This window comes from Ovis canadensis, chromosome 6 (genome assembly GCF_042477335.2).
Source record: "Ovis canadensis isolate MfBH-ARS-UI-01 breed Bighorn chromosome 6, ARS-UI_OviCan_v2, whole genome shotgun sequence".
NCBI classification, from domain to species: domain Eukaryota; kingdom Metazoa; phylum Chordata; class Mammalia; order Artiodactyla; family Bovidae; genus Ovis; species Ovis canadensis.
Window position 1 is genome coordinate 122,091,241 of NC_091250.1, and position 288,358 is coordinate 122,379,598.

At 43.1% G+C, this 288,358-nt stretch overlaps 1 protein-coding gene, 1 non-coding gene and 1 pseudogene across 8 annotated transcripts; 1 reads left to right on the forward strand and 2 right to left on the reverse strand.

Moving 5' to 3' along the window:
- Window positions 1-11,814: 11,814 nt before the first annotated feature.
- On the reverse strand, window positions 11,815-235,460 carry CLNK (cytokine dependent hematopoietic cell linker). Of its 7 annotated transcripts, none has more exons than XM_069593260.1 (19): window positions 235,188-235,460; window positions 219,433-219,485; window positions 138,896-138,967; window positions 124,357-124,385; window positions 112,642-112,679; window positions 107,437-107,578; window positions 105,130-105,227; window positions 96,140-96,185; window positions 78,622-78,647; window positions 78,390-78,409; window positions 76,479-76,589; window positions 69,094-69,121; window positions 60,987-61,005; window positions 58,724-58,805; window positions 54,597-54,637; window positions 47,261-47,394; window positions 41,854-41,931; window positions 37,204-37,359; window positions 11,815-11,981 (listed from the first exon to the last, which is right to left on the reverse strand). In XM_069593260.1, exons 1-19 carry the CDS (start codon window positions 235,236-235,238, stop codon window positions 11,934-11,936), a joined length of 1,272 nt encoding a protein of 423 aa, XP_069449361.1. In that variant the 5' UTR covers window positions 235,239-235,460; the 3' UTR covers window positions 11,815-11,933. The 7 variants fall into 7 exon arrangements, with proteins under 7 accessions (XP_069449361.1, XP_069449365.1, XP_069449363.1 ...); XM_069593258.1 differs by lacking the exon at window positions 11,815-11,981 and adding an exon at window positions 23,084-26,191; XM_069593264.1 differs by lacking the exon at window positions 76,479-76,589.
- TRNAS-GGA (transfer RNA serine (anticodon GGA)) lies at window positions 12,414-12,485 on the reverse strand. The gene has a single exon. It is a non-coding gene; the product is annotated as a tRNA-Ser (tRNA).
- Window positions 79,885-79,962, forward strand: LOC138443038 (U2 spliceosomal RNA; annotated as a pseudogene).
- Window positions 235,461-288,358: the final 52,898 nt, after the last annotated feature.

Here is a 288,358-nt window from a genome sequence, read left to right on the forward strand (position 1 = left end):
GTGGGGGGCCGAGTCTCTCCTATAGATTTCAGAGGGACCGAGGCTCTGCTGACTGCTCACTTCCAGAACCCTGACAGGATAAATTTCTATTTGTTACAGTTAATACAAGCTCCCATATATGGTTGCCTAAACAAGATAAGACATTGAGTGCAAGGGCTGGGAGCTTATATATCTATTCAACAAGCATTCCTTGAGTGCCTGTTTAGTGCAGGTGCAGGCTAGGTCTGAGGTCAGAGGTACAAGATAAGGCTCTACTTTCAGGGAGCATTCAGTTAATGGAATATATGATTAATATTAGGCAATGCTAGAAGTGGGGTGGGGGGGGCATCCCAGGTGGCACTAGTGGTAAAAAACACGCCTGCCAGTGCAGGAGACAGAAGAGACTTGGGTTCAATCCCAGGGTGGGGAAGATCCCTTGGAGGAGGGCATGGCAACCCACTCCAGTATTCTTTCCTGGAGAATTCCATGGACAGAGGAGCCTGACGGGATGCAGTCCATAAGGTCGCAAAGAGTCAGACAGGACTGAAGAGCCTGAGCACCCACGCAGAAGCTGGGGGAAGATAAAACTGGGTAATGTGGAAGGGAGTGCACAGCGAGCGAAAGGACGATCTGGAAGGCTCTGGGACGGGACTCCGAAGCTGAGCTCTAAGTCGTGAGTAGGATCTAGCACAGGAAGGGGAAAGGGAGCTTGCTTTATTCATAGAGAAAAGCGTGGGTAGAGATCCTGAGATGGGCACAGACGTTTAGAGGAAGAACGAAGCGCAGTGTAAACGTAGGTCATCCTAGGCGCTTACAAACCGTGTTCTCTTAGGGAGCCATTGACGGAAATTCTGCCAGTGAGGATCCTAGGTCTCAAAGGAAAGTACTGACACTGCTGTGCCTTGGAAAAGGGCCAGGTCTCTAACAGCCAGGTCAGGAACTTCCTGCGAGTGTTTGGGGAGGAGGGGTGAGGACAGAGACTCGTAAATCCCAGGCACTTAAAGGCCCGTGCATAAACGGGAGAACCCCCCGCGAAGCTACTTGTTTTTGAATATTTGGAAATATTTCAAAAATGTCTAGTAAGTTGGAGCCATACGTAGTTTGGGTTTGCTCCTCTGTGAAGTGGGACAAAGGCCTCCTCGCCCAAGGTGCCCAAGCGTGCGTGCGCAGTCACTAAGTCGTATCTGAATCTTTGCGACACCACGGCACTCACATGGAAATCCAGTTTATCCTCCCAGTCCCGGGGCACAGGGAGTGGAGGCTGCAGAGTGGAATCCGGGACCCCATTACTCGTTTGTGCCTCGGCTGTGTGGCCTTGGGCAAGTTACTGCTGATCTCTCAGGCTTTTCTCAACAAGGCAGAACTTGGGCAACCTTCGGTGGAGGTTGCGGGACGGAGGTGGGCACCAGGGGTCACGCTCCGGTTCCAGCCATCAGATGCGCCTCACAGGGACGGTGCCTCCCCCGCTCGGCTATGCGGCCCGCGGGAGCCGCGGGACGGCGCGGTAGGTCCTTGCCGGGAGCCGGGAACAGCGCACGGGGCATGCGCGGCCTGTAGAGCCACAGGAGGCCGCCCGACGTCGCCCAGCCCCGCCCCGCCCCGCCCGCGAGCGCCGAGCGCTGCAGTACCCCCCGCGGCCTGTGGCGTCGCTGCGCGGCAATCCGGGCGGCTCGGCGCGTGTAGAGCTCTACCCCGCGCCCGTGCACCCACGGACCCGCGCTCTCCCGGCCGTCGGGGCTGCAAGCCCGCGGTAGCCCCCAGCCCGCGCCCGGACCCTCCTTCTGACGCGCTCCTGAGAGAAATCTTTCTGTGCTGCTTTGCTTTCGTTTCTCTCGTATGGCGGCAACAGGAGGGTCGGGGGCTGGTGGACTCGCTGCGCTGGCCAGATCACCGAGGACGCGGAGTAACGCTAGGCGCCGCTGGGCCTTACCGAGGCCTTCGTTGCGGTCCTATGTTGGCCACATTTGCAACTTTTGCATTTGAACAAATGCAGATGTTGCCCTGCAAGATCCAGAAGGCGTGAGGTTAAAGGGATTCCGGATGAGCCCTCCACTCCCCCAATACCCCCCCCCCCCTCCCCGCATTTTGTGAGACTCACAAGTGTGCGTGGCGGCTTCTGGGCTGTAAGTTCCACCAGGACACCAGTCCCTGGTGTTTTGCTGGTCTTTGGCATAAAGCACAAAACAGACCCGGCTTCCAAGACCGAGCTGGGCAGAGTCACCAGCGTCCTCGGCCTAGATCAGCCTTAGGCAAAGCAAGGCGCAGAGGCGGGCGGGTCCCCAAAAAGGGAGGGGATGGGTACCGAAAGCGAGAGGAGCGTTTGAAACTTTTAGAGCCCTCAGGCAGGGCTGCAGCTCCCGAGTGCGTGATCCGCAGAACGGGATAAACGAGTTTTAGTGTGCTCTGCTCAGACGCGGCGGATGGTCGCTCGTGGCTCGGGCTGCGTTCTAGCCACGCGCGGTAGACACTTGGAGTTTCAAAATGGATAATAGCATGACGGTGAAGGATGAGCCGGTCCTTCCCCGCGACCGCCCTAGTCGTCTGCGGGCGCCTCTTGTCTCCCCTACAGCTTTCACTCTCCATCTACAGTGTCAAAGAGTGCTGCTGGAACAAAGCAGATGAAGCTGAGTCACTCCCCAGCTGCAGAGTCCTGAAGGAGCCTCCAAGTTCTATACAGGCTCCAACAGCATCTCTCAGCAGGTTTCCTCCCTCTGCATTGCCTATGCGTCAGCTTCTTTCACAAGACCCTTGCCTTGTTCGCTCTGTCCAGGACATCTCTCATCTCTCTAATTTGGACTCAAAAACTACCTGTTTCTTACCATTTCGTCTCACAAGACTGTCACCTTCCCTCTATCGTTTCTGTGTTTAACGGTCTTCCTAGATGAACTGAATTAGTTTTTTATTCTTTTACTTAAGTCCTTTCATTCTACTACACTACCAAATAAGTTGTTTCATTCACCCTTGTATTCCCAGTGCCCAAGGCAGAGTCTGGCACTTAACAGGCACCCGTAATAGTTGGGTTGTTATTTATTAATTCAACAGAAAAAAGCTGTGGTCCGGGTGACCAGAGCAGAGCAGAGGTGGAATTCCCAAATCCGAGTATTGACGTTTACCTACTGTTCCAGCCTTTCATCTCTGAATTCTCTCATCTGGGAAAATTACAGGATTAATAATAGTATCCGCTTCATATGAGAATGAGATCAGTTAGTTAACTTTTTTAAAAGACTTAAAGTGATGCTCATATTGAGAAGCATAGATGATTTGACAATTGCATCAATTAGAACAAGCTAGTTTACAATCTGGTAATAACTCCCAAATCTCAATGGCTTAAAAAGACGGAGGTTTACTTTTCACTTACATGTTGTTCTGTCTCTCAGTTGTGTCTCTTTGTGACCCCACGGACTGTAGCCTGCCAGGCTCATCTGTCTATAGGATGCTGGAGTGGGTTGCTATTTCCTTCTTCAGGGGATCTTCCTAGGTCAGGAATGGAACCCATGTCTCCTGCATTGGCAGGCGGATTCTTTACCACTGAGCCAGCAGACTTCAATTAGCCGAGGACTGGGCTCTTGGATGTTTTTAGTCTGGAAACCAAGATGACTGACAAAGCAGCTGCCAGTTGATGTGTTATCAGTTGTCAAGGCAGGAGAGAGAACAAGCATCATTTTTATTCTGCTCACTTTTGTGTACTGAGAATACAAGTATGGGGATTATAGCCCCCCGATTTTATTTTTCTACTTTGTTCAGAAACCTCATAGCGAAAAATTTGGACCATTTATCTATTTAGCAAATAAGTTAAAGCTGGAAACATTCCTGCAATGACTGGGACTAGAAATCCTCTTGGGGAAAAGCTGTCTTTGTTAGGGAAAATAAAATTCCCAACTTTGACTTTGGGACCTCACTTTCCTTACATAAAGCGGATAGTTGATTTCTTCTGCACAATGATGTTCCTCCTAGGAATTCAAGGCTCTGGAGACTTGAGAGAAAAGATCAGAGAAGTGAGAAAGGCTGAAGGCTGGAGAATTCACCCTAAGGTGCACTGTGCCCTGTAATCAATTGCTAGGAGTTGGATGGTCACAGGCTTAAAGACTGACTCTAGAAAAGCTTGAGGAAAAACATCTGCTTCATTGACTACACTAAAGCCTTTGACTGTGTGGATCACAACAAATTGTGGAAAATTCTTCAACAGATGGGAATATCATAACACCTTACCTGCCTCTTGAGGAACCTGTATGCAGGTCAAGAAGCAACTGTCAGAACTGGACTTTAAACAACAGAACTAAAATTGTGAAAGGAGTACATCAAAGCTGTATATTGTCACCCTACTTAATTAACTTCTATGAAGAGTACATCATGCAAAATGCCAGGCTGGGTAAAGCACAGTATGGAATCAAGATTGCCAGGAGAAATATCGATAACCTCAGATATGTAGATGACACCACCCTTATGGCAGAAAGTGAAGAGGAACTAAAGAACCTCTTGATGGAAGGGAAAGAGGAGAGTGAAAAAAATTGGCTTAAAGCTCAACATTCAAAAAACAAAGATTATGGCATCTGATTGCATTGCTTCCTGGCAAATAGATGGGGGGGAAATGGAAACAGTGGCAGATTTTATTTTCTTGGGTTCCAGAATCACTGCAGATGGTGACTGCAGCCATGAAATTAAAAGATGCTTACTCCTTGGGAAGCAAGTTATGACCCACCTAGATAGCATGTTAAAAAAGCAGAGACATCACTTTACTGACAAAGGTCCCTATAGACAAACCTATGGTCTTTCCGGTAATCATGTATGGGTGTGACAGTTGAATCATAAAGAAAGCTGAGTGCCAAAGAATTGATGCTTTTGAACTGTGGTGTTGGAGAAGACTCTTGAGAGTCCCTTGGACTGCAAGGAGATCCAACTAGTCAGTCTAAAGGAAATCAGTCCTGAACATTCGTTGGAAGGACTGATCCTGAAGCTTCATGAAGCTCCAATACTTTGGGCCACACGATGTGAAGAACTGACTCATTTGGAAAGACCCTGATGCTGGGAAAGATTGAAAGCAGGAGGAGAAGGCGACGACAGAGGATGAGATGGTTAGATGGCATCACTGTCTTGATGGACATGAGTTTGAGCAAGCTCTGGGAGTTGGTGATGGACAGGGAAGCCTGGTGTGCTGCAGTCCATGGGGTTGCAAAGAGTTGGACACGACCGAGTGACTGAACTGGAGGGCATGGTTCTGTCCATCTCTACTTGCTGCCATCTTTGGTGTGGCAGTGTTATCCTCAGGCTACCGGAAGAGGTCTAAGCACCTATTCCAGGCAGCACAGAGATGGCAGGATAGAGAGCAGGACTCTGCCCTCGTGTATAGCTCTTCAGAGTGAGAAAAAGCTTCCACGAAGACATCTCTTCATGTCTTGGAATTGAATGGCATCTCTGGTTGTAGTTTGCTCAGGACCAGAGGTTCCTTCAGATGCCAGTGACCTGTTCAGTCGCACAGGAGCCTGTGTTCACAAGGGTGTCACACTTGGTTCAATGCTGTGCTGTCACCATTTTGAAATCTTTCTTAACTTTTGAATAATGATATCCTATTTTTATTTTGTGTTGGACTCTAGGCTGGTCCTGGCCAAGACCTGCCGTTTGAACATGAGGAGGGAATCACCCCTTGAAAGATATGACTGTAATTGAAATCCAGCCTCTGTACCCTGGTACTGAATTGAATCCTGGAGACAGAGTTTTGGGTGACGTAGAAAAGAATAGCTTTATTACTTTGCCAGGAGCCACAGGGCTTAGTGCACTCAAAACCATATGTCCCGACATGGAGGGGTTAGTGAGCAGATTTATAGTAATGGTTCAAAGAGGAGGATGGGATCAGCTCATAGATGTTCTTCTGATTGGTTGGTGGTGAGGTAATTGGGAGTCAGCATCATCAACCTTCTGATTCTTACCAGCCTGGGGTCTTTGTGCTCGTGGGCAACATTCAGTGAATTTCTCCCACCTGGTGGAGGTTTCAGTATCTGTAAAACGGCTCAGAGATATTATTGTGTGATCGCTTGAGGGGGACCAGGACCTTGCCCCAGTTCAGTCGCTCAGTCATGTCCAACTCTTTGCAACCCCGTGGAGCGCAGCACGCCAGGCTTCCTTGTCAATCACCAACTCCTGGAGTTGCTCAAGCTCATGTCCATCAAGATGGTGATGCCATCCAACCATCTCATCCTCTGTTGTGCCCTTCTCCTCCTGCCTTCAATCTTCCCCAGCATCAGGGTCTTTTCCAAGGAGTCAGTTCTTTGCATCAGGTGGCCAAAGTATTGGAGCTTCAGCTTCAGCATCAGTCCTTCCAATGAATATTCAGGATTGATTTCCTTTAGGATGGACTGGTTGGATCTTCTTGCTGTCCAAGGGACTCTCAAGAGCCTTCTCCAACACCACAGTTCAAAAGCATCAATTCTTCGGCGCTCAGCTTTCTTTATAGTCCAACTCTCACATCCATACATGGCTATTTCCTGCTAACAGGAAAACTAGGGACACAGAAAGTCTTTTGTGTCCAGGAGTCCCAAAGGGTCCTGCTCGGTTTCATGACCACAAGTAAAAGGGTGAATTCCTAATGAGTATGACAACCATTTTTCAATAAGTGTGAGAACGGAACATGGTTGGTTTCCACACATGTGAGTTGGCTGAAAACTGAGTTTTCAGTGTGAGTCACGGCTGCACAGTGTTGGATAATGAAAGGGCTCACGAGGCCCCACAGGGTGTACTCACGTAGAGCTTTAATAAAGGTTCAGAATGTGGTGGGACAGAGAAGGCAAATGCAGAGAGGCTAGGGTCTTCCAGAAGCAGCTGCAAGCACTCTTCTGTCACATAGGAAGGGCTTCATCTTCAGATTGTGAACCACCAGATATATGCGATATACTCTGGTCTCAGGGTATTTTCATCAAACATTTTTCCCATGAGTCTAGTTGGGCTTTCCTGATAGCTCAGTTGGTAAAGAATCCACCTGCAATGCAGTAGACCCTGGTTTGATTCCTGGGTCAGGAAGATTTGCTGGAGAAGGGATAGGCTACCTACTCCAGTATTCTTGGGCTTCCCTTGTGGCTCAGCTGGTAAAGAATCTGCCTGCAGTACGAGGGACCTGGGTTCAATCCTGGGTTGGGAAGATTCCTTGGAGAAGGGAAAGGCTACCCACTCCAGTATTCTGGCCTGGAGAATTCTATGGACTGTATAGTCCATGGGGTCGCAAAGAGTCGGACACGACTGAGCAACTTTCAATACAGGGGGTCTTCCTAGAGGATGTGACTGTTTCTAAAGACAGAGTCTTGCTAGTAGTTCACACTTGGCCATAATCATGAAGGAGCTGAAATCACAAGCTCTGAGTCAGGAATAATAATATCTACCTCACAGGTAACATTATAGGTATCTGTGGAAAGTTAATAAAATGACATCATGTTTTATTTACTGATTAAAAAGATGATAAAACCACTGGTACATAAAAGATGCTCACTGTGTTATTTTAGTTTATTGTTAAAGAAGAATGCTATTTATTTTTCTACATACAAACTTCAATTTTGGCTATTGTTTTAAATGTGATTGTTATAAGGAATATGGGTAATGTATATTTTAACTTCAGTTTCAAAATGAAGTTGAGTTTCTCCAAATTCATAATAACAACTCTGTAAAAATGCTAAGTGTGTTTGGCAGAAGAGACTGGATGGTAGGGTGGGGAGGGAGAGCAAGCATTTTAGGTTTTAGAGGGGTTTTGTTTTGTTTTTTAAGAGACAATAGGGGATTTACATCATGTGCAGATTTGAAAAGAGATTCAGAAAGTGAAAAATGGTGATTACTTGCAAATATCATGAGACATTGCAGACAGGTGTTGCTGACAGTAAATTGAGGAAATAGATAACACCATATTTTTTGTTTTTTGACCACACCGCATGGCATGTAGGATCTTAGTTCCCCAACCAGGTATTGAACCCAGGTCCCCTACAGTGGAAGAGCAGAATCTTAACCACTAGACTACAAGGGAAGTCCTTTTTTCCCTTTTTGTTATCAATCAAGATAGTGTTCCCATTTTTCCTGGTTACCTTCTAGCCTTGTCCACGTACATATTTAGTTTTACACATTTGCTGTTATAGAATTTTCTAGTTTACTCTTTGTCTTGCACAATACCAGAGTTTTGCTTTGTTTTGTTTTTTGATGCCAGAGAATTTCTTATGTTATAGTCTCTTTCTTCGTCATCTGTCTCAAAACCATCTCTCCTTTCTTAAACATTTTCTTATCTCACCTCTAACAGATCTTAATAACTTCTAGTGCATTCTTATATAACCATACTATGAAAAGATAGTCAGATACATGCTGTGGGATGCTAGTTGTTTTATAGACATTAGAATAATTCTATTCATTTCTCTATAAGAGTTTTGGTCATTTACAATCTATAATAAATATCCTAGTAGAAAAATTGATGCAGTGCTAAAGCAATCTTTTAAATAGTTGCATAATACTCCACAGCCTAGATACACTTCAGTTAATCTACCATTCTTTGATTAATGAATTTTATTTTATTTTTGTTTTGTTACTTGGCAGCAGTGTTTCAATAAATACCTTTTATACTTTCTACTTGGGTAAATACACTTTTCATTCTATAAAATCTAATTGTATAGGATAAATTACCAGAACTTGAATTGGTGAATAAAAGGATACATATATTTTTAATTTAACAGTTTACCAAATTAATTTTCAAAAATATTGGCAGTAATTCCAGTGGCTATTGTTATTAACAATTTATAGAATCTCCAGCTTGTCCCATTCACCCCCAGCTCATCCCTCCAACTAGCACTGTAACATTATTCTGCAGTTTTTGCCACCTGTTGGCAAAATGTTAGGTCACTGTTAGCTCTAATTAGAATGTCCCTGCTAACTGCGAAGTTGAACTTCTTTTTAATGTATCTATGTGCATCAGAATTTCTCCTTTTATAAAATGACTATTTTAAATCCCTTGAATATTTTTAGGTGGGCTATTTGTCCTTGTATTGTTAATTTATGGGAACTATAATATTAACATATTTACATAGAATATATACACAGGAATTATTTATCTGACTGATGTGCTTCAAAAATTTTATTTTTTGCAGTCTATTCTTTGTTGTCTGACTTTACTTATTGTCTTTTTGTTGTAATTAAAATATTTCCATAGTGAAATGTTTCTTAATTTCCTTTTTTTTTTTTTTGAGTTTTACACAGAGGCTCCCCCCTCCACAACCCTGCCATAAATGCCAAGGATGTGCAAATATTTTCATAGGTTTTCTTCTAAATAGTTATTGTTATATATTTTTATATTTAAGTATTTTAATCCTCATGAAAATTCTTTATTTTTTATGTAGGTAAAAGGAAGGATCTGCCTTTCCTCCCTGTTTGACTGGCGTTGTTCTAGCAATCTTTGTTTAAACAAACCACCCTTTTCCCACCGACTTGTAATACCATCCTTATCACATCTCAATTTTCCTATGTGTGAGCTTCTAACTTGTTTTAGTTACAGTGGCTTTATGTTTTTAGAAAACCTGGTAAAGCAAGATTGCCTCCTCACTCCCTCCCTACTACTTTTTTTTTTTTTCCTTCTAGAGTTTTCTTGGATATTCTTTGAGATTTATCATCTATATGAAATGTATCCTCCCTCCTCCCGCCCTTTTCTTTTTTTTGCTGGTCCTAAGTGATATAGAATTGGACTGATTTGATCAATCATCCTCTTTTTGTTTATTTTTAATTGAAGGATAATTACAATATTGTGTTGGTTTCTCCATACATCAGCATGAGTCAGCCATAGGTATAAATGTGTCCCCTACCGCTTGAGCCTCCCTCCCACTTCTTCTCACCCCTCTAGGTCAGCATCCTCTTTAAGGACTGGTGCCTCAGCATCCTGATGGCTTGCTCTTCCCAGCACTGCCAGGAAGTAACCATCAGGACATGCTTGATGCAGGGCTGAGACAAAGGAACTGCTGGGGCAGCAGGGAGGGCATGGTGTGAAATTAGCTGTCTTCTGACATCCGTTGGATCATCAAAACGCAAGAGAGTTCCAGAAAAGCATCTGTTGCTGCTGCTAAGTCGATTCAATAGTGTCCGACTCTGTGCGACTCCATAGACGGCAGCCCACCAGGCTCCCCGGCCCCTGGGATTCTCCAGGCGAGGACACTGGAGTGGGTTGCCATTTCCTTCTCCAACAACAAACTCTGGAAAATTCTTAAGGAGAAGGGAATACCACCTGACCTGCCTCTTGAGAAACATATGCAGGTCAGGAAGCAACAGTTAGAACTGGACATGGAACAACAGACTGGTTCCAAATAGGGAAAGGAGTATGTCAAGGCTGTATATTGTCACCCTGCTTATTTAACTTCTATGCAGAGTACATCATGAGAAACACTGGGCTGGAAGAAGCACAAGCTGGAATCAAGATTGCCGGGAGAAATATCAGTAACCTCAGAAATGCAGATGACACCACATTTATGGCAGAAAGTGAAGAAGAACTAAAGAGCCTCTTGATGAAAGTGAAAGTGGAGAGTGAAAAAGTTGGCTTAAAACTCAGTATTCAGAAAATTAAGATCATGGCATCCAGTCCCATCACTTCATGGCAAATAGATGGGGAAACAGTGGAAACAGTGACAGTCTTTATTTTGGGGGGCTCCAAAATCACTGCAGATGGTGACTGCAGCCATGAATTAAAAGACGCTTGCTCCTTGGAAGAAAAGTTATGACCAACCTAGACAGCATATTAAAAAGCAGAGACATTACTTTGCCAACAGAAGTCCGTCTAGTCAAAGCTATGGTTTTTCACTTTCATCCAGAGGCTCTTTAGTAAGTTTCTTAAAATGTAGGTTATTATTGTTTGCTTTTCCATGTCATATATTTAACATGTACATGCAATATCCTTGATTCATACTTTTATTTTTTGTATGTGCCCATGAACAATATATGGCATTATTTTATGAACTTTCAAAACTTACTGAAATATTATATGGTTGTCTTTGAGACCCATTGACATCGAAAGATAACACATAGCTCTTTCCTCTTCAGAGCTGAATAGTGTTCTGCTAAGGGGACATAATACTTTGCTAATATAGATAATACTAAAGAGAACATCTTCTTGCATATCTTTTTGTGTACATCTCATCCCAAGTGTGCAAGCATTTTGCAAGGAGGTGCCTGAGATGTGGAGCTGCTGGTTTGCTGGTTGTCCTCTCACCCAGCCTCCCTCCTTGTATGGCCGCTCGGTCCTGAGATGCTGATCCCCGTGGACTGTGCTGCCTAGTGCCTTCTCACTGGGTATGGCCAACGGGGGTGCTGGCAGGAGGCTAGAGGGCGGCACAGAGGGGTCTGGATAGTTTCCCTCTTGCTTCAGCGTTGCATGTCCTGGCAGTTGCCCCACTTTTCAATTATTTTAGTTTTTAGTGGATATATACTGTATATTTTTATTTAACTTTATTGTTAAATATATTAATACTATTCAAAATGGAATTAAAATTTGTTTTCCAACCAATAGTTTCTATGATATAGAAGTACAATTACTTTTTGTAGAGACCTTCTATCCTTTGGTATTGCTAAAGTTGTTATTCTAGTAGTTTGTTTTATAGATCTTAGGGTTTTTTGAAATAAAGGAACATGTTATCTTTGAATAAAGACAATTTTACTGTCTCCTTTCTTATCTTTATGTCTTGTATTTTTTTTTTCTTGTCTTATTACACATTTAGGTTCTAGCTAGAACCTCTAGTACAATGATGAAAAGAAGTTGTGAAAGTACATATCTTTACCTATTTCTGGTTTTAGTGTGAACATATTTGAGATAACACACAGATCAGGTTATCAAAGCAGACATACCAAATCAGAAATGTTAAAAAGTATTAAGCTTTATTAATAAATTAAAGGCTGTGCAAAGTCACTTCAGTCATGTCCACCTCTTTGCAATTCCATAGACTGTCGTCTGCCAGACTCCTCTATCCATGGGATTTCCCAGGCAAGAATACTGGAGTGGGTTGCCATTTCTAGAAGTAGTCAATTACAAGAATGAAGCAAGAACAGATTCAGAAACATTGACAGAATTCTCTAGGTCTTTTCTTGCCATACCAGATTTTCTCCTATGTTTTTTAAAGTAATAAGTGCCCTTCACATTACTTACACGTAAGTGAGCCATTTAAGTTGCAAAATATTTGCAAATACTTTTTCCCATTCTGTGGATTATCTTTTTATTTTGTTTATGGTTTCTTTTGCTGTGCAAATTGTTTTTTGCCCCCTTTGTTTCTTCTTCTTTTGTTTTTTTGGCCTTATAGTTTATGGGATCCTAATTAAGTAAAATCGCTCAGTAGTGTCCGACTCTTTGTGACTCCATGGACTGTAGCCTACCAGGCTCTTCCCTCCATGGGACTCTCCAGGCAAGAGTACTGGAGTGGGTTGCCATTTACCTTCTCCAGGGGAACTTCCCAACCCAGGGATTGAACCTGGGTCTCCCGCATTCCAGGCAGACGCTTTAACCTCTGAGCCACCAGGGAAGCCCTATGGGATCCTAGTTCCCTGATAAAGGGATTAAACCTGGGCCCTTGACAATGAAAGCATGGAGTCCTAACCACTGGACCACCAGGACATTCTCTGCTGTGCAAAAGCTTTTAAATTTGATTGTGGGAGACTCAGATTCAATTATGGAGTTGCAAAGAGTCAGGCATGACTGAGTGACTAATACTCTTCTTTAACTGAAGGATTTTGGCTCAAGTGGTAAAGAACCTGCCTACAGATGCAGGAGATGCAGGTTCAATCCCTGGGTCAGGAAGATCCCCTGGAGGAGGTAATGGCAATGACTCCAGTATTCTTGTCTGGAAAATTCCATGGACAGAGGAGCCTGGTGGTTGTGGTCCATTGGGTCACAAAAGAGTTGGACATGACTGAGCATGCATGCACACAGTAGTTTTATTATGAATTGTGGTGAATTGTTTCCAAATACTTTTTGTGCAGTTGTTGATATGATCAAGTAATTTTCTCACTTAATTTGTTAATGTGGCAAATTATATTGGTTTTCAAATATTGCATCAGCATTGCATCCCTAGGGTAAATCCTACTGAGTCATGAGATACTTACCATTATATCTATTTATCTAGCTATATGTCAATTTTGTCAATTGTTTTTTTGTCACACATTTTGTCAATTGTTTTTTCATTTATTTAAAATTATGATAAATGCACATAACATAAAATTCACTATCATAACTACTTTTAAATATACAGTACAGTGATGTAACTATTAACACATTTTTGTGCAACAGATATCTAGAACTTTTTCATCTTGCAAAACTGAAAGTCTGTACTCATTAAAAATCAGCTCCCCATTTCCTTCTTCCTCTCAGCTCCTGGTAACCGCATTCTACTTTTTGTTTCTATGTATTTGACTACTTTAGATATATTTCTTACCAGTGGGATCATGAATTATTTTATTTGTATTTTTTTGACTGGCTTATTTCACTTAGCGTTAAGTTCTCCAGATTCATCCATGTCATACAGTGTGACAGAATTTCATGACTTTAATAAAGCTGAATAATATTCCATTGTATGGATATACCACATTTTCTTTATCTCTTCATTTACTGATGGGCATTTAGATTACTTCCACCTCTTGACTATTGTAAACAGTGCTGCAATGAATATGGATGTGCAAATATCTCTTCAAGGTCCTGTTTTCAATTATTTTGTGTCTATACCAAGAAATGAGTTTGCCGGATCATATGTGTGCTCAGTTGCTCAGTTTGCAACGCTATCGATTGTCACCCTCCAAACCCCTCTGTCCATGGAATTTTTCAGGCAAGAATACTGGAATGGGTTGCCATTTCCTTCTCCAGGGGATGTTCCCAACCCAGGGATTGAACTTGTGTCTCCAAGGTCTCATGTATTGGCAGGCAGATTCTTTACCACTGAGCCACCTGGGAAGCTCTGGATCATATGGTAACTCTACTTTTAATTATTGGAGCAAACCCCATACTGTTTACTATACCAGCCAAACTTTTTTTCAGTTCAGTTCAGCCGCTCAGTTGTGTCTGACTCTTTGTGACCTCATGGACTACAGCACTCCAGGCTTCCCTATCAATCACTAACTCCCAGAGCTTGTTCAAACTGATGTCCATTGAGTCGGTGATGCCATGCAACCATCTCATCCCCTGTTGTCCCCTTCTCCTCCTGCCTTCACTCTTTGCCAGCATTAGAGTCTTTTCCAATGAGTCAGTTTTTCACATCATGTGGCCAAAGTATTGGAGCTTCAGTTTCAGCATCAGTCCTTCCAATGAATATTCAGGACTGATTTCCTTGAGGATTGACTGGTTGGATCTCCTTGCAGTCCAAGGGACTTTCAAGAGTCTTTTCCAACACCACAATTCAAGAGCGTCAATATTTCAGTGCTCAGCTTTCTTTATGGTCCAAACCTTTTTACATTCCCACAAACAGTGCACAGTGTTCCAGTTCCTTTACATTCTCACCAGCATTTGCTATTTCTATGTTTTAGATAGTGAGTGTAGTAATGGGTGTGAGATTTTGACTGGGATCTCCATGATGATTAGTGATATTGATGATTAGTGATGTTCCCATATGCTTGTTGACCTTTTATATATATTCTTTGTAGAAATGTCTATTCAAGTCCCATGCCCATTTTAAAATCAGGTTATTTGCTGTTGTTATTATTGTTGCATTGTAGGAGTTTTATGTATAATCTGGATGTTTGCTTCTGACCAGGTACACATGGTTTGCAAATATTTTCTCCCATTCTGTAGGTTTCCCTTTCACTCTGTTATTCCTTCCTTTGTTGCATAGGACTTTTTAGGTTTGATGTAGTCACATTTGTTTTTACTTTTGTTACTGTTTATGGTGTCATATCCAAGAAACCATTGTCAAATCCAATGTCATGAAGCTTTTCTATTATGTTTTCTTCCAGGAATTTTATAGTTTTAGATCTTATGTTTAGTTCTATAATCTGTTTTGAGTTAATTTTTTTATTTGGTCTAAGATGAGGGTCCAACTTCATTCTTTTCTGTCTGAATACCCAGTTTTCCAAACACCAGTTGTGTTTCTATACAGTAACAATGAAAAATTGAGAAGGAAACTAGGAAAGCAATCTCATTTATAATAGTACCAAAAAGAGTAAAATAATTAAGATAAATCTTAGCCAAAGATGTAAAAGACCTGTACAATGAAAATGACAAAATATTGCTAACAAAAATCAAAGAAGATACAAATAAATAGAAAGACATCTTGTATCTTATGAATTGGATGACACAATACTGTTAAAATGTCCATACTACTCATAATGATCTACAGGTTCAATAAATACAATCTCTGTCAAAATCCCAATGGCATTTTTTGCAGAAGTAGGAGAAAAAAGCTAAAATTCATAAGAAATCTCAAGGGATCCCAAATAGTTGAAAGAATCTTGAAAAAGAAGAAAAGTTGGAGGCCCTACTCTTCCTGATTTCAAAACATACTACAAAGTAACAGTAATTAAAACAGTGTGGTACTGGCATAAAGATGGATATACAGACCAGTGTAGCAGAATTGAGAGCCCACCAATAAAGCTTTGCAGAGATAATCAAATGACCTTCAAAAAGAAAACCAAGACTATACACTGGAGAAGGGACATTTACATGAAAGGTCATTTTCATGAAATATCTTTTTCTAATATTTCACTTTTAGCTGGTGTGTTTACTTGGATCTAAAATAAGTCTGTTATAGAAAGTGTAGAAATAGATCTTGTTTTTTTTTAATCCATTCAGCCAATCTATATATTAATTGCCTTTTTAAAATTAATTCTTTTTGCTTTAAAATAGTTTCTGGCTTATAGAAAATACGCAAAGATAGTAAAGAGAATTCTCCTATATTCCACTCTCAGTTACTTCTGTTGCTAAGAACTTACATTAATACAATTTATATATTTCAAATATATTTGTACAAAGAATGAACCAATATTAGTATACATTATTAGTAAATAATGTTCATATCCATTTAAATTTCTTCAGGCTTTACCTTTTGTAAGTTTTCAGTCCCAGGATCCCATCCAGGATTCCTAATCCCTCATGTGTGCTTAAACTCTTATAAGCTGTGGCAGTTTCTCAGACTTCCTTGTTGTTGTTGTTTTGTTTTTAAAATTTTTATTGGAGTATAGTTGCTTTACAATGTTGTATTCGTTTTTACTGTATAGTTTTGTGTACTGGTCAGGTATTTTTCAGAATGTTACTTTGACTTTGTCTGATATTTTTCTCCTGATTAGACTGTGGTTGCTGGCTTTTGGAAAGAATACCATAAAGTGCCACTCTTAGTACATGATATCAAGGGTGAGTGCTATCAATCAATAGGACTTGTCATGGATGATGATAAACTTGATCACCTGGCTAAGGTAGTATTTATCAGATTTCTCCACTGTAAATTACTCATTCCGCCACCCACACTTTCCATAAAGTACTCTTAGAATGGAAGTTAACCATGTACAGTCCAAGCTTAAGTAATGATGAGTTGTGATGAACCTTTTTTGAGGGTGGAGTATCTATATAAATTATTGGGAATTCTTCTGTATGTGAAATTTATTCTCTATTATATATTTATATCAATGTGTACTTGTGAATATTTATCTTATACTTTTGATTGTATTTTCTTGTTAAAATTGTTATATTCAGTTGGCTTTTATGTCCCTTTAACATACCTCCACTGTTGTTGTTGTTCAGTTGCTAAGTTGTATCTCACTCTTTGCGACCCCATGGACTGCAGAACGCCAGGCTTACCTGTCAATCACCAACTCCCAGAGCTTACTCAAACTCATGTCCATCAAGTTGGTGATGCCACTCAACCATCTCATCCTCTGTCACCCCCCTCTCCTCTTGCCTTCAATCTTTCCCAGCATCAGGGTCTTTTCCAGTGAATCAGTTCTTCACATCAGGTGGCCAAAGTATTAGAGCTTTAGCTTCAGCATCAGTCCTTCCAATGAATATTCAGGACTGATTTCCTTTAGGGTTGACTGGTTTGATCTCCTTGCAGCCTAAGGGACTCTCAAGAGTCTTCTCTAATACCACAATTCAAAAGCATCAATTTTCAAGTGCTCAGCTTTCTTTATGGTCCAGCTCTCACATCCATACATGACTACTGGAAAAACCCCATAGCTTTGACTAGACGGACCTTTGTCAGCAAAGTGATGTCTCTGCCTTTTAATATGCTGTCTAGGTTGGTCATAGCTTTTCTTCCAAGGAGCAAGCATCTTTTAATTTCATGGCTGCTGTCACCATATGCAGTGATTCTGAAGCCCAAGAAGATAAAGTCTGTCATTGTTTCCATTGTTTCCCCATCTATTTGCTGTGAAGTGATGGGACTGGATGCCATGATCTTAGTTTTCTGAGTGTTGAGTTTTAAGCCAACTTTTTCACTCTCCTCTTTCACTTTCATCAAGAGGCTTTTTAGTTTCTCTTCACTTTCTGCTATAAGGGTGGTGTCATCTGCATATCTGAGGTTATTGATATTTCTCCTGGCAATCTTGATTCCAGCTTGTGCTTCATCCAGCCTGGCATTTTGCATGATGTACTCTGCATATAAGTTAAATAAGCAAGGTGACAGTATACAGCCTTGATGTATTCCTTTCCCAATTTGGAATCAGTTTGTTGTTCTATGTCGGGTTCTAACTCTTGCTTCTTGACCTGCATACAGATTTCTCAAGAGGCAGGTAAGTGGTTTTGGTATTCCCATCTCTTTCAGAATTTTCCACAGTTTGTTGTGATCCACACAGTCAAAGGCTTTGGCATAGTGAATAAAGCAGAAGGAGAGGTTTTACTGGAACTGTCTTGCTTTTTCGATGCAGATGTTGGCAATTTGATCTCTGGTTCCTCTGCCTTTTCTATAACCAGCTTGAATATCTGGAAGTTCACAGTTCACAAACTGTTGAAGCCTGGCTTGGAGAATTTTGAGCATAACTTTGCTAGCAAGTGAGATGAGTGCAATTGTGCGGTAGTTTGAGCATTCTTTAGCATTACTTTTCTTTGGGATTGGAATGAAAACTGACCTTTTCCAGTCCTGTGGCCACTGCCGAATTTTACAAATTTGCTGGCATATTGAGTGCAGCACTTTCATAGCATCACCTCTTAGGACTTGAAATAGCTCAGCTGGAATTCCATCACTTCTACTAGCTTTGTTCGTAGTCATGCTTCCTAAGGCCCACTTGACTTCAGACTCCAGGATGTCTTAACTTTTAGGTTGTGCATTTTTTTCACTTGACAGAAACAAGCTTGTTTGTTGTTGAATTTCCTCCTAGCATGCTTACATTTCCGTTTGCTGTTGTTATTGTTAACTCAGTTACTATTTGTCCATTTAATTTCTCTCATCTGAAATTTTGTTGGCATCCTCTTCGCTCATATTTTTTTCTGTTCTTTTTATCCTATGTTTTTGTCTTTTCAATTCCCTCATTGTTATTATAGTGGAGTTTCCAGAGGAATCAAATATAAGTTCCTGTTTAGCCATGTTTTAATTGGAAGTCTTATTTCAGTGGTACATATGTTTTATATTTTTACTAAGTATTGTGAAATTGCTTTACAAAATGCTGCACTGATGTTCCTGTTGGGTTGATCTCAGCCTATCCATAGTGATGATACTTTCTAGAAATGGCAGAGGGCACTCCTCTGGGCTACTTGTGGTAAGCCTCACAGACATTTCCCCAACTAAAGCCAATGCTGAGACTGTACCAGGGCTTGTGATTCTTATGATTGCAAGACATACCTTAGCAACCACTGTAAGAGAACTTTGAAAAAGCAAGGTTTATTACTCATATGTCCTGGAGGTACAAGCCATATCCTGGACCAGTTAGCAAGGTCCTGGGGGTAGGGAGAGAGAGGATGAATGTGTCGGTCTGGGACTCTTTCTGCTTTTATTGGGATTGATGAGGTGGTGCATGGGGCTTTGAAGGTTCACTCCTTATTGGTGAAATTAAAACAGAAGAACAGGAATTAAAGCACAGGAAGGGAAAAGCAAGCAGTGGGTCAAAGAGTCAGTTATCCAGGCCCACCAGAACTTTCCAGAAAGGGGTACATGTTGGTGGGGCAGCCTGGCTCTTTATCTAGTGGTGTAGATGGCAATGTGCTTTTTTCTGACATGGATGTCTTTGAAATGGGTGCCTCAGCAATCAAAAACTTAATGTTAGACATTAACATTACAGTAAAAAAGCTAACTGTCGGGTACCTGTACTACAGGGTTCCAACTAATAGCTGAAACTTCCCCAAACCCACTTAATAAGTCATCTGTCCTTTCCCAGGGAAACTGCCTCTATTTCTACTGTGTTCACTTACCCATTCAACAGTTTAGTTACTGTTTCACTACTACACGAATAACCTAGAATAGCATCCTAAAGAAAAGAGTCTCCTGAGACACCTGTATGTGGGTTAAGAAGCAACAGTCAGATCCAAACACAGAACAACAGACTGGTTCAGAATTGGGAGAGGAGTATGTGAAGGCTATACACTGTCACCCTGCTTATTTAATTATATGCAGAGTGCATCATGTGAAATGCCATGCAGGATGAATCACAAGCTAGAATCAAGATTGCTGGGAGAATTAACAACCTCGGATATGCAGATGATACCACCCTAATGGCAGAAAGCAAAGAGGAACTAAAGAGCCTCTTGATGAGAGTGAAGGAGGAGAGTGAAGAAGTCAACTGGGAACTCAGCATTCAAAAAACTCAGATCATGGCATCTGGTCCCATCACTTCATGGCAAATAGAATGGGAAAAAGTGTAAACATTGGCAGATTTTCTTTTCTTGGACTCAAAAATCACTGTGGACAAGGATTGCAGCCATGAAATTAAGGAACGCTTGATCCTTGAAAGGAAAGCTATGATGAAACTAGACAGCATATTAAAAAGCAGAGACATCAGTTTGCCAACAGAAGTCCATATAGTCAAAGCTGTGGTTTTTCCAGTAGTCACATACTGATGGGAGAGTTGGACCATAAATAAGGCTGAGTGCCAAAGAATGGATGCTTTTGAATTGTGGTGTTGGACTCTTGAGAGTCCCTTTGCAAGGAAATCAAACCAGTCAATCCTAAAGGAAGTTGACCCTGAATAGTCATTGGAAAGACTGATGCTGAAGCTGAACCTGCAATACTTTGGCCACCTGATGAGAAGAGCTGACTCATTGGAAAAGACCCTGATGCTAGGAAAGATTGAAGACAGGAGGAAAAGTGGGTGGTGGAGGATGAGATAGTTGGATGGTATCATTGACTTGATGGGCATGAATTTGAGCAAACTCCTGGAAATAGTGAAGGACAAGGAAGCTTTGCATGCTACAGTCTGTGTGGTCTCAAAGAGTCCAACATGACTGAGTGACTGAACAACAACAAAGATAAGAATACTCAAAAATCAACTGATGAGGTTTTTGTAATTCTAAAACTTGCAGTTTAGGCCATCATTTTTTAACTGTCTGCTTGGACATCTCTCCTGGGCAGTTTTCCTTGATTACACCCAGGCCTACCAGTGCAGTGGTTCAAGGAAGACAATGACCAAATCTACTCTGCACTGCGTGATTCTAACTACGCTGTGTATCTTGCCTGCCAGGCTTTTAACCCTCCAGCACAGAGATTAGGTCTTTTTGGCGTTTATCTCTCAAATCTAACATGTCAAAAATTGTTCTAGAAAATTTCTCATAAATTAACTCTAACTATGATTTCAAAAAGGCTTTGAGAGATAATAGAGCATGAATCAAACAAAATTAAACTATATTTTGAGCTTAATACCCAATTACAGATATGACATTTAATTACATATTTGCTTTCATTTACATTAGGAGGCCTTACAAATAGCTGTGAAAAGAAGAGAAGTGAAAAGTGAAGGAGGAAAGGAAAGATATAAGCATCTGAATGCGGAGTTCCAAAGAACAGCAAGAAGAGATAAGAAAGCCTTCCTCAGCGATCAGTGCAAAGAAATAGAGGAAAGCAACAGAATGGGAAAGACTAGCGATCTCTTCACGAAAATTAAAGACACCAAGGGAAAATTTCATGCAATGATGGGCTCGATAAAGGACAGAAATGGTATGGACCTAACAGAAGCAGAAGATATTAAGAAGAGGTGGCAAGAATACACAGAAGAACGATACAAAAAAGATCTTCAAGACCAAGATAATCACGATGGTGTGATCACTCACCTAGAGCCAGACATCCTGGAATGTGAAGTCAAGTGGGCCTTAGAAAGCATCACTACAAACAAAGCTAGTAGAGGTGATGGAATTCCAGTGGAGCTATTTCAAATCCTGAAAGATGATGCTGTGAAATTGCTGCATTCAATATGCCAGCAAATTTGGAAAACTTAGCAGTGGCCACAGGACTGGAAAAGGTCAGTTTTCATTTCAATCTCAAAGAAAGGCAATGCCAAAGAATGCTGAAACTACCGCACAATTGCACTCATCTCACACGCTAGCAAAGTAATGCTCAAAATTCTCCAAGCCAGGCTTCAGCAATATGTGAACCGTGAACTCCCAGATGTTCAAGCTGGTTTTAGTAAAGGCAGAGGAACCAGAGATCAATTTGCCAACATCTGATGAATCATGGAAAAAGCAAGAGAGTTCCAGAAAAACCTCTCCTTCTGCTTTATTGACTATGCCAAAGCCTTTGACTGTGTGGATCACAATAAACTGTGGAAAATTCTGAAAGAGATGGGAATACCAGACCACCTGACCTGCCTCTTGAGAAATCTATATGCAGGTCAGGAAGCAACAGTTAGAACCAGACATGGAACAACAGACTGGTTCCAAATAGGAAAAGGAGTACATCAAGGCTATATATTGTCACTCTGCTTATTTAGCTTCTTTGCAGAGTACATCATGAGAAACGCTGGGCTGGAAGAAGCACAAGCTGGAATCAAGATGCCGGGAGAAATATCAATAACCTCAGATATGCAGATGACCACCCTTATGGCAGAAAGTGAAGAGGAACTAAAAAGCCTCTTGATGCAAGTGAAAGTGAAGAATGAAAAAGTTGGCTTAAAGCTCAACATTCAGAAAACTAGGATCATGGCATCTGGTCCTATCACTTCATGGGAAATAGGTGAGGAAACAGTGGAGAAACAGTGTGAGACTTTCTTTTTTGGGGGCTCCAGAATCACTGCATATGGTGACTGCAGCCATGGAATTAAAAAATGCTTACTCCTTGGAAGAAAAGTTATGACCAACCTAGATAGCATATTGAAAAGCAGAGACATTACTTTGCCAACAAAGGTCCGTCTAGTCAAGGCTATGGTTTTTCCTGTGGTCATGTATGGATGTGAGAGTTGGACTGTGAAGAAGGCTGAGTGCTGAAGAATTGATGCTTTTGAACTGTGGTGTTGGAGAAGACTCTTGAGAGTCCCTTGGACTGCAAGGAGATCCAACCAGTCCATTCTGAAGGAGATCAGCCCTGGGATTTCTTTGGAAGGAATGATGCTAAAGCTGAAACTCCAGTACTTTGGCTGCCTCATACGAAGAGTTGACTCATTGGAAAAGACTCTGATGCTGGGAGGGATTGGGGGCAGGAGGAGAAGGGGTTGACAGAGGATGAGATGGCTGGATGGCATCACTGACTCGATGGACGTGAGTCTGAGTGAACTCTGGGAGTTGGTGATGGACAGGGAGGCCTGGGGTGCTGCGATTCATGGGGTCGCAAATAGTCGGACACGACTGAACGACTGAACTGAATGTTAGTACTGTTGTAATGTGAAAAAAAAACCACCAAAAATATGCTTAGCTAGAACAAATATTACTCAAGATAGAAAAGTCTATGCAGAAATACTGTGCCCATCATTTATTTTATAGACTATCTTATAAAAAAATGTATGTACACACACACACACACACCCAGCAATGAACTAAATTTGACAGTAGGTTAAAATTTCATTCCTCTATAGTAATTTGAGCAGAAGAGTTAATATATAACATGGTTACAAGGTTATACACACATATCAAGAGGGGCAGTTTTTTTTTGGAAATGTTAAGAATTTCTGGTTCAATACTTTTTAAATCTAATTCAATGAGTTTCATCAAAATATCTAATATTGGCCTCACTCACAAGCACTTAGTGAAAAGTGTCAAGAAAACACATCAAAGAAATGGGAAACTAACTTAAGGTTGTCTTATTCATCGTATACTTATTTATTGTCTGTTTCTCCCACTTAATTCACTACTACTATTCCAACATCTGCAAGAATGCCTAGTAACAAATATACATGCAATACACAACAGGTGCTTTTAACAAGATATTATTAAATATGAGAAAGATACAAATTGATCCAGAGTAGAAATTATTTAGTCAAAAAGAAATATCTTGAATGAATAGTTGCTATGATCAGATAAAGCTAAAATTCCACTACTGTGTTGAAGCTAGGTTTCAAATGATACTTGACAACTGAAAAAATGGTTGAAAAGGGATTAAAACTCTGAAATTTGGGCATGCCAAGCCCAAATCATTGAACTTTCAATTACAGATCCAACAAATATCTAGACACTGAATAGGAAAATTGTGTATGAAGACTTTGGTTCTAGCCACAAGTAGGTCATTCTAAGATTTTGGCCAAGGAGACATAGTTTCCTTAATTATAAAATGGATAAGAATACCTGCCCTTGCCTTCTTTACAAACTGTTGTAAAAATAAAGTACCTTTGACATTTGTATATTCTTATTCTTTAGTCATCTACCACAAGCAAAATGTCCTTATTACAATCAACACTGAAAATCAGAATGTCACTGTGGCAGGCATGGAGGCGAGCCCCTTGAATTGCTCTTGAAAGAAGTTGCTGAGTAAAAAGTTATTTGTTGGCCTCTCGTGATATCACCTTCTGGGTCTCCCAGAGCATGTGAAGATCGTGTTTTCCTGGGTAGCCTCCGGCCATGACTTCGCATGGTGTTTACTGAGACATGGCCATTTCTGCACAACACAAGCTCTGTCCTCTGTGGGCAGTCTTTGCTCTGATCTTGCCAACAGGCTGACCAAGCACCTCCCAGAGCTGCATTTCAATCTGATGCCTTTTCTGCCCCCTCCTCTCTTCTTCCCTCATCCTCTCACAGGTGTCTAGCCTGAAGTCTTTCCCACCTACTCCTGTCCCTCCTCCTTTCAATCTCTCTTAGTCATTATTTCCAATGAATGTTTGCACATCTAACTCCTCTCTTGGCATCTGAGTTCTGGAAGACTCAACTAGCATGGTCCCCTAATCCCACTCCTTTGAAGCAACCTCTGTCACTACTAAGAAAGTTATTTCTTTCCAGAAAATTTTCATAGGTATGAGCATTGTGAGCATTTTAAGATGGTTCTTTTTTAATTTAGCTTCATCACATACATTTATGAATAAGAAAAAATAAAGGATTTTTAAAAACATAAGCCTATACAATAGCAACCACCACCTGATGTTCTTGGACTTTAACAACAATGCTTGAGGAGACTCTGAAACATTTTTTGAGAACACAGCATGGAATGGCATGGCCCCAGTAAGAAGTGAATCACTTATCTGGAATCTTTCAATAGCTTTTCAAGGTGAGGGTAAGATTCTTTCTGCCCCCAAGCCCGTGTCCTCTCTGCAGAGTCTGTTTCCATGCTGCCCAGGAAATGTCACTTGTATTGTTTCCTTTGATATCTCTTCCCTTCTCATTCTTTCTGGCTTTACTTCTGCCTTAAAACTAAACTACAGTTACATAAATATTCCATGCATTTCACATGTAGGTTTTGAAAACTTTTGAAGTTCATGGTGTTCTATTAATTTTAATCAGCACTTTCTTTTTTTTTAATAAACTTTACACTGCTACAAGAGTTTATTTATATATTTTAACATGAGTAAATCTGCATTTTCAAATTGTTCCTGTCTCTCTTAAAATTTTCAACCTGATTATAAAATTGCCTAGGGCAGAGAATGTACCTGGGAGATATGCTTGGATGAAACTAGGCACAATGATAATAAAAATCTGGGATCTATTATATGGAGTAACATCAATGACGTCTTTGAGCCTATTTCTTCATCTGTGTTATGAAACAGGAATAAAATGTAATCCTTTTAGTATTGAGAGGGGAACTATATCATGATATGTACAAAGTTCCTGTAAGACACTGGCACTAATTTGAAAACAGTTCTTTCCCTTTGAATGGAAGTCCACAATCCGAATTATAAAAATTCTACTTTGCCTCAGCCTTTCCCTTACTCCCTTACTATGAATTTGTTAATTCCATTGGGCTTAAAGCTACTCTAAACAGAGTAGGCTGGTAATGGTACTGTGGTCATTTCATACCTGTATGCGCCAGTCACTCAGCTGTGTCCGACTCTTTGCGACCCCACAGACTATAGCCTGCTCTGTTCATGGAATTCTCCAGGTGAGAATACTGGAGTGGGTTGCCAATTTCCTCCTCCAGGGGATCTTCCTGACCCAGGGATCGAACCTATGTTTCCTGTGTCTCCTGCACTGCAGGAGGATTCTTTACCTGTTGAGCTATGCTGAAAGCCATTTCACACCATATTAATAACATTTCTGATTTCTGTCCTTCAAGTGGTATTCACAAGTGATCTCTTTTTCCATACCACATCCTGACCTATAATTAAATTTCTAGAATTACAAATAAAGGAGAGCTAACATTCACCTACATCTTTAACATAAGGAGTCATAAAGACATTCTGAATTCACAAGTCCAAACAGTTTTGAAATCAAGAGGACAGCACCAGGTACTAGAAGGATCATGGATTTCGGGACTCTCACCCAGACTTGTCAAGTGCCAGCCAGTTGCAAACCCTGAAGCGACAGCTTCTTCTAGCCTTGGCTGGTCATCTGTAACATGAGCATAATGACCATGCTTGTAGTTCTTTTCTTTGGAAGATATTTTTTAAAAACCAGTTTTTTATTTTTACATCCATCTTATACATGTTTCTTCCGTGATGTGAGCTTTCAAAACCATGATGATTTTCCAGTTTCCATGATAGAATGCTTTTTTTTTTCTTCTACAAAATCAAAGAAGTAATCCCTTGAAGCCACAGAAAATAATCTTTTTTGAAACAAAGGAAAAAATGATAGAAGCACTGGATCCACTGATCTGAAGATGAAACAATGACCAGGCTACCTAGGTGAGAAGTGTCTGTTGACAGGGAGGGCCTGAGTTAGGTAACATTGCTCTCTGTGGGTCCCAGTTTTATCTTTCCCGTCAATAAGTATAATAGGAAAATACTTGTAGTGTTCAATGATGGCTTCCACAGAGTCAAACTTCTGAAACACAGAAGAGAAAGTTAATGAAAATTTAGGACCTTTGTGTGTGTAGCCTAAGATGCTTCATTTTACTTAGGAAAGAGGGTAACTCATTTGACTTTTTTTTTTTTTAAGATTGTAAAGGTATATCAGGAAGCAATTTTAAAAAAATTATTGGAGTATAGTTGATTTAGAATATAGTTGATTGGGGTATAGGAGATAAAGATCTTAATGCTGGGAAAGATTGAAAGCAAAAGCAGATTGGGGCAACAGAGGATAAAATGGTTAGATAGCATCTCTGACTCAATGGACATGAATCTGAGCAAACTCCAGGAGATAGAGGAGGACAGTGAAGACTGGCGTGCTATAGTCCATGGGGTTGCAGAGTCGGACACGACTGAGCGACTGAATAATAACAATGATAGCAACAAATAGTTGATTTGCAATGCTGTGTAAGCCTCAGGTATATACCAAAGTGAATCGGTTATACATATACGTATAGCCATTCTTCTAGATTCTTTTCCCATATAGGTCATTACAGAGGACTGAGTAGAGTTCCCTGTGCTCTACAGTGCATCCTTATTAGTTATATATTTCATATATAGTAGTAAGGTCCATCTTTTCAAGGCTATGGTTTTTCCTGTGGTCATGTATGGATGTGAAAGTTGGACTGTGAAGAAGGCTGAGCACCGAAGAATTGATGCTATTGAACTGTGGTGTTGGAGAAGACTCTTGAGAGTCCCTTGGACTGCAAGGAGATCCAACCAGTCCATTCTGAAGGAGATCAACCATGGGTGTTCACTGGAAGGACTGATGCTAAAGCTGAAACTCCAGTACTTTGGCCACCTCATGTGAAGAGTTGACTCATTGGAAAAGACTCTGATTCTGGGAGGGGTTGGGGGCAGGAGGAGAAGGGGACGACCAAGGATGAGATGGCTGGATGGCATCACGGACTCGATGGACATGAGTCTGAGTGAACTCCGGGAGTTGGTGATGGACAGGGAGGCCTGGCGTGCTGCGATTCATGGGGTCGCAGAGTCGGACACGATTGAGCGACTGAACTGAACGGAACTGAAGTGTGTACGTGTCACCTCCAGTCTTCCAGTTTTTCCCTCCTCTCTCACATTTTCCCCCTGGAGAAAGCTGATCTTTTTTTTTTTTTTTTAAAGGATGTAGCAAAGAAGCTCTTGAATGATAAATGGTAGGATTAAGACAAGGCGGGTGACCAGAAGAGAGCCCTCCACAGTTCTCAAAGCTTCCCACCCACGAACTGTTCACCAGAATCAGGTCACACTGGTCAGTTTCCACTCTGTGGTCATGTGTTCCTACGATAAGCAGTGCAAATGGGTTAATTACACTGCAGTCAGCCATGGAGACTCCCTGGTGCCTCCCTTACCTGTCCCCCAACTGTGACAAATTAAAGTGTGGACAATCACGTCTTGACTTCACTTTGTAAATTGATGGGAACATCTGCGGTAAAGCCTCTCTCCTGTACACCCCTCTTGTTCTGACACATTCTAGACTAATCAGGAAGAATACTGATGACCACAGGGCTTGGCCTGGTAGTTCTTGGCCAATTTATTGTTCTTACCTGGATTTCTTATGCAATAAACAGGTAATAGCAGAATGTTACACTTTTATGTTTCCAGAGATGTACAGATAAAGTGATGGGGTGACTTAATGGAAGGGAAGGTGGTTTCAAATATAGAGGAATCAGGAAGTGCTTTGTGGAAGATACAGACTTGAGATGGGCTATTTAGTGTGGGTGAGTTAAGTGGACAAGGTGGATTTAAAGATACTAAGAGCAGAGGAAGATGCGTGTGCAAAGACAGGTGTTGAGCACGTGTGAACACAGACAGGAAGTCCTGCTTTTTGTAACTTTTTGTGAAGTGAGCAGGGCAGGAATGGACCTTCCCTGAAGAGCTAAGGAAACTAGCTCAGAGTGGGGAGTGACTTCCTCAGAGGTCACAAAGTGGGGGCAGGACCAGGAATGCAAACTGGTTTTTCTGGATGTGTATCAGTTTCTTCCCTGATGCAACTTTACCTATGGCCTATGAACCCAGTGTTCCAACAGAGCTGGGTCCAGATGGTGCTGAGTGAAGGAGGGACCTGTGTTGGGGACAACTTTGATTCTCTTGGGCTTCCCTGGTGGCTCAGACGGTAAAGGATCTGCCTGCAATGTGGGAGACCCAGTTTCGATCCCTGTGGTGGGAAGATCCTCCAAAAAAAGGAATGGCGAAGTGACTAACACTTTTGATTCTCTGTAGTTTTGTACATCCTTCCTCTGCCCCGCACAGGAATGTTTGCAGGCCTGAGGGACATTCAAGAGGGAATGAGATTGTCAAGGTCTCTGTCCTCATGGAGACTCATGCATTGCATTCAGGTTGGGGCAGATGGAAAAGAATTCCCTCTCCAAATAGATCTTTTCATGTAGGGATAAAGTGCTATGGAAATAATCTCCAGACGTGAATTTTTGTCAACGTTACAAAGCCATTACTTACATTCAAATTCTGTTGGGGATTGGTATAGACATCCAGTATTTTGGTTCCATATTATAAGAATATCTTGGCGTGAATACATTCTTATATGTATTCACAGAGATAATCTATTCCCCTATTTTGGCTCTTTTTTTCTCTGGAATTAATCTTTAGAGGGAAAAATGCCTGCTTTGTAATCTCACTCCTATTTTCTCTAGGATAGTCCCCAAATAATGAATTCAGTACTAATTATTTATAATCTACTCCATGGATAATATTTGATATGAAATTGTAGTTTAGTAGGAAGCAAGCTGGGCATAGTAAGTTATTCTGTCATCTCATTACTGACTTCCAGAGATAAGCCAACAACTGACATATTACTCTAAAGATAATTTTTAGAAAGATTATAATTAAGCTCTTAAAACTTTTATATTAAATTCCCTTTTTCAGGAGGACAGTAAATACCATCCTAATATTAGATATTAAAATTTGTTTAAACCTTTTGCAATTGCCCTAAATACCAACCATAGGCAATGTTTCTCTTCCAGAAAGGTTAACCATTCTGTTTGGATCCACACATGGGCATAATAGAAGAAAAGAGAAAAAGAGGAAGAGAGAGAGAGGTGCAGAGAGAGAATGAAGAGAAACAGACCTGAGAAGTGAAAAATCAACTCATTGATTAATTATCTCTGTTTCTTAGTCTTTAAACTTTATCAAGTAAACGTCTATCATAATTTTCAGCAATTTAGCACAAGTGTTTGCAGATCACTTCTTTTTACTAGACTCCACAGCAATGTTGACAGATGTGAGTTCTAAACCTTGGCAGCAAGTAGAGCTCTGCAGGTTATTAACAAGTAGGCATCTCACTGGTGGGTCCAGGGCCAGTGTTCTATCAGGTGCTAAATATTTCAAATCATAGCCCTGCTTAGGTGCAGGCATTGATGGGCACAGATTAACAGAGTTTTCCCCTGGATGGCAGAGACCTGTCTTCCTTTGCTTTCTGTCCCCGGAATGAAGCATCAGATCTAGCATAACGTAGACATAAAATGAAGGCGTGGCCTAATACTGAACAAATGAGAGATGTGGGCTGAAAAGTGGCCTCCATGAGATATCCTGTGTCCTAGTTCCTGAAATCTGTGAATATTTCTAAGCAAAAGAGTATTACTTTGCATGACAAAAGTTGGGACTATGTTAAGGATCTTGAGAGGAAGGTCTTTTAAAAAATAATTATTTTTGGCTTTCCTAGGTCTGCATTTCTGCACACAGCCTTTCTTGAGTTGTGGTGAGTGGGGCTGCTCTCTAGTTGCCGTGTCCTGGCTTCTCTTTGCAGTGGCTTCTTTTGTTGTGAAGCATGAGATCTGGGATGTGGGCTTTAATAGTTGCAACTTTTGCGCTTAGTTTCCGCTCTGCATGTAGAATCTTCCTGGACCAGGGATTGAACCCATGTCCCCTGCATGGGCAGGAGGATGTTTAACCACTGGACCACCAGGGAAGTCCTGAGAGGAAGACCTCGAGAGAGGAGTTCAACCTGGCTCTCCCTAAAGGCGATCACATGTATTCCCATGAGATAGAAACAGAGGAAGAGTCACTTGGAGAAGACAAGGAGGCAGCGTGACGTCAGAGGCAGTGATCAGAATGATGTGGCCACCATCCAAGGAAGCCAAGGTTTGCTGACAACCGCCAAAAGCTGGAACAGGCAGAAAGGATCTTCTCCCAGAGCCTCCGGAAGAAGCATAACCTGCCAATACCTTGGTTGCAAAATTCTAGACTTCGGAGCTTCAAAAGAATACATATTTGTTGTTTTATGCTACCAATTTTGTGGTCTTTTGTTACAGCAGCCACAGGAAGCTCTAGGTGCTCCTTAAATCTAAATTCAGACATGAATTGCTAGTCACATGGCTAACAGAATGACCCAACTTTATAATATGCTGCAACTTGGACCCTCCTAGGCTCATTCTTTGCAGGCCTATGTGGATTTGCTTACCTCTGTGCTTGTGACAGGTGTCGACAAGCCGTGCCTTCCCGGGGGACCAGACCAGGCTGCTGCAATTGTTATGGCCCTTTGTGAGCTTTTCATTCAAACTCAGGGCGCCCAGATCCAGTGAAAGGACTTTAGGGAATCATTGAAGGCAGAAGTAGTACTTACTAACCACCTGCCTCCCTCTATGTGTCTAGAACCCTGTTTACATCATCTCATCTTACTCTCAAAATAGCTCCCGTGTTAGAGGTGACCCTGCACTGTATGCAGAGTTAAAGTCTACAGTTTGCAAAACAGCCGACAAGCCACAGGAAATCAAAACGATCCTTGAAAACCCTGTGCCTCATTATGGTTCTCCTGCAGAGTCAGCTAAGATGCTACTTTATTCAAGCACCGGATAAAACAGCTAGTAGCTGATTTCATTGAGCAAAGCCTTGCTGCAGGAAATTCTTTCATCTTTTCTTAGCAATGGGAGATTCTTCCTCCTAAAGGCAAATGGCTCAATAGGACGATGATAAATGTGGTGGAACTGAGAGCAATCTAGGTTATCCCCCTCTACACCAGGGCATAGCTCCTTCAGAAGAGAGGCAGGAGGAAGAACCGCCTGTAAATTGTGATTCTTCACCCAGCGTCTGGCTCACACTAAGCTCCAGGTAGGTGTTAACTGATTTTCAGCTGAATTTCTAGGTCTTTTTCAAACGGGTTGGGGATCGTTTACATTTGTTATGATGCTGCCTGAGGCTATGTGAGACAGGCAATATTTTTGCAGACTATTTTGAACCCCAGCTGTGTCTGTGGGCCCTGGTTCCCAGGTGGTTCAGTGGTAAAGAATCTGCCTGCCAAATGCAGGAGATGTGGATTTGATCCCTGGGTGGGGAAGATCCCCTGGGGAAGGAAATGGCAAAACACTCCAATATTCTTGCCTAGAAAATCCCATGGACAGAGGAGCCTGAAAGGCTACAGTCCATGGGGTTGAAAATAGTGGGACAATGACTGTGCGATTTAGCATGGATGCACGCACACGTCTGTGGGCCAGTGACTTCATGCTTCTGCGCCTCAGTTTCCCTGTCGGTTACCTGGTGCTATTGATAGCACCTCCCTTAAGGGTTGCTATGAGGATCCAATTGATCAAGTTAATTAATAATTGCTAACTGCACAGTATAGTGTCTGTACATAATAAATTATGTAAGTGTGAAATGAACATGAAAAGGAGATTTGCATGGGAGATGCACAAGAGGAGAAAATTCCATTAAAACGCAAAAAGAGTCCTCTTAAGCATTTGCATTTTTTAGGTTCTACAAACGAAAATTTTCATGAATTGAGAAAAAAGTTTCAAAATATTAAAAGATTTTAGGCCTAAAAGTACTATAAATATTGTAAAAATCTAGGAAAATGATATATTATTCTGATTTTATAGTATAGTTGATTTACAGTGTTTCAGGTGTAAGAAAAGTGAGTCAGTTATACTGGCTTGGCCAAAAATTTCGTTTGGGTTTTTCCATAGATGGGAATGGAAAACCCTGAACAAACTTTTTGGCCAACCCAAAGCATTTGAATTCTTAAGGGGTCCTTGGTAGCGATAATTAGAGCCGGTCATCTGGAAGCTGATGGTCTAATCCAAGGGTGGTCAGGATGACAACTGTTGACCTGCTGAGGCCGGCAGTGAACTGGCTGGCAACCTGATTCAACACTATTAGGAAGTTATCATAGGGTCATTGTTTCCTCTTTCACAGGCAGACCAAAGTTAGCTTGGAAAAAGCTGTAACCTCTTTAGAGTGTGGTTTCCTCACAGGTAAAAGGGGTTCAATAACACATCCTTTCCAGAGTGTTTCCAAAGGTGAGAGCAAATGAAAACAGCAGCTCAGAGAGAGCCCAGCACATTTTAGGGAACGTGGTTTCCATTTCTTTTATTCTCTAAGGAAAAGGAATCCCAAGCACTTAAAGTCAGAGTCAGATAAGTCTTTTTTTTTTCGTAAATGAGAAATTCTATGAGCTGGCAGAAGACACAGAAGAATAAAGGGAAATTGAGCTGGGAAATTCCATTAACCATAGGTATCTGGACCCAGGGCCTTCCCAGGTGGTGCAGTGGTATAGAATCTTGTGTCTGCCTGCCAGTACAGGAGATGCAAGAGACGTGGATTCAATCCCTGGCTCAAGAAGATCCTCTGGAGTAGGAAATGAAAACTCACCCAGTATTCCTGCCTGGAAAATTCCATGGACAGAGGAGCCTAGTGGGCTATACAGTCCATAAGGTCACAAAGAGTCAGACATGGCTGAGCAGGCACACACTCTCTGGACCTAAGGGGAACTATGTCCTAGTTATCACCATGACCCAGTCAGAATAATAAAAAAATAATAATGACTAACATTTATTGTTATGTCCCAGGTAGTGTTCTTAGTGTTCGACATTCATTTACTCACTAATCCTCATCACAAAAGGAAATAGCTGCAACTCCTCTCTTTAGTTTTGCTGAAACCCTTTGTTTTTGTTGTTGTTCAGTCTCTAAGGGTGGCTTCCAAGTCATGTCCAACCCTGTGACCCCATGGCCTGCAGCATGCCAGTTTCCTCTGTCTTCCACTATCTCCAGGAGTTTGCTCAAATTCAAGTTCATTGAGTCAATGATGCTATCTAACCATCTCATCCTCTACCACCCCCTTCTCCTTTAGCCTTCAGTCTTTCCCAGCATCAGGGTTTTTTTTTTTTTTTTTTTTTTTTTTACAGTGAATCAGCTAGTCAAAGTATTGGAGCTTTAGTCTCAGTCCTTCCAATGAATATTCAGGGTTGATTTCCTTTAGGATTGACTGGTTTGATCTCCTTGTAGTCTGAGAAACTCTCAAGAGTCTTCTCCAGCAGCACAGTTTAAAAGCATCAATTCTCCAGCACTCAGCCTTCTTTATGATCCAGCTCTCACATCTGTACATGACTACTGGAAAAACCATAGCTTTGAGTGTACAGACTTTTGTCAGCAAAGTGATGTCCCTCTATTTATTATGCTGTCTAGATTTGTCATAACTTTCCTTCCAAGGAACAAGCATCTTTTAATGTCATGGCTGCAGTGATTTTGGAGCCTGAGAAAATAAAATCCGTTACCGTGCCACTTTTCCCCCTTCTATTTGCCATGAAGTGATGGAGCCAAATACCATGATCTTAGTCTTTTCAATGTTGAGTTTCAAGCCAGCTTTTTCACTCTCCTCTTTTACCCTCATCAAGAGGCTCTTTAGTTCCTCTTCACTTTCTGCCATTAAAGTAGTTTCATCTGCATATCTGAAGTTGTTGATATTTCTCCTGGCAATCTTGATTCCAGCTTGTGATTCATTCAGCCTGGCATTTCACATGATGTACTTGCAGTGTGACAATATAAAGCCTTGTCATACTCCTTTCCCAACTTTGAACCAGTCAGTTGTTTCATATCTGCTTCTAAGTGTTGCTTCTTGACCTTCATACAGATTTCTCAGGAGAGAGGTAAGGTGGTCTGGTATGCCCATGAATTTTCCTCAGTTCATTGTGATCCACACAGTCAAAACATTTCACGTAGTCAATGAAGCAGAAGTAGATGTTTTTCTGGAACTCCTTTGCTTTCTCCATGATCTATTGAATGTTGGCAATTTAACCTTTTGATCCCTTTCTTACTTGGCAATATTTGGAAGATTTATTTATGTATTAATTTATTTATTCACTCATGTTCTCCTTTATGCCGAAACTTTACCAGGCTGGAGCAGTCTGGTGAACTGACCCCATGGTGGCCTGGCCAGTGCTGACCACCCTCTCCAGCCACTTGTGATTCTTAGAAAAGGACTCTGGGTCAGGCCCTGGGTTTAAGCTGGGATGTCCACACTTGTGCCTTCCTGAAGCATTTTGGCAGCCGTGGCGACAGTCGTTCTGATACCTATTGGAGAACAATAGGTGTCTGTGTGACAGTTCTGGTTTCCTACTGTGGCAGTTTTCTTGGGCTTCCACGACAAAGTACCACCCACTAGGGTGGGAGGGAACTTAAATGATGGAAATTAATTTCCTCATAGACCTGGAGGTCAGAATTCCAAGATCAAGATGTTGGCAGGGCTGGTTCCTTCTAAGGCCTCTCTCCTTGGCTTGAAAGTGTCTCTTCTCTCTGTGACTGCATATCTGTGTGTGTCTATGTCCTAATCTCCTCTTCTCATAAGGACACCAGGCCTATGGGGTCAGAGGCCACTCTAGTGACCTCGCTTTATCTTAGTCACCTCTTTAAAGACCTCATCTCTAGGGGACTGCCTTGGTGGACCAGTGGTTAAGAAACCTTCTTGCAATGCAGGGGACATGGGTTTGATCCCTGGTCAGGATACTATGAAGTGACTTAGCACGCATGCATACAGGCTACTAAGATCCTACATGCCATGGGGCAACTAAGCCCGATGACCACAGCTACTGAGTCTGCATGCGCTGGAGCTCATGTGCCCCAGCTAGAGAGTCCATGAGCCACAACAAAAGATCCCACAGGCCTCAACTAAGACCTGATGCAGCCAAAATAAATAAAGAAAGCAAAAACAAACAAAAAGACCCTGTCTGCAAATTTGGTCACATTCTGAGGTGCTGGGGGCTAGAATTTTCACATAGGAATTTGGGAGGGGGCCACAATGTAGCCTATACCATACACTGACAGATAAACAGAGGGGGTACATGAGAATCACTGAATTACAGAAGTCCAGACTTGCAAAGAACATTTACATTTGAAGAACCTAAAGCCCAGAGGAACAGTGGAAACAGTGGCTGACTATTTTTGGGGGGCTCCAAAATCACTGCAGATGATGATTGCAGCCATTAAATTAAAAGATGCTTACTCCTTGGAAGGAAAGTTATGACCAACCTAGACAGCATTGGAGAAGGAAATGGCAACCCACTCCAGTGTTCTTGCCTGGAGAATCCCAGGAACAGGGGAGCCTTTTGGGCTGCTGACTATGGGGTTGCACAGAGTTGGACACAATTGAAGTTACTTAGCAGCAGCAGACAGCATATTAAAAAGCAGAGACATTACTTTGTCAACAAAGGTCTATCTAGTCAAAGCTATGGTTTTTCCAGTAGTCATGTATGGATGTAAGAGTTGGACTATAAAGAAAGCTGAGCACAGAAGAATTGATGCTTTTGAACTGTGATGTTGGAGAAGAGTCTCAAGAGTCCCTTGGACTGCAAGGAGATCCAACCAGTCCATCCTAAAGGAGATCAGTTCTGAGTGTTCATTGCAAGGACTAATGTTGAAGTTGAATTGAAGCTGATATTGAAGCTGGCCAATACTTTGGCCACCTTGATGCTAAGAGCTTACTCATTTGAAAAGACCCTGATGCTGGGAAAGATTGAGGGCAGGAGGAGAAGGGGATGCCAGAGGATGAGATGGTTGGATGGCATCACCGACTCGATGGACATGAGTGTGAGTGGACTCCAGGAGTTGGTGATGGGCAGAGAGGCCTGGTGTGCTGTGGTTCATGGGGTCACAAAGAGTCAGACACGACTGAGCAACTGAACTGAACTGAAAGCCTAGAGAAGTGAAGTGACTGGCCTGAGTTCACACACTTAGTAAATGGGGATAGAACTTGAACCCTATCTTGCCTTCTCTTTCCTCCCTCCCTCCTTCCTACCTTCCTTCTAGAAGAATTGAAAGAACAGCCTCTCTCTGCCCTCTCACCACCTGTGCGTCTCTAGCCCTCGACTTAATTTTCTAAGCTTCAGTTTCCCTACATCTAAGATAGGAACCACTGTTCTATCAAAGAGCTGCTGAGGGTTAAAATAAGATAATGCAGACAGACCAGGCCTAGCATAAACATAGCAGAAATCAATCTCCTCTCCCTTTTCTCTCTGCTCTATTTATTCAGTCATTAATGAATGCTTTAATTGAGTCATTCTTGCACCTTGCTGCCTCTCAGCAGATGGGCACCGAGGTTGGTCACACTCAGCGTAGCACTGGATACAGTGACTGAACCCACGGTCAATGTGGGGACACACACCTACTGATTCCTAATGCCAGTACTGCTGATGTCGCCAGAGATGGCTGCAGTGTGAGTTCAGCGCTGGGTGGGGAAGGAGTGTGGCATTAACATGGGTCTCAGGCAAGGCTTCCTGGCAGGCAGGATGGAGATGTGTGTTACAGAATGGGTTTTCTTTAATGGGCCAAGCAGGAGAGAGGGTGTATGGAAAGGTCAGGATTGGCTGTGGGTCCTGTGAGCTAAGACATGGGCGAGGATGGTTGTGGAAGGGGTTGGAAGGATTAGATTACATTCTGTACCTCCAGGGCGGCTCTTCTCTGATCTGCAGTCATGGGGATTTGGGAGTGACTCAGCCAGCATCTCCCAAAGTGAAGTTGCTCAGTTGTTTCCAAATCTTTGCGACCCTGTGGACTGCAGCTCACCAGGCTCCTCCATCCATGGGATTTTCCAGGCAAGAATACTGGAGGGGGTTGCCATTTCCTTCTCCAGGGATTGAACCTGGGTCTCCCACATTGCAGGCAGACTCTTTGTAGTCTGAGCCACTAGAGAATCCCTATGAACGCCTTCAAAGCTCCCCTTATTGCTGTCCTTTGCTTGCAAAAGGGAAGCCATTGGGTTATACTCACCTCATCTCCTCTGAGTCCTGTCCCCAGGGCAAACTGCTGATTCCTCTCCAAGAAGCGGATTTTCACATTGTAGACCTTGTTCCCATAAAACACTGCCAACACATAGGGCTCCGCCCTGGATTTTGCAGAGCAATCTCGGACCAAGAAGGTACCATTCTGAAGCAAAAGGAAGAACAATGATCCTTCCAGCCCCTTTCACAATGATCTTCATAACCAGAATCCACCCTCCCAACAGGCACAGCAGTGAAGCCTGTGTGCCTGAGATCCCCAAGAAGCCTTAGTTTCTGGCAACCCAGTTCTTTATTCAATTTAATTCAGTAGGTGTTTACTGAGGGATACAATCCTAAAGGAAATCAACCCTGGATATTCATTGGAAGGACTGATGCTGAAGCTGAAGCTGCAATATTTTGGCCACCTGGTGCAAACAGCTAACTCATTGGAAAAGACCCTGATGCTGGTAAAGATTGAGGGCAGGAGGAGAAGGGCACAACAGAGGATGAGAGGGTTGGATGGCATCATTGACTTGATGGACATGAGTCTGAGCAAACTCCAGGAAATAGTGAAGGACAGGAAAGCCTGGAGTGCTGCAGTCCGTGGTGTTGCAAAGAGACACGACTAAGTGACTGAACAACAACGTGTCTAGGGGTTGTTGTCATTTTGTGAGAAATGGACCATTCAGATCACAACACCCTCCTCTTCCAAATCTTCCAGTATCTCCCACTGTCCTCAGTGCCATGGCTACAACTATAACATGATCTTCATGGACCAAGGTACCAGACTCTCCTGCAGTTTTATCTCAGTCACTCCTGTAGCCTCCAGCCCTGGGATGATGGTGCTGGTCAAGCTACCATTTCCCAGGGGCACCATCTTGCTTTCAGGTTCTTAGCATTTGCACAAGCCACCCCCTCTGACTTCCCTTTCCTCCCCTCTCTAGGGGTGCTTTCCTCCATCTGCCAGGGTTCACGCATTTCCTGTTTTGTTAATGTTCCGGGTATTATTCTAGAGACAGTAGGAACCACCTCAGGCTTTGAGTAGGAGAGGATTTGAGCATTGACGCTGATCCTCTGCATGGGGAGATGGCTTCAGTCACTGATGTCAAAGTAAGTGGAAAGACTTTATGAAGGAGAAATAGAAAATAGAGCATGGGATGAGGTGACAGGAAGTGCAGGGCAAAGCAGAGGAGACAAAAAACGTTCCAAGTTGATGTCTCAGAGATGGACTGAAACTCAGAAGCTTCAGTGTCACAGAAGCCAAGGGGGGACAGCGGAGGTTTCCAAAAGAAAGCCCACAGAGTGAAATGGTCTGAAGGCTGTAACTAGACAAGCTATACATATAATATCAAATAATCAGGCACACCCTGGGGAGTAGCTCAGGATGAAGATCTGGTCATAAAAGGCTAAGAAATGGAGCAATCTTCCTGAACAGGTACACATAGAAGGCTTAGTTCTGTGGCTACATCATGTCAGTTATATGAGGAAAAATACTGAAAAATCTTTAACTGTAATTGCATTGATTGTTGGATATGTAGTTATAAATATATAGAGTAGATCTAGTTAATATGTACAGTACAATGTATTCTTTATGTGATAGGTGTTATATATGTAATTTATATTTGTAATTATCTCCTCTGTTGACTATATTTCATTTCTATATGTTTATAGATATTATATACATGCATATATAATAATGATTATAATACTCTATAATAGCACTATAAGTATATTAAATTTATAAATAATACTATAAAACTATAGTGATGTCATGATGATGCTGGCAGCTAAGGTTTACTGAAAACTGCTGTCAAGATGCCAAGCACTTTATACAGATTTTATTTGATCCTTATATAAGGTTTGAGGAGGTATTTTATCCCCATTCTACAGGTAAGGGAATTAGGTTCTAGTTGTCTAAGTGGATCCCCTGACACATTACAGCTAGTCAACGGAATACCAAAAAGCCAAGGCCATATTCTTGCTATAAATACACCAATCTCCAAGTGCATAATGTGAGTTTAAGGAATTTTCTGGAACCTGTTCTGCCAAAAACATTCAGCCATAATTAAAGCCTTAAGACTCAAGCATAGAACATTGCCAAAGATTAGAAAGTGAGAGGAGGCCAAGACATGTGGCTGGTTTAGGGGTTTATCATTTAACACTCTGCAATGAGTTTGTCACAGTGAATTTGGGCAACCCTGCAATTTGAATTAAATTATCTTACATAAATGGGAAACATGTTTTGACAAAACTGAGACAAACCAAATAGGAAAATATGAAGTCATTCAACTGAGATTCTGTTTTCTCAAAGCTTTTTGGGAAACAGGCACACAGAAGGGGAGGAAAGGGAGCCTTGAAAATGCCCAAATGTAGTGGGAAGGACATTATATGGCATGTACATTGCCTTTCTAGCACCATCCACACAAGGGGCTCCTAGAAGTAGGTCTTCTAAGAGCTATTTTTCCCTTGGGAAAGAGACTCAGGGAGTGTCATGGTTGATTAGCCAAGAAGAGACAGGGTTGGAGCGGGCACGACCACGCCACCATTAGATGCAGCAGAGGTCAGCCGTGTGTGGGATTCCTCGGGGAGAGGGAAGGAGAGTCCTCGAGGCAAGCGCCACCCAGCCACCTATGAGTCCTTTGTAGACCCTTCTAGAAAATAAAGAACTACTGTGGCTCCTAGAGGCTGCTGTGATCTTTTGAAAACAGCACTGATTTTTAGTATAGGTTCTGGCACTTTCTCCACCTTGTAATTGAAACCTTAGCCTTGGTTGCCTTATCTAGAGAATGAGATAGTTTTGCTAATTCCTAATACGTTCAAGAAACTTTGTTATCAGATGTATTAATTTCCTACTATTACTATAACAAATTTGAATGAGCTCAATGGACTAACACACACATATGTTCTCTTACAGTTCTGGGGATTGAAGTCTGGTATGGTACTCACTGGATTTAAATCAAGGTGCCAGCAGGGCTGTGTTCCTTCTAGAGATTCTAGGGGAGAATGTATTTTCTTGCCTTTGCCAGCTTCTAGAAGCTGCCACCAGTGCTTGCCTTATGGCTCTGTAAGGCTGACTCTGAGCCTCCTGTCTCCCTCTTATGAGGACCCTTGTGACTATAGTCAACCTTCCCTGATAATCCAGAATAATTTCCCTATCTCAAGATTCCAAACTTAATCCCATCTGCAATTTTTTTTCCACATAAAGTGACAGAGACACAGATATTGGGGATTAGAAAGTGGCTATATTGCGGTGGAAGGAGCATTATTCTGTTTACCCTAGCAACTTACATATAATTAACTTAGTAATTTGATAGCAACATATTATAATATATATAATGTGTATTAATAATTTAATGATATCAATTTTGAGAGCTAAGTTTTATTAAAATTTATTGGGGACCTGTCATTTATTCACCCATCCCCTAATTAAATAACTCATCCATTTTTGTATTTCCTCACTCAACAATGATTAGCTGAGGATAAGTTTTGATATTCCATTGGTCCTGAGAGCCTTCCTGTCACTTCTAAACAATCTATTCTAGTTCTTGGCACATAGTAGAGTTAGTTGCTTAACAACTATTTTCTATTTGTGATGATTGTTATAGTAGTGATTTGATCTGATCACAGTTATCCCAGGTCCTCTCTTGTTTTGATCCCATGTAGCTTTGGAACTTTTTTTTTTTCACACATTTCCACTTCTTTTGAAGTTGAGTCTGGTCATGTGGTTCAGTCTGGCCAATGAAATGTGAGCAGAGATGCAGCATACTATATTTGAGAGAATGTGTTGAAAGCCAGTGTGTGATTGGTGTGAGCATACACTCAGATGGAGCCTCTAGCAGTCTGGGTCTACCCACCCAAACCTGTCTTGAACATGAAGCTCAAGAAACAGATACAGTTCTGTTATGCTAAGCAACTGAAATCTTGGGGCTGTTTGTTACTACAGCATGATCTATCACATCCTGACTATTTCAGCATTTATCATCCCTGTTATTTCTTAAAGCAGTGAGATGTAAAAAGCCAACCATACCTTGGGCAGACCTATAGAAAGGACGTGAATCTTGAACAAAGCAGAAGGAAAGCACCTTCCATTGCAGCCTCCGTTCCTACCCTAGCCTCCACATTTGGTCTCCAAAATAGATCCTTAGGGTTGATTTTACTGTTTTCATTTAACAAATAAAGAAACCTGCATTTACAGATGTTAAGGCAATGGCAACCCACTCCAGTACTCTTGCCTGGAAAATCCCATGGACAGAGGAGCCTGGTAGGCTGCAGTCCATGGGGTTGCTAGGAGTCGGACACGACTGAGCGACTTCACTTTCACTTTTCACTTTCATGCACTGGAGAAGGAAATGGCAACCCACTCCAGTGTTCTTGCCTGGAGAATCCCAGGGACAGCGGAGCCTGTTGGGCTGCCGTCTATGGGGTCGCACAGAGTCGGACACGACTGAAGCGACTCAGCAGCAGCAGAGCAGCAGCAGGAACTTGAGAAAGTCACACGGCTGATAAGTGGCACAACCAAGTCTCAAATCTAAAACTATTTGAAAACCCGTTTTCAGTGACAACCTCCCCAGCAGCGAGAAATTACAGCCTGTGACCTATGGGCAGAAAACTCTAAGATGACTACAGAAACAATGCCAACATGCCCTGGAGAAGCCATTACCTTGTGCTCCTTCAGTAACGCCTCTTCCACTGCCTGGCGACTGTATTCTCCGATGTACCATTCATTGTGCTGGACATCCTGCAGTACACGTGAAATGGTGAGTGTTTTAGGGTCAAAGGGAAGGATTGTTAATTAAAGCTTGCTTTTGTTCCACTAGTGCCAAATCATGGGGCTTCCCAGGTGGCACAGTGGTAAAGAACCTGCCTGCCAATGCAGGAGATGTAAGCGATGTGGTTTCTATCCCTGGGTTGGGAAGAGCCCCTAGAGTAGGAAATGGTAACCCACTTCAGTTTTGTCTGGAAAATCCCACGGACAGAGGAGCTTGGTGAGTTACAGTCTACACAGCTGCAAAGAGTCGGATATGACTGAGTGACTGAACACACACTCAGTGACTGATCACAGTTGAATTTATAGCAAATATGCAGTAAAAACTGCCTATCCTTGATCTTGAGATGGACACAGACAAAGTAACAGCAGTTTAGGAATTGTAAAATTGACATGACAGATCTTTCATTGAAAGTAACCAGAAACGTTACTCCATCTACTGAGAAAGGTGTTTTGGCACCAAATTCAAAATGGATAACGAACCCGTTATCATCAATGCTTTCTGAACCTGTACTTGAGGTGGGATGTATGTTATTTTTGATGCCTACGAGGCCCTAGTCACCATAAAAACAGGAGGGGAGTGAAAGATAATTAAATAAAAGGGAAAGGGAAAGATAATTAACAATTTTTAAAAAATTAATTTAAAAATTTTTATTTAAAATTGTTTATTCATTTATTTATTTATTTTTGGCTGCACTGGGTCTTTGTTGCTGCGTGGACTTCCTCTAGTTACAGCGTGCAGAGGCTACTCTCTAGTTGCAGTTTGAAAGCTTCTCATTGCAGTGGCTTCTCTTGTTGCAGAGCGTAGGCTCCAGGGCATGCTGGCTTCCGTAGCTGTGGCACATGGACTTACTGCCCTGTGGCATGTGGAATCCTCCCGGACCAGGGATCAAACCCACGTCTCCTGCGTCGGCAGGTGGACTCTCAACCCCTCGACTTCCAGGGACGTCCTGAGAACATCTTTATGTCAGTTGCCTAAACTCACCTGTGGTAGGACTGGGATTTGAACCCTAAGTCTGTCTGGCTTTCTCTCTGTGCCATGGTATCATATTTATACACATTTATTTCTTTTGATTATAAAATCCACCACATCAGAGAGGAGGTAGGGCAGTCAGGGAGATGCGCCATGGATCTGTAATTCCTTTACTGAGTTCCAAGGATAATACTACTAAATAACTCTTCCCATGAGTCCAGCATCTCCAAGGCCCTCCCTCGTTCTTATCCCAGTCCATGGCCACAAGAATCCTGCAGGGCAGATGCTGTTAGGACAGTGGAGGCTCAGGAAGTCAACTTCTGTTCCATGTGGCAAGAACTAGGGATGTGCCATCAAATCTTTGGTCTTCAAAATCCCTGGTCCTCCCAGCACAAGCCTGATCTTGCAAGGATGGGTTCACCAAGCACATGTGAGCACCACTGGGAAAGGCATGGGCCAGCTTCCCCTCAACTCTCCCCCCTCACTTCTTGCCCCCAACAGATCTGAGGACGAGGGCCTGGCCAGCCAGCTGTGCTTGCTCTTGTCTGGACACACATGGTTTCAGAGCTTGACATGAGTAGCCCCGCTGCCTGGAATCTGTTTAGGCTCCTCACTCCCCCTCCTCTCTGGGTCTGCCATTGTCTTCCATCAAGCTTGGGGGCAGAGTCACCTCTTACTTGAGGCATCTGTTGGAATGAATCCCTTTACCTAGTCCCTACTGCCAGGGGCAGGTGTGTGCTGGAAGGTCCAGAGGTAGGACCTGCTCCCCTCCAGCAAAGTCAGGTACCAGGTTCCAGAACAAAGGGCAGCCCAGAACCCCACTTCCCTGTGGAAGAGGGAGCTCTCTGTGCTGAGACATGTCTGTTGCTTCTGGGGAGCTTCTCTGCCAGTCTGGGAGCCTGGCAAGGCTCAGTCATGCTGTGCTGCTTCTACTCTGATTTTATTTGTTAGTTGAGGCTGGAGCTACTTCTTCCCTGGTGGCTCAGTTGGTAAAGAGTCTACCTGCAATGCAGGAAAGCCCAGTTCAGTCCCTGGGTTGGGAAGATCCCCAGAGAAGGATAGGCTAACCCACTCCAGTGTTCTTGGGGTTCCCTGGTGGCCCAGTTGGTAAAGAATCCTCCTGCAATGTGGGAGACCTGGGTTTGAGGAGACTCCTGGGTTGGGAAGATCCCCTGGAGAAAGGAATGGCTATTAGAGATTTCATAACTCTGTAGTTCTCCAGGTGTGATCATGAGTGTGAGCTGGTGTGTTTAGGTGCTGTTCGAACAGTGTGAGGCAATTCTGAATGACCTGGAGGGAGAGATGGGCCCCTTTCACTTTTCTTTTCAGCCCTCTGAATAATTCAACAGGGATGCTTCATTTTGGTGCTTAATATCACTATGACATTTCTTTTATTTTTTTTTAAATATCTAGACTTTTTAAATGGATGGATTGTATTTATTTATTTTTCATGTATCTATTTATTTATTTTTTGGCCATGCTGCACAGCATGTGGGACCCTAGTTCACTGACCAGAGATCAAACCTGTGCCCTAGTTCACCGACCAGAGATCAAACTGGAAGTGCAGTCTTAAACCCTGGACCACCAGGGAAGTCTCTTGTTTTGGCATCCCTAATCTCTCCTTATGCTGAGGTCCATTAGTGAGTGTTGGCATCCGACTACAATGTAATAGCCTTGTTTTGTTTGAGCTAAAATGAATTTTTTTAAAGGATGTGATAAAATATACACACCATATGTATGTGCTCAGTTGTTTCTGACTCTTTGTGACCCCATGGACAGAGGAGCCTGGTGGGCTACAGTCCGTGGGATCTCATGGGCAAGAATACTGGAGTGAGTTGTCGCTTCCTACTTCAGGGGATCTTCCCGATGCAGGGATGGAATCCAAGTCTCCTGCATCTCCTGAACTGGGAGGTAGATTCTTTACCACTGTGCCACCTGGAAAGCCCCTATACACAACATATGATTTGCTGTGTAGCCACTTTCAAGTGTACAATGCAATAACATTGGGCACATTCACATGGCTTGGCAGCCATCACACTATCCCGCTCCAAAACGTTTCCATCATACAGAACTGAAGCACTCCACACATTCAACAATAACTCCGCTGGCAACCACCATGCTGCTTTCTGGCTCTATGAACTTACTTATTCTATAAGTAGACTCTATACTGGTCTTTTTGTGTCTGGCTTATTTCACTTAGTGTTATGTTTTTAAGGTTCATCTATTTTGTAACGCGTCAGGATTTCATTCTGTTTTACAACTGAATAATGTTACTTTATTTCATTTATCCATGTATTTGTTAGTAAATATTTGGGCTGTTTATGCTTCACAGCTATTGTAAATAATGCTGCTGTCAACATGAGTGTACAAAAATTTGTTCGAGTCCCTGCTTTCATTTCTTTGGGTGTATACCTAGAAGTAGAAAGCCATGGTTAGTTTTACGATTACTTTCTGTGTATGTATGTAATACTGGTTTAATAGAGCAATGATGTAAAATGAAAAGAAAAGTTAAAAGATATTACTAAGTATAACATTATTATAGATAATATACGGATAGGCCACAGATCATAAACATGCATTCAAATAGTTGAAATCAGGGAAATCCTGGTTTAGTGCAAACCTCTCCCATGCCTGAAGAATCCAGGTTCTGGGGGGGTGTAGTTTTTGGATGGATACCTAGGTAGGACTCTGGGATTCCAGTGCTTATGAAGGAGATGATGAAAAGGAAGCCAGGTATGTAAGATGGGGCAATAGAAGAGCCATGCGCAAACATTTCTATGTGCATACCACGTGCAAACTATGTGCAAAGTCAAACTTAAGAATATGAGACTTCTTTTAGAATTAAGGTCAAAATTAACACTAAGTATAAGGACAACCAATGGCACTTGGAACATTGCAGGAATATGAGCAATTGTTCCAGTAGTCATGTGTGGATGTGAGAGTTGGACTGTGAAGAAGGCTGAGCACCGAAGAACTGATGTTTTTCAACTGTGGTGTTGGAGAAGACTCTTGAGAGTCCCTTGGACAGCAAGCAGATCAAACCAGTCCATCCGAAAGGAAATCAGTCCTGAATATTCATTGGAAGGACAGATGTGGAAGCTGAAACTCCAATACTTTGGCCATCTGATGCAAAGAACTGACTCTTTAGAAAAGACTCTGATGCTGGGAAAGATCTTCAATCTTCCTCAGGAAGATTGGTCCCCAGGAGAAGAGAATGACAGGAGATGAGATGAGTGGATGGCATCACCAATTCAATGGACATGAGTCTGAGGGATCTCCAAGAGCTGGTGATGGACAGGGAAGCCTGCTGCAGTCCATGAGGTCACAAAGAGTAGGACATGACTGAGCGACTGAACTGAAGTGAACTGACTAGAGATATTCTATTTGCTCTGCTCCTGTTTAAAATCTTTTGCAAGCTCTGTAGCAGAACTCTTAGCCTATGAAGCTCTGGAATGGAGACCCAGAAGGAACATGTCCTTCTGTGCCTTATCATGAAAGAAACTTTAATTTAATGTTGCAACGTGATGGAGGGAAGAGGGTAGAAACTAAAAGAAAGTTTTATCCCCCCATATAGGTGAGTATAAGTGTAGCATGGCTTGAGAAGAACTGGTTGTGGGAATGGAGAATATTTTAGAAATAAAGCAGGAAAGAGATGAAGGACAAGCAAGAATCCATCTACTATTAACATCTGTTTGCATCTCTGCCCCTTTTTACATCTCTCCTGGGGCAGAGACCATAACTTCTAGCACGTTGTCTGGTATAGAATAAGTGTTCAGTAAATGCTTGCTGAACTGTTCAAGTGAAATGAGCATACAACTTGTGAATCTTTTGTTGAAAAAACAGTTGCAATATGTAAATCTTCATCAATTGTAAAACACTACTGAACAACCGATACACATACAACACAGTTCTAAATATCTCTCCTTTTTGGATTAAATTTTTAAAAAGCACTTTTAGAATATGGAAATAGGCAAGTTGAAAATTTTAGTGAAATGGCAAGATGCAGTGTTATACAGCAAAATATTTTTTAAAATATTAACCCCCAATAATATATAGCCAGAAGAGGGAAATCTCAGAGTCAATCGTAATGATCTCCTTTTTAGGCATTGTTCAAGAAAGCTCTCTTTAGGTGCTGTGTGCATGCTCAGTTAGTTCAGTCATGTCCAACTCTTTGTGATCCCATGGACTGTAGCCCACCAGGCTCCTCTGTCCTTGGGATTCTCCAGACAAGAGTACTGGAGAGGGTTGCCATTCCATTCTCCAGGGGATCTTCCCCTCTTTAGGTGCTAAGGTCATCTAGAAAAGTGCCATAGGAAGTGTCTGTTTTACCTTGCCATCAGACCTTGCAGGGAAAGGTTTCTTCCTGCTCGTGATTTTATGAAGTAGTGGATTTTCCTGAGGGCCAGAGCCGGCTGGAGACTGACATCTCTGAGGAGCATAGGATGGCATGCTTTCTTTATGATCTGGGAAAAGCAAATTCACATTTAAATATGACTATGCTGGAACCCATCACTCCCTCCGGTGTCTATGGCAACTTAGCCTCTACCACCATCATCTCACTCTTGAGAGCAATCTCCTCTGGACTGTTCTCTTGCTTCAGATTTTGTCCCTGTTTCCCTAGGGCATCTGGAGTCACCTTCAAAAAATGTAATTCTGACTTTACTACACCCGTGGTACACATCCTTCCATGATGACCTGGAAGAAAACCCAAATATTTAAACTTCTGTCAATAAGATCCTATATAATCTTCCTCTTCTTATTTCTTCATCCAGCCTCTACTGTCCATGCTGTCCTGGGTGTAATGAACTTTGCTTAGTTTCTTAAACAAGCCAAGCTTGTTTCCAACTCAGAAAACACCATTTGTTTTAAAATGCAAAAGAATAACTTTTTGTTTTAATGGATCATCTTTTATAACCTGAAAGAATGACTAATAGACAAATTACAGTTATTCAGATTGAGCACTTGGCAGATGCTTTACTAAAAATGAACAAAGTGAGCCTGTCACTTCATGGAAAACAACTGGCAGTATTTGTGGCCAAGTTTAAAATTAGACTTTTCAAGCGCAAACTGGAGTTTGGAAAAACTTGTATCTGCCACAGTGACTTAATAGCATAGCCACAGTTGGACTTTTCTCATGAGATTGGAGGTATTACTTACAAATGTGATTTTAAAAAATATTATGTAATAAAATATGTTAATGTGGGAAAGATCTGCTCAGGTCTGTGAATCACTGTTTTCCAAGTGACTAATATATGATGCTACAAAATCATGTCTGGGTAAGAGTTTTTAAAAGGGAAGATAGACCAATGGATTTCATAGTAACAGAATACAAAAGATTCACGGAAAGGGCTTTGATTTCACATGGCACCTAAGCTTTAAGATATTACCACTTTGTCAAGTGTTGATGTGGTGCATTCTCTACTGCAATAAAAATAACATATTTTCACTGTGTCATTCCAGTAAACCTAATAGAAACGAATTTCAAGAAATTAAGGTCACAAGGCAATATCAATAACCTCAGATATGCAGATGACACCACACTTAAAGCAGAAAGCGAAGAAGAACTAAAGAGCCTCTTGATGAAAGTGAAAGAGGAAGTGAAAAAGTTGGCTTAAAACTCAGCATTCAGAAAACGAAGATCATGGCATCTGGTTCCATCACTTCATGGAATATAGATGGGGAAACAGTGGAAACAGTGACAGACTTTATTTTGGGAGGCTCCAAAATCATTGCAAATTGTGACTGCAGCCATGAAATTAAAAGATGCTTGCTCCTTGGAAGAAAAGTTATGACCAACCTAGACTGCATATTAAAAAGCAGAGACATTACTTTGCCAACAAAGGACCGTCTAGTCAAAGCTATGGATTTTCCAGTAGTCATGTATGGATGTGAGAGTTGGACTATAAAGAAAGCTGAGCGCAGAAGAATTGATGCTTTTGAAGTGTGGTGTCGGAGAAGAGTCTTGAGAGTCCCTTGGACTGCAAGGAGATCCAACCAGTCCATCCTAAAGGAGATCAGTCCTGAGCGTTCATTGGAAGGACTGGTGTTGAAGCAGAAACTTCAGTACTTTGGCCAGTTGATGCAAAGAGCTGATTCACTGGAAAAGACCCTGATGCTGGGAAAGATTGAAGGCAGGAGTGGGGGATGACAGAGGATGAGATGGTTGGATGGCATCACTGACTCAATGGACATGAGTTTGAGTAAGCCCCAGGAGTTGGTGATGGACAGGGAGGCCTGGCGTGCTGCAGTCCATATGGTCGTAAAGAGTCAGACATGACTGAGTGACTGAACTGAATTGGCTGAAGGTCACAAGGAAGAAGTCAGTTGTTAGAAAGAATGCTTAACAAAGATATTTATAAATATGTTAGTAATTTTAAGCAAGAATTAACTGTATAAAAATGACAAATCATTGAGAGCATGAAAACAGCCTCATAATAAAATAAAATTCTGGACAATGATAACATATAAAATGGAAACGGAGTTATTAATGTGAAGGCAGAATTATAAGTTATTGAGTCTTAATTCAGTCTAGAGAACAAAGAAGTTATAATTCTGGTCAGTAGCTTAATAAGAACTTTGAAAGAATGGAATACTTTTCACACTATGTTTTTTAAGGCAAGGTGCTAAATAAAACATTAGCAAACATTTATATGCCAGTTACCATAACATTTAAGTTATATGTGTATTTATTCTGTTTCTTTTTTGTCATCAAAATGCCGGATTTCTCTGTAAGTTTACTAAGAAGAGCAGAGTACTCCTGAAACATTGAAAGTTCTATTTTGAGGATTCCAAGGATTGTGACTTTTAATGTGGAGTCTGAGAATACAGGGAATGCATGTGTCAAATGTTTGTTGTGGAAAAGTGTTTGGTCACTTAAATTTTAATGAAGCAGTACAAGAAGACTTATTATTTAAATAGCCATAACTATCTTTTCAACATTGATCGAAACAGTGAGAACATTCTTAAGAGAAGAAAATAACTGTTATCAGCATTTCCTATCAGTTTGCGTAGCATACATGTGTTCAGTGATTATGAATTTTTCATGATATTGTGGCAACTGATTTATTGTATTTCAACTCTGAGTGCCTTGCTTGAATGTTTAAGAATCCTACTTGAAAAAGAGCGTTTGGAAACAGCTCTGTGCACCTGTCGTCTATTCAGAGAATGAGTTAAACAAAACAAACAAAAAAACAACTTTGCCATGTAATTTCACCAGAAGTCCTGGATGGATCTTTGCTTAATAAACGAGTGAAATTCCCAGTATGTAGTTCCGCTACAAGAATTTAGCCGACTTTGTTCTAAAGTAATGGTGGTAATCTTTGGAAAATTTTACATAAAGCACTGCATTTGAGTTTTATAATCCCAGGAAATAGGACTCTCCTACCTGGAGAATGGAGAGTCGCATTAATAAAGAGATTGAGGACTTCTCTGATGGTCCAATGGCTAAGAGTCTGCTCCCAATACACGAGACCAGGGTTTGATCCCTGGTCAGGAAACTATGTGCTGCAACTAAGAGTTCAGTGTGTGTGTGCGTGTGCGTGTGCGCGTGCGTGCTCAGTCATGTCCAACTCTCCTCTCTACAACCCATGGACTGTAGCCTGCCAGGCTCCTCTGTTTACGAGATTTCCCAGGCAAGAATACTGGAGTGGGTTGCCATTCCCTTCTCTAGGGGATCTTCCTGACCCAGGGATCAAACCCAAGTCCCCTGTGTCCCCTGCAAGAGTTGACATGCCCCTACTAAAGATCCTGCCTGCCACAAGAAGACTGAAGATTCTGTGTGCCACAGCTAAGACCGCAACAATTTGTGCAACCAAATAAATAAGTAAATATATATATATATTTAATAAATAGGTTGACACCGAGTAAATGGAAGAACTTTGGGGATAATATGTATAAGTGGTCAAGAAAATTAGGATAGTCTAATGAAAATAGTATGGATAAAACATACTGTTATCATACTGATATCAATAATTACTAATATTTAAAAGCTGATATCAATAGAACCATACTGATATCAACACTTACTGATGGAACCATATTGATATGAATAATTACTAATATTTAAAAATGCTTATGTATGTAAATCTCTTATATAGCACAGAGCCTGACCCATCCTAGTCACTCAATGAATGCTACTACTAATGTTACAGTGTTAATAAAGAAACAGCTCTAAAGCTTTTCTTGAAACTTAAAACCATTTTATTTTAAGCAGCTCTTCACACCTGTTTATTAGCAAATTTTAACTTTCAGTTCAGTTCAGTCACTCAGTCCTATCAGACTCTTTGCAACGCCATGAACTGCAGCACGCCAGGCCTCCCTGTCCATAACCAACTCGTGGAGATCACCCAAACTCATGTCCATCGAGTCAGTGATGCCATCCACCATCTCATCCTCTGTCGTCCCCTTCTCCTGCCTTCAATCTTTCCCAACATCAGGGTCTTTTCAAATGAGTCAGCTCTTTGCATCAGGTGGCCAAAGTATTGGAATTTCAGCTTCAACATCAGTCCTTCCAATGAACACCCAGGACTGATCTCCTTCAGAATGGACTGGTTGGATGTCCTTGCAGTCCAAGGGACTCTCAAGAGTCTACTCCAACACCACAGTTCAAAAGCATCAATTCTTCTGCACTCAGCTTTTTTTTATATTCCAACACTCACATCCATACATGACTACTGGAAAAACCATAGTCTTGACTAGACAGACCTTTGTTGACAAAGTAATATCTCTATTTTAACTTTACCCCATATAAAATTCAACAAATTTTCTAAGAAAAGAGTCATGTATGACAAAAAATTTATAAAATGCAAACAGCAAAAGAAAACTTTAGTGGACAAAAACTGAAATAAAGAAAAGAAATCATCCAACATCTCAAAAGTTAATATTTTTAATTATAACCCAAACTTTCTGGTTTTTCTTCCAATATATCAAGATAATTTTCTTTTTTGTCCAGAGATCCATCTACTTAGGCTCCCAGTAGTTTAGCTTGAATTTATTTATCAGAAAATTGAGAAAAACCTATTTATTAACTAGTTAACTGAACAGTCAAGAATAACTGTAATTGGGCATATGGTAGAATTGATATATATACGCTACCATGGATAAAATAGACAGCTAATGGGAAGCTGCTGTATAGCACAGGGAGCTCAGCTCAGTGCTCTGTGGTGGTATAGAGGAGTGGGACAGGGGGGTGGAGGGAAGCCCAGGAGGGAGGGGATGTATGTATACATATAGCTGATCCACATTGTTGTATAGCAGAAAGTAACACAATGTTGTAAAGCAATTATGCTCCTTAAAAATAAATAAATAAAGTACCATCCTTAAAAAAATGTATAACTGTATATTTTCAAAGTCTTTTCTCATTTGTTAAATTGAGATGATGATACCTACATTGATGGAGAAGTAACTTTCTCTCTTCTACCTGTGGAACACTGTCCCCCTCACATGAGACATCCAACTTAAAACTAGCAAACTTTAGAGAGCCCGCTAGACTCAGAGCTCTACACATGCCTGGATTGTGTCCTGTTTTCTGTGCACCTAATTTCTGCCAGGCACTGGTGACCCAAGGGTGTATTTTTACCCAGGAGAATGAAGCTCTGAATAAATTGATGGAAAAGTTCAAGCACTGGTCAGTTAAAGGATGAGGCTGTTTCTATTCTGTATTCTTAAGGCCCAGCCCAATTTGGGGCATAAACCACATGCGTGGTGGATATTTGTTGCCCCAAAGAGGAATTAATGGTGTTTGAAGGCACTGGAGATAAAAACATTTTCCCTGTCCATCCCAGGATGTTTCTTTATGCAAACCTGTTTCTTTGATGAGTAGAGAACAGTCTACATGACCCCAGTGTGAATGATACACTCCCAGTCAGAGGATGCTTGACTGGACTCATGTCTTTGAAGGCTTTCCACTTCACTAACACCACTGTTTCATTCTTCAACTGCTCTTTATTTCTTTATGTGTTCAAGATTTTGTTTTTTAAGTCAAGACTCTGGATTCTTCTTTAATCTGTGATTCTGCTTCTCCATCTCTGCAATAATTCCAGTTTCAAAACCCCCATCAGAAAAGCCTTTCCTGGCCCATTCAGCTCCTGGACCTTCCACCTGGATCTTCCAGGTCTTTTTCTTTTCATACACCAAGATCTGGCCTCCAAGACTGCTGTTTCTGTCATTCAATTTCTAGGAATTGAGCCATGTGGCCACCCTCCTTTAGAAAAGGAGTCCTCTCTTGGGAAACTCTTATTAGGGATGCATACATCTGGGGATATGAGTTTTCTATATTGGTTTCCCCATGTAAGGTCCAGATGGTGCAGGGCAAAGAGAAATAAGGACATGATGGAGGTGACGGAGGAATCTCTTGGTCTCACTGGATCAGTTAGGGAGAGAATCACTGGAGAAGGAAAGGAAATGCACAAAAAGAAGGAAGGATATTAAAATGTGTCAGTTGCCTACAATGTGCTAAGCAGAGGGCTGTGTGTGTGTGTGTGTGTGTGTGTGTGTGTGTATTAACCTTGTTAGTTAATAGTATTTGAATTTTCAAAGAGACAGAAGTGGGACCCTGTGAGTTAATATCATTATTTTAATTTTATGGATGGAGGATTGTGAAGCTCAAAGAGGCAGAAGTGGGATCAAGGTCAGCAGAGCCCTCAGTCTTTCCACTCTATCCCATGGAGTCCAGCCACCATTCTGTGGCTCAGCAGGGAAAGATTGAAAGATTAGGCCTGAACACAGAATCTCTATGGCATAGGGAATGAAGAAAGAAAGACAAAAGAACATGGTATATCTAGTTTGGGCCAAATAATACTAACAATATGAAAACCCATCACCAAGAGTGATATAACACTATATTTATAGGCTACTTTTGACATCTTCATAGACATGGTATCCTTCTGATTTTTATCTTTTCAATGAATTAGTAAGAGGTTGGTTTTTATTTTCTCTATTTCACAGACTCTTTTTATGATAAATATATTTTACAACCAGTGGAATGGCAAAAACTAAAAGTTTGCCAGGAAACAACTGTTGGAGAGGTTAGGAAACAATGGGCTCTCATAAGCTGTTGGTCAAAGTGATATGTCTAATTTGGAAACTACATCTAGGGTTGGGCTTCCCTGATTGTTCAGTGGTAAAGAAACCTCCTTCAATGCAGGAGATATCGTTTGATCCCTGGATCAGGAAGATCCCCTGGAGAAGAAAGTGGAAAGCCACTCCAGTGTTCTTACTTGAGAAATTCCTTGTGGGCTATAGCCCATAGGATTGCAAGAGTTGGAGATGACTTAGCAACTAAGCTACCAGAATCTAGTGTCATTGAAGAGAGGAATATTCTGAGACGTGGCCATTTCCCTCTTAAAAAGAGAACTTATCCTATTATGTACTTGGAAAAATATGTACATATTATGTACAAGGGGAGACGTCTACTATATTTCTCACAACTAATGTCCATAAGAGGAAAAAACTGTAATCACCTAAGTGATAATATTTAATTGTGGATAAAATTTATGTGATATTAACACAATACAATGGCACTTATCAATGAAAACCAGAGAATTAACATCTACATGCATCAGATGAGGGACTCTTAGTTTCACAAAGGCTAATTCATGGTGCAGGAACATCAATAGTGTCATGACTTACCCGCTTATTTTCTAATTCTCAGGTAAAGTGTTCTTACCTCGGTTTTGCACAGTCGGGTTGCGTGTCATGAATGAAGAGCTAAAGGAAATATTACAATTGAAAGAATGTTAGTATTTTCTACTTTAGCTGGGTCAGTACTCATGGTCTAAGTCATATGTACAGAGCACTTTATAGTTTACTGGATGAGTTAGAAGAATCATCTGTTTTGTAAGGTGTAGGAGGCTGGTTCCTTCCTTTCTCAAGACTGACTGACATTAGATGTGAAACAAATTGACTGACTCATATATGTTCTTTCCATGTCCCTTTGGTGAGCATGCATCATAATCCTTCACTTTTGGAAGCCATGACTTCAGACTTGCCTTCTAGATATGGTCACTGCAGAAAACACTACAGCTCCTACTCTGTAGTGTTAATAACTGCTTACCAATTGAGGGTGCGTCATGCATAGCAAGGAAGAAGGGCAAAGAAATTCTTTCATTTCCTCTTAAAATGTGAGCTAGGTAAGAAAACTGTGTGTAAAGGAAGGAACTCCATAAAGAAAAAAAGGATTATAAAAATATAATAAAGACAATAAAATAATATGCATTTCTAAATACAGTAACAACGTTACCAAGACTGTTTATCAACAGCTTTAGTTTAGCACTTAATGTTTAGCTTTGGGTAACAGCACTAATTTTCTGGTTCATTTTGTATTGTGGTCAGCACCATCATTATAAACTCTAGGTGTTGCTGAAGTTAAATCTAATTACGTGGAGCATGCTCTATGCCATGATTGTGCAATTGAACTAAACCTCTGGGTTAATTTAGCGAAATTCATCCCTTTACCAGCAGCAATGAAATCAACTGAATACATATCTGGTTTTCGTCATTTCCATGGAAGCCTGGTGTCCTACGACTTGCTTCGCAAACAGCAATGCCGTTGGATCATTGAACCGCCGCATTGTGCAGTCATCACTGGTCAGGCTTCTTTTGCTATCTAAGCCTTCAATTCACGGTCCCTTTACTATGAGTCAGTGTAAAATTTTGTTAAATGTCTAGGGAAAAAAATCATAGAGGGCTTCCCCGATTCTTATCCAGGCAGTGGATAAGAATCTGCCTGTCAGTGCTGGGGACACAGATTCCATCTTTGGTCCAAGAAGATTCTCTTTGCCTCCCAGGGCAGCTAAGGCCCTTGTACTGCAACTATTGAGCCTGTGCTCTGGAGCCTGGGAGTCGGAACTACTGAAGCCTAGAGCCCACGCCCCACAACAGGAGAAGCGCTGTTATGCGAAGCCCACGAGCACAACGGAGAATAGCCTCCGCTCCTGGCAACTAGAGAAAGCCCGCACACAGCAACAGAGACCCAGTGCGGTCAGAAATATACAGAGCTATCAGCTTCCTTGGTGGCTCAGAGGTAAAGAATCTTCCTGCCAATGCAGGAGACACAGGTTTGATCCCTGGGTCGGCAAGATCCTCTGAAGAAGGAAATGGCAACCTACTCCAGTATTCTTGCCTGGGAAATCTGAGAAATAGAAGAGCCTGGTGGGCTACAGTCCATGGGGTTGCAAAAATGCTGGGCTGGACTCCGCAACTATATATACTATATTAATTTAAAAATCTTGGATAGCAAAATTTCACTGCCCTAATTTTTCAAGATTTTTAGAAAATATTGAGAGAAGAGTAATATCCTCTGAAGATATTCTAGGTTTCAAGTACAAAGTTTATAAAAATAGAAGAAAAAGCACCTAAACTAAAACAGAAATGATAATTCTTTCATTTTAGAAACACTGATTGAGTGTTTACTAAGTACATTGTATGTTTTGGGAGATAGCGAATGAAAAAGACATGACTTCTGGCCTGAAGCAGCTTAGTTTTTGAAGGGAAGACATAATTATACCACAATCACAATATGGGGTAAACACCACCATAGAGGTGAGCACAGAAAAAGAATGTCACTTAATCTAGACAAAATTGATTTGGTTCTCAAGTTTTCCTGGGAGCTAGGGAAATGGACAGATTCAAGACCTGTTATGAGTTGAGATCTGAGAATTTAGGGGGCTGTTAATAAATAGGATGGGAAGAGTGAAGATGGGAAAGAGAGTGTACCATTTATTGAGGTGAGAAAGTTTGTAAGAGGGTAGTGTGGGTCTGGAAATGAAAGTATAAATCAGGAGTTCAGTTTCCAACATTGAGTTTGAGATGCCTGTTACTGATTCAAGGAAAACTGCTCACTGGTTAGCTGGACATGGGTCTGGCAGAAGACAGAGATTTAGTAATGATCAATATAGAGCTGACATTTGACACCATGAGGATGGATAAACTGCTTACACTCTTACCAAGAGAAAAAAGGTCCTCAGAAAGATCTGAGGAATACCAATATTTAGAGGTCAGTTTGGGAAAAAGGAGCCTTAGAAGATGCAGTCATTTAAGAGAGAAAGAAAAATCAGGAATGAGTAAGTGAGTGAAAGTCACTCAGTCATGTCCGACTCTTGCAACCCCATGGACTGTAGCCTGCCAGACTCCTCTGTCCATGGGATTCAAAGAATACTGGACTGGGTTGCCATTTCCATCTCCAGGGGATCTTCCCTACCCAGGAATTGAACCCAAGTCTCCTGCATTGCAGGCAGATTCTTTACCGAGCTATGAGGGAAGCCCCCCAAATCAGGAGATGTTGTTCAGTTAATTAAACAAACACACAAAAGCATCCAAACTGCATTAAACAACAACTACTGCAGATGTGGGTCCAACTGAAATCTCATGATCTTTTCTCTATAATGTGATGATTTTTTGTTTCCTTTTAGACAAGTACATTAGAAAGGGTATCTATGTGTTGTATGGGCAAGGGTATTGTGTCAGATTGGGCCTTAAACAGAAAACAGTCTAATAAGAGAATGAAGCTGTAGAACTAATGTCCACACACCAAAGAGTGAGAACAAAGTCACCAAAGGTGTGAAATAGCACAAGTAAGTGATGGCGGGGAAGGGAACGGAGGGTGGAGACAATGCCCCTGATATACAGGGCCTGGCAATGGCATTGAGAGCTGGTGGTTAGTGGGCGCGTGGGCATGTTGAATAGGTCTGCCCCTGCTCTCAACTTCACATGGAAGATGAGAGATGATGCCCAAGGCCACATGGTTTGTTAGTTCTTCCCCATTCCCCAGAGGGAATACATGAGGCCCAGGGAGGCCAAGTCCCTTACTACTGAAATCAAGTCCAGCTCCACTCTTCAGTAACCCATCGCATGTACATGCAGAAGCGAAGTGGATTGAAGTTGAATTTTACAAATCAGTGTAGATGCAATGGGTTACTGGAGAGTGGAGCTGGACTTGATTTCAGCAGTAATGGACCCAGCCTCCCTGGGCCTCATGTATTCCCTCTGGGGAATGGGGAAGAACTACTTCCTGGATTCAGGGTGGCTTTGAGCTGGGGTCTACTGAACAAAGAGAAATTTCCCAAATAGGGAGATGGCAGAGAGAGGGAAATGTGAGGGGTGGTAGGGAAGTGTTGTAGGAAGAGGAATAGCCCTTGCAAATGTCCTTTGTTAGCAGTCGTGGAGAGTGGCCTGGACGGAGCTGGAGCCACTGGCCAGACTGCGGACAGGAGGGCCTGGGAGGACTAATTTTAGAGACTCGGGATGTTAAGGAAGCTACTACTAATGTGACCTCAGCCAATGAATCACCAGCCTTATTAGCCTCCTCGACTTTTCTGTTGGGATGACAGTTGTCACCATAACCTAATCAGGCAAGTATTTACTCAGATAATGGCATTTTCAACCCCTGCTCATTTATAAAGTGCTGTTCCAAAGTGACTGTCAGCTTCTGTGCAGTCATCCACTGAGACTGGTTAGAAATGTCAACTTTTCTTCCCAGGTTGATTAGCTGCCATTCCAGTTAATCCTACCTAGTGAATACCTGTGTCTTCAAATATTGTCTCTAATGCACAGTCAGTCACTTATAAAGTCAAGAACAATGCCTGTAGCTGAAAAAAGACTTCTACCCCATGGTCAATTTAAACCCTATTAACTTCAACAACAACTGTGATTCACTGGTTTCCTTAGGACCTTGTCACTGGGCTTCATTATCGAAGGCCAGAGAGTCTTTTTCAGGAGACCCCGTGAGTCATTATCCCAGGCAACACAGGGCTGATCCCCAAGCTGGGACCCAGCCAGGAACTCCTGGCTCCTTACCTGGCAACGGCAAGAGGAATCTCTTGAGGACTTTGGTTTTGTGCCAGATGAGGTGCTTCAGGCTTCATCTGGTGATAAGGAACTGTGTAACGGCATCACAGAATTTGGTCAGGTTATAAAAGGAAAATGATTGGGGGCCATTAGAGATCTTTTGAAATGGCTGTAATTTCATCCAAGTAATCTCTGTTGTTAAGAGTGAGCAGTTGGTGGTTAGTGGAAAATGTAACCCATATATTCTGAAAAACCCTGAGTCCTGGGAGTACCTTGTCCTTGAGGCTATACAAATTGCTTTAATGTTGAATAATCAATATTTTCAAAAATATTAAATCTAGAACTAATTCTTAAACTTCCACCAAATATATAATATTGCATTAGAAGGCATTTGGTATTGGACAGGCTTGAAGTGGAAGTGGGTTGAAGTTGAATTCTGCATTCAGATGAAATTTTACATAGAAACATAAGCAAACATGTTGAACTTAAGAACCATTTAGAGAAATGTAGGTTATGGGGATGCTGGATTCTTGCCCATGCACACCTGAATTCTCCTGTCTCCTGTGATAAGGCAGGAGAGCTCCCAGGATTCTGGTGTAGACCAGTGGTTCCTGCCTGGTTCCCACCAGATATGCATTTTCTCAGTTATTCATCTTTGATCTTCAAGTTTTGAAAAGTTGTGCCAACCATAGGAACTGGACTTATTTAGTAATTATGTATGTCATTTGTATTACTGGGCTTCCCTGATAGCTCAGTTGATAAAGAATCTGCCTGCAATGCAGGAGACCCCAGTTTGATTCTTTGGTTAGGAAGATCCACTGGAGAAGGGATGGGTTACCCACTCCAGTATTCTTGGGCTTTCCTTGTGGCTCAGCTAGCAAATAATCCACCTGAAATGTGGGAGACCTGGATTTGAACCCTGGGTTGGGAAGATCCCCTGGAGGAGGGAAAGGCTACCCACTCCAGTATTCTGGCCTGGAGAATTCTGTGGACTGTATAGTTCATGAGGTCACAAAGAGTCAGACATGACTGAGCGACTTTTACTTCATTGGTATTATCACTTTTTATTTCCTTTTAATCCTGGATAGATTTTAACCAGCCATCCAGAATTACCAAGGTCACATAATAAAACGATGATAGGAAAGCCCATAAAACACTCTTCTAGTTGCAGTTGTAAGTAATAAAGTTAAGGAAGCATAAACACTGACATGTCTTAATTTTGGTTGTTCCTCTGTGCTGTGTCCAAGGTTGATTACAAGCTGGACACCTTTGATTGAAGGACCGTGATTACTTAAAATGTGATTGGAGTCAGTGACTGGTCCACTGGTCACACATCCCATAAAATCATTTCAGGTCATCAACAGCTACCCCTGTGAGTTGGCCAATGTCACATTGCTGCATTGATAATCACTGAAGTCTGAGGCAACAACTCCTGAATGTTTCAATTAGAATGCTGAGATTTATTGAGGAAATAGGCACAGTTTCCTTTAGGTTTTAAAATTATTTAGTATTCCCAACAGACCCCTACTCCTCCATCAGAAACTCTTCATTAGGACCCACTCAAGTGTAACTTCCTCAGTGTAAAATGAGAAGACTTGGGACTCACAGAAGCAATGCAACTTGTCCAAAACAAAACAGCTGGTGCTGAGTCTCTGAAATCTTAACCCAGTGTTGGTTTGTCAAACTAGGCTGGCTGTGTTAACTCTGGGCCACAGTTCAGGCCCTTTGGCTCTGGACATAACTCATCATTCTAAGTGAATGGTGAACAGTATCTCAAAGGTGGGTGTGAAGGTATCACCAGATTAGCATCCTCCCAGCTAGCAAGTGAGGACTGAATTCCATGCTTCCACAATAGTGACACCAGCAGTGTGTATAAATGTGTACATGTGCACGCATGAGGGCTGGCGTGTGTGTGAGTGACTGACATCACAGATGGAGAGACCCAGAGCTTCTGTGGAGCAGCAGGCTAGCAATATCCTTCCAAAATGTTAGGGAGTGACAGCGTGCCTCCTTGTCACTGGCCTGTAGCTGAAGAAAGAACTCTGCCCCATCCCCAATTTTAACCATGCCGTTTAGATCACAGGACTCTTGAATAGACTCTGAGTTCCTGAATCCATCTGGATCATGTCATCATGTACACACACACGTGCCCATATATCCTAAGGCCTGAAACAAGCAATCCTTTTTTTAAAAAAAAGACTAATGCTATTAACCTGGAAATAGGACTTAGCCTAATGGTGTTAGAATAAGAAAACAAATATAAACAGTTCACCTTTCTCTGTTCCAAGGACCTGTATTGAATTAAAAAGAGAATATTATTGAGTGACTCTTAGTGATCTAGAATTTTATATTATACTCTGTGCGTATTGGTTAGTAGAATTTGGGCAACATTTCTGTTAGTATAGACTTTTAAAAATCTGTGAATATGCCTCCAAAAGACTAGGCAAAAATAAAAATTTTATACTGTGTTTTATACTCCGAAGTAACAGGCAAATATACAGTCTGCTAATGGGACTATAAATTGCTTTGACTATTTTTGAAACCAATTTAACCATAGCTATTAGGAGCCTTAGAAATGCTCTCATTTTTATCCCAATAATTCCATTGATAAGTTTCTTTTTCTAAGACAACAACCAGAAATCTGGATCAAGTTCCATGTATAAAGATGTCCAGTACATAATTACTTATAAAAACAGTGGAAACAGTCTATATGACCCTCTAAGTGGGACATATTAAGTAAATTTTGGTGCTATATTCACTATTGCAAAATTAGAAGTTCATTGCAATTATTTATATACAGTATGGCATAAAATTATATTTTATCAATGTCTCAAAGTTACATAAAAACTTCAGGATAAAAATGGGGCTTATGATATATTTAAAAGCAGTGTGTATGTGTGTGAGTGTGTGGTTGTATTATAGAAAACAGGATTTTAAGAGAGATGATACCATTTTAATAGAGTTTGTGTTAAGTGATGAAGTAGAGTTGCTCAGTTGTGTCCGACTCTTTGCAACCCCATGGACTGTAGCCTACAATGCTCCTCCGGCCATGGGATTTTCCAGGCAAGAGTATTGGAGTGGGTTGCCATTCGGTTATTTTTTTTTATACCTGCTTTGGAATTTTTAAAGATGAGCATGAAAATATTCACAATATTCTTTTTAATGCAACAATTTTCTTTCCAAACATTTTCTTTCTCTTTCTTTCCTTAATAGTGAATTCCTGATCATTCTTCATTATGAAAGTCTATGTGCTTATTTGGATTTCATCCTGGAGTCCTATTATAGTCTTGAAGAATTAAAATGCCTTGCAAGAAGTACAGTATTTGCTGAAGTATTTACTTAACTGCAAATAATTCTCTAAAGTCCATTTCATGCATTACAGCAGTTGAGGAGGTCTACAAATATCATTTGGACAAGAGCTTCTTAACCTGGGGGATGGAAGAGGTTCTTGAATGGCCTAGTGGGGGTTATGAACCTTCTGAAATTAAAACTCAATTTTTTTTTCTTCTGTAAATACATGCATTTTCCTCTGGGGTTGGAAAGGTTTATCATACTTTACATCAAATTTTCAAAGTGGTCTGAGGTCTGTGGAAAGTTAAAGCCGGTAGATTGCAGATGAGGTCCAAGGAGGTGGTGCCATTTGCCCAGAGTCCCAGAATTATCTTGTCACTGAGCAGGCTCTGGAGCCCAGGTCTTCTGACTCACACTGGCTTCATAGACAAGAAACCTGTATCAACAAATATCTCAGAGAGGCATTGTATGTCTTGCCTAAGGCTGGCCAACAGACAAGCCCTTTTACCTTAAGGAACTTGGCATCCCCTAGGATTCTGAAAAGAGGACATACATTTCCTCATGGCCAGCAAATCAAGGCAAAACTGTAGACTGAAGGCAGGAGGAGAAGCGGACAACAGAGAAGAAGGGGATGACAGAGGATGAGATGGTTGGATGACATCACCGGCTCAATGGACATGAGTTTGAGCAAGCTCCGGGTGATGGTGAAGGACAGGGAAGCCTGGTGTGCTGCCGTCCATGAGGCCACAAAGAGCTGGACGACTGAGCGACTGAGCAGCAACAACAATAGGCTACATAAATAGGGTAATGAATGAACCGATTCTCACGAGTGGTCTCGAAGTCTCCACACCGAGTCCTCTCCAGGACTTTGAACCAGGCAGTTCAAAGTGCACAGTCTTCTGTGCTGTGGTTCTCAGGCTTGTCAAAGTAGAGGGAAAGCCTTGCTGTAAACACAGCTGAGAAGCCATCTGTCTGAGAGAACCCTTGTTTTATTTAATTGAGACCCAGCCAACTTTTTGCTTGAGGGCTCTGAATTTAAAATCAAATGCAATTAGAAAAGTAGAGAGATATTTTCTTTACTCTGACTTCACTTAATATAATAATCTCTGGGTCTAAACATAATATATTAATAATATCACTTATATGTGGAATATAAAAAAAAAAGATACAAATGAGCTTATGTACAAAACAGAAACACACTCACAGACATAGAAAACAAAATTATGGTGACCAAAGGGCAAAGTGGTGGTGGGGAAGTACTAGACTATATAAGACAGATAATCACTAAGGACCTATTGTATAGCACAGTGAACTCTACTCAATATTCTGTAATAACCTATATGGGAAAAGGATCTGAAAAAGAACAGATGTGTGTGTATGGATAACTGAGTCACTTTGCTGTACACCTGAAACTAACCCAATATTGTAAGTCAGCTATGAAGTGAAAGTTGCTCAGTCATGGCTGACTCCTTGCCACCCCATGGACTATACAGTCCATGGAATTCTCCAGGCCAGAATACTGGAGTGGGTAGCCTTTCCCTTCTCCAGGGGATCTTCCCAACCCAGGGTTCGAACTCAGATCTCCCACATTGCAGGTGTATTCTTTACCAGCTGAGCCACAAGGGAAGCCCTATAGTCAACTATACTCCAATATTAAATGAAGTTAAGGAAAAAAAAAAGAATCCAGCTGTCTCTGTTCAGCCAGACATTAAAGAGGATTGCAAAAGGTAAAAAAAAAAAAATAATAATAATAAAATAAATAGAAAAAGGTAGAGTGAAATCTAGATTTTTTTGTTAGAAAATTAACATATTCAAGTTAAATAGTAATGCCTTCTTTTTCATTTCTCGCCTTCTTCTCATCCCATCCTTTTAGCTGTTTCTTTCTTCTTTTTTTTCACTCTTTCATTTCAGGCTAGTCGCATATTTCCTAGGGCAGAACTATTGACATGGAGAGTAGATTGAGACTTCAGGCTTCAGCACTGGCTCCATCTTTCTGCCAGCTGGCAATTCTTGCCACTTTTCTGAGGCTCCTTTTGCTCTTACGTGTATGTGTTAGTCATTCAGTCGCGTCTGACTCTTTGCAACCCCACAGATTCCTCTGTCCATTGCAACCTTTGCAACAGCTGGGCTCCTCTGTCCGTGGAATCCTCCAGGCAAGAATCCTCCAGGAGTGGGTTTCCATTTCCTTCTCCAGGGGATCTTCCTGGCTCAGGGATCAAACACTGGTCTCCTGCACTGCAGCCAGATTCTTTACTGCCTGAGCCATCAGGGAAGCCCTCTTTTTTTTTTTCTCTTAGTTGTTTTTTTTGTGGGGTGGGGGGCAGTGGCAGGTGGCACATCACTTCTGCTGGAATAAATTCTGGTCCTCAAGATGTAATTTAAGCAAGAATTTAACACACAAGCATGGCATGTGTTCTGTGAGATGGGTTTTTGGAATAGAGAAATGACCTTGACTCTCAAACAATGAGGAAGTATTTTGGCAAGAGCAATGAGGAAGTGTCTTGGCAAGAGATAAAGAAGAAAAATGTGTTCTTCCACTAGGTCTTGTTGTTCTTTAGATGTTATCAATTTCCAGCAGAATGCCAATGAAAGTTGCGAGAAAAACAAACTGTCCTGCAGGATCCCTGCTGTCCAAGGCAGACATTTCCATTTCCTTCTTGTTCATGATTGGTGGGCCTACTGTCCTTTCATACTGAGCAGTGAATAATAGTCATCTTGAGTGACAGCCTACTTGGGACACATTAGCTGATCTGCAGGAAGAAAAGGGTGGAGTCCCTTTAGATGTGTGAGTTCCTTCAGCTGCAGAGGACCACCCCTACTTTCTCCCTCCTGGTGGCACTTGGAAAGTCCAACAACTTGCAAAAGAGGGTAAGCAAGGAGTGGAGTCTTGAATATAACCTCTCATGCAGCAGTCATGTGTTATCCTCCTTGACATTCTTGTCTTATGGATTGGAGGTCATAACTATCTTGCTTGAGGGGCAAGCTAGAAATGTGACTCAATTCTAACATTCTCATAATACTAGAAATAAAGGAAGGAAGGAAGGAAAGAAGAAAGAAAGGAGAAAGAAATAGAGAGAGAGAAAATGAACCTGAGCAGGACCTGTAGGGCTCCTAGGGACAGAAGCCTTTCTGTGACCCCTGTTCCTCGTTTTTATAGGGGACAGACTCCGGACTCCATGACCTTCCCTGAGTCCTAAATGGCAGACTCAAATAGGTGCTAATCAGGGAAGGGAGGGGATGCAGAGACAAAGGAGGAGCAGCCAAGAAACAATAGTGCAGTCTTGGGGCAGAGTCCTGATTCTGCCTCAAGAGATAAACATAACAATATCTTTGAGCTCTTCTATATCAATATCAGTTCAGTTGCTCAGTCCTGTCCCTCAGACTCTTTGCAACCCCATGGACTGCAGCACGCCAGGATTCCCTGTCCATCACCAACTCCCAGAGTTTACCCAAACTCATGTCCGTTGAGTCAGTGATGCCATCCCACCATCTCATCCTCTGTCGTCCCCTTCTCCTCCCATCTTCAATCTTTCTCAGCATCTGGGTCTTTTCAAATGAGTCAGTTCTTCGCATCAGGTGGCCAAAGTATTGGAGTTTCAGCGTCAGCATCAGTCCTTCCAATGAATATTCAGTCCTTTCATAGTAAAGAAATGATTTCCTTTACGATGGACTGGTTGGATCTCCTTACAGTCCAAGTGACTCTCAAGAGTCGTCTCCAACACCACAGTTTGAAAGCATCAGTTCTTTGGCACTCAGCTTTCTTTATAGTCCAACTCTCACATCCATACATGGCTACTAGAAAAACCATAGCTTTGACTAGACAGACCTTTGTAGGCAATGTCTCTGCTTTTGAATATGCTGTCTAGGTTGGTCATAAATTTTCTTCCAAGAAGCAAGCGTCTTTTCATTTCATGGCTGCAGCCACCATCTGCAGTGATTTTGGCCTCCCCCCCCCAAAATAAAGTCTGACACTGTTTCCACTGTTTCACCATCTATTTCCCATGAAGTGATGGGACCAGATGCCATGATCTTTGTTTTCTGATGAGTTTTAAGCCAACTTTTTCACTCTCCTCTTTCACTTTCATCAAGAGGCTATTTAGTTCTTCTTTGCTTTCTCCTGTAAGTGTGGTGTCATCTGCATATCTGAGATTATTGATATTTCTCCCGATAATCTTGATTCCAGCTTGTGCTTCCAGCTCAGCGTTTCTGCATGTAAGTTAAATAAGCAGGGTGACAATATACAGCCTTGACATATTCCTTTCCCAATTTGGAACCAGTCTGTTGTTCCAAGTCCGATTCTAACTGTTGCTTCCTAACCTGCATACAGATTTCTCAGAAGGCAGGTCAGGTGGTCTGGTATTCCCTTCTCTTTAAGAATTTTCCACAGTTTGTTGTGATCCACTGTGAAGAAGGCTGAGCACCGAAGAACTGATGCTTTTGAACTGTGGTGTTGGAGAAGACTCTTGAGAGTCCCTTGGACTGCAAGGAGATCCAACCAGTCCATTCTGAAGGAGATCAACGCTGGGATTTCTTTGGAAGGAATGATGCTGAAGCTGAAATTCCAGTACTTTGGCCACCTCATGCGAAGAGTTGACTCATTGGAAAAGACTCTGATGCTGGGAGGGATTGGGGGCAGGAGGAGAAGGGGACGACCCAGGATGAGATGGCTGGATGGCATCACTGACTCAATGGACGTGGGTCTGAGTGAACTCTGGGAGATGGTGATGAACAGGGAGGCCTGGCATGCTGCGATTCATGGGGTCACAAAGAGTCGGACACGACTGAGCGACTGAACTGAACTGAACAGTCAAAGGCTTTGGCATAGTCTGTAAAGCAGAAGTAGATGTTTTTTCTGGAACTCTCTTGCTTTTTCCATGATCCAGAGGATGTTGGCAATTTGATCTCTTGTCCTCTGCCTTTTCTAAAGCCAGCTTGAACATCTGAAAGTTCACGGTTCACATACTGTTGAAGCCTGGCTTGGAGAATTTTGAGCATTACTTTGCTAGTGTGTGAGATGAGTGCAATTGTGTGGTAGTTTGAGCATTCTTTGGCATTGCCTTTCTTTGGGATTGGGATGAAAACTGACCTTTTCCAGTCCTGTGGCCACTGCTGAGTTTTCCAAATTTGCTGGCATATTGAGTGCAGCACTTTCACAGCATCATCTTTCAGGATTTGAAATAGCTCCACTGGAATTCCATCATCTCCACTAGCTTTGTTTGTAGTAATGCTTCCTAAGGCCCACTTGACTTTGCATTCCAGGATGTCTGGTTCTAGGTGAGTGATCACACCATCGTGATTATCTGGGTCATGAAGATCTTTTTTGTATAGTTCTGTGTACTTGCTACCTCTTCTTAATATCTTCTGCTTCTGTTAGGTCCATTTCTGTCCTTTATTGAGCCTATCTTTGCATGAAATGTTCTCTTGGTGTCTCTAATTTTCTTGAAGAGATCTCTAGTCTTTCCCATTCTATTATTTTCCTCTATTTCTTTGCAATGATCACTGAGGAAGGCTTTCTTATCTCTCCTTGTTATTCTCTGGAACTCTGCATTCACATGGGTATATCTTTCCTTTTCTCCTTTGCTTTTCACTGCTCTTCTTTTCATGGCTGCTTGTAAGGCCTCCTCAGACAACCATTTTGCCTTTTTGCAGTTCTTTTTCTTGCGGATGGTCTTCTGAAGTACTACTAAAACCCCCAATAAGTGAAAATGTTAACTACCTGATACAGTTCTTCATTCCAGAGAGAGGTCACAGTTTGATGACCTCAGGAACCGTAGAAACTCATCAGGGGACCACTTGGAGCCAGATTAGACGATCGTAGGCCCTGCACACACGCTAATCTTATCAGCAACCTCACCCTTGAACTATCGCTATAAAAAACTCCTCATCATATCCTCTAGTGGTGACACACAGCTTTGAGGGGCAGGAACCCATTGTGACAGCCTTTGCCTGGCAAAGCAATAAAGCTATTCCTTTCTGCTTCACCCAAAACTCTGTCTCTGAGATTCCATTCAGCTTCAGTGCATGGAGGCCAAGTTTTTGACATCAAAAGAATGAAAGAAGGGGATCAACCTCCAAGTTCTATATGTAAAGGCATAGGTTAAAAATTAAGATAAGAACCAAATCCCTTAGGAGGCCAGTGGGGAGTGAAATGAGGGCCTACCACTGGCTTAAATATCTTTTTCTTTGGGGCTTAAAGAAGTCAATATCTAAGGGACACTAAGATAGCTCCCTCTGACCTGACCTTCATGCCACTTAGGGAGCCTCTACTGCTCACCTGGACATTTATGCGCTAACTTTGACTGACTTTGACTTTGCCAAGTTGAGGCTACCTGACTCTATTTTTTGGTTGGGAAAACAGAACAGAACAGGAGTGGGGTGAGGGCAGGAGAGTTGGCTCAAGTTCACAAAGTCGTTGGTGGCAGAGTGGGATTCTAAATCAGGTCTGTGCAACTCTGTATCTCCTATATACTCCTCTTTGCACTCCTGTCTTTCTTGTGAGCAACTAATAATCAGGAAAGTATATCAAAATTTCCAACATATACTTCTGAAATGCTGAAAAATGGAAGTCATTGGTGGAGACCTCATGTCTTCCAATAAACACTGAATGTGGTGGCAAATAAGAATTTCATTTTAAAATCTCAGGCTTACCTTGTTTTGCTTTAGTTTTATCACCTTTAAAATAGGGTACGTTATAATTGTATAAAACAGACAGCTAGTGGGAAGTTGTTATATAGCTCAGGAAGCTCCCCTGGTGCTCTGTGACCACCTAGAGGGTGGGATTGGATCTGGGAAGGGAGGAAAGCTCAAGAGGGAGGGGATATATGTATATTCACTGCTAGTTTACATTGTTTACATTGCAAAAACCAATACAACATTGTAAAGCAATTCAGTTCAGTTCAGTCACTCAGTCGTGTCTGATTCTTAGTGACCCCATGGACTGCAGCCTCCAATTAAAAGTAATTAAAAAGAATAGGCTATTAATACATATTGAGCATAGCTGTTATGATAATTAAGCATCTTGCCCATCACACACAGTTAATGCAAAAAAAATTCCCTTTTTTGTTTCCTAGGACAGAATTGCTACTTACCTCACTTAAATTCTTTAAGCTTATCTGTCTGTAAGGGAAAGAAATATGATGTTACATAAAATACAGTTCATAATGATCAAGATAAAATCATTCTGAGCCTTTAAAGCTCTTTGATTACATTTTCATTGCCAAATTAATAGCCCATAGTCCACTGTGATATTTATCACTGTTCTATAAAATTAAAGCCAGGTTATTTTTCTCATAATTTTCTAAGCAGAAGAAGTTACGAGCCAATATAAAAGGTGGTGACAGAAAGGACATGAGTAAACTTGCCTCTCACTTTAGAAGAATTTAAATAACATCATCATTCCTAGTGACATTTGGTTTTCCATGTCAAATTTCATTAGCACAGAAGGACCTGCTATTATTACCTTGATTTTAAAACTGCCCCCCCCCTTTTTTTTTAACTTTGAGGCTGTATAAAGAATTTTAGGTGTGAAGCTGTGGTCCAGGAAGGCCTGTGTGAGAGAAAGGATGCTGATAATGAGAGGAGATCTGAGACAAGAAAGAACATGAAACTGAATGGTGGGAGAAGAATTTGAGAGGGACTTTGATAAAATGGACTTTGGACCATTGGATGGTCTCAGAAGAAACTCAAAGCCGTCCATTTATATTGACAGTTGAGTTCATTAGCTTCTCTAAACCTCATCATTTCTCATCTGAAAGTGGCCACAAGAATATTTATCCTAGAGGCTTATTGTGAAAATTGTTGTTATTGTTTAGTCGCTCAGCTGTGTCCAACTCTTTGCCACCCGATAGAGTGTAGCCTACCAGGCTCCTCTGTCTGTGGGATTTCCCAGGGAAGAGTACTGGAGTGGGTAGCCACTTCCTTCTCCAGGGGATCTTCCCGACCCCAGGGTGGAACCCCAGGTCACCTGCATCTGCGGGCAGATTCTTTACCAAGGAGCCACCAGGGAAGCCTCATTGTGAGCATTGCTGGAAATAAAAAGGAAAATGTTGGGCATCCAGTGGGCACTCTTGTGAGAATGTGGGCAAAGCCAGAAGATGCGGCTATGAAGGGAGTTGGGTGATGTGTACCTCTGTCCACCTCCGTCTGTGAGAAGACTGGGACAGAAGAGGCATTGAGAGATTAAGGCGGCGACACCAATCCCAGTTTAAGGCTGTGGAGCTGGGGTGATAAAGGTCTGTGTGTGTCAGGTACGAGACTGTGCAGCACACAGTGCTCAGAAGCTATACCCTGGTCTTAGATCGCCAAGCAAGAGGTGAGTATGCCGAGGTCCCATGCTTTTTCAACCTGTTTCATCAGCCCGTCTCAGATGATGCATCTGTACCCTGCCTCTTCCTCTTAACAGGGCAAGTGGAAGATAAAGAGGTGTGAATAGAATAAAGTAGAACAGACACCCAAAGTATTAATATGTTTGGGGTTAAAATGAGGCCAATCTCAGTGTTTTTAATGTTTGAGAAACTCTGGCATCTTAGAAATACTGACAGATCGGCCATGTGGCTTCAATTTAAAATGGGTAATTGCTTTTAGACTTGTGATTTTAAGTTAATAAGAGTCAAGCTATGTTCAACTTCATTTCTAAACCATTCCAACTTTTTAAGACGACTCGAATTTTTCTATAATTATACATTCACTTTATTAGATTTATAAAAATGAAATGTTAAAGTTTGGCTTGTTCGGGTTTAAACCTGCTCTGTCAGCATGTGAAGTACTTAAAAAATCAATTACATGAAGCGAATAAAAGCGTTTCAAAAATTTAAGGATATTTAACTGTGTTCCTCAAGGTCTTACGTTTTAAACTAAGTAATGTGACAGGCAGAGGGATTGTCTTTCTGTTTAGATAAAAGCACTCCATTTGTAAATGGAGCAATGTATTTTTAGATGGAGAAGGAAATAGCAACCCACTCCAGTATTCTTGCCTGGAAAATCCCATGGACAGAGGAGGCTGGTGGGCTCCAGTCCATGGGGTCGCAAAAAGTTGGATACGACTGAAGCAACTTAGCACAGCACATATTTATAGATGGAAATTTAAGACTTTGGGAAAATTGGCCGTTGAAATTGGTAACTTTCAAAACCTGGATTTTTAAGTGAGAATCCACTTAGGAAGTAAGATGTCCTCTCTCGGAGCAACAAACGTCCTTGGGCATTGAAATGCCTGTGGTGACAAGACCCCCAAGAGTTGGTTGACCCCCTCACATGTGAAATGAAGGCAGTGGGCTTTCTGGGGGTCCTTTCAATGAGATTTATGAAGACAGAGAGACCCACACAAAGTGACAGAATGGAGGAGCAGGGAAGGCGGGGGGTACTCTGGCCTCCCCCACTAGTCCCAACATGCCTGTCTGAGAGCACCTTTCCACTCACAAATTGTCCCATGGTTGGCTGCTGGAGATGGTCAATAAATAAAATGTGGTCCTTGACTACACGATATAAGTTTTGCACACTCTTTCCTGTGCATAACTGGTGCTCATTGTGTATTTGAGGATAACACTATTTTTAATGTAAAAATAGTCCTTCTTGAACCTCTCTTCGTTTCTGGCTTAGTTTCAAATGAATTGTGTTTGAGTCCTTGCTCTTTTATCTCTGAGCTCCATCACACTCAATACGTAAAGTTTCCTCTCTGAAGCTTCATTTTCCCACCTGTGAAATGGGTAAATAGAGACAGAAATGAAAAGGGTTGGTTAAGGTTCTCATGAGATAAAACATGTGAAAGGTATTTGGAGAAGAAGAACACCTTACTTCTGCAAGAAACTTTTAACAGTCACACCCTCCTAACTTAAACTTTTAATTCTGATGTAATTGTAGTTCTCACACAGTGGTAGGGAATCATACAGAAATATCCCATGTGACCTTAACCCAGTTTTCCTCAAAGGCAATATCCATAATGATAGATTACATCATTATAGGCAATACCTATCATTATATATCTATATTGTAAAACTATAACAATAATTAAAGTTCACACTTTAAAATACATAGTTTCCGTTCATGAATGTGAATTCACGTATCTTCTTTATAATCCATACTTTCTCTCTCTTTACGGTTTCTCAATATGTATAGGGATTTTTTTTTCCATCTCCCAAATCATCGGAACATACGTATTAAGATTGCCTGAGCTGATGTGGTGTCAGCAAGGTTGAAGAGAGAGAACCATAGTTAGGCAAATGAGTGCTTTGTTGATAAAAATATCACACACTTCCATTGTATATAGGTACTACAACTTCTTTATCCATTCATCTGTCATTATATAGAGTGAAGAAAGTCAGAAGAGAAAAACAAATATCGCATATTAAAGCATATATATGGAATCTAGAAAAACGGTACTGATGAACCTATTTGCAGGGCAGGAATAGAGACACAGACAGAGATCAAACTTGCGGATACAGCGATGGAAGGAGAGGGTGGGACGAGGGTAGCATTGAAACATAAACATTGCCACGTGTAAAATAGATAGCTCATGGGAAGTTGCTGTGTTCAACACACGGAGCTCAACCCAGGGCTCTGTGGCAGACCTAGAGGGGTGAGATGGAATAGAGGGTGGGAGGGAGGTTTAAGAAGGAAGGGACATATATTCACGTTGTCCCTGGTGGCTCAGACAGTAAAGAATCTGCCTGCAATGTGGGAGGCCCGGGTTTGATTCCTAGCTGGGAAGATCCTCTGGAGGAAGAAATGGCAACTGAGTCTAGTATTCTTGCCTGAAGAATCTCATGGACAGAGGAGCCTGGTGGGCTACAGTCCATGGGGTTGCAAAGAGTTGGACACGACTGAGTGACAAACACACTCACACTCACATGGCAGAAACCAACACAACATTGCAAAGCAATTATCTTCCAATTAAAAGTAAATTTTTGAAAAGTAGCACACACATTATTTAAATTATATTTTGGCTGAACCCTGCACCTTGGGCCACTGAGTTGGCTGAAGCTTAAAGGAAATTTCAGAGCTCAATGACCAGTCTGCAGTTCTGTGTCCTTATCAGAAAACTGCGGACTGAAGCATTGCTTTTTGCAGAATGGTGAGGACTCCAAAGTGGCCCATGTGCAGCTAGAGCTGCAGCAAGCAATGATTATGCTCCTGACTTCTCACGCTGATTTTTATTTGGTGCAGGTATCATGGCTTTCAAATTACAATGGATACAGAGTGGGAAAGTTTTCTTCTTTTCCTCTTTCTAATTATATCAAGGAGAGAGTTTCCACTCAGCGGTTAGTATATCTTAAAAGTGTTTGTTGCTCAGTCATGTCCAACTGTTTGCAACCCCATGGACTGTAGCCTGCCAGGCTCCTGTGTACATGGGATGCTCCAGGCAAGAATACTGGAGTGGGTTGCCATGCCCTCCTCCAGGGGATCTTACCGACCCAGGGATCGAACCCAGGTCTTCTGTGTTGCAGGCAGATTCTTTACCATCTGAGCCACCAGGAAAGCCCATATATCTTGAACATCACTCTAACATTATTTTTCTTCCCTTTTAACAGAAAAAAACCTCCTCCAGACTGAAAGTTTTGCTCAGAAACTGTGTTGTGGTTACTTACGGTAGAGCTATGTTTCCCTTTTAAATACATCTATTTAAATTAAAAAAAAGAGAGAGAGCTGAGCAAAAGCTATGAAGCACATGGGTATTGCAAAAATCATAATGATGACCCACAAGTGGTTGAGAATGTCTAACCAGCATTCTCCAAACTTCAGCGTTCCCGCCTGGCTTCGGGCTGTCAATGACTGATCTAAATGGCATTTTCCTGAACTGAAGGGCTCTAGTTCAGCAATCGTTTTGTGAAGCCAAGTTTGTTGTTGTTGTTGTTCAGTGTCCAACTCTTTGTGACTCCATGGACTACAGTGCGCCTGGCAGAGAAGGGCAGAGCAAGCAGAGACCAAGGGGGGCTTGAAACACAGACTTAGGACCGCCCCACCACCTGGGGTGAGCAAGGCCAGCTGGAAGGGCTGCAGCTGTTGGCTGCCTTCACTGGGCAGTTGATCCCCAGATGTAAACACAGTCGCTCCAGAGGGTGATTCAGCCCACGCGACCCAGGGAGCAGCTGTCAGGAAGGCAGAGAGCCTGCGCTGGCCAAAGACACTCAGATCTGCAGCCTTCCTTCTGTTTTCAGATAAAGTGAACCTCACATCAGCCTCACGTGGTCTTTCCCATGTGGTCAATGGCCGTCTGATGACATAGCTGGGCACAGCTATAAATAAATCCAAAGCTCTCTTCCTAAAGCAAGGCTCTCAGTCATTTCTTTTGCAAATATTTTCTCTCGTTCTGTGGGTTGTCTTTTCATTTTGCTTATGGTTTCCTTTGCTGTGCAAAAGCTTTTAAGTTTAATTAGGTCCGATTTGTTTATTTTTGTTTTTATTTTCATTACTTTAGGAGCTGGATTAATCTCCAAAACATACGAACAACTCATGCAGCTCAATAACAACAACAACAACAACAACAACAACAAAAATCCAAAGAGTGGGCAGAAGAGCTAAAGAGACATCTCTCCAAAGAGGACATATGGATGGCCAAAAAGCATGTGAAACGATACTCAATGTCACTAATTATTAGAGAAATGCAACTTAAAAGTACAGGGTGTCACCCCACACCAGTCAGAATGGCCGTAATCAAAAAATCTACAAACGATAAATGCTGAAGTGGGTGTGGAGAAAAGGGAACCCTTCTACATTGTTGGTGGGAATGTAAATTGGTACAACCACTATGGAGAACAGCGTGGAGGTGCCTTAAAAATCTAAAAATAGATCCAGCAATCCAACTCCTGGACATAAATGCAGAGAAAATCATAATTGAAAAAGATACAAGTACCCTGATATTTATTGTAGCACTACTTACAATAGCCAAGCAACCTAAATGTCCATCAACAGCAGAATGTATAAAGATGTACATATACACAGTGGGATATTACTCAGCCACAAAAAGGAATGAAGTCATGCCATTTGCAGCAACGTGGATGGACCTAGAGACTGTCATTCTGAGTGAAGTAAGTCATTCAGAGAAGGACAAATAGCCTATGATACCATTTCTATGTGGAATCTAAAAAGATGGTACAAATGAACTTATTTACAAAACAGAAATAGAGCCACAGATGTAGAAAACAATTTTATGATTAGCAGAGAGAAAAGAGGAGAAAGAATACACTGGGAGACTGGGGTTGACATATACACACTGCTATATAGAAAACAGTTTACTGAAGAGGCTCTACTGTATAGTACAGGGACCTCTACTCAGGACTCTGTAATGATCTACATGGGAAAATAATCCAAAAAAAGAGTGCATATATGTATATGAATAACTGATTCACTTTGCTGTACACCTGAAAACAACACATTGTAAATCAACTATACTTCAGTTAAAAAAAAAGAAAAAAAGTAAGACAAAGCTCTCAGTTCTGGTGGCATTCCCAACGTCCTGCAATGGACTTTGCATATTTTGGAAATGGCAACCCACTCCAGTACTCTTGCCTGGAGAATCCCATGGAGGGAGGAGCCTGGTAGGCTACAGTCCATGGGGTCGCAAAGAGTCGGACACGACTGAGCGACTTCACTTTCACTTTCACTTTCACTAACAGTCATTTACCAACCCTATAACTTTGGCAAGTCACCTAACTTCTCTGAATCTTAGTCACTTGTTGTGCCCTGTGGGTAGGGAGCCCTTTTACCAGGCATCTATTATATGCGTCTACTGAGGTGAGTTCTTTGGCCTTTTCAAGCCTTAGAAAATCAAACTTTACTGGGCTGCAGGCGTGTATGCTCAGTTGCTTCAGCCATGTCTGACTCTCTGCGACCCCATGGACTGTAGCCCACCAGGCTCCTCTGTCTACAGGATTCTCCAGGCAAGAATACTGGAGTGGGTTGCCATGCCCTCCTCCAGGGGATCTTCCCGACCCAGGGATTGAACCTGAGTCTCTTGCATCTCCTGCATTGGCAGGCAGGTTCTTTACCACCAGTGCCACTTGGGAAGCCCCCAGATAGGGTTATGGCTGTCTAATTCTGTTAGGTACAGATAGGAGATGCTGTTTAAGTGATTGTTCTTTCTTCTTTCCTATGCTGTGACAGATGTTACCCTAGAACGTGACAAAACTTAGCTCCTCACCGCAATTCTACCTCTTGAGGATGGTTATTTTCTCCTTATAAATATGCAGGATTCAGAGAGATTTAAGATATCCTGAAATTTTGCAGCCAGAAGTGGCTCAACTGGGATCCAAACCCCATCCTGCTGGGTCCCCACAACCTGTTCTTTGCAATGCAAGGAAGAAGGACATAAAAAGTAAGTGTATTTTCCATGAAGGAGTCAAACTACAGGCTTTTGAGATGCTTTCCCTCAAGGTGGGGGTGGCTCTCCCTACCAGGCTGGGGAGTCTACTTCAAGAGGTGGCCGTCCCCCCCTCCCCCCATCCCTTGGTCACTTCATCATCAGCAACAGCAAGCCTCTCACCTGGCCCCTTTCTGCGATTCGGGGAAGGTGTGCCTCTGGGGGAATGGTGGCCTGCTGCTCGGCGGCTCCGGGGGGAGGGGCTGGTACTTCTTTGGAAGCTTGATGGGTGGCCTGTGTGAAGAGTCAGAGTAACATGGAAGCAACCTAGATGTCCATCGGCAGACGAATGGATAAGAAAGCTGTGGTATGTGTATACAATGAAATATTACTCAGTCATTAAAAAGAATGCATTTGAATCAGTTCTAATGAGGTGGATGAAACTGGAGCTTATTGTACAGAGTGAAGTAACTCAGAAAGAAAAAACACTGATTCAGTATAGTAATGCGTATATATGGAATTCAGAAAGATGGTAACAATGACCCTATATGTGAGACAGCAAAAGAGACACAGATGTGAAGAACAGACTTTTGGACTCCATGGGAGAAGGCGAGGGTGGGATGATTTGAGAGAATAGCATTGAAACATGTATATTACCATATGTGAAATAGATCGCCAGTCCAGGTTCAGTGCATGAGACAGGGTGCTCAGGGCTGGTGCACTGGGATGACCCTGAGGGATGGGATGGGGAGGGAGGTGGGAGGGGATTCAGGATGGGGAACACATGTACACCCATGGCTGATTCATGTGAATGTATGGCAAAAACCACTACAATATTGTAAAGTAAATAGCCTTCAATTAAAATAAATAAATAAATTTTTTTAAAAAAGAAGAGTCAGAGTGAGGAGCTGAAAAGGTCTGACATACAGATGGCTCCTCAGACCCAGAATTCAGACAGCTCTGCCTTCTGTGTCCCCCGATTTGTTTGGAAACGGCAGTTTGGGGGATGGCTCACTACTTTACAGGGAGCTTTGAAAGTCAGAATACTCATTCTTCTAACGGAGTCTCAGTCTCTCTCCCTGCAGCTTGCCCTCCGGTCTGGTTCTGTTTTTTTTCCAGAGTGTGATGTAATTTGCTACAGGGTGTCACAGGTCTATGCCAGCTTTTGACATTTTAGGTGGCCTGGGGGTGAAACTACGATTGTAGCCTTTCATTTGCCCCAGATTGAAAGACCTGAGCTTTTTAATTGCTCCAGTGAAATGGGACAATGTTCCACAGCCAATCACACACCAGTTTATTCCCCTAGGCCCTCACTCGTTCACAGAGTGGGTCAGGCCCTGTTGGTGATGCTGGGGACACAGAGGGAGAAAAAGACACAGACCTTGGCTCAAAAAGCCGCCCTCTGGGAGTGCAAAGAGAGGAGCAGTGAGAAGGTGGCCCACCACGGTAGGAAGTGCTGTAATGGAGGACCTCATGGGCCCACGTAGGGTAACACAGTGGCCAACTCAGGGCCTGAGAAATCAGATCAGTTGGTTTCACCCCCCCCACCCCCCATATATATATATATATGTAGGTATGTATGTGTGTGCGTACTTAGTCACTCAGTTATGTCTGAATCTTTGTGACTCCATGGACTGAAGTTCACCAGGCTCCTCTGTCCAAGGGATTCTCCAGGAAAGAATACTGGAGTGGGTTGCCATGCCCTTCTCCAGGGGATCTTCCCAACCCAAGTACTATAAAGACATAAGTACTGATATAAATATATGCTTATATATTGTTGGTCCCTTGAAGGCATTTCCCAATGCCAGGACTCTGGTAGACTTCTGTACTTAGAGTAGGGAGGGACTTCTATACTAAGTGAAGGGAAAGAAACAGGAAGCAGGGAAGCAAGGCATTCATTAAAGGTGGATGCGTGAAGGGATAATATGACTGTGAATGAACGAATGATTAAATGGATGAATGAGGCTTGTTTACTCTTGTTCATTGACCAACTCATTAGTTTTTCATGTCAGATGTCTGTGTATCTCTTTTCAAATTCTGGAACTGATCATGTAAGTATATTGTGAAACAAAATTCTCTTTTTCAGTGTCTTACCGAGGAGGAGGTAAAGGTGTCTGCAAAAGGAAAGAGAACCAGAAGTTACAGTTATTCTTCGAGCAGAGCTAATGGTTAACAATTTTTTTTTGTTGTTGTTTACAAACAACAAAGCCCAACCAAACTTTTAGGGTATATTTTTCAAGTGCCATCTAAGCCTTCGCATTGTCCATATTCCTATGCTTCTAAAATAAAGAGTGGGTAACAAATGCATTTTAATGCCTTTTCTTACCTTGTTTCCCTTAGTGGGTTTGTCTCCTAAAACATAACAAGAAAAAGTGGTGAGTTTATGGCAAATGTCATCAAGGTGTCTTTCAGTCAGTCAGTCAGTTCAGTCGATCAGTCGTGTCCGACTCTTTGCGACCCCATGAAGCGCAGCACGCCAGCCTCCCTGTCCATCACCAACTCCTGGAGTTTACTCAAACTCATGTCCATTGAATCAGTGATGCCATCCAGCCATCTCATTCTCTGTGGTCCCCTTCTCCTCCTGCCCCTATCCCTCCCAGCATCAGGGTCTTTTTCAATGAGTCAACTGTTCACATCAGGTGGCCAAAGTATTGGAGTTTCAGCTTTAGCATCAGTCCTTCCAATGAACACTCAGGATTGATCTTCTTTAGGATGGACTGGTTGGATCTCCTTGCAGTCCAAGGGACTCTCAAGAGTCTTCTCCAACACCACAGTTCAAAAGCATCAATTCTTCAGTGCTCAGCTTTCTTCACAGTCCAACTCTCACATCCGTACATGACCACTGGAAAAACCATAGCCTTGACTAAACGGACCTTTGTTGGCAAAGTAATGTTTCTGCTTTTGAATATGCTATCTAGGTTGGTCATAACTTTCCTTCCAAGGAGTAAGCATCTTTTAATTTCATGGCTGCAATCACCATCTGCAGTGATTTTGGAGCCCCCCAAAATAAAATCTCACACTGTTTCCACTGTTTCCCCATCTATTTGCCATGAAGTGATGGGACCAGATGCCATGATCTTCGTTTTCTGAATGTCGAGCTTTAAGCCAACTTTTTCACTCTCCTCTTTCACGTTCATCAAGAGGCTCTTTAGTTCCTCTTCACTTTCTGCTAAGGGTGGTGTCATCTGCATATCTGAGATTTTTGATATTTCTCCTGGCAATCTTGATTCCAGCTTGTGCTTCCTCCAACCCAGCATTTCTCATGATGTACTCTGCATATAAGTTATCTTTACGTATGTTTAAACGGAAATCATTCCCATTTGAATAATTCTGGTGCAATACCAATGAACATTTGTTGCCGTCTTATGAATATCCAACACCATGCTAAATACTTTCGTTATGTGATCTCATTTAATCCTCGCCTTTGCTCTGGATGAAGAAACTGGAGCATGGGGAAGTTAAGCACCTCACCTCCAATCCCCCGGTCAGTAAACAGTAGAATGAAGATCTCATCGTATGTGGTGTGACCCCTGAGGTCCTCTCTTAACCATTAGCTGTTGATTGATATCCTTTTATATATGTTCATCTCATCGCTTCTCGGCCTTTTGGCTAAGATCAAGTGTAGTATATATGTTCATCTTATTGAAGTTCTTGCCTCCCACTTTCATCAGGCATATCTAAGAAGAGAAAAACTGCATCACAGAACATTTCAGATGAAAGGGTTTTCTAAGACCCCAGAATCCAATTACTTTATTTGATGAAAGACAAAGCTAGGGAGGACAATTACCCAAGACCACCTGACCCTAGAAAAAGCCTGAATGGGGCCTGGAAAGGATTCTCCTGACTTCGGTGTAGTTTTATGGGCTCCTCCAATGGCTCAGCGGTAAAGAATACACCTGCCATACAGGAAACCCAGATTCCATCCTTGGATTGGGAAGATCCCCTGGAGGAAGAAGTGGCAATGTCCTGGAGGATCCTATGGACAGAGGAGCCTGACTAGCTACAGTCCATGCGGTCTCAAAGAGTCAAATGACTGAACTCTCATTCTTAAGTATTCTTTATTTCCACAGTGCAATTTAACTCAATTATTGAGCTGCTACTCTGAGCTAAGCCCAGGGCCAAGCTCTGGAGTTAAAGACAAATGCAACACAATCCTTCCCCTCAAGGTGTTTCCAGTTATTGTATTTACAGGCCAAGTTCTAGCTTCTGGGGACATAAGGGGGAAGATGAGAGACACTGTCCCTGCCGCCACAGCGCTTATACCTAAAGGGTAGTCGTGCACTACCTTTCCTGTAGAAAACACTTCAGGAAGAGAAGGCTGTGGCATTGAAGGGACACATGGGAGATAAGTTGGTCTGGGGTGTCAGAGAGAGCTCTGAGTAAGCAGTGTTCACTAATCTGTAAAAATGGATGTGACCTGATAAATGCTGTTTTATAGGGGGTAAGAGGAGTCAGTGAGATGACTGCATCTCATCATGGCTGTTGTTCAGTAGCTCAGTCGTGTCTGACTCTTTGTGACCCATGGACTGCAGCGGGCCAGGCTTCCCTGTCCTTCATCATCCCCCGGAGCTTGCTCAAACTCAAGTCCACTGAGTCAGTGACGCTATCCTACCACTTTGCCCTCTGTCGTCCCCTTCTCCTCTTGCTTTCAATCCTTCCCAGCATCAGGGTCTTTTCCAATGACTTGGCTCTTCGCATCAGTTGGCCGAAGTATCGGAGCTTCAGCATCAGTCCTTTCAAAAATGAATATTCAGTGTTCCTTTAGGATTGACTGGTTGAATCTCCTTGCAGTCCAAGGGACTCTCAAGAGTCTTCTCCAACACCACAGTTCAAAACCATCAATTCTTTGGCGTTCAGCCTTCTTTATGGTCCAACTCTTACATCCATACATGACTACTGGAAAAACCATAGCTTTGAGTATATTGATCTTTGTTGGCAAAGTAATGTCTCTGCTTTTTAATATGCTGTCTATGTTGGTCATAGCTTTTCTTTCAAGGAGCAAGCATCTTTTAATTTCATGGTTGCAGTCACCATCTTCAGTGATTTTGGAGCCCAAGAAAATAAAGTCTGTCAGTGTTTCCATTGATTCCCCATCTACTTGCCTTGAATCAAGTATCTTATCATAGGAGACTTAAAACTCAAGTGAGCACTGCCTGAGTCTCCTTTCCTTATTTGTGAGATGACACAATTGGAATGAAAGCGAAGTCGCTCAGTCGTGTCTGACTCTTTGTGACCCCGCGGACTGTAGCCCACCAGGCTTCTCTGTCCATGGAATTCTCCAGGCAAGAATACTGGAGTGGATTGCCATTCCCTTCTCCAGAGGAACTTCCCAACCCAGGAATCGAACCCTGGTCTCCTGAATGGCCGGCAGATTCTTTACCCTTTTAGCTACAGGAAAATCACAATTGGAATAAATCATTGTTTTAAAACTTTGCTGTGAAGAGTCCCCTGGGGTTCCCCTGGGGACACCTAAGGAAACTGTAAGGCTGAGAAGCTCGGTTTCTAGCTCATCATCCCTTGTCATTGTGGAGGCTCCATCTCTGACTACTTCCCATTGTATCTCCTTTAAGATTTCTTTTGGGAAAATGTCTAGCTGGTCAAAAAGAACACAGCAGAACACGCACTAGTCTGGATGATTTTAAAGGCTCTTCTAGGCCTAACTAACCGAGGGAAGGAGGAGTAGAGTGAGATAAGTGCCTTCTTCTTCAGTTCAGCTCTTCTGAGAGGGCTCCGTACCTCTCCAGAGAAGCCAGATAATGGATTTTATTTCACAGGCACAAGATCTATCGGTCTGACCTCCGACATTACAATGGATTCCCCTTCCCAATAAAACTCAAAGACACCAAAATAAAATAAAATAAACAAAAACCCAAATAACAGAAAAACTACCTCATTGGACAAAATTACCATTCTCCTTATTTTGTTTTTTGAAAATGCATTTTAGATAATATAGACTTCTCTGCATGAATTCAAACACTAATGGGAGACAAAATTTGCAGATGTTCCGAAACTGTAAAAATACAAAAATATGACCCAGGTTATATTTCAACAACAGCAACAATCTAGTTAATGGTAAGTCGTTGACTATCTTGATGTGATTACTAAAAAGTTTAGGCCACAGGGTGCTTCCTTAAGGCACTAAATCAGAAAGCAGGAAACTGATTTGCCCTCATTTTATTGTGTATTGGCTTCAGCAGCAGAGCTCCCTGAGAAACTATCTTATATCAGCTTATGCTGATGACTTTCCCTGTGAAGCTAGATGTTGGGTGTCCAAGACACCTTTTTTCATACCTACTACTGTATCTATTGGGGATCAATTCAATTCACTGAAAACAAACTTCAATAAAAAGACCGAGTATCTGGAATTCAGTAGGAACATTCCATTTATTGCTTCAGAGATATGCATCTCATTTGATTCAGTGATTGTGAGTTTAGAAAAGGACATCTATCTTGCTTTTATTCATTTGCTTGTTCTTGAGCCCATAGTGTATGTCAGGCATGGATTCATTTTTAATAGATTTACTGATATAGGTATTGGGGAATATAATACCAGAAAAAAAAGTTTCTATTGTCATGTAAACTCACATTCCAGTAGCAGGAGATAGAAAACAAACAAAGGTATATGATAGCAGGTGGTGATAAACGCTACAAAGAAAAGTGAAGGTCTGGTGTGTGAGAGACAGGTGACGGGGCTACTGTTTTTCATGCAGATGCCAGAAGACCTCTGTGGAGCAGGGATGACAACAGAAGCTTGAAGAGAGTGAAGGCACACACCATGCGCACACCTGGGCAAGCATCCCTGACAGAGGGAGCAGCAAGTACTAAGGCCCGGGGGTGGGATGAGAACCAAGGAGTTTACTCTCTGGGCTTCCCTGGGGGTGCAGACGGTAAGGAATCTGCCTGCAGCACGGGAGACCTGGGTTCAGTCCCTGGGTCAGGAAGATCCCCTGGAGGAGGGCATGGCAACCCACTCCAGTATTCTTGCCTGGTGAATCCCCATGGACAGAGGAGCCTGGCAGGCTATAAGTACATGGGGTCTCAAAGAGTTGGGCATGACTTAGTGACTAAGCACAACCGACAACACTCTGCAGGCAGCGGTGGTGGAGGTGAGAATGTGCACGGTGTCACATGGGGTCATTCAGGCTGTGATAACTCTGCCTTAACCACGGTGCCTCTTTTCTGTATGGGCTTCCCCTGGTGGCTCAATGGTAAAGAATCCGCCTGCAGTGCAGGAGATGCAGGAGACTCGAGTTCGGTTCCTGGGTCAGGAAGGTCCCCTGGAGTAGGAAATGGCAACCCACTCCAGTATTCTTGTCTGGAAAATTCCATGGACAGAGGAGCCTGGTGGGCTATAGTTCATAGGGTTCCAAAGAGTCGGACACAACTGAGCGCACATGCTGCCTCCAGGCATCTTTTCTGTACACTGTCTGTAAGTTGTGTACCCCCATTATAATGGAAGTTTTCCCGGGCATCAGTTAGTATCCTCCTCGTTTAAAATACGTGTGTGTGCAGAGCTACTGCATGGTATAGTAATTCCTCTCCTGGGTGTATATTCTGGGCTTCCCGGGTGGCACTGATGGCCAAGAGCCCGCCTGCCAATGCAGGAGACGTAAGAGACCTGAGGCCGATCCCTGGGTTGGGAAGATCCCCAGAGAAGGAAATGGCAACCCACTCCAGTATTCTTGCCTGGAGAATCCCAGGGACGGGGGAGACTGGTGGGCTGCCGTCTATGGGGTCGCATAGAGTCGGACACGACTGAAGCGATTTAGCAGCAGCAGCAGCAGGGCTTGTTTACAAAGTAATAACAACTTAGGTATACACTGGGAGAGGATGAGATTTGGAGCTGGACTTCTTGAGTTTGCATTTTGATTGTGCTGCTTACTATTGGTAGGGTCATAGCAGGTGCTCAAAAAATACTTATGACATAAACAAATGGATTGAGAAACAGTTGAAATTTTTATTCTGGAAAAGTGAGACTTGGTTACTCATACTTCATGGGAACTCATGTGTGGAATAAATGAGTTAATGCATTTCAAGTAATGACTGTTATTGCATACCCACTGTTAGGAAATTATTGCATAATGGAAAATTACTGAGAAAACGGCAATCTACCTTCCTGATGAGGTACACAAATAACTCAAATGCTACAAAAAGTTCCCTGTCGCATCAGAAGACCCAAACAGGTGTTCTTTGGGGTCTTTTCCCATCTTGAAATTTAATCAGGCAGTTTTCTCTAGGAGGAGGCTGGCGTGCTCGCCATCTGGTGGCTACATGTGTAATTAGCAACATCTGCTCGACTGTCATTTTGCTCCTGAGTTTGCGACAAGATATAACTCACTTCCGCTGCAAAACGTGTTGCTTCTTGGGAGACCATGTGGTGAGTTGAACATAGCATGGAGGTAGAATCTATTGGACCTGGTTTGATTATCTCCATAATTTATTAGAGTGGAGTCATGAAGTTGTCAACCTCACAGGGGTCTGTGAAGTTAAAGCAAAGCCTCTGGGAGAAGGTCCATATGGTCAAAGCTATGGTTTTTCCAGTAGTTATGTATGGATGTGAGAGCTGGACAATAATGGATGAGTGCTGAAGAACTGATGGCTTCAAACTTGGTGCTGGAGAAGACTCTTGAGAGTCCCTTGAACTGAAAGGAGATCAAACCAATATATTCACTGGAAGGACTGATGCTGAAACTGAAGCTCCAATACTTTGGCCACCTGATGTGAAGAGCCAACTCATTGGAAAAGACCCTGATGCTGGGAAAGATTGAAGGCAGGAGAAGGGAACAACAGAGGATGAGATAGATGGTTGAATGGTATCACTGACTCGATAGATGTGAGTTTGAGCAAGCTCTGGGGGATGGTGAAGGACAGGGAAGCCTGGTGTGCAGCAGTCCACGGGGTTGCAAAGAGTCAGACCTGACTGAGCGACTGAACAACAACCGGGAGAAGGAGAAAGTATTGTGAGACTTGTTTGTCCATTTTGGGGCAGGGGTGGTGTGCCTGGTGCCTGTTTATAAGAGCTGGTTGCTAAATTTTCAGGATTCTGCAATGCAGGTGTTAAGCACAGCCATTATGAAAAAAATTATGTAAATGTACACTGAAGTTATGAAAAAGGTAGCATTTGCTCGAAACTCATGACTTCCTGATTATTCTACCCCGTCTGTCTATGCTGTTGATGTTCTTCACCTCTATCGTGTCTATGGTGGAAATCACTAAAATATGGCATGTCTTCCCATCTTCCTGTTCAGTGGTCCTGAAATCTGCCATAGCGGAAGTATTTGCACCGTAGAAACTGACGGAAGCTACAAATCAGGGTTTGCTCTATTGTTTGGTATTTTCATCTGTGATTTAAATGGTTGGACAAGAAGATAGACATTCAAGAATTTGTTTCTTGATGGAAGGGATGATGACGCAGATAAGATTTTTGAAATCATACAAGTTAGGCTCTAGTCTCACTCCTCCCCGCCATCACTGACTGAGTAATCTTGGGCAAATTATTTAAACATTCCGGGCTTGTTTTCGTGTCTATAAAGCACAGATCATGAAGTGTAGTTCCTTGGATGGTTAGGAGTAAATAAAATACACTTGTTTTCAATTAGCTCCTAGTCAGTTTGTGTTAAATATATGCAATACTCTTTGTTTATGAAATATGGTCATGACAATCAACACTTTTGGAAACAAAGCATCAGTGTAATATTATGTAATTAAAACATAGACTCTGGAAAAAACTGGATAAAACCTGGCCTCTTTGCAGTATTTATGATGTCTAAGAGTTTTATAATATTAATACATGAAAGTGAACCACTGGAATTTCATGCCCTCATGATTAATTATAGAAGCATCCAAAGAAGAAAAGATCCAAGTGGCTAGGGTATATTTCATAAGGCCTATTCTGAGAAACCTTTTTGAGTTTCTTGAGAAAGTCTATGGACACTTTCAGAAATTAGTTTCAGCAGTAAATTGCTGACACCACTCTTGGGGTTGAGTGGGGAGGGATTAAGTTAGGCAAAGCCTGGGATGTGGGAGGGACCTGCTGACTTTAACAGCTCCTCAAGTAATGTTCGAAAGTGCAATTTCTTAGGAACTTCTATGTCAACAGCTGCACCTTGGGGCTTAGTAATGGGTGTTGGATAGAAGCCTCTTTCTAAACAAGCCTGGGAGACATCTCTTTGGCTGACCTCAGTGTCTCAGGGAGTGGAAGCAAGGTGGGTAGGCAGGGTGAAGGGAAGGACCAAGGCTTCAGAGGCGATGGGGTGGGTGAGCAGTGGAGTGGGTGGGTTTGTATGTATGAACCATATCCATGGATTCACAAAATGCTAGAGGCCATTGTGTTCTACCGTATTTCTACAGATGGGATATTAAGGATGCATGCGTGTGTGTGCGCACGTGTGTGTGTGTGCGCGCGCGCGTGCTCAATCACCTGATCGTGTCCTACTCTTCACGACCCCATGGAGCCTGCCAGGCTCCTCTGTCCTTGGAATTTTCTAGGCAAGAATACTGGAGTGGGTTGCCATTTCCTACTCCAGGGGATCTTCCTAACCCAGGGATCAAACCTGCATCTCTTGCGTCTCCTGCATTGGCAGGTGGATTCTTTACCACTGTGCCACCTGGGAAGCCCCAGGAAAATCATTTGCCTAGATTGATAACTGAGCAGGACCTTATGGGACCTTCCATCATATCCTCTGCTTTAGCTCCTCTCTGAAGGCCCTGGATAGCAGTATCTGATGCATGTCTCCTGAGTTGTTTTATCGGTGCTAAAACCCCCACCAAAGAGAAGATGTTAACTACTTGATGACCATGAGCACAGCCTCAGGCTTCATCAGGACTGATAATGTGAACCCTTGCGACACCACCCTGTTTCCTCAGGTACCCTGTCGCCCACCTCCCTCACCTGGCTTTTGAAAATGCTTTGCCAAAACCCTTCGGGGAGCTCAGGCTTTTTTAGATCGTGAGCCACCCAGCTCCTTTCATGGCCCTGCAATAACCTTTCTCTGCTCCAAACACCACCATTTTGGTTTGTGTGGCCTCACTGTGCATTGGGCACATGAACTTTCACTAACAAGTTCACATTGCAAACAGAGATGGCTCCAGAAGCAGGTGGGTTTCTTGGCTTGCCCCTTGCAGGCCCCCACATAATGGGAACTCATGGCTAAGCATCACAGGCTGATCTCTCGGTGGTCCTGTGACCCCCGACCATGCTTATACACTTTTATTAACATGGGTTAATTTTTACAGTTACTGTAGGGTTTACTATGCATCCACTATGTGCTCCGCACGGCGCTATGTGTTAGCTGCGGGGAAAACAACGTTCAGTCAAGTTTGATCTTTAAGGTTAAGGAATTTATTTTTATATTCATCAGTAACAGATTTACTGTGTTTGCTCAGCAAGGGGCAAACTAGATCAAGCAAGGTTTCAGCCTACACAGAGAGGCAGGGAGATATTCCAGGGCGGGGAGAAGGGCAAGAATAAGTGAGGGAGGAAGGAGTTGTGGAAGTCATTAGTTCGGTACAGTATCCCTTGGTCGAGGGTCCATCATGTGTCAACAACTGTGCTATAGAATTTGCTTCAGTTAGTACCTTAGGAGAGACAGGTATCTGATAATGTAGGAGCATTTCCTCCCTTTCAGAGGTATGGGAGCTTCGAGAGGTTAAGTTCTTTGTAAAAGAAAAGTCGTAAAACTGGGATTTGAACCCAGGGATCCTTGTCCCCAGATCCAGCCTTCATGCAACCACATTTTGGCTGCTGCTGCCTTTCAGACATAATATTTAACCTTCCCTGAAGCCCCTGTCTCCTGCCTCAGCTCTATGTGCCCTGCTATGTGAATCAGTCCTAGGACTCACAGTTCTCCTGTTGGGGCACAATTACGGATTGCAGAGGCCTGACCAGACTGTGGGCTTCTCATGGTCTAAGGTCTTCTGTGCCCCGGCGCAAAGTGATTTTGAATAAAGTGCACGTCTACCCTGGCAGTTATCACATGGCGTTGTAACTGCCTTGTGGCTTCCCTATTGCTCTCTGTTGAAATGTGTGTTTGTTACATGAGCGGTTATCTAACACTTTTCTTTTTCTCTGTGTGACAGTGAGACAAAATATTGTCCTGTAGTTCAATGTCTATAACATTACAACATGTATAACATTAGCTTTGAACTGATCTTGTATCAATGTGTCTATCACCTTTTTTTTTTTTGCGCCTGAACAGGAACATGACTTTTGAGCCACTGTTTGTGTCTGAAATAAACTTAAATCGAAAATGGTGGTAGGAGGATAATCTTACATTTATTTCTGACTGTTTCTAGGTCTGTGACCTAAAGCTTGTGATTTTTGTTAAGGATATAATCTGCTGCTGCTTGCTGCTAAGTCGCTTCAGTCGTGTCTGACTTTGTGTGACCCCAGAGATGGCAGCTTACCAGGCTCTTCTGTCCCTGGGATTCTCCAGGCAAGAATCCTGGAGTGGGTTGCCATTTCCTTCTCCAACGCATGAGAGTGAAAAGTTAAAGTGAAGTTGCTAAATTGTATAATCTATAGGAAGGCAAATTCCGTCCTTTTTTGTGATGTTTTGTGTCGCCGTGTTCTGCCACTAGAGGGCAGTATCATCCACCAATTCCTGTCTTTTGCGCTAAAACCTTGCATGCTGCTGCTACTGCCAAGTGGTTTCAGTCGTGTCCGACTCTGTGCGACCCCACAGACGGCAGCCCACCACGCTCCTCCGTCCCTGGGATTCTCCAGGCAAGGATACTGGAGTGGGTTGCCATTTCCTTCTCCAATGCATGCATGCAGGCTAAGTTGCTTCAGTCGTGTCCGACTCTGTGCGACTCTATGGACAGCAGCCCACCAGGCTCGTCCGTCTACAGGATTCTACAGGCAAGAATACTGGAGTGGGCTTCCATTTCCTTCTCCGAAAACCTTGCATAGATTGTCCTAAGTGCTGTGCTGAGTTACTTCAGCTGTGTCCAACCCTGCGCATCCCTGTGGACTGTAGCCTTTCAGGCTCCTCTCTCCATGGGATTCTCCAGGCAAGGATACTGGAGTTCAGTGAGTGATAAATCATTTAGGGAGTTTGCAGAAAAAAATTTTAGATACTAGCAAATATAGTTCAGTTCAGTTCAGTCTCTCAGTCGTGTCCGACTCTTTGCGAGCCCGTGAATCGCAGCACGCCAGGCCTCCTTGTCCATCACCAACTCCCGGAGTTCACTCAGACTCACGTCCATCGAGTCAGTGATGCCATCCAGCCATCCCATCCTTGGTCGTCCCCCTCTCCTCCTGCCCCATATCCCTTCCAGCATCAGAGTCTTTTCCAATGAGTCAACTCTTCTCATGAGGGGGCCAAAGTACTGGAGCTTCAGCTTTAGCATCATTCTTTCCAAAGAAATCCCAGGGCTGATCTCCCTGGAAACACTACCATATTGACAAAAATCTGGGCTCTGGTCTAGGCTTGGACTGCTTGCTCTGTGACCTATGTGAGCCCCTTCTCTTGCGAAGCCTCTTGGCATAAGATGAGGGGGTTGATTCAGATTAACTCAAAACTCTTTGGCATCTAAATTTGATAAAAAGCAAACTGGTAGAGAGGTCTTATGATGGCATTATATGGAATTCTATTGTACTTTTTTTTAACCAAGCTCATGTTTCTAAGGGACTGTACTGAGAAAGAAGCTGGAAGGGAGAAAAGTAATATGAATATCCTCATTTTTTTGGATCAGGCATCTTTCTGGAAAATGCTTGAATGATTTATGTGTTTATTACAAAATTCTGTATGTTTGATGCAAACACATTCTCAGATAATTTATTCATTCTCACGAAATGTCATCGAGAAAAACATATTGGGTGGTTCAGCCATGGCAGAGTTTTATGGTAATATTTTTCATCAAGTTGAGCAGTTATAGATTTATGTTAATGTACATTTCATATTATTTTTCTTGAAATCATATTCTGACATTATCTGGAAACTGTCAGATTTCAAGAACTTATCTTCCCTGAAGCTTGGCTTCTTTTATTCACTCCTAAAAATGGATAAAAGTTTATTTGGAGGCAAAGTATTCATACAGTGTAAGTTGGTTCAGCCACCAACCATATACAGGTTCAGCCACCTGTATGTAATCCCCTCTTTCTTTTCATGGATAGTTTATCGTATTTTGTTATAAATTCATTCTTATATATGAGGTGCTTTTCCCCTTTAAGGAAGTTGGTTTAGAGTTTGTGCTTGGTTCATATGGAAGGCAAAGAGAAACTCATTTGAGCCTCCTCTCTGCTCAGCGTTAAGAAGCTCAGCCACTTAGAGCTGATTCATGTTGCTGTGCAGCAGAAACCAACACAACATTGTAAAGCAATTATCCTCCAATTCAAAAAAAGAAAAAAAGAGAGAGACGCTAAGCCACACCACTTTTGAATGTTACAGCTATCCTCATCTAAAAAAGAGAGAGTTTCTTCTGCACTGATGGTTAATGCTAATTAATGGTTCATCACAACCCCCTGAGAAGGGAATGGTTACCCACTCCAGTATTTGTGCCTGGAGAAGTCCAGGGGCAGAGCAGCTTGGTGGGGTTCAGTCCATGGGGTCACAAAGGGTCAAACACAACTAAGCGACTAACACTTTCACAACCAACTTACACTGTATGAATACTTTGCCTCCAAATAAACTTTTATCCATTTTTAGGAGTGAATAAAAGAAGCCAAGCTTCAGGGAAGATAAGTTCTTGAAATCTGACAGTTTCCAGATAATGTCAGAATATGATTTCAAGAAAAATAATATGAAATGTACATTAACATAAATCTATAACTGCTCAACTTGATGAAAAATATTACCATAAAACTCTGCCATGGCTGAACCACCCAATATGTTTTTCTCGATGACATTTCGTGAGAATGAATAAATTATCTGAGAATGTGTTTGCATCAAACATACAGAATTTTGTAATAAACACATAAATCATTCAAGCATTTTCCAGAAAGATGCCTGATCCAAAAAAATGAGGATATTCATATTACTTTTCTCCCTTCCAGCTTCTTTCTCAGTACAGTCCCTTAGAGCTCTGGAGAGTAATACAAAACCATCAATTATGGAAGCGTAGGAAGAGAAGACACAAAGAAAATTACTCTCACTGAAGAAGTTTTCCATGCAACTTACAAGCTGAACTTCTGTGAGCTTTGTTTTCACTGAGGTCCCCTCTGCAGTTTACACTGGGGTCTACTTTTAAAAGGGGCTTCCCAGGTGGTGCTAGTGGTAAAGAGCTCACCTGCCAATGCAGGAGATGTTAAGAGGCATGGATTCGATCCCCGGGTTGGGAAGATCCCCTGGAGGAGGGCATGGCAACCCACTCCAGTATTCTTGCCTGGAGAATCCCATGGACAGAGGAGCCTGGCGGGCTACAGCCCATGGGGTCATAAAGAGTTAGATATGACTGAAGTGACTTAACATGCATGTACTAGATTTACAAAAACAGCTATATTTTTCAGCCATGGTACCTGGATGCCAGCCATCATCCCCTATAAAACTGGCAGGACTAATTTAACTCTGAAAGATGTGTTCTTCTTGTACTCCTTGAGGAATTGCTTTACTCTTTTCTCACTTGGGGCAATTAATGCTTTTTCACATGAAAAAGCAGGCTCTCCCTTTTTGCATAGACTACTGGGAAGATTGAGGCAAACTAGTAGTTTCATTTTAATAGAATGCAATGATTTGTGCCTTACGATCCCGAATTTCATATTTACCTTTGTCTGTCTCTATATTTCCTATGATTTAAAACTTTTTCTGCTATACCACGCAAGCTTTTGTTAACTACTCCAACAGTTGAGAGCTAAGGTGAAGTATAAATAAATACATGAATGAGTTGTGATTTGTGATTTATAATGAGAAATGTATATTTAGTCTTCATCTCTGTGTCTGGCACAGAACTCCTAAATCCGTTGGAATTTCCTAAGTGATGAGAGGTATCTAAGCGTCTTTTGTTATGTTAAGGAGATGACTTTTAGATCCTGCCTAAGGATGGGGGCCGGTGGCCAGTGGAGCTGACCATGTGATTGGAGGGTTGAAACTTACAGTCCCCCAAATCTAAACCTACCCCTACTTCTAGGAAGGGGGAGTGGCTTGAGATTGAGTTCAGTCGCCAACGGCCAATGATGTAATCAGCCGTGCCTACATAATGAAGCCTCCACAAACTCCCAAGAGTTTGGAGCTTCCAGGTCGGTGAACACACAGAGATTCAAGAACCATGGAAGCTCCTCGCCTTTTCCCAATACCTCCCTTCTGTGTCTCTTCCATCTGACTGTTCCTGGGTTACATCCTTTTAATGATACATTGGCGATTTAGTAAGTAAGATGTTTCTTTGAGTTATGTGAGCCACTCTAACAAAGTAATTGAACCCAGGGAAGGGGAGGATGGAGCCTTCAATCTATAGAGGCACAGGTGACAACCGGTTCATGACAGCATCTGCAGTGGTGGCGAGGTGCAGTCTGGTAGGACCGAATGCTTAACTTGTTCATCTGATGCTGCCTCTGGGTAGACAGTGCCAGAACTTGATGGAGTTGTAGGACACCCAGCTGGTGTCCAGAGAATTGCTTGATGACGTGTGGGTGGGAGAACTGCCCCCTATGCATGTTGGAATTGGTATTAGAACCATCTGGATTGTCACACAGACGTATTAATATATGTAGAATGGTGGTCAAAGAAGATTCTGCCATCAAAGAAATGAAGCTTCATGTCTACAGTGAACTATTAAGAAAAGGAGAAGAATTGTGAAACCCATTTCTTACCTTTCTTCCCAGGACTCAGGGCTTCCCTTGTGGCTCAGCTGGTAAAGAGTCTGCCTGTGATACGGGAGACCTGGGTTCGATCCCTGGGTTGGGAAGATCCCCTGAAGAAGGAAAAGGCTACCCACTCCAGTATTCTGGCCTGGAGAATTCCATGGACTGCATAGTCCATGGGATCGCAAAGAGTCGGACACGACTGAACGACTTTCACTTTCCAGGACTCATTTCTCCATAAATGGCTCTGAAGGTTCTATTATGACTTAGGACCTCTGTATATATCAAATGATTATGGTCTGCTTTGGGGTCCCTCTGTGCTCTGGGCCCTTTCTCTGTCAGGCAGGAAAAAACTGCTATACAATTCATGTGGTCTTCTAAGGGCTAGTGATACTAGTACATCAGTTACTGAAGGAAAGCTCTAAATCAAGGGCTGTGTACATCAAAGGCATTTCCATGTTCTTGGACTCAACAGGAATAGGAAAGCTTCCCTATTTGGGACTGTTTAAAGGGGTCAGTCATGGCAACCCACTCCAGTATTCTTGCCTGGTGAATTCCATGGACTGTAGCTTATCAGGCTGCAGGCTACAGTCCATGGGATCTCAGAGTCAGACACGACTGAGCGACTTCACTTCACTTCACTTCACTTCAGAGGGCAGATAGACAGGGATCAGTCAGGCTATGGAAGATGGAGAGGAGAGATGGGGCAGGGAACAGCCCTTGTCCCCTGTTTCTGCTTTTGCAGTTCAACTGAAGCGTCATAAAAGCCCTGGCGACTTCACATTTCAAGAGGAGGAAAGTAAAGGCTCAGAAAGGTTAGGTGCCTCACTTAAGGTCACACAGCGAGGGCGTGGCAGAGCCAGGGTGTCAGCCGCTCTCCTTGCTCCCTCCGCCTCGCTTCCCTTTGTGGGCATCTTTTCTTGTGCCTCCAGGTCCACTGTTTGTCTGGTCCACTCTGCTCCACCTACTCTCAGTCCTCGGGGACCAGCCAGCACAGGCAAACTGGCCCTGGGGTTTCTGTTTGGGTTTGGCCACTGGAAAGTCCCAGCAGGAGACAAGAGGGAGTTTGAAGAGGGAGGCTGGGGTGTGTATTCCATTCATTCCCACCCTGGGAGGAAAGTAAGGAAAGTGAAGCCGCTCAGTTGTGTCTGACTCTTTGAGACCCCATGGACTGTAGCTTCCCAGGCTCCTCTGTCCATGGGATTTTCCAGGCAAGAGTACTGGAGTGGGGTGCCATTGCCTTCTCCAGGGGATCTTCTGACCCAGGGATCGAACCTGGATCTCCCTGCGCTTTACTGTCTGAGCCACCAGGGAAGTCCATGTGGGCTGGCGATGTCCCTCCTCTCAAGGTGCTGAGTGCCTTCTTGTTTTCTGCAGCCATCCCCTCATCTCTGGGTTTAGGAGTGGTAATGATGCCACTGCTATAGGCCCTAGGGTCCGCATCATCCCACATTCTTCCCCAACACCTCACGTACCTTAGTAAACAGTTCCTTTATAAATAAACCTCTTTAAATGATCCTAAGGCTGTATAGTGTCACCCTACTTATTTAACTTCTATGCAGAGTACATCATGAGAAATGCTGGACTGGAAGAAACACAAGCTGGAATCAAGATTGCCGGGAGAAATATCAATAACCTCAGATATGCAGATGACACCACCCTTATGGCAGAAAGTGAAGAGGAGCTAAAAAGCCTCTTGATGAAAGTGAAAGAGGAGAGTGAAAAAGTTGGCTTAAAGCTCAACATTCAGAAAACGAAGATCATGGCATCCAGTCCCATCACTTCATGGGAAATAGATGGGGAAACTGTGGAAACAGTGTCAGACTTTATTTTTTGGGCTCCAAAATCACTGCAGATGGTGATTGCAGCCATGAAATTAAAAGATGCTTACTCCTTGGAAGAAAAGTTATGACTAACCTAGATAGTATATTCAAAAGCAGAGACATTACTTTGCCGACTAATGTCTGTCTAGTCAAGGCTATGGTTTTTCCTGTGGTCATGTATGGATGTGAGAGTTGGACTGTGAAGAAGGCTGAGCACCGAAGAATTGATGGTTTTGAACCGTGGTGTTGGAGAAGACTCTTGAGAGTCACTTGGACTGCAAGGAGATCCATCCAGTCCATTCTAAAGGAGATCAGCCCTGAGATTTCTTTGGAAGGAATGATGCTAAAGCTGAAACTCCAGTACTTCGGCCACCTCATGCGAAGAGTTGACTCATTGGAAAAGACTCTGATGCTGGGAAGGATTGGGGGCAGGAGGAGAAGGGGACGACCAAGGATGAGATGGCTGGATGGCATCACGGACTCAATGGACGTGAGTCTGAGTGAACTCCGGGAGATGGTGATGGACAGGAAGCCTGGCCTGCTGCGATTCATGGGGTCGCAAACAGTCGGACGTGACTGAGCGACTGAACTGAACTGAATTTGGGTGTGCCATCTCCTCCCTCTTAGGACTCTTAACAAACACACTTTCCCATTAAAATTTGATGTTAGTAATGTGTTATAGAATATAGCATAAGACACATAAAAGATGAATTTGATATGTTTCAGTTACTAGTAAACGTAAATCATGGGGCTGTCATCTTTTCCAAGTGGACATTGTAGAAAGAAGAAGGGGACACTGGGGAAAGTGATGACAGAAGCTATAATGTATAGGATTCAATTAAATTACTGTGGCTACCTCCACCTGTGCTTCCAGCACTACTGAAATTGATTGTTTCCTTTCAGTTTCTTACCTGTATCTTCATCTCCAAATTGAGTTGCTTTGCCTAAAGCTTTAAAATCTGTTTTCATATTAATTAATCAACATTTTAAAATTAGATGTCTATCTTTCAATTTTACAAGGGTATGCTTAGAGAAATAACTTAGCTATGTATTTGAGGCAAGAAATATATGTTTCAAAACAATTTCTTTCCAGATTGTACAACATGGAATATGACTTTTCACAGTCAACTTCCTCATTAATACGGTAAGGTGGTAAAAAGGCATAAAATGTGAGTCTTTCCAAAATTAGAAAACCTTATTAGATGAAGGTTAATTTAATAGATAACCTCGTTGAGAAAAATCTAAAAATATACAGATATATTTCAAACTTCGTGATTTGACTTTACCTTTAACATGTTGTTTTCTGATATCCTTGGAAATGGGTTTTTCCACCTGTAGAAGACAATGAATTACAATTATCTCTTAAACTGTGACTATTCCTTTTCATGACCTGCCACTCAGTATGGACTCATAACTTAGGTTATGAGTCCAGGACTCATCATTCTTACAGATCACCCTGTGTGTATGGTTGGCAACTATTCAACGTGTGTAAACACCACCATGCCAGTGATGAGTGTAGGGGCCTCAGGTGGTAATTTGGCATAAAAAATATTTGGTCTGAGAATCAATCCTGCCTCTTATTGCTGTGAAACTTTGGAAAGGCATTTACCATATTAGGAGCCTTCAATTTTTTTTTCATCTTTTTTAACAGGGAAAATTTTGTTCATGTCAATTCATGTCATTGAGTTATTGTGAAGATCAATATACATGATCAAGTCCATGACAGGGATTGAGCAGGCAGATCAAAGTGTAGTCTCGTGTAAATGCCCTTGTTGGGATTTCACCTTCATCATGTGCTGGCTATGAGAAGGTGGCCAGTCATTTAACTTTCTAGACTTCAGTTTCCTCAGCTGTGAAATGGGGGTAATAGAACTGATACTTCACAAGGCTGGCAGAACTACCTGAGATAGGCTGTGTGCCTAGAACAGGAAATAACACCAATCAAGCTGAAGAATTGTGAGCTGTCTTTGTTGATTGTATTAAAGGCACTGATAGGACTTCCCTGGTGGTCCAGTGGTCAAGACTCTGTCTTCCAGTGCAGGGGGTGTGGGTTTGATCCCTGGTAGAGGATCAGATCTCACATGCCTCATGGCCATAACACAGAAGCAATACCGTAACAAACTCAATAAAGACTCAAAAAAGAGGCCCACATAATAAAAAGAGAAATCACCACTTAAAAAAGCAAAAGGCAGAGTTGAACTCTTAAGGGCTTGCTGAATAATCTTTAGATATGAGGGTGAAGGAGGTGATGTGTGTTAGTAGCTCAATCTTGTCTGACTCTTTGTGACCCCATGGACTGTAGCCTGCTAGGCTCCTCTGTCCATGGGATTCTCCAGGCAAGAATACTGGAGTGGATTGCCGTTCTCTTCTCTAGAGGATCTTCCCGAACAAGGGATTGAGCCTAGGTCTCCTGTACTGCAGGCACATTCTTTACCATTTGAGCTACAGGGAATCCTGAAGAAGGTGATGGAGACATGCTAATGGTGCCCAATGCCTTGGAAAGCCTTTAAGCCTAGGTGAGTATTGGGGTCTATGATGTTTATTTTTATGTGTCAAATTCACAGGGTCACAGGGTATCCAGATATTTGGTGAAACCTTATTTCTGGGTGTGTCTGTGAAAGTGATTCTGGATAAGATTATAATTTGGATCAGCGGACTGAGTAAGGCTGATTGCCTTCTGCAAAGCCAGTGGGCATCTTTCAGTCCATGGAGGGCCTGAACAAAATAAAAAGGGAGGGGAAAGGTGAATTTGCTCTCTCTGCCTGACTGTTGACTTGGGTCGTTGCTCTTCTCCTGCCCTTGATGACTGAGATTTACATCACTGGTTCTCTTGGTGTTCATGCCTTTGGACTTGAGCTGGAAGTTAGAGGCCACCAGCATTCCTGGTTTTCAGAATTCAGGTGGCAGATTGTGGAACTTGAGCCTCCATAATCACTAATTTATTTATATGTATACGTCTATATGCCTATATGTCTCAGGCTTTCTATCCTATCTATCTATCCATCTGTGTATCTATTTTATCAATCTATTGGGGGCTTTCCAGGTGTCTCAGCAGTAAAGAACCCACCCGCAATGCAGGAGACAGGAGATGGGGGCTCGCTCCCTGGGTGGGAAGATACCCTGGGGAAGGAAATAGCAACCCGTTCTAGCATTCTTGCCTGGGAAATCCCATGGACAGAGAATCTTTGTGGGATACAGTCCAGAAAGTCACAAAGAGTCAGACATGATTGAGTATACACACATCTATCTATTAATAGCTATTATCTATTTACCTATTGCTTATGCTTCTAGAGAACCCTACTAATACAGAGTTTTTGCAGGATACTTTATTGGTGCCAAGTTGAGGTGGTCAAGGTGAAGGGGAGGGAGGGTCATTGAACCCCCTGTTACCTGTTAGGTCTTGATGTTCAAAGTCCACCTGTTTTCCTCTGTGGAACACTGGACCACATAATTCTGCCTACACATGATGTGGCTCTTCTGCTGGTCAGTATAGTCAAGCATCAAGTATGGTTTCGGTTTTCTTATTGCTGTGGCTTCCTTCATCACACCCTCAGCTTCCAGTTCCTCCAGAGACCCCAGGGAGGCTGGTGTGCTGAAGGGCTTCTGTTAAGTTCTTGTTGCATCCTCAGCTTTCAATCTTCCCTGTGCACCTGCCCAGGAGAGAGGGTCTCTCCCAATGCTCTGCCTACCTCCCACTGCTAGCCTGGAGCAGGGGAGAGTCTCCATGGTCTTGGTCTTGCTGGGCCAAGACCATGATTAGGGGGTTAGGGATCAGGCTTCCTTAGTGCCTGCTCTTCTCCTCTTTGCTGGCCAAATTCTATTTTTAAAAATTAATTAATTTTTAAGTGAAGTATCAATCTTAAAGGATATCAACCCTGAATACTCATTGGAAGGACTGATGTTGAAGCTGAAGCTCCAATACTTTGGCCGCCTGATGCGAAATGCCGACTCACAGGAAAAAACCCTGATGCTGGGAAAGATTGAGGGTAGGAGGAGAAGGGGATGACAGAGGATGAGATGGTTGGATGGCATCACCAATTCAATGGACATGAATTGGGCAAACTCTGGGAGATGGTGAAGGACAGGGAAACCTGGCGTGCTGTAGTCCATGGGGTCGCAAAGAGTTGGACACGACTGAGCGACTGAACAACAACAGCAATAGGAAATTTACAATGCTGTGCCAATCTCTGCTGTATGGCAAAGACTCAGTCACACACCTATATGCATTCTGTTTTAATATTCTTTTCCATTATGGTTCATAACAGGAAAGAAAGTGAAGTCGCTCAGTCGTGTCTGACTCTTTGCGACCCCATGGACTGTAGCCTACCAGGCTCCTCCGTGCATGGGATTTTCCAGGCACGAATACTGGAGTGGGTTGCCATTTCCTTCCCCAGGAGATCTTCCTGACCCAGGGATTGAACCCGGGTCTCCCACATTGTAGGCACACGCTTTACCATCTGAACCACTAGTCCTTATAACAAGATGTTGACTTATTTCCCTGTGCTATACATTAGGACCTTGTTGCTGATACATTCTAAATATAATAGCTTGCATCTACCAACCCCAAACTCCCAGTCCATCCCTCTCTCTCCCCCCACCCCCCTTGGCAACCACAAGCCTGATCTCTATGTCTGTGAGTCTATTTCTGTTTTGTAGATAGGTTCATTGTATCCTATTTTAGATTCCACATACAAGTGATATCATATGGTATTTTTCTTTCTCTTTCTGACTTACTTCACTTAGGATGATAACCCCTAGTTGTAGCTGGCCATATTCCATTTTGCGTCTTTGGACATTTGGATACATTTGGCTCTTTGGCACAAGAGAGATTTTTGGCTGCATCTTCTCCAGAGGGACCTACACTTTGATGGTATTGGCATAGGATCCCAGGCCTAGAAGTATTTTATGCCCCTCCCCAGGGCTATTCTCATTTTCTATCAAATACAGATTTTCTAATGTCTACTATATACCTGTAACAATGCTAGATTATGAGGGAACGAAGAAGAATAATAGGTTAGATGCAAAAGGTGGAATCATATGGATGCAGTTCTGAGTTTACAGCATATTATAACACAGGTTTCATTATAACAGAAGTTTTTCAACCTCAGCGCCATTGAGAGTTGGGGCCGGGCAATTTGCTGTGGGAGGCTGCCCTGTGCATTTACAGTGTGCTTAGTGGCATTCCTGCCCTCTGCCCACTAGATGTCAGCAGCGTTCCCCAAGTCTTAACAACCAAAAAAGTCGCCAGTCATTGCAAATATCCACTAGGGGGCAAAATGTTCCCAGGAGAGAGCCACTGATAATGCATTGTGTTACTGGTGTAGAAAACTGCTTTGCATTGCTTCCTGCAGAAGGCGTCTCAGAAGCCTCTGGTTGGCCTAAGTGATGCAGCTCTCTGCTCTTTGTATCTTGTGTCACCTCAGTCTTAAAACCTTGTACTATTATTTCAAAACTGCCTCCTCCATTAGACTGTGGACACTGGCTCCTTTTTTTTTTTCTTTAATCCCCATTGTTGAGCATAGTGCTTTGTACACGGCAAGTGCTCAATAAATGAAACGATGGACAATGGTTTAGTGCTTTAAGATCGTTGTAACCAGTCAAACGGGGCTTCCCAGATGGTGTTAGTGGCAAAGAATCCGTGTGCCAGTGCCTGAGACATAATTATAGACCTGGGTCTGATCCCTGAGTCAGGAAGAACCCCTGGAGAAGGGCATGGCAACCCACTCCAGTATTCTTGCCTGGAGAATTCCATGGACAGAGGAGCCGGATGGGCTACAGTCCACACGGTTGCAAAGAATTAGACACAACTGAAGCGATGTAGCATGCACGCATGCAATCAGTCTAAGGAATCAACATAAGAACTGGTTCCTGTAAGGACTGTTGAAGATCCAGTTCACAGATAGTTTAATCACCATGTAAATGTGCAAAACTAATTGGAATTAACTCCTGAGAACAAGGTTATAATAATAAAAAAAAGTCTGCTTACCATAAAAACTGGATTATTCAAACATTGGTTATAAAAGCAAAACTCCCTTTTTTATTTGAATTGAGGCCAAGTCCTTATCGAATTAATTTATAAGACAACTTGCCTCCTGGCCAAAACTGTACTCATCTCCCACCTCCTATTTCTCACAAGATTTCACTTGATTTAATATGTTTAAATTTTAGTTCCACTTGTAAAGTGACCTAGCTGAAAGAAGAAATTTGTAACAAAAAACTACAAAGACAGTATGAAAGGATATAAAGTATTAGCAATGGGGACTTAAATTCTGGCATAGTCGTTTAAGAAAAATCAAATGAGAATTATCATCTTTTAAGAAAGCATTCTTCTCATGAAAGTTTACTTCCATGCAAAGAGGAATTATCAGTGGTTTTTCGGGAAAGAAAAGCTTAACTTTTTAGGTCAGAATTTTCTACTTTTTATTATCATACAAGAACTTGTGACTTTAGCCTCTGGCCCAGTGACTCTGAAATTCCTATTGTTGCCTCACTATGTTTCGTGCTTTAGAGATGAGGTTCCTGAAATGCCCTCTTCCCTGTCTAACAGCGCTGTGTTGGGGCCTGCCCCAGTTGTACATCTTGGAGATAATTGCAAGTATCCACATGTATGGATGTGAGCGTTAGACTATAAAGAAAGCTGAGTGCTGAAGAATTGATGCTTTTGAACTGTGGTGTTGGAGAAGACTCTTGAGAGTCCCTTGGACTGCAAGGAGATCCCACCAGTCCATCCTAAAGGAGATCAGTCCTGAATATTCATTGGAAGGACTGATGCTAAAGCTGAAGCTCCAGTACTTTGGCCACCTCATGCAAAGAGTTGACTCATTGGAAAAGACCCTGATGCTGGGAGGGATTGGGGGCAGGAAGAGAAGGGGACCACAGAGGATGAGATGGCTGGATGGTATCACCGACTCGATGGATGTGAGTTTGGGTAAACTCCGGGAGTTGGTGATGGACAGGAAGGCCTGGTGGGCTGCAGTCATGGGGTCGCAGAGTCGGACACGACTGAGCAGCTGAACTGGCTGAATATGACAGCTCTCCAGGACAGACTAGAGAAAGTGTCCATGTGGACAGAGATCAAGCTGGGTCTTTTTGAATTAGGTTTTTTTCCCAGGATACGACATCACTGACTCAGTGGACCTGAGTTTGAGCAAGCTCCAGGAGGTGGTGAAGGACAGGGGGAGCGTGCTGCCGTCCAAGGGGTCATAAAGAGTCAGACAGGACTGAGCAACTGAACAGCTACAACACGATATAAGCCTGGTAGTGGAATTTCCGGGTCATACGGTAGGTAGTTCCATTTTAAGTTTTTCAAGGAAAATCCTCACTGTTCTGCATAGTGGCTGTATCGATTTACATTCCCGCCAACAGTGCAAGAGGGTCCCAGCTTGGTGCCCTGTGGTAACATTTAGATTGGTGGGATTGGGGTGGGGAGGGGGAGAGGTCTATGTGTACACGGAGCTGATTCACTTAGTCGTACGGCAGAAACTAACACAATGCTGTAAAACAACTATACCCAGTTAAAAAAACAAAGAAATCAAACAGGGGAAAGGAGACTGGGTTTCTTTTCCTGTTAATATTTCAAGCTGTGGAGGTGATTTAGTTGCTAAGTTGTGTCTGACTCCTTGCGACCCCATGGACTAGAGCCGGCCAGGCTCTTCTGTCCATGGGACTTCCCAGGCAAGAATATTGGAGTGGGTAACCATTTCCTTCTCTGGGGATCTTCCCGACCCAGGAATCGAATCTGGGTCTCCTCCATTGCAGGTGGATTCTTTTTACCAGCTGGGCCACCAGGTAAGCCCTCATATTTCAAGCTAGTCATATATCCAATTTCAGTTCAAATAACTGAGTTTGTTTGTCCATTTCCATTCATGTGTTGTGTGCTGTGCTGAGTCATTTCAGCCATGTCCGACTCTGTGTGACCCCGTGGACTGAAGCCCATCAAGCTCCTCTGTCCATGGGATTCTCCAGGCAAGGCGACTGGAGTGGGTTGCCATGCCCTCCTCCAGGGGATTTTCCAGACCAAGGGATTGAAGCTGAGTCTCCTGTGTCTCCTCACTGATAGGCAGGTTCTTTACCACTAGCACTACCTAGAAGCTCTTCCATCCATGTGACCAGTATCTACTGAGAACCTTTGACATAAAGCCACTGGGCTCGATGCTGGGGCTAAAACAGTCCCTGTGCTCAGGGAGGTGTCATCTGGTGGCTGACTGCTCTGTGCCAGGCACTGTACTCTGTACGGATTATCATGAAAGCTATGAGATTGTATAGCTTAGACTGTAAAGGCTCAGAGAAGGCAAGTAACTGGCCCAAAGAGGCAGAGCTCAAAAGTTGGAGCCATTAAAATGAGAATTATAACATTCATCTTGCAAGGTTTTCAAGGATTAAATCTCATTCATTCATTCATTCCCATCTTTCCTGACAGCCTTGCTTTCATTCTATTTTCAAAGCTCATCACTTGATACATCATCTTTGTATCTATTCTTTATCCATTCACATATCATAGGTCTCCACCCACTAGATGTAAGTTTCATGAGAGCAGGGCCTTGGTGGTTTACTGCTGCATACCAGAGTGGATAATTGTGTCTGGTCCATGGCAGGCACCCAACATATGTTTCGTAAATGAATTTGTTGAGTGAATGATTAAAATGTGTAGCTTAGTATCTGTGTAAAGAGGAAGTATTCAATATTTCATCCCTTATCTTGCTCTCCCAACCTCTATTGGCTGTGTTCTGTGTGAACGACTTGGTAAAAATTGTAGTTTCCTTTTCTTGTCAATATTTAAAAGAAACCCTCTAGTTAAATGAGTAAACCATTTACATAGATAATGCACAAGGATGAATGTGTTATAAATATTTAAGTGTGTTCACAGTCACTAATAAATGTGAAACAAATTTTAAAGAAAGAACAGCAAAATCTCTTTCTCTCTTTTAAAAATTATAATTAAAAAGTAATGCACAGTTTTGGAGAGAATTCTATGAGGTGGAAATTCTAATACAGGGTTTCTGGCGGGGGTGGTAAATTGAAATGATTTTTCAGGGAGAAATTTCACAATATGTACCGAAAGCCTTTAAAATGTTTTCACTCAATGGTTAAATAAAATAATTAAAAACCTTATATGAGGAGTGAAGTATCTGTAAAGATTATGCTTATTGATGCTTGTTTTATGACATGGGAGATAGTTGCATGACTGAAACAAATGTGCAAAGGAGGGAAAACCAGTATATACCATACAACAAAGACTTCCTTGCATGAAATACATTAGCATAGAAAATATTGACATGAAATTTACCCAAATGCTATGACTGATAGCCTTGCAACCTCAGGGATGACTAATTTGTATTTTGTGCAATGTTATTAAAAACAAAATATTATATGTGTTTAGAGCACTTACATTTACAAGATATATTCAACAGCTTTTTGAAGTAAGCGTGGCAGAGATTGTTACTCCTGTTTGGCCAATGGGTTTTTAAAGAAAGAGGTTCGGAGAGGTTGACCTACAGTTGTCCCTTCATATCTGCCGGGGATTACTTTCAGCACGCTCCTTGAATATCCAAATCTGTGGATGCTCAAGTCTTTCATATGAAATTGCAGAATATTTGTAAATAACCTATGCATATCCTTCTGTAGACAGTGAAACCCTCAATGGCATGGGTTTGAACTGTGTGGGTCCGCTTACGCTCAGATTTTTTCATCAAGTACATATTAAGGAACCACAAAATCCTCGGCTGGTTGAATTATCTCTAGATTACTTGCAACACCTAATACAATGTCAATGCTATGTAAATAGTTGCTGGCATGTGGTAAATTCAAGTTTTGCCTCTTGAAATTTAATGAAAAAAATTTTTTTAATCCTCGATTGAATCTACAGATGGGGAACTGACAGATACGGAGGGCTGACTGTACTTATTACCACACCATTAGCAGTTGGAATCACTGGGCCTAAATTTGGACAAAATGATATGTTATTATCAAAGAGATTTGAGTTTAAATTCTGCTCCTAGAGAACAGGATAAGTATTAAGTGAGATGCAGGTGAAAGTCCTTAGCCTGATGTCTGGCTCATAGAAAATCTCTCACAAATGTGAGTTCTCTTCCCTTCTAGTTACCTATTCAAAGGACCACGATCCTTCCCGCTGAATCATTCTGCACCTCACTGAGCTTGACCTGCTCATCACCAAGGCATTCCAACAAGATGCCTTGGAAATGAGAGATGGTAAAGCTCTTGGTCGCTAGGCAGTGCCCTCCATATGTTTGGTTCATGCAGTCAAGCTTTTACTTACTTCTTCCAGCTTCATCCAGGTTTGCTTGTCTGTGGGGAGAGAGGTCTTGGAATCTAAAGACAGTGGTGTGTCCATCATACCCTTGAAATAGCGTGTATCTGTGAAAAAAGAGAAAAATTTTAAAGTCATACTTTACATGACTCTGCACACTGTAATGGACAAAATATTTGCACGTCTACAAACTTAATGAACCATCACAGTATAGGCTGCTGCTGCTGCTAAGTCGCTTCAGTCGTGTCCGACTCTGTGTGACCCCATAGACGGCAGCCCACGAGGCTCCCATCCCTGGGATTCTCCAGGCAAGAATACTGGATTGGGTTGCCATTTCCTTCTCCAGTGCATAAAAGTGAAAAGTGAAAGTGAAGTCGCTCAGTCGTGTCCGGCTCTTTTCAACCCCATGGACTGTAGCCCACCAGCCTCCTCCATCCATGGGATTTCCCAGGCAAGAGTACTGGAGTGGGTTGCCATTGCCTTCTCCACAATATAGGCATGAGCATGTAATTCTACTTCCACTTAACAGACAAAGAGACTGAGGCTCAAAGAGGAGAAATCACTTCTCTTGGTCCATATACATAAATGCCAAAGTCTGGACCCGAACCTTCTTCATTCTCTTAACCACCTGGGAAATTCTACTCATCCTTCAAGTCTTGGACAGTGTCATGCCCTTCAAAAATCTTCCTAGACCCCACCCACCTGCACACCACCCTGGATCTCTTTTCTATGTTACATACTGGTCTATGCTTAGTCACTCAGTCATGTCTGACTCTTTGCGACCCCATGAACTATAGGACTGCACCGGGCTCCTCTGTCCATTGGGGTTCTCCAGGCAAGAATAGTGAAGTGGGTTGCTATGCCCTCCTCCAGGGAATCTTCCCAACCCAGGGATTGAACCCAGGTCTCTCACATTGCAGGCAGATTCTTTACCATCTGAGCCACCAGGGAAGCCCATGAATACTGTATTGAGTAGCTTGTCCCTTCACCAGGGGATCTTCCCAACCCAGGAATAGTACCAGGGTCTCCTGCTTTGCAGGTGGATTCTTTACCAGCTTACAGGGAAGCCCACATTACATACTTAACATACATATTTTATACTTAACATATATTTCTATATACTTGTGCTTCCTTGGTGGATTTGTGGTAAAGAATCCACCTGCCAATGCAGGAGACATGGGTTAGATCCCTGGTCCAGGAAGATCCCCTGGAGAGGGAAATGGCAACCCACTCCAGTATTCTTGCCTGGAGAATCCCATGGACAGAGGAGCCTGGCAGGCTATAGTGCACGGGATTGCAAAGAGTGAGACATGACTGAATGACTGAATAACAACAACCGCTATATAATTAACATAGTTATATACATTATATGCCAAACTTATTCTATCATACTTACCTTTATATCTCTTGATCAATGCTAACATGATCACTGGCATACAATAGATATTAATTAATGCATATTGAGTGGATGAACAAAGGGATATCATTATTATTTACAAGGTGATTGTCCTCAAAGGGACTTCTGTAGATTCATTTCAGTAGGTCAGGCTCTCAAATCACAAATGCTTCCTCTTTTCCCTCACAACACTTTGCTTTATTTAAGGTTCAGAGACCTTGCTGAAGCTGTGTAAGGTGCCCCAGTTACAAACAAGAAAAGATGGTGTATAATAAGCTTTTCTTTCTCTTCAAAGCCTGGCTTTGCTGCCATGCTCTTGTGCTACTTAGATGCTGGCTATGAGCAAGACAGACCAGTCCTATTAAAAGCCTTCCCTTTTGTTCTGCTCTCTTCTCTGCAATGCTGTCTTAACAGGGATGTTGCCCACATCTCTGCTTGTCCATCTTCTGCCATGTTCATCCGTTGTTTCTTAGACTCAAGGTATCATCATGGGGATTCTCTAGGCAAGAATAGCAGAGTGGGTTGCCATGCCCTCCTCCAGGGGACCTTCCCAACCCAGGGATCGAACCCAGGTCTCCCACATTGCAGGTGGATTCTTTATCATCTGAGCTACTAGGGAAGCCATCATGATAATAATAAATAGCCACAGAGCTCTGACTCTGCACCAAGTCCTCCTCTGAGAACTCAACACGCATCTTCCATGTAACTATCTGGGTTACGTGGGGTAAGCTCTATGTTCAGATATCTTGAACCCTGTCTTAGAAAATGGTTTTCAGGTGCTTGCTCCAGGTCTCACAGGTAATAAGCTGTGGAAGCAGGATTTTAACCTAGAGTTGCTAATTCAGAACCTGCACCTTTAGTCACTCTACAGTATTGCAGCACGGGCATGTGATTTTCAGATTTCAGGCCCCAAACATTACCTGCATATTCAGATTCCTTAATAGGCCTGGCTGGTAAGATTTTCACTGATTGCCAGTCTTCTCCCGTGTGAAGCTCAGGGTCTTCATAGTCACCATCTGTGTGGCCTTTTGCTCCAGCCAGGACTGCTATGGAATTCCTTTCCTAAGGAAGGGACATTTCAGTAAGTCAATGGAAGGCACAACAAAGACAAAGATTATAGGCTACAGTGCTGGCCAGGGGAGTAATAGAGATTCCCTTGGCTGTGAGTTAAAGACTTAAGAGTCTGGCGTCTAGGGGAGTTAACCTCTCATGGCGGCAGAATTGTAACGATATCCTTAGAAAGCATCATGGTGGTGTGAGACACTCCCTTTGTCTCTCCCCTTCAATCTACAACAATTAAGACATCCATAACTCAACAAAGAATTGATGCTTTTGAACTGTGGAGTTGGGAGAAGACTCTTGAGAGTCCCCTGGACTGCAAGGAGATCAAACCAGTCAATCCTAAAGGAAATCAATACTGAATATTCACTGAAGGACTGATGCTGAAGCTGAAACTCCAATACTTTGGCCACCTGATGCAAAACACTGACTCCTTCAAGATTCTGATGCTGGGAAAGACTGATGGCAGGAGGAGCAGGGGATGACAGAGGATGAGATGGTTGGAAGGCATCACCAACTCTATTCCTATGAGTTTGAGCAAGCTCCAGGAGTTAGTGATGGACAGGGAAGCCTGGTGTGCTGCAGTCCATGGGGTCTCAAAGAGTCGGACATGACTGAGTGACTGAACTGAACTCAACAAAGTTTCCTCTGCCCAAGACACTGGGACTCCAGAGAGCCCCACGTGTCTGTTCATCTGAAGAAGGCTAGATTGGATATAGAATGGGCAGAACTGGGGCAAGAGTAGCAGTAGTGCCCCTAACCCTGAGCCCCAGAAAGCCTGGCGGCAGCAGCAGGGGTGGCGCCATGACTCTAGGTCATGGCTACAGTGGTGCCCATGAGCACAGGGCACTGGGCAGCAACCCCCAGGCGCACCTGTGACTCTGTCACCTCCTGCCCATGGCAGTCTCACCTGGCTCCCCATCCCTTGCTATGGGGGCAGTTCCAATGTGCCAAGCAACACTGGACACAAAGATGTCAATGGCAGGGGTGACATTGGCATTAGAAAGGCACCTGCAGTGACCCTAGAGACATACGCAGAAATGACAAGGGCACCAGAGGCCACTCTGGTAGAAGCAGTGGAGGGTGGAAAGTGCCAATTCTCAAATGGAGCTGAGGTAAGAAAAAAAAAACAAAAAACAAAAACTTGTGCTTTAGCAGTGTGTACTGAAAATCAGAAGAAAGGTCTCTAATTAACAAAGTGTGGATCTTTCAGGGTCAAAGTAAACAAAGCTTTACGTAAACAAGAGGGGTGTTTACTACTTCAAATGCATTAGCAGAGGAACTGCTCATCAAGCACCACTGAAACCATGGTAACAGAGTCTCACATCCTGGACATAACAATTACCCAGGAACCAAACTTAAAGTCACGGCAGACGATGATCTAATTGATGGAGAAGTCAAAAGAGCTGTCCTGAGGAAACTCAGAGTTACAAGAAAACTCAGAGAGCAATTCAGTGAGCTCAGGAGTAGATCCAGTGAACAGAAGCAATACTTACCAAAGAGACTAAAACTCTAAAATAAAAGAACCAAACAGAGATTCTGGAGCTTGAGAACTCAATACATGAGATGATTAGAAAGCATTGGAAACAGGGCAGACCATATGGAAGAGAAAATCAGTGAGCTCAAAGAAAGAAATCTAAGAACGAGTCTCAGGTAGAAGAGGAGAAGAAACTGAGATTTTAAAGCAATGGAAAAATTCTATGAGAACTATCTGATTCCATTAGAAAGAAGCAACATGAGAAGAGTGGATATGCCAGAAAGGGAAGAGAGAGAGAAGGGATTGTTTGTTTAAAAACGTAATAGCTGAGAACTTTCCAAACCTGAGGAAGGAACTGGATATAAAGTTCATGAAACTCACAGAACACCTAATTATCATAATGCAAAAAGATCTTCTGCAAGATACATTACATCAAAACTGTCAAAGGTCAGTGATGAAGCATTCAGGGAAAAAAGATAGTCACCTACACATGTACTCCCATTAGGCCATCAGCAGATATCTAAGAGAACCTCTACAGGCCAGGGGAGAGAGGAATGATATATTCAAAATTTGCTGTTTCATCACTAAGTCATGTCTGACTCCATGAGACCGCATGGACTGTAGCCCACCCGGCTCCTCTGTCCATGGAATTCTCCAGGCAAGAACACTGGAGTGGGTGTGTAGCCATTCCCTTTGCCAGGGGATGTTCCCAACCCGGGGATCGAATCCTCATCTCTTGCATTACAAGATTCTTTATCACTGAGCTACCATGGAAGAGTCAAAAATGCTGAAAGATAAAAGATGCCAGTCAAGAATCCTCTACCCAGCAAAGTTACCTTTCAGATATAAAGGAGAAATAAAGGCTCTCCCAGACAAACACACCTGAGGGAGTTCATTACCATTAGAGCAGCCTTACAAGAAATGTTGAAAAGAGCTCTTCTGCCTGAAATAAAAATGGTCAAAGTACACTATACTTTGAGTAAGTGATAAACAGACTACCAGAAGTGTCTTAATGAGACAATGTATGTAAAATGTTGAGAATATTGCCTGATGGTCAGCACTCAATAAATACTAGCTGTAAATATTATTATGACTGCTACTGTGATAACAGCTACTATGAAAGAAAGTCTGAGATAAAGGAAGCTGACCCATCATGCTTTGTTCACCTCTCTTGAAAGACTCTCTAATACTTGTTAAGAAGTCCATATGTCCTAGGTGCTTTCTGTAGTTTATTTCATTGTATAAGTAGAAAAATCTCTGAGGTGATTTTACCATAGTGTAGGAAACTAGAATTATATAGGTTTAAATTTAAATTCTAAGTCTGCGTTATTCTCATTCTTTAATATGTATATTCTCTCTATATATGTATATTCTCTAATATATATAATATATATTATCCTTGTTATTATATATAATACCATTATATATTATTATATAATATGTATTAATAATTTAATATGTATTATTCTGATTATTATATATATTAATAATATATATTCTATATATATTAGAGAACAAGAATAATGTAGACCATATATTATAAATATATATTTATATAGGGCTTACTAGTCCTAAGCCTCCAAGTGCATGCCTTTTTCTATCATCACTCTATCAAAGCAATTTGGTAAAGGTAAAGGCTGGTTATAGGATGAGTCTGGTTTCCAGGTAAGCAATAGCACAGCAGGGACTCACCAGGCCCCTATTTGGAAAACTTTTGGGGCTTCATTTTGGCTCATAGCAACTCTGATCATTCAACACAAAAGGTGGAATGCAATTTAGTAAGTCTGTGTTCTCCACGAGACAGCATAAACCTTTTTAGGACCTGTCTACTGTTAATATTGGGGTTCTTACTAAAAGCTCAGTATGTATAAGCCTTCCACTTTATAAAATATTTTGGGATTGATTGATTGTTTGTGCATGCATGCGTGTGTGTGTGTGTCCTAGGGTGAGAATTCATAGCTTTAATTCTTAAAGAAGTCTTGCAAAAAGTAAAGAACCAAAGATTTTATAGGTAAATTCTATCTCATATATCTATCATCTATCTCTATCATTTCTATCTATTCCATTTATCATCTATAGATATGTTAAAGCTATTTAAATTATGTACACATAATTGTTAATAATTAAATTATTTGTAATATTAGCTAGCTGATTTCACATTATAAATTTAAATTTTTCTTTTAGTCATTAAGATTCTTTGTAAATATTATTAATAGAAGATGGCTAAAACTCAACATCCGAAAAACAAAGATCATGGCATCCAGTCCCTTCACTTCATGGCAAATAGATGGGAAAAAAATGGAAAGTGTCAGATTTCGTATTGTTGGGCTCCAAAATCAATGTGGATGGTGACTGCTGCCAAGAAATTAAAAGATGCTTGCTCCTTGGAAGAAAAGCTATGATAAACCTAGACAGCATATTAAAAAGCAGAGACATCACTTTGCTGACAAAGGTCTGTCTAGTCAAAGCTATGGTTTTTCCAGCAGCATGTGTGGACTTGACAGATGGACCATGAAGAAGACTGAGCGCTGAAGAATGATGCTTTTGGACTGTGGTGCTGGAGAAGACTCCTGAGAGTCCCTGGGACTGCATGGAGATCCAACCAGTCCATCCTAAATGAGATCAGTCGGGAATACTCATGGGAAGGACTGATGCTGAAGCTGAAGCTCCAATACTTTGGCCACCTGATGTGAAGATCCAACTCATTGGAAAAGACTCTGATGCTGGAAAAGGTTGAAGGCAGGAGGAGAAGGGGACAACAGAGGATGAGATAGCTGGATGGCATCACCGACTCAATGGACATGGGTCTGAGCAAGCTCCAGGAGGTGGTGAAGGACAGGGAGGCCTGGTGTGCTGCAGCCCACGGGGTCGCAAAGAGTCGGACACGACTGAGTGGCTGAACCAAAGAACAATATGAATATATCATAATATATTCAATAATTTTTCTATTATTGAATATATAACATGATTCCCTTGTGTTACCATTTAAAATATATTATAAAACATAAATGAGTGTTTAATTATTCATCCAAATTTTAGGTTAATTCTTTAATTTGCCCATAGAATTATGGGATTGAAGAAAATAAATGTTTTTATATTTGTTAATCTTATAAAATTGCTTTCCAAAGAATTTCTTGTTATTTAAAATTTCACCGTGAGTGTTGGGAAGTGCTTTTCTCACTACACACTTGCCAGCATCATGTGTTGGTATTTTCACTTTAATTAGTCATCACAATGACCATTATGAGTTTATTTTTATCTCCACTTTATAGCTGAGGAATTGAAATATGTTTTTTCTTTGTCTTTTTCTGTATGAATGCCTCAATATATTTATTTATCCAGCTTTACCAAGAAATAATTGACATACATCACTGTGTAGGTTTCAGGCATACAGCACAATTATTTGACTTACATGCATTGTAGGAATACCGTGTTCTACCCAAGACTTGAAATGCACTTTTCTCTGCCAGGAAATCATGCCATTTGGAAAAGTTTAATGTTTTACAATTCACCAAGTACATAGAAAAAAGCCACTTACTTTGTAAATATCAAAGACTGACAAAATAGGTAAAGAAAGCAGCTGACTTACACTATCAAGAAGAGGCTCGTTAATAGTCTGGTACTGTCCTGCCAACAGAAACAGCAAAATGTTATTGCAAAACATTGGAAAGACTGGGCCCTTGTTTTTCTCCAGAAATCTTGTGCTCATTTCACTTAATTGTTCTTGACTGTAATTGCTCAAAATGAAGCGCACATTTTCATGCTTCTCGCTCTATCAGCTGCTCTTGCCTAACAGGGGCAATTGGAAAAGGAGGAAAGAAAATCAAATCCCAACTCAGAAGGCTGGCTTTTTCTACAGCAGGTCAGCGTTCCCACTGAAAGAGAAGCAAAGTTAGAAGGAACTCCGCCCCAAAATTAGTTGCACCCAAGTGATAACTCAGCAGCATCTCAGCCAAGGACCTGGGGTGCTGTCCCCTCCCCCTCTGACACACATGTTGCATTTGCTTAATCTATCCACACACTGTTATCTATCCAGACATTGCTTTCTTGAACAGACTACATGATTTGAGCTTCAGTTCAGTTCAGTCACTCAGTTGCGTCTGACTCTTTGTGACCCCATCAACTGCAGCATGCCAGGCCTCCCTGTCCATCACCAACTCCTGGAGTTGACCCAAACTGATGTCCATTGAGTCGGTGATACCATCCAACAATCTCATCCTCTGTCGTCCCCTTCTAGTTTGAGCTTAGGGACCGTATCTACTTATTCATCTCTCCCTGGCTTCAGGTGCAGGGCCCAAATGGACCACATGAGTTCTTGATAGGCATTTGCTGAATAAATATTGCTCAGCCGGGGGTGCTTCAACGCTCAACTGCTTCCTTTGAACTTGATCAATGAAAGATTGCCCAAAGGTTATCTAGTGCAGTCAGGGTAAATGTTTCACATTTCATCCTCAGATTATGCAAAGCCACCAAAGAATTGCTCACATAGCCTACAGGTCTTTTTGCTTCCTCATAGACTTAATTTTCCTAAATTACAGTATGGGTTCATGCTGTTCGTCTGAATTTAGGAACACCGTAGGCAGAAAATGTTCTTATCATGTTCTGTTTATTAGCACATTTGTGAGAAGCTTCTAGCAGGTCTCAGGATTGGAAGCTGCACACAGCTTAGCTTTTTGTTTGCTTTGAGTGAAGGAAAAGCATCAGTCCTAGAAAAGAGCGTATTTCCCTTCCTTCTTTGGCTGATGAGACTCAGGACAAATTTCTGGCCTGTGTCCAAATAGTGTAGAGGACTATGGTACGATATGTATTGCTACCTTTTGGTCCGGTTTCATCATGTTCCATAACTTTTGTCCATCCACCCTAAATTCTCTTCCCACGTGTGTGTGCTAACTTGCTTCAGTTGTGTACGGCTGTTTGCGATGCTGTGGACTCTAGCCCGCCAGGCTCCTCCATCCATGGGATTCCCCAGATGAGAATATTGGAGTGGGTTGCCATGCCCTCCTCCAGGGGATCTTCCTGACCCAGAGATCAAACTGGCGGCCCTTATGTTTCCTGCATTGGCAGGCGGGTTCTTTACCACTAGTGCCACCTGGGAAGCCCCTCTTCCCATACTGAAATTCAAAATTAATAGTTGTGAATTTGTGTCAGTATGCCCAAGTCTTTGGTAAGGTATAATGTGTAAATTCATGGAACTTTGGCTCAGTGGAAATGCAGGTCTCTGGAATTTGCCTAGGACTCAAGCATGGGGCCAGTGTCAAGTAGTCAAAGCGAATCTCCTTGAGACAGTGAGCCAGGAGGAGCAGAATCCTGTCTGCACTGTCCACTGTCCATCCTGGTGGTAGGACCAGCAGTGACCACCCCCCTGGGGCACTAATACCATCTTCCTGTCCCAGTACAGTTATGCCCTCTACCGAGATCCCTGGCAGAGAAACCCACAGGTTTTTCAGCCCTTCCGCAATTTGTACTCTCTCATGAGGAGAGGGAAATGGCAACCCACTCCAGTATTCTTGCCTGGAGAATCCCATGGACAGAGGAGCCTGGAGGGCTGCAGTCAGTGGGGTCAGAGAGTTGGACACGACTGAGTGAGTAACACACACACACACACACACACACACACACACACACTCTCATGAATTAAGTGAATAAAGTCACCTGTTACACCAGCCAGTCTGGCAGGAGCAAAGGAGCATAGAATTATTGGGGAATTTCTCCGATGTTCATGATCCAGGACAGCAATGCCACTAAGTCCAGGTTCAGTATCATTTCATTTTAGGGGACTGGCCTCCTTGAGCGTAGTCATTGTAACCACGTCTTCATGGAGAACGGAGAAGTTTCTTCTTTCAGCAGCCTGGCAGTCTGAGCCCCTCCTGGATTCCCCACGTACGGTACACTCCCCTTCTGAGTCCTTGCTTGTGTTGATTCCACATGGAGTCCCTGCCTTCTCCGTTTTGTTTTCCAATATGCTCAGTGTCCTTTGAGATTCTCCTGGGGCTTCCCTTTCTGACCCCTCCAGGTTACTTTAATCTCGCTAAATCGTTAGAGCTGTTGTTTTCTGTCTCACTCACCACGACACTTAAATAAAGAGGCAGCATCTGATTGCTTCTTTGTTGTATACACACGCCGTCCTCCTGTAGGGAAGGGAGTGGATTGTCTTTTATCTCTGTGACCCTCAGCACCTCTCTGTGTTATGAACAAAGCAGAGTTTTGGAAATATAGTTTTAAAAGCACAGTTTTGAAGCTGTAAATCAGCTCCCTTCACTCATGGCCCATGAAACAGAGTCTGATTTCCTGCCGTGGCTCCCGGAGGCCAGCACAGCCCAGCACAACCCAGCTCCTGCCCTGTCTCTGGTCTCATCTCTTTCCAGTTTCTTCCTCCTCTGAACTCCAGGCACATCAGCCTCTTCTCAAGTCCATGCTGTATGCTAAGCTCCTCTGCCTCTGAGATATTGCATGCGCTGTCCGCCAGTCCAGAATGTTCTCGTCTCAGCGCTGCCCAGGCCTGGATCCTTCTCATCCATCACTGTTGTTTTGTTATTGCTGTTTAGTTGTGCCCAACTCTTTTCGAGCCTGTGGACCAGGGGGACCAGCACACCAGGCTTCCCTATCATTCACCGTCTCCTGAAATTTGCTCAAATTCATGTCCATTGAGTCAGTGATGCCATCTAATCATCTCATCCTCTTTCACCCGCTTTTCCTCCTGCCCTCAGTCTTTCCAAGCATCAGGGTCTTTTCTGATGTGTCAGCTCTTCACACCAGGTGGCCATAGTATTGGAGCTTCAACTTCAGTATCAGTCCTTCCAGTGAATATTCAAGGTTGAGTTCCTTTAGGATTGATGGGTTTGATCTCCTTGCATTCCAAGGGACACTCAAGAGTCTTCTCCAGCACCACAGTTTGAAAGCATCATCCATCATACTATATTTTAAATGTCATCTGCCCTGGGGGACCATCCCTGACTATCAACATCAGGTGAAAATTAGGAGCATCCTCCAGCTGTGGTCCTCACTACCTTAGCAGCCGGCATGGCGGTGAGAGTGCTGTATGCTCATCAAACCCCATTTGCTCGGGCACACAGTTCCTGGTGTTTCTTCCACTGGTGGCCTTGGCTTGGTGCTATGGCCGCTGGGACACAGCAGGTGTGGGAGATTCCACCCCAGGCCATCCCACTTGACCTTCCATCTCTCACTCTTGCCCCAGTGGCTGACCAGTGAAGGAGGACCCCAAGGTCCTCGGGGATAATGCAAGCCACTGGGAAAAAGCAGAGTGGATCCTGAATGAGTGTTTGGAAGAAGTATGAGTGTTACTCAGTCATGTCTGACTCTTTGTGACCCCATGGACTGTAGCCCACCAGGCCTCTCAGTCCATGGGACTTTCTAGGCAAGAATACTGATGTGGGTTGCCATTCCCTTCAATTTCCATTGGATTGTGATGTGAGCAAGAAATAAACCTTTATTTCATTAAACTATTAAGTGAAAGTGAAGTCACTCAGTTGTTTCTGACTCTTTGCAACCCCATGGACTGTAGCCTACCAGGCTCCTCCATCCATGGGATTTTCTAGACAAGAATACTGGAGTGGGTTGCCATTTCCTTCTCCAGGAGATCTTCCCAACCCAGGGATTGAACCCGGGTCTCCTGCATTGTAGGCAGGCGCTTTACTGTCTGAGCCACCAGGGAAACAGAACTACTAAGCTCTGAAGTTTATGCATTATAGACGTTAGTCCTCTCTGATTGATATACCCTGCTCAACTTCTCCATAGCATGTAGGAACAAAGCAAGCCAACGAATATATTACACAGTTGCAGACAATGGTGCTTGCCTGCCCTGGGACAGTGGTGAGACCCCAGGCTCTGATTGCTCCTTAACTCTGTGTATGGTAAATGACAATAAATGACCAGTCTGCTGCAGAAACACCCAGGACATGGAACCAGTGATGGAGCTTCAAGATGAACTTGATCCTCTCCCTTGCTGAGCGAACTTGACTTTGGCACTCTCTCTTGCTGGACCCAGATCCTCACCCTAGTGACTTCCTCCCAATTCTTCCAGGTCTTTGAGTCTCCCTGGGACTGACAGGTAGGTTGGCTTCTCAGAGAGAGAGAGAGGTTTTCTAGAAAGATGAGGAAGCTGCTCAGTAGCTTTCCACATCATCATCCTGAAAGAGTGATGGTGATGCCGTGTCAGTGGAGGGTCCCCCATCACCCACTGGCACCCCACAGCCACAGAGAACTGACTGACTTCTGTGTGCCCCTCAAGGAGACATCTTTTTTTTTTTTTTTTTTTTTACAAAAGACAACATTTCCCTAAAAGTTATTTTTAAGAGGGAAGTGAAGATGAGTATGTGCCATGTAAACTCAGGGGGATTTCCTCACTGGCAGGGGCAATTGCCCCAGACTTTGGTCTTGAACGTGGACATCTCATGACTACAGAAGTGTGGCAAGAGTATCCAATATACCCACCAAGTTTTGGCCCCCTGACCAGTCACATCTTGGTTGCTTTATAAAACAGAATAAAGCAAACTTGAGTCCATGAGCAGACCAACTGCTTTTTACACAAGCTCCCACGGTGGTATTTACTCTGGCCTCAGAAATCTGGGAATTACTGACATAGATACTCCAACTCTCCATGCCGTGGAAGGCGGGCCATCCCAGGTGGCTCAGAGGTAAAGAACCCGCCTGCCAATGCAGGAGATGCGGGTTTGATCCCTGGGTTGGGAAATCCCCTGGAGAAGGGAATGGCAACCCACTCTAGAGTATTCTTGCCTGGAGAATTCTATTCACAGAGAAGTCTGGCAGGCTACACAGTATACAGGGTTGCAAAGAGTCAGACACGACTTAGCGACTAACACTTCAGAGAGACTCAGACTATTTTCACTAATAAACAGGTCCATGAACTTAAGCCCCTGGAGGTGCAAGCTTGCTGCCTGGTCTATGACCCCTTTCCAGGGACAGGGTGGCTGTCCGAGCATCTCAGTGCTGCTACCGAGAGGTGATCACAGGAGAAGGAAATCCTGGGCTGGTCCTGGGAAGAGAGTATGCTTCTCTGGTGTGAGAAGAGAAGCCGAAGTAGGTAAACGCAGAGTCCTCAAACTTTCTGTTTCTCTACAAAGTGAAGTCAGTTCACAGGTCCTTCAGATGACTGTATTCCCAAAGCAGATGTGTTCCCCAAGCAAAATGAGCTTCTGCTTTCATTTCAGTCACAAGGTTTCAGAGAGAGAGACACAGGGGAGAGAGGTATGGTGAGGGCGAGGGCTGTTGTCCAGCCACCCAGTCATGTCCGACCCTTGGCCACGCCATGGACTGCAGCCAGCCAGGCTTCCCAGTCCCTCAGCATCTCCCGAAGTTTGCCCAAGATCATGTCCGTTAAGTCAATGATGCCATCCAGCCATCTCATCCTCTGGCGCCCTCTTCCCCTCTGCCCTCAATCTTTCCCAGCATCAGGGACTTTTCCAGTGAGTCAGCTGTTCGCATCGGATGGCCCAAGTACTGGAACTCACTCATAAATACTGGTAAAAGCAAGAGGCTGGTGAATCCCAACTTCCCGTCACTAAGTGCCCAGAGCCAAGACTGTGTCCCCCACATATTTCCCCTTGCTTCTCTGCATTAGCACCCCTCATGGGTAGCAGGGTCTGTGGCCACCTAGAGCAAGTCCTTATTACATGTCCTTATCATCACTTGGCCATGGGTCCAAGTCTTGGTTGATAGAAGAGATGGAAAATCAACTCACAGTCTCCAGGAGACTTTCTTGAGGAAAATTTTTGTGTGCTGTTCATCCCGTCTTTTCCTTCCCTTCCTCGCTCCTGCAGACATCACTATTTTAGATGATGAGAGTGAGCAAGGCAGGAGGGGCAGGGTTTCTGAGAACTTCAAGGAACAGAGCTGCCAAACAGCCTTGAACTGTGTACCTCTGGACTTGACTTACGTAGAAAATAAACATTTGTCATGTCTAAGCTCCACGATTTCACTTTAAAAGTGTCTTGCTGCCTTAAATTTTGTTCTCAGCTGTGGCATTCTCCATTAACAAACACAGTAGAGCCTCTGATCAAAGGCACGGGCCCATGTTTCCCAGAAGTGTAATGAGGAGGTTCGAATCTTGGCCATGAGACCTCAGGCAAGCCTGGTAGGAATAAGAGCGTGTGCCTACATGCTTAGCCGCTCAGGCGTGTTGGACTCATTGTGACCCTATGGACCGTAGCCCGCCAGGCTCCTCTGTCCATAGCAAGAACACTGGAGTGGGTTGCCATGCCCTCCTCCAGGGGATCTCCTGACCCAGAAGTCGAACCCGACTCTCTTACATCTCTTGCATTGGTAGGAGGGTTCTTTGTCACTAGCTCCACCTGGGAAGCCCAGGAATAAGAGTATCTACCCCAAATAACTGTTGAGAAGCTTAAATAAATAACTCTCCAGCTCAGTGCCCCCCTAAGGAATTGCTGTGTTCTGCATTTCATGTCTTTTCAAGGTCAACTTCAAGACCAAATCTTTTTTCACTCAGTCCAGATCTTTAGATCTTCAGATCTATATTAGGAATTTGTTCATTAGTTAGTGCCCATTTTCAGACAAAATATGTGCCTTTCCAGCATTCAATTGTTTACAAGCACCTGTCAGTTATTCAAAAGGATTCTTCCAGCAGAGCTCCCTTCTGGCCAAGAGGCTCTGAGGGTCAATGACTGAGAAACCGAGGCTGACACTGTTTGGGGCCCAACTTAACACGTGTGCTGTTATGAAGCTGAGTTCTATGCTATTGGCGTCTATGTCTATTGGCGTCTCCACAAGTTCCCTAGTTTCGCTTGGGCCCTGTTTGGCTAATCATGCATCGAAGAGAATAAACTGTGTACCCTACAGCTAAATTAGACAAGTTTATAAAAGCTCTGGCACATACTAGGCACCCCACCTGATAGGTTAATTTCTTTCCATTTTCTCTCATTCTCAGAACTCACTGATATTGGAATTCCATACTCACATCCCAGGTTCTTTCTCCCACATGAGAGTGCCTTTCTCTATTTTTATCTTTTAAAAACTTGAAGGTATTTGGGGATGGAAGGCATCAGCCTGCTCTTCTTCTCGGTCTGTGAAGATGGGGGTCGTTTCCACTCTGCACCCTGGCTGGTCCCAAACTGTAGAACCTCTTCTGTTTGGCATCCATCCATGGCTATGGGGAAAGGCAGGAAGGGACTTCCTAGAGTTGCTTTCAGTCTCTGAGTCAAGGTTTACGATGTTGAATAAATCTTGACTATATGACTTAGATAGTCAAGAGGAGAAGGAAGAAGGAAGAAAGGAGGGAAGCAGGCAGGGAAAGAAAGAATATAAATAGAATATATAGACGTAGGTAATCTATGTACTAGGATGAGATGGATAGATAACACCTCTGACTCAACGGAAATGAACTTGAGCAAACTTTGGGAGATAGTGAAGGACAGGGAAGACTGGTGTGCTGCCTTCCATGGGGCCTCAAAGAGCTGGACACATCTTAGCAACTGAACAGCAATTTTATGTATGTTATATATCTAATACATATTAAATCTCTGTCTATCTATCCATTTATTAATTATCTATCTATCTATCTATCTACCTGCTCAGTCATCTAGCTCTTTTGGCTAGATTTCAGTTTTCAGGGAATGAATTTCAGTTTTATTCACTGAATCATAGTCTCCTGATCTGAAGATTATGATCTGTGAATTTCAAGTCACAAATAGTCTAAACTTGCAGACATAGCTATATGGGAAATGTTACTGGGAGTTGGGAGAACAGGCTCAAGGGTCTCACCAGATAGCTCTGGGAAATTCACTTTTCTAGCTCTTAGTTTCCTCATCTGTAAAGTGTGGTATGAGAATCTCAGACAAGCCAAGACCTGGGAAACTTTCACTTTTATTTCCCTTTTCAAAAACTTGTGGTCAAGATATCTCATTGAATTGTGATGGCATTTTGTATTTTTAAGCGTATTTTAGTGTTCTGATGTTACGTGTGCTTTGATAAGCGCGTTAAGTAGAATTATTATCAATTACAACAAACAGACAAAAACTCGTGGTCAAAGCTGGTTAGAGTATCTGACATATTAAGAAACTGCCTCAGTTGGTTGAATGAATGGATAAATGGATGGATGAATGGTGACAGTTAAACAGGCAGCTGCCTCTTGGTGGAGGCAGACTTGGTAAGTTTCCATCCACCTGTCTATATTTTTTTCTTCAGCCAGTGATTCTCAAAAGACTATCCTAGCACTACCTGAATTAGAATTATCCTTCTCGCCTCACTATAGCTCTGCCAAAGAACAAACCCTGGCATGGGCTTGTGATAAGCATTTTTCGCTGCTGAGATTCTGATACACACTGGATTTTAAAGGCAATTGTAAATCCGTGGGCTTATCAGCCTTGGATGATTGGAATCCTGGCTTGTGTTTATGAAAACTGGGTGGAGAGCTTTTTCCTGCAATTTGATTGTTAACGTTTCAATTTGTTTCTGTTCACCAGCTTCCCCAGCATTATAGGGGAGAAGGAGCCTCTGCTATATTAATACAGATATTGCACTACCTAGAAATGGCCAGCAGGCGGCAGTGGATGCTCACATATTCCTTACCTACCATTTTCTCCCCCTGCCAAGTCTTAAAATTTGTATGAGGGTAAAAAAAAAAAAAAAAAAAAACCACACACACACACAACCTTTAAGATTGATTTTCCTTAGGAAAAACAAAACAAAACAAGTATTCCTGTAAAAATGAAATTTGTTGTCTGTTTAATTGAGTCAACCAACAAACATCTTTATCAGAGTTTTTATTGTATATGGTGACTTAAGGTGGAAGGACGCACTTTCTAAACGGGCTGTCCTCTCCAATATCGATCTTTATTCAGTGAAAGGAGATAATCTCCTGAGTTTATTTTGTGGAAAAACTTGACACTGTTTTCTATGTATCACAAAAGATGTTGGTATTGACAGGTTTTCCAAGTTTGGATATGTGTCTGTCTTCTCCCAGGCCTAGAGAATTTTTTTGTTTTTGATAGATTGTTTTGAGCATAAAAAATATGCTGCTGTAGGAAAATCATAAGATACAGATGAGCAAAAAAGAGAAGTAAAGTCACAATAATATTCCCATACCAAGATATAGTGGTTTAGTCGCTAAGTTGTGTGACCCCATTGTGACCCCATGGACTGTAGCCTGCCAGGCTCCTCTGTTCATGAGATTTTCCAGGCAAGAACACTGGAGTGGGTTGCAGTTTCCTTCTCCAGGGGATCTTCCTGACCCAGGGATAGAACCTGGGTCTCCTGCATGGCAGGCAGTTTCTTTCCCAACTGAGAGATAGCCACTATAAATGTTTAAGTAGAGCAAAATCACTGACACACATACAAGCACACATATACAGACATGATATAAATTATGTGTATATGATCACAATGTGTGTGTGTGTTTTCTTGCCTGCCCTTTCATATAATATCTTGCTATAATATACCCTTCAGTGACTATGCTTCAAGATCATCATTTTTAATGTCTATATAGTATTCTTTCATATAGATGTTCTTTTAATTTCAACTGTATTTTTACCATATTTTCAATAGCTCGCATGATTCAAAATTGCAAGCACCTTTAAACTACCCGGGAATGTTATAAATATCACGGTGATAAACTGTCTTTTATATAAATCTTCACATGCGTCTTTAATTATATCAGCTTTATTCTAGTTCAGTAGACAGGCCATAGTGTGTAAGCTTGCAGAAGCTGGGGTGGTCTGGTTCACTAAGTATTTTTGTTAGGGTGTAGATTCAAGTGCTCTGGGCAAGTCTGGGCAGCTTCATCTCTATCAGCTTTGGAGGCGGGGTTGATTTGTTTCCGTTTCCTTGCTTGTGTCTCTAGAATGCTGTTATTGAAACGGAATCTGTTTGTCAGTTTTCCTCTCCCTTAAGGCAGGTGGAGAACAAGTCCCAAGGGAGAGAATACAGGTCACACTTAACATTCACCGGCCGCCGAATCAGATTAGCAACCTCATTTGAGGCACCATCCCCTTTAGAATTTTCTACAGCCCCTCCGCCGCTGCTCCCCAAACTCTAAGTGGATGGTAGAAGGTGTTGAGAGGTGGCAAGCATGTGGAGAGAATATGCTGGACAACAGAGACTTAGTATGATTTAGGAACAACAGCCTTGAGAGAACGGGAGAAGGAAATGGACACCCGCCCCAGCGTTCTTGCCTGCAGAATCCCACGGGCAGAGGAGCCTGGCGGCCTACAGCCCATGGGGTGGCAAAGAGTTGGACACGACTGAGCGGCTGAGTCAGGGCAACCTCTCTTAGGACCTGACTGAGAAGCTTTTGTAAGAAGGATTAGACCTGGGTGTTCTTTTGTTTCCTATTTATATTCATACTTGCAAAGTTGATTTTGCTTTTTCCTCCTTCTCGCTGCTGTGCGGGGCACATCGGGTGCTGGTTATACTCTCCAACGTATGTTATATGAATATAACACATTATAAGTAGTATATAGAATAATTCATTATATATAATATAATACAATGAATCCTGTGAATTCATTTGTGATGACATCACTCCCAAAGCCTCTATTGCTTCTTTGCACACTCCCTCTGGTCAATTTCTCATTTCCTTTGTTTTTTTTTTTGGCCATGCCTTGTGGCATCTTCGTTCCCTGACTAGAAATGAAACCCAGGCCCTTGGCAGTGGAGGCTTGCAGTCCTAACCACTGGAAAGCCAGGGAATTCCCGATTTCTCTCTTTTTTTTTAAAGTCTCGTTTCAGTCATCATTTCTAGCCACCAGTGTTCTAGGAAATTTTATGGGATTTTCCTTGATATAACAATACTCTAAGATGAATAACTATATATAATACTTTATTCAAACTTTAACAGGGTCTTAACTAAGCGTCTACTAATAGGAACCAGGCCCTTTTAAAAGAGATCTAGGAGAAGCACAAAAAGTGGTTTCTGACTCATTCATTCACCCAACACGTGTTTTAGAAGGAGCCCATTATGTACCGTCTAGCTGAACAAACAATAACGACCGGCCACAAATACTGGCACTCTGGCAGAGTTCTACCCATTTTGCAGATGAGGAAACTGGGGCCAACAGGGATCTGTGCTATATCCAAGGCTACACAGCTAGTAAATGGAGAGCCAGGATCTCCACCTAGCTGGCAGCCTCCAAAGCTGTGGACGTCATAGACTTCCAGCCTGGGAGCAACCAGAGGTTGCTTGAACAGGCCACTAAAGTCGCCTTGAACAGGCCGATAGCTTTATCCAAGGAAAAATGGAGAAGGGTGGAAGGAGGAATAACAGACTCCTGCTGACATTCCCACTGCTTCGGTGCCTGGGGGGGCCCTGACTTACCTGTGGCACTGTCGATTCTGGGCCATGACCTAGGACAGAAAAGAGAACCAAGGTAAGCGTCTGCTGCTTTCAGTTCATTGTCCTCCCCAGAGGAGCAGGTAGTCACCGAAGGCAGGTCGCAAATCAAGTTATAGAGCACTTCCTTTGTGCTTGTGCTGTTCTAGACCCAAAGGAACAGCTCATTACAGAGAATTTAGAAAAATAGAGACGTGCATCTAGGAAAAAAATGGTCAACACCACAGGTAATATTTCAGCGAGGCTCAGGCATATGTGCGCATGTGCGTATGAGGATGCCTGCGTGCATTGTGATATATAGATGCCTAAAAATGATATGAAAGAATATGTAGGCTCCTGCAGATATAGACAACAGACGTGTGAACCCATACTGGAGGGAGGGGAGGGAGGGATGAATTGGGAGATTGGGACTGACATGTATACACTACCATGGGTAAAGTATACTGACCCTGCTATAAAGCACAGGAAGCTCAAACTCAGGGCTTCTTGATGACCTGGAGGAGACGGATGGGGAAGGTGGGAAGGGGGGACCAAGAGGGAGGGGATATATGTATACATACAGCTGATTCCCTTCACTGTACAGAAGAAGCTAACATGACATTGTAAAGCAATTGTACCCCGATAAAAACTGCGTTGTAGATCTTTAACTGTTACTAAAAAACATGCTGTTTATCTCGTGTGTGATTTCTGGAGGAGGAAATTAGGTTCTTGCTCCCTTTTGCAACTGTACATCACGTTACATTGTGGACCCCTGATTGCATTTTGAATCCGATCGCTGAGTATGTCCTTGGAGAGACTCCATCAAGTGCAGTGGAAGTGTCTGACAATGATAATGTGAGCCTTCTTAGCTCCTTGTTTCATATCAGTCACATGCCTTCCGGACGGTTTGCATCAATCTTTCAATCTATATTCTTGTTTAGAGTGAGGGGTGATCATCTCATCACATCTTACCACTGTTAAATCCACGACCATTTAAAACCATTTAAAACAACTTTTCCTTCTTGCTACTTGATTCTTTTTATCTGTTTCACTTCCTTGATGACTAGTGAGGATGAATTGTTATTTATTTTTTCCAAATAGTTTCAGGCCTTTGCATGTCTTCAGTGGTGAAGTTATCTGGGAAGACCAACGAGGTCTTCTTCTGGTCGCCACATTCTCCCTTGGGCAGTGTGCTTTTGGAAGCTCCTCTTCCCTAGATTTCGGGCAATGATCTGAAAGGCCCTGGGGTAATGAAAGCTCTGAAGGATGAGCCTGCTGTGAGCTTAGTTGTTTGTGCCTTTAATAACCCTTGGTCTTTGCAGGGTACCTATCCTCCGAGGCTCTCGAAGTGCGTCACAGGAGCAATTAATTGAGCATCACAACACATGCCGGGTGTAAATATTTATGAGGTCTCGTTGGTGGTGGCTGGGATACCGGGCACAGAAGAGTTAAGCTGGGAGATCATAGTCACCAGGAGATCACAGCCCACGAGTCCCACTTCCAGCTCAGCCTATTGCCCTCTTCTCATAAGGTTCATGCCCCAAAAGATTCTGTGAGGTCGCTACCACTGTTCCAAGTTCATGGAGGAAATGTGGGGTTCACAGGGCTCCATGGCTCATCCCATCCTGCCAAGATTGAAGGAATTGCCACCTGCCTGTGGGACAATGCCCCTCCCCTCCCCGCCCCGATATCCTTGCCACCTACCCTGGCCCTTGCCTGCAGGCGCTGGCCAGTAATGCTTTGGAAGGACTGTGCGCTGCCCTGAGGTACCCTGTGGTTCGCTCTTGGCTCTCTTTCAAGTTGCTCAAGATCCTGCAGAAATTAACAGTAAATCAGCCAGGAAGAAGCAGATCATTTATCTGGGGCCTGAGAGCTCTCTCTTGACACTTTCCACACATGGCCTCTTCCCTGACATCTTGGTCTTTGATTAATGCCACGAAAGGCTCCCCAGAGTCGCAACTCCTGACGTGTGACATGGAGATGATATATTCCTGCGACGGTACAGGCAGCTTGATGCAGGCGTGGCGGGCTGTGGACAGAAGGCAGCGTGTGAGCACAGGCAGGATGTGGTCCTGACCCTGGGACATTGAGAATGAGGCACCCTCTTCCTGGGACTGGAGGAGGAGCTTCAGGTTTTAAATTAAGATTTCTTTCTCTGTCTAATCTTGGCCTCACCCCCATTTTTACTTTATTTTTAAAAATTTATTTATTTACTTATTTCATTTTTGGCTGAGTTGGATCTTTGTCGCTAAGCGAGCGTTTCTGTAGTTGTAGCGAGCGGGGCTTTCACTGTAGTTGCCGTGCCCAGCCTTTTCATTGCGGTAGCTTCTCTTGGTGCACAGCACTGGCTCTAGGCATGTGGACTTCAGTAGCGGCGGCTCCCGGCTCCAGAGCGCAGTCACAGCAGTTGTGGTGTACGGGCTTGGCTGCTCCGTGGCAGGTGGGATCTTCTCAGATTAGGGATCGAACCCGTGTCTCCCACATTGGCCGGTGGATTCTCTCCCACTGAGCCACCAGGGAAGCCCTCGCCCACCCAGTTTTTAGACTCAAAGACCATCAACGTCTGAAAGCACGTTGGAAATAATGTCCAATTTGTGGTTGCAGGTTTCAGATTCTTGGAGGCTGGACAGGTCTTGGGATGCTAAAAAGAGCATATCTGGAGGGAAAAACACCTGTTCAGGCATTGAGCAGGGCTCAGCTCTGGCCTGTGGGCTTTCCCTGCTTTGCAGATGCAACTAAAACTTAGAAGTCACGTGTCTAAAGCGACATGGAAATCCACAGGAATGGCCTTATTATTCACCAGCCGAGGCAACAACTTAGCCCGCCAGGCTCCCTGCCTCTGGAAGCTTCCTCCCAATTGTAAAACCATCTGCAAGTGGTTTATCTGCTGACTCCTCTTGGTGGGGCCCCAAAGCCACGGTGCTCATTCATATGTCATATCCTCCGGGACTGTGCACCCCAGGGTCCTCTGTGCGTCAATGCAAGCCAGATGAATTAGCAGAGGAAGCAGCCAGGCAGGAATGATGTTGTTATTCCAGCTGAGCCCAAAAGCCCAGGGTGGGGGCGGGGTGGGGAGGGGGAGGGAGGCTGCAAGAAGGAGTCTGGGGAGGCATCCTGGACTCCAGGGGTATGTCTGGCTGGAGTGCAGACCACGTCTCAACACCGGGAGCTGACAAGCACTCTGAAAAGGCTCCAGTGTTAACACTCTTCACAGCCTGACAGCCCAGGGTGATTAATGAAGGATGCCGCTCGCAGACTTCCTGGAGATTTGATGCATTCTCTCTGTGCTCAAGCAAGGCCCATGGTTAGCAAGCTGCCTCTTGCCAGGGAGTGACAAGGATACTCCCTGGCTTGCTGTCGTCAACAGCATCCATCACGTGGCCACGTGTGAACAGGCTGCAGCTGAATGGTGTGTCGCTTGGCAGCCGCCCCTCTGCCCTCCCGACCCTTCTGCTCCTTTCGGTATCTGGGCCCCGAGGAAAGCAGCTGTCCCTCTCTATTTCTGCTTGGACAGGCAGGTGTCCACATGGTGGGCAGGGCAGTTCACGGGGTATGGAGTGAACAAAGCTGGCCTCCAGAGGTTGGTGGTTTTCAATATTTAAGGCTCATTACAAATGAAGATGTTTAATTTCTGAGTTAGTTTGAATTTTTAATACTTCTTAATAATTTAAAAGGTTTAATCATTTTTAACTTTTCGAGGGTCCTAGATTAAACTCCCCTGCCTTGCTGCCTGGGAGAGCTGGGTCTGATGGAGTGGGCAGGGTACACGCATGTTGTCTTATCCATGGGAACAAAGTTTGGATGGTGTGTTTTTCCGGTCCCATAGAGACGGGACTTAATCCTGTCTCCAGGGTCAGGCTCCTGGCTTGGAGATTAATTCCTCGTCACCCTCTCGAGTCTGGTGGGCCCCGCTGGGTCTCCCCAGGCACCTGCTGCTGGTCCAGAATGCGGCAGCAAAACCCCTGGGAAGTGGTTGGGGTGATTTCATCCCCTCTCCCAAACCTCCAGGATTAACTGGCTCAGCTCCATACCTCATTGAAAGCTCTGCTTCTGAAATAGAAGGATTACTTTAGAATAAAGTTCTCTGATTTTGGGGAAAATGACTGATCTTTTTAATAGTCACTACCTCTAGTAGCTCTGCTGGTAAAGAATCACCTGCAATGCAAGAGGTCCTGGTTCAATTCCTGGGTCAAGAAGATCTGCTAGAGAAGGGTTAGGCTACCCACTCCAGTATTCTTGGGATTCCCTGGTGGTTTAGCTGGTAAAGACTCCACCTCCAATGTGGGTAGACCTGGATTTGATCCCTGGGTTGGGAAGATCCCCTCTAGTATTCTGGCCTGGAGAATTTCATGGACTGTATAGTCCATGGGGTTGCAAACAGTCAGACATGCCTGAGCAACTTTCACTTTTTAAACTCATTTTAGGAGCTTCCTGGTAGCTCAGTGGTAAAGAAAAAAAATCCTTTAGCCAATGCAGGAGATGCAGGTTTGATCACTGGGTCGGGAAGATCCTCTGGAGAAGAAAATGGCAACCTCCTCCAGTATTCTTGCTTGGAGAATCCCATGGACAGAGGAGCCTTGTGGGCTACAGTCCGTGGGGTCACAAAAGAACTGGACACAATTTAATGAGTAAAAACAACAGCAAAACTCATTTTAAATATAAAACAAAAAGGAGTGAAGGCGGAGGTCAAGTTTCTGAATTCATTCCCTTCTTCCTGCTCTATCTGCAGCATGTCGGGAGCTCATTTCACTCACACTTATTGCAATTCTTGTTGGACAGTATCTTGGTATCAGCATCAGGGCTACGATGGGATATTAGTGCCGCATTTCCCACCTGATGGGCCCAGCCTCTTCTCTCCACCTCCCTGAGGGATGGGCAGGGTTTGCATCAGGGAGACACGCGGGCAGAGGTGTGGAAACGCACAGGGAGCTTGGAGGCAGGGAACCTGAGGGATAAGCTGGAAGGACTGTGTTGACCTCTAGGTGGTGTGTTGCGTCTCAGTGCAGAGGATAAAGGATGCTCAGAGCCGCATCTCAGGAAAGTGACACCAGAGCACACATGTCCGAGTGGAGAGGGAAGGACAGGGGTGTAACAGTTTCAGGAAGAGGTGTGACAGCCTCAGCAGGGTGGGTTTTTATTTTTCTCCAACATGGGCACCCAAACCCTGCTCTGATCAGCTGGCACCTGGAACCCACACTCATATGACCAGAGTGGAGCCCAGCTCCCCTTCTCAAACTTCCTACCCCAGGCCCTTAGCTCCTAAAGGGGAGACCAGGTACCTAACACAGTGCCTGGAATGCGGCTTATGCACACAAGCATGTTGTTGAATGAGCACAGAGGAGGGAAGGGGCGAGTGGATGATGGCGAGGCAGGCGGCAGGGAAACACAGGTGAGAGAACAACCCCGGAGTGAGACAGCCTCGAGCCCCACCACAGCCCATGTCTGGGTTCACACCCACACTCGGCCTCCCTCAGAGAGGTCTGCAGGGTGTCTACCACGTAGGAACCTGGTCCATGGGTGGGCATGCAAGTCCCCCCTGGGGACTGGTTCCAGTTTTCATTACAAATTTGACTTTGGAGAATAAGGAATGACTCCTTATTCCTTTGAAACAGATGAAATTCACACCAAGGTGGAATCAGATCAAGTCTCGTATTTAATAAGTGAATAATGGTTCCTTCCTTTTTGGGGGAAGGTGATGGAAATGTTCTTTTAAAAATGGAAGTATAATTGATTTACAATGATCCAGGTGTACAGCAAGAGGCTTCATTTATATATATATATATATATATATATATATATATATATATATATATATATTCTTTTCCAGACTCTTTTCCACTATAGGTTATTATAAGATATTGAGTATAGTTCCCAGTGCTATATAGTAGGTCGTATTGTTAATCTACATATATCTGCTAATACCCATTTCCCAATTCATCCCCCCTCCCTTTCTTCTTAGTGGGGCTTCCCCGGTGCCTCAGATGGTAAAGAATCCACCTACAATGCTTGAGACCCATGTTTGACCCCTGAGTCAGGAAGATCCCTTGGAGAAGGGAATGACTACCCACTCCTGTATTCTTGCCTGGAAAATTCCATGGACAGAGGAGCCTGGCGGGCTATAGTCCATGGTGTCTCAAAAGAGTCAGACATGACGGAGCAACTAACACTACCCCCTTGGTAAACATAAGTTTGTTTTGCACATCTGTGAGTCTATTTCTGTTTCATAAATAAGTTCACTGTATCATTTTTTTCAGATCCCACATATTAGTCAATATCATATAATATTTGTCCTTCTCCATCTGACTTAGTTCACTTAATACAATAATCTCCAGCTTCATCCATGTTGCTGCGAATGCATTGCTTCATTCTTTTTTATGACTAAGTGATATTCCATTCTGGGTATATATCACATCTTCTTTATCCATTCATCTGTGGATGGACACGTAGGTCGCTTCCAAGTCTTGGCTGTTGTGAATAGTAAGTAGTGCTGCAGTGAACTTTGCGGTGGATGTATCTTTTTGAAATAGAGTTTTTGTCTTTTCTGGTTGTATGCCCAGGAGTAGGATTTCTGGATCATATGGTAGCTCTATTTTAAGTTTTTAAGGAACCTCCACACTGTTCTCCATAGTGGCTGCACCAATTTACATTCCCACCAACAGCATAGGAGGATTATGGATTCATATTTTTGTGAAAGATATCCTTGACTAGGCCTAAGAATCTTCTCTTTTCTATTTTGTTTTTACGGAGAAATATTTGGGAGGATGCAACTCCCTGAAGTGATCCTGAGAAAGACACCACCAGGGTTTGATCTCATTCTGAACCATGAAACGCTCATACCCCCCACCACGCTCTTGGCTGGGGCCAGCCTAGTCTGACTCTCACCTCCTCGGCCTCCTACCCTACCAGGGTCCCAGAGCCTTCCCTCCCCTGAGCTTCTATGTCAGCCCTTCCAGCTCTAATTGTACACTTCGTGTAGCTCAAAGCAGTGTATACTTATTAACTTCTTACATAAATCTCATATTAAATTACACTTTTCCTTCTTTCCTCAACTAGACTGTAAGTTTTTGGGGACAGAAAGCATGTCCTGTGAGCTACAATCTCTTCCATATATGTTATCTAAGCTCCTGACAAATATTGAAAGAGGAAAACAAATTCATTTGGCAGTTTGATGGTCATACAGCAGACGAGTGAGCGGTGCAGAGCAAGGTGCTTTGCCAGGACGACTTTAGCTCCTGTGGGCAGAGCAACACCCAGATCTACTGTCCCCTCCACCCTCCACATGCTCTCTGTCCCTCTCCTGTTTGTTCTGCCATCTCTCCCTGTTTCTCTCTCTCTTTTTCGGCTGTGCAGCCTCGCTTGTGGGATCTCAGTTCCTCGACCAGGGATAGAACCTAGGCCCTCGGCAGCAAAAGTGCCAAGTCCTAACCACTGAACTGCCAGGCAGTTCCCTTCTCTTTCTTTTCGTTTTTTCATCCTTCTTGCTCTGTGAAAAGTTTCTTTTATCACCTATTTCAGGATCCAGTCTCTGCCAGGTGCTGGGAGGAGTACAAGCTCATAGCATCCTGGGGTATCCTGACTTTATCTACTTCCTTCTCACTCTTCTTATTCCCTTCAGCCGTGTGTATTGAGCATCTTCCACATAGGAGCTTACGCAGGAGCTCCTTGCAGAACACCACAGAGAGCTGGCGGGACAGCACGCTCTCCCGTGCATCCTCTGAAAGCACCTGGCACCCTCCGTAAAGCTCTCAGCTTGGGGGAATCTTTAGGAAGGACACTTTCTGCACAGTGAGGGGACCAGAGGGAACAGAAGTGATTCTTAACATCTCTCTCAGCGCCGCAGATCCTCAGAGCGGCTGAAGAACAGGAAGGGCAAAACCAGGGAAGCCAAGTGCAGACCTACTGCAGTGGCCGCCCACCCCGAGCTGAGCTGTGATCTCAGGGGTGCCTGGCAAGGACCGGCAGGGGGCCTCCCAGTGCACTGAATAGAACAGGGAAGCCGTCTCCCTGAGGACCGGAGGACCGGCCTCCTGGGACCTGAGAATTGACAGCCAGCTCCACCTGGTCCCCTGGAGTGAGCTATTGCTGCAGGTATTAATTGGAGAAGGCAATGGCAACCCACTCCAGTACTCTTGCCTGGAAAATCCCATGGATGGAGGAGCCTGGTAGGTTGTAGTCCATGAGGTCGCTGAGGGTTGGACACGACTGAGCGACTTCACTTTCACTTTTCACTTTCATGCACTGGAGAAGACAATGCCAACCCACTCCAGTGTTCTTGCCTGGAGAATCCCAGGGACGGGGGAGCCTGGTGGGCTGCCGTCTATGGGGTGGCACAGAGTCGGACACGACTGAAGCGACTTAGCAGCAGCAGCAGGTATTAATGGCAGGAGAGAAAAATCTCTAGACAATGAAGTGATGCGTTGGGCAGAGTATGAATGTGGGAAACGTGAGCGATGCTGTTAGGAATGGCCTCGTCAGGAATGGGGACGGAAACAGAGCCCTGCACTTGGAGTGTGAACCTTGGCTTCGCTTCTCCCTAGAAAGTGGGCTTGAGAAAGCCCTCTGGCTCCCGAGCCTGACCACCTCCCGAGCTCACGGGGCCCGAGTCTGCTTCAGTCCCCGCATGCGGCACAGTGGCCCGTGTTCTGTTACAAGTGATCTCTCACAGGTGAGGACAGCATTCTCTCCCATTTCCCCCCCACCCTCCTGCACCCGTCTTATATCTTCTTCTTTCCATCTCATTTACCTAGTTGAGAGGGCTGAGCCCAGAGGCCTCTTACTCCAGCTCCAAAGCTTGCACTCTTGGTAACAATGTTTGATGCTGAGGTTCTCAAACGTGCCCAGCAATCATCATCACTGGGAGGCCTTGTTTAATCCAGGTGCTCAGACTCTAAAACCCAAGTGTCTGATTCAGCGGTGGGGCTGAGGGCCTACACTTCCAAGCAGTTCCCAGATATGCTGATACTGCTGGTCCAGGGACCAGCTCTAAGAATCGCCGCTAGGAATCTTCGTGATTGGGGATGTCCTTCTCAGGACATGTCCGCTCGAAGAATCGCTGCTGGAGTCTTCGTGATGTGGGTGTGGATGCCCTTTCTCAGGACATGTGCTCCTTCTTCATAGTGGAGTCTTGACAGGGGTAGGTTTGAGACTCATAGGAACAGAAAACTTAGAACCCAGAACAGGCCCTGGATTTGAAGTCAGACTCTGAATCCAGATCCAGCTCTTACTAGTCACCGGCTCTGTGGCTGTGACCGAGACGCGGTGCCTCTCTCGGGCTTTCTTTCCTCATCTGTTAAATGGGAATGATCACAGTGGGTTGGCAAAAAGTTCATTGGGGTTTTTCTGTGACATCTTCCCAAGCTTTCTGGCCAACTCGATACCTGTTTCAGAGGATTAAATGCTGAGGTTTCTTTTATGGAGAGTCTGGCACTTGTTAGGCATTCAGCTATTGATTCAAGTTTGGACTCCATTGGAGAACATTAGTGACGCTGCTTCTGTTTCTGCCCACATGGGGGAGTGGTGGGTGTTGAGGACTCCACCAGGTAGATTCCATGGGCTGTTCTAAAAAACATTTGTCTCAGTCTTGTGGACGGGTCATGGGTAATGGACAGGTATGTGATCTGGTGTTTTTCTTGGATAGTCTCCTGGGCGGTATCACCTTTGTGAAACCCCAGCACCGAGCTTTGCATTTTACCTTGCATGTTACCAGGAGGTCCGTGCATGTTTGAGTTTGGGGCGGGTGGGGGAGGACAGCCCTTCTGTACCTGTCGCTGGAGTTGACCCCTACACCTAACTGAGGGATGGCAGTCATGAGGTCAGTGACGCAGAGCCAGGGTTGCTTCAGAGATTGATAATATTTATCCTCCTCAGGCCTATTGTTTGCTATACACCTCAGCCTCAGGGAAGTTATTCGCTATCTCCAGCCTGTGTTCTTCTCTTAGTGAGAATGTGACTGCTAGGCTGCAGTGAGACACTACCTATTGAGATTTTTTATTCTCATTTTTTAAAACTGGAGTATAATTGATTTACAGTTACTGGCAAGGACTCATTGCTTAGTCAGTGAAGAGTCTCCCTGCATTGCAGGAGACCTGGGTTTGATCCCTGGGCCTGGAAGATCCTCTGGAGAAGGAAATGGCAACCCACTCCAGTATTCTTGCCTGGAGAACCCCATGGACAGAGGGGCCTGGCAGGCTATAGTCTATGGGGTTGCAGAGTTGGACACGACTTAGCGACTAAAGCACCAACCACCACCACTGAGTCAGTTATACACATATATACATCCAATCTCTTTTTAAGATTCTGCTCCTGTATAGGCCATTACAGAGTACTGAGTAGAGTTCCCTGTGCTAAACAGTAGGTCCTTATTAGCTATCTCTGGTCCCTCTGCCTTTTCTAAAACCAGCTTGAACATCAGAAAGTTCACGGTTCACGTATTGCTGAAGCCTGGCTTGGGGAATTTTGAGCATTACTTTACTAGCACGTGAGATGAGTGCAATTGTGCAGTAGTTTGAGCATTCTTTGGCATTGCCTTCCTGATTTGCCTCTTGAGAAATCTGTATGCAGGTCAGGAAGCAACAGTTAGAACTGAACATGGAACAACAGACTGGTTCCAAATAGGAAAAGGAATACGTCAAGGCTGTATATTGTCACCCTGCTTATTTAATTTCTATGCAGAGTACATCATGTGAAACGCTGGACTGGAAGAAACACAAGCTGGAATCAAGATTGCCGGGAGAAATATCAATAACCTCAGATATGCAGATGACACCACCCTTATAGCAGAAAGTGAAAAGGAACTAAAAAGCCTCTTGATGAAAGTGAAAGTGGAGAGTGAAAAAGTTGGCTTAAAGCTCAACATTCAGAAAATGAAGATCATGGCATCTGGTCCCATCACTTCATGGGAAATAGATGGGGAAACAGTGGAAACAGTGTCAGACTTTATTTTTTTGGACTCCAAAATCACTGCAGATGGTGACTGCAGCCATGAAATTAAAAGATGCTTACTCCTTGGAAGAAAAGTTATGACCAACCTAGACAGCATATTCAAAAGCAGAGACATTACTTTGCCAACAAAGGTCTGTCTAGTCAAGGCTATGGTTTTTCTTGTGGTCATGTATGGATGTGAGAGTTGGACTGTGAAGAAAGCTGAGCACCGAAGAACTGATGCTTTTGAAGTGTGGTGTTGGAGAAGACTCTTGAGAGTCCTTTGGACTGCAAGGAGATCCAACCAGTCCATTCTGAAGGAGATCAGCCCTGGGATTTCTTTGGAAGGAATGATGCAAAAGCTGAAGCTCCAGTACTTTGGCTGCCTCATGGGAAGAGTTGACTCATTGGAAAAGACCCTGATGCTGGGAGGGATTGGGGGCAGGAGGAGAAGGGGACAACAGAGGATGAGATGGCTGGATGGCATCACTGACTCGATGGACGTGAATCTGAGTAAACTCCAGGAGTTGGTGATGGACAGGGAGGCCTGGCGTGCTGCGATTCATGGGGTTGCAAAGAGTCGGACATGACTGAGTGACTGAGCTGAACTGAACTATCAGCTATCTGTTTATATATGTGCCGTGAGTGCCATGCTAAGTTGTTTCAGTCGTGTATGACTCTTTGAGACGCTATGGACTGTAGCCCGCCAGGCTCCTCTGTCCATGGGATTCTCCAGGCAAGAATCCTGGAGTGGGTTGCCATGCCCTCCTTCAGGGGCTCTTCCCAATCCAGGGATCAAACCCAGGTCTCTTAGGTCTCCTGCACTGGCAGGCAGGTTCTTTACCACTAGCACCGCCTAGAAAGCCCCTATTTATGTATAGTAGTGTGTATATGTCAATCCCAATCTCCCAGTTTATCTCCCCTCTTTTCCCCTTGGTAACCACTAGCGTGTTTTCTACATCTGTGGCTCGATTTCTGTTTTACAAATAGGTTCATTTGTGCCAGTTTTTTAGATTCCACTTACAAGCGATTTCATATGATATTTACCTTTCTCGGCATATAAGCTCTTAAAATAGCACCTAGCCCGTGGCAAGCACTCAGCACCTGTTGGCCTTTGTTATTTATTGAGAACCTACTGTGTTCCAGGCGTGCTGCAGAGGTCAGGCATTTATTCCCCAAACACAAGCACTTCCTTATATCCGGGGGATTGATGGTGGGTAAGACGGTGTGCTCTTGCTTTTCTTTTCTTTTTTTTCATGTTGCTTGTGGGATCTTATTTCCCCAGCCATGGACTGAACTGGGCCCTCAGCAGTGAAAGTGTGGGAGTTCTAAGCACCTGACTGCCAGTTAATTCAGTCTGCTCTTGTTTCCAAGTACCATTTCTAAAAGAAGCAAGGCATTGGAATGGGGCTTGTCCGAGTGAGGCCACTCAGCTGGGGAGCAGAGCCTATTCTGTCTTTTGGTCCTGCCCATGTGGGGTGCTGCCCTTACTGCTTCATCACCAGACGCTGATAATTATCACTTGAGAGGAGAATGAAAGCATCCATTTACTAGTTCTGAAAGTATGGTGGTAGATCCAAATCTGTAGTTTTTAGACATTTTGATTTGATTTGTAGATCTCAGATACTAATTTATATTCATATAATACTTTCATTATAAAATATGTAGTGGTGCAAAGATTTGTATGTATATAGGAGTTTTTTTTTTTTTAAATTTGGGTTTATAAATGGTTTGGAACAGGTTGCAGAAACATCGTCTGTTGCTCTTTTTAATATATCTCGAGCATGCTATGACACATCCTGAAATAATTTGCTTCGGAAAAAAGCACTGCTCTCTCTCTTTTGCAGATGTAACTGTAAATATTACTTTGAGGTATGTAATTGCTGCAACCGTCTCCATTTGAAGGAAGACTTCTAACCTGTCCATCTCCCATCTCTTGCTATTATCAAGAAATCAGAAATATTGACTTAAAAGGCATTATTCAAATGTGTTGAATGTAAACACTGAAGAAGTCTGAGAACAGCCACAAATTTTCCTTTGCTTAATGCAGCCTTGAAAATATTTCAAGTATTCTGTTTTACAGGCATGCATTCACTCTGCTTAGGGAAAATATTACTTCAAGCACATCTTAACATGCCAAGAACGCTTCTGGTGCCTGGCACTTAGTAGGAACTGAACGGATGGTTGAAGGTTGACTTGAGTTGAAGTTTGCTAGGATGCAAGTCTTGCTATGCCACCTGGAAACTCTTGGGTTCCTTTAGGCATACAGACAGCTCTGGCAGGATTTGGTGAGGGACTCTGGCTAGGGGCAGGCAGGCCTACAACCCTTCTGGGCAGCGGGGCATTGCTCAGAATCAGACCTGGCTCAACGCAGAGCTAGAGCTGGCTTCACAATTGGTCCCTTGTCACTCATTTCATCGAGTGGCCCTCCTTCTGAGCTCTCAGACTTGGCTGCGAGCCCCTTGGAGACAGGACTCTGCCTCTCATTTCAGCATTTTCAAGAGCCTGTCCTAATGCCATAATTGCTCATAAATGTTTCGCTCAACTGAAAGAAAAAGGAAAGAAACTAAGTGGGCACATGGCTCCCTCTAGTCTCCTCACTTCTGAGACCTGGCTGTGAACTCATGGCCGGATCCTCCCATGATTCATCACTTAAATCATTCAGCAGCTGAAGGATGCAAGCTTTCCCCTCAAAGGCTGTCTCCTGGGCTGTTTAGAGACCAGGGTGGGTGGTGGAAATAGCCCTGGTCTGAAATGCTATGGATGACTGGGCGGTGCTTTTTAAAAATTTTTAATTTTTTTATTGGCTGTTTTACCTTACACATAATCTTTGAATTTTTTTTAATGGAAGTATAGTTGAATTACAATGTTTGTAAATTACTGCTGTACAACAAAGTGAGTCAGTTATATATGTGTGTGTGTGTGTGTGTGTGTGTGTATGTGTGTGTGTGTGTGTGTGTGTGTGTAGGGGGGTTCCCACGTAGCTCTAGTGGTAAAGAACTCGCCTGCCAATGAAGATGTAAGACATGTGGTTTCGACCCCTGGGTTGGGAAGATCCCCTGGAGTAGGAAATGGCAACCCACTCCAGTATTCTTGCCAGGAGAATCCATATGGACAGAGAAGTCTGGTGGGCTACAGTCTATGGGGCCACAAAGAGTCAGACATGACTGAAGTGACTTATCACATACTCATGCATATATATATATATATATATATACATATATATATAAAATATATATATATATAATTCTTTTTTATATTCCTTTCCATTATGGCTTATCACAGGATAGTGACTCTACTTCCTTGTGCTGTACAGTGGGACCTTGTCTATCCATCCTATATATAATAGCTTACCTCTGCTAACCCCAGCTCCCACTGCATCCCTCTCCCATAACCAACACTTGCATCACGCACGTACTGGCAGCCTGGAAGTTCAACCTACGTCAAGTCCCTTCTTGTTCTAGATCTCGGTCTCCCTGTGACGTCTAAGATCACTGAGAGCAATATGTGTCTATCCCATTAACGATATGTGTGTGTGTGTGTGTGTGTGTGCGCGCTGGTCAGCTCACTTGCCACAGCATCAAAAGTTTCACTCCTTTATTCATGAACAAAGAAATAGTCTGACCTATTTTTCGGCAGAGCGAAGTTCTGGAATTTCAAATCACTGGATCCTTCTTTGGCTATTTTTCTATTGCCCCTGTGATGAAAGAAAATAGATTATCGTCAGGAAATAGCAAGAAGTGAGGGGAAAAATTAATTAAGTGCATTCATTCATAGAAATAACCATTCAGTGAGATGTAAGTAATTAACGTCTCACACGTAATTTCAAATCTCTCTTTGCATTTTCAGTGGAGTTAACAAAATCTGGACTTAAGATAATCCAATTACTTGAAAATATACCTTTTTTTTTTTTTTAATGTAAGAGCTTTATTTTACAAGGAGCAATAGCCTGGGGTAGAATAAGTGCCCCTAACTGGTTGAAGACATGGGCTTTCTCACATCAGCGTGGTCAAGTGGTGTCCTCCCTAAGGTCCCTGAATTTCCATGACATTGCTCTGTACAGCAAAAAGAATCACACACGTGCTACCTGGTTAAGGGGAGGCTGTCAAACAAGGACAGTGCCTGCAGGCCAGGAAATGTCCTACATGCTTTCCTATGTTGGCTGAATCCAGCCAAAACTAGCAAACATCATCCGGGGTAGGGAGGAAGATGACTTAGGAATAGCAACTCAGATCCAAATAATATGTATTGAACTCCTGTATAATTTAGGGACTTTGCGATGCTATTTTCTATGAAGAGATTAACTAATTTTAAATTGAGTTAATTTGTTCAAATTCAGAAATGCATTCTCTATCATAAAGAATCTCTAGTTCATTTCATTAGCCAAGTTTAATATACTTTCATTTTTCTTGCAGGCATTTTGTGAGCTCTATTAGACGTTAACGGATGATCCCTTCCTCCACGAATGCTCCTTGGCAGCTACCAGGGTAGCTCCTCTGACCTGCTTGCCCTCCTGGTTCTCTCTACTTGGGCCATACCTGCTTCTTCTAGGACCTTAGATTTTCCTCTCCTCCCTCCCCCAAGGCTCCTCCAGGGACTGGTCCCTCTTTCTCAAACGCTTGTTTGTCTTTCTTCTTCCCTTGCATCAAACTCAAGCTTCTGAGTTCAGTTCACCTGTCATTTCATCAGAGAAACCTCCTTTCTCCTCTGAGACAGACCCCTTCTAGCACTCATCTGAGTTTTAGTTGTCCTTCGACTTAACGTGTAGGTTGTATTCATGACTGCGATGCTGAGGAACTGCCATCTCCATGAGGGCAGAGACTGCAGGAGACTGCATGTCCAGGACTTGGGACGGTGCCTGATGGTGCAGGACATGCTGAAAGATGACCTGAAGCTCTCTCTCCAGCCAGGATTTTTTAAAACTTTTTTTCTATATTGGAGTATGGTCGATTAACAGTGTTGTAATAATTTTAGGCGCACAGCAGAGTGACTCAGCCGTACATGTGTATGTATCCATTCTCCCCAAGACTCCCCCTCCCATCCAGGCTGTCACATAACATTAAGCAGAGTTCCCTGTACTATGGATGGAACTAGAGACTGTTATACTGAGTAAAGTCAGACAGAGAGAAATATCCATCTAGGATTTTTTGTATAGCCTATTAACTGCAACACAATAAATTAAAAATGTAGTGAGTTGTTTGGATATATTTTGTCACCGTGTAAATTGATCATCTAGAAAGATGATGCATGATTCCATTATTTTTCAGTTTTTGTTATTCCACAATTACACAGTTGTTTCATTACTGTATTATTTTATATTCAATACATTTTATTATTTCATTATTTTTTATTTATCTAGGTGAAAGCTTGATTCATAAATCTTTATCTGCATTCTGACTTCATTTCTAACCTCTGGACATAAACATCTACCTTCTGGAATTTTTTAACTGGTCACCCCCAGCTGACTCAGGCCCTTTCCTAGTGAAAGGCCCCATTGTTCACACAACTTCCAAACAATTATTTGTGCACTCACCTTGAGTCTTCCCTCCCTTGTCCTCTCCATCCTCACCATCTCCACAATTTGTTACTAGATCCTAGAAACTGAGTCCCAAATATCTCTCTTCAATCCTTTAAATGATACCTAGTCTTAGCTCTGCCTTCATTCTCTCCAGCCTGGACTCCGGTGTCAGCCCCCTAGCTTCCTGGGCTCCAATCCACCCACCAAACTGCAATGAGAACAACCATCTTTTTAGCTGGCAGAATATAACCAAGTCACCTCTACTTGAAATCCCCACCCCTCCTCCATTTCCACAGGACAGAGTCCACAGTCTTTACCAGGATCCCTGCTCCAGGGGCCTTGGATACAATTTGTATTATTTATACTCTTATTTCCTGCTAGCCCTGCTCTCTGACCAGGCCCTTCACATTGTCCCTGCTTGCCACATGACAGGCCAGTGGATCAGAGACAAGGTGTCGAGGCAAGGAATACTTCATCTGGAGAGCTACTGCCAAGAAGATGGCAGACTAGTGTCTCAAAATAACCATCTTATTGCAGTCTGGATGCCAGTTTCTTTTATAGAGCAGAGATGGGGGGCAGTGAGGAAACGAAGTTAAAAGGCCATTAATCTTGCAAATATATCTTAGAAAGGCAACCCTAGGACAGGGGTGTGTGATAATTCTTCCTTCCTGACATCCACAGGTGGACAGGGTCCTGAACAAAGACACTTTAGTTAACAATCAGGCGGAGGGGCAGGATTTTCTGAGGCAGGATACCATGGATGATGACAATAACCAAAGCAATGAAAAGCAAGTCGAACAGTTCCAACAGCAAGAAACAGTTCCCGTATGGAGTCAGAACTGGCTCTTTCCTGCAATAATAGTTTCCATTCTTCAAGGCTTAGTTCAAACATTAGTTCCTTGTGAGGTCTTCTGTGCTGCTTCCTCTTAGTTTTAGTATTTTTGGTATGTCTCTGTTCTCCCATTCATTCATTTGTTCATGAATCCATTTATTCATTAACTCAACACAATCTTAAGAGATATTATAGATATCAGATCTATTTTGTGCCCGACAATGAGATGGAGTTGTAAAGAAGACACATGAAGCCTCCCTGGTGAATCTTTTATGGTTGTCAGGAGACAGGCCATGGACAAGCAGATAAACAATCATATTTTTATCATATTGCTGTGTATGGGTGCCTGTTCAGGTGTTCATGTTCCCCTAGAGTAGAGGATTTTTGTGAGAAGACGCATATCCTGGGAATATTTTCTCTCTCAGCACAAGGACTAGGTGACCTTAGGTGTGATCTCAGGAATATTTTTAAGGTATGAAATGATGCATTAATAATAAATAGATAAATGAATGCCCTGCCCACCTGGGCTCTTACACAGTAGTGAACCACTCACTCTATTGCGTAGGGTCCTTTAGGTCTCTCTGATACCAGGCAACTTCTGATGTGTCCCTGCACTGAGAAGGAGACCCTTGGTTTCATTACATCTCTAAGGTATGGCAACATTTCTGTGCTCTGACAGCCAGGGTGACATTTGCTGAAAAGGCTTTAACCAGTTCAATTTTAGGAGAATATGGGGGGTTCTGGGAATTTTCTCAACTTCTTCCTGGGATCCCCAAGAACCCAACAGCCTGGGAGCTTCCTCTGACCTTTCCAGAGAATCGACTTTTGCTTTTTATCTTTAGGAAGAGAGTTTAACTCAAGCTCTTTTTCTATTTCATCTTTACAGTAACCCTCAGCAGGGTAGTTAACTTAACTAACCTAAATTGGGCGGGCATCCTTCTCAGCTTTTTGCTACAGATGAGGGAACAGGGACCTTGAGAGTGGAGGGGATCTGATTCAAGGTCACCAAGCTGGTTGATGGCCCAGCCAGTGCTCCACACCAGGTCTCTAATCTGCCAGGTATGTGCTACATGCACGCTCCCCCTGGGGGAGCCAGGGTGTGAGGCTGGCTGATACTCGGGGTCAGGCCCCTCTGAGACCCGCTAAGGAACAGGAGCGAGAATGAGTGGGCGTGCTACTGCTGCTAAGTCGCTTCAGTCATGTCCGACTCTGTGCGACCCCATAGACAGCAACCCACCAGGCTCCCCTGCCCGTCCCTGGGATTCTCCAGGCAAGAACTCTGAAGTGGGTTGCCATTTCCTTCTCCAATACATGCAAGTGAAAAGTGAAAGTGAAGTTGCTCAGTCATGTCTGACTCTTAGCGACCCCATGGACTGCAGCCTGACAGGCTCCTCTGTCCATAGGATTTTCCAGGCAAGAGTACCGGAGTGGGGTGCCATTGCCTTCTCCAGTGGGCGTGGCGGGGTACAAAGAATGAGGAGGTGGTGCTGTTCTTCCCACAAAAGATTATTTAACAGATGAACAAAGCTGGCCAGTTAACAGCCATCAAAGGTCCATCTAGTCAAGGCTATGATATTTCCAGTAGTCATATATGGATGTGAGAGTTGGACTATAAAGGAAGCTGAGCGCTGAAGTTTTGATGCTTTTGAACCGTAGTGTTGGAGAAGACTCTCGAGAGTACTTTGGATTGCAAGGAGATCCAACCAATCCATCCGAAAGGAAATTAGTCCTAAATATTCATCAGAAGCACTGATGTTGAAGCTGAAACTCCAGTACTTTGGCCACTTGATGCAAAGAACTGACTCATTTGAAAAGACCCTGATGCTGGGGAAGATTGAAGGTGGAAGGAGAAGGGGATGACAGAGGATGAGGTGGTTTGATAGCATTACCGACTCAATGGACATGAGTTTGAGTGAACTCTGGGAGTTGGTGAAGGACAGGGAGGCCTGGTGTCCCGCAGTTCATGGGGACGCAAAGACTTGGACACGACTGAGCGACTGAACTGAGCTGAACTGAACCTGAACAGTGAGCAGTTAAGTTTATTTGTTTTTAAAACACATGAAAAGAACAGAGAACAGTAGAAGGTTTAACATTAGAAGAGGTTCTCTCCCTTTCTCCCCCTCCCTTTCCAGTTATTTGGAATGGAGTTTTGCTTGCTAATCATAAGGAACATCACAGTCTGCCCACCCCACAGTCTTCCTCTCCACCAGCTTGTTCTGGCTCAAATCATTCCTTAGGGTTCCAGGTTTTAGCAACACATTGAAAAAAATGTACCATATTGAAAGAGTTATAAAGTCTCAGTATATCACAGAAAATATTATTAAAGAATGTTTATCATACCAGGTCAAAACTGTTTGCTTTGCATTAAACTGGTAACTGACCTTGGAAGGAGATGGTCAACGTTTCCACAAACTGGTCTTGGCATTTGTGAGCCTGCGTTGATGATTCTGTATATGGCAGTAGTATAGGTAGTTATGCACCATTTTCAAGACCTCAAACATCTAAGACCAGCTGTCCTTCCTGTGGGCCGTTCAGCCTGCCTCATCCACATAGTAAAAGAAATCCAATGAGCAAGTTTAAATGGCTGCTCTATTGCTTATCTCTGATCCTCATCAAGTGCCCCCAGGGAAGCAACACAGGTAGTTTACTTAACAGCGAACTCAGCACATCTCAAAAAAAGGGGAAGTGCCATAGGCTGGTGGGGAAACTGAGGCACAGAGTGCCAGTGGGTGAGCAAATTAATTGTTCTTGTAATCACCTTGTCCTCTGCTGAGAAAGAGCATATCACCTCGCAGGAGCCAGGTTCTCTACTTAACTATCCACTTATCACTTCTGGTTTTATAATTTTTGGCTATTTTTGCTTTCCTTTTCCTCCTTGGCACCTCCCTCCTGAGTGGTCAGTTGACAAAACTCGTCCAGTCCTCCTTCACATGTCTTCTTGTTCCATCCCTTTCTCACACTCTCTCTTCTCAGGACCAAGGAGTTTTCAGGTAGCTCTAACAGAAGTCAGTTCTGCATAGCTGAATCAGTATATACTGGCTGTAGTATATTGAAGGGTGTCTACAGAAAGATGCATCTATCAAAACTGAATTATTTGAGAAGAGGGTCTTTGACAATGTAATTAAGATGAGATCTTGAGATGAAATTGTTCTGGATTAGGGTGGCCTTGTATTCAAAGTTGGGCTTCCCAGCTGGCTCAGTGGGTAAAGAATCTGCCTGCAATGTGGGAGCTGAAGGAGACTTTGGTTTGATCCCTGGGTCATTAGGATCCCCTGGAGGAGTGCATGGCAGCCCACTCCAGTATTCTTGCCTAGAGAATCCCATGGACAGAGGAGCCTGGCGGGCTACAGTGCATGGGGTCACAAAGAGCTGGACACGAGTAAAGCTACTGAGCATGCACACACATACCATATCTAAGAACAGGTTTTCTAAGAAAAGAAGACCATAGGAGAAGACACACAAGAGAAGGGCATGTGCCATCCCACGGGAAGATGGAGACAGAGATTGGGGTGATGGTGCCACAAGCCAAGGAGCTTCTGGAGCACCCGAAGCTGGAGGAAGACAGGAAGGATCCTACGCTAGAGGCTTCAGAGGAGACACAGCCCTCGGGATTGATTTCAGTCTTCTGGGCTCCAGAACAGTGAGAGAATACCTTTCTGTTGTTTTAAACCCCATGGTTGATTTAAGCCACTATAGCCCTGCTGCTGTTGCTGCTAAGTCGCTTCAGTCATGTCCGACTCTGTGCGACCACATAGATGGCAGCCCACCAGGCTCTGCCTTCCCTGGGATTCTCCAGGCAAGAACACTGGAGTGGGTTGCCATTTCCTTCTCCAATGCATGAAAGTGAAAAGTGAAAGTGAAGTCGCTCAGTTGTGTCCGACTCTTCACAACTCCATGGACTGCAGCCTATCAGGCTCCTCCATCCATGGGATTTTCCAGGTAAGAGTACTGGAGTGGGGTGCCATTACCTTCTCCCACTATAGCCCTGCTACTGCTACTGCTAAGTCACTTCAGTCATGTCCAACTCTGTGTGACCCCATAGACGGCAGCTCACCAGGCTCCCCCGTCCCTGGGATTCTCCAGGCAAGAGCACTGGAGTGGGTTGCCATTTCCTTCTCCAATGCATGAAAGTGAAAAGTGAAAGTGAAGTCACTCAGTCATGTCCGACTCTTAGCGACCCCATGGACTGCAGCCTACCAGGCTCCTCCATCCATGGGATTTCCCAGGCAAGAGTACTGGAGTGGGGTGCCATTGCCTTTTAGAGGACCCAATACACAGAACATCTAACCCAACCCATCCTAAAGTACAGAAAATAAATAAGACCCAAATCTCCAGCAGGACAAAACCAGAAGTATAATGACAACAATGCATATAGTCTAGAAGGAAAAATAAATAAATGGGAACATCTTTAAGTGAGGGGGTAGTCAAGGAAGGCTTCCACAGACTGATGGATGAGGTGCATGCAAAGTCGCTTCAGTTGTGTCCACCTCCTTGTGACCCCGTAAACTGTAGCCTGCCAGGCTCCTCTGTCCATGGGATTATCCAGGCGAGAATACTGGAGTGGGTTGCCATTTCCATTTCCAGGGGATCTTCCTGATCTACAGATAGAACCCGAATCTCTTACATCTCCTGCATTGGTAGGCAGGTTCTTTACCACTAGTACCAGCTGGTAAGCCCAATGAATGAGGATGTGCAGCATTTTCCAGACTGATGACGAGGTGAGCTGGAAGGTGGACAGTGAGGCGGGGCAACCTATTTGGGGGCAGATGCCTGCCCCAAGCTTTCCTGGCCATTTCCCTCTAATTTTTCACCTTTCCCAGTATTCCCAGGTACACCCAAGATGTCAGGGACAGTCTGACCAGCACAGATGAAAAGCTACCATTTCTTCTGCTGTGAAATGACACTTCTCTTAATAAGCACTGAGAACAAGTTCAGCTTTTTCCAGAAGCTTCTCATTACACTCCCAATGAGCATGCAGATCCCTGAGAAATCACACAAATTTTCCCTATGCCTTAATTCTCTTTCAAGGGCAATGCAGCTGGATTGCTGACTCTAAGATCATGAATAATAATAATGTATAATGCTATAATTATATCTTACTGGTCATTGTTTGCCAGTTCATACAAATTAGTCCAGCAAATGCTCACCACAACCCTAAGAGTCCAGTCCAAGCCTGTCCCCGACTCTGTGAAATTTCTTCATCTTGTGTTCAGCTCATGTTCCTTCTCCTCAGGAATTGCCACATATTAGGCTTCTGAGGGGGCTTCCCAAGTGGTCAGTTCAGTCAGTTCAGTCACTCCATTGTGTCTGACCCTTTGCGACCCCATGAATCACAGCACGCCAGGCCTCCTTGTCCATCACCAACTCCCAGAGTTCACTCAGACTCATGTCCATCAAATCTGTGATGCCATCCAGCCATCTCATCCCCTGTCGTCCCCTTCTCCTCCTGCCCCCAATCCCTCCCAGCATCAGAGTCTTTTCCAATGAGTCAACTCCTCTTATGAGGTGGCCAAAGTATTGGAATTTCAGCTTTAGCATCACTCCTTCCAATGAACACCCAGGACTGATCTTCTTTAGGATGGACTGGTTGGATCTCCTTGCAGTCCAAGGGACACTCAAGAGTCTTCTCCAACACCACAGTTCAAAAGCATCAATTCTTTGGTGCTCATCTTTCTTCACAGTCCAACTCTCACATCCATACATGACCACTGGAAAAACCATAGCCTTGACTAGATGGGCCTTTGTTGGCAAAATAATGTCTCTGCTTTTGAATATGCTATCTAGGTTGGTCATAACTTTTCTTCCAAGGAGTAAGCGTCTTTTAATTTCATGGCTGCAGTCACCATCTGCAGTGATTTTGGAGCCCCCCAAAATAAAGTCTGACACTGTTTCCACTGTTTCCCCATCTATTTGCCATGAAGTGATGGGACCAGATACCATGATTTTATTTTTCTGAATGTTGAGCTTTAAGCCAACTTTTTCACTTTCCTCTTTCACTTTCATCAAGAGGCTTTTTAGTTCCTCTTCACTTTCTGCCATAAGGGTGGTGTCATCTGCATATCTGAGGTGATTGATATTTCTCCCGGCAATCTTGATTCCAGCTTGTGCTTCTTCCAGTCCAGTGTTTCTCATGATGTACTCTGAATAGAAGTTAAATAAGCAGGGTGACAATATATAGCCTTGACCTACTCCTTTTCTTATTTGGAGCCAGTCTCTTGTTCCATGTCCAGTTCTAATTGTTGCTTCCTGACCTGCATATAGGTTTCTCAAGAGGCAGGTCAGGTGGTCTGGTATCCCCATCTCTTTCAGAATTTTCCACAGTTTATTGTGATCCACACAGTCAAAGGCTTTGGCATAGTCAATGAAGCAGAAATAGATGTCTTTCTGGAACTCTCTTGCTTTTTCGATGATCCAGTGGATGTTGAGAACGTGATCTCTGGTTCCTCTGCCTTTTATAAAACCAGCTTGAGCATCTGGAAGTTCATGGTTCACATATTGCTGAAGCCTGGCTTGGAGAATACTAGTGGTAAATAACCTACCTGCCAATGCAGGAGAAACAAGAGATGCAGGTTCGATCCTGAGGTCGGGAAGATTCCCTGGAGGAGGGCATGGCAACCCACTCCAGTATTCTAGCCTGGAGAATCCCATGGACAGAAGAGCCTGGTGGCTATAATCCATGGGGTTGCACAGAGTCAGACACGACTGAAGTGACTTAGCACGCATACATGCATGCACAGGCTCCTGAGGAAACACTGAGATGGAGAGGATGATGCAGGAAGTCCATTAGGGTGAGATCTTGGCATCAGTCACTGTGGAGGGCAGGGAAGGAAGCAGAATTTGGAAGGGGGAAGAGTTGGGCTGTGCTCTGAGATTGGCACCAGTGTCCTTCAGAACTACTCTGAGTTGCGGCGGCAGGGCCATGCCTTTGTGCTCCTGGATGAACCAGATAGTGGATGCAGGCTGCCCCAGGTGAGGCAACTCTATTCAACTGAGACAATTCCCAAAGGAAGTTGAGCGGGAGAGACTCCAAAAGGCTAGTACAGTGTCACATTGGATTCAGACTCTAGAGAGTGTGAGATCTCAAGCTCAACAAAGGTCTTACTGTAGCTTTCATTAGAATGAGAGAATGGAAGGAGAGGGAAGGAAGGATGGGGCCCAGGGCAGGATGATCCTGAGGGTAGGGCATCCCCTAGGAAGGAGTGGGGCAGCGAGTCAGAGAGATACTGGTCTCCACAGGATGTGGTGTGGTGTGGACACAGAAGTTAAGAGCACTCATTTGTACTCCATCAGAATTTGAATCTGGTTCTGCCAACAGAATAGGTCACCAGTTTATCTCATCATGCCCATTTTACACTCAAGGAAGGGGGAGTTATAATAACTCCCTCACATTGATTGCATGTTGGTGATCACTTCATTATTTAGGGTTCAATTCTTACTCCAATAAGCAAGGAATAGCAGAGGTGGACAACCAGGAGGCCCCAGAAGGGCAGTTGATAATGAACATTTTCATCCAGGCCCAAATGCTATTATCTCAGAACTTCTGTGGGTCAGGAATCCAGGCGTGACTTTGTTGGGTCCTCTGTTTCATGCTCTCTGCTGAGGCTGCAGTCAAAGTATCAGCCAGAAATGGGGTCTCCTCTGAAAGCTCAACTGGGAAAGGCTCTACATGGTACTAAGCACACGGGATTGTTGGCAGGTTCAACAGTTTCTTAATGGCCTGTTGGACTGAGAGCTCTGCTTCTTTGGTGTATGTGGGTAAGAAGATGCCTCCAGTTCTTGCCACCTGGGCCTCCCTCATATAGCCACGTGCTTTATCAAAATGTGTAAATCAAGCAGACATGAGGGAAGTTGCGATCACACGTAATGTCATCACAGAAATGACATCTTGTCAATTTTGCCATCTCCTTTTGTTTACAGGCAATCACAGGCCTTGCTCACAATTAAGAGGGAGTGGATTACACAGGGAGGGATGCAAGTACCAGGTGAAGAGGTAACTGGGGGCCACTTTAGTGTCTGTCTGCCCCATATACTAGTTGACTCATTGGAAAAGACTCTGATGCTCGGAGGGGTTGGGGGCAGGAGGAGAAGGGGACGACAGAGGATGAGATGGCTGGATGGCATCACCGACTCGATGGACATGAGTCTGGGTGAACTCCGGGAGTTGGTGTTGGACAGGGAGGCCTGGCGTGCTGCGATTCATGGGGTCACAAAGAGTCGGACACGACTGAGCGACTGAACTGAACTGAACTGAGTGTGCAAGTGTGAGTAGACGGGACACTAGTTACTAGCATCCAGAAGGTATTTGACAAACCTACAAGCCAAGTCAGCTAGACTCTTTCTGCTGCCTGTTTTATAACCTTCTGTGACTCCTGAAAATGTCAGGCCAGTTCTCAAAAGTTCTTCAGCTAATTCCAGAAGACGCCAGCAAGTCAGAACAGACTGGTTCTCTGAATCTTTGCTCTTGCATGTGAGGGGCCATTGTAATTATTTTTTGCAGCAGAATGCTATACTTCTAATTTTCTTAAAATAGTCACTGCATGAGTCGTCACAAACAACTTTTCTGAACTAGAGTTTCCTATTTTGTTCATTCGATTTGGTCTTCAGGCCGCATGGGTGATATGCACAAACTTCCGTTGAGTTGTATATTCCTGTGCATAGCTTCTTCTAAACCTAGGAAATGTTCAACACTGCCTTGCCCCACCCCCCACCAGTCCCAAGCATCTGAGCAAAGCCCAGGCTCTCACAAATGTGATATGCCATAGCTGGGATGATGGATACCTTTTATGCACTTGCACTGCTGAACCCAGAAAAGCTGAAGGACATACAGACTTTTTTCTATTATTTATTCATTTTTTAAAATTGTAAATTTATTTATTTTAATTGGAGGTTAATTACTTTACAATATTGTATTGGTTGTGCCATACATTGACATGAATCTGCCACAGGTATACACGTGTTCCCCATCCTGAACCCCACTCCCACCTCCCTCCTCATCCCATCCCTCTGGGTTATCCCAGTGCACCAGTCCCAAGCATCCAGTATCATGCATCAAACCTGGACTGGCGATTTGTTTCATATATGATATTATACATGTTTCAATGCCATTCTCCCAAGTCATCCCACCTTCTCTCTCTCCCACAGAGTCCAAAAGACTGTTCTATATATACATCTGTGACTCTTTTGCTGTCTCGCATACAGGGTTATTGTTACCATTCTTCTAAATTCCGTATATATGTGTTAGTATACTGTATTGGTGTTTTTCTTTCTGGCTGACTTCACTCTATATAATAGGCTTCAGTTTCATCCACCTCATTAGAACTGATTCAAATGTATTCTTTTTAATGGCTGAGTAATATTCCATTGTATATATGTACCACAGCTTTCTTATCCATTCATCTGCTGATGGACATCTAGGTTGCTTCCATGTTCTGGCTATTATAAACAGGGCTGTGATGAGCACTGGGGTACACGTGTCTCTTTCAATTCTGGTTTCCTCGGTGTGTATGCCCAGCAGTGGGATTGATGGGTCATAAGGCAGTTCTATTTCCAGTTTTTTAAGGAATCTCCACACTGTTCTCCATTAAAGTTTGAATTTGAATCTATTTACCTAGGGCCGATTTTCTCAAGCTCACGCAGCCTCCCCATTCAAAACTGGCAAAGGATCTTGGAGAAGAAGATCACACACAGACACTAGCTTCTCGCAGGAGGCTACAGTTGCTGGGAAGCAGGTACTGATGATAAGGCACTGTTTCAAACACTACTCAGAGACAGGGATGCGGTAAGGTCCCGTATCTCCTTCTGTCTGTGCACACCAGGAGATCACAGTACACAATTTGGAGGTATCTCTGCCCTGCCTGACAGTACGTGTGTAGCAGAAAGTGAGGGAAGAGGCCAGATACAAGACAGACTTATATTTCAAAGCAGCTTCAGCACTGAGGGCATTGCCTTCTGTCTGTCCTGTCTAGTATCTTCCATTTATGAAGTTTTAGCTGCAACTCTGGATGATAATTCTGGGGACAGACAGCTGGAGTGGAAAGAGAGTTTGGTCCTGTGACTTTAGGGTTAGGGTTCAGGCCCTATTTTACTGCTTCAACCATGTTACTTAACTATAGCCCGGTTATGGTTGTACCATGTGCACCATCAGAGTAGGATGGGTTGGTATGTTTCCTGAAGCATCATTACTGGATATATTCTGCACACTTTGCTGTTCCTACATTAAACCAAAGGGGATAAGAGTCTTGCTTCATAAGCAGCTGAAAGTCTATGGCAAAGTCCTAAAAACCATGAGCATGCCTAACAGAACTTGACAACTTGGTGGCAGAGTGAGTTAACTTGAGTCCTGTGCTCATGGAATCTCCCTTCATCTTTCATCTGGACCCGAGAGCCTCTTAACTGTTCTCCTGGATATCTGTCCATTTCTACTCAAAGATCCTCTGCCAATTTTGTCTCAGCTATCATTTCAACTCTCTGTTTTGTTTTACAAACCAACATTCCAGGCAAACCAAATCTCTGGCTAGGCTGAAAGACAGCACATTGAAATTTCCTCCATTCATGTGGTCTCCCCTGCCTGTGATTCATTTCTCCCTCTTTCTCTTCTCTTTCTAACATCTCCACAACCTCAAATTCTTGATCTGCTGGGCCCAGCACAGATGCCATCTTTTCTGCTCATCTTTCCCCAAAGGATCTGGACAGATGTGCTATGTCCTTCATGAGCTAGAATGGAGCTCGCTTTCCATCTTGGCTGATGGCAGCCATGTTCCCTAAGCCCTCACTCTATCCTGAACCTGGTCCCTCTCCTCCTGTATCCTCTTTGATAGTTCACGGTCTTGGAAACTAAATCCTCTCAGACTCAAGTCCTTTATTGAAACTGAATTGAAATTGAGCAGTGGACCCTGGTACCATCCTCCAGTCATATATTTATTAAGTAGCTACTATGTGCTGGTTATTGTCTTATGCCTGGGAATACAGACAAGACACAAAAGGTCCTAACCTCATGAAGCTGGCAGCCCATGAATGGGAACCAAGCTAGTGAACAAGAAGCTTACCTCCTCCATTTTTCTTTCCCCCCATGGCTTCCTGTTTCATTTACTCCTGATTTGAATGGCTACCTGGTTTCAGGACAGTCCACCTGGCTCTGACCGGAGTTTCCCTTGGTACGCAGCTCTGACAGCTGCCTGTGGATTCACACCTGGCCAGGAGGTAGCCTTGGTCCTCCTTTAGGCCGCGTGGGCTGCCCTTCCTCCTCTCGATTCTCCAGACTCAGGGAGAGGCTTTGGATTCTCTGATGAAATGGATCAGACCTCAGGTTTCAGAGGTGGCCACCCATGTGGTCATGATTGGTGTGTGCACCTCTCAGCAAAGCTCTGAACCCCTGTCGCTCCGTCTTGCAGACCAGCAGCAGAAGAAGCGTTCGCTCTTGAGAAGATCCATAGAATCTCTGGAAGGAATTACTAATTTTTGTTCATTAAGGCAGGACAAGTCTTCCCTGTAGCTCAAATGGTAAAGAATCTGCCTGCAGCGTAGGAGACATGGGTTCAGTCCCTGAGTTGGGATGATCCTCTGGAGAAAGGAATGGCAATCTACTCTAGTATTCTTGCCTGGCGAATCCCAAGGACAGAGGAGCCTGGCGGGCTATAGTCCATGGGGTCGCAAAGAGCTGGACATGACTGAGTGACTCACACTACTACTACTAAGGGAAGAAATGGAGTTGGAATATTCTAGAACAGACCAGCTCTGCCTGTGGGTGGCAGGTGCAGAGTAGAGGGTGGTGTCTGAATGCTGCTGTTTGCTTTCCCCGAGTTACAGCTTCAGAGGGTCCCAGAGTGTGGGTCTCCATGGAAAGATATATGCGTATCATCTTGAAGCTGCTTGAACCTGTTAATTTTTAATTAAAACACCTTGATTTTGTATTGGGGTATAGCCAACTAGGGCCTCCCAGGTGGCACCAGTGGTAAAGAAACCACCTGCCAAATTCAGGAGAAATAAGAGATGCAACTTTGATCCTTGGGTTGGGAAGGTCCCCTGGCAAATAAAACGTCAATCCACTCCAGTATTCTTGCCTGGAGAATCCCATGGAGAGAGGAGCCTGCGGGCTCCATAGGGTCATGAAGAGTCAGACACGACTGAAGTGACTTAGCGGGCACACATAGCCGATTAACAGTGCTGTGATAGTTTCAGGTGGACAGCAAAGGGACTAAGCCATGCACACACATATATCCACTCTCCCCCAGGCTCGCCTCCCATTTAGGCTGCCACATAACATTGAGCAGAGTTCCATGTGCCATGCGGTGGGTTGGTTATCCATGTTAAATATAGCAGTGTGTACAAGTCTACTCCAAACTCCCTAACTGCCCCTCCCCGCCCAGCAACCATATGTTGAACCTGTTAATTGTACAGATGAGACAACTTGGGTCCAGACAAGTGGAATGACTTGCCCACACTAACCAGATGCTGATACAGAAAGTTCTGGATCAGCTCCTGGCTCCCGTGTGGTGCCTGAGGTCCCTTTCATTTCCCCAGTGCTTGTCTTCCAATTAAGCCTCTTTGCATGCCTTCTATATAAATTCCCTTTTTTCTTTTTAATCTCCTTGAGGACGGAAAGACAAAAGAAAGATAACCTAATTTAGAAAACAAGAAAGTAATTCTGAATCCTTTTATGTCCAGGTTTCAAGAAATCCTATAAAACCTTTTCTCCTGCTTTTTTTTTTAGTTGTTTAAATTTTGATTTAGGGAGAGGAAACAAATGAGCTAAAGAATAGAAGTCTTACATATTTTCAAATGCTTTCTCCAACAACCCTCCCCCCCACCCCCCCGCAACCCCCATCTCATCTTGATTGTCAGGGATGTAACTTCTAATAGGCCATCAATGTATGTAATGAGCAAATACAAAAACAACACTGAATTACCCTTTTTATAGGTCCATAGATGTATTCAGAGTGGAATTTAATTTATAGATGGTCATGCCTGAAAGATTCTGGATGCATGATAGAAAACAACAAGAGAAAAGAAATAGGCTTATCTTTTAAAAACCCTCAAAACAAAAACTTGATTTGTGCCTGGTTATACACAATCCATTAAAGCCCAAGAGTAAAGGGTCATAAGGGACCTTCTTTGGTGGTCTGCAGGAGTGCCAGGAGGGACCTCATGCTTAGAATGTAGAGAATGAAGCTCCCCAAGACAATATCCTTCCCTCCATCTTCTGGGCCAACACTTCCTGACTCCAGAAGGCCCAAAAGAAAGGAAGGGGAGGGGCTTCCTTGGTGGTGCAGTGGATAGGATCTGCCTGCCAATGCAGGGGACACAAGTTTGATCCCTGGTCCCGAAAGATTCAGCAGGCTATGGAGCAACTAAGCCTGCAAGCCACATGCAGTTATTGAGCCACGTGCCTAGAGCCTGTGCTTCACAACAAGAGGAGCCACCTCCACGAGAAGCTCAAGCATCACAACTAGAGAAAGGCTGTGTACAACAGGGAAGACCCAGTGCAACCAAAAATAAAACAAACAAAAAAATAATAAAGTATAAGAAAAAGAAAGGAAGAGAAATCCAGGTGGGCAAGGGAGAATGGGGTGAGAAAGGAGAAATTTCTATATCATGCCAGCTCCTGGGCTTGGTGCCCCCTCTCTGCCTTGGAATCTGCAGCCCTTCTCAGTAATCCCTCCACTTAACATCTCATTTTCTTCAATCCATCTGCCATGTTGCAGCCGGGGTCTTCATTCTAAAATCTGTCATTTCCACTGCCTGTAGTGATGGTCCATGTTCTGTTAAGGTCCATGTTCTGAGCATGACACACAGCCGCCCCGTCTGGTCCCTGACATCTCCCCATAGTTCTTTCTCTACAGCACCCACTTGACCCTAAGGCAGCCATCATGAGCCACTGGCCTGTCCCTGAATGGGCCCGACCCCTGAAATCTCTGTCAGTACGTAGAGAAACAGCATAAATAACACGCCCAACTTCCTACAAGAGGTCCACAGATAAACAATTAAGGCAAGTTCTCTTGTTTCAGACACATCTTGTCTTATCCTCTCAGCAACTGATTCTTGACACAACTCAAGGAGCATGCCCGCATCCCTCAGAGAAGAGACGGCATTCCTGTCTTTTTAGCTCTTAGTACAGAGCCCCACCCAGAGGAAGGGTTCAGCACAGCTTGGGGGGACGTGACGAAACTGAGCTTTAATGCCAGATCAGTCCGATACGGTCCCAGTGAAGAAGCATGAGCTTGAAGTCAGGGATAATGGATAAACTGACCCAAAATACTACTTAAAGTGTCAACCACTCTTCTCAATTATTTCTGTTGCCTTATTATACTGTGAAGTGTGAAAATTGCTCAGTCGTGTCTGATTCCTTGTGACTCCATGGACTGTAGCCCACCAGGCTCCTCTGTTCATGGAGTTCTCCAGGCAAGAATACTAGAGTGGGTGGCCATTTCCTTCTCCATTATTATACTTTACAAATGGGACAAAAGAAGCCCAGAGAGGCCAAACACATTGCTCATGGCCACACAGCGCCAAGTATCCAGGCTGGGCTTGTCCTTGGGGTTGGGAGATATCAGTGAACAGAGTAAAGATAACTCACTCCCATGGAGCAACACAGAAAAGGAGCTCTGCCCTTAGGGAGAGAAGGCCGACAATCACCACACACAGAATGATGCGCAGAAAGGTACAACTTCCCATGAGGTGGTCAAGGTGGGCTTCCTTGAGGAGGACTGAGCACAGACAAGAAGCTGCAGGTGTCAGTTGTGGGGAGTCTGCAGGAAGAGCATCCAGCCCCAGGGATGGCTGGGGGGAGAGCCTGAAGGCAGAATCCTGGCTGGGCGGTGGGGTCAAGGTGAGGGGGTCAGCATGGTTGAATTGGACTGAGTGTGGGGATGGGTTGGGAAGACCATCCAAGTGCTTTTGGGGGCATGACAGCATACGGGGTGAGACATGATGGAATTGAGAGGGTGAGACCGAGGCTTTGAGTAAACACGAAGCCACGGTAGGGTCTCTGACAGAGAACACAGTGATATCAGTCATGTTCCTGTAGGATCTCCCTGACTGCTGTGTGGAGTTATCCTTATCCTTGGTGAATAAGGTAGAAACTGGGAGAACTTTGGGGAAGTTACTATGGTAACATGGGCAGAAATTGATGCCCCAGGGTCCCAGGAATAGTGGGAGTCAGGGATCAAGGGAGTGTTATTACTTGAATAACAAAGCTTAAAACTCCGTAACATTCTGCATCACCTCTCCCAACTCTGCCCATAGGATTAATCTTTCTTCAATGATGGTTCCTCCAAAAACCATTTAAAAAAGCAAGTTTTCATGCATTTCATAATTTCCTGTGGAGAAGGCAATGGCACGCCACTCCAGTACTCCTGCCTTGAAAATCCCATGGATGGAGGAGCCTGGTGGGCTGCAGTCCATGGGGTCGCAAAGAGTCGGACACGACTGAGCGACTTCACTTTTCACTTTCATGCACTGGAGGAGGAAATGGCAACCCACTCCAGTGTTCTTGCCTGGAGAATCCCAGGGATGGGGGAGCCTGGTGGGCTGCCGTCTATGGGGTCGCACAGCGTCGGACACGACTGAAGCGGCTTAGCAGCAGCAGGAGCAGCATAATTTCCTCTGTTCTGTCTCATATTGTTCATCTATTTGACGTTGTCTATGACAGCCTCCTGGAGATATTCTGTTCCACCTGGAGCACAGACCAAGCTGCATGTAGGACTCCAGAGGAAGCAGAGACCAGGGGGCTGACCACGTGCCCTGAACGCCCAGGCCACCCTCCCTAGCTAGAGACTGCCACTCTGGCTGGAGAGTGATGGGGTGAGACTAGGGTGATCACCTAGCCTCTACCTCATGGAGTGTTTGCCATTTCTGGACCTTAATTTCTCCAGCTATAGAGTAAGAACTCAGATTTTTTGAGCAGTGAGGTTCTTTCGGCTCAAACGTCAATGGATTCAGTGATTAAATTTTCTCTGCAATACATGTCTCAGTGAGATGTTGGCAGGGGCTTAGTGGTAGGGAATTTTTTAGGGAATTTTTGTGGGGCATTAGTAGAACTGATCTGTGAGAGTTGGACTGTGAAGAAAGCTGAGCTCCAAAGAATTGATGCTTTTGAACTCTGGTATTGGAGAAGACTCTCGAGAGTCCCTTGGACTGCATGGAGATCCAACCAGCCCATCCTAAAGGAGATCAGTCCTGGGTGTTCATTGGAAGGACTGATGCTGAAGCTGAAACTCCAGTACTTTGGCCACCTCATGCAAAGAGTTGACTCACTGGAAAAGACCCTGATGCTGGGAGGGATTGGGGGCAGGAGGAGAAAGGAATGACAGAGGATGAGATGGCTGGATGGCATCACTGACTCAATGGACATGAGTCTGAGTGAACTCCGGGAGTTGGTGATGGACAGGGAGGCCGGGTGTGCTGCGATACATGGGATCACAAAGAGTCGGACACGACTGAGTGACTGAACTGAACTGAGTAGAATTGACTCATTTGGAAAGACCCTGATGTTGGGAAAGACTGAAGGCATGAGGAGAAGGGGACAACAGAAGATGAGATGGTTGGATGGCATCACCAACTCAATGGACATGGGTTTGAGTAAACTCCGGGAGTTGGTGATGGACAGGGAGGCCGCTGCTGTCCCTGGGGTCCCTAAGAGTCGGACACGACTGAGTGAGTGAACTGAACTGAGTCATCCTGGGTGTATGGTGTGTAGCACGTTGGTGAGTGACTTGAATAATGGTAAACACGATCCTTATAGAGAAGCCAGGCTCCCTGGATATGTGAAGCTTATTCACATAGGGTCCTGGATCTGTGTTGTCTTTCTTGTTCTGCAGACATTTCTGATTCTGTGGTGTCTCCAGGTGTCCCCATCAGAAGACTCCTGCTTGGTACAGAGTTCTTACTTCCCAGAAGAGAACATGAACTTTGGAATCAGCTAAGGGGCATTGTCTGGGGCTCCCCTGGTGACTCAGTGGTAAAGAATCTGCCTGCCAAAGCAGGAGATGCAAGAGACTCAGGTTCAGTCCCTCAGTAAGGAAGATCCCCTGGAGTAGGAAATGGCGACTCACTCGAGTATTCTTGCCTGGACAATTTCATAGGCAGAGAAGCCTGGCAGGCTACAGTCCATGGAGCTGCAAAGAGTTGGACAGCCCTGAGTGACTGAGCATGCATGCACACAGGAGGCGTGGTCTGCTCTTTAGCCTGCCAATCCAGTTCTTCCCCAGTCAGAGAGTGGTTCCTGGACCAGCAACTACTCCCAAGAGCTGGCCAGAAATGCAGAATCCCACGTACCACACCGGCCCTACAGAACCGGAATCTGCCTTGTAACTAGAGGCCATGCGATCAAGTAGGAAAGGTGTAATGTGACTTTGGGTAAGTGACCTGTTCCCTCTGGACTTCATCTTCCCCATCTGCAAAACAGAGCGAAGAAAAACACATCCTTCATAGAACTGTCAGGAGAATCAATTGAGTTAACACATGAAAAGCCTTGTTACTTCTGCTTTTTATGTGTATGCATTCTCCTGGTCAGAGAGGTCATGTGGTCAGTTATCTCTGGGCACAGAAATTGGAAACGATAATGACAGAGACGAGAAGAGTGAATGGGGGTCAGTGTAGCTCTCTGTGCACCTACTCAGGTGTGGAGCCCCAGGACATAGGGAGGGGCAGACTGGGGTGCAAACTCCTAGTTACTGAGCAGGTGTGCGGTCTTGTCTCTGTGCTGGTTGCTTTATCAGTCCTCACAGTGATACCGTGATGAAAGTATGAACTTCCCCACTTTACAATGAAAGGAATGAGTCTCAAGGTCAAACAACTTTCCCAGGGTCAACTAATAACTGTCAGTGTTCAGAGAAAGCCCTGAGTCTTTAAACAAAAGATCAGTAATGACTGAGGACTGCAACACTGGACTTGCATGGGAGCGGGGGGTGGGGGGGCGTCTTCCCTGGGTACATACTGGAGTGGGTTGCCATGCTCTCTTCCAGGGGATCTTCCTGACCCAGGGATAAAACCTGCATGTCCTGCACTGGCAGGCAGGTTCTTTACCACTCTGCCATGCATTACTTCCTACTTATTTTACCATAGTTTACTGTTACCTGTGGTCTTGGTGCTATTTCTGTCTGTCATACCTGTATGATGTATGAGTGTACATATGCTGATGTATGATGGAAATGTACCGCAGTGCATTTCATGACTTCACATTGGCACTGACTTTTTCCACACTAGGAGCACTTACCCGCAGGCATCAGCACATGCTACAGATCAGAGTTTGATTTAATGATGGAAGAAATGTTAGTAAAGCAGGTTTAATTTAAACGTGAGTCATGTCTCGAGTTAAGCCACTGTGAATAGCACAAAAACCGAGAAGGTATTTTCCAGAAGGTATTTTCGGATTCAGCAAAGAGGTTGTTCACGTTGCTGACAAACCAGTGAAGTTCTGGCATTCTTCTCTGTGGTTTCATTTCTGTTTTACTCATTCGTGTAAAGGAAAATATTAATCAAAATTGATGTCAGAACTGTCATCCCTTGTCAATTGCAACCAGAGGTTGGCTAAGGCTATGGGTTTAGCAAAAACCAATAAAATAATTCTGTGAGAATCAACTGGCTATATGGGATGGATGATAAAGAACACTGTATATTTCATTATTCTTTGTAAATGGTATGTGATAGATGATCATATCACTAAAATTTGTATCAAACTTGTGTACTTATATAAGCTTACATTTCCCCCTACCCAAGGAGTTGTTTGACAAACATTTATTAAAATTTACTGGAACACCACTGGCTAACCCACCCTGAACATTTACAGTTTCCTAAAGGCAGAATGAGTTCTGTTTAGGTGCCAGAAATAGCTGGCACGTTTACGTCTGTGATTAGACCCTGGGTTTCAGCCTGAGGCATTGATTTTACTGTTCTGAGTCACACGCTTCTCACGTCGACATGGGAACAATAAGAATGCCTTGGCAGATGGGATGTGAAGCTGGGTGCCCAGTAAAAGTTAATTCTATTCTCCTTTCAAGTGTAGGAACACAAAGGGAACAGAATCCCATAGAATCATGCTGCCTTCCTCGCCTCTGCTCTTCCAGGGTGAATGTAAATCAGTGGGTTTTTGTATCCCCTTCCTAACACACTGATGACTTTAATACTCGTCTTGCTGTGCTTCTGGATCAGTCCCCCAGCATCTATCATTTCATAGCTGGAGGAGCTATAAACTCAGGGTAGATCTAAGTTCAAATACCTTTTTCTTTTTTTCACCTAAATTTTTTTTTGTCAGCTGACTTGGGAGCAAAACAGGAGAAAAGATTCAAAATTCCCTTGTGATCTGCAACCTGATTACAAAGAAATTACAAGGCATGGGCTTTAGTGGGATCACAACCTATTGAATTGGGGAGGCTGCTCATTGGAAATGAGAGAAGTAATTTCTATGCTAGGTACTTGGTAGGTACATACAGCTCTCCAGTAAATTAAATTCTAATTAGGTAACAGTTAATGTGTGCTCAGAGCATTACAAATAAAGACTCTAGCTAGTGATTCAGGAACCGCACCAACCTTTTGAAGTGGAAGGTTTGATTTCCCAGTACCTTCTAATGTGTTTTCAGTTTTTCCCTGCACCATGTAGGCAGAAAAAAAGAGAGAGAAAAAGTAGATTTCATACTTCTCTGGCAGGCTCATGTTGTGGTTCAAACCCTTCACCTCTCTTCCACTAAGTGTCTAACCAAGAGATAAAGAATGGCTTTTGTTTTTGTTTTTTAATCCTAGGCTGTAAGGAGTGGTGTGAGCAGAGAGGGAGAATGAACTGGGTGTGTTCCTCAGGGTGGAATCACTAGCTTTTTAGTTGTGAAGGGAAGAATAAACGGTTTATTGAAAAGAATCAAGATTCTCAAGATAGTTTCTAAAACATTTAAACCAAATTTATAATATGTCTCAGCAATTCCATGCTTAAATATCTATACAAGGTTTGCGCAAAAATGTTCTCAGCAGTATTTTTCATAAGAGCCAAATATGGAAAAAAATAAGACCAACCTAAAAGCTCATGTATGAATATGAAAGTTGAACTATAAAGAAAGATGAGCGCCAAAGAATTGAAGCTTTTGAACTGTGGTGTTGGAGAACAGTCTTGAGAGTCCCTTGGACAGCAAGGAGATCCAATCAGTCCATCCTAAAGGAAATCAAACGACCCAATCTAAAAGTGGGCCAAAGAACTAAACAGACATTTCTCCAAAGATGACATACAGATGGCTAACAAACATACGAAAAGATGCTCAACATCACTCATTATCAGAGAAATGCAAATAAAAACCACAATGAAATACCATTTCATGCCAGCCAGAATGGCTGCTCTCCAAAAGTCTACAAACAATAAATGCTGGAGAGGGTATGGAGAAAAGGGAACCCTCTTACACTGTTGTGGGGAATGTAAACTAGTACAGCCACTATGGAGAACAGTGTGGAGATTCCTTAAAAAACTGAAAATAGAACTGCCATACAACCCAGCAATCCCACTGCTGGGCATACGCACTGAGGAAACCAGAATTGAAAGAGACACATGTACCCCAATGTTCATTGCAGCACTGTTTATAATAGTCAGGACATGGAAGCAACCTAGATGCCCATCAGCAGACAAATGGATAAGAAAGCTGTGGTACATATACACAATGGAATATTACTCGGTCATTAAAAAGAATACATTTGAATCAGTTCTAATGAGGTGGATGAAACTGGAGCCTATTATACAGAGTAAAGTAAGCCAGGAAGAAAAACACCAATACAGTATACTAACACATATATATGGAATTTAGAAGGATGGTAATGATAACCCTGTATGCGAGACAGCAAAAGAGACACAAATGTATAGAACAGTCTTTTGGTCTCTGTGGGAGAGGGCGAGGGTGGGGTGATATGGGAGAATGGCACTGAAACATGTAAATTATCATATGTGAAACGGATCACCAGTCCAGGTTTGATGCAGGATACAGGGTGCTCAGGGCTGGTGCACTGGGATGACCCAGAGGGATGGGATGGGGAGGGAGGTGGAATGGGGGTTCAGGATGGAGAACACATGTACACCCATGGCAGATTCATGTCAATGTATGGCAAAACCAATACAATATTGCAAAGTAAAAAAATAAATAAACTGAAAAAAATAAAAAAGGAAATCAGCCCTGAATATTCTTTGGAAGGACTGATGTTGAAGCTGAAACTCCAATACTTTACCACTAGATGTGAAGAACTGACTCATTTGAAAAGACCTTGATAATGGGAAAGATTGAAGGTGGGAAGAGAAGAGGATGAGATGGTTGGATGGCATCACTGACTCAGTGGGCATGAGTTTAAGTAAATTCTGGGAGTGGGTGATGGACAGGGAAACCTGGCATGCTGCAGTCCACGGGGTCGCAAAGAGTTGGACACGGCTGAACGACTGAACTGGACTGAACTGAACAAGCTCACAAGTTCAGGGAATGGATAGACAAAATGGGGTATATTCATGCAATGGAATATTAATAAGCAACAGAAAGGAATGAACTATTTTACATGCTGCCGCTTGGGCGAACTTCAAACACATGTCAAGTGAAAGAGGCCAGAAACAAGAGACTGCATATTGTACGATTCCATTTACATGAAATGTCCAGAAAAGATAAATCTGCAGAGTCAGGAGGTAGATGAGAAGTTGCCTGGGGCAGAGGGTGGGGGTTGGGAGACAGGGATTAATAGTAAATGGGGATGATGGAAATGTGAAAGTGTTTTATGGTGATGGCCATACAGCTCGATAATTCTGCTAAACAGCTGAAACTCCCTAAAGGCTTAGCCTCTGTGGCTGTACTGGCGAGTACCCAGGGACCAAGTGCTGTAATTCACTCTAATGACACCCAGCTATCTCTGAAAGCAATTGCCCAGCCTTTCATGTTAAATTAGAGTTAAGCATAGTAATCACCTGTTAGGAAAATGAATTCCCTCTGTTTTTAGAAGCTTTGTGTTTTCTAAACAGTCAGAGTCCTGAGGCTGCCGCCAGTAAGCCAGGGGTAGGTATCAAGTCTAGACAGACGGCCTCTTTAGGACCATGTCTAGGTAATAATGATGTGGGCAACACCTTGTCGGAATAAAATTCAATGTTATGGGTTGCTGTCCTTCTCAGAGCACCTTGGCTGGTCTCTGTGTGACCGTGACCTCACTAGTTATTAAAATTGGGTTCATTTCTGCCGGAAACACAGACATGTGTGTGTGAGAGAGAGAGAAAGAGAGAGAGATGTGAGGGTAGGGAGTATAATGGGAAAAGAAAAGAAATAAAAATGCAAGGAAATAGGACAGTCAGCATTATACATGGGTTTGAATAGATTTCCACAATATTAAAAAGGACTCTACAAAAAGTCAAAGCACAAAAAAATAAAAAGAGCCCTGAATATTCCCTGGAAGGACTGATGCTAAAGCTGAAGCTTCAATACGTTTTTCACCTGAATCAAAGGGACAACTCATGAGAAAAGACCCTGATACTGCGAAAGATTGAAAGCAGGAGGAGAAGGGGGTGGTGGAGGATGAGATGGCTAGCATCACTGACGCGATGGACATGAACGTGAGCCACCTCCAGGAGACAGTGAAGCACAGGGGAGCCTGACATGCTGCAGTCAGTGGTATCAGAAAGAGTCGGATACAACTTAGTGACTGGAAAACAGCAGCTCAGGGAGTACTTTGAGATGACTCTATGGATATGAGATGCAATATTCCATGGGTGAGGAATATGGTACCTTTACGGGAAAAAGAAGGGAGACAGACACGGAGGTGCTCTCCTTCTAAGAGGACTGGTGTTCTTGTCCCCATTTTGCAGATGCAGAAACTGAGGCCAAGAGGCATGTAACACCCTGTCCCCTAGCGATGAGTGGCAGGGCCATCTAAACTGATTCCTCTTAGACACAAAGCCCAAGATTCTTTCCACAGTGCTCTGACTTAGTATTCACTGAGAGGTTCTAAGATGGCTAGCATCACTGACTCGATGGACATGAACGTGAGCCACCTCCAGGAGATAGTGAAGCACAGGGGCACTTAGATAACAAGCCCCGATTTTCTTTGCACAAAAGAATGTGGGCAATCTGTAGCCTGGACACTCCTTCTTGGATACCCCTTGGGCATCCAAGCTATGAGGGAAATTCTATATATCAAGATAAAGGGAGGCATGCATCCATCTCCTTGAATCTACGCCCCATCCCTTGGAGCTCACAGCTCCTCACTGTAAAAATGAGAGACTTAAAGCTCAGAAGTGGAAATGGTACATTCAACCCACACAAGCCAGAGCAACCTCCATTCCCGACGGCACCATTTTACTGGGCATCTGAGCTTTTTTGGGGAGGAGGGACCAGTGATTTTATCCTTTTCAGTGGGGTTTTGTACCCAGAATATCCATGTTAACATTGATGCCAGAAACCCAGGTATTACACAATCACCTCACTTAGACGCTAACTTAACTGTTTCAGGATCCTTGCTGATTACATCTGGAGCTGCTCAGTGGGGTTCTCTCTAGCCTCAGGGTCTGCCTCCCTTCATTTTCCCTTAAAGGCACCATGCTCACACCCATGGAATATTGCATCTCATACCCATAGAGTTTCTTCTGCCCAGATTGTAAGGCAGCTGGCTGATTCTTACTTTCAAATCTTTCAGAGCCGAGATCCAGTCTAGCTTGCCGGCCTGCCCTGTTCAGCGGTCTCTCTCCTGGATCTCATGGTCTGTGTTTGTCTCCTCATCATGTTTTGCATATCAGATTATAAGCACTAACTTCCTTGTCTGTCTGTCCTTTGAGAGAGAGTATAAACGTCTTTCTGGAAAGGGCAGAAGAGTAGCAGTGTGTCTGAGTTAGGGAGATTCTTCAGGGCAGGGACTGGATCTCATTTGGTTTCTAATTCCTATCTGGTTACTGGTAGATAACTGATATTCATTAAACATTTGTGAAATAAGAAATGGATGGATAATATAAACACTACCATATACAAAATAGATAACCAACAAGGACCTACAGTATGGCATAGGCAGCTATGTAAGGGAAAAGAGGGCTTTCCTGGCAGCTCAGTGGTAAAGAATCCACCTGCCAATGCAAGAGACGTGAGTTCAGTCCCTGGGTTGGGAAGATCCCCTGGAGAAGGAAATGGTAACCCACTTCAATATTCTTGCCTGAGAAATTCTATGGACAGAGGAGCCTGGCAGGCTGCAGTCCATGGGGCCTCAAAAGAGTTGGACATGACTTAGCAACTAAACAACAATAATAGGAGGGAAATGAATCTGAAAAAGAATATGTATACATATTCACACACACACACACACACACACACACATATGTATAACTGAATTACTTTGCTGTACACCTGAAACTAACACAGCGTTGTAAATCAACTATTCTTCAATAAAACACACTAAATTTAAATAGGGAAATGGGTGAATAAATCTCTAACTCAGTATAAAGTTAAGTGTCATTGGGGCCTTTCCACATAGGGGTCCTTGGAGTCAGGGGCATAAAGCTTTGCTAGATAGACTTGCTTCTAGAAATATGGCTCGTGTCTGAAACAGACTACATCCACTGAAGACCCACAAATGGTAGCCCTTGGAACGTCTACTCCTTGAGTTCTTTCCATCCTGAAATTCCCTATAGTGACATCAGATTCACTGTTATTCTGTCCTCTCAGGAAGATGTTAGGAACAAAATGCCAAGAGAAGGATGATGCAGGTTTGAAAATGGACAACTTGTTTTGCACTGGGGAGGCCTGGAGCCCATGACTTCTCACTGAACTGCCTTTGTGTGCAGCAAACAACTTCCCAACTGCAGCCTCTTATTCCATGATTAGAAGCTGGGGCTCCACGGGTAAGAGATGAACAATTCTAAGGGTAATTGAACACTCCACAAATTTTCACTGTGGATCAGCACTGAGCTGTTTAGTGCAGGTATTTCTGTGACTGCGATGCTGAGAAATGTACAACTGTTGAATGGTTCTCATCTGGGCCAAACAGAACTTGGTATTTGCAGTCTAGGTCATCAAGGCAAGTGTTTTGGGAACAAAGGTTGCTTAGAGACCAGAAAAAATTTTTGTTTGGACATTTGAGTCCTTAAATTCTAGGCCTTGGAAGATTTTAAGGAGTAGAAAATACTTAAATGTCTTTGAGTACTAACCCTTTGTTTGCATAGATTGTTTGGCTGCCTGTTGTGAAGAGCCGATGCCTTAGAAAATACCCTGATGCTGGGAGATCAAACCAGTCAATTGTAGAGGAAATCAGTCATGAATATTCACTAGAAGGACTGATGCTGAAGCTGAAGCTCCAATACTTCGGCCACCTGATGCGAAGAACTGACTCACTGGGAAAGACCCTGATGCTGGGAAAGACTGAAGCAGGAGGAGAAGGGGATGACTGAGGATGAGATGGTTGGATGGCATCACTAAGTTGATGGATGTGAGTTTGAGCAAACTTGGGGAGACAATGAAGGAGGACAGGGAGGCCTGGTGTGCTGTAGTCCACGGGGTCTGAATGACTGAACTGAACTCTCTCTTCCCCACTCCAAGTGGGAAAGTATGGAGCCAGAGGAGTTTAGGTCATATTTAAACAGTCCAGAGTGTTAGAACTGAGGGAGGGCAGTGATACTGGGACAGGTAAACACCAATGTGCTTTGCTAGACCTTAATCTCAAGATGTCTTTTAAAAAATATTTTATTGGAGTAGAGTTGATTTACCATGTTGAGTTAGTTTCAGAGGTACATCTGTAGCTGCTGACCTTCAACTCCCCCTGAGGGATTTCAGGGTGGAGTGAGGCACTCTGAGCTCCAGGGAATCTGGTGGGACAGGTCTTTATACAGTTGGATATTTTCAGGAACAGATTTTATGATCCCAATCCTTACATCTCCTCATATCTAGAAAAACACTAGATCTCTTCATGATGACATCAGATCCTCAAGACTAGTAGAAAACCTTTTGTAAAATGAATGCTTAATTGTATTGAACTTTTCCTTCACCAAAATCTTATATATTGACCTTCCCCCACTGCCTATTGGGAGCAGTCTCTCAGAGCTTTCTGAGGGGCTGCCTCCTGGGCTGCAGTCCTTTTTGCCCCAAATAAAACTTAACTCGCAATTCTCCCATTGTACCTCTTTTTAGTCAGCAATGATCTGTTTTATATGTAGTCCTGTGTATGTTAATCCCAAGCTTCCAATTTATTCCTCTCATCCTCTGTTGCCCTCTTCTTTTGTCTTCAGTCTTTCTCAGTATTAGGATCTTTTCCAGTGAGTCAGCTCTTCGCATCAGGAGGCCAAATTCCTGGAGTTTCAGCCTCAGCATTAGTCCTTCCAGTGACCATTCAGGACTGATTTCCTTTAGGGTTAATGGAATGAAGAGAGGGGGGCACTTATTGTACTAAGGGTGTGTGTGTGTGTTGCTCGTGCAGTAGGCCTCCGTGAAATCATACTTGATGGCTGCACAATATTTCAGAATATCGCTTTTAGACTACATTGTAACAATGTCCCAAATGCATGGTGTGTACTTTCAAAAGTGACTTAGTCTTGACAGTCACTACCTATGGGATTTTGAGGAGGCTTTTTTTGCCTCTGTGTTCGTCGGTTTCCTCACCTGCACCGCAGGCAGGGTGAGCTTTTTGCCCACTTTCTTTCATAGATCTAGCTCTAAACCCCAGCTTTCCTAGTTTCCGGTTTACTTATGCTGGGTAGACATCACCTAATGTCAGAGGCATGGCCACGTCAGCTGTGCCTTCCTCTTCCAAGGGTTTAAACTTTATTTTTTCCCCTCTCCATGGTTGGCAGGAAGGTTGACAGTCACAGAGAACAGATCTGTTTTGCTGGTGCAAACTGTGAGTTTTTCAGCCCCAGAACTGTGGACCCAGACTCAGCTCCAGACATTGGAGTACAAATACCTCCTTTATGTAGAAGACGATGCTCATCACACACACTTCCCAAGCCTGGCCTTGTAGCCGAAGGCCTCTGAGTGCCTGGTGTTCTAACCAACCTTCTGAGCCTGGGTGAGATAAGAATCCTTTCACAAGAGTCACATATGACTTAGAGACTAAACCACACCACAATATTTTTTAAGATTAATTTTCATTGGATTATAGTTGATTTACAATGTTGTGTTTGTTTCAGGTGTGCAGCAAAGTCAATTAGTTATGCTCAGTTGTTCAGTCTTGTCTGACTGTTTGCGACTGCATAGACTGTAGCCCACTACAGGCCTCAGTCCAGGGAATTTTCCAGGCAAGAAGACTGGAGTGGGTGGCCATTTCATATGCATAAATCCACTCTTCTTTAGCTTCTTTTCCCATATAGGTCACTACAGAGTATTGAGTAGAATTCACGATGCCATACCATTGATCCTTATTATGTATGTATATAATAGTATGTATGTATCAGTCCCAATCTCCCAATTTACCCCTCCTCTCCTCTCTTATGCCCTGGTAACCATAAGTTTGTTTCATATTGACTCATTTATTCAAACAATATGACCACTTGGGTCCAAGGGTAGAAGTGAAGCAGATGATACTGGTGACCCCCTGGGTCCCCTTTACTGGACTGGCATACCCCTCCTCTGCTGCTGGGGGGTAACTGTTAAGATTTGCACCCTTTTCACTGACTGGAGCCCTCTGGCCTGGTGATGCCTGAGAAGAGGGATTGTTCGCTCTCATCCCCAAGGGCATTCTGAGCTGCTGACTCAGCTCCCTGCCTCTGTATTCAACAATCTCTGTGACACTCAGGCCCAGGAGCCTCCTACAGGGTCAGGAAAACCTTTTTTATAACTTTCCAGCCCCTCCTGGTGTCTTCCCCCCTGCAGGATGCTCCTGCCAGCGCGAGTTCCGTAAGTCACTCGCACATGAATCCCTGTTGCATCTGCTTCTGTAGATGCTGATGTTGGGCATGAGGTTTAGCGGACAAGGAGGTGGACTTCAGCACCATCTGGCACTTGGAGGGGAGCCTCTTAGGGACTTGCCACACTCTCTCTTTCTTGTCCCCCTCCAGTCTGTTTCCAGAAAGCAGCCTACGGATACTCTAAAATGTATCTGTTTATGTTCATCCCACTGGCAACCCACTCCAGTATTCTTGCCTGGAGAATTCCATGGACAGAAGAGCCTGGGAAGCCTGGTCCATGGGGTTGCAAAGAATCAGACATGACTGAGCAACTAATACTTCACTTCCACGCCTGACACTTTCGGCATCTCCTTGTTCTCAGAGCAAAGACCACATGACTTGTCTTTTGTTGATCTTTGTAGGTTGACTCCAAGCCTCCTCTCTAAGTCAGGTCTTCCTGACCTTTCATTTCCTCAAAAAGGCCATTATCCCTTCAAATTCAAAGTCTTTCTGCACGTGGTTCCCCCAGGTGTGATGTTTGTTTATTTTTCTTCACTCTTTGCTTTGTTTTCCAATTGTCCTTTGGATTTCAATGCAAGGTAACATTCTAACTCAGATGACATCAATGACCCCTCTTATACATCATACCTGGACTTCATGGAGTTTGCAAATATCTATTTCTTAGATGCTACCTAACCATCTCATCGTCTGCCCGTTAGAGACGGTTAGATAGCATCACCGATTCCATGGACATGAATTTGAGCAAGTTTTGGGCAATAACGGAGGACAGGGAAGCCTGGGGTGCTGCAGCGCATGGGGTCGCAAATAGTTGGACACGACTAAGTGACTGAATAATAACAATGACTTCTGAGATATTACTCCTTTTTTCTCTCTGAATTAATGTTCATTTTCTAAAAGGTAGGGATTGTTTCTACCTTACTCACCAGGATATGGCAGCCCCTAGAAAGGTGTCAGCCTCATTGCAGAATGGAGTAGAAGGGTTGGGAGGTAAGGGTTGGAGGCAGGGAGAGATGAACTCAGCTCTTAGCTGCCTGGGACACATAGAATGGTGTTAGCCTCTGTCTTGACACCTTCAGTGAAGATAGCAAAGCCAGCCTCCCTCGTGGGCTTGTATAAAGGACCTTGCTCAGTAACTAGTGGTTATAACCACTAGTGGTTTAACTAGAGCAAAACTGGTCTGGACTTAAGGAGGAGGGATGAGAGAGGCCTTGCCTTCCCAAAACATATGGACAGTTGAGATTGAAGGCAATAGAGTGTTCGCTTGGGAGATCCCCTGACAGTTCACTCATTCTGGGAACCAGAAGTAAACTCTGACCCAGCCAGGGTGAGGAGATGCTAACATCTCTCAAGGCTGGAGAGAGGATGGCCAGACCTTAACCCAAGATTTGGAGTTCCAGCTAACGTCACAGAACATGCAGGTCTACCTGTGAGGAGCTCCTTGCCCCTACCCCCCAGACCAATGTCTCATAAACCTAAGCAGGTCTCATGGCAACATCTTCCCAGCAGCAAGGCACATGGTAGTAAGGCAACACGGTGGTAAGCAGGACAGTGGTCCCCACTGTGACTGCTCCTTGGGGGCCTTATTTAAGTAAACAGTCACAGTCTCTCTAGAGACTTATGGAATTAGAGCCTCCACAAGCCCAAACATCTATTTTTTTCAAAGCTTCAGAAACATTTAATAAAAAATTGGAAAATTAAAAAAAAGCCATGCCTGGTGTTTCTGCTGCTGCTAGCCAACCCCAGTTGATGCACGGTGTCTGAGAACCTCTGAGGCCCGCAGGGGTCCGAAGTAATGGGAGATGGATGGTACTTAAGGGATGCACCAGAGAACTGCCTTCCTAAGCTCCTACTCTAAGAATCAGGTTATTTTCTCTGAAAATTCTCCAGCCCTTTGGCTGCTGATTCTGTATTGTATCATGAGTTTAGTTGGGCTTGTTTTCTGTCATTTCACTCCTGAGCCTGCTGACGTCTTGTTCACAAGTCTGCCTCTAAATAGCGACTGATGGTTGACAACTTACTGGGACACGTATTTGTCCCCCTATGGGCTCTTTGAGATACTCTGAGAGAGGCTCTCATGACCTTTATTATGTGGAAGTGAAGTTAAGTGAAAGTCGTTCAGTCATGTCAGACTCTTTGCGACCTCAAGGACTATGGGAATTCTCCAGGCCAGGATGCTGGAGTGAGTAGCCTTTCCCTTCTCCAAGGGATTATCCCCAACCCAGGGATCGAACCCAGGTCTCCCACATTGCAGGTGGATTTTTATGTGGAGGAGAAAACAAAGAGCCCAGAGCTCCAGGGACCAGCCTGAGCTCTCACAGGTAGCATGTGGCTGAACCGGGATTCTAACCTGCATCTCCTCATCCAGGTACATACCCCTTTTCTTCTCATTCTTTGCAGAGCCCTGCACTACATGTTGGGAATTCAGAAATGATGGTGGTATGCTGTCTCCAAATGAAGTATGAACTCTGAGAAGGCAGGATCCAATAAAATTAATTACACCAACACAGCTTGAGTGAGAAAGCTTATCTTTCTTTGTTCTAGTTCACCTCATTCTTATTCCTTACACAATCTCATAGGCTGGGCTGAGCATCCTTCCTTTCCTTCTCATTCATTCATTGACTCATTCATCCATTGATCCATCCTTCCATTCATTCATAAGTTCATAGGCTTCTTTAGTAATCACACCAGTAAATCCTTATTTATGGGACGCTTACCACAAGCCAGGCAGGCACTGTTGTTGTATGTATGCCATAGTGGGCAGTCCCGTACAATATGTCAGCAGAATTGAGGGTGATGTTTATGCCCATACACATTTATCTCCATGCACATTTGCTGAACAAATGGATGGGAAATGAACAAGGACTGTGAGGAAGGTATTTGCAGAAAGTGTAGAGGAGAAAAACACAAAAAGATGCCCTCTCCTCACTCCCGTTTCATAGCAATCTTGCCAAATGCCAGAGCCGCTTTGGGAACCAACATTTCCTGATCCACTGTCACTTCCCATAACAGCTTAATGAAAACCTTCTCTTCTGGGCCTCCGTTTCCTTCCTGCTCCTCCTGGTGTCTACTCAGCTTTGGGTCAACATGACGAGCTCAGCTCCTGAAGAACTCTAAAGGATCTAAGTACCCTCTGCGTGACCCCTGCCCAGAGCATATTGATTGAAAAGCATTTCCAAGCTGTCAAAGACACATATTGTCTCTCATGAAGGCTGAGCTCCAGCTGCCTTCTGAAGTCCTTTAATTGCGTTCTGCTCCAGCATGGGCAGCAGCGGGTAAAGCAGAAGGCTGCAGACTGGAGACAGGTGAGAAAGAATACAGACACTGCCTCTGCCTCAGATGCTCAGCAGAAGGGAAAGAAGACAAAACAGTTGGAGAGTGGAGATCACAATTACAGGGAGCTAGAAAGTGTTCAGACCATTGTGGTGTTGGAAAATAAGATGCTGCTGCTGCTGCTGCTGCTAAGTCACTTCAGTCTTGTCCGACTCTGTGTGACCCCATAGAAGGCAGCCCACCAGGCTCCGCCGTCCCTGGGATTCTCCAGGCAAGAACACTGGAGTGGGTTGCCATTTCCTTCTCCAATGCATGAAAGAGAAAAGTGAAAGTGAAGTTGCTCAGTTGTGGCTGAGTCTTAGAGACACCATGGACTGCAGCCTGCGAGGCTCCTCCGCCCATGGGATTTTCCAGGCAAGAGTACTGGAGTGGGGTGCCATTGCCTTCTCCAAAATAAGATGAGGACACTTGAAATATCTATATCTCTTGGCTATATAGATCTATATAATTCTATCTATCTAATCTATCATCTATCTATGTCTGTCTGAACTGGTCAGGAACTTGGAGTAAGGCAAATAATTTTCTAGCATTCCAAAACAGTTTCAACAATCTTTCACTACCCACCTGATAATAACTCACTCCAGTTCTACCACCAAGTAACAGGGCAATAGAAGAAAGAAAGAGAAATGGAAAAGTGAACAGGGACATTATCGTGTCTGGCTATAAAACAATGTCTCTCTCTTTTTATTCTCAGAATAACTTGATGACGTGGGGATTATTCCTAGATTTTAGTGAAGCTTGAACCACAAAAGGATTTTCCCGGTTTTCCTCCAGATGTCACACAGTTAATGATGATGGAATAAAAGCTTCAATATGTTTGGTTAGAGATCTTTTTATTTGAACCCCAGCTTTCTTTCTGAATAGAGGGCTTGATATGTATATTACCTGTTTCAAAGTTTGTGTTACAGTATTAAATGGTGGTTGACAGCATGAATAGCCCTTGTGTGTGTGTGTGTGGGGCCTGATATCTACAATTATATGGGTGACAAGCATCTAAATATTAAAAAATTCAAAATGTGACTCTTATCTTTCAGACATCCATCTCTGCAGCCCTCCTTGGTTCTGTAAATGGAAACTTCTGTTATCCAGTTGTGAAATAAAAGAGTTCAGAAATCATCTTCAACCATCTAATACCTCCAGATCAAGCCATCATAGTCTTGGAAAGTTTCTCTTCAAACCACCTCCTGATTCAGTCCGCTTCTTTCTCTCTGACCTCCTCCACATCCACCATCATTTTTGCTGGCTTCCTGGTCCATGAAGTGTGCAGACGGCCTCCTTAGCACTTATCAGTGCTCCATGTAAAGGAGTACCAAAGAAGAAATTAGGGGACTTCTATTTTGTCCTTGCAATCTGCAGAGCATTTCAGACATATCCAAACATACAACTTTCATTGAGCATATCTGACCTTTGTGTGACTCTTTGTGGAACATTTGTTTCTTCCACCATATTGTAATACTACAAGAGCATGGGTTGGCTCTTTTTGTTTACCATGAACCCTATTAGACCCAGTCCAGCCCAGGGTCTGACAATCATTCCCTCTTCTTTTGATAGATATTGTTGGTGCATATTGACAACACTTTTCAAACACAACAGATTCACAGTTTGTCTTCCAGAATGTTCCTACTATTGAAAAAGTCATGGCAAATAAACCATAGGACATTCATCATTTTTATTCATTTTCTCACATAAAAATTCTCCATTTTTATTTCCACCACTTTCAATGTTCTTACTACTCCTGAATTCATCACATATCTTTAAGCAATATTTTAAAAATACCTCAAACTTGGACCCAGGTAAGCAAATATAGAGAGGCTACTCATAACAGAAACATTGAAGATCTGGAACTTCTTTTCATTTATAGAATGAAAGCTAAGTTAAATGTTCTTAACTTAAGCCATGCAGATTTTGAATGCAGAGTTCCAGAGAAAAGCAAGGAGAGATAAGAAAACCTTCCTCAGTGATCAGTGCAAAGAAATAGAGGAAAACAATAGAATGGGAAAGACTAGAGATCTCTTCAAGAAAATTAGAGATACCAAGGGAACATTTCATGCAAAGATGGGCTCAATGAAGGACAGAAATGGTATGGACCTAACAGAAGCAGAAAATATTAAGAAGAGGTGGCAAGAGTACACAGAAGACCTATACAAACAAGATCTTCATGACCCAGATAATCACAATGGTGTGATCACTCACCTAGAGCCAGACATCCTGGAATGTGAAGTCAAGTGGGCCTTAGGAAGCATCACTACGAACAAAGCTAGTGGAGGTGATGGAATTCCAGTTGAGCTATTTCAAATCCTAAAAAAAGATGCTGTGAAAGTGCTGCACTCAATATGTCAGCAAATTTGGAAAACTCAACAGTGGCCACAGGACTGGAAAAGGTCAGTTTTCATTCCAATCCCAAAGAAAAGCAATGCCAAATAATGCTCAAACTACCACACAATTGCACTCATCTCACATGCTAGTAAAGTAATGCTCAAAATTCTCCCAGCCAGGCTTCAGCAATAAGTGAACTTCCAGATGTTCAAGCTGGTTTTAGAAAAGGCAGAGGAACCAGAGATCAAATTGCCAACATCCACTGGATCACTGAAAAAGCAAGAGAGTCCCAGAAAGACATCTATTTTTGCTTTATAGACTATGCCAAAGCCTTTGACTGTGTGGATCACAATAAACTGTGGAAACTTTTGAAAGAGATGGGAATACCAGGCTACCTGACCTGCCTCTTGAGAAACCTATATGCAGGTCAGGAAGCAGCAGTTAGAACTGGACATGGAACAACAAACTGGTCCCAAATTGGGAAAGGAGTACATCAAGGCTGTATAAAATCACCCTGTTTATATAACTTATATGCAGAGTACATCATGCTAAGTGCTGCGCTGGATAAAGCACAAGCTGGAATCAAGAGTGCCGGGAGAAATATCAATAACCTCAGGTATGCAGATGTCACTACCCTTATGGCAGAAAGCAAAGAACTAAAGAGCCTCTTGATGAAAGTGAAAGAGGAGAGTGAAAAAGTTGGCTTAAAACAACATTCAGAAAACTAAGATCATGGTATCTGTTCCCATCATTTCATGGGAAATAGATGGGGAAACAGTGAATACAGTGACAGACTTTATTTTGGGGGGCTTCCAAATCACTGCAGATGTTGACTGCAGCCATTAAATTAAAAGATGCTTGCTCCTTGAAAGGAAAGTTATGACCAACCTAGATAACATATTAAAAAGCAAAGACGTTACTTTGCCAAAAAAGGTCTGTCTAGTAAAGGCTATGGTTTTTCCAGTAGTCATGTATGGATGTGAGAGTTGGACTATAAAGAAAGCTGAGTGCTGAAGAATTGATGCTTTTGAACTGTGGTGTTGGAGAAGACTCTTGAGAGTCCCTTGGACTGCAAGGAGATCCAACAGTCAATCCTAAAGGATTGGAATATTCATTGGAAGGACTGATGTTGAAGCTGAAACTCCAATACTTTGGCCACCTGATGCCAAGAGCTGATGCATGTGAAAAGTCTCTGATGCTAGGAAAGGTTGAAGGCAGGAGGAGAAGGGGTTGACAGAGGATGAGATGGTTGGATGGCATCACCAACTCAATGGACATGAGTTTGAGTAAACTCAGGAGTTGGTGAAGGACAGGGAAGCCTGGAGTGCTGGCTGTCCATGTGGTAGCAAAGAGTAGGACACGACTGAGTGACTGAACTGAACTGAACATTATTTCAGCTTGAGAGCACCATCACTTGTGCTGTTAATTGTGATTATCTTCCTCACCATTTTTAGTGGTTTGTGGCTTTCTCCGAGGATCTGATGAGAATGCATGTTTACTTAGTACTTACTATATTCAGAGTGGCATGTTAACACTCCTTTGGATTAGCTGAAAAGTTTTCTTGGGCCTGAATGAACTTTTTGGCCAACTCAATACATTCTCTCATTTTATTATTATTCCCTATGTAGGAAGTTCAATTTTGACCACAGTTTGCAAGTAAGGAAAAGGAGGTGAGCGATTTAAAGGAGATGGCACTGCTTAAGCCAGGTATATCTGATCCCAGAACTAATGCTCTTTCCTCTTGACCACGATGCCTTCTTGGATCTCTACAAGTTCTCTGAAGATCCAGAGTTTGGTCATCTTTCTACCACAAGCCCTTATAATTGTTCCACACCATACTGAGCAGTAGAGATGGAGTCGGGCTGAAAGCTGTACATATAAGAGGTAGACATGATTGCAATAGGGCCAGCAATTGCAACATAAAAGATGCTAGACTTTGTGATGTGCCTTCAGATGCAATAATTCCTTGACTCCCCGTGGCAGCCCTGTGAGGTGGGTTGAAAGGGGACAGGGAAAACCATGTTGGGTCCCATCATGAAAAGATGATGGTCATGCCTTGCGTTTGCATTCTCCCATGCATACTTAGGAAACCAGTGATGTGGCATTAGAATTTCCACTTTACAGACAAGGAAAATGAGATCCAGGGTGGTTCAGTTGCCTGCTAAGATCACACAGGCTGAGCTGCGGCCAGACAGACAGGCCTGTCCTGAAGCCTGCCTGTAACCTTGCGTCACACTCCCTCTCCTGGGTCAGCACTGGACTCTGGCTGAGAGCTCAGAGAATGGGGACAGAAGCCAGTGGGGATTTAAGAGAAGGCTTCTGAGAAAAGAGGAGACAATGAAGAAAGATGAAGGAGGAAGGGTGACTATTTGGCTCAAAAAAAAATTCCACTGGACACTTTGGATATAAAAGGAGACACCTGGACAGACACTTTGGGAGGTATCTTACAAGTTATCTTTGGGTCAATAGGCAAAGCCAGAGACCCCACTGTTACCCTGCCAGCTTGCTGTGCCTGCTTGGCCCTTTGTAACCTGGAAATGAAGCTGAAGTTAATTAGTTCTGTTTACTGCATTTGCCTGTCATTTCCCCTTGCAACTCAAGCTTCACGCTGTCTACCTTTTTGCATTTGATCTAACAGAAGAGAAAATAATGCTGTAGCCCCAATCCTGCCTGGTGGGCTTATGCTGCTCTCTGCCAGCCTGTGCGCTGGGAGCGCTAATCACTTTGTCTGTGAGTTGCCCCACTGCTTCTCAGAGACACCTCCATGCTTCCAGCGTTCCCAGTCAAACTTTGGTTTTTTGAAATCTCTGTCACTGCTCAAGCCTCCTGAAGCTCTTTAGCTTCCTACCTGGGCAGAGCTCAGGAGAACAATCTGATTTTTCCCTTCGGGTCCATTCAGATTAGTGAAAGTCATCAGAGATGAGGAAGGTCCAGAGAGTATAATCGCTAGAGGGGACTTTGGTAAGGTGAGGTTGGACTGGGTCTTCTTCAGGAAAGGATGAATTCCTTTTGTGGCTTCAGCTGGCTTGGTTGGGTTAGGGCTCTCAACTTAAAAGAAGGAGAAACTGAAAGTCTTATAGGTTAAATATTTTCTTCCAACTATGTGGCTAGGATGTAGCAAGATTGGAATTCAAGGGAATACCTGTCACCAAAACCCCTCCTTTGTTCTAGATGAGATTACAGCATCAGGCATTATGAGAAATGCTCCTAGAAAGATGTCAAGGATACCAAGCCATCATCCCTGTCCACAAAATGGGAAAGAGAAGTGCACAAACCAGTAACTCCCACACTGGAACAAAGCCATCCTCTGGTGTATGGCATATCATCCACGAGAACACAGAGGCAGAAGGCGGTAATTCTGCTCCAGGTCACCTGAGGAGGTTCTCAAACAGTGACTTGGGTTGGACTGTGTTCATCAAAAAATGTGCAGAAGTTCTAACCCCTGGTACCTGTGAATATGACCTTATTTAGAAATAGGGTCTTTGCAGGTGTGATTAAAACATAAGTTGAGTTCATACTGGAGTAGGGTGGGCTCTTAATCCAATATGACTCAGGACCTTATAGGGAGAGAAAAAAAGAGTCAGACGCAGAGAGCGGAACATCATGTGAAGACACAGACGCACAGAGGGAAGATGGCCACGGAATGATGGAGGCAGAGATGGAGGAGGCAGCTGCAAGTGAAGAAGCGCCAGGAATTGCCAGCAACCAGAAGCTAGGAGAGAGTGCACTGTCTGCAGACAACCTTAGCTTCAGAATTCTGATTTCCAGAACTGTTAGAGAACACATTTCTATTGCTTTGAGCTATCTATAAAATTGCGGTCATTTGTTGTAGCATCTTTAGGAAATGGATACAAGCAGATATCACTTAGGTGTTGGGCTGAGGGACAGGGAGGTTAAGAAAGGCAGGAAGGGACAGTAGAAACCTAAGGCATGGGGACGACTTCTGTGTTGTCCATTGAGAGTTTGTCTGGAGCTGGGGAGGCAGGCAGGAAAGTGAAGGCCACAGGGTTGAAATGCTAGCTGGGGACTGAAATTCAAAGGGTGGGGTTTAGCAGGTAACCCACTTCCTAGGCAGGGCCAGGCAACTAGTTCTTGTCAATGGAGTGTGAGCAAAACAGGAAGGGTGTCATCACTGCCTGGCTCTCGGTGTCCTTGCCTCGGGTACTTGCTCCAAAGGGTGAAGCTGCCAGATGTGAGGCTGCATCCCTGAACCACTGGAAGGGGTCCACCCTGGGCACCACAGGAATCACCACACACTTTGCATGAACAAAATGATAAATTTTTCTGTGGTTAGCCACTGATCTTTCTGGGGTTCGTTTGCTATTGTAACCAATTAATGAATGCAGATTTAAGATGTCTGGGTGCAAATCATCATCATCACTATATGTCCTCCTTCCCTCAAAGGCCCCAGAACACCCTGATCATTCCTGTTTCACTGCCCACTCCCACTCACAGTCCATTAAACACATTGAAAATAAAAGTGAAAAGTGAAAGTCACTCAGTCTTGTCCAACTCTTTGAAACCCCATGGACTGTAGCCCGCCAGGCTCCTCTGTCCATGGGATTCTCCAGGCAAGAATACTGGAGTGGGTTGCCAATCCCTTCTCCAGGGGATCTTCCTGACCCAGCAATCGAACCAGGGTCTCCTCCAATGCAGATTCTTTACTGTCTGAGCCAGTAGGGATGGTGCTTAAACACACTAAGTACTTGTCAAATTAACCAGAGAATTCAAGCTGTATTGACCTAAGGTTCATCTGGCTGAATTCCTTCTTCTTTATCTAAATTCCCACTGCAAGCCTGAAGCAGGTCAAATCAGGGTCCTGGTCTCTTGAATTGGGCCCTTGGGTGTGCTTTGTTCTCTATAAAACAGCCCACTGTTCAGTCTATGTTTTACCCAGTAGATGTGCCTGTGAGACCATGAATTGCACAAAGACATTCCCTTACCATGGGCTTCCCAGGTGGCTCAGTGCCGCCAGTGTGGGAGACATGGGTTCAATCCTTGGGTCAAGAAGATCCCCTGGAGAAAGAAATGGCAACCCACGCCAGTATTCCTGCCTGTGAAATTCCATGGACAGAGGAGCCTGGAGGGCTATAGTCCATGGAGTCACAAAGAGTCAGACATGACTTAGCAACTAAACAACAACCACCACAACCACCACAGGAAATCTTTTACTGGGGAAAGTGCCTTGTCTGTAAGTTGACCATAAGATAAATCGTGTAAACACAGATGCTTCTGAGAGTGAAAGAGGGTGTTATTCATAATTATTTTGGGAGAATGCAGTAGACACGCAGTGCATTGGGCAAACTGGGATACACATTCACCCTGCTGAAAGACGGTTTTGGCAAAAAGCAGATAAAGTGATGAAATGGATTTGCCCAGGATTGAGTAGTCCAGGAAGTAGTGTGGGTAATCTGGCTTTATTAATTATAGACTCTGTGAACTGAAACAAGATTCCAGAGGCTCTTCTATAAATTGGGAAGATGATTAATTCTCACAACAACATTGTAAAAATGTATATGAAAGTGCTGTATTAATTCTAAAAGGCTATAATGCTTTAAGTTATTATTATCATCCTTGCTGCTGACATCTATGTAATGAGTGTTGTCCCTTGGTGAATTAAAGCTGAGGTTCTTCACCTGTGGTGCTTCTAGAATCATCTGGGAAGACTGATCAAATAAATATTGTATGGTCAGCCCTCCATATTTGCAGGCTTTGCATCTATGGATTCAACTAACCATTGATAGAAGATATTTGGAAAAAAAATCATAGAAAGTCCCAAGAAGAAAAACTTCTATTTGCTGCGCAACAGCAACCATTTACGTAGCATTTCCATTGTATTTACAATTGTGTGTGTCCTCAGTTGTGTCTGACTCTCCCATGGGCTGTAGCCCGCCAGGATCCTCAGTCCATGGGATTTTCCCAGAAAGAATACTGGAGTGAGTTGCCATGCCCTCCTCCAGGGGATCTTCCCAACCCAGAGACAGAACCCTCGTTTCTCGTGGCTCCTGTATTGGCAGTGGATTCCTTATCACTGTGCCACCTGGTAAGCTGTCTTACATAGTATTTACATTCTACTAGGTATTATACCAGACAATGTGTGTAGTTTATATGCAAATACTATACTCTTATATAAGGGACCTGAGCATCCATGGATTTGGTATCTATGGGAGGCCTGGAAACAAGCCTCCATAGAAACCCAAGGATGACAGTGTACGTTTGCTTGGATTGGTCTTCCTCTGCACATCTGTATCCATATTTCCCCCTTTTACAGGGATACTGACTATACTGGATTATGATCCATTTCAATGACCTCATTTTACCTTGTGGGCATGCTCAGTCATATCTGACTCTTTGCAACCCCATAGACTGTAGTCTGCCAAGTTCCTCTGTCCATACGATTTTTCAGGCAAGAATACTGGAGTGGGTTACTATTTCCTTCCCTAGGGGTCTTTCCAACACAGGGATCCAATTCATGTCTCCTGGTTCTCCTGCATTGCAGATGGATTCATTACTGCTGGGCCATTGGGGAAGGCTCATTTTAACCTTAATGACCTCTTTAAAGAGATGATCTCCAAATACTGTGACATTCTGAGGTACTGTGGGTTAGGGCCTCAACATATGAACTTGGTGGGTGTGGAGGACACACTTCATCCCATAACAGATGCCTTTCTCCTCAAGGAATGTTGGTATATATCAAGGCCCAAAACCACTGTATTGAAGGAATTTTAAGAATACTGTTCATCTGGAGTTAGAACCATTTCTGGCTAATGCAGAACATAGTCTAGCATCAAATTTTAAGCCTTTCTTGCCCTGCTGAGTGAGGCTGCGTGAAACTGATTGCGTGAAACTCCGATCCTTTTCCCCAGCCAACTCTTTCCTATCAGTGATGGGAAATGGTTTAGACAGAATGCCTTAACACTGACACAATGAATAATACTTAGTCAGTGGCTTCGGCGCTCTCGGCAAAACACTTTCTCTGCTCAGGCCATGCCTGGCTGGCCTTGGGGCTTGCGTGTGCCTGCTGAGCTGGGCGGGTGGGGACAATTTACAGCTCCCAAACTTAGGAGCTCACTGATGACATGAGGTGCCCATATGAGATTTCAGCAGGGTCTCCTTTGAGACTCAACTTCCTCATTAATAAAATGCATCATCTCTGCATCATATAAGTCACAGGGTTGTCACGGAGGACAAATGGGGTCATGGATTCGTAGTTTCCAGATCTGCACATACTCATGTGGTTACTCAAAATTAACTCAAGAAATCAGTTTCTCGGTTGCACTCGTCACATTTTAAGCTTTCAATATTCATGTGTAACATGTGGCTACCATATTGGAGAGTCCGCATTTAGAACATTTCCCATCATTACAGAAAGTTCTCCTGGAAAGTTCTAGGAGCTTTACATAGCTTTTCTCACGAAGGACATTATTACTACTGTGTGGTGAAGCATCCAAGATGCAGCAATATTAAGCTCTTCTTCTGTGTAACATATTCACTCCAGTATTCTTCCCTGGAGAATTCCATGGGCAGAGGAGCCTGGTGGGCTACAGTCCGTGGAGTCACAAAGAGTCAGACATGACTGAGCAGTTAACACGTTTACTTTTCGGTGTCACGTGCAAAGTAGAATGGCTGAGACTCAGCTCCAGAACTGCCCATTGTTTAGAGTTTGTGTTCTGTTTCACTACCTCCTATTTTCAGTTTAATATCCTGGGTCGGGAAGATCTCCTTAAGAAGGGTATGGCAACCCACTCCAGTATTCTCGCCTGGAGAATGCCATGGACAGAGGAGCCTGGCAGGCTACAGTCCATGGGGTCCCAAAGAGTCAGACACAACTGAGTGACTAACATTTTCACTTCTTTAGTCTTTAGAGTCAACAACACTGGAGTCTAACTTGAGAGGCAATGAGTAAGCTTTTTGGTTTTTGGCATCTAAGCAGGACATTCCAGCATTGGTCAGGGACTGGACTGAAATTTTTGGAAGAGATCTGAAAGGTTTCTCTCTGATTCTGCCTCTGCACCTGTGTTACTCATTCTTCGCCTCTCTCTGCAACACACATACACAGACCCACACCCCTTGAGTATCACAATTCTTCCTTGAGTGCTCAATGTCGTGCAGTCTTAACCAAGCTGCATAAACATTCTTCACTTCCAATCCCTAAGTAAAACAGGGATGCTATGGCTGGGCCATTAGCTCTTGTTGGGAGACTGAAGATGCAGTCTACAGACTACACAGAGCTGTACAAGGATGACCTGCTACGAGACTATTCTTACTCTCCCATCATCACGCTTCTACTTTCTCTCCAGCGCTGTGGGGGTCTGCTTCCCCGCCCAAGAGCTGTCCTTGTAGCAAGAACTAAAAACAGCAACGTGAAACCTACTTAGAGGCAGATGAAAGGCAGATGCCTGAAGCCAGCAGGCAGCGCCCGCCTGGGAGCCCGTGCTTGGAGCTTCAGAGGCAGACCTTTGCTACAGCTGGAAGTGAAGCCACAGCTAAGACGGGCTCAAGGCAGCTGCCTCTGGAAGCTCGCCCAGTCCCCAGCCTCTGAGCATGGCGGGATTGTTTCTCATATGAAAAAAAAAAAAAAAAATCAAGTGTTAGATCAGAATGTGTGATTTTTGCCCTAATGTCTTAAAGCTATAGGGGAGTAAGATTGTGCTTTGAAGCCTGCTTTAGACCTCTACGTAGAAAGGAATTGGCTTTCCAGGGACAGCTGGGTTGTGTGTGGCAGGTCACATGGAGTGGAGTGGGGTGTCACAGGCCCCCTGGAGTGGATGGCATGCTTGGGGGGGATGGGTAGCTGCAGGGGCATGACTGGAATAATGCTGCTCAGAGCAGAGGCCTCAAGGGAGGCAGAAACAGTCTTGCGCTTCCCATAGTCTGGGTCGCTGATTCAATCTGGGTCTGCACCAAGGGCTCAGCATCACGTCAACAGAAAACAAGAGTTGACAGGGAGTGACGAGTCAATTGCAAATACCAGGCTCGCGCCACGGGCTTCCCCTTTGTGCCTGAGAGAGAATCCAAATTACACCAAGGCTCTCTGCAGTGGATGGTGTGATGTACCAGCCAGATTGTCCTGTGGGGCTGAAGGAGCCCCCCTCCCCTAGATGTTGGGCAGGATGCTTGTGGACAACTGTCAGACCTCTTCATCTGAGAGAATGAACTCGTGAGAGAAGCAATGAATGACGAAAGTGCATCCTTCCAATACAGCACCCACTAATATGGCTCTCTCAGTTATGGAGAAGGCAATGGCAGCCCCCTCCAGTCCTCTTGCCTGGAGAACCCCATGGACGGAGGAGCCTGGTGGGCTACAGTCCATGGGGTCACTAAGAGTCAGACACGACTGAGTGACTTCACTTTCAATTTCTCAAGAATACAACTGCAGTCACGAATACATGAAAAACGTCTTTTAGCATCAGTTTTGAGGGAAAAAAAGCGAAGTATACGTAAGAGTAAAAATGAATCAATGAATCTGACATATATACAGCTCGTTGCGTTTTCAGCTTGCAGTGCCATATACATTCAGACTTCATGTTCAGTGCCCCTTGCCATGTACCTGGCGCCCATCCCAGAGTTTCTCTGGGATATGAAGAGATGGCCAAGACATTGCACTTGCCTTCAGAGAGCTTCGGATTGAGATGCAGGGGCAAAATGGACAAATGCAAAGTCAGGGTGAGTGGGTACTGATAGGGTGTTCGGTGAGGTCTGAAGGAATAAGGGACACATTTTTTTGCCAGACAGTCATGTGATTTACATCATAAAGGTGAACCTATTGGGAAAGGGGGGTCATTCCAGACAGGACAGAGGCAGGGGACTGAGAATGAAGAAGGAGAAGACGAATGTTAGAATGAAAACCCAGGTCATCTGACTTTGCTGGCCTGCGTTCTGGTACTGACACCAATGGCACCTGAATGAATTCGGGTGAGCCAAGCAATCTTGGAGCTTTTGTATCCCCATCTACTTAACAGAAATGGAAAACAAATAAAGCAAAAACCATAATCTATCTCACTGGGTTGCACTGTCATTTAATAACTGAATGGCTCTGGGAAAGTCATCTAACTTTAAATCATCAGTTACCTTAAACCCTGAAGTGGGAATAATTATATATGCCTTGATATTCCTATAGAGCTCCTGGGAAGACTAGGTAAAACAGTAGACTTTGAAGGACATTCAAAATGTTAAGCACTGCAAAACTCTAAGTCACAGTTAAAAATTATTTTAGTATGTACCTGGCAAATCCACACTGATGGATGGTCAATAGATCTGTCAAGTACAGAATAGGCTATATACCCGCAGGAAGGGGGACAGAGAGACAGACATGGTATTTTCAAGTGGCTGGTCCAACTTTAGGAAGTAAGTTTTCAGGATCTGGGCTATTATCATGGTTTTCTTTGGTGCTGGATTTCTAACTTATGCCACCTGCATAAGAATGGCTTTTCCTGAAAGAGGTAAATGCAGGTTTCTCCTCCCCGGGATACCAGTAGAGGGAAGAGCTCCTATGATATCAGTCATGAGATTCCATCGTTAGTTTCCTTGTTTTCAGCTGCACTGGCAATAACTTCCATCCATCAATGTCTATGGAAAGTACCATATACCATTTATATGTGGAACCTAAAATGTGAGACAGATGAACTTCTCTACAAGGCAGAAATGTACTGACAGAGAACAGACTTGTGGTTGTCAAAGGGGCATGCAGTGGAGGAAGGATGGGCCGGGAGTCTGGGGTTAGAAGATGCAAACCATCACATTTAGAATGGGTAGGCAATAAGGTCCTGCTGTAAAGCCCAGGAAACTACATTCGATATCCTGCGATAAACCATGATGGAAAAGAAAATGAAAAAGAATGTATATATACACGTACAACTGAATCACTTCTCTGTGTAGCTGAAATTAATTGAAAATAAAATAAATGAAACAAATTGCTACTGAAAGACTGCCCTGTGCCAGGGTCTAGCTGCATACTGAGGATAGAGCAGTGACCCAGAGAGATGGTGTCCTTATCTTGATGGTGCTCACTGTCCAGAAGCAGCAAGATAGCCTTTGGTGGTTGCCTGATAATGACTGATTTCCTTTCTCTTATCGATCGCTACCATGTCAGAATTTCCTGCTGCCACCAGGGTAGATGCTGATGCAACAAAAGATAGCACATTAAGAAAAGATACTCCTACTGGCTGCCATGCGTAGGAGTATAATAGTCCAGGAGGGTCTGGCTGAGGGGAGGAGTGGCTGTACTGGTATCTGTCTGTGTGTTAAGTCACTTCAATTGTGTCTGATTGTTTGCGACCCCATGGACAGTAGGCTGCTAGGCTCCTCTGTCCATGGAATTCTCTAGGTAGGAATACTAGAGTGTCATTCCCTTTTCCAGGGCATCTCCCCAACCCAGGAATTGAATCTTGGTCTCCTGCAATGCAGGCAGATTTTTTAACATCCGAGCCACCAGGGAATCCCCAAAATTACATATACCACCTAGGACTTGGTCTTTGCTTGCATGCTAAGTCAGTTCAGTAGTGTCCGACTCTTTGTGATCCCATGGACTGTAACTCACCCGGCTCCTCCGACTATTGGATTCTCCAGGCAGAAATACTGGAGTGGGTTACTGTGCCCTCCTGCAGGGGATCTTCCTGATGCAGGGATCAAATCTAAGTCTCTTATGTCTCCTGCATTGGGAAGCATATTCTTTACCAGCAGCACCACCTGGGAAGCCCACTAGTATCCCTACATCCTCAAAATCCCTCCACTTTCTAACATGCCCCCAACAGCTTTCAAAATTAGGACTTCACATTCCACAGCAACAACACGAGTGTAAACTCTCAGCATCACTATTGAAAGTCCAAATGTCCCAGAGGGAAATTCCTCTGATACGTTGCTGGGAATCACCGACACCAGGTATCTTGTGGTTGGTATCACCAAAATCACCAAAATCTCAGTTCTTCGACTTCCCTGGTGGCACAGTGGTAAAGAATCCACCTACCAGTGCAGGATATGCGTGTTCAGTTCCTGGGTTGGAGAGATCCCCTGGAGAAGGAAGTGACAACCCACTCCAGTAGTCTTGCCTGGAAAAGCTCATGGACAGAGGAACGTGTGGGCCACCGTCCATGGGGTCACAAAGAGTCAGACATGACTTAGCAACTAAACAACAAACAGCAAGTTCTCGGACACTCTTATATTTATCATCATAGGTCCCTACATCATCATCATACATGGAAATCCCCCCCACTTTTTTTTTTTTTTGATCAACATCAATGAAAATCTCAACCTCAATACAACTTTAGGGTTTGCATTTAATCCTAAAGTGTTCATCTCCTTTTACGTCTATTTGCACTATATTCCTATTTACAAAGTGAAGAGGGGGCTTTCTTATGTAGTGGTTCTTTGTTAATAACTTAAAACCTCTTCTGTTTCTGGGATGTTCTTTTTGCACATTAAAAAAAAAAAAAAAGGTTACATTAGCTGGCTTGAACCTGAGCTTGTCTGCTGAGAAAACAGACATTTTGAGTTACTGCCCAGGCATCTCACACTGTGACTACCTGCTCCCAACTAGAGTCTGGACATTCAGATAAGGACCTGAGCTTGGGGTTCCTGCTACAGGTTCCTGCTTTCCTTGCTCAGGGCACCTTCTAAAATAACCACTTCAAGTTGAGTCTGTGCAAAGTTAGTGATCTCTTCCCTGACCACCTTGTAAATAACAGGTACTTGCTACCCTGCTGTCTGTCTCCTGCTCCCTTGTGACCCGGGACAGAGGACTGCCCTTTCCCTCGTTCATTGCACACCTATTCTGGGATCTCCAAGCAAGAAATCCAGTGACTCTACTTCCTTTGTGTGGATGCATTGAAACTGTGTCTCCAATCAAAACCACCCCGGGGTGAGAAATCAGATACCGAGGCAGCTCCCTGCAGACTCCTTGTGGGTGGCTTGTGTCTCTCTGTTGTGCAGCAAGTCATCATGTACATAATCTTTTTTTTTCCTATCAATAATATATCATTTCAATAGTGATATGTAGGGAAGGACAAGTAGTGAAGGCTATCCCAGTAGCCACAGTCCATGGGGTCACAAAGAGTCAGACACGACTTGGTGACTGAACACATGATGATAATAAATAATAAAACAGTAGGATTTACTGAATTCTTTTTATGCATCAGGCACTGTGCTAAACACTTTCTCTTCTAATTGGAGGATAACGGCTTTACAATGCTGTGTTAGTCTCTGCCATACAACAACTTGAATCAACTAAGTGTTTGCATATATACCCCCCTCTTGGATCTCCTTCCCACTAGTATCCCCATCCCACCCCTGAGGTCATCACAGAACACTGAGCTGAGCTCTCTGTGCTGTACAGCAGCTTCGCACGGTGCTAAGTCACTTCAGTCGTGCCCAGCTCTGTTCTACCCTGTGGACTGTAGCCCGCCAGCCTCCTCAGTCCATGGGATTCTCCAGGCAAGAATACTGGAGGGGGTAGCCATTCCCTTCTCCAGGGGCTCTTCCCGACCCAGGGATTGAACCCACCTCTGTTATGTCTAACCTGCACGGATAGGCAGGTTCTTGACCACCAGCGCCACCTGGAAAACTTCCCACTAGCTATCTGTTTTACACATGGTAATGTATATTTTGGAGAAGGAAATGGCAACCCACTCTGGTATTCTTGCCTGGGAAATCCCAAGGGCAGAGGAGTCTGGTGAGCTAAGTCCCTGGTGTCACGGAGAGTGAGGCGTGACTTAGTGACTGAAGAGCAGCTGCCATGTATATGTGTCAATATGTGTCCTCCCCGCTCTGTGTCCACAAGTTCGTTCCCTATGTCTGCATCTCTATTAAACACACCGGCCTCATGTTTTACTCACACAGGAAGATGGGACTGGAGAAGGCCGCCGTATTCTGTACAGATCGATAAGAACTTGGACCACACAGGAGCAAGAAGGTGAGAAGGAGACACAGAGAAGGACAGAGGGAGGCGCCAAGAGGAGGGCAGGAAGCTGAGCATCACGAGGGCTGGAGCCCTCCTGAAAAGAGGCCCCAGGGGACGAACGTCTACTGTGAGATTTAAGCTGCGTGTGGTGGAGGCCATGAAGTTTCCGTTCTCTTTCGCTTTTCAATCTTCAGCCACAAGCCTTGCTTCACATGCCAGAGCTGTCTTGGTCGTTGCTATGGTGAGAAATGGGGATGAGCAGGATGACGATGGCTCACACGTATGATGTGTCCTTGTTATAACTTAATGCTGCAGTTGCCAGCCACCTTCTATCACAGCCCAGGTATTAACTCAGTTTAAACCTCGCAACTCAGTGAGCGGCACTCCCATTCTCCCCACTTTACAGATAAGGGCACTGAGGCACAGTGAGGTTTCATCACTACTAGTAGGAGGCAGAGCCCACTTTTGGGTCTACGCACTACAGCCCAGAATGTACCAGAGGCTTAGGATGGAGATCAGAGGGAGGCAAGTGAGGCATTCACCTTGGAAGCAAAATATAAAGGGGCACCAAAAAAACTCAGTAATCAAGCCAAGCATAGTTTGAGCGCGACTTTTAAAAATTAATGCAAAATATCCACTATGAGGAAATATAAAATCTCAAAGACAGGATCAGTATTTCAGATTTTTCTTTTCCCACTTGTTCCAACGTGGCTCAGCACGATTCTAAGTGGAGTTAAATTTTCCTGCTGCTTCTTAATTCTTGTTCTCCATTCTGAACCAGAGCGAGCTCTGAGCAGTTACTTATGCTGAGATTTGTGAAATTCTTAGGTAGAGCTTTCCGCTTCTGCATAGCATGGAGAGGGTGTTCGTGTTGATTCTTGCTAACTGGCAACGGCTAGAAGATGCCAGTTGATGGCTGGGTGCCTGTCATGGGTCTCCCTGAATTTGTAGGTAATGTTTTCCCTGCTATGACTCCTGAGTTGGTTCTTTTTTTTTTTAAATTATTTGATCATAGTAAGCACATGAGATCTATAGTCAACACATTTTTAAATGGATGGTACAGTGTTAACTGTAAGGATCATGTTAGACAAAACATTTCTAGAACTTACTCATCCTGCTTAATTGAAGTTTTATGTCCATTGATTAATATCTCCCCATTTCTTCCTCTCCCCTGGCCCCAGAAACCACCATTCCACTCTTTGATTCCATGAATTTAACTATTTTAGATACTTCAGAGAAGTAGAATGACACAGTATGTCTTTCTGTGGCTGTCTTAATTCATTTAGCTTACTGTCCTCTAGGTTCACTCGTTATTGCAGAATGCAAAATTTCCTTTCATTTCTAGGCTGAATAATATTCTAGCACATGCATGTATCATGTTTTCTTTATCCATCCATTGATGGATGTTTAGGTGGTTTTCACATCTTGACTACCGTGAGTCATTCTGCAAGACCTCAAACCATAAAAGGGAGTAGTGCTCAGCTGCTCAGTCGTGTCCGACTCTCTGCGATTCCATGGACTGTAGCCACCAGGCTCCTCTGTCCATGGGATTATCCAGGCGAGAATACTGGAGTGGGTTGCCATTTCCTACTCCAAGGGATACCATTTTCTGACCCAAGGATTGAACCCATATCTCTTGTGTCTCCTGCATTGGTAGGAAGATTTTTTTTTTTAACCACTAGTGCCACCTGGGAAGCCCCCGAAAGAGAGTAGGGTGAATAGTAAAACAGAAAACTTTCTCCAAAAGACTTTCCTTGATGCTGCTCATCTCTGGGCTCCTGCCCCAGCCTGAGGTGGATGCTCCTCTCTGAAATGTCAAGCATCTTGCGTTATCCTTTGTCACCGCACGTGTTGCCTCTAACAGCTAATGACAGGGTGTGATGACACACCGGAAGGGATGACTGACAATACATCCACGTGGCTGTGCTCAGTGTCTATTCGGTGCCCAAGCTGTAACAGACAGTTCACCTGATGCCTGAAATGTGAGTAAATGTGCTTCAAGGAAACTTTTAACTCTATTGTTCTGAGATTCTGCGTGGCTCTTGAAATACCAATTCCTCTCCTTTTGAGGGTAAGAACCTTATAAATCAGCATGGATAAGTAGAAGTAACACAGCGTTAAAATCAGATAGATTTGAGTGTACATATTTTGTCTTGCTTGGGCTTCCCTGGTGGCTCAGGTGGTGGAGAATCTGCCTGCAATGTGGGAGACCTGGATTCGATCCCTGGGTTGGGAAGATCTCCTGGAGAAGAGCATGGAAATTCTCTCTGATATTCTTGCCTGGAGAATCCCCATGGACAGAGGAGCCTGATGGGCTACAGTTCATGGCATTGCAAAGAGTCTGACATGACTGAGCAACTACGCACACCACTTTGACACCGCACAGCACTTTGTCTAGCTTACTTTTGAAGACAATAATACGTGTGTTGTTGCTGTTGTTGAGTGGCCAAGTCATGTTCAACTCTTTGTGACCCCATGGACTGCAGCATGCCAGGCTTCCCTGTCTTTCACTATCTCCTGGAATTTGCTCAAACTCAGACCCGTTGAGTGGGTAATACTATCCAACCATCTCATCTTCTGTTGTCCCCATCTCCTTGTGCCTTCAATCTTTCCCAGCATCAGGGTCTTTTCCAATGAGTTGGCTCTTTGTATCAGGTGGCCAAAGTATCGTCACTTTAGCTTTAGCATCAGTCCTTCCAATGATTATTCAGGGCTGATTTCTTTTAGGATTGACTGGTTTGACCTCCTTGCAGTCCAAGGAACTCTCAGAGGTCTTCTCCAATATCACAGTTCAAAAGCACCAATTCTTTGGCACTGAGCCTTCTTTATGGTCCAACTCTCACACCCATAAGTGACTACTAGAAAAACCATAGCTTTGACTGTATGGACCCTTGTCAGTAAGGTGATATCTCTGCTTTTAAATGCACTATCTAGGTTTACCATAGCTTCCCATCCAGGGAGCCAGCATCTTTTAATTTCATGGCTGCAATCACTGTCTGCAGTGTTTTGGAGCCAAGAGAAATAAAATATGTCATTATTTCCCCTTTCTTTTCCTTTCTATTTGCCATGAAGTGATGGCAAATATATAATAATACATATAATCTTTAGGATCATGCTATGACATAATGCTTGTATCAGGCACACATTGGTAATTTAGAAATGGCACACATGTGCACGCACACACATGCACACATCCCAACCCACGTATTATGGGTGTATCTATAGATATTCATTTTGAAATTTTAAAATTCTGATTGCAGTTCTGCTAACTTTAATATTTCTTTTAAACAAAACTAAAGCAAAGGTGAATCACAGACTGAGCTTTGCAAGGTTAAGATTTATTTTTAGACCCAGAGAGCTTTGGAAGAAGAGACAGTCTATGTCGCTTATGTTTCAGTTCTGGAAATAGACCCAAGACTTGAAGCGCAAAATGACACGGCCCAGTGAGGTGTTTCTAGGACATATTATCAGCTCTGGAGCAGATGAGCCCAAGAAAATCTATTTTGCAAGGACAAAATTTTTCACTGCCAGTGAACCTGGCCCATGGAAGACAGAGTGGAGGAGACAGCAGTGGGCAACTAAGCCATGTGTTTCTTGGCAGAAAAACGTGGCTCTCTCGACACACTGCTTTGATAAAATCCCATCTCTCTGAGCCATGCTGATGTGATGGAGGCAGATTGTCTCCTCTTACCTGTTCCTTTCTTTATCTTGTATGTAAAACTCTGGGTGTTTCCATGGGCAAATGAAACTTTCTATGACTCACAGGAACTCAAATAGCCCAGCATTCAAACCATTATTCCTATCTGTTTATTGCCCACTAGGACCCACTTTACACAGGTGTAGTGATAGAAGCTTGGTTAATCCCAGCATTATTTTCGAAGCTATGAATCTGGCAATATGAAGACTTTGCTGAGCTAAGATTCTTATTGTTAAGACCACACTGAAGAAAATACTCTCGAGACAGCCTTTCCGGACCTTTCTCCCTATCTTCAGGCAGCGTTTTCTAGTCTTTTTGCTGCCATCACTGAACATTGTATACATTTGACCCCAGCATTTCCTGTACAGTGTTGCCATTTCTCCACCTCCCAGGCTTTTTATATGCCAGGTCCTTGGCCCAGGGACAAGGCCTCACTTCTCACCTGGGTCCAGGTTCTGTATGATGCACAGGGGACATGACTTATCCCAGACTAACCTTGAGTTTACTTCTAAGAACTTACTGTCTTTCAAGAAATCATTCCTTTTCTCAGTGGTTTCCCTCTATAGCTCTGGTGAAAACTGGGGACTTAGCAACTACAGTTATAATCTAAGGCTTATTAGGGAACCTTCAAAATATTCCACCCTTTCTCTTATCTGATTATTTTATATGAGGCTTCTAAGATGCTGGATTATGAATTTGAATATTTTTAAGGATGGGGAATCGCTAGATATCTGTCCCTTTTTGTATCTTGAGTGTTATTACCAGAAACGATTTATTTTGTTTATCATTAATTCCAATGAAGAAGGCAACTTAAGACAGAGCCGTTTGGAAGTTGTAAGCGCACTTAACTTATGGACATACGAAGAGCTCTCTGGTGGAACTGGTAGGAAAACGCCATATTAAATCCTCCTACAAGACAGGACAGAGCCTCTCATCAGTGCAGGAGAGACGTGCTCTATGTCAAGCACCTACTGTTTCCTAGGCGAGACCTCTATTGTTTATCCCAGTAATTCTGACAGCTATTGTAATCTCCATTGCATAGGGGAGAAAAGTAATTGTAAAAAAGGGCTTCATTTATTCATTCAGTTGACTCATAAAAGATACTTTTCTAGTTGATGGTAATGAACACACTATTTGCATGTAGGCAAGGCCTATGTGTCCATTAACAGAAGAATGAATGAAGAAGATATGGTACATGTATACAATGGAACATTACTCAACTGTAAAATGAATGAAATAACACCATTTGCAGCAACATGGGTGGACCTAGAGATAACAGTATTAGGTGAAATAAATCAGAAAGAGAAAGAAATATATTATACTATATCACTTTATATGTGAAATCTAAAAAAAAAAAAAAAAAGATACAAATGAACCAACTTACAAAACAGAAACAGACTCATAGACTTTAAAGGCAAACTTGAAGTTACCAAAAGGGAAACATGGGAGAGAGGCATAAATTAGGAGTTTGGGACTAACATATATACACTATTATAGATAAGACAGATAATCAATAAGGACCTACTGTATAGCACAGGGATTCAATATTCTGTAGTAACCTATATGGGGAAGGAATCTGAAAAAGAAAGGATGCATGTAAATGAATCACTAGCTGTGCACCTGAAACTAACGCAACATTGTAAATCAACTATTCTCCAAGATAAAGTAACAATTGCCTGATAAACACAGGCAAGTTGTCTGTCCTACAGTCCAAAGATGCTCCTGCTCTGATCTTCAAAAGGTCAGCATGGGTGAGAATCTAAAAAGAAATCTGGGCTCTGGATTCTAAATTGTGTCCGTTTCATCACATCCAACTATACTGAATCCGCTTGCTCTGCTGTGGCCTCTCTGTGCTTTGCTGTCCTTTAGTCACTAAGTCGTGTCTGACTCTTTAGACCCCATGGACTGTAGCCTGCCAGGCTTCTTTGTGGGTTTTCCGAGGCAAGAACAGTAGAGTGGGTTGCCATTTCCTCCTCCAGGGTATCTTCCCAACCCGGAAGCAATCCCACTTCTCCTTCATTGGCAGGTGGATTCTTTACCCCTGAGCCATCTGGGAAGCCCCTTTCTGGACATTAGATTCTGGCAATTCACCTTCTGCATAGATCAGAAAGCAGGAGAAACATCATTATGTTTCATTTCTCACTCTCATTCTGGTACTGTAGGGCAGGACCCTCACCACGTTACTCATCTTCTCAGCAATATATCTCGTTGTACAAATTACCATGTAATGAGTAGTCATATCCTTTCGGTACCATTGAGCTGATTAAGACGTTCCCCACATATTACCTAAAGTGACATCATGGGGCCAAAATCTTGCGAGACATCTCTATTTATAGATGAGGTAACAGGGAAATTTATCTTAGTCTCAAAATGTCACTAACTGCTGGAGGTGTTACTGTCTTATGACTCCAAGTTCAAAGAACCAACAGTTAAGAGGATTTGACGATGGGCATTTCCCAGGTGCTTTACATACTGTATATCATGTAACCCTTATCTAGCAAGTGGCAGAGCAAAAATTGGGACTGCAGTCTGGTTGATTTCAAAGCTTACTCTCTTTTTGCATAACCTCTTTTTACAGTAGCTGCAGTCATTTATCTTCACAATCAAATATGTTGCCATTTTAAGCATCCAGCAAAGGAAAGGTGGTAGAGAAAATTGATGCTATTGTATTTCTTTTTAGATAAGGAAGTCCAAGACTCATTGAATAAAGATCTTGCTTGGGTTCAAACACCTTGTGAATGGCAGACAGGGGATATAGGCTCAGGCTTTCTGGTTCTGAGCCGATGGTTGTCCTCTTGTTCTAGCCTTCTAAACCTTGGTGCCCAAACCTTGAGAAAACAAAGAAACTCAGTTTTACTTACTAATAATCCATTCAATGGCTTCCCAGGAGGCTCTGTGGTAAAGAAGCTGCATGCCAAGCAGGAGATACAAGTTTGACCCTGGTTTGGGAAGATCCCTTGGAAAAGGAAATAGCAACCCATTCCAATATTCTTGCCTGAGAAATCTCATGGACAGAAGAGCCTGGTGGGCTACAGTCCATTGAGTTGCAATGAGTCAGACTTGACTGAGCGACTAAAACACCACCACCACCAATCCATTTCTTCCAGATAACCACGATGTGCAATCACTCACCTCGAGCCAGACATCCTGAAATGCAAAGTCAAGTGGGCCTTAGGAAGCATCATTACAAACAAAACTAGTGAAGGTGATGCAATTCCAGTTGAGCTACTTGAAATCCTAAAAGATGATGCTGTTAAAGAGCTGCACTCAATATGCCAGCAAATATGGAAAACTTAGCAGTGGTCACAGGACTGGAAAAGGTTAGTTTTCCTTCCAATCCCAAAGGAAGGCAATGCCAAAAATGTTCAAACTACTGCACAATTGCACTCATCTCACATGCTAGCAAAGTAACACTCAAAATTCTCCAAGCAAGGTTTCAACAGTACATGAACCATGAAATTCCAGATGGTCAAGCTGGATTTAGAAAAGGCAGAGGAACCAGAGATCATTTGTCAAAATCCATTGGATCATAGAAGAAGCAAGAGAATTCCAGGAAAAATCTACTTCTGCTTTATTGACTATGCCAAAGCTTTTAACTGTGTAGATCACAACAAACTGTGGAAAATCCTGCAAGAGATGGGAATACCTGACCACCTTACCTGCTTCCTGAGAAATATGTATGCAGGTGAAGAAGCAACAGTTAGAACTAGACATGGAACAACGGTCTGGTTCTAAATTGGGAAAGAAGTACATCACGGCTGTTTATTGTCACCGTGCTTATTTAACTTATATGCAGAATACATCATGCAAAATACCAGGCTGGATGAAGCACAAGCTGGAATCAAGATTGCCAGGAGAAATATCAGTAACCTCAGATACACAGATGACACCACCCTTGTGGCAGAAAGCGAAGAGGAAATAAAGAACCTCTTGATGAAAGAGAAAGAGGAGAGTGAAAATCTGGCTTAAAACTCAACATTCAAAAAATGAAGATCATGGCATCTGGTCCCATCACTTCATGGCAAATAGATGGGGAAACAATGGAATCAATGACAGACTTCATTTTTCGGGGCTCCAAAATCACTGCAGATGGTGACTGCAGCCATGAAATTAAAAGATGCTTGCTCCTTAGAATTAAAACTATGACCAGCCTAGACAGCATATTAAAAAGCAGAGACATTACTTTGCCAACAAAAGTCTGTCAAGTCATGGCTATGGTTTTTCCAGTAGTCATGTATGGATGTGAGAGTTGGACTATAAAGAAAGCTGAGCACCAAAGAACTGATGCTTTTGAACTATGGTGTTGGAGAAGACTCTTGAGAGTCCTTTGGATGGCAAGGAGATCAAACCAGTCAATTCTAAAGGAAATAAATCCTGAATATTCATTGGAAGACTGATGTTGAAGCTGAAACTCCAATACTCTGGCCACCTGATGTGAAGAACTGACTCATTGGAAAAGCCGCTGATTCTGGGAAAGATTGAAGGCAGGAGGAGAAGGGGATCACAGAGGATGAGATGGTTGGCATCACTGACTCGAGGGATATGAGACTGAGCAGGTTCCTGGAGTTTGTGATGGACAGATAAGCCTAACCTGCTGCAGTCCATGGGGTTGCAAAGAGTCGGACAGGACTGAGCAACTGGACTGAATGCCCTTACTTTTAGCTCTCAAGGGAGATTCGGTCTTCCTGGGAGGACAGAACCAGCAGTCTTCATTAGCTTAGAAGGAAGTAGGTTTTCTAGACATCACTAGGCATTCTCATCCAAGGAATGCATTTCTCATCCGTGTGTACCTGGCAAACTCCTGAAAGAGAAAGTTAGTCACTCTGTCCTGTCCGACTCCTTGAAACCCCATGGACAGTAGCCTGCCAGGCTCTTCTGTCTGTGGAATTCTCCAGGCAAGAATCCTGGGGTGGGTAGCCATTTCCTCCTCCAGGCTATTCCCCTGACCCAGGGACTGAACTCAGGTCTCCTTCATTGCAGGCGGATTCTTTACTGCTGAGCTGCCAGGGACTTGTCTTCAATACAAGCTCTGAAGAAGACTTTCTGTGAGTCTCACATAAGTCTCCGCAGCTCTGCATCTCTCACTTACCCCTCTGGGGTGGATGCAGGTGCCCTCACTTCTGAGTTCCTGCACTACCCTGCGCTTTCATCTGGCACATAATATACGTCACTGTTTGGAAACTCTTTGCTTACTGATCCATTGTTCTATTGGCTCCAGTGGATTGTTAAATGTGGGACTGAGACATCTCCTGCTATTTGTCCCTAACAGCCAGCACAGAGCCTTGCACATAGGAAATAAATGGATGAATGGATGAACAAATGAATATAGATGCTGGATTGAATTAACATATGGATGAAGAAAGAAGAGAATAGAGGACTGAATCAATTAAAGTCTTAATTTAGACACTGCTGCTGCTGCTACTACTGCTAAGTTGCTTCAGTCGTGTCTGACTCTGTGTGACCCCATAGACGGCAGCTCACCAGGCTCCCCCGTCCCTGGGATTCTCCAGGCAAGAACACTGGAGTGGGTTGCCATTTCCTCCTCCAATGCATGAAAGTGAAAAGTGAAAGTGAGGTCGCTCAATCGTGCCCGACTCTAGCGACCTCATGGACTGCAGCCTACCAGGCTTATCCGTCCATGGGATTTTCAACTGGCCCTATTTCAGTGACTGAATTATAAAGAGACAATTAGATATGTCTACACATGCATATAGGTTTCCAGGTGGCTCAGTGGTAAAGAATCTACCTGCTAAGCTGGAGACATGAGTTTGATCCCTGGATTGGGAAGATCCCCTGGAGAAGGAGATGGCAACCCACTCCTGTATTCTTGCCTGGGAAATCCCATGGACAAAGGAGCCTGTAAAAGTCGGATACAATTTAGCTACTAAACAACAACATGTACATATATTGCTTGAATATGCTGTAGTTATACTTATATCAACATTATGTACCTACTACATAAAGTTAAAAATCACCCTGCTCCCGCATGCAGAGACCTACCACTACTAACATTCTAGTATACATTCTTCCAGAATTTTCTGAACCTAAAATGTTATAGCAATCTTTAACAAGAGTGCCATTTTTGGCTGCTTTTACTTTTTAAAAAAAATGCTTTTCTGATTTATCTTTGTGTGTCATATGAATGTGTTCCTATTTTACAATTAGAGGAAATAAATTTTTTAAAAATGTTATTTCTTATGTTGAAAAAGCTAGTACAATTTAGAGTTTCTCTTAAATTGAGACCGTAACTGCTGAGAATAGCTAAAATCTATGAAGGTTTAAACCATGTTCAAGATAATGTTCTAAGCACTCATATATTAAGTCATTTAGTAATCAGGACGATGCAATAAAATAATAATTTAATAATTATTATATTGATGATAAAATAATTATATTGATTATTATTATTATTTACATTGCATAGATTAAGAAATTGAGGTGCACAGAGGTTTAGTAACCTGTCCAAAGTCACACAACTAAGTTATCAAAGATAACTTGATTAAGAGGAAAGAGATACCTAGTACTGGTGTTTTTTACAGTTTATTTATTTAATCCGTCTTTTTACTACATTGTTGTTGTTTAGTCACTAAATCATGTCCAACTCTTTGTGACCCCATGGACTCTAGCCTGCCAGGCTCCCCTGTCCCTGGCATTTTCCAGGCAAGAATGCTGGAGTGGGTGGCCATTTCCTTCTCCAAGGGATCTTCCTGGCCCAGGGGTTGAACCCAGGTCTCCTTTATTGGTAGGTGGATTCTTTACTACTGAGCCATTGGGGATGACTTTTATTACATTAGATGGAGTATTACTATCTCCTACTGATCTAGGGCACTGTGGGACAGAGAAATGACATGAGCAGTCCAGCCATCCAGTCTTAAGAATTGTCGTAGCTGGTATTAGAGCCCAAACTCCATAACCATTCCTTCACAGCACTAAGGTCATTCATGTATTTTGGATTTATTTATTGCGATGTTTATTTGTTTGCTCATTTATGCATACAGGGATTAACTGGTAGTACATATATAGACCTATTAATACAGGCATTAACAAGCAATAGTAGCTTTGTACAGACTTCTATCTGATACTGTTTTTCCTTTTTAATATATAGGGCAGCCCTGGAATCCTCTGTCTCTGATGAGTACATGGAATGAGATATTTGAGTATGCAAATATGAATAACACAAGTCTAGCAAGTAGTAAGAACTTAATTCATGTTCGTTGAATGAGCATTTGCAAAGCTGTGATGAATCATATTGAGTAAAGAACACATCAACCCCAGGAATGTGTTACTTTATATAAAAATAAGAGAATCATTGATAAAACTGAAAACATGGAAATTCTTTTATTCTATTTTTAATTAAAAATTTGCCAAAATAAATTAAAAAGTTGAATTCCATAGGGTGAAATGAAGAACTTTACTTCTTGTGGCATAATGAACAAGATACTCTGACTAAAACTTCCATAGAAAATAGTTAAAAAAAATTTTTGCAATTGATTGCTGGCAACAGTAAGAACTGCTCTGAGAGAGCTCAGATTTAAATGAAGTGAGAACTCAGAGATGGAAACGGAACTCTAAAAACAGCCCTCTCTTTGATGGCATTGCTAAAAGGCGGGTGGGGATGGGCTTTGATTTTTACGGCCTCATAGAACACTGAGAATTTGAAGTATTGAGAATTTAAGATAGTCTGTGCTCAGGGACTAATAGGAGACCCTGCCCCCACATAAGTGTTAGTGTTAGTCGCTCAGTCATGTCTGACTTTTTGCAACCCCATGGACTGTAGCCCACCAGGCTCCTCTGTCCATGGGACACATAGTCAGTGTGTCCAAAATGAGACAAATAAATAAGTTTCACTGGGTTCATCATAGTGAAAGTGCAGAAAACCAAAGACAAAGAGAAGACCCTCAAAGCATCCAGATGGAAAAGAAATATTACCTCCAAAAAATGACAATTATACTGATAATTAATTTTTCAGTCCCAACAGTGGTTGGAAGCAGAGTGTAGAAAAATAACTTTATAGTTCAGAGGGAAAATAACTATCAATTTGGAATTTTTGTCCAATGAAGATATCATTTTAAGAATGAGGGAAAAGTAAAGACATTTTAATATTCTTTTTTTTTTTAATTTTTAGTTTTTTATTTTTTAAATTTTAAAATCTTTAATTCTTACATGCATTCCCAAACATGAACCCCCCTCCCACCTCCCTCCCCAGAACATCTTTCTGGGTCATCCCCATGCACCAGCCCCAAGCATGCTGCATCCTGCGTCAGACATAGACTGGCGATTCAATTCACATGATAGTATACATGTTAGAATGTCATTCTCCCAAATCATCCCACCCTCTCCCTCTCCCTCTGAGTCCAAAAGTCCGTTATACACATCTGTGTCTCTTTCCCTGTCTTGCATACAGGGTCGTCATTGCCATCTTCCTAAATTCCATATATATGTGTTAGTATACTGTATTGGTGTTTTTCTTTCTGGCTTACTTCACTCTGTATAATCGGCTCCAGTTTCATCCATCTCATCAGAACTGATTCAAATGAATTCTTTTTAACGGCTGAGTAATACTCCATTGTGTATATGTACCACAGCTTTCTTATCCATTCATCTGCTGATGGACATCTAGGTTGTTTCCATGTCCTGGCTATTATAAACAGTGCTGCAATGAACATTGGGGTACATGTGTCTCTTTCAATTCTGGTTTCCTCGGTGTGTATGCCCAGAAGTGGGATTGCTGGGTCATAAGGTAGTTCTATTTGCAATTTTTTAAGGAATCTCCACACTGTTCTCCATAGTGGCTGTACTAGTTTGCATTCCCACCAACAGTGTAGGAGGGTTCCCTTTTCTCCACACCCTCTCCAGCATTTATTGCTTGCAGATTTTTGGATCGCAGCCATTCTGACTGGTGTGAAGTGGTACCTCATTGTGGTTTTGATTTGCATTTCTCTAATAATGAGTGATGTTGAGCATCTTTTCATGTGTTTGTTAGCCATCCGTATGTCTTCTTTGGAGAAATGTCTATTTAGTCCTTTGGCCCATTTTTTGATTGGGTCGTTTATTTTTCTGGAGTTGAGCTGCATAAGTTGCTTGTATATTTTTGAGATTAGTTGTTTGTCAGTTGCTTCATTTGCTATTATTTTCTCCCATTCAGATGGCTGTCTTTTCACCTTGCTTATATTTTCCTTTGTTGTGCAGAAGCTTTTAATTTTAATTAGATCCCATTTGTTTATTTTTGCTTTTATTTCCAGCATTCTGGGAGGTGGATCATAGAGGATCCTGCTGTGATTTATGTCTGAGAGTGTTTTGCCTATGTTCTCCTCTAGGAGTTTTATAGTTTCTGATCTTACATTTAGATCTTTAATCCATTTTGAGTTTATTTTTGTGTATGGTGTTAGAAAGTGATCTAGTTTCATTCTTTTACAAGTGGTTGACCAGTTTTCCCAGCACCACTTGTTAAAGAGATTGTCTTTACTCCATTGTATATTCTTGCCTCCTTTGTCAAAGATAAGGTGTCCATATGTGTGTGGATTAATCTCTGGGCTTTCTATTTTGTTCCATTGATCTATATGTCTGTCTTTGTGCCAGTACCATACTGTCTTGATGACTGTGGCTTTGTAGTAGAGCCTGAAGTCAGGCAAGTTGATTCCTCCAGTTCCATTCTTCTTTCTCAAGATTGCTTTGGCTATTCGAGGTTTTTTGTATTTCCATACAAAGCTTGAAATTATTTGTTCTAGTTCTGTGAAAAATGTGGCTGGTAGCTTGATAGGGATTGCATTGAATTTGTAAATTGCTTTGGGTAGTATACTCATTTTCACTATATTGATTCTTCCAATCCATGAACATGGTATATTTCTCCATCTATTAGTGTCCTCTTTGATTTCTTTCATCAGTGTTTTATAGTTTTCTATATATAGGTCTTTAGTTTCTTTAGGTAGATATATTCCTAAGTATTTTATTCTTTTCGTTGCAATGGTGAATGGAATTGTTTCCTTAATTTCTTTTTCTACTTTCTCATTATTCGTGTATAGGAATGCAAGGGATTTCTGTGTGTTGATTTTATATCCTGCAACTTTACTATATTCATTGATTAGCTCTAGTAATTTTCTGGTGGAGTCTTTAGGGTTTTCCATGTAGAGGATCATGTCATCTGCAAACAGTGAGAGTTTTACTTCTTCTTTTCCAATTTGGATTCCTTTTATTTCTTTTTCTGCTCTGATTGCTGTGGCCAAAACTTCCAGAACTATGTTGAATAGTAGCGGTGAAAGTGGACACCCTTGTTTTGTTCCTGACTTTAGGGGAAATGCTTTCAATTTTTCACCATTGAGGATAATGTTTGCTGTGGGTTTGTCATAAATAGCTTTTATTATGTTGAGATATGTTCCTTCTATTCCTGCTTTCTGGAGAGTTTTTATCATAAATGGATGTTGAATTTTGTCAAAGGCCTTCTCTGCATCTATTGAGATAATCATATGGTTTTTATTTTTCAATTTGTTAATGTGGTGAATTACATTGATTGATTTGCGGATATTGAAGAATCCTTGCATCCCTGGGATAAAGCCCACTTGGTCATGATGTATGATCTTTTTAATGTGTTGTTGGATTCTGATTGCTAGAATTTTGTTGAGGATTTTTGCATCTATGTTCATCAGAGATATTGGCCTGTAGTTTTCTTTTTTTGTGACATCTTTGTCAGGTTTTGGTATTAGGGTGATGGTGGCCTCATAGAATGAGTTTGGAAGTTTACCTTCCTCTGCAATTTTCTGGAAGAGTTTGAGGAGGATAGGTGTTAGCTCTTCTCGAAATTTTTGGTAGAATTCAGCTGTGAAGCCATCTGGACCTGGGCTTTTGTTTGCTGGAAGATTTCTGATTACAGTATCAATTTCCGTGCTTGTGATGGGTCTGTTAAGGTTTTCTATTTCTTCCTGGTTCAGTTTTGGAAAATTGTACTTTTCTAAGAATTTGTCCATTTCTTCCACGTTGTCCATTTTATTGGCATACAACTGCTGATAGTAGTCTCTTATGATCCTTTGTATTTCTGTGTTGTCTGTTGTGATCTCTCCATTTTCATTTCTAATTTTATTGATTTGATTTTTCTCTCTTTGCTTCTTGATGAGTCTGGCTAATGGTTTGTCAATTTTATTTATCCTTTCAAAGAACCAGCTTTTGGCTTTGTTGATTTTTGCTATGGTCTCTTTTGTTTCTTTTGCATTTATTTCTGCCCTAATTTTTAAGATTTCTTTCCTTCTACTAACTCTGGGGTTCTCCAACTCTTCCTTTTCTAGTTGATTTAGTTGTAGAGTTAGGTTATTTATTTGACTTTTTTCTTGTTTCTTGAGGTATGCCTGTATTGCTATGAACTTTCCTCTTAGCACTGCTTTTATAGTGTCCCACAGGTTTTGGGTTGTTGTGTTTTCATTTTCATTAGTTTCTATGCATATTTTGATTTCTTTTTTGATTTCTTCTGTGATTTGTTGGTTATTCAGAAGTGTGTTGTTCAACCTCCATATGTTAGAATTTTTAATAGTTTTTCTCCTGTAATTGAGATCTAATCTTAATGCATTATGGTCAGAAAAGATGCTTGGAATGATTTCGATTTTTTTGAATTTATCAAGTTTAGATTTATGGCCCAGGATGTGATCTATCCTGGAGAAGGTTCCATGAGCACTTGAAAAAAAGGTGAAATTCGTTGTTTTGGGGTGAAATGTCCTATAGATATCAATTAGGTCTAACTGATCTAATGTATCATTTAAAGTTTGCGTTTCTTTGTTAATTTTCTGTTTAGTTGATCTGTCCATAGGTGTGAGTGGGGTATTAAAGTCTCCCACTATTATTGTGTTATTGTTGATTTCCCCTTTCATACTTGTTAGCATTTGTCTTACATATTGCGGTGCTCCTATATTGGGTGCATATATATTTATAATTGTTATATCTTCTTCTTGGATTGTTCCTTTGATCATTATGTAGTGGCCTTCTTTGTCTCTTTTCACAGCCTTTGTTTTAAAGTCTATTTTATCGGATATGAGTATTGCCACTCCTGCTTTCTTTTGGTCTCTATTCGCGTGGTATATCTTTTTCCAGCCCTTCACTTTCAGTCTGTATGTGTCCCTTGTTTTGAGGTGGGTCTCTTGTAAGCAGCATATAGAGGGGTCTTGTTTTTGTATCCATTCGGCTAGTCTTTGTCTTTTGGTTGGGGCGTTCAACCCATTTACGTTTAAGGTAATTATTGATAAGTATGATCCCGTTGCCACTTACTTTATTGTTTTGGGTTCGGGTTTATACACCCTTTTCGTGTTTCCTGTCTAGAGGATATCCTTTAGAATTTGTTGGAGAGCTGGTTTGGTGGTGCTGAATTCTCTCAGCTTTTGCTTGTCTGTAAAGCTTTTGATTTCTCCTTCGTATTTGAATGAGATCCTTGCTGGGTACAGTAATCTGGGCTGTAGGTTATTGTCTTTCATCACTTTAAGTATGTCTTGCCATTCCCTCCTGGCCTGAAGAGTTTCTATTGACAGATCAGCTGTTATCCTTATGGGAATCCCCTTGTGCGTTATTTGTTGTTTTTCCCTTGCTGCTTTTAATATTTGTTCTTTGTGTTTGATCTTTGTTAATTTGATTAATATGTGTCTTGGGGTGTTTCGCCTTGGGTTTATCCTATTTGGGACTCTCTGTGTTTCTTGGACTTGGGTGATTATTTCCTTCCCCATTTTAGGGAAGTTTTCAACTATTATCTCCTCAAGGATTTTCTCATGATCTTTCTTTCTGTCTTCTTCTTCTGGGACTCCTATAATTCGAATGTTGGAGCGTTTCATATTGTCCTGGAGGTCTCTGAGATTGTCCTCGTTTCTTTTAATTCGTTTTTCTTGTTTCCTCTCTGATTCATTTATTTCTACCATTCTATCTTCTATTTCACTAATCCTATCTTCTGCCTCCGTTATTCTACTTGTAATCTCTTGGTTTTAATTATTTATCTATTTTTCCTTCCTGTTATGTTGCCCTCTGTGTTTCCAAGGCTCGCCACAGACTCGGCAGGGAGAGTGTTTCCTGGTGTTTGGAAACCTCTCTTCTTAAAATTCCCTTCCCGGGACGGGCTTCCCTTCCCGGGACGGAGCTCCCTCCCCACCTCCTTTGTCTCCTTTTTTGTCTTTTATATTTTTTCCTACCTGTTTTTGAAGACAATGGTCTGCTTTTCTGGTTGCCTGATGTCCTCTGCCAGCCTACAGAAGTTGTTTTGTGGAGTTTGCTCGGCGTTGAAATGTTCTTTTGAGGAATTTGTGAGGGAGAACGTGATCTTCCCGTCCTATTCCTCTGCCATCTTTTTCTGTCTCCATTTTAATATTCTTATGAGGGGCCTTGACATGAAAGAAAATTCCAAATTGTGCTGTACTGAGAGGAAGTGATCTTCACAAGAATATTTGAGAAATAAAAAGAAAAAAATGACCAAATATTACATTAAATATTTGGATAAATATTCTAAAGTGCCGACTGTTTAAAACAATACTACAGTCTTAAGAACCAACTCATTGGAAAAATCCCTGATGCTGGGAAAGATTGAAGGCAGGAGGAGAAGGGGATGACAGAGGTTGAGATAGTTGGATGGCATCACCGACTTGATGGACATGAGTTTGATCAGCTCTGGGAGTTGGTGAAGGACAGGGAAGCTGGCATGCTGCAGTCCATGGGGTCCCAAAGAGTCAGACAGGACTGAGCAAGTGAACTGAACTGAATGGTTTCAGGGGTTAACAAATAATATAGAATTAAAATACATGACTGCAGTAGCATATAAATTGTGAATGGATGATTAGAAATAAAGTATTGAAAAATGCATATATTATTCTAAAAGAGGGTTAAATAACCTTGAAAATGAGTGTTAGTTGCTCAGTCATGTCCAGCTGAGCCATTTCCTCCTCCAGGAGATCTTCCTGACTCAAGGACTGAACCTAGGTCTGAGCCATCTGGGGAGTCCCTTAGATGTTTATAATTTAATTATATATTAAAGATGTCTAAGGAGATCACAGAAAGAGAATTATAAGTCATACCTAATAAACTAGTAGAGCTATAATGGAGTGAGAAAATATATATACACACACATGAATGCACATGTGTGTATAAAACCAGAAAAAAGAAAAACTGAACACCAAAAAAAAAAAAAAAAGAAAAAAGGACAAGGAAATGGAAAGGCAATATAAAGTATAGTAACAAATTGAGAAATTATACAAATTATAAATTGGGTAAATTATTTAAAGTCAATTTTATTTTATTAGATCAAGCAAATCACAAAACATTTACTTCAGCTTTATTAACTACGCCAAAGCCTTTGACGGTGTGGATCACAACAAACTATGGAAAATTCTTCAAGAGATGGGGATACCAGACCACCTGACCTGCCTCCTGAGAAATCTGTATGCAGGTCAAGAAGCCACAGTTAGAACTGGACATGAAACAACAGACTGGTTCCAAATTGGGAAAGGAGTATCTCAATGCTGTATAAAATCACCCTGCTTATTTAGCTTATATACAGAGTGCGTCATGCAAAATGTTGGGCTGAATCAAGCACAAGCTGGCATCAAGATTGCCAGGAGAAATATCAATAACCTCAGATATGCAGATGACACCACCCTTATGGCAGAAAGTGAAGAGGAACTAAAGAGACTCATGATGAAAGTGATAGGACAGTGAAAAAGTTGGCTTAAAACTCAACATTCAAAAAATGAAGATCATGGCATCTGGTCCCATCACTTCAAGGCAAATAGATGGGGAAACAATGGAAACAGTGACAGACTTTATTTTTTTCACTACAGATGGTGACTGCAGCTGTGAAATTAAAAGATGCTTGCTCCAGGGAAGAAAAGCTTTGACCAACCTATATAGCATATTAAAAAGTAGAAACATTACGTTGCCAACAAAAGTCCATCTTGTCAAGGCTATGGTTTTTCTAGTAATCATGTATGGATGTGAGAGTTGGACTGTGAAGAAAGCTGAGCACTGAAGAACTGATGCTTTTGAACTGTGGTATTGGAGAAGACTCTTGAGAGTCCCTTGAACTGCAAGGAGATCCAACCAGTCCATCCTAAAGGAGATCAGTCCTGGGTGTTCATTGGAAGGACTGATGTTGAAGCTTAAACTCCAATACTTTGGTCGTTTGATGTGAACAGCTGACTCATTGGAAAAGACACTGATGCTGGGAAAGGCAGGAGGAGATTGAAGGCAGGAGGAGAAGGGGACAACAGAGGATGAGATGGTTGGATGGCATCACTGACTCGATGGAGATGAGTTTGGCTGAACTCTGGGAGTTGGTGATGGACAGGGAGGCCTGGCGTGCTCTGGTCCATGGGGTCATGAAGAGTCGGACATGACTGAGTGACTGAACTGAACTAAACTGAAAGAATACATATTCAAGAGCCAATTCATTGATAAAGTGAAAACTAGGGTTTGCAAATTTCTAGATACCATGAGTTACTACAAAGTTATAGTAATTAGAACTTGTGTAATTGACATGGGGAAGCATGGCACAGTAGAGAATGGCCAGAAAATGATCCACCTGTGCAAGAAAATTTGGTTATGATGTTGCAAATCAGTGTAGAAGGGGTAGGTAGGCCTTTTTATTATATGTTGCTGAGTAAATTATCTGTATGAAAAACAACAATTCTCCTCTACTTCACTTTGATGTTCAATCACCAAGTAGTGTCTGACTCTTTGCAACCTCACAGACTATAGCACTCAAGCTCCCCTGTCCTTCCCTATCTCCTGGAGTTTGCTCAGATATATGATCATTGGGTTGATAATGCTACCTAACCATCTCAGCTTCTACTGCCCCCTTCTCCTTTTGCCTTCAGTCTTTCTCAGGACCAGGGTCTTTCCCAATGAGTCAGCTGTTTGCATCAGGTGACCGAAATATTGGAGTTTCGGCTTCAGCTTCAGGCCTTTCAGTGTATATTCAAGGTTGATTTCCTTTAGGATTTCATGTTACACTCAAAGTAATCAATTGCAGGCTGATTAAAAGCAAATTTTATGATTTTGGAATTCAATCTAGGGAACTACTTTACTGATCTCAGGATAAGGAAAGTTTTTTCAAACAATACTAAGATTGAATAAAAAAAGAAAAGTTGGTGATGCTTGACTGCCTCAAAATTATGCAAAAGAAAACATCAAAAGAGTATGAAACTAAGTCACAAACTGGGAAAATGTACAGAATAAAGAAATAACTCACATAACTCAATATGAAAAAGACAAAAAGCCTTACAGAGGAGTGAGCAAATGATTTCAACTGGTACTGTGGGCAAAAAAGAAAAACATAATGGCTAATAGGTATCTGAAATGATGCTTAACCATATCTGTGGTCAACAAAAGGCAAATTAAAACCATCTACCAGTTCGGTGAACAAGAGAACTGTCAGCATGGATGATTGATGAGATGGGATAGCCAACAGGCCACGTACACACCCTTGCGGGAGTGCAAACTGGCCTGCTGACTTTGGAAACTGTGGCATGACCTGTTGGAATTTAGAGCTGTGCATACCTTGTGATCCAGAAATTTCCATCCTGAAAATGTACCTTTCTATACAGATGTGTGTGTGCTTATTTGCTCAGTCATGTTCGAGTCTTTGCCACCCCATGAAACAGCCTGTAAGCTTCCTCTGTCCATGGAGGATTTCCTAGGCAAGAATATTGAAGTGGGTTGCCATTTCCTTCTCCGGGGGACCTTGCAGACCCAGGGAATTAACCTGTGTCTTCTGTGTCTCCTGCCTTGCAGGCAGATTCTTCACCTGCTGAGCCATTAGGGAAGCCGTTATATACAGATACTCTTGAGTATAAACTCCAAGACACAAGCAAGAGTGTTCTGAGCAGCACTGACAAAAGGGGAATCTGGAAAACAATCCAAATGTCTATTGATCAGACAGCAATAAATAGTATTTTATGCACGTAAAAAAAATCTTACATAGGCATGAAACTGAAGGAATTATGATTAGCCACAATAGCAAAGGATTACCTCTGAAATGTAAGCTGGGATGGTCATAAACCAGATTGTAGAATGATGATGGCTATTACGTACAGAACCCAGATTATGCTCCATTTATGTATAAATGTCTTATTATATCAGTCAGCTCATTTACTGGTCATAAGACCACTACAAAGAAAGCACTGCTATTATTTTCATTTTGTAGCTGAGAAAACAGACACAGTAATGTTTATTAACACTCAAGAACTCGAGTCAGACACGACTGAGGGACAATCGCTTTAACTTTCAAGATCTCATAATGGAACCAAAGGAAACAGTTATTAAAAACCAGGCAGTCTGGATGCACAATAGACCCTCTGGTGTGATTTTTTGATCTGAAGTTCAAAAACAAGCAAAACCAAATTATTGTTAATGATATAGCCATATATTGTAAAATTAAAAATAAAAGTGAGTGAATGATTAACACAAAATTCAGGACAGTTGCTCTCCTGTGTGTGTGAAGGGCTGGAGGTAAGGAGTTGTGATCACAGAAAAGTGAATGAAAACTGCAAAAATAATAGTAATTAAAAATGAGAACGAGTGAACATATCGACTGTTTTATTGTTCTTTGTACCTCATGCATATTTTATGGCTATTCTTTTGTTCCTATTCAATATTTAAAGCAATTGCAGAAAATAAAGGAAGAGAATGAAACCTTGCGAAATGACAGAAAAAATCTTCAAGTTTGCTCCTCAAGAAGTTTCTTGTATCTTTGCTGACAGAATCCTTAGAAAAGTCTACAGAAACTGACCTGGGTATAATTTTCATTATTCAAAGTATTTTTGTTTAAACAAACAAAATGGCACCAAATGGTAGGATAAATGCTCTATTTGCAGCCTATTTACAAAGAACATGGCAGGGCAGCAAACATCCATCCCTCCAACATGAGATTTTAAGCATTGTAACGGAGATTCAGGCCTTTATCCTCCTTCTGGTTATGGATTGAAGAGCCTTCTTTTCCCATCGTTAAAGAGATATGGGAACTATCATAAATTGCTAAGAAATTCTCTCTTCAATTACTTAGATTCAGTTCTGAAGCAACAAAATTCGAGTTATCAGTCAATGTAACACTACCCTTTATATTAAATCCTGGTGGAGCTTTTCCAGCTGCAGTGATTTCTTAAGTCTATCCCTACTCTTCCTCCATTTGCTACTTGGTAAATTCCCATCATTCTCCTAGCTCAGCTCAACTATCACCTCCTCTGAGGAAGTCTTTTCTAATACCACCATACCCTTTCCCAAGATATGCTCTCTCACAGAATAACCAGAACCTCTTCTGTGTGCCCTTGGCAATTTGCACACACATGGAACAAAGAACTCCTTAACTGGCCCTCTGCTTGCCCGCAAGGAGCTGTTCGTTTATGTCATTCTCCTCTGGAATGGATGTTTTTCCAAGTCCTACAGATATCTAAGTTGAATCCTGAATATCCAACAGCAAAGAGTCTAGCTTGTGGTAATAACTGCAGTGATGATAAAAATATCAGACAAAGGACTTTCTTGGTGGTCCAGTGGTTAAGAATCTGTTTGCTAATGCAAGGTGTGTGGGTTCGATGCCTGGTTCAGAAAGATCCCATGGGCCACAGGGCAATGAAGCCCGTGTGCCGCAACCTCTGAGCCCCTGCTCTAGGGCTCAAGCACCACAATGAACAGCACCCCTGCTTGCCACAACTAGAGAAAGCCTGTGCACAGCAAAGAAGAACCCGAGTAGCCAAGCAAATAAAAATATGTAATAAAAAGGACAATATCTGTCCTAGTCACCTCTTGCTACCTCAGACCCTCCTCCAAAGCAGCGCCTTAGAAACAGTTTACTTTTTTCTCTCTTGGCTTTTAGCTGGATGGCTTCCTCTCAGGTTCTATCGTGCTGTTGCGTTCTCAAAACTGGACTGAGCTGAATGGCCCAGAAGGCTTCCTGATCTTAAGCCTGGTGCCCAGTGACCCTCAGCCCCTTGCCTCTCCATGGGATCTCTCTCCCCAGGACTTCTCCACAGATCGGAGCTCCTCACAGCCTGACGGTCATAGCATGTGACAGGTGGACGTGGTCTTCCAAAGGGAGAAAGCAGAGTCGCCTGGTGTTAAAGCCTCTGCCCAGACTGGGTAGTGTCCCCTCTGCCATATACCATTGGTCAACACTGCTACAGGCCCTCATAAGCTAAGGGAAGTGGAGAAATTAATTGACTTCTGAATAGGGAGTGGTCAGGTCACGCCCTAGAGCAAGTGTGGTGGGCGATGTTACTGCTGCCGTGTTTAGAAAGTACCATCTGCTACAATATCTATTGGCTTCTGGTGTGCCAGACAGGGTGCTACACCTATCAGGTACATTGTTGCTTACCTGTCTCGAAACCCCTTTTAGATGTCAGGTGTGTGTAAAGGAGAATATGCAAGCAACTGGCAATTTGATCTTTATGGAGTATCCAACCATAAATGCTCCTTCTTATTTCTGATTTCTCTGCACCTTTATATAATGAAATACTATGTGATCATTATAAGCTATCACTGGGGGTCAGTTTCTCCAAACACTGGCCAGACTTGTAAGTTTCCCTGGGTGTGCTGGATTTGCTCATTGCAGGTAACGAAACAGAGCATTTTAACATTTGGACATGGTTAGATGAATAGAGTTTGTCAAATTTGTCTGTGGGTTGTGTTATCTTTTAGCAGTGGAAGAATATAAAATATGAGCTGCTTAAATGACGGAAGGTTCTATGGCTATGAAAATGACTTTAGTAACATTTGAAAATATTTATACTACATTCAAGTTAAAAAAACAAAATAGGATGCATAGTTGTATGAAAAAGCCATAAAGCAAAACTCCAGTAATGTTGACTCCTTTTCAGAGGTTTGATTAGTGGTATTTTTCTTTATGTAAATATATTTTGTATTTAGCAGTGAATATATATTACTTGAATGAGAACAATAAACTCAAAGATGAAAATAAATCACAACCTTCTTTACTTTTTGTGATGTTTTTAAAGGCCACCCATACAAAGAAAAGTCCAGCCTATGGCTAGTTAGCAGGAGACTAAGCTTGTTCATCTGGAAGCTTCCCAAGTGGTGGTAGGTGAGTTCAGTCAGCTAGTTCCATCCCCAGCTGACAATTCAGCCATTAAGAGAGAAGAAAGTTTATCTTCCCACCCCCTGTTGCCCCATCACCACCCATCTTCATACGTCTCAGGACTAACCACATTTGCTACTCTTGCAATAGTGTCTTTGGCCTTGTCTGCAGCCTCGGTCAAGCTCTCGCCCTGTATCTCAGCTATGTTCTCTCACAGCTTGTAGCTTTTTAATTGCCAGCCAACCACGAAGCTGAATCCTAGCTCCGTGACTTTGATAGCACCAGTGGGCGAGCCTGGTTGCCCCGAGAGTTGGTTCGTAATTACTACTGAGTAACTGGGAAGCCAGCCACATTGATTCCCCTGCTGGATGCAAGGCTCTGATCTCAGGATGCCCAAATTGCTGCTTCTCATTTCCCCAAGGTTTGGTGGGATTTACACTTATTAATTCCTGCAAATCAAAACTCAGTTGCTCCCTGAGGTCAAAGGCAGTGGTGTTCACATGTATCGGGAAGGGAAATAATGACCTGGGGTCTACACAAGATTTTATCATTTCATCGTAAAACTGATTATGCCACATCCAATACATATAGAGAGAAATATTTATTGGGACTTCCTGTGTACTAAACTTTGAACTGGACCCTTTCGAGAGAAGCTGATAGCCATTGCCACCCAGTGACGCAGAGAATTTCATCAGGAGAATTCTAAAAGAGAAAATATGCCCATACAAGGAAAGCAGTTATTCAGGTTGGGAATGTGTCCTTGGTGAGATTACACAGGATTATTTTCCTAATCATTGTGTAGCAGCTCAATTTGGCACAAAGATCATGGACTTTGGAGTCAGAGAGATGTGGCTTCAACTGACTCCGAACTGGGTGGTTATCCAAGGTGGCAGATCTTATGTGGCGATATGGGAAGCATGTTTTAGTGCTGAACAGCTAGTCAGCATGGCAGAGATCCTCATGCAAATTGACTAGTAGGGTGCCTGGCCTGTAGGCCCTACTGGCCTGTAGGAATTTTTCTTTCTACCCTTTCATTTTCATAACTAGACAGTTGGTAAAGAATCTGCCTGCGATGCGGGAGACCTGGGTTCGATCCCTGGATTGGGACGATTCCCTGGAGGAGGGCTTGGCAACCCACTCCAGTATTCTTGCCTAGAGAATCCAATGGACAGAGGACCTGATGGGCTGCAGTTCATGAGGTCACAAAGAGTTGGATACGACTGAATGACTAAGCACATATTTTCATAACTAGATGCTGAATTCCAGTGAGTAAATTACTGTGGGAAAGTATCATTATTTTGCTTAATGATTAATGATTGGCATTGACCTGAAGCTGGCTTTGCTGATGTCAGTACAAAGATACCCTTTCTTACAATTTTTAAACTCACTGTATCAGAAGGTAGTGAGCCTTTTATCCTAAGACTATTCAAGAAGAGTCTCTAATTGGGTTTCTTTTGGAGTTGATGAAAATGTTCAGGCATCTGATAAAGGACTTGTATCTATAATGTATAAAGAATATGAAAACACTAAAATTGATTGAGGATGATGGTTGTACAATTCTGTGAATATACTAGAAACCACTGAACACTTTACAGAAAGGAAGAAGCTTTCAAGTGGGAACAATCTAACCAGCCATTCCTGTTCTATTTGTGTATAGGGTCCACTCATCTAAAAATGTATTTCCAGAACAGCAACCCTGAATACTCATTGGAAGGACTGATGCTGGAAATGAAGCTCCAATACTTTGGCCACCTGATGCATAGAGGCCACTCATTGAAAAAGGCCCTGATGCCGGGAAAGATTGAAGGCAGGAGGAGAAGGGAACGGCAGAGGATGAGATGGTTGGATGGCATCACTGACTCAATGGGCTTGAGTTTGGGCAAACTCCGGGAGACAGTGAAGGACAGGGAAGCCTGGCATGCTGCAGTCCATGGGGCTGCAGAGTTGGACATGACTTAGTGACTGAACAACAACAATGGTACAGAACAGAAATAGGTAGAAAAGTTTTGGAGGTAAAGTGATTTTGAATTAACTAAAAGCTGAAATAGGCTTGGTGGTTGGTTTTAAACACAGTATACAGTTCCTAAAGGGGGCTTGCTTGGTGGCTCAGGTGGTAAAAATCTGCCTGCAATGCAGGAGACCTGAGTTTGATCTCCGGGCCGGGAAGATTCCCTGGAGAAGAGAAAGGCTACCCACTCCGGTATTCTTGCCTGGAGAATCCCATGGACAGAGGAGCCTGACATGCCATAGTCCGTGGGATCACAAAGAGCTGGACACAACTGAGTGACTAACACTTTCACTCTTCATAGGTTCTAATAAAGATTATGTGTGCATGCTGAAAAAAAAAAGGAGAGTCTTAATTCTATCTCTTAGAGCTATTACTAATGGGGTTACAACCATATGTGGAAACTTGAGTTCCATACCATTAAGACTCTCTCTTTTAGAGACAAACTTTTTTTAGCCATCGAAACTCATTCCAAAATAGACATGAGAGACAAGTTCCCCAAAGCAAGAAAAAAAATGTAGTAAGTTTCGTTAGCTGATTTGATTGAGCCTGTGTTCTTATGTAATACTAGACTATCACAGAATAATTGTATTACCTGTGATAAGACACCCAATGTCGCATGCTGGGGACCATAGTGAAACAGTCTATTACTCCTAGAGTATAAAGTATTAAGTTAGATCTCAGCAATAAAACTGCCTCATAAAACTTTATAGGTAACCAGTGATATGTCCAAAGCCAAGGTCAAGATAAAACAAACCACCAGATAAAATACAGATCCACCATTTGCTTTCTAAATTCCTTAGGGCTAGCGATTCCAGATATTTTGGAATTTAGAAAAGTAATATTGTGCCTGTATTGAATACTATGTAATATTTACAATAAGTTCTGGAGCAACAGGTAGTCATTAAACACGAAGTGTGTGGGTTTTCACACTAAGTGGGATAAATGAAGAATGTCCATAACTTCACTTCATCGAGGATCAGATTTTGTTCTCACTCTAGTTACCAAAAATTTTCAGTATTTGGAAGCCTCTTGACTTTGGAATTATGGCTATGGGATTGTCGATCTTATTTCAACACAAGCCTTAAAACACTTTGCTTTTGAAGAGAACTTACTAACGTGGGACAATGATTATAACATAAAATAGTATTATTGAACGAATAACTGAAAACAATACAAGTTTTAAAAATAGACTTCCTGAAATTTCCAAATATTTCACAAGACATAGAACAATGAGAAGGATTGGTAACAAAACACGGTTATTTCTGGGTCCTAGGATAATTGGTGATTTTTGTTTTCTTCTTGGTATATTTGTATATTTTCTGAAATTTCCACGGAACTAAGAATCATTTTAAGGGTAAACAAAGTGAGCTTACTGTTACACCCTCTCAGCACATTTCAAAGGGGGCACATTGGGGCTGATTATTCCCTCATTAGTCCCTGATCTGAGTGTTTGAGTTCCCAAAGGAGCTGGGCCAGGGAGGGCATTTTCTTACTGGAAAGGCCTAGAAGTGATCACTCTAATGGTCTCTTCCAGAATATCCAGAACCGCAGCACCACAATTCTTATCTGTTCTGTCCAGAATGATGGAGAGATACTGGAAACCAAATCGGGGACTCCCGTATCCAGCCCCAAGGGTGTCATGAGCAGTGGGCCAATGTGATCAGTCTGCCCTAACTCCACCGGTTTGTTCCAAGGAATGAGGCTTTATGTAGCTTGATTAATTACTAAGGAGTCCAGTTGCAGAGACAGTAAATGTAGAATAGCTTGCTAATTTCAGAAGCAATTTTGAATCAGGACAGCTGGACTCTGTAGCATTTGTGGAGCGTTCCCACCACTTTTACCTAACACTAAAATGCTTTGCTTAATGTATGACTAATGCTCTTGAGGGCAGGGGCTAGACCTTATTCATCTTCATAAGGGAGGGGCCTGGCTCAGTGCCCGGCATAGGATATACTATTCAGTAAATGTTTTTTTTTTTTTTTCTTTAAACTTTTAATTTTATATTGGAGTACAGCTGATTAACAATGTTGTGATAGTTTCAGGTGAACAGTGAAGTGACTCAGCCATAGACATACATGTAACCACTCTCCCACAAACTACCCATCCAGGCTGCCACACAACACCGAGGGGAGTTCCCTGTGCCATACAGTAGATTGCCCATTTTAAATACAGCAGACTGTACATGTCCATCCCAAAGGAGCCTCGTGTTAAATAGCAGAAAAGCAATATAAAGCTTAAATTTACTATCTCAACCATTTGTATACTGTCCAGTCGTGTTAAATATATTCATGCTATTGTGCAACCAAACTTCACAACATTTTGCCAAAGCAAACTCTATATACTTTAAACAGCTACTTATTTGCCCTGCCCCAGTCACTGGCAATGGCCCTTCTACCTTCTACAAGGAGCTCAGCCCAGTGTCCTGTGACAACCTGGGGGGTGGGATGGTGGGGAAGATGGGAGAACAGTTCAGGAGGGATGGGACATATGTATACCTGTGGCTGATTCGTGTTGCTGTGTGGCAGAGGCCAGCACAATATTGTAGAGCACTTGTCCTCCAATAATTATATTTTGTTCTGTACTTATCAAAAACAAATGAGCCAAAAAAAAATAAATACACTCACTGAAGGAATTAAAAAAAAAAGGGAAAGAAATTGACACTAGATGGATGATGCTTGAAGAGATTATATTAAGTGAAACAAGCAATAAAAATCAAGTACAGTAAATGCTTTTGACCCAGCTGATATATTTGAAGGGGAAAGCGTGTGCATATATTTGCACTGTGCATGTATCCATATGTGTGTGGATGTGCATAAATATATAATCTATTTCTATAACATCCTTTCATTTATGTTTATTCATTCTTTGTAAAAATGCCCAGTGGCTCAGAGTAAATAGCTGTAGTTACAAAGGCCATTTAGAATTTCACATTAGAAAATCAGAATTCTAGATTATGGAATTGTAAGATATCTTAGACCAGAATTTTGCAAGCTTAGCTGCAGGTTAGATTCAGTTATGCATTAATAGAACGGCCCACTGTTCAGGTATTCTGATTTCTTTGGTCTGGGGAAAGTTGCTGAAATTTTGTTTGGAGCTTCCTTGATGATTCTAATGGTCAGTCAGATTTAAAATCTACTGCCTTGAACTAACTGGGTTAATGATTTTCAGAGGAAGGCGTGCTCCCTCTAAGGTGCAGCAGAACAAAATCTTGTGTGTATGTACAGTGCGTATGTTTGTGTGTGTGTGTGTGTGTGTGTGTGTGGAGGGAGAGAAGAAAATTTCCATTTCACACTCATGTAACCTTTGATATGTAACCGCCTTCCCCGAGTTGACAAATATTCGAGATACTTCTGCAGGGTACTGCGATAGAGACAGCTCTGTGAACGATGCCTCTACAGTCAGATGCTGCTCAGACTTTAACAAGGTTATATAAATCAACTGGGGATCTTGTGAAAGTACAGATTCAGATTCAGCATCCTTAGAGGAGAAAACTCATGATTATGATGTTATGATGATTTGATTTTTCTGGCCTGTGTATGGGCAGCTTCACATCCAATATGACTCTACAGCTGAACTCAAAAAAACTACCCTTTGGGAAGGTTGATGAGAGCAACTGCTGAGGGACCAAGATCTGGCTAAAAACAAAGCCATCTCAAGTCATGAAAGGCAGACACCAGTCCTATTTAGGAAGGAGATTATTGGCACAGAGCAGAATTGCAGAGAGAAACAGAAGCAAGGACTAAAGGGGAGGGACTCACGACCTCCAAGCCAGATAGATGTCCACAGCAAATATTGCTGAGACTGTCAAAGTAACCCTACTTTGCTGCCCAAGAGGGGTCTAAGTCTCTTGTTGGGCTGTGCTTCTGTGTCACCCTGGTGTCAACCACGTGTCCAGTGCCCACCTGTGATACCAGGCATCATCTGGTTACCATGGGCTACCCCTGGGCAGTCTTCCTCTCCAGGCCAGATCCTTCTTCCCAGGGGAAGGGTTAATATATCCAGGGAGTTATTAACAGGTAAACCTTTCTGAATATTGTATGGCTATAAAACAACAGGGCAAAGCAACGGGTTGATACTAGGTCTCCCTGACCCTGTAATCCTTGTTTTTTTCTCACACGACTGCTCTTTTCACACAGAGGAGAAAAACAGTGCTGCCTCTCCAAAGGCAAAATAAAGCCCGTAAATAAACAAGCAGGTTGATTTTAAAATCAGGGCACCCAATACCCCCAATTTAAAGGACTTTTGTTTTTCATCATAAATATTTCTTACACTTTGGAGGCCTGCTATCTTTTTTACTACCTCCAAAATGGGATGACTTTTTGCTGATGCAGATACACATTGAGACAGTATCCTAAACTAGCCGCAGCATCCGCTCTGGGTGTTCCACAGACAGACAGTTGAATTCCAGGCTCTCCGCTGTGGGAATAAGTGTGCATACTGCGGTTCTGTTAATTCTCATTTCACACCCTGGTGGGAGGTGGATGGGTGGTATTTCTGGATGCCCTCCTGGCATTCCTTTGCTGGGTATCTAGTCTCTGCCTAACCCCACATCCCCAACTGCACTGGGGAAGAACAAGGAACCTCCTGCAGAAATCGCTGAGCAGCCACACATCCTCAAGCCCGGCCTTTCCACGTGGGCACACTGCATCCTTCCGGTAGCTCTCCCCAGCACCCTACTCACGTCCCCGCGGAGGAAACGCGAGATGCGCGCTCGCGGTACTTACGGTCTGTTCATCTTTCTCGGCACCCGGCAAATGAGAGGGATCTTCAACTCAGCCTGCGGAAACAAAAGCAAGCTCATTACTGGGCCTTCCCCATCATGTTTTAATTCTGGTGAACAGGCTCCTGTCGCTTCCTGTTAAAACGGGATACAGGTGGCAGCTTAGAGGAAACGACAGAGAGAGAATCAATCCAGGTTGATAATTGGTTTATTTCAGGAGGGCATGGGGGAGAGGACGTCTTCCCTGACATGCTGTCCTCTTTCTGTCAGTATTCATCCAATCTGCCCCCCGGGGAGCTGGGCTATCCTATCCCGAGCAAGCCTGGTTTTGCCTGACTTGCCATTGCGTGCTTCCCCTGGGCGCCCAGGGCGCATTAGCCCGAGCTCTGCTCTGGGGAGCCCATGTGCGTGCAGAAAGGATGCTTTTCCTTTCAGAGTGTGACTTCGCCATGAAATATTTATTGGGAGTTACATTTATACACCGCTTCATGTAGGGCACCACAGTTTATTTGTGGCTTGTATTTGCTTGCGTTGGAGAGATCATTAGTCCCACTTACCATATAAATCAGCAGCAGAGACCCTGAGAGTATTCAACAACGACTTTACATCCATGATCCCCATTTAGCTGCACAGAGACTCTGGGAGGTATAAAGGATATTACCCATGGGATCAGTTGGGGTTCCAGCAAGAAACAGATGGCACCCTCAAATTGGGTAATTTGAGAACAGTTTAATAAAGAGATGGTTTAAAAGGTCTGGGCAGATTGTAGGGGATCCCAAAGGACCGTGAAGGACCTGAGGGGCTGTGACTGGGCATGTGCCAGGAGGGGTCGAGGGAGCCAGTGGCCACGGGGATCCAGAAGCAGGGCTGATGGGAAAAGAACTGTGACTTTCGGGTGAGGCACTCGCAGGGACTGAGCTGTGGTGGGTGGAACAAAGATCTACATCTCATGGGTCTCCTGCCCTGAATCTCTTCCACTGACCAAACTCAACAGGAAGCCAAGTGTGAGGAGCCATTGATATGACTTCTATCCATCAGCCTCCTAGAGCTCCCAGCTAGTGCAGTGGGGTAGAGGGTGGATTTCACTTTTAAAGAGAATGAGATCCTTGGAGATTAAATTATGCGCCCAAGGTCACCCATCTGCAATAAGAGCCCACATCTACAGGACTCAAGCATTCCATCTTCTAGCAATTCAACCATATTGCCCACTGAGCTTTAGGTACTCCTAGATCATTCTGCCTCCCATATGTCCATCTGTCCATCCACCCATCCATTCATTCATCTATCCAATAGCCATTTACTGAAAACTAACTTTATTCAAATATTGTGCCTTTGCTCCAGGCATGCCTAAAACTCAATATAAGGTAGATTCTATTCTAACTCCCCCTATGATTGTTGTTAGCAAAGTGCTTTGTAAAAACAGGTGCAGATAAAACAGAATGAATTCTGACTCTGTCTTGGACAGCCCAGGGGATCTTCATAAAGGAGACCATACTTGATCTGGATCTTGCAGATTAAGTCATCATCTTCTTGATTTACGGAAGTTGTTCTGGGTAAATGGGGTGCCATGTGCAAGGGTGTGAAGGTATAAGAATATATAGTGTGACACAGAGACTTTGCACAGCTTGATGGGATCACAGAGGCCAGCAGCTTGGATATTGGTAGCATGTGGAAGAGAACCTGGGAAGGTCTACTGGGTTTTGATTGTCAAGGACCATGCACAACAAAGGATGGGATTTGGACTTGAGCTGTGTGATCTTGGACCACTGACTTCAAGAAAGTTACTAAAAAACTGGGACTAAACTCCAGCTCCCCAGATACCCTATGTCCTACCCCACAGCAACCCTCACCCTGTGCTTCTAGGTCAACAAAGGACACAGGGAAAGGGGGGGTTGGCCATTAGGTACTCTGGCCATTCTCTCTGGATGAGTGTGGAGTGTCTAGTTCATGGCCTCTTTGTAAGTAGTTTTGTCCAGTGAGGAAGAGGACTTCATCAATGTAACACAAACAGTGGACGTCAGTTACTGGAAGAGTCCTGGACTGAAAACTGACTTCCAGTGCTGTCATTAACCAGTGCATGACCTTGTAGGAGCACTTGGCCTCTCCTCCTTTATAAATGGGGATGTCCATGTCATCCCTTTCCAGTATTAAGTGTGAAATAAGCTGATGCCTCTGAAAATATCCTACAAACTATAAACATTATGGAAATATGGACGTGCATTCCCTTGCATAACAAAGTAAAGCTTGCAAGTTGTTTTAACATCGGTCATATTATATTTGGACATGTATGGTTATGGACAGGCTTCCTTGGTAGCGCAGCTGGTAAAGAATATGCCTGCAATTCAGGAGACCCTGGTTTGATTCCTGGGTTAGGAAGATCCCTGGAGAAGGGATAAGCTACCCACTCCAGTATTCTTGGGCTTCCCTGGTGGCTCAGATAGTAAAGAATCTACCTGAAATGTGGGAGACCTGAGTTCAATCCCTGGGTTGCTAAGATGCCCTGGAGGAGGGCATAGCAACACAGTCCAGTATTCTTGCTGGAGAATCCCCATGGACAGAGGATCCTGGTGGGATACAGTCCATGGGGTAACAAAGAGTAAGACATGACTGAGTTACTAAGCACAGAGCATGGTTCTAGACATTGATTTTTGGATATTACTATTTAGAGGAATTCAGTGACTTGATTACAGTAATGCACATCAAATTTGTAACCCCTTTTCCACTTTGGGAGCATTTATGATTTTGAATGTCTTGCTTATAATTCCTTCATTCCTTTGAGTGTATTAACCAGGAGTTCAAAGCTATGCTGAAATGAGTCAAAATAAGGCTATCTTTGTGGAGGGTTACCTACCCCTGTGCCTAGCTTTTGGCTTGAGCTTATGTATAGTGTGAAGGAATCACAGATACAGGGTATTTTCCTCTAAAGCTTATATCCTAGGATCAGAGGCCTTGGGGAGGTGGTCAGGAAAGCTCTTTTCCAGCCATCCCCGGTGTAGCCTTGAACAAAGCATTGGAATGTTTTGGACCTCATTGTTTTTTCATCTGAATAATGAAAAGGTTGGGCCCAATAGATCTCTTCCAGCTCAAAGATTCCTTTAGAAAATCCATTAAAAAACTGCAATCCTTCCATACTTGGTGACAAAGAATGGTTTTAAAAAGTTGGAAGTATGTTGTTATGTTTCTCGCGTTTTATTGTCTTCTTTAATAGAGCTCCTTGCAGAGCAAAATTGCAGAAAGACTTCTGACAAAGTGCTAACACTTAGGGCATCAGCGGTGGACAGAGGAGCGGCTGCGGAAGGAATTCTTAGCTTTTGCTTTGTACCTAAACCTTTGAAAATTATGCAGTCTGTAACATCAGTGCTTATTAGGTTTGTATTTTAAAATCTTAATAAAAGTTTAAAAGAGAGATTTTTACTAGCAGCTTTTAAGAAATGTGAGCAATCCATTGTACAAAAAGAATTTTAAAATGTTTTGAAGGGAGCCCAACTTCTCTGGCATTTCAAAAGCAAAACTGGGGTCTTACTGACCCATATCAGAGGACGAGCCAGCCAAGTGGTGCTGTCCACAAGACAGAGTGGATGGCACTCCGTGAGGTGTACAGGGCTGCGCTCTACTCAGAATGTCTAAGCCCCGTCTGAGAGCTCTGAGGTCTTACCTGACCTGAGTCATTTTTGTAAAGGATGTGGTGAGAATGGGATGTGGTGAATCAGACAGAGTTTCATGTCCGTCAGTTCTACAAATGTGACCTATTAAAGACCATGCCCATCCCTTCCCAACATATACAGTTTTTAAAAAGATGGAACGACCACTGAGCATCTACTGTGTGTCCCCAGTTGCTGTCACAGTAACCCCATATGATCTGTATTATCATCCTTATTTTATACAAAACCAAACCAAACATTCATAGGTGGTAGGTAGCCTGCTCTATAAGATAGTTTTGCAAACCATTGGCCTTCAAATGTTTCAGTTAGGTGTTGGGACACCTTGTCTACCTGCTCTGAGCCTCAGTTTGCCTATCTGTAAAATGGGGGTAACATAATAGCTGTCAGTAAGACTATTGTCAGGAAGACACGAGAACAGAAGGTAGCTAAGACATGGAGAAATGGTGATTCACATTAACTTGAACTTTTATAATTAAATGCCCTATGTCACTTTTGGGTTTTAGTCTCCAGAAATAAGAAGTGCTTACCTGCAAATCATGACCACCAGATGAGGGAGGTATGGATTCTTTCTTGGGTTGGCCAAAAAGTTCATTTGGATTTTTCTGTAACATGTTATGGAGACCTGAACAAACTTTTTGGCCAAGGCAATATATTGATGCCTCCAAAAGTCTGAGTCAGTTTTACCAGGCTGGAGTCCAGATATTGGTATTTTTTAAATACCCCAGGCATGTTACCGGGCAGTGAGGCAGAGGAAGTGGATGTAGGATCCTCAGTCCACTCATTCCCATCTTCTCAGCACCCACCACTAGCTAACACTTCTCACTCTTACAGAAAGTACAGTCACCACACTTGATTCTCCTAGGTCCTGCATGCACGCTCAGTCACTGCAGTCGTGTCTAACTCTTTGTGACCCCATGGACTGCCTGCCAGGCTCCTCTGTCCATGGGATCCTTCAAGCAAGAATACTAGAGTGAGTTGCCATGCCCTTCTCCAAGGGACCTTCCCTGACCCAGGGATCAAACCTGTATCTCCTTCACTGTAGGCAGATTCTTTACCCCTGAGCCACAAGGGAAGCCCTCACCCCACCCCCCACCCCCAGCAGTCCTAAGCTCATCCTAAATGGAAACTCAGTAACTCACCGCTCAGCAAGAATCCTCCATATGTTTAGAGTTATTTCTGAATTAATTTCCAGTGAAATGTTGAAAGGAAATCTACTTCTATCTCAACATTTATGACACAGGTCAGAGTGGTAAAGGCCGCCAGGCAGCAACTTCTAAGTCAGGTCTTGTCTGTAGGCAAAGAGGAAGTAAAATCCAAGTCCATACGACCATGGTATGCTTAGTCACTCGGTCGTGTCTGACTCTTGAGAGCCCATGGACTGCAGCCCGCCAGGCTCCTCTATCCATGGGGATTCTCCACGCAAGAATACTGGAGTGGGTTGCCATGCCCTCCTCAGAATTTACTCATGTATTCAGCAAACATTTACTGAGGTCTGCTAAGTGCTGAACATGGTCCAGATACTAGGGATTAGACACTACAGAGCAAGGCTCTGCCCTCATAGCATTTGTCTGCTTTTTCCATAGTACTTCATTTCATTTTTTATTATTGCTTTATTGAGGGATAGTTGCTTTACAACATCGTGCCAGTTTCTGCTGAACAATGAGGTGAATCAGCTGTATGTATACATCCACGTCCTCCCTTCCCCCTCACCTCTCTGTTGTCACAGAGCACTGAGCTGAGCTTCCTGGGCTGTAACAGCAGGTTCCCACTGGGTACCTGTTGGCACACTGTGGTGCGCATAGGTCAACCCCAGTCTCCCAGCTCATCCCTCCTTCCTCCCACCATGTCCACATCTGTTTTCTATGCCTGTGTCTCTATTCCTTCCTTGCAAATAGGTTTATCTGTACTACCTTTCTAGGTTCCACATACGTGCATTAATATACATTATTTGTTTTTCTCTCTCTGACTTCACTCTGTCTGACAGTCTCGAGGTCCATCCATGTCTCCACAAATGACCCAGTTTTGTTCCTTTTTAACGGCCGAGTAATATTCCATTGCATATAAATGCTGCATCTTCCTTTTCATTCCTCTGCGGATGGACATTTAGGCTGTTTCCGTGTCCTGGCTATTGCGACTAGTGCTGCCGTGAACACGTGCACACACGTGTCATTTTGAATGATGGTTTTGTCAGGGTACACGGTCAGTAGTGAAATCGCTTCTGGGTTATACGGTTGTTTTATTTTTACTTTTTAGGAGACCGCCATACTGTTCTCCATAGTGCCATAAATAACTGTAAGGGAGTGAGATTAAAGATGTATATTTATAAATAATAGAGGAACATAAGGAGCTAGTGGGATACAGTGGAGGCATGCCCAGAGGGGATCCACCAGTTCCCTGTGAGTCAGGAAATTCTTCCCAAGGCCCCTAAAATTTTCCTTAGAAATAACCCTGACCCCTACTTGGGACATGATAACGGGAGTGGGGAAGGGTCTCTAGGCTGAGGAACCTTTCCCCACATCCCCCACTGCCACCCCCAGGTCTGCAGATCTTTCTCCAGGAATCTCCAGGATCTAGAGGTGATCTGAGATTCTGAGATAAAATAGCATCATTAGATACTTGCCTTCATTCAGGCACCTTGAGAGGCTGCAGCACCCCAGAAATGAGGAAATTTCATCGCATTTTGTGCATTCATTTTCTATAGGAACTGGGGCATTGATTTCAGTTTCTCTTCCCAGTTAGCCACAGAAATAAAGCCAAAGCGTGGCTCTTGCTGAAAGGGAAGTGAAGCTCCAGTGCCATCTGTCAGTCACAGCAGGGCGCTTATTACAAATGGTGCTAACATGTCCAGAGTTGGTTCTGCCATGGGGATGCTGCCTGCATCCTGCCTGTACCAAGAGACTGTACCCGGCTTCCTAGGTCCCGTGGTCAGAAACAGTCTGAGCAGGAAGAGACCCTAGGCCCTCTGGGAATCCACAGGAAGAAGATACCTTTTTCCTTTTTCATGATGCCTGTTTATTTCTCCAACTGCATTAAGAGGTAGAGGCCAATACAGGGCTAATCATAAATGCCACGCCGAGTGCTAGAATTGCCTGAATGTACACCAGGCTCCAAAGCCTAAGAGAAAGGGCTGGAATTTGCTCGCCATTAATTTATTTTGCCATGTGCATCTATGCTTTCATTTCAGTAATACAGTTCCCCTGGGGTTTACAGACCCCTAAGCTTCTGGGGTGCCCTGGTAGTCCAAAATGAACCTGTTTGAGAAATAGCTGTTCCATCATATCCTGCCCTCCCTATAAGTCTCTTTCACCTCCCTCAAGGTATAAAGAGGGCCATGTCAAGAGAGGTACATGGCTTGACTGGGATTCTGAGAGTAAAGGGGTTCCTACCCTAGTCATCCATTTGGGCCATTAATCCCACCATTTTGGAGATGATCCCAAAGATTTGCTCACTTTGTAGGTTGAAAAGTATTTTGTAAAGGTAATGGATTTGATGGTTAAAGCACATCAATATTTCAGAAAAAAACTGAAATTAAAGAAACAAGATTCTATAGACTAGGAGCATGCTTAAGACCTCCAAAAGAATGTACATTAAATTTGGGCATTAAAACCAGAAAAGCTACTTCTGAGCTTGTAACCCACCTAGGGTCTCAGTGGATGTGTTAGGAAGGAAAGAATTGCTTTATAAATAGATGGAATTTGGAGGAGAATCTTAATCCCAAAATAATTAATACCCTTATGGTATCATAAGCAGTTTAAATAATTGGAAACATGTAAAGTAACAAATCACATTTCCTTGTTATCCAGAACTCTTGTTCTCCACTGGGAGTTCACCCATGCTACCAAACTGAGACATTTTTATCATAAATACTTCTGCTGCATTTCAACCTGATCTGAAATTAATATTTCATGAAGGGAAAACAATGCTTTTGCAGTAAGGACATTTTTTTTTTTTGCTCTCAAGTATTTCTCAGTTATTCCTCAAAGATGAAGCTTATAAAAATACTAGCCTCTGTTTATTGCAAAGTTTAAGAAACATAGTTGTAATAATGATAAGGTACTTAAATAGATATAGGAAATGACCAGAAGCAAGCTAAGAATTGCTGAAGAGGATGTTAGAATCAGTCATAAAGGTAAGGTGTGTAACTGCAACCAAAACTGGGTCAAGGCTGGAGGAACAGGTCTAAATTAAAAGTGGATGCTTTTTCTCATTAAAGCAAGAAAAGAAATGAATATAAAATAAAGGCAACCTTCATCTAATTCCTTATACAATCACACCCAATATACATAAAGTGATGGCTGTTATTTGGAGTTGAAGGAGGGTGTGACATGTGGACATTTGTATATTTTGTGAAGAGGGGCAGGAAGTGTGTGTGTGTGTGTGTGTGTGTGTGTGCATGGTGCACAAATTTTGAGCAAACATATTGAAATCAAGATGTCTCAGATGCAGATATTCATTTATTTGGTCCCAACCGTATGTAATTTTCCTCTATTTTCATATCACAAATGAGAAAGTTACATTTTAAAGGTACACATAGTTAGAGAAAGATATATGCTGATTGGATTTCTAATTCTATGTCCTGGTCAGGACAATCAGCTAAATTTAATTTAACTTTTAATTTTATTGGATTTTCGATGAATGGAGGCATTTGAAGTCAAGTGGATTGCTATTATAGATTTTTTTTAAAAAGAGTATGGGAGATTGCTTTCCTAGTTTTTCTATTAAGTATGGACATATTTTTACAAAGATTTTGCAACTGTCTTGATAACAAATAATTCCCTTCAATATCTTAAGGCCATGTTCATGTGTACCCATTTTTTATTTTAAGTGATTTTGAAAACACCCTTAATGAACTGGGTGCAGTCTATTGCTTTGGAATTTATTCCTGTTAGTGCTTTTGGTTTTCAAAGCCATCTCTTTTTCTCTTCTGCGGAAAGAGTTCCTTCTTTTTCCAGTAGCAAAATTAGTAAGATTTTCCCCTGCCCCGCTTTCCCTTACTTTGTAATAAATGGCCTCTTATCCTCTCTTCTCCTCATTCACTCATTTTGCTTTCACGTATTCCCCTCTCCCATTTGTCCTCCTTTTTCCTCAACTTCCTCCTCCTTTCCCTCCACCCTTCCCCTTTCTGCCCTTTTCTCCTTAATATTATTTCACTGTTCAGATAAAATGGAACTAGAGCAAAATAAAATGCAGATTTTCAGGAGCCTAGTTTGGTGTTTTCTTATTTTTTCTAAGTTTACTTGTTGACCCCGCTCCTTTTCTCATTTGGCACTCAGAGATGATGCTGGAAACACACTGACCAGGGGCAGGCACTGCCAGGCCTGGGTTCCCGGGTGGCTCAGTGAAAAACAATCCCCCTGCAATGCAGGAGGCACAAATTCGATCCCTGGGTTGGGAAGATACCCCTGTAGAAGGAAGTGGCAACGCACTCCAGTATTCTGGCATGGAAAATCCCACGGGCAGAGGAGCCTGGTGGGATACAGTCTTTGAGGTTGCAAAGGAGTCTGACATGACTTAGTGACTAAACAACAACTGCAGGCCCAGATTAATCCCAGCTGTGATGAATTCTCCACTGATTGATTAATGCATTAGGGCAGAACCAAAGGCAAATTTTGGGAAAAAGAAAGATGTAAGAAAATAAACTGAGATTTAGGGATGGGCCTATCTATTTATCTGTCAATCAGAACATACAGGACAGTGGACCTCCCACAGATGTTTCGTGTCCAATGGTGAAAGCATTGTTATTCTGCAAGCACTCATTTGTTAGACACCTGCTATATGCTAGTCATCTCTGAGGACCTGTTTCACCATAATGACTTCAAAGAAGTTTGAAGGAAACCTAAAAATACATGAAGAGGCCTAAAAAGCCAGTATTCCCTGATGGCTCAGGCAGTAAAGAATCCGCCTGCAATGTGGGGGACCTGGCTTCACTCCCTGGTTGGGAAGATCCCCTGGAGAAGGAAATGGCAACCCACTGCAGTATTCTAGCCTGGAGAATTCCCTGGACAGAGGAGCCTGGCGGGCTACCGTCCATGGGGTTGCAAAGAGTTGGACAGGACTGAGGGACTTTCACTTTCACTTTCGAGAGTAATATAATCTAATAATAATGATAATGTTGATGATGATACTATTTACTGAATGCCAGAACCCTATTCAGGGCATCCTGTGTAATTTAGACTCCATTGTAAGGCAACAATCTGAGTGACCCAGATTTTTCAGTATTGAACCATTCTGTCATTGTGTTCAGCATGAGTCCTCTTGAGCCAAATCTGTCCAGCAGACACATTCACAATATGGATTCAGATGAGACCATCACTTAATTTGTGACTTCAAATGCATTTAGAACTTAACTCCTGAACTGAACTTCCTCCATGTAATTAAGGTTTTCTTTATCCCCTTTTCTATTCAGGATTACTTCCCTAGCCAGGGGCAAGTCAGGTCTCTAAGTCCAGGTCTGCCAGATAGCACAATGAATTGTACAACTTGAGCTTCTATATCTCTCTTCTGAAAAAAATGGGGATATAAGACCTCATGATCATGGAAGTGAAAGTATTTTGTAAACTATTAACTGTTAGGCAAATCTAGTTCAACAAGTAACTACTGAGCAATTTCTATGTACCATGAAGAATACTGAGGATATAAAATTGACAAGGAAAGTATTCTAAAGGAATTGGCATCATTTTTTCATTAAACCTTTGTGTTTTCAGGGGATAAGTACATTTGGGGAGTTGGAAGATACTCCTAAGGCTTTGATAAATGGCCGATTAAAATAAATGCAAAAATGACGAGATTACCTTTCTGTAGAAATCAGCTTATAATAAGACTTCTTTAGGTCAACATTCTTAGAGACCCAAACTCCCAAAGATTCTAATGACAGTTTGTCCAAATATAAAATAACTCATGATAACAGTGCTAAAAATGATAATGTAGCCACTCTCATTTATATTTCACTTCATACTTGTTAGACACTATAGTATGTAAATTTTACATCTCATTTCTCACCACACATTCAGAAGTTAGGTATTGCCAATTCCAATTTGTAAATAATAGCCTAAGTTTCTGAGAAGTTAAATAGCTTGTCTAACATCATCCTGCTAGGAAGGAAAGGTTTGAACTAAAACCCAGGCTATCTATTTCTCAACAGATGGATGGGGTGGTTTAGTAGGGAGAACTTGGGAACAGAAATAGGAGTCTGGGATGAGCAGAGTGTGGAGGGACTCTGGGAGGGTACCAGAGAGAGATGGAGCTGGCCAGCAGATCCCTAGACTTGCCCAGCTCTATGAATATTCATAAGTAGCCATGGGGTGGGGGGTAGGGCACAGACTGACTCCTAGGTGCCTATCAAGTCATTAGATCATCAGTAGCTGGGCAAATCCAGCTACTGTAATGACACAGCTCGGACTCTGCGCTCATCAAGCTAGCTCCTGACAGTTATTTGATATCTCGTGTAGATTTACTTGCTGGGAGGGAACTTACAACTTGAATACACCCTTCACACTTGAACAAAGTCACAGAAGATGGATGTATGGGCCAGAACACCAGAGTGAGACAATGCCCTCAAGCCCTGTTAACTCAGAGTGCCTTGTATAAAATTAGTCTTCTGAATCTGCTGATTTGATGATGAAACATGGGGCCTTGGGTGCCCTGTAAAGGCAGATGTTGGGCTTGACTACTGGCCACCCTTCATCTTTACCTCTTGCTAGAATCAACAGAGAAGACATCACAATAAGGGCTGTGCCCTCAAACACATGGCTACTGAATTGCCATGTTATGTCCAGACCTTTTGGCTCATCTTAATTCTCAGGCTTAGATGTTTGGAAAGCAATGTTTCAGTGAGCATCACCAATGAAGTACAAAAATCCAAACTCACACACATATTTTACTATTGCTAATGGTATATCTGGGAGTCCTAAAATGCTACTGGTTAGTTGGAAGGAAAGTGATGCCATGATCATGACCCTGAACACATTCAGCAGGGCCCTGATGGCGTGCAGTGCAAAGAGCAGGAGCTTGGGATTTCAACAGACGTGGCTCCTCTTTCTGCTGTGAAATGGACAATGTATGGAGTCTCTCTGAACCTTGGTATCCTCTTGTACAGAGTGAGAACTAATTTATCTACTAAAACAGTGGAAAACAGTGAGTATTCATTGCCCAGAACACAGCAGGCATTCAAATGGCAATTTTTCTGGTCACTGGTATTTGGAGAACATGGTTAAAATTAAACTGATTAACCTTAGTTTTGAATAAACATGGTGATGATTCCCAAAGTATTCTGTCTGCAAAAGTAACAAAAATAGCAAAATTTCTATGATTACTGTTTCCCGTAATTCTGGTCTTCATGATCATTTTTCTTTATCAAGCCACTCCTATCTAACCTGTATAATCTGATGTTTCTCAGCCTTATTGGTAAGTTACTTCGCCAAATTGCTGAAAGTTTTGTTCAATCTGTTAAAAATCTTAAATCTGACTTAGATTTAACTATTTATCTCTATTCAATAATTTAACTCCTTTGAACATTTTTCTCATGCTAGGAAGCGTAGGCACAGCCTGGAGCAACCGTCTAGAACTCAAGTCTTGGTGGACCTTGGCGATTGCCTACGAGGGTGAGCCTGACTGCTTTGTGTGATGGCATTTGTAAAATGTTATTTCCAGTACTAGCTCAGCTACCTGTTGTGATGTGGCAGCAACACTAAACAGTTGCCATTTATCTGTTTCCTGAATGTCTCCTCTGTGTCAGACACAATATATGCCTTCACTTTCATCCTCATAGCAACCTCTAGTGTGTACTAACCCACACTGTTTCAAACTACATAATACAAACAACAGCTAACCAAAACTCAGAGAGATTGAGTCATTTACCCCCAAATACATATTTAAATCACACACCGCATTCATATTCACTTTGGCTGATCTCAAAGCCTCTTTTCCATATCACCATACTGTCCATCCTCATCAACTTTTTGAGCCTCAGTTTCAACATCTAACATTGCCCTGCCTACTTTGTTAAGTTGTTAAGATCATTAAATTTAAAAAAGAAAAAGTGCCCAAGGACTCTGCTGATTCTATGAGGCTATGCAACTGTGGTATATTACTATTCTCTAATGAGATTATTAAAATAAAATATTCATAAAATTTTCTATATTAATAAATTTCATGCTGATTGTGAGCATGTTTTAAGCATAAGGCCAGAGCTGATGTGGGGTAAGGAAGAGAGTAAGGGAGAAAAAAAAAACCATTTATTGAGCACATACTTAATCGTCATTACTTAGTTGCTCAGTCATGTCTGCCTCTTTGCAACCCCATGAACTACAACATGCCAGGCTTCCCTTTCACTATCTCCCAGAGTTTGCTCAAACTAGTGCATTGAGTCAATGATCCCATCCAATCATCTTATTCTCTGGTGTCTCCTCCTCCTGCCCTCAATTTTCAACATCCGAGTCTTTTCCAATGAGAAAGAGAAAACAACAACAACATTTATTGAACACATACTAAGTATTGTTTGCCAAAATGTTTGGATTTTTCAGTTACATCTTATGGAAACACTCAAATGAACTTCTTGGCCAACCCGATATTGATATATGCTGTATGTTATTTAATATGCATATCATATTATAGAGGCTAAAAAAAGTTGTCAGTACTAGTGATATACTCTTGCTCCATTATAAAGATGTAGGACTGGAGGGAATAAAGTAGCATATCTGGTCAAGCTGTGGAATTTGGATCCTGATCAACTTACTCAGAAGTAAAATCCTACAGTCTTTTCAAGAGAGCACCTGACTTATGGCAAAGTGAGCTAGAGACAGGTTCCTGGGCATTAAGCCAGGGTTGGCCAGGTGGTACAGAAAACCACAATCTTTGGTTTTAGAATGGAGTTGTTCATAAAATCATCTGAAAGAGCTCCTTGGAGAAAAGAAAAGCAATGTCACCATTAAGAGGGCTGGGGTAAGGATGTCCCAGGTGGTTAAGAACCTACCTGTCAATGCCAAGGACATGAGCTTGGTCCTTGGTCTGGGAAGATTCCACATGCCATGGGGCATCTGAGCCTGTATGCCACAACTATTGAGCGTGGAGTCCTACTGAGGTTGTGCTCCCCAGCAAGAGAAGCCCCTGTAATGAGAAGCCTGCACACTGCAATGAAGAGTGGCCACTTGCTGCAACTAGAGAAAGCCTGTGCACAGCAACAAAGGCCCAGTAGAGACAAAAATAATAATAACTAATTAATTAATTAAAAAGAGGGCTTAAAAAACCACTCTAGGAATGGACTCAGTGTGAGCTCTATGATGCTGCAAAGGAACAGTAGCCACCTTTTATATCAGCCAGAATCAGGTGCAAATCAGGGTAGTTTTCTATTCTGTTACTGATATTAGTGATGGGACAACTTTGGATATTAACTTGGCCACTCAAGTTCTTCATCTGTAGACCAGGCAAAACAATATCTAACTCTCAAGCTTGGGTGTAAGGATTAAGTGAGTTAATGCATATAGACTGGTTCACTTAGTTGCTAAGTCATGTCCGATTCTTTATGACCCCATGGACTGTAGCCCACCAGGCTTCTCTGTCCAAGGGATTCTCCAGGTAAGAATACTGGAGTGGATTGCCATAGACTGGTTGGTAAGAGATAAATAAACCCCAGTTAACCTTCTTGCTTTTCTAGGGCATATTTTATCTTAAGTTTCTTGGATAATTTCTGAAACTTTATTCTTTCTCTGCTGACCTTTGCCTAACTTACAACTGACTTTTTGATTTTTGAGATAACTGTTCCTAGCCTACAACTGACTTTCTGATTTTTGACATAACTGTTCCCTGTGGTCTGCGTGGTTCTTGAAGATCCAAGGGAACAGCATTGAGAGGTCATGCTGCAATAGAGGGGCTTCCCAGCTGGCGTTAAAGGATCCACCTGCCAACGCAGGAGAGATGTAAGAGATGATGGTTTGATCCCTGGGTGGGAAAGACCCCCTGGAGGAGGGCATGGAAACCCAGTCCAGTATTCTTACCTGGAGAATCCCATGGACAGAAGAGCCTGGTGGGCTATGGTCCATAGAGTTGCAAAGAGTCGAACATGACTGAAACAATTTAGCATGCACACACACCACAATAAAGAGAGATAATTAGGTAAGTAAATGGGTACATCCTAGTGAAATCAGTACTGATGGAGTCCAGCTACATCAGTATCCTTTAAAGTATAGACACTTTGATGACACATTCTCTTTTCTGTCTTATTCTAACTCTATCATTTGTTTATCTCTAAGAAGAAGAAACATCTAGAAGAGATGCCTCCTGGCACCCACAGAGGGTGGGCTTTTCGCTCCAACTTCACTCTCCCTCTTGAGCTCCTTGCCCCTGGAGAGGGAAGACAATGAGCATGATTGCATAGTCCACACTCCTTGAGCCCAACACAGAAAAAAAAAAAAAAAAAAACAACCCACTTCAATTTAGAACATTTCAGAAATATTCACCCACAGAGGCTCCAGGAGTTAACTTCTACTTTCAATGGCCTACTTTGAATGGAGGTTGCCTTTCCAGGTGGCTGTTGTCATGAACATCAGTCAAGAAAGCTGGTGACCAGCCTGACCTTAAATCTGAGTCACCAACAGTCAGGAGAAGATTGAAAACGTTTCATCTTTAAATTTTTGTGGGTCAGTATCTCAATTCTCTCTTCCAGCAAAGAAAGGGATCTTTAAAAACCGATCAAGGGAGCTGGTTTCTTTTCTCCCTTTCTATGCTTTATAGACGGCCCAGCATTCATGTTAGAAAACACCTTTTATTCTTGCTGTCAGCTCTCTCTCTCTCTTTTTTTTCATTTTTATTTTTACTTTATTTTACTTTACAATACTGTATTGGTTTTGCCATACATTGACATGAATCCACCACGGGTGTACATGAGTTCCCAAACATGAACCCCCCTCCTACCTCCCACCCCATATCATCTCTCTGGATCATCCCCGTGCACCAGCCCCAAGCATCCTGTATCCTGCATCAAACATAGACTGGCCATTTGTTTTTTACATGATAGTATACATGTTTCAATGCCATTCTCACAGTCAGCTCTCTCTTAATGGTCCTCTATGACAGTGAGATGAGGCTGGCCTACAAGGTTTACCTGAGCAGTGTTGGGAGTGCAAACAGCCTTGTGCTGAGATGTCCCTTGCATGAGGGGTCCGTGAGGGCATTACGGAGAACTCCAGGAGCCAGTAATCCAGGAGGCAGGGGGTTCAAATATTCTCAATGTTCAGCAGTGTCCTTCAGCAGAACTCTCTTCCTAGGTCCGTTTAGGTTTGGTTTCCTGTGAAATGCAGCCGCAGAGCTTGGGTGGTGTGACCTGTGTAGGGCTGGGACTTCCTTTTCTTGAGTTCAGTGCAGTAAATGAAGCTATAGGAGGCTGAGGTCTCCAACCCGAAGGGTGTCCTTAAAGACTCATGAGGTCCTCATGTGGCACTTTGAAATTACCAGAACATCTGGAAACATTGCTGAGTAACATGGAAGCATGTGGGTTTATATGTACATGAAACGCTGATTTGGCATCAGTAGCTCAGCTGGTAAAGAATCTGCCTGCAAGGCAGGAGACCCCAGTTCAATTCCTGAGTCAGGAAGATCCACTGGAGAAGGGATAGGCTACTCACTCCAGTATTCTTGGGCTTCCCTGGCAGCTCAGATGGAAAAGAATCTGCCTGTAATGCGGGAGATGTGGATTCGATCCCGGGTTGGCAAGATCCCCTGGAGGAGGGCATTGCCACTCCAGTATTCTTGCCTGAAGAATCCCCAGGGATAGAGGAGCCTGGCTGGCTTCAGTCCATGAGGTCACAAAGAGTCGGACATGACTGAGTGACTAAGCACACAGCTCAGGAACATTGATTTATCTTGTGACATGATGTTGCTGATGGCTTCCTGAGACATCCCCTCTTCCCCGGGCAAGGCATATGGACTGAACCCTTCAGGTATGATGTAGAGAAAGAGGAGTCTGGTCTTTTTCTTGCTGTACTAAATATTTAGTTATGTGATCTTGGACAAGTCACAGTTTATTTCTCAACCAGTTTCCCTGTCTATGATTGAGGAATAGTAATGTTTATCTTTTAGAGATATTCCAAGAAATGAATGGAATGATTTTCATTTGTTCAATAAATGCATGGGGAAAGTTTGGGGAACATAGTAGTTGCTTAGTATATTTTGATTTTGTTCTACCTTAATCTGAGTTCATTTAGACTGACAGCAAGTCCTTGTAAAGTGCCTGCTGTTCGCTTGGTGCTCACCACTCGATACTCTAGTTTTATAGAAATTGATGTTTTATATAAAATGATGTTGAATTCCATCATTATTTAAAATATACTCAAAGGTATAGAAGTTTATATTTTCAGAGATACATAACTCTGATTTTGACTTGCCATACACTCCAAAGGTGATGCCAAGGTAAGTCCTTATCATGCATCATGCTCAGTCATGTCCAGCTCTTTGAGGGCCCATGGACTGTAGCCCACCAGGCTCCCCTGCCCAGGGAATTCTCCAGGCAAGAATACTGGCGTGAGGTACCAATTTTTACTCCAGGGGACCTTCCCTATCCAGGGATCAAACCCACGTCTCTTGCATCTTCAGCACTGGCAGGCAGGTTCTTTCGCACTAGCATCACTTGGGAAGCCCCAAGCACTGGTTAGTGTTACTGATATGCCAGGTACTGTCCTGAGCAATTTGGAGACATTATTCTACTAAATCTTCCTGATAGTCAGGTAAGGAAAATCTGTTTAAATCCCTTTGTTATTGTGAAAACTGAAGCCTAGAGAGATTCCGTAATCTATCCACCTAATCAGTTAGCTTTTGCTGCGTTAGGGGCTCCAAGCAATAACCATTCATTTAGTTTGCTGTTGTGTGGGTCGCTTTGTCGGTAGTTTGGGCTGGACCTGCGTTCACTTCCTGGGGCTGTGATAACAAAGTTCCCCAAAGTGGGTGCTAAAACAATGGAAATGCATTGTCTCCCAGTTTTGGAGGCTGGAGTCGGAATCCAGGTGTTGGCAGAGGTGGTTTCTTCCAAGGGACATGAGGTAAGGATAAATGATCGTCATGTGTATACAGAACTCTTGCTGTGTCCATGTTCACATATTTCCTTTTTTTTAAGTGCACCAATCATGTCTAATTAAGTCCCATCCTGATGACCTCATTTTAAGAGCCTACTCATTGGAAAAGACCCTGATGCTGGGAAAGATTGAAGGCAGGAGGAGAAGGGGACATTAGAGGATGAAATGGTTGGATGGCATTATTGACTCAATGGACATGAGTTTAAGCAAACTCTGGGAGAGGATGAAGGACAGGGAAGCCTGGAGCGCTGTAGTCCATGGGGTCACAAAGAATTGGACATGACTTAGCAACTGAACAGCAGCACTTCTTAAAAGACCTTTTTCCAGGTAAGATTATATTCTGAGACACTGGAAGTTAGCAATTTAATATACAAATTTGGGGAGGTGGACACAACCAGGACAATCTGACCATGAGGTACCTGCTGGTGGGTTGGCAGGCAGCTGGGTGATGTAGAAATGTCCCCTTCGTGTTTCTGTCAGTTGTCAGGAGTTCTCCTTTTCAAGGCTTCTCATCATCCAGCAGGCTAGCTAGGACTCATCCACCCCCCATGTGCCCTGGGCCCCAAGTGCAGCAAGAATGGGAAAGTCTCAGTAATCAAGCCTTTTCTGAGATGCTGCTTGCATCCTGCTTACTATGGCTTCATTAGCCAAAGCTAAACACACGGCCAAATCCAAAGGAGTGTGGGAGAAGATCACATGAGGGGTAGAAACAGAAAGGAGAGCATTGTGCCTATATTTGCATCAAGTTAGTGGCTGGACTGCAATGGGAACCCCTGTCTATGAAACTCCCTGCTTCATGTCAAACAATAGAAAACAGTTTGGTACAGTGAAAATATGGCTAATACTGGAGGTGATATTTATAGCTTTTCAGCAATTTCATTTATTCATTCGTTAGTTCATCATCCATCCCTTAGCTATTGAATATTTACTATGTGCCAAACAGTCCATTAGGTGCTGAAAATACAGTTTGGTGAAAGATAAGCTAATCTTGTCTTCCTGGAACTTTCAGGTCAGAGGAAGAGAAAATAAATGAGTGGACTTCACAAATATCTATAAAAGTGCAACTTGTGATAAATGCAATGAAATGACCTAAGCAGACATCCATTCAGGTAGCAACACTTCTTGACCTCCCCTACCTGCTATTTGCCAGACACTGGCTAGATGTGGGATACAGAGGTGAAAAAGAAAAATCTTGTTCCTACCCTTATGGAGCTTAAAATCCAATGGATTAGAGACACATTGAACACAAAATAAAGATCAGGGTGATGCCCCTCTGAGACAGAAACAAAGAAAGCCCTTTGGTGCACTAGAAGAAAATATACTCTAGTCTGGATTCAGGAATGACTTTCCTTGGGAGGAGGAGTGATGCTAAAGTCAGGGCCTCTGAGATGAGTTGGATTTGCTAGAACAAAAGGGAAAAGGAGGAGGGGAGAGGAAGGGAAGGAAGCAGGAACGAAGAAAGAATGGAGGTCAGAAGGGAAGAGGAGGGGAGGGAGGAAGAGCAAATCTAATGTCAGGAAGAAGAGTCAAGGTCAAAAGAATTGTGTGACTAAATGCCTGGGTGGAAGAGACAGAGGAGCTCAGTGGGGGAACCTGGAAAAGCAAAAGGGGCTTGGAATGCTAAGGACAAAGTGTGATACAGACATAGCTGGGTGAACAAGGAAAATTCTCTTTGAGCCTGAGCCCAGCTACCCACAAGTTCCAACCCATCTCCCCCTCTTTCCTGTTATCTATATCCTACATTCCATGGTCAAAAGAATCTCTCATATTGATTTTCTTCTTTTTAAATTAACTAATTTTAAATTTAAGTTTTTCATTTTATATTGGGGTATAACCACTTAGCAATGTTGTGATAGCTTCGGGTGCACAGTGAAGGGACTCAGCCATACATACACATGTATCCATTATCCCCCAAACTCCGCTCTCATCCAGGCTGCAAACTTAACATTGAACAGAGTTCCCTGTGCTATGCAGCAGGTCCTTGTTGGTTATCCATTTTAAATCTAGCAGTGTGTATGTGCAACTCCCTAACGACACCTTCCCCCTGGCCTTCCCACCTGGTAACCATAAGTCGTGGTACATATATACCATGGAATATTACTCAACCATTAAAAATGATGAAATAATGTCATTTGAAGCAACATGGATGGATCTAGAGATTGTCGTACTGAGTAAAGTACCAGACAGAAAAACCAGACAGAAAAAGAGAAATATCATATGCCATCCCTTACATGTGGAATCTAAAAAAGAAATGATACAAACGAATTTATTTACAAAACAGAACCATTTAGAGAATGACTCTTCTTCTGTTTGGATAAGAGTTGCTTTTGTATTAATTCCTTTATGAATCCTTATCTCTTGTCCACCACACTCTACCCCTCAACCAGTTTATTGGGTCCATGGTCCCTGAGGGTATTAGGAAAATCTAGAGGAGTTTGGGTTTGACAGCCAGATCACAATTACCCAAATGCACCCCTGAAAGACTAGCTGGCTTGGGGCAAAGACTTGACAGTTCTGAGTCTCACATGTAAAATGAGGGTGGTCATGCTTACCTGGAGGGATGATGCGAGGTCAGATTACTTATCTCCTGTGTGCGGTACTGCACCTGGCATCTAATTAACCTTGGGTGTTTTGGTTTCACCTGGGGTCTCTCACAGTGCCACTAAAGCAGAACACGGGGCCACCAGCAATGCTAGCTGATGGATAAGTGGCCCCCGATGTGTGCAAGTAGAGAATCCAGAATGGGTGCAGAGTCGCCTGTAAGTCTGAGTAGGACAATCCTATGTCAGCACTTGATAAGGTGAGTTTGTGTATGCTCAGTCACTTCAGTGAAGTCTGACTCTTCACAACCCCATGGACTATAACCCATCAGCCTCCTCCATCCACAGGATTCTCCAGGCAAGAATACTGGAGCAGGTTGCCATGCCCTCCTCCAGGGGATCTTCCTGACCCAGGGATCAAACCTGTGTCTCCTGTGTCTAGTGCATTGAAGGCAGATTCTTCACCCACTGAGCCAGCAGGGAAGCCCACTGTGAGTTTATCCAGTCTTTACTTTCTAGGTAGTCCATTCAAGCTATGATGCCTTTGGGTAGATCACAAGAAAGACTTACAGAAAAAACAAAACAAAATCCTACAAAAAAAGCAGGATTTTTTTTTTTTGCATATTATTTTTTTAATTTTTATATTTTTTACTTTACAATATTGTATTGGTTTTGCCATACATCAACATGAATCTGCCACAGGTATATACGTGTTCCCCATCCTGAACCTCCCACCCTCCTCCCTCCCCATACCATCCCTCTGGGTCGTCTCAGTGTACCAGCCCCAAGCATCCAGTATCATGCATCGAACCTGGACTGGCGATTCTTTTCATATATGGTGACAGCGAAAGAGACACAGATGTATAGAATAGTCTTTTGTACTCTGTGGGAGAGGGAGAGGGTGGGATGATTTGGGAGAATGGCAAAAAAAGCAGGAATTTTAAAGTCCAATCATATTCAAGTCAGACTATGGATTCTGAGATGGAGAGAAAGAAGGTCTTTACTGGCTCTTGCAACCCTCCTGGGAGGCAGAGCTCCAAGACTGTCAGGCTTTGGAGTTACACTAGCTTAGCTCAAATCCCTTCTGGCTCCACTAATTGAATGGATTTCAGCAAGTTATCTAATTTAACCAATTTCCTTGTTTCTTGCCTGTGAAAGGGAGTGGGACACTCCTAACCTCGTAGCATTTTTTTCAGTTCATGAAATGATAAAATTATCTCACAAATACGTGTAGATCAGAAAATATGTCAACAACATGGAACCCGTTCGGACAGATTTTAAGATATTTTTTCAACTTCTATGAATTTAATGCTTATGAGGAGAGACTGAAGTTTTCATCTCTACTTTAAAAATAATTTTATTTTTAAACTTTTTATTTTAGAATAAATATAGATTCATAAGAAAATGCCAAAATAGTATAGAGTTCAAAAAGTACTCAATTTTTCTAGAGAAATTATTTCTTTTGTTTTTCTTGCTCAATCTCATTTATAATTAGGAAAATGGAAAGTTAATCAGAATGAGATACCATTTTAGAGCCCCCAAACTGATATTTTAATTTATCTTTATTTACTTTTTGAAAGCAATTTTTGTTTATTTTTATTTTATAACATATGGTTAAATTTAATTTTATTAATTTTTTTGGAGTATAATTGCTTTACAATGTTGTGTTGCTTTCTGCTGTACAAGAAAGTAAATTAGCTATAGGTATACATGTATCTTCTCCCTCTTAGAACACCATCCCTATACCCACCCCTATCCAGTCACTACAGAGCACTGAGCTGAGCTCCCTGTACTTTACAGCAGGTTCCCACTAGCTTATTTTGTACATGGTAATATATTAACGGGAGAAGGCGATGACACCCCACTCCAGTACTCTTGCCTGAAAAATCCATGGACGGAGGAGCCTGGTGGGCTGCAGTTCATGGGGTCGCTAAGAGTCAGACATGGCTGAGCGACTTCACTTTCACTTTTTACTTTCATGCATTGGATAAGGGAATGGCAACCCACTCCAGTGTTCTTGCCTGGAGAATCCCAGGAATGGGGAAGCCTGGTGGGCTGCCGTCTATGGGGTCACACAGAGTCGGACATGACTGAAGTGACTTAGCAGCAGCAGCAGCAGCAGCAGCAGCAGCAGCAGCAGCAGCAGCAGCAGCAGCAGCAGCGTATTAATGTCAATCTCAATCTCCCAATTCATCCTACTTTCCTCCTCCTGTTGATTCTCTACATCTGTGTCTCTATTCTTGCCCTGGAAATAGGTTCATCAATACTATTTTTTTCTACATCCACATGTGTTAATATACACTATTTGTTTTTCTCTTTCTAAATTACTTCGCTCTGTAGGACAGGCTCTAAGGCCACGTTCATTGCAGCACTATTTACAATAGCCAGGATATGGAAAATCCTGCATGGCTCAGAGGGTAAACGATAAAGGATATGGGAACAACCTAAATGGCCAGTGACGGATGGATAAAGAAGATGTGATACAATGGAATATTAGCCATAAAAAAGAACGTGCTAAATTTTAATGCTAATTTGGTCTCCAGAGCAAATTTGATATATAGTTTTATTTTAGAAATTGATTTCTTAAAAATAACTGATAGCTTATGGTGAACAATATTGGATTTGAGCAGCGGCTGCACTGGCACAGGAGGGCCTAGAGGAGCCATCCCATGTTGAAGGTCAGGAAGGGTGGTGGTGAGGAGATACCCTTTGTCCAAGGTAAGGAGCAGCAGCTGTGCTTTGCTGGAGCAGCCGTGAAGAGATACCCCACGCCTAAGGTAAGAGAAACCCAAGTAAGATGGTAGGTGTTGCAAGAGGGCATCAGAGGGCAGACACACTGAAACCATACTCACAGAAAACTATACAATCTAATCACACTAGGACCACAGCCTTGTCTAACTCAATGAAACTAAGCCATGCCCCTGGGGGAACCCAAGATGGGTGGGTCATGGCGGAGACGTCTGACAGAATGTGGTCCACTGGAGAAGGGAATGGCAAACCACTTCAGTATTCTTGCCTTGAGAACCCCATGAACAGTATGAAAAGGCAAAATGATAGGATACTGAAAGAGGAACTCCCCAGGTCAGTAGGTGCTCAATATGCTACTGGAGATCAGTGGAGAAATAACTCCAGAAAGAATGAAGGGATGGAGCCAAAGCAAAAACAATACCCAGCTGTGGATGTGACTGGTGATAGAAGCAAGGTCCAAAGCTATAAATAGCAATATTGCATAGGAACCTGAAATGTCATGTCCATGAATCAAGGCAAATTGGAAGTGGTCAAACAAGAGATGGCAAGACTGAACGTCGACATTCTAGGAATCAGCAAACTAAAATGGACTGGAATGGGTGAATTTAACTCAGATGACCATTATATCTACTACTGCGGGCAGAAATCCCTCAGACGAAATGAAGTAGCCATCATGGTCAACAAAAGAGTCTGAAATGCAGTACTTGGATGCAATCTCAAAAACGATAGAATGATCTCTGTTCATTTCCAAGGCAAACCATTCAATATCACAGTAATCCAAGTCTATGCCCCAAACAGTAATGCTGAAGAAGCTGAAGTTGAACGGTTTTATGAAGACCTACAAGTCCTTGTGGAACTAACACCCAAAAAAGATGTCCTCTTCATTATAGGGGACTGGAATGCAAAAGTAGGAAGTCAAGAAAAACCTGGACTAACAGGCAAATTTGGCCTTGAAATGCGGAATGAAGCAGGGCAAAGATGAGTAGAGTTTTGCCAAGAAAATGCATTGGTCATAGCAAACATCTTCTTCCAACAACACAAGAGAAGACTCTACACATGGACATCATCAGACGGTCAACACTGAAATCAGATTGATTATATTCTATGCAGCCAAAGATGGAGAAGCTCTATACAGTCAGCAAAAAGACCGGGAGCTGACTGTGGCTCAGATCATGAACTCCTTATTGCCAAATTCAGACTTAAGTTGAAGAAAGTAGGCAAAACCACTAGACCATTCAGGTATGACCTAAATCAAATCCCTTATGATTATACACTGGAACTGAGAAATAGATTTAAGGGCCTAGATCTGATAGATAGAGTGCCTGATGAACTATGGAATGAGGTTCATGACATTTTACAGGAGATAGGGATCAAGACCATCCCCATGGAAAAGAAATGCAAAAAAGCAAAATGGCTGTCTGGGGAGGCCTTACAAATTGCTGTGAAAAGAAGAGAAGCGAAAAGCAAAGGAGAAAAGGAAAGATATAAGCATCTGAATGCAGAGTTCCAAAGAATAGCGAGAAGAGATAAGAAAGCCTTCTTCAGCGATCAATGCAAAGAAATAGAAGAAAACAACAGAATGGGAAAGACTAGAGATCTCTTCAAGAAAATTAGAGATACCAAGGGAACATTTCATGCAAAGATGGGCACAATAAAAGACAGACATGGTATGGACCTAACAGAAGCAGAAGATATTAAGAAAAGGTGGCAAGAATACACAGAAGAACTGTACAAAAAAGATCTTCACGACCAAGATAATTGTGATGGTGTGATCACTCATCTAGAGCCAGACATCCTGGAATGTGAAGTCAAGTGGGCCTTAGAGAGCATCACTATGAACAAATCTAGTGGAGGTGATGGAATTCCAGTGCAGCTATTTCAAGTCCCAAAAGATGATGCTGTGAAAGTGCCGCACTCAATATGTCAGCACATTTGGAAAACTCAGCAGTGGCCACAGGACTGAAAAGGTCGGTTTTCATTCCAATCCCAAAGAAAGGCAATGTCAAAGAATGCTCAAACTACCGCACAATTGCATTCATCTCACCTGCTAGTAAAGTAATGCTCAAAATTCTCCAAGCCAGGCTTCAGCAATACGTGAACCGTGAACTTCCTGATATTCAAGCTGGTTTTAGAAAAGGCAGAGGAACCAGAGATCAAATTGCCAACATCTGCTGGATCATGGAAAAAGCAAGAGAGTTCCAGAAAAACATCTATTTCTGCTTTATTGACCACACCAAAGCCTTTGACTGTGTGGATCACAATCAACTGTGGAAATTCTGAGAGAGATGGGAATACCAGACCACCTGACTTGCCTCTTGGGAAATCTGTATGCAGGTCAGGAAGCAACAGTTAGAACTGGACATGGAACAAGAGACTGGCTCCAAATAGGAAAAGGAGTACGTCAAGGCTGTATATTGTCACCCTGCTTATTTAACTGATATGCAGAGGACATCATGAGAAATGCTGGACTGGAAGAAACACAAGCTGGAATCAAGATTGCCAGGAGAAATATCAATAACCTCAGATATGCAGCTGACACCACCCTTATGGCAGAAAGTGAAGAGGAACTAAAAAGCCTCTTGATGAAAGTGAAAGAGGAGAGTGAAAAAGTTGGTTTAAAGCTCCGCATTCAGAAAACGAAGATCATGGCATCTGGTCCCAATCACTTCATGGGAAATAGATGGGGAAACAGTGGAAACGGTGTCAGACTTTATTTTTTGGGCTCCAAAATCACTGCAGATGGTAACTGCAGCCATGAAATTAAAAGATGCTTACTCCTTGGAAGAAAAGTTATGACCAACCTAGATAGCATATTCAAAAGCAGAGACATTACTTTGCTGACTAAGGTCCATCTACTCAAGGCTATTGTTTTTCCTGTGGTCACGTATGGATGTGAGGGTTGGACTGTGAAGAAAGCTGAGCGCCGAAGAATTGATGCTTTTGAAGTGTGGTGTTGGAGAAGACTCTTGAGAGTCCCTTGGACTGCAAGGAGATCCAACCAGTCCATTCTAAAGGAGATCAGCCCTGGGATTTCTTTGGAAGGAATGATGCTAAAGCTGAAACTCCAGTACTTTGTCCACCTCATGGGAAGAGTTGACTCTTTGGAAAAGACTCTGTTGCTGGGAGGGATTGGGGGCAGGAGGAGAAGGGGACGACAGAGGATGAGATAGCTGGATGGCATCACGGACTCGATGGACGTGAGTCTGAGTGAACTCCGGGCATTGGTGATGGACAGGGAGGCCTGGTGTGCTGCGATTCATGGGGTCGCAAAGAGTCGGACACAACTGAGCAACTGAACTGAACTGAAAGAAGGTTTAGCTTTGAGATCAGGGCCCAAGCTTGAATACTCAGAGTTCTTGTGTGGCAGTAGTTTTATTGCAGTTAAAACGACACAGAAAGCTTCTGACATAAATATTAGAGTGTGCCCCACTTATCAAGTCTCATTCAGGCCTTTTATTCTTTCACCAGACCCACTCCCACAACACACACCTTAAATTAACAAGGTTAGAACTAACAATAGAAAGTTTTTCTAGACCCACTGCCACAACATAAGATAACAAGATTAGTCTGAAGATTCTTGTTCAGTTCAGTTCATGGTGGCTCAGTCCTGTCACAGTCTTTGCAACCCCATGGACTGCAGCACGCCAGGCTTCCCTGTCCATCACCACCTCCCAGAGCTTACTCACACTCATGTCCATTGAATTGATGATGCCATCCAAACATCTCATCCTCTGTTGTCCCCTTCTCCTCCTGCCCTCAATCTTTCCCAGCATCAGAGTCTTTTCAAACAAGTCAGCTCTTCATATCAGGTGGCCAAAATATTGGAGTTTCAACTTTAACATCAGTCCTTCCAATGAATATTCAGGACTGATTTCCTTTAGGATGGACTGGTTTGATTTTCTTGCAGTCCAAGGGACTCTCAAGAGTCTTCTCCAACACCACAGTTCAAAAGCATCAGTTCTTCGGCACTCAGGTTTCTTTATAGTCTAACTCTCACATCCATACATGACTACTAGAAAAACCATAGCTTTGACTAGATGGACCTTTGTTGGCAAAGTAATGTCTCTGCTTTTTAATATGCTGTCTATGTTGGTCATAACTGTTCTTCCAAGGAGCAAGTGTCTTTTAATTTCATGGCTGCAGTCACAATTTGCAGTAATTTTGGAGTCCTGCCCCCCCCCCCGCCAAAAGAAAGTCTGTCACTGTTTCCATTGTTTACCCTTCTAGATGCCATGAAGTGATGGGACCAGATGCCATGATCTTAAGCCAACTTTTTTTTTAAATCAGATGATCTTTTACTTTATTTATTTTTTAATATAAATTTGTTTATTTTAATTGGAGGTTATTGTAAAGTAATTAAGCCAACTTTTTCACTCTCCTCTTTCACTTTCATCAAGAGGCTCTCTAGTTTTTCTTCACTTTCTGCCATAACGGTGGTATCATGTGTGTATATGAAGTTATTCATATTTCTCCTGGCAATCTTGATTCCAGCTTGTGCTTCATCCAGCCTGTCATTTTTCATGATGTACTCTGCATATAAGTTGAATAAGCAGGGTGACAATATATAGCCTTGATGTACTCCCTTCCCAATCTGGAACAAGTCTATTGCTCCATGTCCAGTTCTAACTGTTGCTTCTTGACCAGCATATAGATTTTTCAGAAGGCAGGTCAGGTGATTTGGTATTCCCATTTCTTTAAGAATTTCCCACAGTTTGCTGTGATCCACACAGTCAAAGGCTTTAGCATAGTCAGTAAAGCAGAAGTAGGTAGAACTCTGGAACTCTCACTTTTTCGATGATCCAGCATATGTTGGCAACTTGATCTCTGGTTGCTCAAACTACCACACAATCACATTCATCTCACACTAGCAAAGTAATGGTCAAAATTCTGTAAGCCAGGCTTCAACAGTATACAAACCATGAACTTCCAGATGTTCAAGCTGGATTTAGAAAAGGTTCTTGTTAAGGAGAAATACATCCTCTAGCAAGACACATTGGTTTTATATAATCTTTAGTACAGAGCTTAAGGAAAAACATACCCTTGAGCAAGATGAATTAATTGTTTATTGTGTAATCATCAGGCTTAAAGAAAGTTTGTTGTTATAACAACTCAGAGTTTAAGAAAAAATGTCCTATGTGACTAAGACAGAGCAATGTAGAAAAATAATGTTTGTCCCCTTCTCCTCCTTGGGAGCCCCGAACCTCTTTCTCCTCCTCTAGTGTCCTGGACTCTTAAGAATCAATCTGCCTAAGAATGAACTCTCTCATAACCATTTTATGCAGAAACAGATTCTATTCTTAGTTTACTTCTTCTCTTAAGGCCAAGATAAAGTGTTGCAGGAGAAAAAGAAGCGTAAGGTCTGGCCTAACTTTACCACTTTCCTGTTACACTTGAGTTCTCCTCACGTTTCTCTTGAAAGTTTTTGAATAAAACAAATTTAGGTGATCAGTTTGTGGGTTCAGGGTGAGCATCGCAATATCCCCATGTGGTCTTGGGTTTCTTCCTTTCAGTAGGTGGTGACTGCCAAGTTCAGCTTCCTGTCGCACAGCTGGTATTGGGCGGTGTCAGCCTGGGACTGTACTTTGCAACTGGCACGTAGAGATATCCTGGGAACATTAGAGACTGTCCAGCACCATCACGGTAGGTGCGTGGATTATTTCATAAACTCCTGGTTGAGAGCACTGTTTCCTGCAATGGATCAAAATCTCTGGATTTCTTTTACCAACTGTATGGGAGTTACTGTGTAAAAACCTGGATTAATTAGCACTAGTGTATCTGATTTGGAAGAAAGACTCTGATGCTGGGAAACATTGAATGCAAAAGGAGAAGAGGACGATAGAGGATAAGATGGCAGATGGCATCACTGACTCAGTGGACATGAACTTGAGCAAACTCTGGGAGATATGAAGGAGAGGGAAGCCTGACGTGCTGAAGTCCATGGGGTTGTAAAGAGTTGGACATGACTTAGCAATTAAACAACAATAACAACAATAATTTTTGATTTATTACAGTTGGACACGACTGAGCAACTTGCCTTTCACTTTTCACTTTCATGCATTGGAGAAGGAAATGGCAACCCACTCCAGTGTTCTTGCCTGGAGAATCCCAAGGATGGGGGAGCCGGGTGGGCTGCCGTCTATGGGGTCGCACAGAGTCAGACATGACTGAAGTGACTTAGCAGCAGCAGCAGTAGCAGCAGCAGCAGCAGCAGCAGCAGCAGCAGCAGCATCTGTTTATGCGGGTGCCTTGGATGGTCTGACCATGGGCCCCTGAATGGGACTTACCTCACATTGATTGCCTTTCCCTTCTCATCTCTTATACTAGCTTCTTTAAGACACATCCCATGAGGCCCCCATGTGTTCTCCCTCTTGTATCACTCTGACATCTTTGGATTGGGAAGAACCTCTGCTGAACTTAAGGCTCATCCTCTTCTGAATTTCTTATGTGCTCCATTTCACCTGCATCTGTGTTGCCCATAGGTCAGTTTTCCTGACTGCCAAGAGACAGATTCTTGGGGAAAATCTCAGGCATAAACACAGCTGACATTCAAACACATCTGATCATATCTGGGGAAATAGAGCCAGTGGATATTGTCCCATTGAAGTCTCTTCTTTCCAGAAAGGATCTTCAGATTTTCTCTGATTCTTGGCCCAACCACTCTGACACATCTCACAGAAAGGCTGACCCCAAAAAAGGGAAATTCAGGACTCTGTCATAGCTCATGGGTCAGAGGTAAACCATTATTTTGAACATAACATGTTCCTAATGTTTGCATTTATCTCCTGGCCTAGTTTTGCTGCTTCCATGCTAAGGTTCGTTAGCCATCAGAGAGGTGAAGGTGGTAAGTAAATGCAGAAAGAGATTTTCCTTAAAATCTCTGCCCAGGTTCCTAAGGCTCCTATAATTCATTGTTCACAGAATGTCAGGTGGTTTACCAATTAATAAATCTCCATTAAATTTGAATTTGTTGCCTAGCTCACATTAATTTTCCCCAGGAGAGCCTCATGGGACTAACATGAAAAGTTAAAACCTCAATATATACTAGATATTGTTCTTGGTGCTTTGCATAAATAATTTAATCATCACAATAATGCCTCAATGTTGGTGTCATTTTTGCTATTACCTATTGTGAAAAGGGCTTCCCTCATAGCTCAGTTGGTAAAGAGTCTGCCTGCAATGCAGGAGACCCTGGTTCAACTCCTGGGTTGGGAAGATCTGCTGGAGAAGGGATAGGCTACCCACTCCAGTATTCTTGGGCTTCCCTTGTGGCTCAGCTGGTAAAGAATCTGCCTGCAATGTGGGAGACCTGGGTTCAATCCCTGGGTTGGGAAGATTTCCTGGAGAAGGGGATTCCCCTGAAAAATTCCACGGGCTGTATAGTCCATGGGGTCGCAAAGAGCTGGACATTACTGAGCGACTTTCACTGTTGTGAAAAAGTCCCTGAGCAGGGTAGATCCCCTGGAGGAGGGCATGGCAACCCACTCTGATATTCTTGCCTGGAGAATCCCATGGACAAAGGAGTCTGCTGGGTGTCAGTCCATAGGGCCTGAAAGAGTCTGGCATGACTGCAGTGACTTAGCATGCATATGTATACACTGAAAAAAGCAACCTCAGAATCATTAGGTTCTTACCACATTGGTGATAGATTCATTTGCCCCCTCGTCTCCAGGTGTCCCTTCCTGGCTTTGGCACCATAATGCCTTCAGAATATTAGTTGCTTTGTTCTACCAAGAGCATGGGACAGGTAGAGGTTATTCTGCCTGAAGAGATGCCAGTGATAAAGAAATTCTTAAAAGAAAGCACAGTGCAATGAATGAATGATGTAGGATAAGAGGACAAAGAGTGACAAAGGATGTATGGGTTAGGAGTTTCTTTATATCAGGTGATTTAGGGTTGAGTCTTTGCAGAGGTGACTTTTCAGTTGAGGCCTGGGTGTTGAAAAGAACCCAGCCAAGTGTAATTTTGGAGAGAAGAGATTTTTGAGTAGAGGGAACCAAGCGATGAGCTTTGGGAGTGTATATGTCTCAATAAATTAGTACATTTCTTGAGGGCGATTGTAGTTATTTCTCATCTTGGAATTCATCACAATACCAAAAACCGAACTTGCATCATCCAGTAATTGTTGGACTGAATTGGCTGTAGATTAAACCTCTCATTTTAAAATAGGGAAGTGGAGTTTTTTTGAGGTGAAGTGACCAAGCCACTGTGGTGACTTGGGGGAAGAACCAACATAGTGGACCAAAGCCCAGTGTCTTAGCCAAATCTCCTGCCAGTCCAGTCCAGCTATGTCTCCTAATTCTACATGTAAATTGTGAGCAGAGCCTTGTTTAGACAAACCTGGCTGGGAATATGACATCATCCTCCCCACCCCAGCCCTCCCCGACACACACACCAAATCTGCTTTAGGTTGTTTGCCAAACATTTTTCCCAGAGGTTAAAAACACTGTAGTATTTTTAGACCATGTAGGCAAAATTGCTATCTCTCCACAAAGGACCTGAATCATTGCCAGGGTTGCTAAATTGGCAGGGCAAAGGGCCTTATGCCATCTGTCTTCACATCAGTCGAATTTAGGTTTTGAAGTAAGAATTGAATTAAGAAAAAAAGAAAACAGCACAAATGCTGCCTTAGAATCCTCGACAGGCTTCCCTTAGCCTGTGTGATTAACAGTTTGTGGAGGGTAGAAGAACAGAGGAATCAAGTCAAGTTCAACATTCAAAATGAAATTGGACCTTTGGTTTTTTAGTAGGGACAGGGCTTTTAATCTCTTTAATGCTCTCTTTTTAATATTTTCTAAGGGAAGGAGAAGGAAACCAACATTACTTTTCTCTCTAAGGAAAGAAGAATAACGATAGCTGACATCAGTAGAGTAACTACTATTTTCAGACTGTCTTCTAAACATTTGACTCTTGGTCCACAGCGTCTCTTTGAGACTCAAAGTTCAGTTACAAGTCTTGCCTGGGATCCACAGGTGGCAAACCATTGAGCAAGGATAAACTTCCATCTCTTAGCTTCAGGTTGCTTGTCCCAACCAGTAGTTTTTCCACGTTTTTTTTTTTTCTTTCTTTCTTTCTTATTTTTAATTGGAGGATAATTGCTTTACAATGTTGTACTTGTTTCTGCTGTACATCACAAATTAGTCATAGCTCTGTGTGTGTGTGTGTGTGTGTGTGTGTGTGACTTAGTTGTGTCCAACTCTTTGTGACTTTATGGACTATATCCCACCAGGCTCCTCTGTCCATGGGATTCTCCAGGCATGAATACTGGAGGGGGTTGCCATGCCCTTCTCCAGGGGATCTTCCTGACCCAGAGACTGAACCCAAGTCTCCTGTGTCTTCTGCATTGTAGGTGACTTCTTTACTGCTGAGCCACCAGGGAAGCCCACATGTATATAAATATCCCCCCTCTTGAGACTCCATTCCACCTCCCCATGCTGCCCCTATAGGTCATCACAAAGTGCTAGGCTGAACTTCCTGTGTTTTATAGCAGCTTCCCATTAACTAGTTCCCACATGGTAGAGTGTATATGTCAATGCTACTTTCTCAATTTGCCCCACTGTCTCCTTCCCACCATGTCTACAGTCCATTCTGTCTGTTTGCTATTATGTATCTCTATTCTTCCCTGCAAATAGGTTCCTCTGTACCACTTTTCTGGATTCCACATATATGGGTTATGCTGTGTGCTAAGTCACTTCAGTCGTGTCTGACACTCCGTGACCCTATGGACTGTAGCCCACCAGGCTCCTCTATCCATGGGATTCTCCAGACAAGAATACTGGAGTGCATTGCCATGCCCTTCTTCAGGGGATCTTCCTGACCCAGGGATTGAATGTGTGTCTCTTACATCTCCTGCATTGGCAGATGGGTTCTTTACTACTAGTGTCACCTGGGAAGCCCATATATATATGAGTTGATATACAATATTTGTTTTTCTCTTTCTGATTTACTTTACTCTGTATGACAGAGTCTAGGTTCATCAACGTCTCTACAAATGACCCAGTCTGTTCCTTTTTATGACTGAGTAATATTCCATTGTATATATGTGCTACATGTCCTAAACACTTAATTAGAGGACAGGATTTTTATTATAAAAGTCTATTGTATATGTAACAGAGTTTCAGATGGGAAGTATTGCTAATTCTGGGGTATCAGGGAAGCTATTGGGTTTTCAAAACTGCTGCTTTATTTGGGTCTCCTTTTTATTTTTTATTTTTAAGTATAAATTTATTTATTTTAAATGGAGGTTAATTACTTTACAATATTGTATTGGTTTTGCCATACATCAACACACAGAACTGTTTATAATAGCCAGGACATGGAAACAACCTAGATGTCCATCAGCAGATGAATGGATAAGAAAGCTGTGGTACATATACACAATGGAGTATTACTCAGCCATTAAAAAGAAATACATTTGAGTATCCTTTTTAAAATGTAACTATTTTTATTTGAAGTATAGTTGATTTACAGTGTTATGTTAGTTTCAGATGTACTGCAAAGTGATTCAGTTATATATATTATGTGGCTCAGTGGTAAAGAATCCACTTGCCAATGCAGGAGACACAGGTTCGACTCCTGGGTTAGGAAGATCCCCTGGAGAAGGAAATGGCAACCCATTCCAGTCTTCTTGCCTGGGAAATCCCATGGACAGAGGAACCTGGCATCTTAAAGTCCATGGGGATGCAAAGAGTCAGACACAACTTAGCAATTAAACAACAACAACCAGTTACACACACACACAGACAGACACACGCACACATATATATATGTATATAATTTTTAGATTCTTTTCCATTATAGTTATTATAGTGAAAGTGAAAGTGAAGTTGCTCAGTCATGTCTGACTCTTTGTGATCCCGTGAACTGTAGCCTACCAGGCTCCTCTGTCCATGGGATTCCCTAGGCAAGAGTACTGGAGTGGGTTGCCATTTCCTTCTCCAGGGGATCTTCCCAACCCAGGGATCGAACCCAGGTCTCCAGCATTGGAGGCAGATGCTTTAACCTCTGAGCCACCAGGGAAGCTGACACTCTGTGACCCTATAGTTATTATAAGATATTGAATATAATTCTATGTGCTATCAAATAGGTCCCTGTTGATTATTTGTTATATATACATTAGTGTTACTATATTAGTATTAATCCAAACTCCTAACTTATCCCAGCCCGCTTTACCCTTTGATAACCTTAAGTTTGCTTTCTGTGTCTATAAGTCTATTTCTGTTTTTTAAATAGGTTCATTTGTATCACGTTTTTTAAGATTCCACATGGAAGTGATACCTTTGATATTTGTCTTTCTCTGTCCTGGTGGCTCAGAGGTTAAAGCGTCTGCCCCCAATGCAGGAGACCTGGGTTCGACCCCTGGGTCGGGAAGATCCCTTGGAGAAGGAAATGGCAATCCACTCCAGTATTCTTGCCTGGAGAATCCCATGGATGGAGAAGCCTGGTAGGTTACAGTCCATGGGGTCGCAAAGAGTTGGACACGACTGAGTGACTTCACCTTCACCTGTCTTACTTACTTTACTTACTATGATAATCACTCGATCCATTCATGTCATTGCAGATGGCATTATTTCACTCTTACTCATGGCTGAGTAATATTCCCTTATTACATGACAGTTCTGCTTGGACCTAGTGTATCATCACAGTTGGTGTGAATGGTATGAGAGTGCATAAGAAGCAGTGTGACAGTGGTTCTGATGATGACGATGGAAGAAAAGATTCAGAAGGAAACATAAATGATGTAGTTAAAGACTATTTGTTTAGTTATGCTTTGTCTTTAAAGCCTGTTGTGGGTTGAATTGAGTCCTAATCCCCAGTACGTGTATGTGTATGTGTGCTCAGTTGCTTCAATCGGTCCAATTCTTTGTGACCCCATGGACTGTAGCCTTCCAGACCTCTCTGTCCATGGAGATGCTCTAGGCAAGAATCCTGGAGTGGGTTGCCATTTCCTTCTCCAGGGGAATCTTCCCGACCCAGGAATCAAATACGCGTCTCTTAGATCTCCTGCATTGGCAGGTTGGTTCTTTACTACTAGCACCACCTGGAAGATACAATCAACTTCAAATGAGGTCATTAGGTGACCCCCTAGCCACGATGACTGGTGTTCTTAAAAGAAGAGGAGAGACACGCAGAAAAGAGAGCACCCTGAGAAGACACAGAGACACACAAGGAGAAAACAGTCACTTGAAGAAGGGGCAGAGATTGAGGCTCTGCTGCCACAAGCCAGGGAACACCTAGGCTCCGAGAAACTGGAAGATGCAAAGAAGCAGTCACTGTGAGAGGCTTTGGAGGAAGGCTGACCCAGCTGACACCTTGGTTTAGGACTTCTAGCTTCCAGAACTGTAAGAGAACACATTGCTGTTGTTGTAAGCCACACAGTTTGTGGCACTTACTCTGAAACATCATTTTGGAAATTCCTGTATAAAAACAATCTTCATACTGTAAGACCACAAATCTCCAGTTCCAAATACATTTTTATTCCCATTGAAGCAATAGCTTTATAATGTAATTTTAAATAAATGATCTGAGGTCTTGTAGGAATACAAATATGATAGATTATAGCCATATATTATAGCGGGGGTGGGGAGGCCACAGCTTTTAAATCACCTTGTGGTGGTAGTGGTCAGACATCCTAGGAAGACCAGCTATAATCCCTGTTTAAATAGCTCTTGAGATAATGCATATGGGGCCTTTCAACACGTAGACTGCCCTGTCTTCTCAATACGGTGCCCTGGCTTCCTCAGGTTTTTTGCTATTGGTTGTGATAGACGTAAGGGTACCATTTCTAGGGCCCACCCCCAAATTACCCATAAATACCCTATAATTGCCACATCAGTCTTTTGAGCAGCATAAACACCAATGTCATAAGCACAAGCAAATGCATTCTTCACTTTTTTTTTTTTTTTTACTGACTCATACAAGATTCCCCAATTCTATTTAATTTCTATACAACTAGAAAGGGCCAAGGGCTTCGCAGGCAGCACTGGTGGCTAAACAATCCACCTGACAATGCAGGAGGTGCCAGAGATGTGGGCTCAGTCCCTGAGTTGGAGAGATCCCTTGGAGGAGGAAATGGCTAACCACTCCAATATTCTTGCCTGGGAAATCCCATGGACAGAGGAGCCTGGTGGGCTACAGTCCATGGGATTGCAAAGAGTCAAATACAGCTGAGCATTCGTGAACACACACACACACACACACACACACACACGCACACACACACACAGAGGAGGTACCAAGGGTGGGCCTTCAGCTTATGTTTGCACATTTACACTACACTTTGGGCCAGAAGGTGAGGAACAAGGGCACTCATACCAGTTGAGCACCTGTTTGGCCCCAGGTATTCTGTGTATATTATTGTGTGTGAGCACTACCCTTTATTTTAAAAGAAACAGACTGGACTTTAAGAGTTTGTAATTACAAAACCAGAAAGTGACTGAGTCTGGACTGAACCTAGCTCTACCTGGCCAACTCCAAAGCCCTTCCTTGCTCCATTTTTCCTCCCAGACTAAACTCGAGGTCCTGTTGTACACCTGCTTCTCTTTATGGTCACCCTGACCCTGCAGGGCCATCTGGATCATATCAGGACAGAGGAGAGAGATACAAAGTGGGAATAAAACCTCCCCCCACCAGGTAACACCCTCAGTGCTTGCTTTCCTCTCCCCTCAGCCTGGTTCAGGTCAACTTTCCAGGCATACAGTTCTCCAGTCAAACTTGTTCAAAACAGGAGCATGTGGGGAAGAAAACAGAGGGGTTTCCAGTTCAGAGTTTCATATTTCGTTCACAGAGAGCTCAGTCCCTGTGGTTTGCTTTTGTTTTTTTCCTGTCCACATTTAGAGTATCTTCCCCAAGTAGATGGGGTAAAAAGACTCGCCCTGGAATCTGTATCCAGTGGCTTTTAAGTGCCACTTCTGGTCCCTTTCGCCATCTGTTTAGACCCAGATCCAGCTAGTCACATTCTACAGGAGCTTCCTTAGCCATGTCCTCTGCATTTATCCCAGTCTACCTCCCAGCCTGCCAGCCCCCATCCTCATAGCCACACCTTGAGCCTCTCACCTGCTACACTGAGCAACCCAGTTGCTGCTGAAGGATGAGATGCTATAGGATGCACCTAGGCCCAGGCAGGATAACTGGAAGTACAGGGGAATTTGAACTCTTTGGGGTTTATCTTTGACACTGGGAAATGCAAGCTATCAGATAAGCTCTTCTTCCTCATAACCCCAAATAGACTGTCCAGGGCACAGTGACTTGTGAAGACCCTTGGAAGGGAATATCATGAGAGAGTGAGATAGAATAATTTCTTGGAAGTGACATAAGGTGCTCAGCCAGCTTGGTGCCATCTTACCATACGGACATTCCCTTCTAACTTATTGGGGCTTCCTTGGTGATTCAGACAGTAAAGAATCCACCTGCAATACAGGTGACCTGGGTTCAATCCCTGGGTCAGGAAGATCCCCTGGAGGAGGAAATGGGAACCCACTCCAGTATTCTTGCCTGGGAAATCCCATGGATAGCAGAGCCTGGCAGGCTACAGTCCATGGGGTCACAAAGAGTCAGACACGACTGAGCGACTAACACCTTTCACTTTTTCACTTTCCTAACCCATCATGGAAAAGGCAATGGCACCCCATTCCAGTACTCTTGCTTGGAAAATCCCATGGATGGAGGAGCCTGGTAGGCTGCAGTCCATGGGGTCGGGCACGACTGAGTGACTTGTTACTTTTCAGTTTCATGTATTGGAGAAGGAAATGGCAACCCACTCCAGTGTTCTTGCCTGGAGAATCCCAGGGACAGGGGAGCCTGGTGGGCTGCTGTCTATGGGGTCACACAGAGTTGGACACGAATGAAGTGACTTAGCAGCAGCAGCAGCAACCCATCATGGAACAACAGACTGGTTCCAAATAGGAAAAAGAGTACGTCAAGGCTGTATATTGTCAGTCTGCTTATTTAACTTCTATGCAGAGTACATCATGAGAAATGCGGGGCTGGATGAAGCACAAGCTGGAATCAAGATTTCCAGGAGAAATATCAATAACCTCAGATATGCAGATGACACCATCCTTATGGCAGAAAGTGAAGAGGAACTAAAAAGCCTCTTGATGAAAGTGAAAGAGGAGAGTGAAAAGGTTGGCGTAAAGCTCCACATTCAGAAAACTAAGATCATGGCCACCGGTCCCATTACTTCATGGCAAATAGATGGGGAAACAGTGGACACAGTGGCTGACTTAATTTTTCTGGGCTCCAAAATCACTGCAGATGGTGATTGCAGCCATAAAATTAAAAGATGCTTACTTCTTGAAAGTTATGACCAACCTAGACAGCATATTAAAAAGCAGAGACATTACTTTGCCAACCAAATTCCGTCTAGTCAAGGCTATGGTTTTTCCAGTGGTCATGTATGGATGTGAAAGTTGGACTATAAAGAAAGCTGAGCCCCGAAGAGTTGATGCTTTTGAACTATGGCGTTGGAGCAGACTCTTGAGAGTCCCTTGGACTGCAAGGAGATCCAACCAATCCATCCTAAAGGAGATCAGTCCTGGGTGTTCACTGGAAGGACTGATGCTAAAGCTGAAACTCCAATACTCTGGCTACCTGATGAGAAGAGCTGACTCATTGGAAAAGACCTTGATGCTGGGAAAGATTGAGGGCAGGAGGAGAATGGGACGACAGAGGATGAGACGGTTGGATGATATCACCGACTGGGTGGACATGGGTTTGGGTGGACTCCGGGAGTTGGTGATGGACAGGGAGGCCTGGCGTGCTGGAGTTCATGGGGTCGCAAAGAGCTGGACACGACTGAGTGACTGAACTGAACTGAACATATCATATTCCCATTTGCCCTCATTCCAGCTTCGGAGATCAGTCCTGGGGTGTTCTTTGGACGGACTGATGCTAAAGCTGAAACTCCAATACTTTGGCCACCTCATGCAAAGAGTTGACTCATTGGAAAAGACTGATGCTGGGAGGGATTGGGGTCAGGAGGAGCAGGGGACAACAGAGGATGAGATGGCTGGATGGGATCACTGACTCGATGGACGTGAGTTTGAGTGAACTCCGGGAGTTGGTGATGGACAGGGAGGCCTGGTGTGCTGCAATTTATGGGGTCACAAAGAGTCGGACATGACTGAGTGACTGAACTGAACTAAACTAAAGATCAGCTTCTCCACTAAAGCCATCAACCATTAATACCTTAAGCTCTTGTGTTCTGGGAAACCAGGTTAATACAGATTCCCTCTATGGTAGGTGTTAAAAGTATTTTCTCTGGATCACTGAAGCATATTAAAATGCAGATTCCAAGGCCCCATCTAGGATCTATGATTTAGAATCTCTGGAATTCAGGCATCAGGTTGTGCATTCTAAACACATTTTCTTGCTTGCATGCACATCACAGTCTAGTCTGAGAACCAGTGTACTAGTCTAGGGTAAACTGAAGACGGGCAGGTTATGTGATCAGCACATGGCATCTTTTTATTTTTATTTTTTTATGGGAGTATAGTTGCTTTATGATGCAGTGTTAGTCTCTGCCGCAAAACACAGTGAATCAGTATATACACACATACATATACTGCCCCGCCTTGTGCACCTCCCCCGTGATGCCCCACCCATCTAAGTCGTCAGAGAGCATGAACTGAGCTCCCTGTATGGCAGGTTCCAAGTAGCTATCTTACACATGGTGGCGGTTTAGTCACCAAGTCGTGTCTGACTCTTGTGACCCCATGGACTGTAGCCTGCCAGGCTTCTCTGTCCATGAGATTCACCAGGCAAGAGTACTGGAGTGGGTTGCCACTTCCTTCTCCAGGGGATCTTCCTGACCCAGGAATCGAACCCTGATCTCCTACACTTCAGGCAGATTCTTTACCAACTGAGCTATGAGGGAAGCCCGGAGGTGCACATAATCCTTGCCATCTTATTTTCCTGGAACAACTGAGAAATCTCTATCTCTGATCTCTTACAAACCCATCATTCCCTCAACCTATACACTTCTTGCTACAGGTGAATGGTTACAGATGCCTGTGATAGAAAAAGAAATCTTAATTAAACCCCATTCAAGAAAAGTCAGTGGAATCCCCAGAGGGTACCAGAGACTTTCAGGGCAGTAATCTTATTGCCATTGGCCCTCTGCCTGCTCTCACCCCAATGTTACCCATGAGGAATTGCTGAGCTTTTGCACAGTTCATTTAGCATCTGAAGTCTGGGGATATGGATGTTTGAATAGGTAGACTTCCTGAGAACCAAGACAATCTTATAAAAGTCTGCACCGCTGACATAATTAGAAAGGTTCCCTGTAGAATTAACTCTGGGGTAGCCAAGAAATTTCAGCCGATCATCTCTCTTGGTAAGCAAAAGAAGCTACTGGTGGTATCTATAAGAGCAATGGAAACAAGATTACAGTGGTGAATAAACTTGTGAAGGAGAATATCATGACTGCCTCTTTTCCCCCCAATCATTCACTGTTTAAGTTCAAGGGTTCAACACAAGTGACTTCTTATACTAGAGAGCATTCTTCGTGCAGTTAGCAGGTCCACTGGATATATAATGGATAAATTTGCTTTTGATTTTCTTTCTTTTGGCTACATTTGGCAAAGCTATCTAATGTGGTAGATGGAGAAGGGACTAGGGAGTCACACAGAAATGACTTTCAAAACCCAACTGGGCTCTTCATTCTCTTGGGTACATTGAGCAGACTAGTCCCTGTATCTAAATTTTGGTCTGCGTATTTGAACAATGGGCAGTGTGCTTCAGCTTGTGTGAACGAAGTGAGGCAAATTATGAAAGGATTCTGATAAGTTGCAGGAATTCTAAAAAATCATAGTTAAGTGTTATCATCACTTTCACCATCATGGTCATCAAACTGGGCCAAGAAGACAAGGACAGAATATGTGTCTATGGGAGAGCTGATTGCTTTGTGTTGATTTCTGTGATATAGATAGGACTCTGGTGGGAAAAGCTAAAAGAGACTTTTGACCAGCAGAGTGAATGGTAGGTAAATGTAAAGCAGATGCCCTTTCCTGAGTGGGCTTTCTCTACTCATTTGAAGATTTGGGTATAAACAAAAGAAGGCACATTTTTTGCTTGATGGGTGAGATGGGACATTGGGCTTGTCCCACCTGTGAACTCAGGACAGAAACACTGGCTCTTCTAGGGTCCTGAAGCTATCGGTTTTCAAACTGAAACTTAAATCATTTCTCTCCTGAGTCTCAGGGTTCTGGACTCAGACTGGAAGTGTTAATAACCATTGACTTTTCTGGGTCTCCCTCAGTAGATCTTGGAATGTTTTTAGCCTCCACAGTTTTATGATTCAATTTGTTTTCTATCTATCTAGCTACATGGTTGTCTTTCTATCTAGCTATCTCTCTGTGGATAACCCTGGGTGTAAACTCATATATAAAGTTTTTGAATTTCAATAGGAATTGTAGACGAAACAGGTTTGGTAAAGGGGAAAATATCTATGGGATTTAAAGCATGGGATAGAGATGAAGGTGCTGACTTTGGGAGTAAAGGAAGTGGAACTACAGTGATGATTAAATGACATAATCTATGCAATGCATCCAACACTATAATTATTCAGTAAACCCCAAGATTTGATAGGATTACTCTACAGAAAACCAAAGGTCATTGTGAATAAAAAAGAAACCTAGCAAAGGGAACCTTGATGTACTCTCTTGCTTTTTCCATGATCCAGCAGATGTTGGCAATTTGATCTTTGGTTCATCTGCCTTTTATAAATCCAGCTTGAACATCTGGAAGTTCACAGTTCATGTAGTGTTGAAGACTGGTTTGGAGAATTTTGAGCATTATTTTACTAGCCTGCGAGATGAGTGCAATTGTGCGGTAGCCTGAGCATTCTTTGGCACTGCCTTCTTTGGTATAGGAATGAACACTGACCTTTTCCAGTCCTGTGGCCACTGCTGAGTTTTCCAAATTTGTTGGCATATTGAGTGCAGCATTTTCACAGCATCATCTTCCAGGATTTGAAACAGATCAACTGGAATTCCATCACCTCCATTAGCTTTGTTCATGGTGATGCTTCCTAAGGCCCACTTGACTTCACATTCCAGGATGTCTGGCTCTAGGTGAGTGATCACAGCATCATGACTATCTGGGTCATGAAGATCTTTTTTGCACAGTTCTCTTGTGTATTCTTGCCACTTCTTAATATTTTCTGCTTCTGTTAGGTCCATATCATCTCTGTCCTTTATTGAGCCTATCTTTGCATGAAATGTTCCCTTGGTGTCTCTAATTTTCTTGAAGAGATCTCTAGTCTTTCCCATTTATTGTTTTTCTCTATTTCTTTGCACTGATCACTGAGGAAGGGTTTCTTATCTCTCCTTGCTATTCTTTGGAACTCTGCATTCAAATGGGCATATCTTTCCTTTTCTCCTTTGCCTTTCACTTCTCTTCTTTTCACGGCTGTTTGTGAGGCCTTCTCAGATGACCATTTTGCCTTTTTGCATTTCTTTTTCTCGGGGATGGGCTTGGTCACTGTCTCCTGTACAATGTCATGAACCTCCATCCATAGTTCTTCAGGCGCTCTATCAGATCTAATCCCTTGAATCTATTTGTCACTTCCACAGTATAATCATAATGCATTTGATTTAGGTCATACCTAAATGGGCAAGTGGTTTTCCCTACTTTTTTCAATTTAATCTGAATTTGGCAATAAGGAGTTCATGATCTGACCACAGTCAGCTCCTAGTCTTGTTTTTGCTGATTGTATAGAACTTCTCCATCTTTGGCTGCAAAGAATATAATCAGTCTGATTTCAGCATTGACCATCTGGTGATGTCCATGTGTAGAGTCTTCTCTTGTGTTGTTGGAAGAGGTGTTTGCTATGACCAGTGTGTTCTCTTGGCAGAACTCTATTAGCCTTTGCCCTGCTTCATTCTGTATTCTGGCAAAATTTGCCTGTTACTCCAGATATTTCTTGACTTCCTACATTTGCATTCCAGTCCCCTGCTGTAATGAAAAGGACATCTTTTTTCAGAGTTAGTTCTAGAAGGCCTTGTAGATCTTCACAGAACCATTCAACTTCAGCTTCTTCAGTGTTACTTGTCAGGGCATAGACTTGGATTACTGTGATATTGAATAGTTTGCCTTGGAAAAGAACTGAGATCATTCCATCGTTTTGAGATCGCATCCAAGTACTGTATTTTGGACACTTTGGTTGATTATGAAGGCTACTCCATTTCTTCTGAAGGATTCTCGCCCACAGTAGTAGATATATTGGTCATCTGAGTTACATTCATCTGTTTAGTCCCTTTTAGTTCGCTGACTCTTAAAATGTCAATGTTCACTCTTACCATCTCCTGTTTGACCACTTCCAATTTGCCTTGATTCATGGACCTAACATTCCAAGTTCCTATGCAATATTGCTCTTTATAGCATCGGACTTTACTTCCATCACCAGTCACATCCGCAACTGGGTGTTGTTTTTGCTTTGGCTCCATCTCTTCATTCTTTCTGGAGTTATTTCTCCACTGATCTTCAGTAGCATATTGGGCACCTACTGACCTGGGGCGTTCATCTTTCAGTGTCCTATCTTTTTGCCTTTTTATATTGTCATCCTGCTCATTTAACTTATATTCAGAGTATATTATGAGAAATGCTGAACTGGATGAAGCACAGGCTGGAATCAAGATTGCTGGGAGAAATACCAATAACCTCAAATATTCATATGACACCACCCTTATGGTAGAAAGTAAAGAAGAACTAGAGAGCCTCTTGATGAAAGTGAAAGAGGGGAGTGAAAAAGTTGACTTAGAACTCAACATTCAGAAAACTAAGATCACAACATTTGGTTCCATCACCTCATGGCAAATAGATGGGGAAACAGTGGAAACAGTGAGAGACTTTATATTTTTGGGCTCCAAAATCACTGCAGGTGGTGAGTGCAGCCATGAAATTAAAAGACGCTTGCTCCTTGGAAGAAAAGTTATGACCAACCTAGACAGCATATTATAAAGCAGAGACATTATTTTGCCCACAAAGGTCTATCTAGCTTTGGTTTCTCTAGTAGTCGTGTATGGATGTGAGAGTCAGACTATAAAGGAAGCTGAGTGGCCAAGAATTGATGCTTTTAAACTGTGGTGTTGAGAAGACTCTTGAGAGTCCCTTGGAAAGACAGGAGATCCAACCAGTCCATCTTAAAGGAAATCAGTCCTGAATATTCACTGGAAGGACTGGTGCTGAAGCTGAAACTCCAATACTTTGGCCAACTGATCTGAAGAACTGACTCCTTGAAAAAGACCCTGATGCTGGGAATAACTGAAGCCAGGAGGAGAAGGGGACGACATAGGATGAGATAGTTGGATGGCATCACTAACTCAATGGTCATGAGTTTGAGTAAGCTCTGGGAGTTAGTGATGGGCAGGAATGCCTAGCCTGCTGCAGTCCATAAGATTGTAAAGAGTCGGACACGTCTGAGCGACTGAACCAAACTGAACTGAGAGGAAGCCGGAAAAGGATTCCAAGCCTAATTCCAGATGCAAATAAATACCCATGATGACTTTACAGAGACCCTGGAATTATCCATTATTTTGCATGAGGGATGTAGGTGGGCTATTATTATGCATTCCCAGTGTTTCCCGGTGTTTCAGAGTCTCCAAAAACTTAACACTCATTACCTCATTGAAACCTCAGAACCTAACTTGTGATGAAGGTACTGTTTTTAGTTTTGCTGATAAGGAAGCTCAAGATGTAGAGAAGTGAGTTGTTAATCATGCAGCTTGAATGCAGTGGTGATACAGGGGCTCAGACCTCCTGACTCCCAGCCACGTACTTCATCTCTATTCAGAGGAGCTGGCTTCTATAAGAATTTAGGTTTTTATAGGAAATGAGAAGGCAATGATAATGAGTATGGAAAATTACCTACAAACGTATCTCTGTTTATCACAAAGTAGAAGAAACACAGTTTTGGGTAGACTACACCAAATAGGAACATGCTATTACCATAGCAAACTATGGGGGCTTCCCTAGTAACTAGCTGGTAAAGAATCCACCTGCAATGCAGGAAACCTCTGTTTGATTCCTGGGTTGGGAAAATCCCCTGGAGAAGGGATGGGGTACCCACTCCAGTATTCTTGGGCTTCCCTGGGGGCTCCCCTGGGGGCTCAGATGGTAAAGAATCTGCCTGCAATGCAGGAGACATGGGTTCAGTCCATGGGTTGGGAAAATCCCCTGGAGGAGGGCATGACAACCGACTCCATATACTTGCCTGGAGAACCCCCACGGACAGAGAAGCCTGGCTGGCTACAGTCCCCGGTGTGGCTAAGAGTTGGACACGACTGAATGGCTAAGCACAGCACACATAGCAGACTATGTACAATGATCTGCAATATTTATATATCTCAATGCTATACCATAATATAATACTCATTATTATATATACACGCGGGCTTCCCTGGTGGCTCAGACGGTAAAGAATCTGCCTGCAATGTGGGAGACCTAGATTCAAACCTTTGATTTGGAAGATCCCCTGGAGAAGAGTGTGGCGAACCACTCTAGCATTCCTGACTGGTGAATTCCATGGACAAAGGAGCCTGGTGGGCTACAGTTACACACACACACACACACACACACACACACACACACACACATACACACACACACACAGAATCTGCTTTTAGAAATTAAGTTATTTAACTGGTTTACTGCTTAAAACATGTTAGCAAATTGTAGTGATTTCAATTTACTGAAAAATGGTGATAATTTTTGTGTCTGTAAAATGTTTGGCCAGCTTTAACTCTTGCCTAGTCAAGATTTCTTTAAGCCCTCAATTAATTCTTCCATTTCTTCTATAAAGATGCCCATGAGGATACCGCCATCCAACTTTCCTAAGCAAGAGTAAGATATATTTGTCTTATTTATTTTTCAGTATTTTGACCAGGACATGCTTAAAGTCATGCTGCAGACATTGCAAGCAGACATTAGCTATTTCAGGCTTGGTTGCATCTCTTGCCTGGAGACATAAACCGAAATGCTCTCCTTGAAAACATTCCCTTCCTTGCCTTTCTCCTAACTAGTGTGGTTAAATGTCCTACATTATAGGTGTGTGTCCCAGCCCCTCTATACCAGGTTGAGAACACAGGTGAAAACAAATATTATTCACTAGGACCACAGATGTTGGGACTTCCCAGACAGGCGCTAGCCTGTGAATGCTGGAGAAATAAGAGATGTGGGTTCAATCCCTGGGTTGGGAAGGTCCCCTGGCGGAGGGCATGGCAACCCACTCCAGTATTCTTGCCTGAAGAATCCCATGGACAGAGGAGCCTGGTGGGCTACGGTCCATGACTGAAGTGACTTTGCACGCCTGCATGTATCATGGACCTTTACCAAATTCCTGGTCTTTGCCATCTTCTATGCTAAATACTAGCAGGACAAATAAAACCCAGTCCCCATTGCTCTCAAGGAATTTGCTGTGAAGTAAGAGAGACTGAAAATAAGCAGACAAGTTGTTAGGTGAATGAGCAAACAGATGAATAAGGGCTTGGGAATGAACCTAGTAATATGTGGGAACTGATCATAATAAAAACGTACACAGTACCTGCCATAGGCCACCATAATAAGGGCTTCACATATAGGAGCTCATTTGGTCCTTGAAATAAGTGAGGTAGGTTATGGTCATTTCTGTTTCATATCAATAGATGGGGAAACTGAGGCATGGGAAGGTGAGCAACCTGACGTCACACTGCAGGTACATGACCCGAGATTTGAATCCAGATAGACTGGTCCATGGACTTCCTAGGTGGTGCTAGGGGTAAAGAACCTGTCTGCCAGTGTAGGAGATGCAAGATATGTGGGTTCAATCCCTGCGTCAGGAAGACCCCCTGGAGGAGGGCATGGCAACCCACTCCAGTATTCTTGCCTGGAGAATCCCATGGACAGAAGAACCTACAAGGTACAGTCTATAGGGTCCAAAAGAGTCAGACACAACTGAAGCAACTTAGAACTCACAGACTGGTCCACACTCTGTACACTTACCTGCTATCCTACACCATCTCAATTGTGGTCAGTAGGGAGGGAATGATTAACCAGTCAGAGGAAACATATTCCACGTAGAGAGAGTTGCCTAATTTGGGGCAAAAGGGACCAGGTAAGCAAGGCAGGGATGGAAACCTGCATCTTGGGATACTTGTGACACACAGGGATTGAAGACACAATGCCAAGGAGTGAGGCTAGACATTTCAGCGTGTTTATCTTGCCCCTTCCAGGCAAAGACTTCCCTGCGTTTTTCTGAAGACAATAAAAAGCCATTGGATAATTTTAGGTAGAGGAGTAGCATGATCTGATTTCCATTAGCTGTGAGGTTATTTGGAGGAGATGCGAAGGAAAGTCTCTGTGAGTGGGGACCCAAAGGAGAGACCAGCGAGGAGACCCTTACAACTCTCCAGGTGCCAAGGGACAGAAAGAAGGTGCAGGGGGAAAGAGCAGAGAGCCCAAGATGGGCTGGGAAACAGGGGAGAAGTAGAATTAGAATTGATGGGCCGTGGAGAAGAGGAAGATTCTGAGGACTGTGGCCAAGTTAGACGGGTCTTCAGGAACATGCAAGATGGACCCTAGGTCCATCCACATCTCTACAAACGACCCAGTTTTGTGCTTTTTCATGGCTGAGTGATATTCCACTGTGTAGCTATGCTACATCATTATCCATGCATCTGTCAGCGGGCACTTAGGTTGCTTCCATGTCCTGGCTATTGTGAATAGTGTCACAATGAACACTGGTTGAACTGTGGTTTTCTCCGGCTACACGCCTAGGAGTGAGATTGCTGGATGATATGGTAGGTCAGAAAGAGAAAACCAGATACTGTGTATTAACACGTATATGTGGGAGCTAGATGAATCTAGTTCCAGGGCAGGAATAGAGACACAGATGTGTGGACGCAGGAGAGGGAGGGGGAGGTAGGGTGGATTGGAAGATTAGGCTTGACATAAACACACTCCTAAGTGTAAAATAAATAGCTAGTGGGAACCTGCTGTGTAGCACAGGGAACTCAGCTGGGTTTCCTGTGATGAGCTAGAAGGGTGCGATGGATGGCAGGGAGGGGATATATGTATACATATAACTGATTCACTTTATTGTACAGCAGGAGCTAATACAACATTGTAAATCAATTATACTCTGATTAAAAAAAAAAAAACAAACATGTAAGATGGAGCAAGGAGGCAGAGACAGTCCAGTCTGAGATCTTCAGGGCTGGCAGTACTTGGGTGATCTGCCTGGGATGATTCACATACAAGAATGGATACAGTGGGATTAGCATCAGGTTGGACGTGCTGAGAGAATACTATTTGGACAGAAGTGGTAACTGGGGGCTTTTGCAGCTGTGTTTATAGAATGGGGATACAGCCAACTGGCTATTTCTCAAGGAAGGAGGTGCTGGATGGAGGCTTGTGGGACAGCCAGACTCTCACTCTGCTCCCTTGTGCCATCATTTCTTGGATGCGAGTCTAGAATTCTGCCACCAGCCAGCCCTTAATCCTATATGGTTAAGTTGTAACCCTAAATGAATTATTATTTATAAAGCACCTAAAACACTGCCTGGAATTTAGTCATTGCTGAACGAGTGCTTGTTATGCAAACCAGATAAATGAAACCTCATCTAGACGGCAGCTGACCTGTGCCTTTCCACTTGATGCCTGCTGGCCTTGGGTGGGAGAAGAGGGAGAGAGGAGTCTAAGCAGAACCAGCATCTTAGTAAACCGGCTGAAGAAGATGGTAAGAAGGACCAGCCAGAGAGAGATGAAGAAAAGCCTGGCAGAATCTCATGTCATTTCAGGTACATTTTCTCCAGGTCATGTCAGCAGGACCCAACCCAGTCCCGAGAAGAATGAAGTTAAAGCTGAAAAATGCTTCTTTAGATTTGGACTCCATGCCAAGGATGAGAGTTGGCATGTGTTTTGCAGGGTCATTAGTGATAATAGCCCACATATTTGTCTGTTAGACCTGTTGGGTTCAGCTTTGAACTCACAGCCACAGGGAGTACCTACACCACTAACCTATGTGTCAGAAGTAGACAACTTTCCATTTCATTGAGTTTCACTAACCATTTATTGAGCATCTAATAGGTGCCTAACACTGGGTCAGTGGCTGGGGGGACATATATGGGGTGAACGTGTCTGGTAGGAGAGCTATACATCTTGATGTTTGTTTAACGTGTAAGCGCAGTCCTCTGCCACGTGTGCTCAGAGTTCTTGACTTAAAGACATTCATTTTTGGGAATTCTGCATCTCTTAGTGTTATTGATTGAGAGGGACACAGAACCTTTCTTGCTCCCCCTGTTAAACCATAAGCTCTAAGACAGCAGGGCTGTGTCTGGGCTGACATACTTCATCACGTCGCAAGAGCCTGGCACGCGAACTCATACAGAATAATGAACACATGTTCAGGAAGTGCAATGAAGAAAAAGTACAATGTTCTCTGAGATTGTGTAATGGGGGGGACCTCATTTAAAAGGAGGGGGTGACCAGAAATGGATTCTCTAAGAAAGTAACAGCTTAAATAAAATTTACGGAGAGAACCAGGAGTTAGCTAGAGAAGGGAGAACATTCCAGAGAAAGAGACCCTCGGTTGAAGAGAGTTAGCTACATTCCATCTTCCTCATGTCAGAGTGTGGTTTCCTTTCAGCTTCTGAAAAATGCCATTTCAGGAAATCATGTTTTCTGTTTTGTAAAGTGACTCACGTAAAAGAGCGATTTTGTTGTCATTGGCATTAAAAATAAATTCAGAATAAAATAACTTGGAACCATTTTTATTTCCTTACTTGATTTTTTATAGGAAATAATGGACCCACAAGTTTAATTTTTCTTATGCTGTTTTAAAAATGGATTCTTTTTTTTTTCTCACTGGCTGATGTCAGCTGCCTACCCTGAGGCCCTGGGGATGGTGCCACCTGCAGCCCAACCCCTCCCTCCTCCTTGATCAACCGTATGCTGGAGGAGGTCTGAGTCCGCCACCTCCTCCCCAGGCTGGGCAGGGTGGAGCTGCTAGGACAGCAGACCCTCCCCTGTATCCAGGATGCAACATCTCTGCCCAGGGCAGCTGGTGCAGGTGGAGCCTCTGTTCCCATAGGGTCCAGCCTCCCTGAGTCCGATGTTCTAAGCGCATTGCTTCCTGATGGAGGGATGTGGGAAGGGTTAACTCTCTGAAGCTCAGAGCCCTGAGCTGAGAAAAATAAACAACACAATTATATAAAGTGTCTGGTAGAAGGCCTGGCACACAGCGGATTTGCAGGGCATACAAATCAAAGCAGACTGGTTCCTGCTGGCCTTCGTGTGTGTGTGTGTGTGTGTGTGTGTGCGCGTGCGGTCAGTTGTGTCTGACTGCAAAACCATGGACTGTAGCCCACCAGGCTCCTCTGTCCGTGGGACTCTCCAGGCAAGAATACTGGAGTGGGTTGCCATTTCCTCCTCCTGGGGGATCTTCCCGACCCAGGGATCGAACTTGCATTGCAGGCAGTTTCCTGAGCACTGAGCCACCTGGGAAGCCAGCTGGCTTTCTTACTTTTCTTAAATTAACCCTTAAATGGGTCTATCTGGATTTGAGCCCCGTGAGCTTGATAAAGAAGGCAAGGAACTCCCAGTAAACTCGTCCTGTTGGACACAGAGATCTTTGATCTACAGAAATGTTTCTGGAGTCAGAAAGCAGGGCTTCCTTAAATGAGATGGTATTTGGCCCTTGGATTTTTTCTGGGACACGAGTCCATGGGGAGCTGGGAGATAGATTTAAGGAGGAGGAGCTGGACCCAGTGGATGCCTGATTTGATGGGATAACATTTCTCTTGGTTGCATCAGGGGCTCACTCCTATGGCTCTGTGCGACCAGTGTGGTCAGAGTGGCGTCTGAACGCAGAGAGAACAGGGTGGTTTGGTTCAAGAACAGAGAGTGAGTGAAAAGAAGTGCCTTTGTGGAGCCAAGAAAGCTGTGGTAGACTTTGGAGTGGACATCGGTAAAGGGTTGAAGAGAGTAAGATTTTGTCTGGGCCTCTTTATAAGCATTTATAGGTCAACTCAGTTAAAACACTACTGGGAATGACCAATGGTGACAAGGTCAGAGGAATAGAGTCTGGAGGCTGAAGCTCCCTCTCCAGGAAGTGGAGACAAAGGATGAACCAAATACACGGGTCTCCTGCCTTGCAGGATGATTCTTTACTGTCTGATCCACCAGGGAAGCCCTGTGAGCTATGAGATTTGCTAATTCATTTTGTTTGATGGTTTCCTCTCCAGGAAGTAGAGAGACAGGATGAACAAAACACACATTTACGTTGTGGGGACTCATTTGTCCTTCCCCAGCTGGTGTGACTCTGGGACATACTAGTTATTCTTAGACAGTATATTACTTTTTTATTTGCTACTATAACAAATTGCCAAACCGGCTTAAACAATGTATTTTTTTTTTAAATCTAATAGTTGTTGAGGTCAGAAGTGCAAAATGGGTCCAAGCTATAATTCAGATGTGGGCAGGGCTGTGTTCCCTTCTGGAAACTCTCAGGAAGAATCCTTTCTCTTACCTATTTGGCCTCTAGATGCTGCCTGCATTCTGGGGCTCATGGCCCCTCCTGTATCAAATCCAGCTAAGTTGACTTCATGTTGTTTTCATGTTGCATCATTCTGACTCTCACTCTTTTCTCCCTTTTTCTTTTTTCTCTTCCCCCCTCTTTCCTACTTAAGGATCCCTGTAAGTACATTGCATGTGTGGAAGTCGCTCAGTTGTGTCCAACTCTTTGGCAACCCCATGGACTATTCAGTCCATGGAATTCTCCAGGCTAGAATACTGGAGTGGGTAGCCTTTCCCTTCTCCAAGGGATCTTCCCAACCCAGGGATCAAATCCAGGTCTCCCACATTGCAGGGGAATTCCTTACCAGCTGAGCCACAAGGGATGCCCAAGAATACTAGCATGGGTAGCCTATCCCTTCTCCAGCAGGTCTTCCCATCCCAGGAATTAAACCAGGGTCTCCTGCATTGCAGGCAGATTCTTTACCAACTGAGCTATCAGGGAAGCCCTGATAATGTAATTACATTGGAAAGGAAAAGTGAAGTCGCTCAGTCATGTCTGACTCTTTGTGACCCCATGGACTGTAGCCTACCAGGCTCCTCTGTCCATGGGATTTTCCAGGCAGTATTACTGGAGTGGATTGCTATTTCCTTCTCCAGGGGATCTTCCCAACCCAGGGATTGAACCCAGGTCTCCCGCATTGTAGACAGATGCTTTACTATCTGAGCCACCAGGGAAGTCCAATTACATTGTAATTACATTGGGAAGTAATTACATTGGGCCCATTCAAATCATCCAGGATAATTTCCCTATTTTAAGGTCGATTGCTTAACAGCCTTGATTCCATTTGCAACTTTCACTCTATCTTGTCATGTGATATGACGTATTTACAGGCTCTAGGAATAAGGGTGTAGACATATTTGGGGGCTGTTCTTCTAGCTTCTATTGGCACTGTTGCACAACATCCAATGTGCTGTTTACATTGGATGAAGGGTGTGCAAAAAGTATAAGGTGCTAGACTAGTTTCAGAAGCCAAGGGCTTTGGTTTGTGCGTCACTGTTCACGTGTTAGTCACTCAGTTGTGCCTGACTCTTTGTGACCCCATCGACTGTAGCCTGCCAGGCTCCTCTGTTTGTGGAATTCTCCAGGCAATAATACTGGAGTGAGTAGCCATTCCCTTCTCCAGGGGATCTTACTGACTCAGGGATCGAAGCCGGGTCTCCTGCATTGCTGGCAGATTCTTTACCATCTGAGCCACCAGGGAAGCCCCACCATCTGTGTGATCTGCTAGTTCATCTTATTTGACGGCTCCCTGTTTCTTCACTTGGGTATCAGCAGCCCTGTCTGGAGAAAGAGCGAGTGCCATGTGAGAAGGAAGCAGGGGCAGGGTGTGTGTGTGTGTGTGTGTGTGTGTGTGCAAGCCTTGCTCTGTTCCCTGGCTGGGGCAACACATCTGCATGTTTACAAGAGATTCCAGACATTATCCTCCAAGAGGAAGGAAAGTAGGAGACAGATGCAGTGGAGAGCCCGCCTGTCTCAGACTCTGCAAGCATCAGGCCAAGTGTGTCTTTCAGCAGTTCACCCCCTTTCTCTTTCTCAATTTGGCCCTCTATCAGTTCAGTCAGTTCAGTTGCTCAGTTGTGTCTGACTCTTTGTGACCCCGTGAATTGCAGCACACCAGGCCTCCCTGTCCATCACCAACTCCTGGAGTTCACGTCCAACGAGTCGGTGATGCCATCCAGCCATCTCATCCTCTGTTGTTCCCTTTTCCTCCTGCCCTCAATCCCTCCCAGCATCAGGGTCTTTTCCAGTGAGTCAGCTCTTTGCATGAGGTGGCCAAAGTATTGGAATTTCAGCTTCAACATCAGTCCTTCCAGTGAACACCCAGGACTGATCTCCTTTAGGATGGTTGGATCTCCTTGCAGTCCAAGGGACTCTCAAGAGTTTTCTCCAACACCACGGTTTAAAAGCATCAATTCTTCAGCACTCAGCTTTCTTCACAGTCCAACTCTCACATCCATACATGACCACTGGAAAAACCATAGCCTTGACTAGATGGACCTGTGTTGGCAAAGTAATGTCTCTGCTTTTGAATATGCTATCTAGGTTGGTCATAATTTTCCTTCCAAGGAGTAAGCATCTTTTAATTTCATGGCTGCAATCACCATCTGCAGTGAATTTGGAGCCCCCAAAAGTAAAGTCTGACACTGTATCCACTGTTTCCCTATCTATTTCCCATGAAGTGATGGGACCAGATGCCATGATCTTCGTTTTCTGAATGTTGAGCTTTAAGCCGACTTTTTCACTCTCCTCTTTCACTTTCATCAAGGGGCTTTTTAGTTCCTCTTCACTTTCTGCCATAAGGGTGGTGTCATCTGCATTTCTGAGGTTACTGATATTTCTCCCAGAAATCTTGATTCCAGCTTGTGCTTCCTCCAGCCCAGTGTTTCTCATGATGTACTCTGCATATAAGTTAAATAAGCAGGGTGACAGCTTGACGTACTCCTTTTCAAGAGGGTATGATCTCCTGGGTCTCCAGTGCCCTCCTCATGGTGGTGCTTTTCTCACTGTAAGTTCAAAGCTAAAGAGGCCCATTTGGGGGAAACTTAGAGACATCCCCTGGGATTGTTTTTGTGTTGAACTGACTCCACAGGGAAGTTCCTTTCCGAGGGCCACATGCTGGGGCTCCCCAGTATAGATGCCAATATAAGCACTAGGGTTTCACTGGGCAAGGGACAAGCTTCAGTTACTCCTGAAGCATCTCTGAAAATATCAGGGTCTGATTTCAGCTGTGGGGACATGACTGGGACAAGAGAATATATGTCCTTTGTGCCCATCTCGCAGGGTTGTCGTGGGCTGTCGCATTCATTTTTCCCCCTTGATCCTCCTCCAAAATCTGTAAATGTACCAAGGCGAGGTTTTTATTATTGCTTTCATCCAGATAAAGAAGGTGGAGTCTGGACTCCCCTGGAGGTACAGTCGATGAGAATTCATTCACCTGCCAATGCAGGGAACACAGGTTTGACTCCTGGTCCAGAAAGATCCCATGCACCCTGGAGCCACTCAGCCCATGGGCCACAACTACCGAGCCAGGGCTCTAGAGCCTGTGAGCTGCAACTGCTGAGCCCATGTGCCCAGAGCCTGTGCTCCACGACCAGAGAAACCAGCAGTGTGAGAAGCCCATGCACTGCAGCAAACAGCAGCTCCCGCTCGCTGCAACTAGAGAAAGCCAGCATACAGCAATGGAGACCCAGCACGACCAAAGATAAATAAACAGATAGATTTTAAAAGGTGGAGTCCAGGTTAGCCACCTGGTCACTGATAAGGTCAATGCACCATGAATCTCCTTTCCTTCTGTGAGGTCTCTGAGTTACCCCTTCTAATGCCTGGGGTCATAGGTTTCCTAAGGACCCAGCCAAGGTTCACTCATTTATGTATTCATTTAGGTGAGCTGGATGCCACTCTCACCATCCGATAGCACAGAGGTAGAGATTTACAGTGATACAGGGCAGCATGTGTCCTGATGGAGCAAAGTGCAAGGTGTGTTCCAACTCAAGGGAGTCACCTGAGCCAGGGTAGAGATGGTTAGTCCCTTCCCAGGGAGGAAGATATACTTGCGCTAAATGCTGAAAGCAAAGGAAGCTTTTGCTGTACCAAGGCCTGGACCAAAGTGGGATGTGGGGTTTCTCGGCAATGGAACAGAAGTGAAAGATGCCCTGGCTCTTTCAGAGAAGAGTAGGTGGTTCCCTCTGATGGAGGGAGGTAGTGGGAGGAAAAGTGGCTTATCGGACAGTAGTCAATGCTGATGTCAGAGGGACCTGGGCTCACATCCTGTTTGCGTTAGCATCGCTTATTGCTGCTATTGAAATCTTTATGTCCACTGGGTTTTTACTTCTGGAAGCAGAAATATGTTTCTGCATCATTCTATGACTGTTATTAATATAGCAGACGATAGTAAGAGAGCAAACATCACACTTATTATCTCCAGACATTATTCTATATGTGCTTTATATCTATTAATTCTTTAATATTCTCAACTCCTTGTTTTAGACACCACCCTTCCCCTATTTTGGCTTCCCTTGTGGCTCAGCTGGTAAAGAATCTGCCTGCAATGCGGGAGACCTGGGTTCGATTCCTGTGTTGGGAAGATCCCCTGGAGAAGGGACAGGCTACCCACTCCAGTATTCTGGCCTGGAGAATTCCATGGACTGAGTAGTCCATGGGGTCACAAAGAGTCAGACCTGACTGAGCGACTTTCACCTCACCTTCCCCTGTTTTATAGATGAAGAATCAAATACAAAAATAAAAGTATTAGGAACATGTCCAAAGTTACATGCTAATTAGCAGCAGAGCTGGGGCTCAGATGCAGCCATGCTCTTAACCAGACCAGAACACTTATGGAAGGAAACAGAGGATAAATTAGGCCCACCAAGGTAATAAACAAAAGAGGGCCTACCCAGGTCTCCTCTCTGTGGGAGCTGTATTGAGGAAAGGGCATGGATCGTGGGAGTAACACGTCCCTTGGATTTCTAGCAGTGGAGCAAGGCCTTGACAATGCTTGCTTCTCGTGCTCATCAGTCTGAAGGCAATGGGGGAGCAGGAGGGACAAGACTCAGAGAGACTGACCACAGCCAGGGTGGTTGTCCAGTTTCCTAAGAAGGGGGTGAATGTGGAGGTGGCCACAAATAAAAATAGAGGGAAAAGAAGTGGGCTAAGAAACACTCAATACAAGAACGAAAAGACACCAGCCTTCTCTGTATGTTTATTATTGGCACATGTTATCATAGTCCTTTCTAATAATCAGAGCTAAAGTTTGTCTGACCCTAGTTGCCTGATGGACCCTATTCCAGGCCATCTAAAAGTGTCAACTCATTTCAGCCTCACAACAGACCCTCGAGGCAAGCACCGCCCTGGACCCCAGATGGCAGCAGAGGAAACAGTTGCTTTGGAGAGGAAGGTCCTTGATTGAAGAAATGGCATCACCATACTCCTGGCAACAGCTGTGATGTGTTCAACCCTGGAGTGCTTGGCTCTCTCCCAAACTACCTGATGTGTCCCAGAGAGTTTTTTTGGTTATTATTGATACTATCAGAGGGATGGGCTTCCCAGGTGGCAAAGAGGTAAATAATCCACTTGCCAATGCAGGAGACTCAGGAGATGCAAGTTCGATTCCCAGGTTGAGAAGATCCCCTGGAGGAGGAAAGGGAAACCCACTCCAGTATTCTTGCCTGTGAAATCCCATGAACAGAGGAGCCTGGTGGGCTATAGTCCATGGGAATGCAAAGAGCACATGACTGAGTGAGCACTCACACACACGCAGGTACGTATTAGAGGGATGTGCAGCCGCTTTTGGTTTGTCTCCCTTTCCATTGCCACCGTTTCAAACTCAGGGCCTGTCTTATTAGCAAGACAAGCAATTGTAAACATGTTCAGTTCAGTCCCTAAGTTGTGTCTGACTCTTTGCAAGCCCATGGATGGCAGCACACCAGGCTTCCCTTTCCATCACCAACTCCTGGAGCTTGCTCAAACTCATGCCCATCGAGTCAGTGATGCCATCCAACCATCTCCCTTACACCTCCCTTGAATTGCAAGCGTATTACCTACTCGTTAAAAGCCAAATGAATGATATTTGGCCAGATAGCAGCACAGAATAGATGAGCAGGACATCCTATTTGCTTTAGGAATGGGAAACCAGATGCTGGAAGCCTGCTTTCATGCTGAGGTCTTTGACTAGGAGAATGAGATGTGAGATATTTATAGCCCCGGGATCTGTCTTGACCTATTGGGTAGCTTCCAGCTCAAGGTGTGAAGGTCGTACCCCCTCATCAAAGAGGAGAATCTGTAGATAACATCACAGATTTAGACCTTGTAGCCCACATACTCATCTTTCTCTAAAGATGTGAGCTGATGGCCAACCCTAGGTCTGGAGCAGCTGTGCTCTTAATTGCCTTGTGGCACCAACGTCATGGGCTTTGGGGGCAGGGAAGGATTGAGCTTTTTAATGCAGTGTGGGACCTGGTGTCCAACACAGGCTCAAACATCATCATTTTTTCTTAGCAAAAGCCAGTGCTCTCTGTCTTTGGTCTTTATCTCACAGAAGCCCTTCTAACCTAACACTGCTGGGTCACAGAACATTCTCTCCCAAAGAATAGCTGCCAAATAATTTTGAGACGTAAAAATATATACTAATCCATAAAACAAAATGTCTTGGAGGACCCTGGAACACAGTGTTTTGGAAACACATACTGTTCGTGTTTTCTTCACCAAATCTTTTTGTTTTGATAGCCTGGTTTAGTTCCATGTTAAAAAAATGATATTTTTTATTATCTTTCTTTTTAAAAGATTTTTCAAATATTGAAATCTCTGTCTTTTTCCTAGTCCTTGGAGGAGTCTGCTCTTCAGGGCAGCTGGCCTGGTTCCAGCTTTCCCACTCGGAACCTGGGTGATTTTTCTTACCAGTTAACTTTCTTGGCCCTAGCTGTTGTTGTTCAGTTGCTAAGCCATGTCTGACTCTTTGCAACCCGATGGACTGCAGCATGCCAGGCTCCCCTGCCCTTCACTATTTCCTGAAGATTGCTCAGATTCATGTCCATTGAGTTAGTGATCTATCTGACCATTTCTTCCTCTGCTGCCACCTTCTCCTTTTGCCTTCAACCTTTCTCAGCATCAGTTCAATTCTGTTCAGTTCAGTTCAGTTGCTCAGTCTTGTCCGACTCTTTGCAACCCCATGAACTGCAGCATGCCAGGCTTCCCTGTCCATCACCAACTTCACTAACATCACCAACATCAGAGTTTTTTCCAATGAGCCAGTGGTGGCCAAAGTATCATAGCTTCAGCTTCAGTACCAGTCCTTCCAGAGAATATTCAGGGTTGACTTCTCTTAGACGTACCCATTTGCAACTTCTGTAGCCATTAGAGTTTGAGAAGCACTTTTCTAGGTAGCTGTGTTGTATTTAGCATGCGTTTTATCATCTGTGTGCTTAGCTAGACCTGTGACTCCTACCCTGATACCATCATCATGGCAAGGATAAGAGCAGAACTGGGTTTAATCTAGCTACTTTGTATGCAAGGTATGCGACTTCAGGCAATTGATCCACTTAATTTCAGCACCAGTTCTCTGCTTTTAAAAGTGTGTATAATATGCTTTACTGTGACTCTTTAGAGTAGGACATATCCAGAATAATAATATCTGTAGTGGGTCCAGTGTACTATCTGGTTCATAACAACACTTCATATATTTCCAACAAGATAACAGCATACTCATCATTGTAAAAATGAGGGTCCCACGCTGCATTAAAAAGCTCATTGCTTCCCTGCCCCCAAAGCCCATGACGTTGGTGCCACAAGGCAATTAAGAGCACAGCTGCTTCAGACCTAGGGTTGGCCACTGGCTCACACCTTTAGAGAAAGATGAGTATGTGGGCTACAAGGTCTAAATCTGTGATGTTATCTACAGATTCTCCTCTTTGATGAGGGGGTACTTAGTTGCTCTTCTTTCTTTCCTTTCTCCTCCTCCTCTTCTTCTACTTGTTTGGCAATCTCAACCACCCAGAGCATAACTAAGAATATTGAATTAAGCTTACCTTTCTTCAGTTACACTACAATTATTATGAAACTCACCACGAGTCAATTACTTGTTGTATGGTAGGTGAGACCCTGCGTCCTTAGACCAAGCATTTGACTTTGTGTCTACCCATAGCTCTACCAGGAAAGGTTTTTTTTTTTTAAATTCCAGTTCCCTAGGACATTATAAGCAGAAATTAGGGATGTGGGAAAGGCAGCTGCAGAAATGTGCATTAAGAGCTTGCAGTTGCCTGGCAGAGAGAGAGGAGAGCTGCCCCAGCAGCTTAGAATTGGGGTCTGAGTCATCAAGAAGAGATGAATTATTTTCCCGAGTCTCTACTGTGTGAAAGGGTAGGGAAGTTTTTAATGATATCTAACCAAAAGTTGAGCATGCAAGATTATTTTTAAAATTGGGATTTCTGAGTGAATGCCCCAGAACTGAGGCTTCAGCAATATTAAATCAAAATAAGCAGTTTCTATCTGAATTAATTCTCAAGAGGCTTCTTCTTTATAAGTGGCAACATTAGCACTCTCTGGCTCAGGAAAACTTCCACGACTTTGTTTTTTCCTCTTTTTATTTCACTTTTTTTTTGGGGGGGGGGGCGGCTTTGAGGTTTAGAATTCTGGTAAAGCCAAGCAAATTGGTTAATAAGAAATACATGGATGTCTCTGTTGAGGCCAAGGATGTGAACAATTTAATATTTTTAATAGGAAAACCATGAAGAACACCTGGAAACTTCTACTTCTGGGAAGATGGGGTAATTGTACTTGGACCTAGTCTTTCCACTAAGTCCAGCTAAACACCTTAGATGTTACATCAAGACTAACGTAAGAAAACTCTGCAGTGTGTGAAGAAGATGATGGACTGGCTAGAAATCTCTGGACCTAAAGAGAAACAAAGTTATGAGTTCCTTGAATTTTCTTTATCTTCACATATCCCAAACTTGGAGCTGAAGAAGCCAGCCACCTAAAGATGCCAACAGGCATAGATAAAAACCAAAAACTGAAAAAAAAAAAAAAACCAACCCACAAACCTTAACCAAAGCCTGCCTTCTCTACCCAGAGGAGTAGGAAAGGGGTGTATGCTAGACAACAGAAAACGTCTAGGAAATAACCGCTTTATTGCAGCCAAACACCACATGAAAAACCATGGCCCACCCATAGCAGTGAAGGCTGAGTGAAGAACCTAGGCTTCTACCCTTCCAGGTGTAACAAGGGACCCCAAGTCCCTGCTGGGGCTGTGTCAAGGGAGGCCAAATGGGAAGCTGGGGTTTTCATCCCTACCAGGCAGTAATTAGCCTCTTCCCCATCTCTCTGTGGAGACAGTGTGGGTCTCCAACCTTTTTGGGCAGTAATGCATTTCTCTCCCCTACCCCCACACACTGGTATGCTGTCACAGAAGGGGAGTCATAATGAGACCTTCTTACTCCCCCAAACAAGGAGGTATGCATGAGGTATGGTGGGGCGATGTCCCATCCTTATCCAGCAAAAAAAGGGTAACATTGAGGTCATGTGGGGTATCTAGACTTTATACTATCCCTGGGATTAATGGCGTGGTATCATCCCATCTCAGAGTTGTATCAGAGGAGACAGTTAAAACATAGGTTTAAATAAGGAAATTAGTCTTGAATTTTCATTGAAGGACTGATGTTGAAGCTGAAACTCCTATACTTTGGCCACCTGATGCGAAGAACTGACTCATTTGAAAAGACTCTGATGCTGGGAAAGATTGAAGGCAGAAGGAGAAGGGGATGACAGAGGATGAGATGGTTAGATGGCATCACCAACTCAATGGACATGAATTTTGAGTAAACTCTGGGAGTTGGTGATGGACAGGGAGGCCTGTTGTGCTGCAGTCCATGGTGTCGCAAAGAGTTGGACACAATAGAGTGACTGAACTGAACTGAACTGAAGATCTAGAGTCTTAACATACTATCCAGGAATTATATATCATGACCAAATGAAGTTTATTCCAGGGACACAAGTCTGGTTCAATATTTAAAAATCAATTCACGTAATCTACTATATGACCAGGCTAAAGAAAAAAATCACAAAAGCTTATCAATTGATGCAGAAAAACCATTTAACAGAATTCAATGCCTGTTCATTATAAAATCTCTGAAAAATAGGAGTAGAAGTATAAATTTCAGCTTGTTGAGAAGCATCTACAAAAGAAAAATAAAAGAACTATAGCTAACATCATATTTGATGGTGAAAGAGTGAATGTTTTCTCCTTTCTCCTTAGATATCTGTTTTCAACACTCTTATTCAACATAATGCTGGGATTTCTAGCCAATGCAGTAAGTGAAGAAAAGAAAATACAAGTAAAACAGATCAGAAAGGAAGAAATAAAACTGTTCTTATCAGTAGATGGTATAACTGCCTGTATAGAAAACACAAGGAATCTACCAATAATACTTCTAGAACTAAGAATCAGTTCAGCAAGTTCCCAACATAAAAGATAAACATTAAAACATCAACTTTATTCAATATATTAATAGTGACAGACGGACAACAAAATAAAAAGAACTTTTACAATTATTATAAAAGCTTAGGCATAAATTTATGAAAATATGTACAGAATTTGTAAGATAAAAGCCACAAATGCTGATGAAAAAATCAAAGATGATCTAAAAAGATATATATTTGGTTGATGGATTGAAAGACTCAGTATGGTAAAGGTCTCAGTTCTTTTCAAGTTGATATATAGGTGTAACACAATTACTATCAAGATCCCAGCAAGATTTTTTGATAGATAAAATTATCATCAATTCATATGAGAAGGCAAAGAAATTAGAGCAGCCAACACAAGTTTTGAGCAAGAGAACAAAATGTAGGAATCAGTTTACCCAATTGTAAGGCTTACATAGCTACTGTAATGAAGACTCTGTGATTTGTCTGTTTGTTTGATATTGAGCAGTATGAGCCATCTTTATATTTTGGAGATTAATCTATTGTCACTTGCATAATTTATAAAAAAAAGATATAAATGAACTTATTTCCAAAACAGAAAGAAACTCATAGAAAACAATCTTATGGTTCAGTTCAGCTCAGTTCAGTTGCTCAGTCATGTCTGACTCTTTGTGACCCCATGGACTGCTGCACACCAGGCCTCCCTGTCCATCACCAACTCTTGGAGTTTACTCAAACTCATGTCCAAAACTGGAAAAGGTCAGTTTTCATTCCAATTCCAAAGAAAGGCAATGCCAAAGAATGCTCAAACTACCACACACGCTAGTAAAGTAATGCTCAAAATTCTCCAAGCCAGGCTTCAGCAATACGTGAACTGTGAACTTGGAGATGTTCAAGCTGGTTTTAGAAAAGGCAGAGGAACCAGAGATCAAATTGCCAACATCCGCTGGATCATCAAAAAAGCAAGAGAATTCCAGAAAAACATCTATTTCTGCTTTATTGACTATGCCAAAGCCTTTGACTGTGTGGATCACAATAAACTGTGGAAAATTCTGAAAGACATGGGAATACCAGACCCCTTGACCTGCCTCTTGAGAAACCTATAGGCAGGTCAGGAAGCAACAGTTAGAACTAGACACGGAACAGGAGACTGGCTCCAAATAGGAAAAAGAGTACATCAAGGCTGTATATTGTCACCCTGCTTATTTAACTTCTATGCAGAGTACATCATGAGAAATGCCAGGCTGGATGAAGCACAAACTGAAATTAAGATTGCTGGGAGAAGTATCAATAACCTCAGATATGCAGATGACACCACCCTTATAGCAGAAAGTGAAGAACTAAAGAGCCTCTTGATGACAGTGAAAGAGGAGAGTGAAAAAGTTGGCTTAAAGCTCAACATTCAGAAAACAAAGATCATGGCATCCAGTTACATCACTTCATGGCAAATAGATGGGGAAACAGTGGAAACAGTGGCTGATTTTTTTGTGGGGGCTCCAAAATCTTATGGTTACCAAAGAGGAAAGGGTGATGGGGGAAGAGAAAAATTAGGAGACTAAGATTAACAGATGCACAATTACTATATATAAAATAAATAAACAATAAGGGCCTAGAGTATAGCTTACTCAATATTTTGGGGGCTTCCCTGATGGCTTAGCTGGTAAAGAATCCTCCTGAAATGTGGGAGATCTGGGTTTGATCCCTGGGTTGGAAAAACCCCTGGAGAAGGGAAAGGCTATCCACTCGAGTATTCTGACCTGGAAAATTCCATGGACTGTGTAGTCCATGGGTTTGCAAAGAGTTGGACATGATATTTTAAAAACCCTATAAAGGAAGAGAATCTAAAAGCTATCTATCATCTGCCTATCTATCTGTTTGTCTGTCTGTCTAGCTTATCTATCTATCTACCTATCTATATGTATGCACCAGCTCCCCTGTCGGCTCAGTGGTAAAGAATCCACCTTCCAAGCAAAAGACACAGGTTCAAGTCCTGGGTCAGGAAGAAAATGGCAACCCACTCCAGTATTTCTTGCCTGGGAAACCCATGGGCAGGGCAGGCTGGTGGGATTGCAAAAGAGTCCGGCATAGCTTAGTGACTAAACTTCAGCAAATATATATGTATAACTGAACCGCTGTGCTGTACACCTAAAACTAGCGTGATATTGTAAATTAACTATGCTTCAATTTAAAAAATATGAAGAGCTGAGAATATCAATATTCACTTTGAATTATCCTCATTTAAATAAGAGATTTGAAAAAAAATTGAGACATGAGGCAATACTGAAAACACGAATGAAAGAATACAAATATTGAAAGAGACTATATGGTAATGGGAGAAGGGGAGCCGCACAGATTCACGGAACAGAACAGAGCACCTAGAAATAGGTTCGGGAAAATATGCCCAACTGATTTTTGACAAAGGTGCTAAAGTGAATCCATAGATGAAACATGGCCTTTTTAACAAATGGTGCTGGAATAGTTAGACACCCAGAGGCAATTGGATGGCATCACCGACTCAAGGGGCACGAGTCTGAGGAAACTCTGGGAGATAGTGAAGGTCAGGGAAGCTGGACATGCTGCAGTCCATGGGGTTGCAGAGAGCCAGACATGACTGAGCCCATGAACAACAGAGGCAATGAAAAAAAAAAAAAAACTTAACCTAACCTGAGGCTCACACTTCATATAAATATTAACTCAAAATGGATCATAGGCTTAAATGTAAAACATAAGACTTTTTTGGAAAAAATAAGATAAAGTCTTTGAATCAAGGACTAAGCAAAGAGTTCTTAGACTTGACACCAGAAGCATAACTGATAAGAGGAAAATGGATAAATTTGACTTTATAAAACTGAAGAACTTCTGCTCTGTGAAAGATCCTGTTAAGAGGATGATGTACAAACTATAGAGTGGGAGTAAACCTTTGTTAATCGCATACCTGCAAAGAACTAATATCTAGACCATGTAAAATAGTTGCAAAAGTCAATGGAAGGAATTCAGTTAGGGAAAAAATGAACTAAATACATGAACAGACATTTCACAGAAGAGGTTACACAGATGGCAGATAAGTACATGAAAATATGTTCAACATCATTAGCTATTAGAAAAATGCAAATCAACATCTCAGTGAGATAGCGTTACCTGTTAAATCAGGTAAAATAAAATATATGACTATGGACAGTGTCTGTAGCATTCCAGTGATGTTTGAGCAATCTAGTTTTTCCACATCCTGTAAAACCCATACATTGCTAGTGGGAACGCTAAGTGGTATAGGTACTCTGGAAAAGTGTTTACCACTTTTTGAAACACTAAGGTCTGACAATTGCACCCCTGGGCATTTACCCTCCCCGAATGAAAATGCATGCTCACACAACAATGTGTACACAAATACAGGTGATTACTCATAACAGTAAAAGCCTAGAAAGAATGCAAATGCCCTTCAATGGGTGAGCAGCTAAACAATCTGGTACTTTCATAACATCAAACACTACTTCAGTCAGTTCAGTTCAGTTCAGTTCCGTCGCTCAGCCGTGTCCGACTCTTTGTGACCCCATGAATGGCAGCATGCCAGGTCTCCCTGTCCATCACCAACTCCTGGAGTTCACTCAGACTCACGTCCATTGAGTCAGTGATGCCACCCAGCCATCTCATCCTCTGTCGTCCCTTTCTCCTCCTGCCCCCAATCCCTCCCAGCATTAGAGTCTTTGCCAATGAGTCAGCTCTTCGCATGAGGTGGCCAAAGTACTGGAGCTTCAGCTTTAGCATCATTCCTTCCAAAGAAATCCCAGGGCTGATCTCCTTTAGAATGGACCGGTTGGATGTCCTTGCAGTCCAAGGGACTCTCAAGAGTCTTCTCCAACACCACACTTCAAAAGCATAAATTCTTTGGTGCTCAGCTTTCTTCACAGTCCAACTCTCACATCCATACATGACCACTGGAAAAACCATAGCCTTGACTAGATGGACCTTTGTTGGCAAAGTAATGTCTCTGCTTTTCAATATGCTATCTAGGTTGGTCATAACTTTCCTTCGAAGGAGTAAGCATCTTTTAATTTCATGGCTGCAGTCACCATCTGCAGTGATTTTGGAGCCCTCAAAAAGAAAGTCTGACACTGTTTCCACTGTTTCCCCATCTATTTTCCATGAAGTGATGGGACCAGATGCCACGATCTTAGTTTTCTGAATGTTGAGCTTTAAGCCAACTTTTTCACTCTCCTCTTTCATTTTCATCAAGAGGCTTTTTAGTTCCTCTTCACTTTCTGCCATAAGGGTAGTGTCATCTGCATATGCAAGTAAAAAGAAATAAACTCTTTTTACTTAGTAGTAAAAGAATAAACTGTGAATCAGCTATATCACAATAGAAATTATTTTTGGTGTTAAAAAATTATATGTGGAAACAGCAAAAAAGAAACAAATTGTTGCTATATGCAACAACTTGGATGACTCCTCAGAGAATCATGATGAGTGAAAAAAGACAATTTCGAAAAAGTTTACTTCTCGCTTGATTCCATTTATTTACCATTCTTGAAGTGAGAACATGATGGAAAAGAGAACAGCTAAGTCGTTGTCAAGGGTTGAGGAGGAAATGGGGCTTGGGGGGAAAGGGTATGTGGCAATAAAAGGGCAATGAGAGGGATCCATGTGATGGAAATCTCTGTGTCTTGACTGTTATCTGTGTCTACATCCCAGTTGTGATGCTGTGCTATAGTTTCACAAATATTACCATTGGGAGGAAGGGAGTGAAGGGCACACTATTTTTTGTTTTGTTTTGTTTTTATAACAACTGTATGAAAACCTATAGTAATCTTACATTTTAAATGTTTAATTTAAAAAAATAAAATGAACACATTGACACATCCCTCTAACTAGGAATATAGGTTACTTCTGGGTTGTGTTTTGGGGAAAGAGGTTGAAATAAGTATAGAGATAATATGTTATGTGCTTGTAAAAGTCTGTTTCCTTGAGGGGAAGACAGAGATAGGGTAGAACATGGGCACATTTAATTATGCCTTCATTTCTTCATGCAATCAATTCCTCTAGTTATTTATATGCTCATACATTCCCTCGTTCATCATGGATGAATACTTGTTCACCTTATCTTTCATTCAAACAGTAATTATTGAGGCCAACTGTATATAAGGTACAGTACTAAGCACTAGGGGGATGCAAGAACGAGTTTGACATGGGCTTTGAATTTAGGGAGCTTGCAGTAATTCATTTATACATTCCATTTACCAAGTACATTACCAACACAAACAACCAACCAATCAACTAACCAAATAATCAGCCAATGTCCATAAATGCCTATTCTATCCCGAAAGCCTGCCTCACTGCTTGGCATAAAACTATGAGTATACACGCCATTAATTTCATAACTGCTTATTGACCACATATGAGGCTTATTCTCAGAGCTGGATGCCAAATTATTAGTCTTTGAAAAAGTCAGGAAAAAAGGTGAATGAAAAATGGGAGGAATTCACCAATTCTGTGTAGAGGGATGAGTAAAATCGCTCGTTCATCAGGATGGAATACCATTGTGTGCTCAGCCACTCAGTTGTGTCTAACTCTTTGCAACCCCATGGACTGTAGTCCACCAGGCTCCTGCATCCATGGGATTTTCCAGGCGAGAATACTGGAGTGGATTGCCATGTCCTTTTCCAGAGGATCTTCCCAACCCAGGGACATGAATCTCCTGTAAGTCTCCTGCTTTGCAGGCAGATTCTTTACCACTGCACTTGCATAAAATTATTATTTTATTATTATTATTATGGATTATCCTCTGTATAAAATCCAAGCTCCTAAACAGGAATCACTAGGATGATTCCTCACAGCATGCCCCTAGCCCCCTTTCCTGCCTCGTCTCCTTCTAATTCAGAATCTCTGTGTTTTTCATTCCCTTAGTTTATGTTTCCTCCACAGGTGTGTTCTTTTCCGCACTTGTAAACCCATTCTGTAGCGTTGGGTGGCTTTCTGGTTATTCCATGGAGGGAGAGTGGCTGACTTCGACTCTCTGTTCCCACAGCACTTGAGTATAGATGTTGTTAAGGTTCTAATCATGTGCCAATGGAGTGTGTTAGGAGGCTCAGAGATCAAACGGGTAGAGCTGATAGAAATTGAACTTCACTTTTTCCATTTACCGATTGTTTTAACTCAGAGAAGCTTGTTAACCTCGCAGAATCTTTCTCCTTGTAACATAATGGATGCAAATACAATCATGTCTCAGAACTGATACGAGGTTAATAGAAATAACACATAGAATGTATTCAGAAAACTTCTCAGGATGTGCGTAGGATTAGGAAATGCTAGTTCTTATTATATTAAGGGAAATCTTTTCTTTGTTTGCATTTCTGGCCACTTCCTTTTTCTCTCCAGGCAGGGACTATTACTTGTTCATTTTAGTATTTTTGATTCTTGCACAGCAATGATAACATTACCCGCCCCCCCCCCCCCAAAAAAAAAGGGTGTGTGTCATTCAAAATCTTACTTACTGGTACAGAGTAGATAATCTTTATTGAAATAGCTTGTTTGGAAATCTTTAAATTATAGGACTTCTTGTGTCTCTTCCAGTTATACCACATTAATCTACATTGACTGAAATTCTAGTGTTCTCTGGAGCAGTCCAGAGAGGGCTTAGGAGCCTAGGGGCCAGAGAGAAAGAGAGGGGGAAGGGAAGGCAGTGTGGCTTTGGTTATTTTTGACTGTGGATGGACATATGAACTTGCCCAGAAATTATAGCATAGGATATTTTGTGAGATATTCGATGTGAAATAAAAGGTGTTGAGTGGAGGAGGAAATGGCAACCCACTCCAGTATTCTTGCCTGGAGAGTCCAATGGACAGAGGAGCCTGGCAGGCTACAGTCCATGGGGTCACAAGAGTCAGACATGACTGAGAGAATAAACCTCCACCAAGGTGTTGAAGGATACTCTCAGAATAATTATTATTAGGAAGAAGCATTGGATAAAGTTTCATATACATGAATCTATCACATAGGTCGTGTAGATATCTCTTTTTTGCTTGCTCTACTACAGCTTCACTGGCCTCTTTGCTTGTCCTTAAGTATTCCAACCATGATCCCATCTTTCCCAATATTCCCTCTTCCCAGATTTTCTGCCACATTATCTGCATGGATGACTTCCTCATCTCATTCTTCAAGTCTTGGCTCAAATGTCCCTCCTGGGAGAGGCCCAGCTGCATCCATATTTAATTCTACACTATCTATTTTCCATCCTCAGAATTTCATTCCTCCTCTTCCTTGTCTACCTTTCCTTGTTCTAACAGCTCAAATCACCTTCTGGAATGTTCTATGCCTCACCTGGTTGTTATATTCACAGTTAGTTTTCCCTCTCTCCAGTTAGAACATAAACTTCACTAAGGCTTAATCTGTTTTGTTTACCATTGTATGCTGAGCATTTAGAACACAGAAGAGGCTCAATATGGGGTGAATAAAAGAATAAATCAGA

Excerpts from the sequence above, each read along its gene's own strand:
- CLNK (XM_069593258.1), bottom strand. The coding sequence starts at position 235,238 with ATGCAAGGGACATCTCAGCACAAGGCTGTTTGCACTCCCAACACTGCT. Across the intron at positions 78,648-96,139 it reads CAGAAAACAACATGTTAAAG|GAGACAAACCCACTAAGGGA; the intron begins GTAAAGTCAAAT and ends GTTATGTTTTAG. Across the intron at positions 76,590-78,389 it reads ACACCTTTACCTCCTCCTCG|GCCACCCATCAAGCTTCCAA; the intron begins GTAAGACACTGA and ends CTCTTCACACAG.